This window comes from Schistocerca nitens, chromosome 6 (genome assembly GCF_023898315.1).
Source record: "Schistocerca nitens isolate TAMUIC-IGC-003100 chromosome 6, iqSchNite1.1, whole genome shotgun sequence".
Lineage (NCBI taxonomy): Eukaryota > Metazoa > Arthropoda > Insecta > Orthoptera > Acrididae > Schistocerca > Schistocerca nitens.
Genome location: NC_064619.1, coordinates 699817690 through 700106047, shown reverse-complemented (window position 1 = coordinate 700106047; position 288358 = coordinate 699817690). Strand labels below are relative to the sequence as shown.

Below are 288358 nucleotides of genomic sequence, written 5' to 3'. Positions count from 1 at the left end.
GGCTAAAAGTAGGGTTTCGCAGGGATCGAATGAAGGGTAGAGCCACGGGTCGTAACACATCTAAAATGTAACGTCCACTGTTAAAAGTGACGTCAATGCAACCAAGAGGTGACCGAGACGTGTAACCAATGGCGCCCCGTACCATCACGTCGGGTGATACGCCAGTATGGCGATGACGAATACACGCTTCCAATGTGCGTTCACCGCGATGTTGCCAAACACGGATGCGACAATCATGATGCTGTAAATAGAACCTGGATTCATCCGAAAAAATGACGTTATGCCATTAGTGCACCCAGGTTCGTCGTTGAGTACACCATCGCAGGCGCTCCTCTCTGTGATGCAACGTCAAGTGTAACCGCAGCCATAGTCTCCGAGCTGATACTCCATGCTGCTGCAAACGTCGCCGAACTGTTCGTGCAGATGGTTGTTGTCTTGCAGACTTCCCCACCTGTTGACTCAGGGATCGAGACGTGGCTGCACGATCCGTTACAGCCATGCGGATAAGATGCCTGTCATCTCGACTGCCAGTGATACGCCGCCCTTGGGATGCAGCACGGCGTTCCGTATTACCCTCCTGAACCCACCGATTCCATATTCTACTAACAGTCATTGGATCTCGACCAACGCGAGCAGCAATGTCGCGATACGATAAACCACAATCGCTATAGGCTACAATCCGACCTTTATCAAAGTCGGAAACGTGATGGTACGCATTTCTCCTCCTTACACGAGGCATGAGAACAAGGTTTCACCAGGCAACGCCGGTCAACTACTGTTTGTGTATGAGAAATCGGTTGGAAACTTTCCTCATGTCAGCACGTTGTAGGTGTCGCCACCGGTTCCAACCTTGTGTGAATGCTCTGAAAAGCTAATCATTTGCATATCACAGCACCTTCTTCCTGTCGGTTAAATTTCGCGTCTGTAGCACGTCATGTTCGTGGTGTAGCAGTTTTAATGGCCAGTAGTGTATGACCAAGAAAGCCATTCAAACGCTTACCTAGGAAGTGCTCTCACTTCCTCCGCATTCTCCCACCTTGGCAGTTTCGAATTTCCATTTGTCCCAGTCCCTGTCGAATGCACTGCGTGCCGTTTCGTTCAGCAATGACGTGAAATTGAATGATTGGTTGGACAATTTCTTCGAGTGGAAAACAAATGCTTTCTATCGTCGTGGCACTGAATAGCGTACTGAACGGTGGGAATGAGCTGTAAACAACAACGGAGAACATATTATTGACCGATTTGTTGTTCATTTCTTGTTTATTTTTCTGGAAACGTTAACTTTAAAAAATACGCGAGAATCAGTACTTTCTAAGAGGACACAGGTCGCTATGGAGCTGATACCAGATGGTCGTGTGAGCCTCTACCGCTAACGTAAGTCACGGTAGTGAAGTGGTGTGTGGGTGCCAGCTGTATGGAAGGACTATGTGAGGATGCAGCTGAACCCTTGGCATACCCTCGCGGATAACAGAATGATCCGCGTCGGTTGGACTGGCTGATACATAGCTCACCACAGGCTCATATGGTTTAGTAAAAGGTGTCTCATAAGAAGGGAATAACGCGTTAACGCCAAATTTCGGCGCACTGTCCTAACGGGGACTCTCGTCGTAGGTCCCACACTGATTTCTGCGTCTATTCCACGCAGAGTTGCTTGTCTTTTAACACTGGAAATTCTACGCAAACGCCGCTGCTCTCGGTCTTTAAATGAAAGCCGTCGGCCACTGCATTGTCCGTGGTGGGGGGGAATGGCTGAAATTTGGTGTTCTCGGCGCTCTCTTCATACTATTAATCTCGGAATATTGGATTTCTAAAGATTTCCGAAATGGAATATCCGATGCATGTACCATTCCGCGTTCGAAGCCGGTTAATTTCCGTCGTGCGGCCAAAATCACGCTGAAACCTTGTAAGTGGGCTGCCTCTGTGTTGGCAGCGCTGTGCAGCGCTTTGCATTGGATCTCTGACTGCGCTTTCTTTGTAAGAGACTCTGTGGCTGGTTGGATTCGTTGTTGGAAGTTAATTGCTAGTAGTGTTGGGCAGTTGGAGGTGAACAGCCAGCAGTGATGGATATTGGATGTGAGATGGCTCTGAGCACTATGCGACTTAACATCTTAGGTCATCAGTCGCCTAGAACTTAGAACTAATTAAACCTAATCAACCGAAGGACATCACACACATCCACGCCCGAGGCAGGATTCGAACCTGCGACCGTAGCGGTCGCTCGGTTCCAGACTGTAGCGCCCAGAACCGAACGGCCACTCCAGCCGGTGGATGTGAGATGTCGGCATTGATGGAGGGTAGAGGTGTGAAGTGTTAGCGTAGGCTAAAGATCTGTACATGTTCCACTTGGAAGTTGAATATTATTCATGATGTCAATGGCGATTTATGTTTGTGTCTGAACTGGATGTCATATTATTAAGGTAAAAAATAAATTATTTGGCTTGCAGCAAAATCTTTCCTTTGCTAACCACACGCCTTTTAGTAGTTAGTGGCTTCAGTAGTTACAATCATTTATTTAGCTGTCAGAACTGACGCTCGCTGTGTTGCAGTAGTTCGCGTAATGAAGATATTTGTGAGGTAAGTGCTTATAGAAATGTATAGGTTATTGTTAAGATTTCTTTTTAGTCGTGGCCATTCTTTTGAATTATTTGAAGTCAGGTTACCCCTTTTTTGCGTTGCGCTAGAATATTGTGGGTCAGTGTTGACATGATAACAATAAGTAAAGAGAAAGTAGGTTCAAAAAATGGCTCAAAGGGGTCTGAGCACTATGGGACTTAACATCTAAGGTCATCAGTCCCCTGAAACTTAGAACTACTTAAACCTAACTGCCTGAGGCAGGATTCGAACCTCCGACCGTAGCGGTCGCGTGGTTCCAGACTGTAGCGCCAAGAACCGCTCGGCCACCTCGGCAGCTTAAGCAAAATTTTTAGTAAAGAAGTTTCAACTTTTTCACATCAATCACCTGAGTAAAAATGACAGTTTCTCCAACGCACTGCCCTTTTATACCTTGTCAACGCGGTACTACCGCCGTCTGTATGTTTGCATATCGCTATCCCATGACTTTTGTCACCTCAGTATATGCACGAGTAGAGATTACTACAGAATCTGTTTTATCTAAAGAAATTCAGAGAACACGAAAGCTGACAAGTGGCACCAACGTCATGCGCCCGGCCACTGCCTGCAGCTTTGAAGAAGCTCGGCCAGTAAATGTATTTACAGATAACGCTGTATCACTGACGCCTCCAGTCGGCACTGCACCACTAACTCTCATACTCGACTTCCTGATTACAATGCGACCTCAGCCACGGGCCGTAACATTGTCGTCCGGAGGTGGTGCTGGCGCATAACACTTTTATCGACAGGAATAGAATTTGAATTGTGATCAATTTAAATCAATTATGAATCAAACGTGAATGTGTAATAGACACGTAACGAACATAGTAAGGTGGATCGACTTGGACAGGTGCCGGGGTAGCAGAAAGGAGCTGCTATGATTGGTCGTGCCCACGAACATACCGCGAATGAAGTTGCCGTTGCCCAGTTTGTTGCTGTATCAATATGGACAATCCACCGTACCTACAAGGTAATGTGGCCCATTTGCACATTAAACAATAATGGTAGTAAATAGACCGTAGCCAATTGGGAGCAGAGGTGAGTGGTGGTGGTGGTTAGTGTTTAACGTCCCGTCGACAACGAGGTCATTAGAGACGGAGCGCAAGCTCGGGTTAGGGAAGGATTGGGAAGGAAATCGGCCGTGCCCTTTCAAAGGAACCATCTCGGCATTTGCCTGAAACAATTTAGGGAAATCACGGAAAACCTGAATCAGGATGGCCGGAGACGGGGTTGAACCGTCGTCCTCCCGAATGCGAGTCCAGTGTCTAACCACTGCGCCACCTCGCTCGGTGCAGAGGTGAGTATCATCACATGGTTCAAATTTCTCTAAGCACTATGGGACTTAACATCTGAGGTCATCAGTCCCCTAGACTTGGAACAACTTAAACCTAACTAATCTAAGGATACCACACACATCCATGCCCGAGGCAGGATTCGAACGTGCGACCGTAGCAACAGCTCGGTTCCGGACTGAAGCGCCTAGAACCGCTCGGCCACAGCAGCCGTCCAATGGTGAGCATCATACCTCCTTCTCAATGACAGTCGGTTTCAAATCCGACAGGAATTAATGTTGCCAGTGAATGCGAGTCCATCTCAACCAGTTTCCTATCGGGTACGCTAAAATAACTGCATACAATAAACTTTTGGATTCAGATGCCTCGCAAAAGGCCATTACTCGCGGTAGTATGTAGATCTGCACGTCTTCAGTGGGCCAAACGACACAGAAACAGGGCAGTAGGTGATCTGAGGAGTGCGATTACGATTTTGCCTCTTTTCGAACGATGCAAGGCGTCGACCGCTGGGATAACCCTCTAACCCTCAACCCATAACGTGTGGAGGGGGTGTAGCTCAGGGCAGGAATGGTTATTTGAGGCTTTCATGGAGATTTTAGTACCATGACTTGTCCCCCCTCACCCCCTCTCTCATTCAGGCTGCAGTGAACATAAACCAGGGAGTCTATTTCAACATTTTCGGTGACTAGATGTTTCACTTCCTTTTACATCTTCATGAAGTGCGTGAGCGTTGTAGTGTTAGCAGTTAGCCAACACTACGCACACTACTTGGTTGAGGAGGCCGAATGCACGCGTTAACTCACGCAGGCTGGCGTGAGGTCTGAAACAGGATACGTAATGAATGCTACAAAGAGAAGTACGTAGCTGCTGGAACACTTAACTTTAATCCATCATTGTTGTACATCGCTCTTGACGATACAAGTGAGACTCTGTAGATACATGCAATGTAATGCTAATGGCGCCTTGCTAGGTCGTAGCCATTGACTTAGCTGAAGGCTATTCTAACTATCTGCTCTGCAAATGAGCGAGGCTTCGTCAGTATGCATCGCTAGCTAAGTCGTCCGTGCAACTGGGCGAGTGCTAGTCCGTCTCTCGAGACCTGCCGTGTGGTGGCGCTCGGTCTGCGATCACTGACAGTGGCGACACGCGGGTCCGACATGTACTAATGGACCGCGGCCGATTTAAAGCTACCACCTAGCACGTGTGGTGTCTGGCGGTGACACCACAAGCGTCCGCAGAAATTTATATGAGGCGGGGGAGGGGGGGGGGGGATGGGGAGGAAGAAGCAGGGTAGCACTCTACAACTGCGGTTTTTTATTAAAATAAGTCGGTCAAACTGAAGCCATAGTATTGTCTCACTGCTGCTACGAGCCATGTAATGCTACAACTTGATAAACAAGATTATTAGCGCTGTCACAAGAAATCACTACTATAATAGAAGCGCGTGAGAATTTGTAACAAATAAAAACTCTCTATCCAGATTACACAAGAGGGTGAGTGTCCCCTCCTGCCGATCCCCGCTGCGAACGTCTATGATGATGAGTACGTCGTTGCCACCTTCGTCTCCCAAGATAACCACGCTGTTTTCACAGGCCTGCACGCACACGTTACTGGCTTGATGAACCTGCAGACACCCTTTCGCACGTTGGCTGGTCTGCTAAATCATCCGACCTTAACGGCATAGAAAATACCTAGGACTATGCAGAAAATCGAGCGAAGTGTAGCTGCCAACGTCCCCATAATATAGTAGCTATAGGTTTTAATCAATAACGAGTTACTTCATTTGAGTATGGCGTACCTGAAAAAACTTGTGCGCCCTGTTCCTAGTCGAAATGAAGCCACTATCAAGGTCAGAGGCGTGTTACACGACATTAGCTGGATGTCTGCTCGAGGGTGACTAGTTTTTTGAACAATCTGCTTATATCTGACGGTCGTAATGTGTGGAGTAATCTGGAGTTGTTGTATGTCCGTGTATCTTAAATCAATAATGATAATGATTACTGAATATGAAAACTCGGAACACTTACTGACTGTTTCCGACTGATGAGAGTATCCCGTTTCCTGAGCGGAAATTGTTATCTTATGCTTCAATTACAACAACAAATCCAATACACATTTAAGCAAAAAAAGCGTTGTTAACATTTAAGTATCTTAAAACCTAAGAAAAGGTCTTACAATCTGATTCGATTCACACTGAATCAGAACCCTACAAGCCGCTTTGGCTGCATTGTAGTCCTTTACTCGGAACATTACCGGTTTTCCACCGTTATAGGTGCATCCTCAGGTGATGCACTGTTAATTAAAATGCATTTTTTTCGAATAAAAAATTTATAAAAGTAAGGTTTTATAAAAAAAGGGGAAAAATTCCATAAAAATTCTTAAAAATATTTGTCATATGGGCATTGGCTGAGAAACTACGTTATTAATGCGCAGCCAGTCAGGAGGCTACAGTAGCAGTAGGGCAAACTACACTGCTGACCACTAAAATTGCTACACCAAGAACAAATGCAGATGATAAACGGATATTCATTGGACAAATATATTATACTAGAACTGACATGTGATTACATTTTCACGCAATTTGGGTGCATAGATCCTGAGAAATCAGTACCCAGAACACCCACCTCTGGCCGTAATAACGGCCTTGATACGCCTGGGCATTGAGTCAAACAGAGCTTGGATGGCGTGTACAGGTACAGCTGCCCAAGAGAAGTGACGCGAATTGTGACGAGCCCGTTGCTCGGCCACCATTGATCACAAGTTTTCAATTGGTGAGAGATCTGGAGAATGTACTGGCCAGGGCAGCAGTCGAACATTTTCTGTATCCAGAATAGCCCGTACAGGACCTGCAAAATGCGGTCGTGCATTATCCTGCTGAAATGTAGCGTTTCGCAGGGATCGAATGAAGGGTAGAGTCACGGGTCGTAAAACATCTGAAATGTAACGACCACTGTTCAAAGTGCCGTCAATGCGAACAAGAGGTGACCGAGACATGTAACCAACGGCACCCCATACCATCACGCCGGGTGATACGCCAGTATGGCAATGACGAATACACGCTTCCAATGTGCGTTCACCGCGATGTCGTCAAACACGGATGCGACCATCATGATGCTGTAAACACAACCTGTATTCAACCGAAAAAATCACGTTTTGCCATTCGTGCACCCAGGTTCGTCGTTGAGTACACCATCGCAGGCGCTCCTGTCTGTGATGCAGCGTCAAGGGTAACCGCAGCCATGGTCTCCGAGCTGATAGTCCATGCTGCTGCACACGTCGTCGAACTGTTCGTGCAGATGGTTGTTGTCTTGCAAACCCCATGTGGTGACTCAGGGATCGAGACGTGGCTGCACGATCCGTTACAGCCATGCGGATAAGATGCCTGTCATTTAGACTGCTAGTGATACGAGGCCGTTGGGATCCAGCACGACGTTCCGTATTACACTCCTGAACCCACCGATTCCATATTTTGCTAACAGTCATTGGATGTCGACCAACGGGAGCAGCAATGTCACGATACGATAAACCGCAATCGCGATAGGCTACAATCCGACCTTTATCAAAGTCGGAAACCTGATGTACGCATTTCTCCTCTTTACACGAGGCATCACGACAATGTTTCACCAAGCAACGCCGGTCAACTACTGTTTGTGTATGAGAAATCGGTTGGAAACTTTCCTCACGTCAGCACGTTGTAGGTGTTGCCACCGGCGCCAACCTTGTGTGAATGCTCTGAAAAGGTTATCATTTGCATATCGCAGCATCTTCTTCCTGTCGGTTAAATTTCGCGTCTGTAGCACGTCATCTTCGTGGTGTAGCAATTTTAATGGCCAGTAGCGTATTTTCTATGCCACATCGTTAGTGCGAGTTGCCTACACCAGGGGCAAGCATACAAGCAGGGGCAAACCTGTTGTTCTCTTTTGATTGACAGGCCCTTAACCTACTGTTCTGATAGTGGATTATGACACCTTGCAGATAATCCATCCTTCAGAGAAATCCCCCCACCCCTTCTCCTCCTCCCCCTCCACCCCTCCTTCCCCATCCCTCTGGGAACTCCCCTCGCCAATACAAGCACACTTTTGGTATCAAATTAATTGACTAATTAATTAAATCAATCAATTAATTAACCTCTCCTCCTCTGGGAAATCCCCCAGCCCCCACTTCCCTCCCCCACCTGGAAATTGGCGGAATAAGACTCAGTCGATTAGCTATTTGGCGTGAATCGATTGCCGTGTATGGAACATTGCTTAAACAGTTTCTAGTAGACAAGGGAATGTGTGGAATATTGGTTGTTTAAACAATTTATGGGAGACGGGACAGTGTTTTGAATTTAGTTTATTCATTTATTTGAAGAATTTGTTGGGAAATTGACTGCAGTGTGCTTTTACTTTTAGGAAGCTTTAATTGTCGAGTGCTATTAATAGTGTTCCATAGAGTTCGTGTTTGTTTTGAATACAGTCAGAGAGAGTCCCTTTAGTCAACCATAGTACCAGTAGTGCTAGTGTTTGTTTTCAATACAGTCCAGAGACAGGTAGTGCTCTTTTCATTGCTTTCTACAAGAATTGGCTAGCAATCACAATTTAGTCAATAATCAGCCGCCTTTAGTGAATTAGCAGTCTAGTTAAAAGTTGATTAACTCTCTTCAGTAAATAGATTCCTTAGGATGGATAGGATGTGTGACTGCTGTGTACGGACGCAGGAGGAGCTGGCCACTGTTAGCGAACAGCTGAACGTGTTGATGGCCGCGGTCAGCCGTCTTCAGGCTGCTGCCTCGGAGTGTAGCGGCAGTGGGGAGTCTGGTGCGTCGCAAGGTACACCCCAGGTGTTACATGCTTCACCCACTGTCCCTGCTGTCGAAACATCTTCGCGGGTACCGGGCGCGGTTGGGCCACCCTCTCCCCAAGGGGAGTGGCGGGTTCAGCGGCGTTCGCGGCGCACGAGGCGGAGGGTAAATGTGGAGGCTGGCCGTGTCATCGCCCGCTCTGCCTGTGAGTGGACATGAGGCTGCTCCTTCAGCAAGGTCCCAGCAGGAACACGGGGGGAGGGGTTTATTAGTTACTGGGAGCTCCAACGTTAGGCGGGTGATGGAGCCCCTTAGGAAAATAGCGGAAAGGTCGGGGAAGAAGGCCAGTGTTCACTCTGTCTGCTTGCCGGGTGGTCTCATCCGAGATGTGTAGGAGGCCCTACCGGCGGCGATAGAGAGCACTGGGTGCACCCGACTGCAAATTGTTGCTCATGTCGGCACCAATGATTCCTGCCGTCTGGGTTCAGAGGTCATCCTCAGTTCGTACAGGCGGTTGGCGGAATTGGTGAAGGCGGAAAGCCTCGCTCGCGGGGTGGAATCAGAGCTAACTATTTGTAGTATCGTTCCCAGAACCGATCGCGGTCCTCTGGTTTGGAGCCGAGTGGAAGGCTTAAACCAGAGGCTCAGACGATTCTGCGGAGATCTGGGGTGCAAATTTCTCGGCCTCCGCTATCGAGTGGAGAAATGTAGGGTCCCCCTGAATAGGTCAGGCGTGCACTACTCGCCGGAAGCGGCTACAAGGGTAGCGGAGTACGTGTGGAGTACACATGGGGTTTTTTAGGTTGGAGAATTCCCTCCCTAGGCCCGACAAGACGCCTCCTGAGACGCGGCAAGGTAGGAGTAGGCAAAATGCAACAGGGAATAACAATATTAATGTGCTAATAGTAAACTGTAGGAGCGTGGGGAACTGCTCTCATTAATAAACGGTCACACCGCCCATATAGTACTAGGGACAGAAAGTTGGCTGAAATCAGATGTAAACAGTAATGAAATCCTAAACTCAGATTGGAATGTATTCCGCAGAGACAGGCTGGACAGTGAAGGGGGAGGCGTGTTTATAGCGATAAGAAGTGCAATAGTATCGAAGGAAATTGACGGAGATCCGAAATGTGAAATGATTTGGGTGAAGGTCACGGTTAAAGCAGGCTCAGACATGGTAATTGGATGTTTCTATTGGCCCCTGGCTCAGCAGCTGTTGTGGCTGAGTACCTGAAGGATAATTTGGAAAATATTTCGAGTAGATTTCCCCACCATGTTATAGTTCTGGGTGGAGATTTTAATTTGCCGGACATAGGCTGGGAGGCTCAAACGTTCATAACGGGTGGCAGGGACAAAGAATCCAGTGAAATTTTTTTAAGTGCTTTATCTGAAAACTATCTTGAGCAGTTAAACAGAGAACCGACTCGTGGCGATAACATATTAGACCTTCTGGTGACAAACAGACCCGAACTATTTGAAACAGTTAACGCAGAACAGGGAATCAGCGATCATAAAGCGGTTACGGCATCGATGATTTCAGCCGTAAATAGAAATATTAAAAAAGGTAGGAAGATTTTTCTGTTTAGCAAAAGTGACAAAAAGCAGATTACAGAGTACCTGACGGCTCAACACAAAAGTTTTGTCTCAAGTACAGATAGTGTTGAGGATCAGTGGACAAAGTTCAAAACCATAGTACAATATGCGTTAGATGAGTATGTGCCAAGCAACATCGTAAGAGATGGAAAAGAGCCATCGTGTTACAACAACCGAGTTAGAAATCTGCTGCGGAAGCAAAGGGAACTTGACAGCAAACATAAACATAGCCTAAGCCTTGCAGACAAACAAAAATTACGCGAAGCGAAATGTAGCGTGAGGAGGGCTATGCGAGAGGCGTTCAATGACTTCGAAAGTAAAGTTCTATGTGCTGACTTGGGAGAAAATCCTAAGAAATTTTGGTCTTATGTCAAAGCGGTAGGTGGATCAAAACAAAATGTCCAGACACTCTGTGACCAAAATGGTACTGAAACAGAGGATGACAGACTAAAGGCCGAAATACTAAATGTATTTTAAGCTGTTTCACAGAGGAAGACTGCACTGTAGTTCCTTCTCTAGATTGTCGCACAGATGGCAAAATGGTAGATATCGAAATAGACGACAGAGGGATAGAGAAACAATTAAAATCGCTCAAAAGAGGAAAGGCCGCTGGACCTGATGGGATACCAGTTCGATTTTACACAGGGTACGCGAAGGAACTTGCCCCCGTTCTTGCAGCGGTGTACCGTAGGTCTCTAGAAGAGCGTAGCGTTCCAAAGGATTGGAAAAGGGCACAGATCATACCCGTTTTCAAGAAGAGACGTCGAACAGATGTGCAGAACTATAGACCTATATCTCTAACGTCGATCAGTTGTAGAATTTTGAAACACGTATTATGTTCGAGTATAATGACTTTTTTGGAGACTAGAAATCTACTCTGTAGGAATCAGCATGGGTTTCGAAAAAGACGGTCGTGCGAAACCCAGCTCGCGCTATTCGTCCACGAGACTCAGAGGGCCATTGACACGGGTTCACAGGTAGATGCTGTGTTTCTTGACTTCCGCAAAGCGTTCGGTACAGTTCCCCACAGTCGTTTAATGAACAAAGTAAGAGCATATGGACTATCAGACCAATTGTGTGATTGGATTGAAGAGTTCCTAGATAACAGAACGCAGCATGTCATTCTCAATGGAGAGAAGTCTTCCGAAGTAAGAGTGATTTCAGGTGTGCCGCAGGGTAGTGTCATGGGACCGTTGCTATTCACAATATACATAAATGACCTTGTGGATGACATCGGAAGTTCACTGAGGCTTTTTGCAGATGATGCTGTGGTGTATCGAGAGGTTGTAACAATGGAAAATTGTACTGAAATGCAGGAGGATCTGCAGCGAATTGACGCATGGTGCAGGGAATGGCAATTGAATCTCAATGTAGACAAGTGTAATGTGCTGCGAATACATAGAAAGATAGATCCCTTATCATTTAGCTACAAAATAGCAGGTCAGCAACTGGAAGCAGTTAATTCCATAAATTATCTGGGAGTACGCATTAGGAGTGATTTAAAATGGAATGATCACATAAAGTTGATCGTCGGTAAAGCAGATGCCAGACTGAGATTCATTGGAAGAATCCTAAGGAAATGCAATCCGAAAACAAAGGAAGTAGGTTACAGTACCCTTGTTCGCCCACTGCTTGAATACTGCTCAGCAGTGTGGGATCCGTACCAGATAGGGTTGATAGAAGAGATAGAGAAGATCCAACGGAGAGCAGCGCGTTTCGTTACAGGATCATTTAGTAATCGCGAAAGCGTTACGGAGATGATAGATAAACTCCAGTGGAAGACTCTGCGGGAGAGACGCTCAGTAGCTCGGTACGGGCTTTTGTTAAAGTTTCGAGATCATACCTTCACCGAAGAGTCAAGCAGTATTTTTCTCCCTCCTACGTATATCTCGCGAAGAGACCATGAGGATAAAATCAGAGAGATTAGAACCCACACAGAAGCATACCGACAATCCTTCTTTCCACGAACAATACGAGACTGGAATAGAAGGGAGAACCGATAGAGGTACTCAGGGTACCCTCCGCCACACACCGTCAGGTGGCTTGCGGAGTATGGATGTAGATGTAGATGTAGAATACTGTTCATTCAAACATTTTGACGGTGACAGGGCAGTATGCAATATTTGAACAATTCCGGCACACCGACCACTGGGCACTGCACGCTCACGCCACGCCCTCTTCGCCCCGCCGGCCGCTTCGCGGATTCCCTCGACCGCTGTTGACAGCGGCACAGCCAGCCGCCCATTTGCACCCATAAACAAATTAGGTAAAGTGTTTGATGCCTCAATACTCTTTCAAATGTTGCTTTGAACAATTTCTTTCAAATACACTCGCACAGTAAACAGAGCACTGTAGTTGGAAAGTGTTACATGCTCGAAGACGAGGCGGGCGTCTTGGAATGCATGGCAGCCCTCTCAAGTGTTTAGTTCCGGTACCCACTTCATCTGGCCGCTGGAGAGCATAACAGTCCTCCCAGACGCACGTGGAACTGAAATACATCGCGTAAAAATAAATGAAAGCAAATGCATTCGCAAGTACATCGCGCGGGAATATTGGTCGTAAACTGAAACTAAAATCAATGAGCGCAAACACATCGCGTCGATACTCTAAAGACGATCCTACATCTCTTAAAAATATTGTTAAATACACTAGCACGGTAGTTTACCACACGAGGTAGCCGTCAGCAACCGCACCTCGCCACAGAGTGACTCGTCAACTGGAAGCTGGCTCTCCGGTCGGATCGACTAGTGAGTCCAGCACAGAGAACAGATCAGTGGAACAAGAATGCACCAGAACTCGAATAAAAAACCACGTGAAATCCGTGGCCGGCAGACCAGCAACAACTTGTCCTGTGTACTCAGACCAGCACAATGTACCTGTGTACCTCATAATCCTAGAATACCTCACAGCTGGCCGCTGTGGCCGAGCAGTTTTAAGCGCTTTAGTCTGGAACCGCGCGACCCCTACGGTCGCAGGTTCCAATCCTGCCTCGGACATGGATGTGTGTGATGTCCTTAGGTTAGGTTAGGTTTAAGTAGTTCTAAGTTCTAGGGGACTGATGACATATTGTTAAATCCCATAGTGCTCAGAACCATTTGAACCATTTGAATACCTCTCACCAACTGTTTGTCATATCGGCAGAGGCATACCTCCATACTACCGAGCGTTTGAACGATTTGCTGCTATAATTTTAGTGTGTGACGATCTGTGTAACTGTTACTACAGTGCTTCTTGTTTCTTGTCGTTGCAGCCTTCATCCCCGAGATGCTTGCTGAGCTCAAGCAGTAACTAGAGGCTGAGAGATGATTGTCGCAACAGTCTCCAGCAATAATACTCGACTCGGCACAGCAAAACCCAAAGCGCATTTTTTTAACATTTAGCTGTTAGAGAAAATATTTTTTTCACGCCATGTGATAAGGGTTGGCCAATGTATAGACATTTAATTTTTCGCAACATGATGCATTCAGTTGTCTGAGACTTATTCTTTGCTCTTCTAGGCGTTTCTATCAACGAGGAACGAGACGTAGGGGTATGTGTCAGGCTGAAATCCAGGAGCCACCGATTCAGTCTTGTAAATAGCAGAATACGATTTTCCAAAAAAATGGTGCAAATGGCTCTGAGCACTATTGGACTTAACATCTGAGTTCATCAGTTCCCTATACGTAGAACTAATTAAACCTAACTAACCTAAGGACATCACACACACCCATGCCCGAGGCAGGATTCGAACCTGCGACCGTAGCAGCAGCGCGGTTCCGGACTGAAGTGGCTAGAACCGCTAGGCCAAAAATGCCGGCTACGACTTTCAAATTCACTGTGTATGTGTGTAATATATATTAAACCCCAAAGAAACTGGTATAGGGATGCATTTTCAAATACAGGGATATGTAAACAGGCAGAATACGGTGCTGCGGTCGGCAACACCTATACAAGACAAGTGTGTGGCGCAGTTGATAGATCGGTTACTGCTGCTACAATGGCACGTTATCAAGATTTATATGAGTTTGAACGTGGTGTTATAGTCGGCATACTAGCGATGGGACACAGCACCTCCGACGTAGCGATGAAGTGGTGATTTTTCCGTGCGACCATTTCACGAGTGCACTGTGAATATCAGGAATCCGGTAAAACATAAAGTCTTCGACATCGTTGCTGCCGGATAAAGATCCTACAAGAACAGGACCAACGAGACTGAAGAGAATCGTTTAACGTAACAGAAGACCAACTCTTCTTCATATTGCTGCTGATATCTATGCTGGGCCATCAACAAGTGTCATCGTGCGAAACATTCAACGAAACATCATCGCTATGGGATTTCGGAGCCGAAGGCCCAAAGCTTTACGCATCACCTGGGCCCGTCAACACCGACATCAGACTGTTGACGACTTGAAACATGCTGCCTGGTCGGACGAGTCTCTCTTCAAATCGTATCGAGCTTATGGACGTGTATGACGTGTACGACGTGTACAACCTCATGAATCCATGGACGCTGTATGTCAGCAGGGGAGTGTTCAAGCTGGTGGAGGTGCTCTAATGGTGTAGGGCGTGTGTAGTTATGATATGGGACCCCTGATACGTCTAGATACGACTCTGACAAGTGACATTTATGTAAGCATCCTGTCTCATCACCTGCATCCATTCATGTCCATTGTGAATTCCGGCGGACTTGGGCAATTCCAGAAGGAAAATGCGAACCCAACACGTCCAGATTTGCTACAGACTCGCTCCAGGAACTCTCTTCTTAGTTTAAACATTTCCGCTGACCACTAAACTTCCCAGACATGAACATTATTGAGCATATCTGGGATGCCTTGCAACGTAGTATTCAGAAAAGATGTCCACCCCCTCGTACTCTTACGAATTTATGGACATTCGTGCAGGATTCATCCACACACATATCCACAATCCTGTAAATGGAGGGCCAAGCTACATCAGTCTACCTAAGGATATAGCTAATCAGAGGGAATGCATTACTGTCGAAAATAAAAAGGTTCAAATGGGTCTGAGCACTATGGGACTTAACATCTGAGGTCATCAGTCCCCTAGACTTAGAACTACTTAAACCTAACTAACCTAAGGACATCACACACATCCATGCCCGAGGCAGGAGTCGAACCTGCGACCGTAGCGGTCGCGTGGTTCCAGACTGTAGCGCCTAGAACCGCTCGACTACCCCGGCTGGCGAAAATAAAAAGGATCAGGCTTGTTTTGCATGGTCAATCCAGGCTTGCAAAAGATATAATTATTTGGATCATCCGTAGCGTGCATTTCGATATGGTAGATACCTTCACATTTGTAATTGTTATAACTCTGACGGTATCGAGTTCCCATTGAAAGGTCTCTGTTGGATTCCTTTCATGTTTGATTTCTTAAATCTGTTGTCATTTATGGAATAAATTCCTCTTCTAAATTTACTGTGGCGTTTCTGACTATCTGGGAGGAGACTGAGTAGTGGAACGTGTTACTTTTACACGTAAACAAGAACGATCTGTCACACTACTACACTTTAAAACACAGTTTATATGTAATTCATGTCACACAGTCTCATACGGAACCTACATCCGCTTTCTGTTATATACTGTATATGATAAGATACTGTCATCCCCCTTCCCTTCTGTGTGAGAGGATGAATGATCAAATGTGTTTGTAGTTGCATGCTTGAGGGTAGCAGACAAGGCTGTCTGCTAGAGAACAGTAGGACCAACGTCGGAACAGGTAGCTACGCTTTCTTAAAGCAGAGAGGTTTCTATCCTTAGTATGGTCCTGTCCGTCCGTTGTCATGTTGGTATAGGAAGCTGCCCCTCTGGCCCCTTCCGTTTGTCTTTGTGAGCCACCCTGAGGAAGCACGCTGGGTAGTAGGGAGTTGCAGTCTGGCGGTGGCGAGCGTCTGAAATGGTAAGATCTCCGGCTAAGCGCGTGTCTGCTAAGTCCGTAGGACAATGGATTTGTTAAGTTCAGCCTAACTGAGAATTTAATCACCTTTATTTCGGGTTAGCTCTAAGATATCTAAGGTTATCTTAAATTGCAGAGTAGTGTAATTCTCAGGTGAAGTTCATATTATTTTCCGGGAGTTGCTTTGTTACTACTTTGTGAGTAAAGTGGAACCACGTATTGATCAGTAACTCTAACTGAGATCAATCTTAAATGCGAATGCTTGTGTGATTATAACGTCTCGTCTTCATAATATTTTCAATATAGCAACTTTTCTTTATGTTCAACCCACGTGGGGTGTACTTTGCGAGACCAGTACCACGTGCTTATATAACTGTTTGACTCGTCAGGTTAACAGTAAGACGTTAATAACCAGTTCGAGGTTTTTCTTTTGTAAATTGCTTTTTGATCTAATTTATTTTAATTATCGAAATTATTGTGGAGTTATACGCTTTGTGTAAACCAAGTTGACCACGTGAAGCATGTGGTGTAATCATCAAAGTAGCCCTCAGCTATTCTTTTCGCGAAGATTTCACAAAGAGTTAATATGAATTTAGTATCCCAGTGTGTGGTAATTACATGACGGACAGGATTGTGCTACGAACGTAATTTCTTTGGGTAAAAATTTGAATCTGTTTGTAGTGGTTAACTTTCTCTTGCGTGCGTTTCAACGTTCTTTGTGTGTTGTTTTATGAATGCAGTGTTGTATGCAGACTCCCAATCTTGGCTCCATATTTGATGTGTTCCGTAAGATTTTCACCATCCTAAATAAGGCACCAGCTTGTTACGAATAGAATTTAATATGCTGAAATTTCAATGACCAATCTTAAAAATAAATTTCCAAATATAAACTGATTTCTTTCTTTTTATTTAATTTCTCCTTTTTATATATATATTACCGGTTGTTGTATGACTATTAAAAGATTATCATTAATGTTAGTCTGTTTGGGAATTTGGTAAACCTGGACTAGATACCTGATGAAACAGTTGCTTAGTAATGCAAGATTAACTTCCCCAGACAGCTCACAGCTTTTAACACGGTTTCATTGTCTATTAGCACCGATTTCATACCAAAATTAAAGTAACAATATTACACCATCAAGATCCAGAACATACCTAAATTTCAGGGTCACAATACCGAAATGTCGGTTATGTTTATGACCTGGAGAAGAAAAGCAAGCCAGATAAGCAGGACAAGCACATAGTCGTCGGACTCCTCCCGTTTCTCAAAATTCTCCCATGAGAAAAATAATGAGAAAGGCATTATTATTATGTTTGGATCAAAGACATGTCCTGACTCCTTTCCTCCCAATTGTCAACAGATTATCGTGTAAGGCATATTTGCTTAAGATGTCTGAATTATTTTTCCTGAGACAAGTCATTAGCAAAGCATCTAGTTGATCATACTTCCAAGGACGCGCTACGTGTTGTTATGCCTACCGAGGAAGACAAATTCATAATGTTTACAAATACTCACCAACAGGAACGATGCACTTTTGTAGTGTACACCGACTTTGAATGCCTCCCCGCTTTCAGATGCGGCGGTACAGCTCATTTGGTACACTCTTGTGGTCAGCCTCGTGCTCTTAGAGCTAGTAGATTACGCCGGGTTGGTACGCAAACCCGGGTTCGAACCTTTAGGCCTTGGTGCAGTCGCGTGGTTGCCCCCACATCATCCCCTTTGCCTTATGTTTGTTCTCGGGTAGGTGGCGAGCCCGTCTGCGCTCTCTTGGATTCCGGTAGTTCCGTGTCATTATTGAGTTTTGAGTGGTTTTTGGAATTTGGGCATCTTACTAGACTTCGGCCGGTTTCGTCCTCGGTGCAGAGTCGTCGGGTGGCCAATGGCCAGGTGTTACCTTTGCAGGGTTGCGTCCGGGGAAGTGTATCGGTTGGCGATTTTTTCTGGCCTGTATATTTAGCGTTGGTTAAGGGACTGCCTGTTAATCTAATATTGGGGTGCGATTTCATTTATAAAACCGGGTTCATTTTGGATTATTCCGGACGCACCTTTTCCTTTAGGTTCTCTCCTGGAGACAAGTTTGGCCTTTGCGAGTGCGCTGAACCTGGTGCATGGCAAACTGCCGGGACCTTCGGCGTAGAGGTGGCAGTTGAATGAATTCGATCTGACCATCTCTTGCCTAACCAGGCGTCTCAGTTACGTGATTTGTTGCACAGTTTTTCTCAACTGCTTAGCGATAACCTGGATGTCACTAGTGTTCTTGAATATCATATCCGTTTGTCTGATGACACCCCCGTTAGGCAATCTCCATACCGCCTCTCACCCCCGAAGGTTAAGATGTCTCAGATGCCGGAACAAGGAGTCATCAGACCCTCTACTTCTGCTTATGCTTCTCCAATTTTTCTTGTACCTAAGGATCAGGGGCGGGATTTTAGACCTGTTGTTGACTACCGGCGTTTGAACGCCAAGGTTGTATTCGAATCAGTACCCTTGCCAGATTAGCATAATTCTCTTACCTGGTTTGCCGGCGCTAATTGGATTACTGTTCTCGATTTGAATCAGGCTTATTATCAAATTCCGTTGGCTGAGGAATGTAAATATGTCATTGCCTTTTGTACTGATTGGAACTTGTTAGAGTTTAACAGAGTCCCCTTTGGATTAGCTACCGGAGCGGCGGTGCTTACTCGTTTGTTGGATAATATTCTTGGGGATTTGAAGTTAGTTTGTGTCTATAATTATTTGGACGACTTGGTTATCTATAGTCGTTCGTTTGAGGATCATTTGGAGCATATCCGGCAAGTGGTGGTTGTTAGTGTTTAACGTCCCGTCGACAACGAGGTCATTAGAGACGGAGCGAAAGCTCGGTTTAGGGAAGGATTGGGAAGGGAATCGGCCGTGCCCTTTCAAACGAACCATCCCGGCATTTGCCTGAAACGATTTAGGGAAATCACGGAAAACCTGAATCAGGATGGCTGGAGACGGGATTGAACCGTCGTCCTCCCGAATACGAGTCCTGTGTGCGAACCACTGCGCCACCTCGCTCGGTACCCGGCAAGTTCTTTTGAGGTTACAGAGAGCTGGTTTAACTTTTAAACCTAGTAAAATTAATCTAGCTAGGCGGCCATATTGTCTCGGGTCAGAATATTCGCATTGATAAGCGGGAATCGCTAGATTTATAGGCATGGCAAATTACTTTAGGCGTTTTGTGCCCAATTTTGCTCAGTTGGCGGCGCCCTTAAATCAGTTACGCCGTAAAGGAGTGCGTTTTGAATGGGGGCCTGCCCAGGAGGCCGCCTTTGAGCATATTAAGAGTGCGACAGCCAACTTGCCGGTTCTTGGGGTACCCGATTTTAGCAAAAGGTTTATTGTACAGACTAATGCTTCTAATGCCGGTATTTCAGCTATTCTCCGCCAAGAATTTGAGGGGCAGAAACAACCATTAGCTTACGCGTCTCGGCGGTTAACAGATGCCGAGCTTAAGTACACTATGAGTGCGAGGCACTGGCCATTTTGTTTGCATTAGACATGTCTCGGTTCTACCTTGAGCATCGGATTTTCCAGTTGGAAACCGACAATCAAGCGTTGAGCTGGGTACTGGCGAGGCCGCGTAAGACTGGCCGTATTGCCAGGTGGGCAGTACGTATTTCGGCATTTCAGTTCGAAGTTAAACATGTTAAAGGTTGTGAAAATGTCTTGGCGGATGTTCTCACCCGGATGTTTACCGAAGACGTGTCTAGTCAGGGAAGCAAGCAGGTAGACGGCGACAATCTTACTTGTATGGTGTTGGGTGAAATTCCCCTTTTGTTTTAGGACATTGCGCACCATCAGGATCAGGACCCTGTGTGGGCTGGTATTAAGCAACGTGTGTTGGCCGGAGAACTCTCGGAAGAATATAAGAGGGGGATTCTTTGCAGGACGGTAGGCAATGCTAAGCAGTCTAAGATCTGCTTACCTGCTACCTTTGTGCGTCCGGTCTTCCGTTATTTTGATGATTCATTGGTGGGTGGCCATTTATGGACTTATAAGACGCTCCAAAAGATGAAGGAGCATTTAACTTGGCCCTCTATGGACCACGATGTTAGACAAATGATAGCTCAATGTCGCTTGTGTAACGTAGCCAAACCCAACAATGCCCTTGGTTTGTTGGTTGGTTGTTTTGGGGAAGGAGACCAGACAGCGTGGTCATCGGTCTCATCGGATTAGGGAAGGACGGGGAAGGAAGTCGGCCGTGCCCTTTGAAAGGAACCATCCCGGCATTTGCCTGGAGCGATTTAGGGAAATCACGGAAAACCCAAATCAGGATGGCCGGACGCGGGATTGAACCGTCGTCCTCCCGAATGCGAGTCCAGTGTCTAACCACTGCGCCACCTCGCTCGGTCTAATGCCCTTCAGCAAGGGTGGTTGTTCTGAACTAGAGTCCTCTCCCATGCACAAGCTCTATATTATTTGGGGCCTTTGCCTCGGACTAAAAGGGGTCATCGATATGTACTCGCCATGATTAATGCATTTTCTAGGTTTACTTGGCTCCTTCCGGGCCGCAGCGTTACCGCTACCACCGAAATTAATCACTTGACTGGCGTCTTTTGTGTTTTCGGGCGACCTAAGCAATTGGTTAGTGATTACGCTCCAGCCTTTCTTTCGGGCCCCTTTAAGGCTTTCTGCTTTCAGAATGGAGTTAAGAACGTCACCACTACCCCGTATTATCCCCAGGGGTCCTTTGCGGAAAGGGTTAATCGGAATCTTAAGTCCGCTTTGATTATTTATCATCAGAAAACACGCAGCAAATGGGACTCCAGTCTTCCCTGGCTCAGTTTTGCCTTCAATACCGCCATTCATGAAGCGTCGCGAAGCACGCCTGCATCCTTGATATTTTCCTACCCAGTTAATTCCCCTCTTTCCAACTTGTGGGGGATTCAGGATCATATTCCATCTGATGTTAATCCACGGGTCATCAAGGAAAACTGGAATCGAGCCAGGCATAATATACTCAGAGCACATAATGAGCAAGCTGAGCGCTATAATCGTAATCGGGAAACCTTTAAGGATAGGCCGGGGGACCAAGTTTACGTCCGTAATTTCCAAGGTAGGCAGGTACGCGGCGGTAATCTTAGTAAATTTACTCCACTTTTTCTGGGGCCTTGCACCATTATGCGTATATTAGGCCCGGTAAATCTCTTGGTCGAGGAGAACACCTCGGGCAAGCAATATCGGGTTCACCTTAGTCAAGTTAAGTTCAAGTAGCTCGGGCTTTGAATTAACCCCTTCCTGGGTTAAGTTTGAGGGGGGGGAGGGGGGAGGTTGAGCCGCGCTCACTCCCAACCCTGCGGTTTCGTGAACTTCTCTGTCTATCTGTGTTTGCTTTCCCGCCCTTGTTGCGGTTACGTAGTGGTTCTTCTTCCTTTTACATGTGGCAGCAGTGATGTGTATTGATATTTGCGCTGTGTGCCATCTTTGGTGAGGTGCATATAGTTTCCGGCTAGGGGGTGGGAGGGGGTGGGGGGGAGGTCTACAGGCAGTCGGTCGGTTGCTGCGGACCAGGGAAGTTATCTCCGCGCGAGGTGCTGGGTCCGCTGGCAGTCCCTGTGCAGTGTCGGAGCGTGTGAGGAGCTGTCCGATCGCTACGAGCTTCGTGGTTCACCGACCCAGGACGTCAAAGTTGAGTTGTGATATCAAGTACCCAAGGCACGTCCTTTCATGTTGTGGTGGTTCGTTTCGGTGGTTTGTTATTGGGGAGGTTTTCCTGTGAGCAACACCGAGTGTTTCTACGAGGTGCATTCAAGTTCTAAGGCCTCCGATTTTTTTTCTAATTAACTACTCACCCGAAATCGATGAAACTGGCGTTACTTCTCGACGTAATCGCCCTGCAGACGTACACATTTTTCACAACGCTGACGCCATGATTCCATGGCAGCGGCGAAGGCTTCTTTAGGAGTCTGTTTTGACCACTGGAAAATCGCTGACGCAATAGCAGCACGGCTGGTGAACGTGCGGCCACGGAGAGTGTCTTTCATTGTTGGAAAAAGCCAAAAGTCACTAGGAGCCAGGTCAGGTGAGTAGGGAGCATGAGGAATCACTTCAAAGTTCTTATCACGAAGAAACTGTTGCGTAACGTTAGCTAGATATTCGGGTGCGTTGTCTTGGTGAAACAGCACACGTGCAGCCCTTCCCGGACGTTTTTGTTGCAGTGCAGGAAGGAATTTGTTCTTCAAAACATTTTCGTAGGATGCACCTGTTACCGTAGTGCCCTTTGGAACGCAATGGGTAAGGATTACGCCCTCGCTGTCCCAGAACATGGACACCATCATTTTTTCAGCACTGGCGGTTACCCGAAATTTTTTGTTGGCGGTGAATCTGTGTGCTTCCATTGAGCTGACTGGCGCTTTGTTTCTGGATTGAAAAATGGCATCCACGTCTCATCCATTGTCACAACCGACGAAAAGAAAGTCCCATTCATGCTGTCGTTGCGCGTCAACATTGCTTGGCAACATGCCACACGGGCAGCCGTGTGGTCGTCCGTCAGCATTCGTGGCACCCAGGTGGATGACAATTTTTGCATTTTCAGGTCGTCATGCAGGATTGTGTGCACAGAACCCACAGAAATGCCAACTCTGAATGCGATCTGTTCAACAGTCATTCGGCGATCCCCCAAAACAATTCTCTCCACTTTCTCGATCATGTCGTCAGACCGGCTTGTGCGAGCCCGAGGTTGTTTCGGTTTGTTGTCACACGATGTTCTGCCTTCATTAAACTGTCGCACCCACGAACGCACTTTCGACACATCCATAACTGCATCACCACATGTCTCCTTCAACTGTCGATGAATTTCAATTGGTTTCACACCACGGAAATTCAGAAAACGAATGATTGCATGCTGTTCAAGTAAGGAAAACGTCGCCATTTTAATTATTTAAAACAGTTCTCATTCTCGCCGCTGGCGATAAAATTCCATCTGCCGTACGGTGCAGCCATCTCTGGGACGTATTGGTAATGAACGCGGCCTCATTTAAAAAAAAAATGCACATGTTTCTATCTCTTTCCAGTCCGGAGAAAAAAAAATCGGAGGCCTTAGAACTTGAAAGCACCTCGTATTGCTGAAATTTAGCCGCCATGCGGTGCAATTAACTATTTTGGTTGACTAAAATTGCAGTGCACCAGTGGAATTTTCTGCCTTGTGGCCGTTAGTGTTCCGGTTACCCGCCCTGGGCACTGACCTAAATTCAGGCAGTGTTCTTTTGGTTGAAGTTGACTATATTACCGTGTTTCAAATTCAAGTGTACCAGCGGAATTTTCTGCCTTGTTGCCGTTGGTGTTTAGGTTACCTGCCCTGGCCACTAACGTAATTTCAGGCAGCGTCCTTTCCTCGCCTGTTGTCGCTGTCCAACATAGTGTATAATTTTAACAGCTAATACATATTCCATTGTGGATTATCACGTTTGTAACCTTTTGTGTTTGAGTTCTCATGTACCGATTGATGGGAAGCAAGTCGTTGTGTCGGTCGGTCCGTGGCTGTCCCCTCGTTGGGTTCCGACGGATCAAGTGAAGTTGGGCTCGCCAACTGCCTCGCTTAAGTGAACAAGGGCAGACCGACCTCCCTGGAGGCTTCTGAGTGCCGTTGTCGTTATTGTCTTTCCCACCGGTGTTTACTTATGTTTTCAACTACTTAAAATTTAAGGCTTATGGTTTTCTTCTTAAAAATTTTGCAAAATTAATTGTGGGCTTTCAGCCTTGCAACTTTATTCTTAAAATTATCTTTCAAGCTTAAACATTTCGGCCTTCTGCCTTTGAAAGATAATGGTAATATATTTTAAAATTTTGAAACTTAATTGTGGCCTTCAACCATTGGTATTGCACGTTGCATATGTTGGTTCTATCTACTTTGCCTTGAGGCTTTCCACCTAGCTGTGATATGTTTTTTTAATTATTTTATTTGCTATTTTAATTGGATTTTTATCTTGTTGATATTTTAAGATTTCCTGCTTGGAGGCCTTCAGCCATGAAAGAGTTGCATTTGCTAAAAGTTCGGCTATGTGCCGCTTTGGTTGTAAATGTGTTATCAAATTACAATAAATTACAATTAGAAGGTGAAACTGACCCCAACCTTATTTGGCCCTTTCCACAATCCTAATTAGTCTACCTGTTCTGCCCAGCGGGTTTAGCGGGCGTTTCACAAAGTTCCATTTATAGCTTAATTGGCGAAAAGTGGATGTATGCATTAGTTAATATACCCTACATCATGTTATTGTCAATTTATTTTGGTAGCTATTCTGCTACACAATATACAACTTGTCATCTGCAAACAGCAAAACGTAATTTATTTTTCTGTTTGTTATGCATTTACGAACGGAAATGAATCTGTATCACGTTTTTTTGTGTGTAACTTACAGTTTTGAAGTTGTGGTGCGTTCTCCTGTGTTGTTGGCGAAGTAAATAGACTTACTTCGTGGTCTCTGGTCGCTTGGCACTGCACTTTTTCGATTTCTCAAAACATAGGCGGAGCTTCCGCTGCCATTACGTGTTGTTGTGGCTGTGTGGTGCTCAACTGTTTCATAGAGTGTTTGGCTGGGTGAGGCGCGCGACTTTGAATTGTATGTAGCGTCAGTGGTGTATGGTTTGTGTGTGTGTGTGTGTGTGTGTGTGTGTGTGTGTGTGTGTGTGTGTGTGTTTAGTAGTGGGTCAGAGAAAGAGAGAGATAGATAGAGAGAGAGAGAGAGAGAGAGAGAGAGAGAGAGAGAGAGTGCTGTGACGTCATGTCCGAACTCGCGGTCTCCCTCGGTCAGTAGACTCGACTCGTCAACTGTGTCCGTTGCTGGGTAGAAGGGGCCTCGAGTCGCTCAGAAAGGAGAGCGATTACACGAGTTTGAACCCTTTTGAAAGAAATTTCCGACATTCAGCCGTAAATTACTTTTTATTTATACTGAAGCGCCAAAGAAACTGGTATAGTTTTGCCTATTCAAATTTAGAGATATGTAAACAGGAAGGATACGGTTCTGCAGTTGGCAACACCTATATAAGACAACAAGTGTCTGTAGCATTTGTTAGACCGGTTACTGCTGCTACAATGGCAGGTTATCAAGATTTAAGAGAGTTTGAACTTGGTGTTACAGTCGGCGAACGAGCGATGGAACACAGCATCTCCGAGGTTACGATGAAGTGGGGATTTTCCCATATGACCATTTCACCAGTGTACCGTGAATATCAGGAATCCGTTAAAACATCAAATCTCCGGCATCGCTGCGGCCGGAAGAAGATCCTGCAAGAACGGAATCAACGACAACTGAAGAGGATCGTTCAACGTGACGGAAGTGGAACCCTCCTGCAAATTGCTGCAGATTTCAATGCTGAGCCACCAACAAGTGTCAGCGTACGAACCATTCAACGAAACGTCATCGATATGGGTTTTCGGAGCCGAAGGCCCAGTCGTGTACCCTTGATGACTGGGACGCTTGATGACTGCACGACTCAAAGCTTTACGCCTCGCCTGGGCCCGTCAACACCGACATTGGATTGTTGGTGTCTGGAAACATGTGTCCTGGACGGACGAATATTGTTTCAAATTGACTCGAGCGGATGGACGTGTATGGGAATGGACACAACCTCATGAATCCATGGACCCTGCATGTCGGCAGGGGACTGTTTAAGCTGTTAGAGTGTCTGTAAAGGTGTAGGGCGTGTGCTGTTGGGATGATATGGGACCTCTGTTATGTGTAGATACGACTCTGACACGTGAAACGTACATAAGCATCCTGTCTGGTCACCTGCATCCATTCATGTCCACTGTGCATTCCGACGGACTTGAACAATTCCAGCAGGACAATGCGACACTCCATATGTCCAGAATTCCTGCAGAGTGGCTCCATGAAAACTCTTCTGAGTTTAAACACTTCCGCTGGCCACAACACTCCAGAGACAAACATTATTGAGCATATCTGGAATGCCTTGCAACGTGCTGTTCAGAAGAGATCTTCACCCCCTCGTACTCTAACGGATTTATGGACAGCCCTGCAGGATTCATGGTGTCAGTTCCCTCCAGCATTACTTCAGATATTAGTCGAGTCCATGCCACGTTGTGTTGCAGCACTTCTGCGTGCTCGCGGGGCCCAACACGATGTTAGGCTGATATACCAGATTATTTGGCTCTTCAGTGTATTTCACACAGTCATGATTTCGGCTTTATATCCATTCTCAAGTGCAAGTTGAAATGTCACAAAACGTGTGGCCTAGCTAAATGACAGAAGCAAGTGATACAACAATATAACGATCGATCGGTTGCCAGTGAGTATTGTTCGGTTTATATATAAATTTATACTGATAAATCTTGTTTGAAGACTGCTGTGCATTTATTTCAATATTTAATATAAAGTCAGAGAATGTGTACATACTCGTATACATTCTTTCGAGACGTTACCGAGGCTGTAACGACAGTACCAGAAAATATGATAATAAGATGAAGTGCTATCTCTAAATGATGATTAACTTCTAAAATTAATCACAGAGTGAATGATAAGTTACATAAGTTGCTGTTAGTTCACGAACGCAAGTTTCTGTGAACAAATGGACACAGAAGTAACGCGTTTTTTTGTCGCAGGGATATAACAGCGATGTAGCTCTATGCCCAGTTTCCGTTTTGTAGCGTTACATATGATTTGTCATGTTGGAGGTGTAATAAACAAGAATACAACCATCTTGTTTGCATGGGACGAAATTTATACGTTCTTGATCTGAAGCGTGTATAACAGCATGAAACGTATTCCAGATATCACTCCTCCGGTAATAGAACACGTCTGCAATTCTGTACTTTGCATCAATTGATTTTCATCTTACGCCCTCAATAGTCTCACAAAACACGGCTTCGCTGAAGCCTATCTGATACCGATAGTCGGTCATTCCGATTTGTCAGTGCTACTTCACAGCACCAAGATCGTTTACTTTCTCTCCCTCTCTCCCTCCCTCCCTCCCTCCCTCCATCTCTCTCTCTCTGTCTCTCTCCCTCTCCCTCTCCCTCTCCCTCTCCCTCTCCCTCTCCCTCTCCCTCTCTCCCCCTCCCTCCCCCTCCCTCTTTTTCTAGTCATACTCGATGCCTTGCTGCATTTTCTTTAAAGCAGGCTATGGCAAAGCTTGTTGTCCTTACGACTTTTACCGAGCCAGGTGGCGCTGTGGTTAGCACACTGAACTCGCATTCGGGATGACAGACGGCTCAAACCCGAGCCGAGCCATCTTGATTTAGGTTTTCCGTGATCTCCATAAATCGCTTCAGGCAAATGCCGGGATGGTTCCTTTGAAAGAGCACAGCCGATTTCCTTCCCCGTCCTTGCCTAGCCCGAACTTGTGCTTCGTCTCTAGTGACCTCATTGCCGAGGGAATGTTAAACACTAACCTCCTCTTCCTTCTCCTTTACGACATTTACTTCTAACGATCGATGAGTAATGGTTGTTGAACCGTAGTAAAGTTAGCTTTGAAAAGCGCGCCACTGCGCGTAGCGTGAAGCAGTCGCCCTCCGTTTTCTGGCGGTGGCGCCGTTGTCGCAATTGAAGGCTTCGGTGTCTCCATGTAGTGGGAAAGGGGAAAAGTGGGCTGTTCGCGTGGGTTTAAGGTGTGGCTGGATGGGCTCTCGTGGAGAGTTGGCAGTCGGGGCATCAAGAAGCGACTTCTCTGCTGGTGCTAGAGCAGGGCTGGCGCACAGTGTGCAGACGTGCGGAAGTGCTGCACATGTGCGCACGTGTGCGACAGCGAGCGACAGCGACATCTGTTATTAGACATGTGTCCTAAATGAACGGCGGCGGCTTCACTTCCCTGTTTATGTGGTACAAGCAAGAGCGCAACATACCCAGTCTCGTTTACCCCTGGTAACCGTAACCTTAACAGAGAAGTACTGAGAAATGGCAGGTACTGTGAAAAAGGAAAGGACGGGAGATCTATGTTCTCAGTCGTTTAAGAATGACTGGGAAATGCAATTCTTTTTTGTAGCCGTTGGTGAAAACTCACAGTGTTTGCTATGCCGCCGAATAATAGGCGGCCAGCGTAAGTTTTCAATTGAAAGACACTACAATACATATCACAAAGACGAGTGTAGTGCACTCAAGAGTGAAGAACAGCAAGCAAAATTAAATGTCGTTAAGAAAATGGATGAGACACATCAACTCGATTATCATTTCTCATGACCAGTGATAAACGTGTTTGGATTTATTCCTTTCATAATTAAAAATTATTGTTTACTAACTGTGCATTAGTGCCTCATTCTGCTCCATGTTACTTTATTATCAGGAAAGGTAGTCATTAAACCGATTGTTCCAGTGTATACTTACATTTGCGGTTTTTTTAAATGTGTGAAGGGCTACACTCAGCTGAAGTCGATAAAACGTAACATTCATCTAATAGTCGGTTATTATGCAGATTTCAGACGGAGTTGATGAAAGATGTAGCAATAATGGTATTGAAATAACAGGTGATCATCGAGAGGTCTGCGGTTATCATTCTGTTCAGAGGTCAGTGAGACAGAAATAGTGTGGGTGTAACTGAGGGCACCGAGAATTAGTTATAGGAAACCTTGCATTAGTTTAATGTTATTTGAAATTATGAATAAGGTTCGTTGGAAGTCGCTAAGTGCTCTCTTTCTTAAATACTAGATCAAAAACATTACTCGTATTTACGTGCCGTCAGTCAAGCTGCCTTAATAAACACCCACGGTTGTTAACTGTATTACTTGTCTTACTGGGTTAAACTGTTAACATAAAAGTAGACGTCTCAATGAGTAGACTGTGACAGTATTTTAAATGTTTAATACGCGAAATTCCTTCCCATGGTTGGCTTGCAAGCTGTGGAAAGAGCACTAGAATGCCCCTGTACAGAGTATCCCAGCAAGTGGATAAAGCGACATCTGTGCGTAGAAACCTGCACTACATGAACGCTGACGGCTGTGGCGTGCACGCTGTGACCCGGAAGTTGCACACGTGCAGGAGCACCGCACGCGTGCAGAATTTCTGGCCGGCCCTGTGCTAGAGGGACAGCACGCAGACCGCGGCATCAGCGTAAGCGACGCGAGCACCGGCTCCGTGTTATGGGGCGTTAACTGCTCGTCGCGAAAGGAATCTTCCTGAGCGTGGGTCCGCAAGGGGCCTAATTTGCAGTTCGGCCGTATGCTGACGACCGGCGAGGAGGTTCTGAAAATCTACGCGCTTTCTAGCGTCCGTTGAAACGGCTGGCAGCGGGCGGCTCGGCAGAGCACTTGGAGGTGCTGCGTTGGTTCAGTTCTGAGAGTCGTAACGCACCAGAAGTTGAGTATTGATTGTTAACAGATTGTATGAAGTTTAATTGAATTCAATTTACTTATTCTTGTTAATTATACCAGCCGTATATTTTGGGGGTTTCTCGCCATTCATTCTCGTCTGCCCACCTGCGGGAAGGTGGTAATATTAGAAAGGGTGGTCCGTTTGTTCCCTTTTGAGGACGAAAGGGGGGGGGGGGGAGTCAGAGTAAATCTGTGGTTCGGGGTTCGGATTGCTTCTTTCCCCTCCGAGCTTACCTACGTGTTATTCCACTGTTAGCCTCTGCATGTCTGTGAAAGTCTAAGGCACCAATGACTGTACTGTTTCAAATGCAAGGCACTAAGACCTGAGCCATTCTCTCGCCTGTTATAACTAGAATTACTAGACTCACGTGTGAAAGGTACTCTAAGAAAGAAGAAAAATTCCCTTTTGCCTCGTGGTAAGAACTAGTCAATTGCATAACGAATTCCTGCTCATCTGGAAGCTGTAAGTTACGAAAATTTGTGTTTATGTACAGGGTGTTTCAAAAATGACCGATATATTTGAAACGGCAATAAAAACTAAACGAGCAGCGATAGAAATACACCGTTTGTTGCAATATGCTTGGGACAACAGTACATTTTCAGGCGGACAAACTTTCGAAATTACAGTAGTTACAATTTTCAACAACAGATGGCGCTGCAAGTGATGTGAAAGATATAGACGACAACGCAGTCTGTGGATGCGCCATTCTGTACGTCGTCTTTCTGCTGTAAGCGTGTGCTGTTCACAACGTGCAAGTGTGCTGTAGACAACAGGGTTTATTCCTTAGAACAGAGGATTTTTCTGGTGTTGGAATTCCACCGCCTAGAACACAGTGTTGTTGCAACAAGACGAAGTTTTCAACGGAGGTTTAATGTAACCAAAGGACCGAAAAGCGATATAATAAAGGATCTGTTTGAAAAATGTCAACGGACTGGGAACGTGACGGATGAACGTGCTGGAAAGGTAGGGCGACCGCGTACGGCAACCACAGAGGGCAACGCGCAGCTAGTGCAGCAGGTGATCCAACAGCGGCCTCGGGTTTCCGTTCGCCGTGTTGCAGCTGCGGTCCAAATGACGCCAACGTCCACGTATCGTCTCATGCGCCAGAGTTTACACCTCTATCCATACAAAATTCAAACGCGGCAATGAACCGAGCGAGGTGGCGCAGTGGTTAGACACTGGACTCGCATTCGGGAGGACGACGGTTCAATCCCGTCTCCAGCCATCCTGATTTAGGTTTTCCGTGATTTCCCTAAATCGTTTCAGGCAAATGCCGGGATGGGTCCTTTCAAAGGGCACGGCCGATTTCCTTCCCCATCCTTCCCTAACCCGAGCTAGCGCTCCGTCTCTAAAGACCTCGTTGTCGACGGGACGTTAAACAACACTAACCCTAACCATCAAACGCGGCAACATCTCAGCGCCGCTACCATTGCTGCACGAGAGACACTCGCTAACGATATAGTGCACAGGATTGAAGACGGCGATATGCATGTGGGCAGCATTTGGTTTACTGACGAAGCTTATTTTTACCTGAACGGCTTCGTCAATAAACAGAACTGGCGCATATGGGGAACCGAAAAGCCCCATGTTGCAGTCCCATCGTCCCTGCATCCTCAAAAAGTACTGGTCTGGCCGCCATTTCTTCCAAAGGAATCATTGGCCCATTTTTCAGATCCGAAACGATTACTGCATCACGCTATCTGGACATTCTTCGTGAATTTGTGGCGGTACAAACTGCCTTAGACGACACTGCGAACACCTCGTGGTTTATGCAAGATGGTGCCCGGCCACATCGCACGGCCGACGTCTTTAATTTCCTGAAAGAATATTTCGATGATCGTGTGATTGCTTTGGGCTATCCGAAACATACAGGAGGCGGCGTGGATTGGCCTCCCTATTCGCCAGACATGAACTCCTGTGACTTCTTTCTGTGGGGACACTTGAAAGACCAGGTGTACCGCCAGAATCCAGAAACAATTGAACAGCTGAAGCAGTACATCTCATCTGCATGTGAAGCCATTCCGCCAGACACGTTGTCAAAGGTTTCGGGTAATTTCATTCAGAGACTACGCCATATTATTGCTACGCATGGTGGATATGTGGAAAATATCGTACTATAGAGTTTCCCAGACCGCAGCGCCATCTGTTGTTGAAAATTGTAACTACTGTAATTTCGAAAGTTTGTCTGCCTGAAAATGTAGTGTTGTCCCAAGCATAATGCAACAAACGGTGTATTTCTATCGCTGCTTGTTTAGTTTTTATTGCCGTTTCAAATATACCGGTCATTTTTGAAACACCCTGTATATTTGGCTATAATCAAGCAAGGTTGTTAATGTACGCCGTAGTCGATTTTTTTTTATATTGTTTCTAGTCAGCAAAAACTGTTGTGTGTTTTTCCAATACTATACCTTTCAAGGCTTTTACTCAACGTACTTACGCGTTTTATACAGGTAGTTGGTTATTGGTGTGTTTTCTTGCCATGCAAAAGTTTGCCATTTCATTACGGGTAGAAATTGTTGCCTTGAAAGGAGATTGTTGTAAGAGTTCGCAAGTCCTACCTTGCGACCGTGTGTGTTGCCGCAAGTTAACTGGCAGAAATTTGTAAAATTTGTTTTTTTATATATCTTTTGGAAATGTTAATGTTGTTAACTGTGAGTATCCCCCCCCCCCCCCCACGTGTGCATGACTCATGCGTTTTGGTTGTTATGTTTTGAGAACTTTTGTAAAGAGGATTATCTTTATATGTTGCAGACAAGTTAGATTTTGCGCCATTTAATGAGCCCGAGTGAGACTGTTGTGGGCGGCCGTAGCTACGGGCGTTGTAACCAAATGGGAAATTTGTCTGCCCAGGAGTGAAGTCATATATTCAAATTGTATTCATTTATTAATGGAGTGAAATTCACCTGTAATTTAGCTGAGGTTGAAATATTATACAGCGTCGCGTTGTATACGTTAAATTGCTTGCCTGTTCTTGCCTTTTACTGGCATGAAATTTTTTATAATAATTTAATAATTTAAAAGTCCGTCCTTTCCTATCGTAAATTATGACTTATTCGTTAAATGATTGTTGTTTTTTTTTTTAAATATCGTAAAGTCTTGCACCGAATTTGAATAAAGAGTGTTACTGAAAATAATGTAATTTCACGTTATTCCTTGGCACCTACTTCCACTTTACATTTCGTGTATTAATTGTGATTAATGAACTTTGGTGAACCAGTAGTAATTTTACGGTTCAGTTGTATATGTCCTTCCTTTTGATGACGTTCTTGTTGCTTTTGAGTGTAGTGATTGATGTCGTATGATTAATCTGAGATCAGGGATTGTGGCGCACTAACAATAAGTCACGACTAGCCTGACACTCCTGCATGCTTCAGTAAGAGAGAACGAGTCGACGAGTATAAAGCGACCGCAGCGCCACAGTCCCCGGACTCGTGATGCTCGCGGAACTGTGGCGGGAACGGAGTTAGCACTGCTGTCACAGCGACGCCTTGGCTTCTGAGCTATGTAACCAGAACATTAGCATCGTACCCGGCGACGCTTCTTATCTCTGCTAGCTCGGAAGTAAAGGGCTTTACAGCGCCGTGCAGTTCAGCCGTCGGGAATCGGTTACCGAGATGTACCGCTCGTTTTAGGGCACTATTTGCCATTGTCTGGTACCTCTTCGAGCACGTTTTTGCAGCACATCTACACATTGGCCAGGCCTATTGTAGCATAGGCGTATCAGACCTCAGTTCACCCTCACCCTTACGCTGGCTGCTGTCTCGCCTCCCAGCAGCGTGTGTAAACTGCAGGGGCATCACCCGCTTCCACATCGACATGAAGATATATGTGTCGACGCGTGGCTGTACCATCGGACGAGAGCCTGCACCTGTACCTGATCTACGTACCTGATGAACAACAAAGAGTACTCGTGAATGCAGTCAGTGTTGTTGCAGCCATCCTCGCCTCTGACAGATCCCTGTAGTATCCGCCAGCGCATTGAAACCACGACGCCCAAGTGAGAGACACGAAAATCATCCCAACGAACCCGCAAAACGACTCCGCCACTATCCACGGTTGAAGCCCAGCCCTAAAGTGTCTGTCTATCTGACAGGTAGATTTGTGAGAAACCTCTACTGGAAATTAGTTTATTCGTTGATATTCCGTAGGAGATAAGATGGAGCTAAGCAGTCCGTGCGTGATAGCGCACGGTACCAGTATGTTCCAAAAAGCCTCGCATGTAAACGTGATTTTTCACGGAGTCATATCTTGGGTTATAGTATCGATCAGAGAGATAAGGTCAAGTGTTCAAAAATGGTTCAAATGGCTCTGAGCACTATGGGACTTAACATCTGTGGTCATCAGTCCCGTAGAACTTAGAATTACTTAAACCTAACTAACCTAAAGACATCACACACATCCATGCCCGAGGCAGGATTCGAACCTGCGACCGTAGCAGTCGCGCGATTCCGGACTGAGCGCCTAGAACCGCTAGACCACCGCGGCCGACTAAGGTCAAGTGTTTTGGATAGCACTTGGTCTGTCAACATTTGTATATGTATGGTAAGAACGGACATATTATAGCCATCTGTAAGTAGGCTGTTTAGGTTTTTATATTTGTAACGCCACGTAGCGCTCTGTATGAAAATCACTGGCTGTGCTGGATGTGAACAGCGCGTAGCGTTGTGCAGTTGGAGGTGAGCCGCCATCAGTGGTGGATGTGGGGAGAGAAATGGCGGAGTTTTGAAATTTGTAAGACTGGATGTCATGAACTGCTATATATATTATGACTTTTGAACACTTTTAAGGTAAATACATTGCTTGTTCTCTATCAAAATCATTCATTTGATAACTACGCCTATCAGTAGTTAGTCCCTTCAGTAGTTTGAATCTTTTATTTAGCTGGCAGTAATGGCGCTCGCTGTATTGCAGTAGCTTGAGTAACGAAGATTTTTGTGAGGTAAGTGATTTGTGAAAGGTATAGGTTAATGTTAGTCAGGGCCATTCTTTTGTAGGGTTTTTTGATAGTCAGATTGCGTTGCGCTAAAAATATAGTGTGTCAGTTTAAACACAGTGATGCATAATTTTTCTAAGGGGACGTTTCATCAGTCTGGGGCCAACAGCGCAAGCAAAGAGAGTAAATGGCTCATTATTTTGTATTAGGTGTGGCCAAGGGTGGGCCTTAGGCGGCGTATGAAAACACCGTTTGTTCATAGGAGTTCCAGAGAAAGCCCCGAAAACTCATGATTTTTGGTAGCAAAGGTACCAATTGTGGGGATCGTAAAAATTTTTGCCGTATGTTCTCAAGATGATATGCTAGGGGAACTTCAGAACTATTTTTGGATATCGTTACCCGTTCGAAGGTATCCTACTTATTCTGGAAATCGCAAAAACTGGTTTTTAGCCCTTTGTGTACCGTTTCCCGCAATTATCTAAATAACTAACCGTAACAAAATGTTCAAATTTTAACTGTACGTTCTTTAGACGATCAGCTAGAAACGTCATTTTCCCGTTTTCCAAAATCTATATCTATTAACAAAATATATCAGACAAAATCATGATTTTTAGGTACCAAAAGTACCAGTTGTGGGAATGGCCACTTCTGTAACCGTCATTCATGGTAAACCGTGGCAAGCTTTACCGTATGTTCTAAGATGATGCTCTCTGAGATCCTCTAAACTTTTCTCCATCCATTATTGAGATCCAGAAGTGCAAACTTACCATGTATTGTGTATTGAACCGGGAACCTAGAAACGACGGAGAGGCTTCGTCCCGCCCTAGCCCTCAGTGGTTCACAACCCCACGACAGGCCACAGCAGTCCACCCACCCCACTGCCGCCCCACACCGAACCCAGGGCTATTGTGCAGTTCGGCCCCCAGTGCCCCCCTCCCCGGAATGTCCCATTCCAGACGAGTGTACCGCACTGTTTGGCGGTAGAGTAATGATGATTTAGGCGTACGTGGAGACAGTGCGCAGCAATCGCCGACACAGTGTAACTGAGGCGCAATAACGGAAACCAGCCCGCATTCGCCGAGGAAAACTGCCTAAAAAACCATACACAGGCTGGCCGGCACACCGGACCTTGACACTAATCCGCCGGGCGGATTCGCGCCGTAATGCCTCCCCGCTCGAGAAGCAGCGATTTAGACCGCACGGCTAGCCGGGCGGGCTAAACTTAACGTACTTATGCACGTGAAATATGCACGTAATTTTCCGGTCTTACGAAATTATTTTTTTAATCTTTATTTTGTTTTTCAACTATAAAACTTTATGACGCGCTGTCTCTGTATAATGGGCACTTCACGCCTACACAAATATGCCCAGAGTGGTACTGCGGTGACAAAACATGGGCCCAAAAGGGTCTTAACATGTCGGAAAAGAACTTAAAATGAGTGCCAAAATTATGCAAAACTGGACATACTGTAAATTCAGTAAAATATTTCAAATAATAATTTTACTCTTTTAAGGTAAGAACCATGGAGTCGGGCGTTTTCGATTAATTGTGATGGCTGAAGAGAGTATAGAGATAAAACGTAAAACAAACGATTTTGTGTTAACCTCATATTATGCGTATGTATTTGTTGTTCGTATGTGCCAAAACACTTAGATGTCTCGAAGTATATAAATACACTATCAAAATTTTATACTGACTTATAGATTTCATTTGATATAAGCAGCACATCCTGGTGCAGCTTTTAAAGTGCGGGAAAGTGGGTAACCAGTTGCTTCAGTCCCCATTCCGCGTTCTTCAGCAAAAATTTTGTTCATGCAAAAATATTTGCGCTTTTTTGTGCTGAAAGCAAGTGACGGAGGAAGAGAGAGGAGACACTGCCAGTGGGAGAGAAAGAGAGAGTACAGAGTGATGGTGGGAGAGAGAAAGTGAAGTGAAAGAGAAAAAGAGATGGATGAAGACAGTAGGATGGCAGGCAAAGAGAGAGTAGATATTGATGGTGAGTGAGAGACAGTGGTAGTAAAATAGAGAGATTGATATAAGTAGAAGCCCTGGGAGCAAAAGAGAGAGGAGACAATGAAAATGAAAAATACAGTTGCGTGGATACCATACATAGGCTTGGGGGGTCTGGATCCTCTCAGATCGGTGAACTTCAACACGTAGGTATAGAGGAAGGCGGATTTTGAACCAAAATTTTACACGTGTGGGTAGAGGGGAAATAATAATTTGGGCCCTTAGTATTTTTGGGATGCAGAGATATGTTGAAGACAAAGGTAATGGGAAAGTAAGACAAAGGGAAACAGCGTAAGGAAGAGAGGACACAGTGGCAGTGGGATATACTATAAATCAATGGGAGAAAAAGGAGACACTGGGAGAGACACATACATGGAAGAGTCAGTGGGAGGGAGAGCCGGCCGGAGTGGCCGAGTGGTTCTGGGCGCTACAGTCTGGAACCGCGCGACCGCTATGGTCGCTGGTTCGAATCCTGCCTCGGGCATGGACGTGTGTGATGTCCTTAGTGTTGTGGCGTAACAAGCTAGTCACGCCACACTGAGGAGGAAGCCGAAAGGCACGCGTACACACACGCCGACTGGCGTCAAGTCTGGAACAGGATACGTATTGAATACTATAAAGAAAATACGTATCTTTGGAATATACTTAACTTTTAATCAATCCTTGTGATACATCTCTCTTGACTATACAAATGAGACTCGTAAGATACATGCACTGTGACCATTGGCGCCTTGCTAAGTCGTAGCCATTAACTTAGCTGAAGGCTATTCTAACTGTCTCTCGGCAAATGAGAGCAAAGGCTTCGTCAGTATAGTCGCTAGCAACGTCGTCGTACAACTGGGGCGAGTTCTCGTACGTCTCTCGAGACCTGCCGTGTGGTGGCGCTCGGTCTGCGATCACACAGTGGCGACACGCGGGTCCGACATGTACTAATGGACCGCGGCCGATTTAAGCTACCACCTAGCAAGTGTGGTGTCTGGCAGTGACACGACATTCCTCCCCCGCAAATCGGCGAACGGTCGTTTTATAAGGCTTCCGCCCGCCGTGGGGAGGACCCCATGTTGACGTATGCGATGAGGTGGGGAGCCTAACAACAGGCGAGGCTGTGCCACCCGCACCCGGCCATTCGGTCCGAGGGGAGCTAGGAAACGCCCGGAAACCTAGTCCAGGGTGCACGTCAACATGCGGTGTATGCGCCCGTAGAGAGACAGGAGGGGCCGAAGGGTCGACCTCCATGTGGTCGGGGCACCCGACGGGCGAAGACGACATCTGGTCCGGAGCTGGCAAGAGTTCCATGGTGGAGGACAGCCGGTCACGGGAAGCGAGCGGCGGCGCGTGACCCAGGGAGGCGCCAGGCGGTTGCAGCGACGCGTCCACTGCGGGCGGCGCCGGCGGGAGGACAGGCGGCGGCGGCGGCGGCGCGTCGTCATGAGGCAAAATGGAAGGCAGCGTCGGTAACACCTGGGGATGAGGCGAGCCAGTAGATGGGTCCCCAGGGCGCTGACCGGACGGCACCGTCGCTGAAAGCAGACGGGGAGCGGCAGAACCCAGGCGACGACAGAGGCGCAGCTGATTGAGATGCCGACGCACCTCACCAGAGGCCACCAAAACCAAATACATCGCGCGGCCGAGGCAGCAAAGAATGCGCCCTGCGAGCCAACGCCGTGAACCGCGATAGTTGCGATAGAAAACAACGTCGCCTGGAGCAAAAGCAGTAGTCTGCCGCTGCACTGGAACCTGATGCGGCGGATGCAGCAAAGACATCAAGGTTCGATGAGGACGACCACGGAGCATCTCAGCCGGCGAGCGACCATCGCGGGGCTGAGAGCGATACGAAGACAAAAAGAGCAACAATGCGTCCTCCCTAGAATGCGACTCTTTCAACTTCAACATCTGTGACTTGAAAGTCCGGACCAACCGTTCAGCGGCACCGTTTGACTGAGGCGAAAACGGCGCGGATGTCAGATGTTGAATACCATTGGCCTTGCAGAATGACTGAAATTCTGCGGACATGAAGTGTGGGCCATTGTCGGAAACAATAGTCCTGGGAAGACCTTCAATGCAAAAAATAGCGGACAACGCTTGGATGGTGGCAGATGACGTCGTGGAAGACATCCGGACAACAAAAGGAAAATTACTGAAGGAATCCACCACAACCAACCATCGAGCAGTCCAGAATGGACCAGCAAAATCGATGTGCAAGCGTTGCCAAGGGGAAGTGGCTGTCGGCCATGCAAAAAATTTCCGCGGCGGGGCGGATTGTTGTTCGGCACACGCCACGCAAGAAGAGAACATATTCGTAATCGCAGCATCGATTCCGAACCAAGTACAGTGCTGACGAGCAAGTTGTTTCGTGCGCACTATACCCCAATGTCCCTGGTGAAGAAGCCGTAAGACAGGGGACTGTAACGAACGTGGGACCACGACTCTGGATTGGCCATTATCCGAACGCAACAACAAAACACCACGTCGTACAAAAAGTCTCTCCTTGTGAGCAAAAAATCGGCGAACCAGCGGATCCTCGATCCGTGACTTTGACAAGCGCCATTGCGTAGCAACAAAACGCAAAACAGTAGCAAGGACAGGGTCAGCAGCTGTGGCTGTAGCGACACGACGAAAATCAATCGGAAACGATTCGACCACGTCATCGGTTTCCGAATCAATGAACATGCAAGCAAGTGCGGAAGAATCGAATGCTTGATCCTCAGCAACAGGAAAACGGGACAACGCATCAGCGTTTCCGTGCTTAGCAGTGGACCGATACAAGATATCGTAGCGGTACTGCGAGGGGAAAAGAGACCAGCGAATGAATTTCTGCGCTGTACGTGGAGGTACAGGCTTGTTCGGATGAAAAAGCGATGTTAAAGGTTTGTGGTCTGTGATGATGGTAAAGTGACGACCATACAAGAAATCATGGAACTTAGTAACACCAAACACGAGAGCTAAAGCTTCTTTCTCTATCTGGGAATAATTGCGTCGCACCGACGAGAGCAATTTTGAAGCAAAGGCAATAGGACGATCATGCGATCCATCTTTGTGCGCAAGCACAGCACCGATCCCGAATTCCGATGCATCGACCATCAACAAAAGTGGTTTCCGGGGATTGAATGGCGTAAGGCAAGTAGTTGAAAGCAACGCCGATTTCAACCGGCGAAAGGCGCGTTCGCATTCCGTCGTCCAGACGAACGGAACACCTTTATGGCGTAAGCGATGAAGCGGAGCTGAAATGGAAGAAGCGCGCGGCACAAACCTGGCATAGTAGTTACGTTTTCCCAACACACTCTGTAGCTGCCTCACATTCCGTGGCGAAGGTAACTCCTGTATGGCACGGAGGTGCTCTGGACTCGGATGTATGCCTTGTGCATTTATGACATGGCCCAGATATGGTAAGTCACGAGCAAAAAACACACATTTGTCTTTCCGCAAGCGAAGACCATTTTGTCGCAAGACCTGAAATAACGTTCGTAGGTTGGCCAAATGTTCGGCTTCTGTCTTTCCGGAGATCACAATATCGTCCAGATAGTTCGCAGCAGTAGGGACCGACGCACAAACAGTTTGTAAATATTGCTGAAACAATGCAGGGGCGGATGCACACCCGAATGGCAGTCTTTTGAATCGGTACAATCCAAGATGCGTGTTAACCACCAAGACGCGCTGGGATTCTTCGTCCACCGGTATTTGCAAGTACGCATCTGCTAGGTCCAACTTAGAAAAATATGTACCCGGGCACAGTTTGTCAAAAAGATCTTCCGGGCGGGGCAAAGGAAAAGTTGCAGTCACAAGTTGTGGATTCACAGTTGCCTTGAAGTCCACGCAAAGTCTCAATTTTCCGGAAGGTTTTGGCAAAATTACTAAGGGTGAGGCCCAGAGAGAAGCCTGCACACGTTCAATTACACCTTGAGATTCTAAACCGTGTAATGTTCTTGCGACCTCATCACGCAATGCGTGGGGAACATTGCGCGCTCTGAAAAATTTCGGTTGCGCGTCCACTTTGAGTTCCAAATGTGCTTCATAGTTCTTAGCGCAACCAAGGCCCGGTGCAAAAATGTCTGCAAATTCCTCACATAGACGAGAAACACTGGCTGAAGGCACAGTCTGGTTCACTGATAGGACCTGATTGACGATAGACATGTTAAACAACTGAAATAAATCTAACCAAACAAGTTCACTGCCGTAGAAGAACGAAGAACGTAAAATGACACAAGTTTTGTTTGTCCCTTGTATGTGGCAAGAAGGCTGCACTGTCCTAACACAGGTATCTGCTGTCCTAAATAACTATTGAGCTGAACATTTGCGGCACGCAACGGAGGTTCGCCCAGTTGTTTGTACGTGTCTTTATTGAGCAATGAAACTGCAGCTCCGGTATCGAGCTGGAATGGTATCACTTTGCCTCCAAAGTCTAAGTCTACAAAAAGTTTATTGTCCTGCTGACGACAAGAGCGACTGTCACGTGCAATTTGAACTGATACAGGTACAGAAGCACTTGCGACTTTACGGGATTTCCGGCGACGTCGACGCACACTTGTTGTGGGACGAACACAGTCACTGTTAGATAAAGTGGCACTGGATGGGGTGGAATGAACGACATGAATGTCCATGGGCGAAGGTCCACGAGCCTGATTGTCCCTGGTCCGATTCCGGCGCGATGCAAAGGGCCTGGAATGGTTTTGATTGTCTGATCTTAGCTTTTTCTGGCAAACACTTTGAACATGTCCTTTCTTATGACAGTAAAAGCAAATAGCTTGGCGTGACGGGCAATTGTCACGCGAATGTCTAGTGGCACACCGCGGGCATGATTTTAGAACTGCATTGGCATGCGTACGCGGCACACGTGTTTGCGAGCTAGGCTGCAGCTGCGCTGACGTGCGCGAGGGCCGTTTAGCGTCCCGTGCTGCGCGCCCGGCGGGTCGGTCAATGCGACACACTGCTGGCGAAGTTTCAAAAGATTCCTGAGCAAGGTCAAGTGTGTCTTGCCTATCCAATATGTCTATCACTTGTTGAAGGGAGGGATTAACTAGTTTCAAAATCTGTTCCCGTATGCGAACATCAGAAACGTTCTGTGCTATTGCATCACGCACCATAGTATCTGAATATGGAAGTCCACATTCACATGCAAAATCACAATCCCTAGTAAGTCCTTGCAATGTTGCAACCCACTCCCTATTAGTCTGACCGGCCGTACGTTTGGTACGAAAGAAAGTATACCTTTTTGCTACTACATTAACTGTTTCTTTGAAATAGGCATCTAAAGCAGACAAAATTTCTTCGTAGGACAGAGTTGCTATGTCGCGTCGGGGAAACAATTTCACTATCACACGGTAGGTGGACACACCGACACAACAAAGCAAAAACGGCTGCCGCTCATTACCTTGAATTCTGTAGGCGGCTAGATGGAATCCAAACTGGCGTGGCCATTCTGGCCACGTTTCTTGCGTTGAATCAAAATTACGGAAGGATGGTGCAACGGCGTGTTGTGGCTGCGGTAGCGATGAAGCGGCGGCGGCCGCATCGTGTTGCAGCGCACGTTGACCCTGGACGAGCTGTCCAAGGGCATCCAATAACGCCTGCGTCTGCTGATTCTGCAAGCGATAAAATTCGGACAGTACATCTGGAGAATGTGGCGAAGCCATGACACAAATAATTCAGAGCAAAGCAAGTAGAAAGAACATGATCCCGTAATCCTCGTCGTCAATCTGTTGTGGCGTAACAAGCTAGTCACGCCACACTGAGGAGGAAGCCGAAAGGCACGCGTACACACACGCCGACTGGCGTCAAGTCTGGAACAGGATACGTATTGAATACTATAAAGAAAATACGTATCTTTGGAATATACTTAACTTTTAATCAATCCTTGTGATACATCTCTCTTGACTATACAAATGAGACTCGTAAGATACATGCACTGTGACCATTGGCGCCTTGCTAAGTCGTAGCCAATAACTTAGCTGAAGGCTATTCTAACTGTCTCTCGGCAAATGAGAGCAAAGGCTTCGTCAGTATAGTCGCTAGCAACGTCGTCGTACAACTGGGGCGAGTTCTCGTACGTCTCTCGAGACCTGCCGTGTGGTGGCGCTCGGTCTGCGATCACACAGTGGCGACACGCGGGTCCGACATGTACTAATGGACCGCGGCCGATTTAAGCTACCACCTAGCAAGTGTGGTGTCTGGCAGTGACACCACACTTAGGTTAGTTAGGTTTAAGTAGTTCTAAGTTGTAGGGGACTGATGACCTCAGAAGTTAACTCCCATAGTGCTTAGAGCCATTTTTTGAGAGGGAGTGTCCGCAACTCGTGGTCGTGCGGTAGCGTTCTCGCTTCCCACGCCCGGGTTCCCGGGTTCGATTCCCAGCGGGGCCAGGGATTTTCTCTGCCTCGTGAGGACTGGGTGTTGTGTGCTGTCCTTAGGTTAGTTAGGTTTAAGTAGTTCTAAGTTCTAGGGGACTGATGACCATAGATGTTAAGTCCCATAGTGCTCAGAGCCATTTGAGAGGGAGATGCTGAATATGAAGGCTTAACTAAAAAGAGAGACTGGGTAAAATGATTTGATATTTTCTGTGTTAAAAGGGTTCGAATATATCCGCATGTCAAATTGCTGGTGGGGAAGGCGGAATGAGATTTGAGGCAGCTGGTTCCCCACTTCTCTGTCAGTCTTTTAAAAAGGAACATGCACGCCTTATTTGTGCTGCGACAGGAGCATTTTTCCGCTGGTACAGTATATCCATGAATAATTCTCCGTGTTCTCTAGTTGCTTCAAGTAGGTTATTATAATGCCTAGGACCTTAAAAACTTTAACTTTCCTCCAAAACACGTGTGAGGAAATACTGTACCCATTTTCTGAACAAAACTTGATCCAGCCCGCATTTTTTGCTTCCGGTATTATATTCCAGGCATGAGCTGTCGTCTGTCTAATAAATAAGAGAAAAGTGGAACATTTGGTGTGTGGGATAGTTTGCCTCCTTTCGTTTAGATAAGCAGCATGTCCTGAGGCATTGCTCTCCTGCAAGAGCAGGATCACCTGATTCTCCTAATGTAATGATTGCTTCTTTCCTTTCATGTGTAGAATTATACAAGAACTTGTGTTTTTTATAAACTCAAGTAAGTTTTAAGAATTTTCATGTCTTATTTATATGTGCACCTACATCTATTTGTGCGGATAGAAATATTGACAATAGGTATCCCTAAAATCTTTAAATGTATCATTACATTCAGTTTATCATTACCATACTTTTTATTGTTGTCCATTGACTGGATCACCATACACGACAGCAGCAGAGAAGATGGGACACTGTTCTATAGCTCCTTGCTATTATTATTGCTGAATTACTGTTTTACATATTTTTTTTATTTTCTTCAGCTAAAATTCATCATAAGTGAAAGAAAAAGAACCCATATAACTTAACAGTGACAAATAATTTGATTTCCAATGCAGTGAAGACAGTTTATGAATAAGGGGAAAAGGCGCCAAGAATAAAAAATTTCTCAAAATCTGCTCTTGTAAGGGATGTGAAAAATTTATTTGCTGCTAATACATCAGAAAAATCTCTGTTGTGGGACGTTCTTTTCCGCTGATGAACAATGAAAATTGAAGCTGACAGCTCTTCAGATGCACTATGGTGTTACTCTTTGTCAAGATAGTACACGTGCTTATGAATACGTAGTACTTCTGAAAAAAAAAGACCCCTAAGTTATTGATGTCAACAAATCAGCCATTGCTGAAGCTCTCTGACATGCTGAAACTCCATGTGCTAATGTTGTTGTGGATCTGGAAAACGTTGAAGTTTTTGAGATTACTGTTTTTGTGTCTCAATATGAGGAAGCACAGAATGCTGTTATACTGCTGCAACGTGCCACCATTTACCGTGAAAGTAAACATTACGCTACGTATTCCTTAGTAGCTGTTGTTACTCCGTTGGAGACTCCTTCCCCATTTCCTGTCAAGTACAGTCGGCGTACGTATGATTATTAAGGCACATTTTGTAATAAATCTCTGTGTTTCACAATGATAGCGATTGAACCATAATGTTTGAAGCAGAACTTATATGAAACTTCCTGGCAGATTAAAACTGTGTGCCGGACCGAGACTCGAAATCGGGAACTTTGCCTTTCGCGGGCAATTGCTCTAACGAAAGGCAAAGGTCCCGAGTTCGAGTCTGGGTCCGGCACACAGTTTTAATCTGCCAGGAAGTTTCATTTCAGCGCATACTCCACTGCAGAGTGAAAATCTCATTCCAGAACTTATATCTCTGAAATCAAGTAATATCAATTTTTCGATTATCCTTCATTTTTTTAGACAAAATACAATGTCTTCTTCTTGCTGTCTTTTGTTTCCAGATGGCAAAGCTGCAAGGCTCTATACCTTTTGTTATCTGTTGTTTGATTTGTATAAAAAGAATAATTAAACTTAACTATGTTTTCATATATTAATAAAGTGGTTGATGCCATCTATCAATAATATTTAAAGTACGCATCTATGTTTGGGCCAATCACAATGATAAGTTTGCCAAACCAAATTCAAACAAGGACTGTGAGCATGGTCTGGTGTTCGAGCAAAGTATGTAATTCAGTCAATCTGTTTCAGTACAACGATGACATGACATTGTGGAAGAAATATTAACTGGCAATTATAAAAGCCGTGATCATAATGAAGAAACTGTACAAACTATTCCACATACTATCGTAGAAAAAGTACAAACTACAATTTTTCTAGATCTGAGTGCTATGTTCAATGTTATGTCATCCAATTTATTTAGTAAGATTCATGAGCACACAGAAGTACCCATATTTCCTGCGTCAAATTGTAAGATTATTACTGCTTTGTGTTAGCTCTTGAAATGTCAAAACGGAAACGTAGGTGAAAGCTGAAATAGGAAATGGAGTTTTAAAATGCCCATTCCTAATAGTAAGTGGGTTGGTTGTAGAATGCATTTTCGCCATTGATTTCCTAAGGGAGAAGGACAAAGTGATTGATTTCTCCTTAGACAAATGCTTTGTAGTCAGCGATGGTCAAAATATTGTAGCTGACCTGATAGTGAGAAAGATGGAGCACAGTAAATATCACCAAAGTTTAATGCTTAAGTTCTTTGAGAGAAATATAGCGTACGCTGAAAGTACACCTTCACGCAGTAGTCCGATTGAGAGTATGTCTACTTTTGGTGAAGCAAAGGAAGATATTTATATATTTTTTTTTTGGCTAGACCCTCCACTGTGGACAATCCGTTATGATGTTGGAAATACTAAGTATTTAACAGTAAGGATTATTCCTTTATGTGTGTTTCCAGTACTTCTGGAACAAATGAGACAAAAGATTATCACAAGGAAGATGTGCCTTCATTTGCAATTGTTGGTAAGTACTCAATGTATCATGTTGCATTGTAAATAGAAACATTACTAATGTAAGTGGGCATTGAATTATCCCATTGGTCCTGGTATTCTCCAGTTCAAAGTAAGCATTCTGCTCGGCTTTCAGCGTGTCTTTTGTTCTTTTTCTTCGTTTTACCGATTTTCGCGTTTGTTTTTATCACAACACTCTGCGAAAAGGTTGATTTTGTCCTATGAATAGACAATATTGTCCTCGCCCACCCAAAATATTGGTTCATTCACAATGTAATGTTTTGTATAATAAGGTCAGACTCATGGACGAAAGCTGTTTTGATGACTGAAAACTTATTTTTGTAATGAAGTGTGCATGTGATCCCTAAAGATGGATGTACAAAAAAATGGCTCTGAGCACTATAGGACTTAACTACTGAGGTCATCAGTCCCCTAGAACTTAGAACTACTTAAACCTAAGGACGTCACACACATCCATGCCCGAGGCAGGATTCGAAACTGCGACCGTAGCGGTCACGTGGTTCCAAACTGAAGCGCTTAGAACCGCACGGCCACACCGGCCGGCGATGGATGTACACATTTATTCTATAAACATTTCACCTGTCTTTGCTTCACTGAAAATACTGTGATCCGTGGGGGTGACGTGAAATCTCGGACTGTAAATAATGTGTGTTGATGAACTGTGATATATTGAACTCAGTTCCTAAAAGGTTACTTTGTTAGTGACTATGCGACTAAGATCAGGGACAATGATGAACATAAATCGTGAAAAGTCACGGCACAGTCAAGCACTGTGTTAAGAGGTGCTGACAGTGAGATCAACAACAAAAGTACAAAGCCAATGCAAGCTCTGTGAGGAATCCTGCATTTACCTGGATGGACTCAGCAATCTGCTATCCACTCCTGGCATTGCAAAAGATGATAAAGTTTTCCTCGTGTGAAATGGGACGATTTTGAGTTCATTTTCACACACGTTACGGAATTCAGTTGTAGGATGATCTGGGAGCACAGTGTCGCTGTGGCGTGACTAACCTGCTGAGTGCCACTGACTGTCGTTGTTAATACTGGAATGACTCAGTCTACACATTTAAAACAATATAAAACTGCCCAGCAAAGACACTTACACAGTGCATTTTGTGGACATTAATTACGAAAGTGATTTCTACTCTGTTGGCACCTTTACCACAAACTTTGGTAGTTTAAGTCACCGTGTAAAATGGCGTACTTAATCTATTCTTTGTCACATCTATTTGTGTAAAAATTTTACATGTGTGTTGACACAGAGTTTACTTGCAGTACAACCTATGTAGGACATACATTACGTAACAATAATTCTGTTGTACAACTGTATCATGTAACCTAGTAACGATGAACTCTCCGATGCTACGTGAGAAGCAATCAGAACAATGCGGACACTCCGCACCTGCGATCCTGGTCGATGACCTTTCTGTGAGGAGCATGGCCACCAAGATGGATCCCTCCGCAACCGACAACGTCTCCAACACCTTATCCATGGGTGGTCCATCGCACCTGGTCGTCCCTGACAGAAACATCCAAACATCCCTACAATCGAGCGTCTCATGAACTTTAACACTTGTTGTTATTAAATGAGAAACGAACTACTGTTGCTACCTTGTATTGTACAGCACTGACACTGTATTATTTATGGGAACAACTGAACTTAAAAATACTCGCCACAACTAAAAATTTACAAAGCTATTAACATAAATAAATATTTGATTACAAGAACTGTAACTACACTACTGGCCATTAAAATTGCTACACCAAGAAGAAATGCAGTTGATAAACGGGTATTCATTAGACAAATATATTATACTAGAACTGACATATGATTACATTTTCACGCAATTTGGGTGCATAGGGTCTTTGATTCATAATCAAAACGTCTTCGGTCACGGGTTCGATCCCCGCCACTGCCTAAATTTTGATAAATAATCAGCATTGGCGGCCGAAGACTTCCGCAATAAGAAGTCAGCCTCATTCTGCCAACGGTCTTGTCAAAGAGGGCGGAGGAGCAGATAAAGGTTCAGGGCACTCTCTTGTCCTAGGGGTGGGAAATTGCCCCTGAAGGCGGAAGAATCAGCAATGATCAACGACATGAGGATGCAAAAGGCAATGGAAACCACTGCATTAAAGACACGTAACGTGTATCCACAGGACATGTGGCCTGTAATTGAAGAAGTGTCATGATGATCTCTCCATTGGCAAAAGATTCCGGAATAGTCCCCCATTCGGATCTCCGGGAGGGGACTGCCAAGGGGGAGGTTACCATGAGAAAAAGATTGAATAATCAACGAAAGGATAACGTTCTACGAGTCGGGGCGTGGAATGTCAGAAGCTTGAACGTGGTAGGGAAACTAGAAAATCTGAAAAGGGAAATGCAAAGGCTCAATCTAGATATAGTAGGGGTCAGTGAAGTGAAGTGGAAGGAAGACAAGGATTTCTGGTCAGATGAGTATCGGGTAATATCAACAGCAGCAGAAAATGGTATAACAGGTGTAGGATTCGTTATGAATAGGAAGGTAGGGCTGAGGGTGTGTTACTGTGAACAGTTCAGTGACCGGGTTGTTCTAATCAGAATCGACAGCAGACCAACACCGACAACGATAGTTCAGGTATACATGCCGACGTCGCAAGCTGAAGATGAACAGATAGAGAAAGTGTAAGAGGATATTGAAAGGGTAATGCAGTATGTAAAGGGGGACGAAAATCTAATAGTCATGGGCGACTGGAATGCAGTTGTAGGGGAAGGAGTAGAAGAAAAGGTTACAGGAGAATATGGGCTTGGGACAAGGAATGAAAGAGGAGAAAGACTAATTGAGTTCTGTAACAAGTTTCAGCTAGTAATAGCGAATACCCTGTTCAAGAATCACAAGAGGAGGAGGTATACTTGGAAAAGGCCGGGAGATACGGGAAGATTTCAATTAGATTACATCATGGTCAGACAGAGATTCCGAAATCAGATACTGGATTGTAAGGCGTACCCAGGAGCAGATATAGACTCAGATCACAATATAGTAGTGATGAAGAGTAGGCTGAAGTTCAAGACATTAGTCAGGAAGAATCAATACGCAAAGAAGTGGGATACGGAAGTACTAAGGAATGACGAGATACGTTTGAAGTTCTCTAACGCTACAGATACAGCAATAAGGAATAGCGCAGTAGGCAGTACAGTTGAAGAGGAATGGACATCTCTAAAAAGGGCAATCACTGAAGTTGGGATGGAAAACATAGGTACAAAGAAGGTAGCTGCGAAGAAACCATGGGTAACAGATGAAATACTTCAGTTGATTGATGAAAGGAGGAAGTACAAACATGTTCCGGGAAAATCAGGAATACAGAAATACAAGTCGCTGAGGAATGAAATAAATAGGAAGTGCAGGGAAGCTAAGACGAAATGGCAGCAGGAAAAATGTGAAGACATCGAAAAAGATATGATTGTCGGAAGGACAGACTCAGCATACAGGAAAGTCAAAACAACCTTTGGTGACATTAAAAGCAACGGTAGTAACATTAAGAGTGCAATGGGAATTCCACTGTTAAATGCAGAGGAGAGAGCAGATAGGTGGAAAGAATACATTGAAAGCCTCTATGAGGGTGAAGATTTGTCTGATGTGATAGAAGAAGAAACAGGAGTCGATTTAGAAGAGATAGGGGATCCAGTATTAGAATCGGAATTTAAAAGAGCTTTGGAGGACTTACGGTCAAATAAGGCACAAGGGATAGATAACATTCCATCAGAATTTCTAAAATCATTGGGGGAAGTGGCAACAAAACGACTATTCACGTTGGTGTGTAAAATATATGAGTCTGGCGACATACCATCTGAATTTCGGAAAAGCATCATCCACACAATTCCGAAGACGGCAAGAGCTGACAAGTGCGAGAATTATCGCACAATCAGCTTAACAGCTCATGCATCGAAGCTGCTTACAAGAATAATATAGAGAAGAATGGAAAAGAAAATTGAGAATGCGCTAGGTGACGATCAGTTTGGCTTTAGGAAAAGTAAAGGGACGAGAGAGGCAATTCTGACACTACGGCTAATAATGGAAGCAAGGCTAAAGAAAAATCAAGACACTTTCATAGGATTTGTCGACCTGGAAAAAGCGTTCGACAATATAAAATGGTGCAAGCTGTTCGAGATTCTGAAAAAAGTAGGGGTAAGCTATAGGGAGAGACGGGTCATATACAATATGTACAACAACCAAGAGGGAATAATAAGAGTGGACGATCAAGAACGAAGTGCTCGTATTAAGAAGGGTGTAAGACAAGGCTGTAGCCTTTCGCCCCTACTCTTCAATCTGTACATCGAGGAAGCAATGATGGAAATAAGAGAAAGGTTCAGGAGTGGAATTAAAATACAAGGTGAAAGGATATCAATGATACGATTCGCTGATGACATTGCTATCCTGAGTGAAAGTGAAGAAGAATTAAATGATCTGCTGAACGGAATGAACAGTCTAATGAGTACACAGTATGGTTTGAGAGTAAATCGGAGAAAGACGAAGGTAATGAGAAGTAGTAGAAATGAGAACAGCGAGAAACTTAACATCAGGATTGATGGCCACGAAGTCAATGAAGTTAAGGAATTCTGCTACCTAGGCAGTAAAATAATCAATGACGGACGGAGCAAGGAGGACATCAAAAGCAGACTCGCTATGGCAAAAAAGGCATTTCTGGCCAAGAGAAGTCTACTAATATCAAATACCGGCCTTAATTTGAGGAAGAAATTTCTGAGGATGTACGTCTGGAGTACAGCATTGTATGGTAGTGAAACATGGACTGTGGGAAAACCGGAACAGAAGAGAATCGAAGCATTTGAGATGTGGTGCTATAGACGAATGTTGAAAATTAGGTGGACTGATAAGGTAAGGAATGAGGAGGTTCTACGCAGAATCGGAGAGGAAAGGAATATGTGGAAAACACTGATAAGGAGAAGGGACAGGATGATAGGACATCTGCTAAGACATGAGGGAATGACTTCCATGGTACTAGAGGGAGCTGTAGAGGGCAAAAACTTAGAGGAAGACAGAGATTGGAATACGTCAAGCAAATAATTGAGGACGTAGGTTGCAAGTGCTACTCTGAGATGAAGAGGTTAGCACAGGAAAGGAATTCGTGGCGGGCCGCATCAAACAAGTCAGTAGACTGATGACCAAAAAAAAAAAGATCCTGAGAAATCAGTACCCAGATCAACCACCTCTGGCCTTAGTAACGGCCTTGATACGCCTGGGCATTGAGTCAAACAGAGCTTGGATGGCGTGCACAGGTACAGCTGCCCATGCAGCTTCAACACGATACCACAGTTCATCAAGAGTAGTGACTGGCGTATTGTGACGAGCCAGTTGCTCGGCCACCATAGAACAGACGTTTTCAGTTGGTGAGAGATCTGGAGAATGTGCTGGCCAGGGCAGCAGTCGAACATTTTCTGTATCCAGAATAGCCCGTACTGGACCTGCAACATGCGGTCGTGCATTATCCTGCTGAAATGTAGGGTTTCGCAGGGATCGAATGAAGGGTAGAACCACGGGTCGTAACACATCTGAAATGTAACGTCCACAGTTCAAAGAGCCGTCAATTGGAACAAGAGGTGACCGAGACGTGTAACCAATGGCACCCCATACCATCACTCCGGGTGATACGCCAGTATGGCGATGACGAATACACGCTTCCAATGTGCGTTCACCGCGATGTCACCAAAAATGGATGCGACCATCATGATGCTGTAAACAGAACCTGGATTCATCCGAAAAAATGACGTTTTGCCATTCGTGCACCCAGGTTCGTCGTTGAGTACACCATCGCAGGCGCTCCTGTCTGCGATGCAGTGTCAGGGATAACCGCAGCCATGGTCTCCGAGCTGATAGTCCATGCTGCTGCACACGTCGTCGAACTGTTCGTGCAGATGGTTGTTGTCTTGCAAACGTCCCCATCTGTTGACTCAGGGATCGAGACGTGGCTGCACGATCCGTTACAACCATGCGGATGAGATGCCTGTCATCTCGACTGCTAGTGATACGAGGCCGTGGGGATCCAGCACGGCGTTCCGTATTACCCTCCTGAACCCACCGATTCCATATTCTGATATGGCGATAGGCTACAATTCGACCTTTATCAAAGTCGGAAACGTCATGGTACGCATTTCTCCTCCTTACCGCTACGGTCGCAGGCTCGAATCCTGCCTCGTGCATGGATGTGTGTGATGTCATTAGGCTAGTTAGGTTTAAGTAGTTCTAAGTTCTAGGGGACTGATGACCTCAGAAGTTAGGTCCCATAGTGCTCAGAGCCATTTGAAACTTGTCACTTCGGCACTTATCGAAGCACATGCATTTTTATGGTGTTCACTAATTGCAACATCTTCTAAACTTTTCACGCTAATTAAGGCCATAGAAGTGTGGTGTTTTCCAAATATACTTCTCACCAAAAAGCGATTCTGGTGGCTGGAGTCGGTGGTCTTTGTTAACCCTGCCCTTTGAGCTCTTGCGGTGAATTTCCATAAAAACTTTCATCCTCTAACACATCGTATTTCTTTAAAAGTTGAACTCCAACTTTCGTAGATTTAGCTTTAAATATGTTTAAATTCATCGAAATATTTTCATAAAAATCTTCATCCCCTATTTCACTCCACACGGACTTAAGTCCTTGTGACTTTGATTTGATTCCGAAGATGAAGGAACCACTTCGTGGCATTCACTTCAGAACTGTTCCAGAAATTCGACAGTTAGTAGACAGCTCCATTCGCATCATCAACAGAACAGGCTGTGCTAACGGTATACTACGCCTTCCACATCGCCTGCAACGGGCTCTACACAACGTTGGTGACTACTTTGCAGGACACTAACAGGTGCAAACATGTAACTCTTTTGTATCGGTTGTGAATAAATAGTTGCCACTATTTAAGTTCCAACCCTCGTAGAAACGGCAGTGATGAAAAGCCTAAATTAAACACAGGGTAATTTTTCTACATGATCTATGTGTGACATAAAAACGAACTACAGTGATTTCACCCTATAGTTAAATATTAAAGGCATTGAAGGTATTACTTGGGGCCAGTCGTCTGGTAATGTCTTAACTCCTCCCCTACCCGAATCCGAAAGCTATCCACGAAGCTATCCAAGCCCCACGTTTTCTACTCTTCTTTTGACTTGCCGTTCTGTATCCCACCAGCGTTCGTAAGTGACGTCGTTAAAGTACGTCTGGCAGCTTAAAAGTTGTTTTTCGCGACTAATTCCGTAACTTGGCTTCAGATCAGTTCTTTTGTGTTCATATTCCAACTGTAAAAATGCAGAATTCATGTGGTGTACTCCATGCTGTGAGAATTATTTTTTACCAAGTTTTTAAACGCTTATCACTCTGGCTCGTGTGAGAACATATTTTTAGTATAAAATAATAGACATAATCCAAATAATTAATTAATTACATTTTATTTCGCAATGAAAATTGTAATTTTGCGTGCAGTATATAATTAGGAACAGGGTAACTGCATTTTTCATAAAAAAATTAGAATTACATACAAGTTCATTAGCACCAATCTGTGGTGGTATACATTTGTTGCTTGTGACAGCAGTGCATTTTATTAGCAAACAAACAATATGTAACAGATTACAATCAAACTGAGGCTAGCCTTGCGGTAGTTACGACCACTCGAAAACATCAGTAAATTAACGGTGTCTGGTGTCATCAACTCTCCACAGTCGGCCCCTTGTTCAACTGTCCATTTCGAGATTCAAATCGACGTCCGCCAGAATCAACTTCTCTTACCCGGTACTACCCACCTGCAGGGAGCATCCACGAATATGCTGCTTAAGTGATTAGCAAAGATCTGATGATATCTGGAAATGGACTGCATTTGATCGTGTCGTTCCTGTAAGAAACTCCAAAAGTCAAGCATCCCTTTGAGACCGTCCCGAGAAAGGTAGGACACAGAAAGTTCTCTGATCCGTTTAATCGCAGGTGCCTCTCATTGGGGAAAGCAGGTCGTCACCGGGCGGAGGAGCAGTCCGGGCTGGGTCGTGCGAGGCGGCACTCGGAGATAGGAGGCAACCTTTTTCCGAATTAGATGTCACAAATCAGTGATTCAGTTACGCGTTTCGTTAGAAGAAAGCGCCTTCACTGTAGAAAATGCAGTTCCTCGGAAAACTTGAAACTCTATTTTTCCTCCAAACTTGTGAAAAAAATTAAAACTAACCTGTTTCTTGTCACTTTTTAACGGTGTTCCTCGCTCGTTTGTCACTACGGAGCAGCAAGCAGCGTCAGCCATTTTCACACTGTATATTGCCAGCGCGACAATCAGAGTAAAACAGTAGAGAATATCTTAAAGTTTCATTTACCATTACTTACAAGAGAACATCCCCATCGCACCCCCCTCAGATTTAGTTATAAGTTGGCACAGTGGATAGGCCCTGAAAAACTGAACATAGACCAATCGAGAAAACAGGAAGAAGTTGTGTGGAACGATGAAAAAATTAGCAAAATATACAAACTGAGTAGTTCATGTGTAAGATAGGTATCTTCAAGGAGAGTGTGAGCTCAGGAGCGCCGTGGTCCCGTGGTTAGCGTGAGCAGATGTGGATCGAGAGGTCCTAGGTTCAACTCCTCCCTCGAGTGAAAAATTTAATATCTTTATTTTCGCAAAGTTATGATCTATCCGTTCGTTCATTGACATCTCTGTTCACTGTAATAAGTTTAGTGTCTGCGTTTTGCGACCGCACCGCAAAACCGTGCCATTAGTAGACGAAAGGACGTGCCTCTGCAATGGGAACCGAAAAGATTTGATCGCAAGGTCATAGGTCAACCGATTCCTCCACAGGAAAACACGTCTGATATATTCTATACGACACTGGTGACGGCATGTGCGTCACATGACAGGAATATGTTGTCCACCCGCCTGACTTGTACACTTGGCGAATGGGTAAAAAGATTCTTCTACTTTGCCCGATTTAGGTTTTCTTGTGGATGTGATAATCACTCCCAAAAAAGTGATGAAAACATAAGACTTTGTCACATAAACTGAAAATAAAAAATTAAAATTTTCACACGATGCAAGACTTGAACCAACGACCTTGCGTGCCGCAGCTGCTCACGCTAACCACGGGACCACGGCGCTCCGGAGCTCAGCTGACCCTTGATGTTGCCTATCATCCGCATGGACTACTCAGTTTGTATATTTTATTTTTTTCATAGTTCCACACAACTTCTTCTTGTTTTCTCGATTGATCTGTGTTCAGTTTTTCAAGCCCTATCCACTGTGCCAACTTATAACTAAATCTGAGGGGGGTGCGATGGGGAGGTTCCCTTGTTAGTAATAAAATGTCTAATACACCAGTAAGGCCTACTCCCAAGAGCGTAACAACCGCGTCTGAGTTTGTTTACGTCAGGTTTCTTACGATGATCGAAGTATGTACGACCAGCCAAGCACGGGGAAACCAAAGATAGCAACAGACATAAACACATATGAATTGCGGTGGGCCGGCCGCTGTGGCGAGTTCGCCGGCACGCTAGCTCAGCGTGTTCGGTCAGACGCTTAGATGCCCTCTGTAATAAAAAAAACTGAGTCCACCGATCAACGACGAAGTTAAACGGGTGTCTTACGACGTCCGCCCCGAGCAGATGCAACGAACGAAAGCGAACAAAATGAGAAAAAAAAAGCAGTTCTAGGCGCTTCAGTCCGGAACCGCGCGACCGCTGCGGTCGCAGTTTCGAATTCTGCCTCGGATGTGATGTCCTTAGGTTAGTGAGGTTTAAGTAGTTCTAAGTTCTAGGGGACTGATGACCTCAGCTGTTAAGTCCCATAGTGCTCAGAGCCACTTGAATTACGGTGGGTATCATCAATTTCACCCACAAACACTTTAATTTTATATACTGTTTATGGGCGAAGTAGACGACTGGCAGCATCCAGAGCCATACCTTAGTACCTCCAACCGTTTAAGGCCTGGAAGCGTGTCGTAATTCATATTAAGTATAGAGCAAGTGGTTCGGATAAGACATTTTTCTTTTGTTTATGTCTAGAAAGACTTCATCCTAAACGCTAACATTTGTAAAATTGCAGCCAGCGACAGGTGCTGTAACTTCCCCCTCCATTTTTTTGGTAACACTACAGTGCTTTAAATCTGAAGACAATTGGATCTTTCGAAGAGAGACAACTTACAAACTTAAAAACACGTCCGGATGTCTTAACTGCTGGTGACTCTTCCACGTTGTACGGTCGTGACCCATAAAACTTTTCCGTTCCTAACGTTTCGTCGAGAGCTTCGCTGGACATTTTCAGAGGTTTTCCTCAGCGGAACAAGGAGCGCGTCTCAAAATGTCCAGCGCAGTTCTGGAACGGAAAAGTGGACCACGACCAAACAAGCTAGAAGAATCACCCACAGGTAAGTTACAAACAGATCACGTCCGGCATAATGACGAAACCGTGTGCCTACTGCCTGTAATGATGATGTTTGGTTTGTGGGGCGCTCAACTGCGCCGTCATCAACGCCCGCACAAAGTCTCAATTTTTCCACAGTCCAATCTATAAACTGTCACAAGTGATGAAGATGATGATGATGAAATGATGAGGACAACACAAACGCCCAGTCCCAGGGCAGAGAAAATCCCCAACCGGGTCGGGAATCGAACCCGGAACCCCGTGATCCAGAGGTAGCAACGCTAGCCACTGGACCACGAGCTGCGGACTCTACTGCCAGTGATGTGCCTGTAATTAACTCAAAAATATTATTAACTAGTGATAATAAGGATATCTGCTATAAAATACGATAACCAAGGACTTATTTCATTAATCTGCAAGCGATAGACGAAGTCCTACTATATTTTTACCATCCATACTTGCAAAGTACGTTCGAAAGTTCGCTGTGCATGGTGTACGGGCTACGGATGCAAATTACGTAGGAAGTTCGAAACAGTGTTCGCATAACACAAGTTGGCATAACTTTTTCCACACATACACGACTATTTTTTTAATTCGTTCTACTGATGCATAACATTTAACTTTTTGGTTCATCTGATGAAAGCCACTGAACGCGATATGCTGTTTAATGTTCAATTTGTTTTTGAATTATGGTATTTTCAACTGAGGGTCGTATTTTTTTCCGTTGACTATGTGTTTCGAAGAGGCAATCAGTACACCCATTTAGTACAGAAGGCATTAGCTGAAAATTTCCCAGAAATTTCGTGAGACAGGTTCAGTGTCAGATAGCAAAGGAATTGGAAGACCGCCTAAACTAAACGAACAGAAATTATTAAATATATCTGACTCTAAGCAGCAGAGACCAGTAAACTCAATGTGCAAACTAGCCCAAGAAAATGATGTCGATCTTTCAATCACGCATAGAGCGGTTAGGCGAACATTGAAATTGCTCCCGTACAAACTGACAAGAATTGAAAGAAGCGGATCATGAAAATCGAGTCCGCAGCTCGTGGTCGTGCGGTAGCGTTCTCACTTCCCGCGCCCGGGTTCCCGGGTTCGATTCCCGGCGGGGTCAGGGATTTACTCTGCCTCGTGATGACTGGGTGTTGTGTGACGTCCTTAGGTTAGTTAGGTTTAAGTAGTTCTAAGTTCTATGGGACTGATGACCATAGATGTTAAGTCCCATACTGCTCAGAGCCATGAAAAGCGAACCCGTTGCTGCAAATAGTTCACATTTTTTATTGAGAGGAATACCACTGATATCCTTGATGTCATCTTGTATACAAACGAGGACTGGATGCATCTCTCCGGTCGTGTTAACACAAAAAGCACATGATTATGGTCAACGTAGAATCCTCATGCTGTAGTTGGAACGCCACTGCATTTCTTTCTTTTTTCTTTTTTTTTTTTTCAAGAAATCGTGAACAGTTAACGTCATAACGTTTTTGTTTAATGTTCCACGATTTCGTAGCCAGCTAGAGGAAGACGAAATCAACTACTCATGGCTTCAACATGATTGTGTTTTTATGTACATTGTACATGGCTAACAACACCATGCGTCTTCTGGAAGAATTTTTGGGGAACATATAGTCCAAAAAAAACAAAGGCATCTTCAGTCACTGGAAAGCATTCCACCAGCCTTTCTCTTTGGTGTTCAGCAGAATTTGTAGTATATCACTATCGCTCAAGTATCCTTAGTGGCTTAAAAGCAAATGACTGCGTACGTGAGAAGCCAAAACAGCCCATACGATAGCTTGTAGTGGGAGCAGCCTACCACGGGCGTATTTAACATTTTGGAAGACGAAAGGCGACTTGCAACCGGCCATTAAAAAGTTTTAGTTTCGATCCTGTTGCTAACCTGCGTAATACAGAGATTTAAATCATCTTAATGAACGATAAACAGACTACACTACAATTTTTTCCTTTCCCTGAGAGCTAGGGTGGAGAGAGGAGAGGAGTGGTCTGGAGCCCCCCTTGTCCCTGGGTATGGGCGCCCTTGTGAGAAGCACATCACAAAAAAGATCTGCAGAAAGTTTTTCCAATAAAATTAAACAGGCTGAGACTGATTATCAATACGTGTTGTACAAAACTTTAAGGCTTTCGTGACCACTTATTGACAAACTACCTGTTGGCTTCTGTCTCGGGTTCTTCGGTCGACGATTGTTTGATGATTTTTCTGACGTTTCGCCAGCATGAGTGGCTGGCATTATCGAAGCTTCACCCCCCATTGCTCGTGGTGGATTGGAGTCGAGATCGCGGCTGTTAACTACACTCCTGGAAATTGAAATAAGAACACCGTGAATTCATTGTCCCAGGAAGGGGAAACTTTATTGACACATTCCTGGGGTCAGATACATCACATGATCACACTGACAGAACCACAGGCACATAGACACAGGCAACAGAGCATGCACAATGTCGGCACTAGTACAGTGTATATCCACCTTTCGCAGCAATGCAGGCTGCTATTCTCCCATGGAGACGATCGTAGAGATGCTGGATGTAGTCCTGTGGAACGGCTTGCCATGCCATTTCCACCTGGCGCCTCAGTTGGACCAGCGTTCGTGCTGGACGTGCAGACCGCGTGAGACGACGCTTCATCCAGTCCCAAACATGCTCAATGGGGGACAGATCCGGAGATCTTGCTGGCCAGGGTAGTTGACTTACACCTTGTAGAGCACGTTGGGTGGCACGGGATACATGCGGACGTGCATTGTCCTGTTGGAACAGCAAGTTCCCTTGCCGGTCTAGGAATGGTAGAACGATGGGTTCGATGACGGTTTGGATGTACCGTGCACTATTCAGTGTCCCCTCGACGATCACCAGTGGTGTACGGCCAGTGTAGGAGATCGCTCCCCACACCATGATGCCGGGTGTTGGCCCTGTGTGCCTCGGTCGTATGCAGTCCTGATTGTGGCGCTCACCTGCACGGCGCCAAACACGCATACGACCATCATTCGCACCAAGGCAGAAGCGACTCTCATCGCTGAAGACGACACGTCTCCATTCGTCCCTCCATTCACGCCTGTCGCGACACCACTGGAGGTGGGCTGCACGATGTTGGGGCGTGAGCGGAAGACGGCCTAACGGTGTGCGGGACCGTAGCCCAGCTTCATGGAGACGGTTGCGAATGGTCCTCGCCGATACCCCAGGAGCAACAGTGTCCCTAATTTGCTGGGAAGTGGCGGTGCGGTCCCCTACGGCACTGCGTAGGATCCTACGGTCTTGGCGTGCATCCGTGCGTCGCTGCGGTCCGGTCCCAGGTCGACGGGCACGTGCACCTTCCGCCGACCACTGGCGACAACATCGATGTACTGTGGAGACCTCACGCCCCACGTGTTGAGCAATTCGGCGGTACGTCCACCCGGCCTCCCGCATGCCCACTATACGCCCTCGCTCAAAGTCCGTCAACTGCACATACGGTTCACGTCCACGCTGTCGCGGCATGCTACCAGTGTTAAAGACTGCGATGGAGCTCCGTATGCCACGGCAAACTGGCTGACACTGACGGCGGCGGTGCACAAATGCTGCGCAGCTAGCGCCATTCGACGGCCAACACCGCGGTTCCTGGTGTGTCCGCTGTGCCGTGCGTGTGATCATTGCTTGTACAGCCCTCTCGCAGTGTCCGGAGCAAGTATGGTGGGTCTGACACACCGGTGTCAATGTGTTCTTTTTTCCATTTCCAGGAGTGTATATGCAACTGGCGCGCCAACATCCAAGGACTTTTCTGCGGTTATTTCCGGTGCGGTTCTCCTCTTGCTGCCTGCAAGAGTTGTTCGATGCAGCACGAGAAAAATGGTTCAAATGGCTCTGAGCACTATGGGACTTAACTTCTAAGGTCTTCAGTCCCCTAGAACTTAGAACTACTTAAACCTCACTAACCTAAGGACATCACACACATCCATGCCCGAGGCAGGATTTGAACCTGCGACCGTAGCGGTCGCGCGGTTCCAGACTGTAGTGCCTAGAACCGCTCGGCCACCCTTGCCGGCGCTGCACGAGAATCCAGGATCCGTTCACCTTGAGGTTCTCTTCTTTCTTGTTGAAGTTAATCTCATGTTTGTGTGTTTCTATAGCTTCTCTGAACAAGCGGGTGTGATAGCTCTTCTCTAAAGCCAGAACTTCCGTGTCGGCGAATTTTATTACGTGGTCGGTCTCACACAGCGCGTGCTCTGCCACGGCCGATTTCTCCACCTGCCCCAACCTGCACTGTTGCTCATGTTCTCTGATCCTTGCGCTGATTCATGGTCCAGAAATTCCAACATAAACTTTTCCGCGTACGCATGGCATACGGTATATTCCCGGCATTGCAACTGGGTCCCTTTTCTTCTTTGCCGATCTGAGACACTCTTTGATCTTCTTTGCCGATTTCCCAGAGTGACGGACAGAATCTGTCATGTACTGCGCAAACACGGTGCAAAGACTATTTACAAGCCGAGAAATAAGATCAAAGAGTGTCTCAGACCGGCAAAGGAGGAAAGAGGCCCACTTGCAATATCGCGAATATACCACATACTATGCACGTGCTGAAAATTTGATGTTGGAATGCCTGGACGATCAATTGAAACGTCCCCTTTTATCAATTTTACTGGACTGTGCTTAACCTGACGCACAATATTTTTAGCGCAACGCAATCTGACTTTCAAGATTCCCTACAAAAGAATGGCCGTGACTAACATTAAACTATACCTTTCACAAATCACTTACCTCACAAAAATCTTCGCTGCTCAAGCTACTGCAATACAGCGAGCGCCACTACTGCCAGCTAAATAAAAGATACAAACTATGGAACGCACTAACTACTGATAGGGATAGTTAGCAAATTAAAGATATTAATAGAGAACAAACAATGTATTTACCTTGATATCATCACATATATATATATATATATATATATATATATATATATATATATATATATATATATAGCAGTTCATGACAGATTACAAAACTCCGCCATCTCTCTCCCCACATCCACCACTGCTGGCGGCTCACCTCCAACTGCGCAACGCTACGCGCTGTTCGCAGCCAGCTGCCTAACACTACAATGGCGAGTATTACAACAATGCAAAGCAGCCACAGACTGCACACAGCACAGCCAGTGATTTTCATGCAGAGGTGGCGTTACCAATAAAAAAACCTAAACAGCCTACTTACATACAGAGGTGGCGTTACCAATAAAAAAACCTAAACAGCCTACTTACACAATCAACGCAAGGATCACAGAACATAAGCGACATTGCAGGTCGGAGCAGATGGAGAAATCGGCCGTGGCAGAGCACGCGCTGTTTGAGGCCGACCACAAAGTAAAATTCGTCGACACGGACGTTCTGGCTGTAGAGAAGAGCTATCACACCCGCTTGTTCAGAAAAGCTATAGAAATACAGAAATATGAGAATAGCTTCAACATAAAACCTCAAGGTGACCGGATTCTTGGTTCTCGTGCTGCAGCGAACGACCTTTGCGGGTGGCAGGAGGAGAACCGCGCCGGAAATGACCACGGAGAAGCCATCAGACGTTGGTACGCCAGGTACATATGGTCTGCGGCCGCGAGCTGGACTCCAATCCACCACGAGCCATGGAGGCTGAAGCTTTCACAATGCCGACCACTCGTGCCGGCGAAGCGTCCGAAAAGTCATCAAACAAACGTCGGCCGAAGAACCTGAGACAGGAGTCAACAGGCAGTTTGTCCTAAATGTTGTAATCGGACAGTAATTTTCCAGGACCCTGTATCATTCACATATTAAAGTCCATTTATTCCAGAGAAGCTACAGCTCATTCATATTGGTTCACTAAGAATCGAATTATAGTTATCGTAAAGTCGACTTAATTTATTCCATGAGTCGGTATCCACACAAACAACTAGCATTCACACGAATTGCGTAAGCTGAAATCTGATGGCATAAAATTACTTCTGCTCAACGTCAAGGAATATCCGATTTAGATCTACTATTTAACCTTTATACAGGGTGATTCAATAGTAACTGTACACACTTCATGGGTGTAATGTATGCATCAAAATCTCAAGTAAAGTTTTTTTTCTGAAATATCTTTATTTCTGATTTATGATGCATAATGTCGTGGGGCAGCACAGGCTTTTCGCGTGTCGTGTTCGCCTTCATATCAACTGATATTCTGTACACCCGCCACACTACTGTAGGTGTTCCTCAAAATGGTTCAAATGGCTCTGAGCACTATCGGACTTAACATCTGAGGTCATCGGTCCCCTGGAACTTAGAACTACTTAAACCTAATTAACCTAAGGACATCACACACATCCATGCCCGAGCCAGGATTCGAACCTGCGACCGTAGCGGTCGCACGGTTCCAGACGGAAGCGCCTAGAACCGCACGGCCACACGGGCCGGCAGGTGTTCCTCAATCAACTGTATGGTGCATGCTTCGAAGACAGCAGTTCCACCCGTTTCACCCGCAGAAGGTACAGCATCTGACACCTGTACACAGCCCCAGACGCCATAAATTCTGTCAGTAGTTACTCGAGTGCTGTGCTGCTGATTCACTGTTCGGCCTCTCTACCCGTGCGGGTACCACGAATGCTCATAATATGCACATGTGGGCGTTCGGAAATCCTCGCGCAACTACAGTACAAGGATATCAACGTCATCTTGCAGTGAACATTTGGTGCGCTATAGTGGACAATACGTTCCTTGGACTACATTGTTATCCATAGCGCCTGACTGGCAGAGTGTATTGACAATTTTTGGAACGTTGTAAGGTGGTCATGTCATTTTGATTTTTGTGTGTTATCAATGTGCACGTCAGAGAGAGAGAGCAAATTCCTTGTCTGTTAAACAATGTTTGATCTTGTCGTGTCACAGTCTTTGCCTCTGCACAGTCTGACACTTTCTTAGTTGAAGTGTGGAGGGTAATGGATGTATTCAGTAGTAGTGTGTTGACTTGTGATTGTATCTGTCAGATGAAGAAAGAGTGATTGTAAAGGACAGCACTGCGCACCTAATTCGTAGAAATGATTGTTGGGTGCTAGTTAACTTTTTTCACTTGCTCAGAGCTGAGAGAAAGACCGTCGCACTTCCGTGAAACATGCATTAACATATTAATTGATTAAGCTGTTTAATTCTCGTAGAAATTCTCTGTTGACATGGTACCCTTTTTAATATCATTGTTCACTTTATTAAGCATAGTATTGTTCAGACCAATATTCTGTGTGAAGTTCACGCGTAGTTTTACTCTGCCTTTTTGAATATATACATGATTCCAAAATCATTGTCTTGGAATGTTATTTCATAGGAATAGTGACTCTCCCCTGCGCACGGTTAATCATTACGCAGTACCAAATGTGGTATGCAACGGTTGGAAATTTTATTTAGGAATTGAACTCTTGCTTAGTCGCTGCCTGCTTGCTGTCTGCTGTTGCTTTTTCGAGGAATCTGCAACAATATTGTCAGGAAGCGAGGTAAATGGAAATTTTGATTGGGACCAGATAATTGTTTTACTTAAGTTGAGTTTTTGATATAAAGACAAGTAGCACTCAGATCAGTTACTCCTCCTCCGTCCGAACAGGCCTTGGAAGGCCCAACGATACCGACCGGCCGCCGTGTCATCCTCAGCCCACAGGCGTCACTGGATGCGGTTATGGAGGGGCATGTGGTCAGTACACCGCACTCCCGGTCGTATGTCAGTTTACGATACCGTAGTCGGGAGGTTACAACATCAATTGGGAGGTCTGATTCATAATGTCCCACTCGCTACACTAACCAGCTCGTGGTGTATGAACACATTTCAGTATGGAGACAAGAGCATATCTCAGCGTTTCTTATACGTTGATAGGCCGCGTAGGATCAGTTGCTTGAGTGTCTTAGCTCTCACTGGACTTTTACCTTTGGGGCCGTCTCAGGGAGCTCCTATATGGTGTTTCGATTGAGAATGTAGCACAACTACAGCAGCGAAATGAAAATGGCTGTGCAACTGAGGAGAATGGGATGAACGGAGCCTGCAACGTTCCGAGAGCGGTAGGACGCCCGCCTACATGGACATCAGTTTGAACGTCCTCTGGGGTATATGTACAGTACATAGTTGTGCTGAATTTCGGGTCCCTTCGTGTCGTTGCTTCCTGAGAAGAATTAATTTTGTGTTGCTTGTGTTGCACTTGTGATGCTTTCTCTGCTGCATAACTCTGAAATAAAGCAATTTCAGACAAAACGTTATTTAACATTTTACGCACATTTTGATGCATAAGTTATAGCCACGAAGTGCGTACATGACACTTACAGTAATGGCTACATGTGGAGTTATGTAGACACGAAATGTAACGAACGATCCCAGGCGACAGGATGTGTATAACATCCACGATATATAATTTTTTTTTATTACGAGTGGAATATGAACGTGTGGAAAATTACGTGATTCAATAATATTCATTCAATTATGTAATTATTTCTTAAAAAGATGATAATTATGTAAAACAGAGACAATATTTGTCTCACATTCTTTGTTAATCTATGTCATTCATTTCTTTTGTTTTGTACCCTTTTGTCGTCTTCTTCTGATGTACGTCGCCGACGCAAGACGCGAATCGATTTGAGGTCTGTTGAATGAAAAACATGTAACGTAAAATCATTGTGCTTTTATGTTCATTTGCTGGTAAAAAAAACAAATAGAGCCAAATGCGTTAAACTATTTATGATCAATTATTGAAAAATCACTTCCTCTTTTAATTATAATTTTGTATTAATTGTTTTATCATAGCTGCAAGAAGCGCAGCCATTGTTAGTTGCGATTACATAGCAACTTCGTCTGTACTTCTGGTCGAAATATCAAGGGTTTGTGTTAAACTAATTTTCAAAACAGTATTAATAATTTTTTGGTCGCATCAATTTAAATGATTAATTATTTATTGAGCAAAGGAAAATCTTAATTAAAAAAGAAATCCTCTATCTTTTGTTGACCGCCATCATAACGTTTATCTCAGCGGCAAATTTAAATTACTTGAAACTGCAAACAATATTCCGATGTGTAAGAAATAAATGTGCACCGGTGTTACTGAACTCTATTTATAAAAAAAAAATTAATCGAATCAGACTGCATCTTCTAAGAACAGTGCTGATGGTATTTATTGTTGAACAAGACTTCATTACTGATGTATGAGGCCAAAATTAAACTACGCACGAATCACGGAGAAAAATATTTCTGGTAGCATACGTCAGTGTTGTGTGCGGGTGGTATTCTGTGGTTCCTTTTCATGATCAATTTGTTAAGAATAATTAAATCCATAGAAGACAAAAATTATAAAAGCTCTGATGTACGATCTGTAATTTTAGTGATACGGACACAACTTACAGTCAACATTATTACACTACGTCAGGTGGAATTCTTGTGCAATTTGAACAAAATAATTATCCGGGAGAAGTTGTAGTATGAATATTACATTATACATTTGTATAATATTGTTGTCGTTGTTGTTGTTGTTGTGGTCTTCAGTCCTGAGACTGGGTTGATGAAGCTCTCCATGCTACTCTATCCTGTTCAAGCTTCTTCATCTCCCAGTACCTAATGCAGCCCACATCCTTCTGAATCTGCTTAGCGTATTCATCTCTTGGTTTCCCTCTACGATTTTTACCGTCCACGCTGCCCTCCAGTACTAAATTGATGATCCCTAGATGCCTCAGAACATGTCCTACCAACCGGTCCCTTCTTCTAGTCGAGCCACAAACTCCTCTTCTCCCCAATTCTATTCAATACCTCCTCATTAGTTACGTGATCTACCCATCTAATCTTCAGCATTTTTCTGTAGCACCTCATTTCAAAAGCTTCTATTCTCTTCTTGTCTAAACTATTTATCGTCCATGTTTCACTTCCATACATGGCTACACTCCATACAAATACTTTCAGAAACAACTTCCTGACACTTAAATCAATACTCGATGTTAACAAATTTCTCTTGTTTAGAAATGCTTTCCTTTCGATTGCCAGTCTACATTTTCTATCCTCTCTTCTTCGACCATCATCAGTTATTTGGCTCCCCAAATAGCGAAACTCCTTTACTACTTTAAGTGTCTCATTTCCTAATCTAATTCCCTCAGCATCACCCGACTTCATTCAACTACATTCCATTATCCTCGTTTTGCTTTTGTTGATGTTCATGTTATACCCTTCTTTCAAGACACTGTCCATTCCGTTCAACTGCTCTTCCAAGTCCTTTGCTGTTTCTGACAGAATTACAATGTCATCGGCGAACCTTAAAGTTTTTATTTTTCTCCATGGATTTTAATGCCTACTCCGAACTTTTCATTTGTTTCCTTTACTACTTGCTCAATATACAGATTGAATAGCATCGGGGAGAGTCTATTGTCAGTATCATTTACAAAATAAAATCAATGCAACTGCTAAATATCAGAGTGAATTCAAACCGCAGAATACCATAGAGTATCATATCATCCATATTCATTGCATTTGTCCATGATGATGATACGCAAAACCGCCACATGTGGACTCTCGGAGCAGCTATCTGTCAGATGTGGCCGAGACAGTACATGGCGATGATGCAAGGCAAGACGTTGCGGTGGCGCGATGCGAGACAGAGGGCGAGTTGCTTCCGAATTACCTTGTACATCAAGTAATATGCATATATTTTTAACTGCTCAAACACTCCCCAACTTAATTTTCACGCGCTCATTTCCCATGACTCCATGACGAGACGTTACTGGATCTAATCTTGATGACTTGTGACGAAACAAGCGCAGTTTCATTATGAGAGATACAGAAGCGAGAGAGTGTGCCAGGACTTACCCCAGTTCACTACTACTAGGACCACATCATCACAACGACCCTCTGCGTAGCATACAAAGTATTCTGCCACAATCTAAGACTGAAATTAAAAAATGAAATAGCTTTTCCAAACTTTGTAAGTGTATTCTTCGGTATACGAGGGTCACTCCAAAAGAAATGCACACTATTTTTTTTAATCCATCTTTTATTCTACATGTTTGAAAGTTTTACAGTGTGTAGATACATCCTTTAGGAACAATATTTTCATTTCTCCACATAATATCCATCCGTCTCAACTGCCTTGGGCCATCTTGGAACCAGCGCCTGTATACCCGCACGGTAAAATTCTGGACCAACCTGTTGGAGCCATTGTTTGCCAGCGTGCACAAGGGAGTCATCATCTTCAAACATTGTTCCACGAAGAGAATCTTTCAGTTTCCCAAAGAGATGATAGTCACCTGGAGCCAGGTCAGGACTGTAAGGCGGGTGTTTCACTGTTGTACATCCGAGTTTTGTGTCGACATCCTGGGAACCCACCTGGCACAAACCTTTTTTAACGCCAACACTTTCAGTATTCTGCAAACACTTCCTTCCCCTATCCCAACGTAGCATGACAATTCGCTCACTGAGACGCGCCTGTCAGCAGTCACCAATTCGTTAACTCTCTGCACATTGTGTGGAGAATGTGCAGTACGACGCCCGCCGCTGTGAGGATAATCCCCAATGTGCAGTGCACGCTTTCATCACGTAACCTGCTTGCCCACCGACTAACTGTTTTGCGATCGACAGCAGCATCTCCATACACCTTTTTCAACCTCTTATGGATGTTTCCCACTGTCTCGTTTTCACAGCACAGGAATTCTATGACAGCACGTTGTTTCTGATGAACGTCAAGTGTAGCAGCCATCTTGAAGACATGCTGTGACGGCACCACTCACGGGAACAGGTTGAACAAAGTCTGAAAACAAGCGGAAACGATGTATCTATACACTGTAAAACTTTCACACATGCAGAATGAAAACTGTATTTTTACAAAAATAGTGTGCATTTCTTTTGGAGTGACCCTCGTATTAATGTTGACATTGTGAAGTCTCAGAACGATCTAATGTATAGGTTTCGCTAAATATATTAGTTTAACCCTTTCGTGAGCCGTGGGAAACATGCTTCCCACTACAATGAACTCGCTCCTAGTCCCGTGGGATTCATAGTTCCTACCTCTGTATGGTGCTACCACCTAGTGAACAGTATAGGGTACTGCTTCCAATCGTAAGTTCCCGCCGTTTTTACTGTACCTTTGATCAGAGGCATTGTATAGCTGAGTGTTGCTCTGTAGAGGAGCCTTTCACTGCTGTTTGCGTGACATTTTGTGATTTTTTCCCTCAAAGCTATAGTATAAGGTAAATACTTTTGATTTACCCAAATTTATGAAGGAAAACGTAAAATTGGAACGAGGAGAATTCCAGTCCGAAACAAAAGGAGCCATTTCTGCAGTAAAATGGATGGATAACCGTCCAGTTACTTTCCTGTCCTCAATTCATGACCCATGAGAAACAGCTACAGTGAAAAGGAAAAACAAGGATGGTGCTAGTACAGAGATTTCTTGTCCTGAAGTTGTGGCAGAATACAACAAAATAATGGGTGGTGTCAATAAGTTTGATCAATTACGAGAAAGGTATGCTATTGGCAGACGTTCTGTAAAATGGTGGCACAGAATATTTTATTTCCTGGTGGACGTTGCTGCAGTGAACAGTTTTATCCTGTGGAAAATAAGTAAAACAGAAAGTGGACAGCATTATCAGCTCACATACAGGATCCATCTAGCCAGAAAATTTATCGCTGGCTTCTCATCCCAAAAAAGGCGTGGACAAAAACCTGTCTTTCTGGAAAAAAGGGGTAAAGTACCTGAAGATTTTCGTCATGTGGCTGTAGGGGAGCATCAACCCATTTTAGGAGAAACCTACTGGACGTGCCGTCATCGTTGTACCAAGGTTGCGGAAAAAAGCACTCGCTGTGTTTTTACATATTGTCAAATCCCACTTTGCATAGACCCATGTTTCAGAAAATTTCGTGGCGAGTAATTGTAAACAATCATTGTAACAAGAGAAGTAAATTTATCAAATAAATATGACATATATTGAAAATGTTGTTTTTGCCATTTAACTCCAAGGAAGGGCAGTGGGAAGAATACTTCCCGCCTTGTTGTGTGACCTCACTTTCACAGTTGAAGTAAATTTGATACTCTGTATGATAAATATACCTATCTGTTAACTACTATCTGCTCTCCATTCATTAAAAAACTGCTCAATAATTTTGCCCACGAAAGGGTTAAGAAAAAAAATAAGTGGCGGTAAATAATGAAGCTAACTAGAAAGCCAAAGATTTTTCAGACTGTGCAGAAGTGTGTCACAAGCAAAAATTCGAGTCTCAACTTGATCAGTGCAATATTTTGATCAAAATTGGCGTTCCCACGAAAAATTAAAGGAGCTAAATATAAATCCAGAAATATGAAAATTCGTATGTAGCCTCAGTTTGACATAAAAATAATAACTATATTAATCCATCTAGCTACCTCTAATAGTTTTGATGATATTTACTAAAAACCAAATCTGGAACAAAAACGTACCTATTCGTATTAAATTAAGTGTAGTTTGTGTTGCTATAGAAGATTGTAAATACAGCACTCGATTACATTAAGGAACTAATACATCTGTACCAATTTTCAAGACTGAGTGTAAATAACAATCAGTACATAGACTCTCAAAGATATAGTTCAGAGGTCATGTTCTACTGTCGGTTCCGTTCTAAAAATTCTAGCCGTCAAAGTTTTACCTTAGTTGAGCTAAAACTTTTTCAGTAACTAAAGCGAACTTAACTTCATTTATACAAAAATTATGGTGATTGTAAATTAGTACACAACAGAGATATTAATTAATACGTGTCTAAGAAATGGGGCATTTAGGTGCTCCTACTTGTGCCTAAGGTTGTTGACAACAGCTGTTTAGTTCGGCTGTCCGCTGTTACGATGAATAAATACGGCCAGAGAGGCAGCGAAGGGGACACTTCACACCAGGCTATCAATCTGTCCGCGTCAGTGAAACTCCTCCCTAGGCTGTGCCTCATACGACGTCACGGCTACCAAATGCGTTTTCGATAAAAGTAGGAAGTGAACTCACGAGGACGGTAAACCGTCATGGATCGCTTAGAATTCACGGAAGTAACTGTTTGTACGCCGCCAGTAACGTTGACAAATCCGCGTGGTAAGTGGCGAGAATTTTTCCACTTTTGTGGCGAACGATTAACTTTGAGGATTGGAAGTCAGGTCGACAGACTATTTTACTTGGAAATTAACGCTTGAAGTCGCCTCTGATTTGCTAACAGTGCTGTTTATGATAGCGACATTATTATTATTATTATTATTATTATTATTTTCCATTCCTTTCTCAGACCTTAGGTCTGGTTAAAAATGGAAAGTGACGCGGACCTTGATCAAGCGTGACTTCCTTTTAACTGTACGGTATATGTTACATTGCATTTAGGAACTTTCGGGTTCAAAATGGTTCAAATGGCTCTGAGCACTATGGGACTCAACTGCTGAGGTCATTAGTCCCCTAGAACTTAGAACTAGTTAAACCGAACTAACCTAAGGACATCACAAACATCCATGCCCGAGGCAGGATTCGAACCTGCGACCGTAACGGTCTCGCGGTTCCAGACTGCAGCGCCTTTAACCGCACGGCCACTTCGGCCGGCGAACTTTCGGGTAATTGAACATGTATTTTGCTAGTTTCTGCTCGTTCTAGAAAGAATTTTCTTAAATTGTCTACCTGTCCATAATGTAGGTTTTTTATGTCGATAAATCCCCTTCCTCCTTCCTTTCTGCTTAATGTGAATCTTTCTGTTGCTGAATGTATGTGATATTTTATATATTTGTGGCATTGTGATCGTGTAAGTGTATTTAGTGCTTCTAGTTCTGTGTTACTCCGTTTCACTACTCCAAATGAATAGGTCAATATTGGTATAGCATAAGTATTTATAGCTTTTGTCTTGTTTCTCGCTCTCAATTCTGTTTTCAGTATTTTTCTTAGTCTCTGTCTATATTTTTCTTTTAGTTCTTCTTTAATATTTGTATTATCTATTCCTATTTTTTGTTTGTATCTTAGATATTTATAGGCATTTGTTTTTTCCATAGCTTCTATGCAGTCGCTGTGGTTATCCAATATGTAATGTTCTTGTTTAATGTGTTTTCCCTTGACTATTCTATTTTTCTTACATTTGTCTGTTCCAAAAGCCATATTTATAGCATTGCTGAATACTTCTGTTATCTTTAGTAATTGGTTGAGTTGTTGATTTGTTGCTGCCAGTAGTTTTAGATCATCCATGTATAGCAAATGTGTGATTTTGTGTTGGTATGTTCCAGTAATATTGTATCCATAATTTGTATTATTTAGCATGTTGGATAGTGGGTTCAGAGCAAGGCAGAACCAAAAAGGACTTAATGAGTCTCCTTGGTATACTCCACGCTTAATCTGTATAGACTGTGATGTGATATTATTTGAATTTGTTTGGATATTGAGTGTGGTTTTCCAATTTTTCATTACTATGTTTAGGAACTGTATCAATTTAGGATCTATTTTGTATATTTCCAATATTTGTAGTAACCATGAGAGGGGTACACTATCAAAACCTTATTATTATTATTATTATTATTATTATTTCTTTCCTTTCTCGGACGTTATGTCTAGTTAAAAACGGAAAGTGACGCGGACCTTGATCAAGGGTGACTTCCTTTTAACTGTACAGTATATGTTACATTGCATTTAGGAACTTTCAGGTAATTAAACATGTATCAATTATTAAAGATTTCTGTAGTTGTATATATACGTTTGGATGTAGCTGTATTGCGTTGATGTACTGGTGGATATTGTGTGGTATGACTCCTGTAGTTGATAGTATAATTGGTATAATGTCAACATTATCCTGATGCCACATGTCCTTGACTTCCTCAGCCAGTTGGATGAATTTTTCAATTTTTTCGCCTGTTTTATTATTATTATTATTATTATTTCTTTACTTTCTCAGACGTTAAGTCTGGTTAAAAATGGAAAGTGACGTGGACCTTGCTCAAGCGTGACTTCCTTTTAACTGTACGGTATGTGTTATATTGCATTTAGGAACTTTCGGGTAATTGAACATGTATCAATAATTACAGATTTCTGTAGTTGTACATATAAGTTTGGATGTAGCTGTATTGCTTTGATGTACTGGTGGATATTGTGTGGTATGATTCCTGTAGTTGACAGTATAATTGGTATAATGTCAACTTTATCCTGATGCCACATGTCCTTGACTTCCTCAGCCAGTTGGATGTATTTTTCAATTTTTTCTCCTGTTTTCTTTTGTATATTTGTTGTATTGGGTATGGATATTTCGATTGGTTGTGTTAATTTCTTCTTTTTTTTGGTGAGAATGATGTCAGGTTTGTTATGTGGTGTTGTTTTATCTGTTATAATGGTTCTGTTCCAGTATAATTTGTATTCATCGTTCTCCAGTACATTTTGTGGTGCATACTTGTATGTGGGAACATGTTGTTTTATAAGTTTATGTTGTAAGGCAAGCCGTTGATGTATTATTTTTGCTGCATTGTCATGTCTTCTGGGGTATTCTCTATTTGCTAGTATTGTACATCCACTTGTGATGTGATCTACTGTTTCTATTTGTTGTTTGCAAAGTCTGCATTTATCTGTTGTGGTATTGGCATCTTTAATAATATGCTTGCTGTAATATCTGGTGTTTATTGTTTGATCCTGTATTGCAATCATGAATCCTTCCGTCTCACTGTATATATTGCATTTTCTTAGCCATGTGTTGGATGCGTCTTGATCGATGTGTGGCTGTGTTAGATGATATGGGTGCTTGCCATGTAGTGTTTTCTTTTTCCATTTTACTTTCTTCGTATCTGTTGATGTTATGTGATCTAAAGGGTTGTAGAAGTGGTTATGAAATTGCAGTGGTGTAGCTGATGTATTTATATGAGTGATTGCTTTGTGTATTTTGCTAGTTTCTGCTCGTTCTATAAAGAATTTTCTTAAATTGTCTACCTGTCCATAATGTAGGTTTTTTATGTCTATAAATCCCCTTCCTCCTTCCTTTCTGCTTAATGTGAATCTTTCAGTTGCTGTATGTATGTGATGTATTCTATATTTGTGGCATTGTGATCGTGTAAGTGTATTGAGTGCTTCTAGGTCTGTGTTACTCCATATCACTACTCCAAATGAGTAGGTCAATATTGGTATAGCATAAGTATTTATAGCTTTTGTCTTGTTTCTTGCTGTCAATTCTGTTTTCAGTATTTTTGTTAGTCTTTGTCTATATTTTTCTTTTAGTTCTTCTTTAATATTTGTATTATCTATTCCTATTTTTTGTCTGTAGCCTAGATATTTATAGGCATCTGTTTTTTCCATCGCTTCTATGCAGTCGCTGTGGTTATCCAGTATGTAATCTTCCTGTTTAGTGTGTTTTCCCTTGACTATTCTATTTTTCTTACATTTGTCTGTTCCAAAAGCCATATTTATATCATTGCTGAATACTTCTGTTATCTTTAGTAATTGGTTGAGCTGTTGATTTGTTGCTGCCAGTAGTTTTAGATCATCCATGTATAGCAAATGTGTGATTTTGTGTGGGTATGTTCCAGTAATATTGTATCCATAATTTGTATTATTTAGCATGTTGGATAGTGGGTTCAGAGCAAGGCAGAACCAGAAAGGAGTTAATGAGTCTCCTTGGTATATTCCACGCTTAATCTGTATAGGCTGTGATGTGATATTATTTGAATTTGTTTGGGTATTAAGTGTGGTTTTCCAATTTTTCATTACTATGTTTAGGAACTGTATCAATTTAGGATCTACTTTGTATATTTCCAATATTTGTAGTAACCATGAGTGGGGTACACTATCAAAAGCTTTTTGGTAATCAATGTATGCGTAGTGTAGCGACCTTTGTTTAGTTTTAGCTTGATATGTCACCTCTGCATCTATTATCAGTTGCTCTTTACATCCTCGTGCACTTTGCAACAGCCTTTTTGTTCTTCATTTATAATTTTGTTCTGTGTCATATGTGTCATTAATTTCTGCGTAATGACTGAAGTTAATATTTTGTATATTGTTGGTAGGCATGTTATGGGGCGATATTTAGCTGGGTTTGCTGTGTCTGCTTTATCTTTAGGTTTCAGATAAGTTATTCCTTGTGTAAGTGTATCAGGGAATGTGTATGGGTCTGCAATGTAACTGTTAAATAATTTAGTTAGATGTGAATGTGTTGAGGTGAATTTCTTTAGCCAGAAATTTGCTATTTTATCTTTTCCAGGGGCTTTCCAATTGTGAGTAGAATTAATTGCTTGGGTGACTTCATGTTGCAAAATTATCACTTCAGGCATTTGTGGTATCATCTTGTACGTATCTGTTTCTGCTTGTATCCACCGTGCATGCCTGTTATGTTGTACCGGGTTTGACCATATGTTGCTCCAGAAGTGTTCCATGTCTGTTATGTTTGGTGGATTGTCTATTTTAATGTGTGTGTTATCTGTTGTCTGGTAAAATTTCTTTTGGTTTGTATTGAATGTTTGGTTTTGTTTCCTTCTATTTTCACTTTTTTTGTATCTTCTAAGTCGTTTGGCCAATGCTTGTAATTTCTGCTTCTTTTCATCTAATTGCTCTATCACTTCTTGTTGTGAGATTTTACCTAACCTTTTTCGTTTTTTTCCGAGATTTCATTTCTTATAAATTGTGTTAGCTGTCCGATGTCTTTTCTCAGTTTTTCTATTCTGATCTGTAGCCTGTGTTGCCATGCTGCTTTTGTGGGTTTCTTCTGTGTGTTGGTTGGTTCTGATCTCTGCCTAGTGTGTATATTTAGTGTAGTGAGTGCTCCTATATAAACCAGTAGTTGTAACTCTTCCATAGTTGTGTTTTCATTTATTTTGTTGTGTATGATTGTGTTGATAGTTTTTATTGTTGTTTCGACTTGTGGGTTATTTGGCGGTCTATGCAAGAATGGTCTAATGTCTGTATTTGTGTCTTTGTATTCTATATATGTCAGCTGAAATTTTTCTTCTATATCTAACATGTGTGTCACTTCGTGTTCTATTTGTGCTTGTTCTGGTGGCTGTCTTAAGATTTCGTTTTCCTCTGACTGTTTAATTGATGCGTTTTGTTCTTTGTTTGTTTGCTCTGGGATGTTTGAGTCCATTACTGTATTTTCTTCTTCTTCTGATTGCACATTATTTTGTTCCAGTATTTGTTGAACTTGTTGTTTGATGTTTTCTAATTCTGACTGGGGTATCCTGTTATTTTTGATTATTACACGGATCTGATCAGCTAGTCGTTGTTCTGTTAAAAATTTTAATTCTGGGTATCTGGTGATAAATGTTGTGTATACTTGTGATCTGTATCCAGTTGTGTTGGTTCCTAGATTTGTTGCTTGGTAATAACAGACCATGAGGTGTCGATTAACTTCATCTGACCATCTCATCCTCTGCCTTTGTTTTCCTTCTAGGGTGGTTGCAGGAAGCATATCCTGCAAAACACCTCTATTTGGATTTGAATCATTTTCCAGTTGGCTAGCAGTGTCGTTACCATTGTGGGCGGGCATAGGGTTCAAGCGTCGTCCCCGACCATGACGGCGCTTGTCCGAGGCTTCTTTAGTTCTGTCCTGAACCAACTAATCACACTAAAAGGGGGGTTAGCCCTATTAGTGGTTCGTTCTTTTCGTCGCCTTTTACGACTGGCAGAACATACCGGAGGCCTATTCTTTTCCCGGGCCTCCACGGGATTTATTATTATTATTATTATTATTATTATTATTATTATCAGTAATATTACTATGTTTGTGCGTGTGAACTTTTACTGAATATATTAACCAGTTAGAACTCAAAACTTTTATTTTCTAGTCATAGTTCCCGATCCCACGGAGTAAACAGCAAGTAGGAACATTTTCTTTCAGTGAGCACAATAAGACTGTGAACTTAAAGATTGGGAATTGTTGTCCGTATGTTGTCCGTCGGTTTATGGCTGACCGCAAAAATAGTTTTCAGGCTCTTGTAAAAACGGAGACGATAAAATCCACCCACTGTCCCACAAAATTGTAAATCGATACAATGTGCTGCTGCTCTGTTCGCTGCTGCCTACATTGTCGGCGCAACACGACAATGACCCAGCCGCCAGGAAAGACGCGTAACAATAATGAAAAATTGGAAAGTGTGGCTCGTTTGGTGGCGCACGCTACAGCAGAGAGCGCTAGTGTGAGAGATACTGCGCTGTTGTGTTATCACGGCCTACTTGGGAATGCAGGCGAAAAAACGCCCACTCGGTAGACCGGACAGCTCTTGTGCGTTGTCCTGTACTAGGCCGATCACCACCTCGAGGAGGTGTTTTGAAATTAATGATGGCAAAGCTAGCACTTTCCACTTCTGCCACCTCTCCATTTGTTTTATTTCCACCGACAGCTTTTGTCATTACTTTAGCACTCAGCCGTCCAGACGAAAACACACAACACACGCGCGGGTGGTGGTGCTGTGTCGTACCTTCAAAAAAATATTTCCGCGAACAAAGATCCGCTCAACAAGGCTTTTCATTTCAAACCGATCCCGTGCCAGTGATGGCGGCGGTGGAAAAAAAATGAAAGTCCAAACGCGAAAATCTCATATTTTGCATTTTTGCGGTTCTCCGAGTACGGGAGTTGGGAGGGGAGAGGGGGAGGGGGGGGGTACCGGACAGGCGGCAGGCGCGCGGAGCAATTGCAAATTATTAATAAAACCTTTACCTCTCAATAGTATCGCCGGCTGACAGCTTTATTCAGACCGCAACTGCGGCTTCCGCGGATTTTTTATTTAGAAAAAAGGAAGGACAAAATAGAGAGAAAAATGAGTTGGAAGCACAGGGGCGATGAGGCTAAAAAAAATTTAAAAAAGTTTAGCGCACGCTACGAGATTTATCACGCGTGCGCTTCAGTGCAATGTGTTTTTATTCCCGTGGTCAGCCCTGGCGGAATTTATGTGTCCTATACAAATTGATTTTACAGCGGCAAGCTGTCGAGAGGACCGCGCGATGAAAAATATTTGTCCCCGTCCGGCGCCCTCCGCAGATGTCCGACGACACCGGACGCTAGTCTACAAATCTAGGCTCCGGCCGCTCCTTTCCACCCCTTCCCCTTCTGACCACCCCTCCAAATCTCGCCCCCCACCCCTTCACCCAGCACACACGCTGGGGACACGCTGGCTCCTATTTCCACTGTGACTACGAGGTGCTCCCGCCCCACCACTACCTCTATCTCACAGACAACTACCGTTCCCTCTCTGTCGATCGTTACCTCCCCCTCTCCCCCCCTCCACCCCCCCCCCCCCCCCCCATCGTTCCAACACAGCTCGGCGATCACCGGACCGCTCCTCTTTCCCGCCAACTATACATTTCGCGAGCGTCAGAAAACCTGCGCACGCATGCATATCTGGAGAATAGAATGTTCGTCATTTAAATATATTTGAATAATCGTATTTGTCAGCCAACGGGCGGCGTGTCGCTGACAGCCCCTTGACCGTTGCGCGGCCACATCTGTTATGCGCGGCCCGGACTGCGGTCAGCTCGACGATTTTCGTTCCCCGCTAGCTCTCCCGAGCTGGCAGCTCCTTCACCCGAAACGTCGTGACACGCGGGGCAGTCCGAGATCATAACGTATCACCCTAGAAAGAAGGCACAGCTGCAGCCGACCCTCAACCAATGTCGCTCATCAATCTGCCATCTGCACAAGTTTCCCCGACTCAAGCAGAAACAGCAAAAAACCTACAGGATGACTCAAAATGACTTTAGAACTTTGGAATGATACAGAAATTTATTGGGATAACTTACAGACTCGGTATATGTGTAGTTTTGTAGCAGACAGCCTCAAGTCTGAATCACGTAGTGCGTCAGAACCGCTTTCCCCTATGAGGAGCGCCAGCGTAGCGCACATTTAAAGTGGCTACTTTCACTGGTGAGAAGCGTGTTCGCAGTCTGTTTTGGTTTCGTGAAACGAACTCTGCAACAACTATTCGGCGCAAATTTCGCTCCGATTAAAAGCGTCCAAGCAGGCATACAAATTTACTGTAAGCACAAAAACTTTATTGAGCCGTGTTGTTCACTGCGACATGATGACTCCCGTTGAACCCTGAGTTATTTTCAAAGAATCTTCTTAAGAATTTATTTTATTTACTAGCGATTCATCAAGAACATTAACACTTTTAATCACACTATGTAAGCATAGAAGTAGTTGCCAGGGAGTAACTGATCAAACCAGAACCAAATTCCTTTTAACAAATAGGAATTTTATTCACTTTAATAGTGCCTAAAAGCAGTTTTAAAAAGAACAGATTTAAAATTATAATCAGAAAGCACCCTCTAAATATCAAAGTTACAATTTATTCAGAGGCAGAAAGAAACAAGTTTTGACTGTATGAGCTTTCGGGCAGAGAACCTTGCCGCTTCCTTTTGACACGGCCGTAGTTACGACCGCTCACAACAGCCTCTGAAAGACTACACAGGTGCAAATTTGCAAGATACCACATAACTTTAAACTAAGAGTTTTAACAATTTACACAAGCACACAAACTATACACCCCCCGTAGGAGGGATGGAAATGGTACAAAATACTAACAATTAAAATATTAACCTTGCCACCGAAGGTGCAACTTGATTTTAACTTCTAAGAAAAGTCTTACGGTAAAAGGGTGGCAACTTTATATACTAAAATGATCATCTAAGTAAAAGCCCATGAAATGCAATCTTATATAAAATTCTACAAGGTTGGTCAAACAACAGTCAAGACGCTCTACAGCACACAGATACCGCCTCTCAAGATCATAGGCAATAATATCAGAGTTTCCATAGATCAAAACATATTTCAGGTATTAGGCCGTTACACTCCAAGCAATAAATTCGTTAACACACCAAATCCGACAAACATGACAGAGGCAGCTCCTAACGTACAGTAGATTGATAGGGAGATTACCGAACAACCCAAACCGCAGGTTGCTGTAACTCGCCCCTACTCCACAAGCGAAAAACGGACCACCCAATTTATAAACAACCACCTTCCCGCGGATGGGCAAACGGAGAAGAATGGTGGGACGACCTGAGAGCAAAACGGCTGGTGACCTCACCAAGAAAGCAAGTAGAATTTAACAAGACTAAATGAAACAACATATCACCAATCACTTCTAATAAACTGCGATTTCTCGAGAAGACCTGGCGCAGCACCCCCAAATCGCTCCGCCGAACCGTCCGCTGCCAGCCGCTTCAACGGACGCAGGAAGGCGCGCCGATCTCCCATATCACGGCGTCGCGGCTCGCACCGGCCGGACTGATGTGGGTTGACTCCTGTTGCTCTCGTGTCGACCGCGAAGTCACTACCCCTCGCTATGTGCCGCGGCCCACTGGACTCACGTGGCGACCTCACATGCGCCGACGCTCAAGACGGACAAGTCATCTTGTGAGACCTGAGTTTCTCCTGGCGTATACAACTTTCAAATAACTTCCGGGAATTCAGCCAGGTAACACTTTCAGCGACCGCCGATATTTCGGCGGGAGAACACCCCGCCATTTTCAAGGCAAACTGCAACGGACAGGCGGCGTACATGCAAATTCAATACCTCGGTTCTCCAACAGAAGCAGGAAAGATAACACACACACACACACACTGAACACTAGTGCCACCAAAGATGACCAAAGTCAGAGCTATCGATAGTGAGACTATGAATTCGCAGGTGAGGCAGCATTGACTCTGTTCCTCTGTACCTTGGTACACAGGGCACATATCGTTTCTGACGCTGAGACTTTGCCAGCTGAGGTGTCCCATCTTGAAGTTACATTTCGTCAAAATGATTATAGTGATAGACAGATTGAACGTGCGTTGCGCTATCGACCAACTGTACATCGGGTGAGTGATGATAATTCTGAGTTAACACCTAAGTCTACTGCCTTTTTGCCTTACGTAGGAAACACGTCCAATAAGATCGGTCGTATTTTACGGTAATACGATGTGAAATGTGTTTTCCGACCTCCATCTAAAATTAGAGCACTTTTGAGTTCCGTTAAGGATGATCTTGGACTGCGTAAGGCGGGTGTATATCGTATTCCTTGTAGCTGCGGCATGGCATATATTGGTCAAACTATCAGGACCGTGGAGGACAGATGTACTGAGCATAAACGGCACACACGATTACAGCAGCCAAATAGATCTGCTATTGCCGAACATTGCTTGGATACTGGTCACCCCATGTTATATAATAACACCGAGATATTGGCATGCACGTCCAGCTATTGGGACAGTGTCATTAGGGAGGCAGTTGAGATTAAATTAGCGAGCAAACTCGTTAACAGGGATGGAGGTTTCTGTTTAAACTCTGTTTGGAATCCGGCTCTCTCCCTTGTCAAAAAACAGAGGAACAGAGTCAATGCTGCCTCACCTGCGAATTCATAGTCTCACTATCGATAGCTCTGACTTTGGTCATCTTTGGTGGCACTAGTGTTCAGTGTGTGTGTGTGTGTGAGTGTGTGTGTTATCTTTCCTGCTTCTGTCGGATAACCGAGGTATTGAATTTGCATGTACCCCGCCTGTCCGTTGCAGTTTGCCTTGAAAATGGCGGGGTGTTCTCCCGCCGAAATATCGGCGGTCGCTGAAAGTGTTACCTGGCTGAATTCCCGGAAGTTATTTGAAAGTCATCTTGTGTCTCAGTGCGCGACAGACCAACCGATCGATACAACCGCCAATGACCATTGCCTGAACAAACTGGAGCAGACTGGCGGCCTAACGCGCAGACTCAGATGCAGGAACTATGCCCCGACCGGGCGACCACTCGCTGAGTTCTCTTATTGGCGGAGTGGAAAGACTCATTTTGCCGGCTTTAAAGACACTAACTGCCTAACAAATGCGGACGAGAGACTGACCCAAACTGACCGACTAGCGAGCTCACAGCGCCCCTTAAATGCACGTCAGCAGGCAACCTTTCCCCTTTTGCCACCAGAGGGAGACACATAAGCTGCGATTGCCACAGCGGCGCCACCACCAGAAACGGAGGGCGACTGCTTCACACTACGCGGTGCGGCGTGCTCTTCAATTTTTACCACGGCTCTCTCGTGCTCATAATGTCGAACAGGTTAGGGAGAGCTTTGCCCGCATTCCACAAAAGTCAACGTGATATGCCTCTCACGTGACTGGCATTCCACAAAAGACTGTTTGGCGAGTATTGCCTGGACGTTTACACTTGAAACCGTACAGATTCACAGTGGCACGGCGCATTGGCGATGCAGATAAGGTTGCTCGCGGGGAATTCTGTGTATAAATGTTGCATCGGATAGAGGACGACGAGAGATTCCTGATCACAATAATCTTCAGCGATGAGTCAACATTTCGTATCAGTGGTGTGCTGAACACCCACAACTGCAGAATATGGGGCAGCGAACATCCACACGCAACCCTGGAACACTCTTGAAAACGCCAAAGTTAAGGTGTTTTGTACCCGTAGCAAACTGAAAGTGTACGTCCTTTTCTTCTTCATGGCAAAAACAGTCACTGATATTGTGTATCTGAATATGCTTGAAACCTTTTTAACTCCACGGATCGATGAAGATCGAGATGGGATGGTTTACTACCAGGAAGACGGCGCACCATCTGATTTCCTCTCGAAATTCGAGGTATCCTCGATCATTGTTTCCCTTTTCGGTGGGCTGCTCGTGAAAGGCCAGTCGTATGGTCACATCGCTTCCCATACGCGACACCACTGGATTTCTTTGTCTGGAATTTCATTAAAGACCGGGTGCATGTGCCTTCCCTACGAAACAATTTAGCCGACCTTAAGAATCGAGTATACGCTACCGTTCACGAGTTACGCCCGATCTGCTACAACGACTGTGGGAAGAAATACACTCCTGGAAATGGAAAAAAGAACACATTGACACCGGTGTGTCAGACCCACCATACTTGCTCCGGACACTGCGAGAGGGCTGTACAAGCAATGATCACACGCACGGCACAGCGGACACACCAGGAACCGCGGTGTTGGCCGTCGAATGGCGCTAGCTGCGCAGCATTTGTGCACCGCCGCCGTCAGTGTCAGCCAGTTTGCCGTGGCATACGGAGCTCCATCGCAGTCTTTAACACTGGTAGCATGCCGCGACAGCGTGGACGTGAACCGTATGTGCAGTTGACGGACTTTGAGCGAGGGCGTATAGTGGGCATGCGGGAGGCCGGGTGGACGTACCGCCGAATTGCTCAACACGTGGGGCGTGAGGTCTCCACAGTACATCGATGTTGTCGCCAGTGGTCGGCGGAAGGTGCACGTGCCCGTCGACCTGGGACCGGACCGCAGCGACGCACGGATGCACGCCAAGACCGTAGGATCCTACGCAGTGCCGTAGGGGACCGCACCGCCACTTCCCAGCAAATTAGGGACACTGTTGCTCCTGGGGTATCGGCGAGGACCATTCGCAACCGTCTCCATGAAGCTGGGCTACGGTCCCGCACACCGTTAGGCCGTCTTCCGCTCACGCCCCAACATCGTGCAGCCCGCCTCCAGTGGTGTCGCGACAGGCGTGAATGGAGGGACGAATGGAGACGTGTCGTCTTCAGCGATGAGAGTCGCTTCTGCCTTGGTGCCAATGATGGTCGTATGCGTGTTTGGCGCCGTGCAGGTGAGCGCCACAATCAGGACTGCATACGACCGAGGCACACAGGGCCAACACCCGGCATCATGGTGTGGGGAGCGATCTCCTACACTGGCCGTACACCACTGGTGATCGTCGAGGGGACACTGAATAGTGCACGGTACATCCAAACCGTCATCGAACCCATCGTTCTACCATTCCTAGACCGGCAAGGGAACTTGCTGTTCCAACAGGACAATGCACGTCCGCATGTATCCCGTGCCACCCAACGTGCTCTAGAAGGTGTAAGTCAACTACCCTGGCCAGCAAGATCTCCGGATCTGTCCCCCATTGAGCATGTTTGGGACTGGATGAAGCGTCGTCTCACGCGGTCTGCACGTCCAGCACGAACGCTGGTCCAACTGAGGCGCCAGGTGGAAATGGCATGGCAAGCCGCTCCACAGGACTACATCCAGCATCTCTGCGATCGTCTCCATGGGAGAATAGCAGCCTGCATTGCTGCGAAAGGTGGATATACACTGTACTAGTGCCGACATTGTGCATGCTCTGTTGCCTGTGTCTATGTGCCTGTGGTTCTGTCAGTGTGATCATGTGATGTATCTGACCCCAGGAATGTGTCAATAAAGTTTCCCCTTCCTGGGACAATGAATTCACGGTGTTCTTATTTCAATTTCCAGGAGTGTAGATTACCGGTGGGTTGTTTGCTGCATCACAAATGGTAGTCGCATCGAACCAAAATGACACTTGACACTTCTATGTGAAACTTGTTCTTATTTGCTACAAAATGACAGCTGCCGATTCTGTAAGTTGTCTCAATAAATTTATGTATCATTCCGAAGTTGTAAAGCCCTTTTGGACTCACCCTATATAAAAACTAAAAAAAAAAGTTGGCACGGGACCCACGCCATCTGTAATCAGGTAGGCTTACCAGGTAGCAGAATCCATGCCTGCCGAACAAATATAATTGCCAGCTTGTAGCCGCCCAGAACTACCCCACCATCCTCAGAATTGTAGCTTGGGTCTCGTGTTTTGGTCTATTCGAGATCATTTCACAGTGAACATGTCCTTAAATGCGATTGCAGTTACAGTGAGCCGGCCGGTGTGGACGAGCGGTTCTAGGCGCTTCAGTCTGGAACCGCGAGACCGCTATGGTCGCAGGTTCGAATCCTGCCGCGGGCATGGATGTGTGTGATGTCCTTAGGTTAGTGAGGTTTAAGTAGTTCTAAGTTCTAGGGGACTGATGACCTCCGCTGTTAAGTCCCATAGTGCTCAGAGCCATTTGAACCAGTTACAGTGAGTAGAATGGGAATGAAAATGTTACTTTAAAAATGATATGCTTTCGGATTCCAAAAACTGTTAATGGTGGTGTAGCGCGACAGACGTACAAGATCAGAGTTGCAGAGGTTTTATTAAAACGGTCTTGTTGAAGAGACATATGCGCGCCAGAGTCAAAACGATCACTACCACGAAGAAATAGCTGGTGACAAAATTCAGAGGCAGAAAATAGATTGTGACGTGAAGAGGAAAGCTGCAGAAGATATATACGAAAGACCATCAAAACATACATAGTCAACAGATAAGAGAACACACGGAAAAAAGTACCCATCAGAGATGTCGCCAGTTTATACCGGTAACTTTCGGACTGAGAGGAAGCATTATGTGGGCAAAAGAACGAATATTGTTAATTACTATGATTCTGCCGGCCGGGGTGACCGAGCGGTTCTAGGCGCTACAGTCTGGAAACGCGAGACCGCTACGGTCGCAGGTTCCAATCCTGCCTCGGGCATGGATGTGTGTGATGTCCTTAGCTTAGTTAGGTTTAAGTAGTTCTAAGTGCTAGGGGATTGATGACCTCAGAAGTTAAGTCCCATAGTGCTCAGAGCCATTTTTGAACTGTGATTTGAGATTGAAACACGTAGAATAATTGTCCTCTCCAGCAATAACAGGCTCGCAATTTCTAATTCGCGACCGCGTGAATAATAATTATTACAGGCACGTCAGTTTCATCGCACTGCCAAATCAGAATTCGTAGAAAACTGGTTAACTGCAGGCTATCAAAAAGTTTGCTACCGTTAGTAGCGATCTACATGACATTAAAAAAATGGTTGCTAATTGTTGTTCGGCAAGACATTATTTTAGAAAGCGTTACAAGTACTAACAAAAACTCGACACCTAGTCCCTCAGCTGTGAAAATGGTGATTATTCTTCTTTGAAATAATCACACTTACACAATTTCGTTCAACATGCTTCAAATGGCTCTGAGCACTATGAGACTTACCTTCTGAGGTCATCAGTCCCCTAGAACTTGGAACTACTTAAACCTAACTAACCTAAGTACATCACACACATCCATGCCCGAGGCAGGATTCGAACCTGCGACCGTAGCGGTCGCGCGGTTCCAGACTGTAGCGCCTAGAACTGCTCGGCCACTCCGGCCGGCCACAATATCGTGTTAACACACTTATTATTCATGAAAACTACGAATGCTTACATAGGCAGTGCTCAAGGCAGGAGAGAGAGAAGTGTCTTTCTCTAAAGAACAGGTGAGAGCATGTATCTATAAAAGTAGTGATGAATAACTTATAAAAATACGGAAATAGCATTTTGTTCATTTTCATCGCAGTCACTGACATGCACTAAGTCTGTCTTCTCTGGCCATGAAAAGTACACTCCTGGAAATTGAAATAAGAACACCGTGAATTCATTGTCCCAGGAAGGGGAAACTTTATTGACACATTCCTGTGGTCAGATACATCACATGATCACACTGACAGAACCACAGGCACATAGACACAGGCAACAGAGCATGCACAATGTCGGCACTAGTACAGTGTATATCCACCTTTCGCAGCAATGCAGGCTGCTATTCTCCCATGGAGACGATCGTAGAGATGCTGGATGTAGTCCTGTGGAACGGCTTGCCATGCCATTTCCACCTGGCGCCTCAGTTGGACCAGCGTTCGTGCTGGACGTGCAGACCGCTTAAGACGACGCTTCATCCAGTCCCAAACATGCTCAATGGGGGACAGATCCGGAGATCTTGCTGGCCAGGGTAGTTGACTTACACCTTCTAGAGCACGTTGGGTGGCACGGGATACATGCGGACGTGCATTGTCCTGTTGGAACAGCAAGTTCCCTTGCCGGTCTAGGAATGGTAGAACGATGGGTTCGATGACAGTTTGGATGTACCGTGCACTATTCAGTGTCCGCTCGACGATCACCAGTGGTGTACGGCCAGTGTAGGAGATCGCTCCCCACACCATGATGCCGGGTGTTGGCCCTGTGTGCCTCGGTCGTATGCAGTCCTGATTGTGGCGCTCACCTGCACGGCGCCAAACACGCATACGACCATCATTGGCACCAAGGCAGAAGCGACTCTCATCGCTGAAGACGACACGTCTCCATTCGTCCCTCCATTCACGCCTGTCGCGACACCACTGGAGGCGGGCTGCACGATGTTGGGGCGTGAGCGGAAGACGGCCTAACGGTGTGCGGGACCGTAGCCCAGCTTCATGGAGACGGTTGCGAATGGTCCTCGCCGATACCCCAGGAGCAACAGTGTCCCTAATTTGCTGGGAAGTGGCGGTGCGGTCCCCTACGGCACTGCGTAGGATCCTACGGTCTTGGCGTGCATCCGTGCGTCGCTGCAGTCCGGTCCCAGGTCGACGGGCACGTGCACCTTCCGCCGACCACTGGCGACAACATCGATGTACTGTGGAGACCTCACGCCCCACGTGTTGAGCAATTCGGCGGTACGTCCACCCGGCCTCCCGCATGCCCACTATACGCCCTCGCTCAAAGTCCGTCAACTGCACATACGGTTCACGTCCACGCTGTCGCGGCATGCTACCAGTGTTAAAGACTGCGATGGAGCTCCGTATGCCACGGCAAACTGGCTGACACTGACGGCGGCGGTGCACAAATGCTGTGCAGCTAGCGCCATTCGACGGCCAACACCGCGGTTCCTGGTGTGTCCGCTGTGCCGTGCGTGTGATCATTGCTTGTACAGCCCTCTCGCAGTGTCCGGAGCAAGTATGGTGGGTCTGACACACCGGTGTCAATGTGTTCTTTTTTCCATTTCCAGGAGTGTAATTGGATTACATATTTTAAATAGCTTTTATAATAGAAAATACAAATCATTGGATTTATGCTTTCAAGTTCACGTAAATACGTTTACAATGCTGGGCGGAAAATTCTGCTGCATTTACTGGTATTTAGGATGTTCATGTTATTCTGAACACATTACGCGTGAAAACTACTGATGGGGTAGATTTGTTGTTACATAATGATGCTGACAAAAACGTAATATTCAGCGAAGCCGGAAACCCCAAGTTACTTAATACAACAAAATATATGTTGATGAAACTTTCAAGAACTGCACAAAGTTTTTCGTCGGCAATTTAGTATCCATGGGCTTCTTAATGGATACTACATTCCAATGGTTATTTTCTTTGTTGAACCATAAAAAAACATCCCATCAGCATGTTTTTCCGACAGTTGTTGATAAATCTCATAATCTAGGTCCGAAATTGTCTTTCTTAACAATGTTTCCAGACTCTGAAGCTGGAAGTGGAGTGCGGACTGATGTAAAAATCTAAGGATACAAATTTAATCTCACACAGAGATGGTGGTGAAAAATACAAACATTGGGACATGAACATGATTACTATCCCAGAAACGAAATCGGGAAGTTTCTGACATATAATTGGTTTGTCAGTGTTGGATCCTGATAAGGCTGGTGACTTTTGTGGAGGAGTTAATGTCAGCGACCCCTGTGTCTGAAAAAACCACAATCGTTCCGAGACTGTTAGTGGATACTTACGTAGACGAAAAAACATAAACGCATTCTTTCCTCCACCCATGTGGGCAAGATTTAATTGTAATAGAGAATAATTAACGCTAGCGAAAGATTTCTTGAATTACTGAACAATTTCAACTCGAAAGCAAAAATTCAATCAATTCGTAGGAAAACAAGAAGAAAGAGCGGTCTTGTCTGGCTCTAAAATTCATAATGCAGCAAGTGATGAAGTTGAAAACCGTAAAAATTACAAGAACTCAGTATATGGAATTATAGCAGTTTCCTGTGACACAGTACATGCAACTACAAACTACAATGAAAAATATTTCCAATTTTAAATATGGGCATACGTTGCAGGCTAGTATGACAAGTGAATTTGTTAATATGTTAAAAAACAGAAAAAAATTTAAACTTGTATATACTTTCGGGTGTGAGATAGTTCACCTCCTCGTGGCGTACTCTGGGTAACGTTAAACGAAGTGGTACAAAAACCACTATTTTACAGTTACGCATTAGAGGCTCATTTTCTTTTGATCTCGACATGCAGGATAATAAGATTGAAATGGTTAAAATGGCTCTGAGCACTATGGGACTTAACTTTTGAGGTCATCAGTCCCCTAGAACTTAGAACTACTTAAACCTAACTAACCTAAGGACATCACACACATCCATGGCCAGCCGGGGTGGCCGAGCGGTTCTAGGCGCTACAGTCTGGAACCGCGTGACCGCTACGGTCCCAGGTTCGAATCCTGCCTCGGGCATGGATGTGTGTGATGTCCTTAGATTAGTTAGGTTTAAGTAGTTCTAAGTTCTAGGGGACTGATGACCTTAGAAGTTAAGTCCCATAGTGCTCAGAGCCATTTGAACCATTTGAACACATCCATGGCCGAGGCAGGATTCGAACCTGACTGTAGTACCTAGAACCACTAGGCCACCCCGGCCGGCGGATAATAAGAATTACTTTTTCTTGTTACTTACGACAGCCACCAAAAATGTTTTACAGTTTCGACTGGAAATATGTGCGTAGCTACCTGCTGTGAACGGGTGACTAGTTCCCATTTCTGGCCACGGGAAGCGTGGATCCTCTGCTCAAAAAAGTTACGTCATAGTTTACTCACTCGTTACACTTCGTGTAATGATTTGTAGCTCTCTTTAAGTGCGTATAAATGCAAGATGACAACAAAGTAAAAGAACCCGACAACAGAGTAAAGTGGGGCTAGAAAGCTCTCTTTAGTTAAATTGACGTATTACAGTAATATTTGAAGTGGCATTTGGTCTCACTTTCGGCACTTACACAACAGATTCCGAAAGGGATATATCAAATTTTAACAGCAATGTGCACTTACTAAATACATTCTAAGACAAAAAAATGACGCATCACGAAGGAATTATACGAATGAGACGGACATGGGTAGAACTAACGTACCGGGTGATCAAAAAGTCAGTATAAATTTGAAAACTTAATAAGCCAGGGAATAATGTAGATATAGAGGTAAAAATTGACAGACATGCTTGGAGTGACATGGGGTTTTATTAGAACCAAAAAAAAAAAAAGTATTGCTAGACGCGTGAAAGATCTCTTGCGCGCGTCGTTTGGTGATGATCGTGTGCACAGCCGCCACTTTTGTCATGCTTGGCCTCCCAGGTCCCCAGACCTCAGTCCTTGCGATTATTGGCTTTGGGGTTACCTGAAGCGGCAAGTGTATCGTTATTGACCGCCATCGCTAGGGATGCTGAAAGACAACATCCGACGCCAATGCCTCACCGTAACTCCGGACATGCTTTACAGTGCTGTTCACATTATTCCTCGACTACAGCTATTGTTGAGGAATGATGGTGGACAAATTGAGCATTTCCTGTAAAGAACATCATCTTTGCTTTGTCTTACTTTGTTATGCTAATTATTGCTATTCTGATCAGATGAAGAGCCATCTGTCGGACATTTTTTGAACGTTTGTATTTTTTTTTATTTGGTTCCAATAAAACGCCATGTCATTCCAAGCATGTGTGTCAATTTGTACCTCTCTATCTACATTATTCCGTGATTTATTCAGTTTTCAAATTTATACTGACTTTTTGATCACCCGGTACATGTACAGGCGAACGAATGATTACAGTTTCAGAAAACCTGGATGATGTATTCAAGAGAAAGAGATTCACAAACTGAGTAAGTCAATAACGCGTTGGTACACCTCTGGCACTTATGTAAGCAATTATTCAGCTTGGCACTGGTAGAAGTTGGATGTCCTCCTGAAGGATAGTGGGCAGTTTAGCTGGTGACAGTCCGTTTGGTATCCAATCGCTGTCACCAGACACGTCTTCAGTCTGAAATCTCACTAACTGGAGTAGAATTGACTTCAGAGATGAGTCCCGCTTCGAACTGAGCCCCGATGACCAGCAAAGACGGCCCCGGCAGCAGTGGAATACCAACCTACAACTGCCATACGACCTAACATCCAGGAGTGATTGTCTGGCGTTATGTTATGTAAGCCGGGGACCTAGAAACGACGGAGAGCCTCCGTCTCCGCCGCAGCCGCAGTGGTCCGCAACCCCACGACGACTAGCGCAGTCCACTGCATCCCTCCGAACCCAGGGTTATTGTGCGGTTCGGCCCCCGGTGGACCCCCCCCCCCCCCCCCCAGGGAACGTCTCACACCAGACGAGTGTAACCCCTATGTTTGCGTGGTAGAGTAATGGTGGTGTACGCGTACGTGGAGAACTTGTTTGCGCAGCAATCGCCGACATAGTGTAGCTGAGGCGGAATAAGGGGAACCTGCCCGCATTCGCCGAAACAGATGGAAAACCGCCTAAAAACCATCCACAGGCTGGCCGGTTAACCGGACCTCGACACAAATCCGCCGGCCGGATTCGTGCCGGGGACCAGGCGCTCCTTCCCGCCCGGAAAGCCGTGCTTTAGACAGCACGGGCAACCCGGCGGGCGATTGTCTGGGGTACCATTTCATTTGATAGCAGGATCCCTTTTGTTATCATGCACGCACCCTCGCAGTACGGTGGTACGTCGACAGTATTCTACGCCACGTTTTGCTACCTTGCATGGCAAGCCATTCTGGGCTTACATTTCGGCAAGATAACGTCAGCTCACACACGGCTTGTCTTCGTGCTTGCCAGAGCCTACCTTGGCCAGAAAGGTCGGCGGATCTCTCCCCAATTGAAGACGTTTGGAGCACTACTGGGAGGGCCCTGCAGCCAGCTCGGGATTTTGAATAACTAACACACCAGCTGGATAGTATTTGGCACGCTATGCCTCAGGAGGACATCCATCAACTCTGTCAATTAGTGCCAAGTCGAACAACTGCTTGCATAGGTGCCAGAGATTGGCCAACCGTTATTGGCTTGCTCATTACCTATTTCCGCCCCATTAGGATAATTCCCTCTTGGTGCCTCGCTTTTTTGTCTTAGAGTGTAAAATGATGAAAATGCTCTGTCTCACCCGCCCGTGGAGTAAAAGAGCTTTATAGCTGGAGAGCCTGACACAGCATAACAGCACAGCTATTCCACCTGGTGTGCAACATGTACGAGACGGGCGAAACACTCTCAGACTGTCTAAGGACAGATGATCACAACGTAACACGTAAACATCAATCACTCAAGGATTCAAGCGGCCGACTGCTCCCTACAAGGCAGAACGAGGAACGAAATACAACATAATAAAGTTTACAGGGTTCAAATGTTCAAATGTGTGCGAAACCTTATGGGACTTAACTGCTAAGGTCATCAGCCCCTAAGCTTACACACCACTTAACCTAAATTATCCTAAGGACAAACACACACACCCATGCCCGAGGGAGGACTCGAACCTCCGCCGGGACCGGCCGCACAGTCCATGACAGCAGCGCCTGAGACCGCTCGGCTATTCCCGCGCGGCCATGTTTACAGGGTGAGTCAGGAGGAAAGGTACATGCTTTGAGGGGTGATGGTTTTGACAATTCTGAACAAAAAACTTCAAATGAACATATTTCCTTTTCTTAACCGTATCGGACTACAAATGTTTGAAAATCATGGAGGTCAATCGCATATACTTCACCAGCACTCACATGCAAATACAACCAAAGCGATATTAGGCTGCGTAGTGTTGTCCTTACTAACCATTTCAATTCGCCAGTGACACAATACGCCATAGAAACGTACCATGGGCATTGGATCGGAGCAGGCCGGTTTGGCCATGCGGTTCTAGGCGCTTCAGTCTGGAACCGCGCGACCGCTACGGTCGCAGGTTCGAATCCTGCCTCGTGCATGGATGTGTGTGATGTCCTTAGGTTAGTTAGGTTTAAGTAGTTCTAAGTTCTAGGGGACTGATGACCACAGATGTTAAGTCCCATAGTGCTCAGAGCCATTTGAACCATTTGAACCACTGGATCGGTCGCCGTGGAGTAACTTCTTGGCTACCGAGGTCAACCGACTATACTCCATTAAATTACTGTTTGTGCGGTTGACTTTAGAGCAGCGTCTACAAACACAGAGTGTGCAGAAAGGAGAAACACCTGTGTCATATTTTACATGTGTGTGCTCAAGTAAAGGAGCGAACGAATGAGCTCATATCACTACCACAGCAGCTGCCTATAAGAGCCGCAAAATGCATTGCATTTTGCGGTGGACTTTCTCAAGATCTTTTGTGTGGAAAAGTACATAATTAAACAAAACACTAGATCACGATGTTTCATTTATTACCAACTGTATTTGTCCTGTTTCCCTTTGTTTTCATTAGTTTTCTCGAAGACAGTTAAGAACAAGACATACACAAAATTGTTAAGGCTTTCGTGACCATATGTTGACAAACTGCCTATTGGCTTCTGTCTCGGGTTCTTCAGCCGACGTTCGTCTGATGATTTTACTGACTCTTCGCCAGCACGAGTGGCTGTCATTGTCAAAGCTGGTGGTCAATGGAGGGTGAATCTTTAACAATGCCAGTCACTCGTGTTGGCGAAGCGTCAGTAAAATCATCAGACGAACGTCGGCTGAAGAACACGTGACAGAAGCCAATAGGTAGTTTGTCAACAATACATATGTTCATATGACTTTTCTGTTCAGAATAACTAATACTATCACCACACGAAACTTGTACCTTTCCTCCTGACTTTCTATGTATATACAAGTGTCTTTCAACAAATACGGAGCCAAACTTTTTATAGCCATTGATAAATATAGGAAAAGGTCGTTTTAGGGACTTCAAATTTGATGTTTGTCTGCACGTGTGGTGAACTTTCGAATAAAGAGGCTGATAGTAGAGCCATAGTGAACCAGCAAAATGGCGTCCATGGAAGACACTCATTACCAGCAGAGCGCTGTAACTAAATTCTTGGTCCAAAAAAAGTAACCATGATGAACATTCGTGAACGTTTGTGTGCAGTGTATGGTAATGACGCATTTGATAGGAGTACTGTTGGGTGATGGATAAAGAGAGCTAAAGCGTCAGGGAATGCATAAATTGGGTTGTATGATCGGCCACGTTCGGGACGTCCTATCACAGACTATGTGGCGCCATTGGGGTTTCTTTACTTGGTCCTCTTAAGGACTCCCTACATGGGACACACTTTGAAGGTGATAAGAGCATAATTCGTGCAGTGAAAACATGGCTACGACCAATAGAACAATAGTTTTTATAATCATCAAATACACGCTCTTACACAACACTGGCGTAAGGCCATAGAATTTGATGGAGGCTACGTAGGCAAATAGTACTCGTAAAAGAAATACTGAATGATACCGTCACGAAGTTTTAACTCTTAATAACAAATACTACGTTCTGAGACAAAAATTGTGAGCCATTATTTACTGAGTGGCTCTCGTAGTAAACCAAAGAAACCTGAAAGCAATAAGTAGAAAAAGAAATGAGACAAACTTAGCACCAAAAGTTGGGGACCGCTTAGCAGACGAAGTGAAGGATTTCTGATACCTTGCAAACTAAATAACACGCGATAGGCGAAGCGAGGTGTATGTGAAGAGCAGCCCGACACAGATAAAGAGAGCATTCCTCGGCGGAATGAGCCTTCTCATATCAAGCACAGGCTTTCACTTGAGAAAGAAACGAAATTTCTCGTTAGATGATCTCGGCTAATATCAAACGTAGGGTCTTAACCTGGGAAATAAATTTTGAGAATGTAAGTCTGGAAGTACTTCTGTAAACCTGAGACTTTCTCGTGATTTATCACCCACCTTTTGGGAGACCTCAGTGGCTGTCGCCCAGTCCTTATAAGGACAGAGAATTTAAGTATTCAGTTAACGATATTTCCAGTCATGCGTTCATACAGGAAGCAAAATTACAAATCCATTGACCACAATCGTGGGATGAATATCTAACAATTCGAAAACCTTACTATGAAAATTTCTATTTAATATCTTACACACAGATTTATGAATCGGCCCTTGTGTTTCCTAGATACAGGACCAAGTTATTTCAATATCAGCAGAACATCTAGTTTAAGAACTGCACAAGAAGTTCGTAGTCGTAGTAATTGACGTAAAGTCATCAAGGAAAGTAGAAGTCATATTTGGAGTTCCCCTAGGAACTGTTAAGGCGCTCTGCTGTTCTCAATCTACGTAAAGAATTTAGGAGACAGTAAGAGCTGCCGTCTCAGATTGTTCTCAGATCCTGTCTATTACCTTAGAGTAACGTCATCAGAACATCAAAACCAGTTGAAAGATTATTTAGACGATTTATATGTATGGTGCGAAAAGCAGCAATTGACGCTAAATAATGAAAATTGTGGGGTGACCCACATGAGTACTAAGCAGCAGTTAGAAGATGCAACAGTTCTACTAAAGAGACTGCCTACACCTCGCTTGTTCGTCCTCTGCTAGAATACTGCTGTGCTGTGTGGGATCCTTACCGTACAGAATTGACGGAGGACATTAAAAAAGTTCAAAGAAGGGTAGCTCGATTTGGATTATCAGTAGGGGAGAGAGTGTCGCGGACATACTAAGTGAATTGCGATGGCAATGATTAAAACAAAGGCGTTTTTCGCTGCGCGAGGTCTTTTCCCGAAATTTCAGTGACAAACTTTCTCCTCTGAATCTGACTGTCGCTAGCCGACGTAGGGAGAAGTGATCATCATAATAAAAATAAGGGAAATCAGAGCTCGTGTTCATTTCTTCCCAGGCTCTGTTAAGAGAGTCGATCGGTAGAGAAACAGTCGGAAGATGGTTCGAGGAACCTTCTGCCAGGCAATTAAGTCTGAATTACGGAGTAGTCATGTAGATGTAGATGTATTAAGTACCGTTTTTTTGCTCCTTATATCTGCATGTGCTCGTTTGTAAGTTTGGGTATTTCGTACAGTTTTCTAAGGATAGTGAAGTAAAATTTCATGCTTTTCTTTACTTCGTCGGTTTTATGTCCTCCTTGAGTTATTAGGTATGTTAAAAGATGTATCTACTATTACTTTAGTTATTATAATTTGATAGGGGATAGATAATATGGGGGCTAAATCCTTGTCTTTCCATATATTGACTGTAGTTATTTGTTTTTTTTTTTTTAATTCTTTATTCAGAAAACTACATGATACATGTTTAACCCACTACCTAACTACATTAGTGGGTCCTAAATTTACATTTTCATTAAAATTAATGCAGCTTAGCTTGTTATTTACTGCAGGTGTGTTAATACTTTTACTATTGTACCACTAATGGCACTTCTGAGTTTTACTACTATTTTATACTACATGTTTCTTCGATTACTAAGTTACCTGAGGTTAGTTTACTACAGCTATTTCTATTGGTATGCTACTTTGTCTATACTTAAGCTAATCTACAACTTTCTTCTCCGAGCGCTAAAATATTTTGTTGACGCCAACCTACATCATCATAATAAAATAAGGGGTATCACAACTCGCAGAGAAAGATATAGCTGTTCGTTTTTTCTGTGCGCTGTTCGATTTTGGAATAGCAGAGAATTATTGTGAAGATGGTTCGATGAACCCTCTGCCAGGCACTTAAGTGTGATTTGCACGATATTCATATAGATGTAGTTGTAGAAGCTTTTCCGCCGAGCGGGATTAGCCGAGCGGTCTGTGGCGCTGCAGTCATGGACTGTGCGGCTGGTCCCGGCGGAGGTTCGAGTCCTCCCTCGAGCATGGGTGTATGTGTTTGTCCTTAGGATAATTTAGGTTAAGTAGTGTGTAAGCTTAGGGACCGATGACCTTAGCAGTTAAGTCCAATAAGATTTCACACACATTTTGAACAGAAGCTTTTCCAAATCGTTTGCCCTGCAAGTATTCATTCCCCAACCGGTGTACGTAAAATTAACTACAGGTTAAAACAGAGAAGAGAATTCTACCTCCAAGCCAGTTACGTAGACTCTAGTCTGCTAACTACCTGGTAACATGAGATTCTGAGTGTGAAAAGGAAAGACAAAGAAAAACCAAAGATATGCAATAAATGCAACAGGCCACTGATCGAGAGAATGTGTGGGCAAACGTAAAGCCCATATTATACGATGCGCCTGAACTGTAGACCTATGCACCAGCGCTCCAGGCGTGCAAATCTGTACTACAGGCTGGTACACGTAGACCTATTACACTACCCACGTGGGATGTAACTGGCGTGAATGCGCAGTGGACAGTGATAACGCGCGAGACGCAAACACAACTGTCTGATCTTTTGTAAAGTCTTTCTTCTACCGCAAGAAACACAAAGGCGACCGTGTGACATATTGGAACATCATCCATTCGAATTATTTATGTGACTCAAGGTTCCTATTTCATAAGAAAATGCTTATCATTAAGTAACTGCTATTCTCTTATGTAGATTACTACTGTTCTGAATGACAGACTTAACAGTTAGTTTTATATTACGACACTTGCTTACTCTGGTATATGTATTTATACAGCATTTTGCACATGGAGGACCCACTTGTTTCTTGAGCTATTTCCCTGGTAATGACAGTAAATCTTCGGATTAGGGCAGAACGACGACGAAAACAAAAAGCCAGACGTTGTTGAGTTCGATCCTGGTTGAAAAGAAAGGACAAAGGCAGGGGATTATATTCACTGCTTATGAAATAACTGACGCTCAAAGATGGTGAAGCCCCAGTTCAGTGGGAGACAGTACCTTGAACTGGCTGGTAAGGCGGATGAGTCTGGTTCCCTAAGTTGTTCACGAGCCCTGCCACTCCCGTTCAGGGTCCTTAGCACACCCACCGTTCGCCGCTCATAGTCATGCTGAGGAATAGTGACAGACCCAGTGTTTCCTGAAGAGGCGATAATATTCATAATATTCATAAGAGAGAATATTAGGGTAGAACGTTGTCCCCAGAGGATAGTGGACCTAAGAGGAACGTACGATTTTTTGGTCGGTTCTTCAGTCTAGCGACTGATTTTAGAGTCACACGAAGCAATGCGCACATGAGATCGGCATATGCAGTTTTCGCCATTTTCTACAGTTTTCGTTGTTGTTAGACTGAGACTGAACTGTTGTTCCGTCCCATTACGTTAGCGCAAGGTGTCCAAAATTCCTTTATTAGTAATGACATATTTTTCTTTGTAAGGCTGGTCCCGGCGGAGGTTCGAGTCCTCCCTGTTGCATGGGTGTGTGTGTTTGTCCTTAGGATAGTTTAGGTTAAGTAGTGTGTAAGCTTAGGGACTGATGACCTTAGCAGTTAAGTCCCATAAGATTTCACACACATTTGAACATTTTTTGTCTTTGTAACTGTTTTTTTCTAATATCGAGAACTTCCGGTGAAGAGATGGACACAACTGTGTTCATTTGATTATGTATTAGTGCATATCCTGTTCCCATTCACCCTTATGTTGCTCTTAAATGTCAGAATGAATCTTTGTTTTTGGTGTGATTCTGTGACTAGGACAGTTGTAATGCAAAGATGCATCGTTTGTTTTGTTTGTTGCCAATCTAACTCCCTTAGGTAGACTGGCAAAGATGCGTCAGTAGTGATAAAGTATAGTGATGTTGGTACAGTCCTTCCTTCCCCTTCAGGGGTGAGCAGAGTGACAAAAAAAAAAAAAAAATAGAGATGGGGCCCCTCCACGCCCGCACCAACGTGGTGACCAAACCAAAAGTTCTACTGTCACCTCCGTAAACATGTTAGTTGTCTAGTAAGTGGATCATAGGATGCTGGGCTGTGATGTTGTCCGTGCGTCTGGGTAAGGCTACGCATTTACACGGTCCATCAGGTGATAGATAGAGGACGAAACGCGAGTGAGGGTAGCGATTTGAAGAGCAGAGGGAAAAAAGTGCCATGGCTCGTGCCGTGGGAAAAAAACCTCTGCGACAGTGGGATGGGTAGTAAGAGCAGTAGTGGCTTACTAGCTGCGATAGCTCATGCAAGGTTGGATTTGGTAGTATAGGTGTCATGCATCATTACCGTGACAAGCGATGGCGATGTGTCCCAGTTGCTGCAGCTGCTACATTCCTGGAACAATCGAGATCGTTATACAGTAGTGGGAGATCGGCCATAGATCATCTCACTGTGCATGGGATGTGTGGAGCTTGTCTACATGCAGTGTACGGTACGGCTTCCCTGTGTGGTGCCAGTTATTCGGCAGTGTATTTCAGCTGGATATCCAGTAATGGCGTCTGATTAACAGGGGCTCGCCTGTGCCGTTATGTTTACGTATGCTTGGCCATAGATGTTATGCCCTTACAAGTATGTCTTTTGGTTTTTTATGTTTCCATCTATGGTTGTGGTCGTAGTTCCCCAGATTCAGAATAAACGGGTTCTGCGAATGTCTGGAGTTTCTGTATAGTCTTGTGGTGAGTTTGTGGATTACCTCCGTGAGAGTCTCAAGTCGGTATTCCCGGTGAGGGTCCGCGATGCGTGTGTATCGTGGAGCATTGCTTATGATTTTGAGTACTTCGTTTTGTATGAGCTGCAGACGGCGCAGGCGTGTAGGCGCAGCGTATCCCCAGACAGGAGCTGCGTACGTCATCAGGGGTCGGATAAGTGTCATGTACATGGACCTCGACACCCTTCTGTTCAGTGTGCTACGCCTGTTGAGCATAGGATAGAGCTGTTTGAGCCTCGCGCTAGCTCGGTCGGTCATGTGTTGTATGTGGTCCCCCCAGAGTAATTTCCGGTCCAGCCAGACACCGAGGTATTTGACTTTCTCGCGGAAACGTATTGGACGTGCATGTAGAGTTATTGGTCTGCTGTAGCGGTGTTCGCGCAGTTGCTTCGGTCTTCTAGTGAACAGAACGGCTTCGCACTTGTCGACGTTTACTCTAACACGCCATTTCTCCAACCAAGGCTCGGCCACTCTGAGTGCAGTCTGTAGGCGTGACGTAATGTTTGATGGTTTCCAATCTTGCGCAAGGATGGCTGTGTCATCCGCGTAGATTGCCATCATTGTGTTGTGTGTGGTTGGGAGATCGTTTATGTAGAGGTTAAACAGTAGGGGCCCTAGGATGCTTCCCTGGGGTACTCCCGCGTGTATACCGTGTCGTGTTGATTGTTTTCCCTGCACGTCAGTGTTGAAACTCCTGTCTGTGAGGTATGAGTGTATTAGACGCAGCAGCCCGTCGAGGAATCCCGCGTCGCTGAGTTTGCGGATGAGGCCGTTGTGCCATAGACGGTCGAAAGCCTTTTCGATGTCCAGGAGCACTGCCCCTGTAGCTTTGTTTATGTTGAAGCCATGTGTTATATGTTCAACGACCCGTAGGAGTTGTTGTGTTGTGGAGTGGTGATTCCTGAAGCCGAATTGCTCCGGTCTCAGGATGTAATTTGTTATGCAGTGCCTAGTGACGCGTTTGAGAATCACCTTCTCAACAATCTTACTGAGCGAGCTCAGAAGGCTGATGGGTCGGTAATTTTGTGGGAGGCTGTGGTCTTTCCCCGGCTTCCTGAACATCAGGACCTTGGCCGTCTTCCAAAAGGCGGGGAAGTGTTGGTGTTTTAGTATGGCATTCGTTATGTGTGTTAGGTACTCAGTTGCTTTATCCGTGAACTCCTGGAGGACCCGGTTTGAATGCCATCGTGACCAGGGGCTTTCCTAGCAGCGGAATGCATTATAGCCCAGGAGACTTCGGCTGTGCTAGCATGTCGAATGTCGTCGCGCGATGGTTGGGCTAGAATTCGTGTAACCTCTTGGTCAGTAGCAAGTGTGAACACTGGATCTGATGGTACCAGGTTCGGTGTGAATGACGCTGCGAGTGTTCGAGCCATTAGTTCTGCTTTCTCTTCCGCTGAGTATGCAGGTCCGTCAGGCCCTTGAAGCGTTGGGGTGTATATTTTCTCCTTGGTGAAGTGTCGGGCTAGTTGCCACACGCCAGGTCGTGCTGTGTCCAGCCCTTCGAGTTTTTGATTCCACTGTTGTGTTCTACGTGTTTGTATTTTATCGTGTATGATGCCCTGTAGTCTGTTAATGTGCCGTTTGAAGTACGGACGCCTGGTGCGCTGCCATTGTCTCCTGAGGCGATTCCTCATTGAGATTAGGCCCAGGATTTCCTGGGGCAGGGCCGTACTGCGTTGTTGTGAGGTGCGATCAGGTATGGTGCCTGCCATTGCGTCCCGGACGGCGTTAGTGAGGGTTTCTACTGCCTCGTCAATTTGTCCTGTTTCGTTAATATCGTGTATAGGTGGGATGTGGCTATCAAGCGTTTGCTTGAACAATGTCCAATTCGCACGCCCGTGGTCCAACATCTTGCGTTGCTCCGTGTGCTGCAGTGTTTCCTCAATGTATAGTATTACAGGTTGGTGGTTTGAGGGCAGATCGTTTTCAACGGCAACGTTGAGTGTCGCTGTAATGCCCTTAATGAGGGCCATGTCTATCACGTCTGGCCTGTGTCCCCTCTGATAGGGAATGTGCGTCGGTTCAGTCGGCGCTAGTATAATGTAGTTTCTGCCTAGCGAATGTTCGTACAGTTTTTTGCCGTTGGGATTTCGTATGCGTGAATTCCATTCTGGGTGTTTTGCGTTCAGATCTCCAGCGACTATTACTCGCGGTGAAATGTTGAGTAATGTACTGATATCGCGTGTTGAGATGCCTACAGGGCTGTTGTATACCGATATCAGTGTGGTGTAGGCTCCGTTGAACTTGACTCTGACGGCCGTAGCCTCGATTTTTTCCAGTTCAGGGAGCTCTATGTTTGTGTGCTCAATGTCTTTGTGTATGACGATTGCAGTTCCACCTGCCACGGCGTCGCCCGGTCGGTCGGTACGATAGACACAATAGCCAGGAAAGTTTAATTGTTTGTGCGGTTTAAGTTTAGTCTCGCTCAGTAGCGCGACAAGGATTCCCTTGCGCTCCATGAACGCGGCAAGTTCTGCCCTTTTGTTGTGGATCGAGTCTGCATTCCAGAACAGGATCTGTGATAGTGTATGCGGGTCTGCGTTATGGGCCGGGTGTGGTATATTATTCATGTAAGAGTGTGAAAGAGTGTTGTGATGGCAGTGTGTATGACAGCCCAGTATTGCCCGGGTTCGGCGCTCATGAGCTGGGTGATGAGTGTAGTGACGGCCGTCAGCACCTTGGTAAGGATTTGAACGGTCGTGTGTCGGGGGAATAGTGTTTCCAGTATTCCCTCAGGTGGTGTGTTGGTGTTGGGTGTGGCAGCCTGAGGTGCTGTTGTGGAGTTAGCGGCCGCATGTGCGGGTAATGGTGTGTTGTTAGGTGCGGCATTTGTGCTTTGTGACAGAGGTTGTGGCGCCTGTGTTACTTCTGTGGTGAGGGGGATGGTAGTGTGAGTTACAGTCTCGGTGTCTTGTTGACTGTTTTCCTGTGTGCTGTTGTTGTTGTGTGGCCTGTTGTGGTGATTTCGTGTTCCCCGCCCTGTGTTTGCGTGTACGTCTATTCCTCCTCTGGGCTTGGAGTTCGGGGGGTTCTTGTGTGGGTGTGTTTCCCTGTATATGGTGCGTTTCTTCGCAGCACGTGATTTCCGGGAGTGGGGTCGTGTTGTTTGGGGGCATAGGTGTTGGTACCGATTCTTGTTGGGTTTCAGGTGTTGCCTGTTGCTGTTGTGTGGCTGTTGCAGCGGTTGTTTCACGTGTGTGTGTAGGGCGCTGAGGTTCCGCAGCCTGTGCCGTTCCGCCAGGGCGTGCAACCGTGGCAAACGTTACGCCGTTCCTTACTGGGTTCGGCGCTGGCCTTGGACGTGGTATGTCGTACATTCTTCGTCACACGGGTTCCGGATGGCTGCGACTATGGACGGCACCTATGGTGGTCTCCGGCAAGCAGTTTGCTAATTTAACAAAAGGATGAAGTGTATCATGGATTATGTCACTGATCCTGTCTTTTCCAGCATCATCGCAGTTAGGCTAAAGTTACGTCCACCTTTATTTATTGCTTTCCGAGAATATTCAACAGTTAGAATTCACGATTCTAACGTGAAGATGAAGAGATTTGTAATCCAGTTTTAAGGTATTAATCCTGTGGTGCCTTCACCATCCACAATAATTTTTCACCTGATTTCTTAGTTAGAGTGCGTTTAATTATTTCCTTTGTGCAACCGTCAGCCATTTAGTCGTAACCGTGTGACAGAGTAATCATTTCCTTATTGTACTTTAAGTTTAGGAATTGGGTTTGCGAATAGTGTGAAATAATGAACGAATTTTTCCTGTGAAGTTAATTGATTTATTTTTCCTTTGTTTATCTTTGCTCTACGCTGCTCCGTATGCAGCACCGTTTGGAGAAACGGCCACCAGCAACTTAAGTTCGATTCATTTAGGTTATACGTGTGAAATTATAATATTAAATACGAGAACGATCGCACATGGTGAGTAATTTGGAGCCACTGATTTCCAAGATCATACGCGGACTTGGCTGCACAATCGACTAGCTAACGGTCGTTCTTGTGGAAATACAGAGTGGGGATTGCACGTGTTTCGTGTGAAGGTTTGATATTGTCCAAGAAAGATCAAAGATGGTGAGTAAATTTATTTGCAATGACAAGATGTTAACGAAATGTTGCGGTTGGTTCGTCATTGCAAATGATCATTCTTGTAGAAATTCAGTGTAGGTTTTGCTAGTGTTCCTGTGTCGGATTTAACAGCATGTATTTTATTTTTGTCCATTAACTGTGCATAATTGTGTCTGTCTGCGCACTATCCGACCTCCCATTGTAAAATCGCGTCCTGATTTACTACGTTGTTCCCGCAAAAATCAGAGCGGGGCCCCGAAATTCGTTTTAAATTGATTTTGTTAAAATAGTAGTTGTCACTCAGTCCATCTGTGGCATGAGTATGAGAATCTCGTATGAGAACGGTAATCCCAAGAGCAACGCAACATTCCACCCCATCCCGTGCATATCACTGAATTAAGAGACTATTTAGATTAGAGGCGGTATGCATCATGTCCTTGTAACTTAATGAATGTCAATTTGTGCAGAAATGAGACTATGGGCGTTTGACCCAATAAAAGTGATATTCAAGTGACAATCGTATGCGTGTTGTTGTTGTTCTTATTGTGGTCTTCAGTCCTGAGACTGGTTTGATGCAGCTCTCCATGCTACTCTATCCTTTGCAAGCGTCCAGTACTTACTGCAACTAACATCCTTCTGAATCTCCTTAGTGTATTCATCTCTTGGTCTCCCTCTACGATTTTTACCCTCCACGCTGCCCTCCAATGCTAAATTTGCGATCCCTTGATGCCTCATAACATGTCCTACCAGCCGGTACCTTCTTCTTGTCAAGTTGTGCCACAAACTCCTCTTCTCCCCAATTCTATTCAATGCCTCCTCATTACTTATGTGATCTACCCATCTAATCTTCAGCATTCTTCTGTAGCACCACATTTCGAAAGCTTCTATTCTCTTCTTGTCCAAACTATTTATCATCCACGTTCACTTCCATACATGGCTACAATCCATACAAATACTTTCAGAAACGAATTACTGACACTTAAATCTATACCTGATATTAACAAATTTCTCTTCTTCAGAAACGCTTTCCTTGCCATTGCCAGTCTACATTTTATATCCTCCATACTTCGACCATCATCAGTTATTTTGCTCCCCAAATAGCAAAACTCCTTTACTACTTTAAGTGTCTCATTTCCTAATCTAATTCCCTCAGCATCACCCGACTTTCCATTATCCTCGTTTTGCTTTTGTTGATGTTCATCTTATATCCTCCTTTCAAGACACTGTCCATTCCGTTCAACTGCTCTTCCAAGTCCTTTGCTGACTCTGACAGAATTACAATGTCATCGGCAAACCTCAAAGTTTTTATTTCTTCTCCATGAATTTTAATACCTACTCCGAATTTTTCTTTTGTTTCCTTTACTGCTTGCTCAATATACAGATTGAATAACATCGGGGAGAGGCTGCAACCCTGTCTCACTCCCTTCCCAACCACTGCTTCCCTTTCGTGCCCCTCGACTCTTATAACTGCCATCTGGTTTCTGTACAAATTATAAATAGCCTTTCGCTCCCTGTATTTTACCCCTGCCACCTTTAGAATGTGAAAGAGAGTATTCCAGTGAACATTGTCAAAAGCTTTCTCTAAGTCTACTAATGCTAGAAACGTATGTTGGCCTTTCCTTAATCTTTCTTCTAAGATAAGTCGTAGGGTCAGTATTGCCTCACGTGTTCTAACATTTCTATAAAATCCAAACTGATGTTACCTGAGGTCGGCTTCTACCAGTTTTTCCATTTGTCTGTAAAGAATGCGCGTTAGTATTTTGCAGCCGTGACTTATTAAACTGACAGTTTGGTAATTTTCACATCTGTCAACACCTGCTTTATTTGGGATTGGAATTATTATATTTTTCTTGAAGTCTGAGGGTATTTCGCCTGTCTCATACATCTTGCTCACCAGATGGTAGAGTTTTGTCAGGACTGACTCTCCCAAGGCCGTCAGTAGTTCTAATGGAATGTTGTCTGCTCCTGGGGCCTTGTTTCGGCTTAGGTCTTTCAGTGCTCTGTCAAACTCTTCACGCAGTATCATATCTCCCATTTCATCTTCATCTACATCCTCTTCCATTTCCATAATACTGTCCTCAAGTACATCGCCCTTGTATAGATCCTCCATATACTCCTTCCACCTTTCTTCTTTCCCTTCTTTGCTTAGAACTGTGTTTCCATCTGAGCTCTTAATATTCATGCGTATAGAACAGTAATTTCACCCCGTCTCATATCCAATAAATGTAATCGTGAAATGAACTCTCATGATATAGTAATGTGAGATGAGAAATTAATGAACGTAAAGATCTCACGTGGGAGGGTATCGTGTCTAAGTGGTGCAGATGCTCTGAGTCAATTGGATCTTTAATTGCTGGTATTCCCCCCCCCCCCCTTACTTTGTCCCTTGTGAGATAGATCCATTGAATCATTATTAAATGTAATAACCAATTATACAATACGATCCGTCCTTTTAATGATTATATGCCAAACATTGAATCGAGGAGCGTAGCGAGAGTACCAGTATCAACGCAAACTTAAAACACCAGAGTGAAGCAATAGATTAGAGACAAAACAAAATTTATTCACTCGATTTGTCCACAAGTAACAAAGGCACGCAGGAACAACGGTAATCTTGAAAGACATGGCATCATTTTAAATAATACATGTTCTGCACATTTAAGTGCTGCATAATATATTAAAATCATTTGGAATGTTTAGTTAATTCTTCGGGTACACAATTTTATAGTGAATAAAACGCTATGAAACAAGGCTTCGGGAGTAGACGACATTCCGTCAGAACCACTGACAGCATTGGGAGAGCCAGCCATGACAAAACTCTTCCATCTGGAGTGCAACATGTATGAGACAGGCGAAATACCCCCAGATTTCAAGAAGAATGTAATTCCAATTACAAACAGAACAGGTGCTGACAGATGTGAATATTACCGAATTATCAGTTTAATAAGTCATAGTTGCAAAATACTGATACGAATTCTTTATGGAAGAATGGAAAAGTGGTAGGACCCGACTTTGGGAAGACGAGTTTGTATTCCCGAAAAATATAGGAACACGTGAGACAATACTGATCCTACGACTTATCTTAGAAGATAGGTTAAGGAAAGGCAAACCTACATTTATAGCATTTGTAGACTTAGAGAAAGCTTTTGACAATGTTGACTGGAATACCCAGCAAAATAACCAGACGGCAATTATAAGAGTCGGAGGGGGGGGGGGGGAGGGGGCACGAAAGGGGAACAGTGGTTGAGAAGAGAGTGAGAGAGAATTGTAGCCTGAATCTGATGTTATTCAATGTACATAAGCTGCAAAGGAAACCGAAGAATAATATGGAGCAGGAATTAAAGTTCAGGGAGAAGAATCAAAAACTTTGAGGTTTTTTAGATGATATTGTAATCTGTCGGAGGAAGCAAAGGACTTGAAAAAGCAGTTGAACGAACCGGAAAATGTCTTGAAACGATAATATAAGATGAATAGAAACAAAAGCAACACAGTGGTAATCGAATGTAGTCAAATTAAATCAGGCAATTAGGAAACGATAAGTAGAGAGAATGTAAAATATAGACTGCCAATAGCAAGGAAACCGTTTCAGAAGAACAGAAATTTATCTTCGTGAAATCTTCTGGGTGATCAGCCGAGTAAAGTCGTGAAGACGACGCCTTTACTCGGCTGATCACCCGAGAAGATTTCACGAATGGAATACGCCGAGAAAGTCTCAAATCACATTCAGAAATTTATCAACATCTTTTCTGAAAGTATTTGTATAGGATGTAACCATATATGGAAGTGAAATACGGACGATAAACAGTTAAGACAAGAAGAGAATAGAAGCTTTTGAAATGCGGTGCTTCAGAAGAATGCTGAATATTAGATGGGAGATCACGTAATTAAAAATGGTTCAAATGGCTCTGAGCACTATGGGACTTAACATCTATGGTCATCAGTCTCCTAGAACTTAGAACTACTTAAACCTGACTAACCTAAGGACAGCACACAACACCCAGTCATCACGAGGCAGAGAAAATCCCTGACCCCGCCGGAAATCGAACCCGGGAACCCGGGAGTGGGAAGCGAGAACGCTACCGCACGACCACGAGCTGCGGACATCACGTAATTAATGAGGCGGTACTAACAGAATTAAAGAGAAAAGAAATTTGTGGCACAACCTGGCTAGAAAAAGGGATCAGTCGGTAGGATATATAGGGATCACCAATTTAGTACTAGAGGGAAGTATGGAGGGTAAAAATCGTAGAGAGAGATCAGCAGAAGAATACAGTAAACAGATTCAGAAATATGTAAGTTACAGTAGTTATTCGGAAATGAAGAGGCTTGCTCACGATAGAGTAGCATGGAGAGCTGCATCAAACCAGTCTTCGGACTGAAGACTACCACAACATTTTTTAAACTGTGTAACTTGGGGACAATTAAGCCATACGTCGACAGTCGTACACTACCTTGAAACAGAATAAGTTCTTTTACCGTGGTCCATGTGTTACTTGCAAGTGAATTGAGGTACTTTTGCGTTTTAGTAAGTTTACTTGTCTTGAAAATGGAAATTAGTTTTAGTTTCCAGTAGCATCTATTTCAAAATTTACTTAACTTGTAGCTGATTTTTGGTAATACTTCTGCGTAATTTTATTTCACTTGGAGTTTATTATTCAAATTCTCTTCACATACGTCCAGAGTGCGCCGTTTGTTTTCTACAGTTGCCCCTTACACTTGGCTTGTTAGAGACCTCCAATTTTTGGCTGTCATCTTGAGGGGGAATCTGTCTAAGTTCACTCCTAAGATTTTTTAACACTCCAAAACGCATGTCGATGGTATATTTAGATTTAGTATCCCCAGATATTTAGGATTTTACATTTTCAGTTACTGAATTGTGCCCCCGACACGATTCTACACTTGCCAAAGTCTCGTTTTATGTGCACTATTCTCGCCTTCTCCTCTTTTTAGGAGAGCGACGTTACGACTAGCGTTTGAGCAGACATCGAAATACCTGGGCACGTTTCGTCAAAAGTTCGCAACAAAGGTGCCAGTGACAAAGCGAAAAGAAGCGTAGAGAATGGATCCCCTGCGGTACATCTCGCTGAATGTAAAAAGAGTTCCTTAAGTGTCCATTAACTTGTACCCTATCGGATATGCCAGCGATCATATTCCGAATGACTTTTATCACACTCTTCCAGATCAACTTTCTTCGTTATCCTCAGTATGTACTGACGGCTGACATGATCAAATGCTTTATGGAAATCGATGAAAAAGGGGCTCATTTTATTGAAGTGATGTCTCTACTTTCAGAAACAGTTGACATAATAGTGTTCCTGGTGATGTAAACCTTAAGTGTTTTGACTCCTTGTTTAAGCAACGGGTGCCTTTAACAGATCTGGCGACTGTTTTGCAGTCAAAATTAAGCAGTGAAATAGGCCGCAGTGTTTCGAGTTTCAAACCGCTCTTCTTTGGTACAATCCTTAGGTACAATCCCGCCTCTAATTATCTCACTTAAAATTTCAGTAAAAGTAGCCTTAATGGCGTCCCAGAATTTGTGATAAAACTCTTTGGAAATTCCGTCGGGTCCTGGAACTTTGTTAGCCGATCGTTTAGCAATTAATTCAAATACTTCACCAACACTAAAGTCAGCTACAAAGTTTCTAATTGTCGTTTCCAGTGATGTGCTTCAGCTATCAACTCATTATCCATGGGACTCATGGAGTAGATTTTCTGGTAATGCCGTTTTGTTTCATTCGCCTCATTTTGATGAGTGTGTGTATTCTCATCTTATGTACGTCTGCGGTTGGTTTAATGTTTGTGACGTGTTACATGGACGCTGTCTCGGTTTCCTCTATGGATCTTGGTTTGAATTTGATCTTCAAGCCATGTAACTGTTTCCTTTTGATGGTAATGAGTTTCACTTTAATTCTCTTTATCTCTTGCATGTGCTGATTCTTATGATTGGTTTTTCTTATAGTTCTCTAAGGATGGTGAAGTAAAATTCTATGGGTTTCTTTACTCGTTCTTTTTATGTCTTTAATGAGTTATCAGGCGTGTCGGAAAAGGTCTCTACCTTTATTTTAGTGATTATAATTTGATACGGAGTCGGTAAAGTGGGAATTGAAATCTGTTCTTTCCTCATCAGGTAGCACCACAGGCGTCGATAGGTCGACAACCGATTCCAGAGATGGCGTATAACCTAGCGATTGCCGCACCAAGAACTCGCAGCGGTGGCGCCGCCAGAGAAGTGATATGCGCCGGCTCCACAGCAGAGCGGACAGTTCCAAGTCAGCTCGACTACCGAGAAGACGGCCTTCTACTTGTGTACTTCGCACTGCGTCGTCTGCTTCTGGTGAGTGCACACCAGCCTGTCTTCTGTGAACATTCTAGTGGGACGAGAACTGTGTACTTTCCATCCATAGCTTCTGGAATAGTAAGTGAACTTCAGGATCAGCTGTCTGAGTCGATTTGTGCAAAGCTGAGTAATCGTCAATAAATGTATGTGTTCTCGACACTAAACAATATCAATGTTTCAGTGTTCTCCTCGTTCTCCTCTCGTAGTTATTCATTAAATTACCTCTTTCACCATATAACATCGCTTGTTACACCCTTGAATCTTTCGACAGACGGGGAGAACGTTACTCATCTCCTTTTGTTTTATCATCGTTCACTATGCGTAAAATGCCATGCAAAGCCATGGTAAAATTACTTACTAGGCTCTGACAAACTAATCATTTAGAATTCGAAGTAGTGCAACGGAAAATGCTTTAGCTTCAATTGATTCTTTTATGAGTTATGGTACATAACGGAGAAAATTAGTCCTTTCTGAACCCTGTAAGATAACTTTTAGGAACTCGTTGGTTCTGAGCACTGCTCTGAGCAGTGATTGCAAGGGAAAGCGAAGCGTGAGAGGGAGTAAGGTCAATGAAAGTCATGTACTAACAGATGAACATGTATTAAAAATATACTCTAGTACTACATAAAATTCAGTGGTCACAAAAAGGGATAAAATACTGGTTCTACATGTCCCCTTAAACACACATGTTGGAGTACAAGCAGGATGGGGCCCCTGAGTCCTCGGCAACTCCTATTCCTGGCACGACGTCTGTGCACCGCGGGATGCCGCTCCTTACTCTCGCAGGCGGTCCTCTTTCGAAGACAGAATCCCGCCTGTACATCCCGCTTTTCTATTGGGTGCTGATAGTAAACATTCTGTTTATAGGCTCAACGCTGTTATGCACGACCAGGAACTGCTACCACAGTCAACAGGCAGTGCATTGAGCAACAATGGCGGCGCTGCCATCCGGGACTATCTTTGCGCCCGCGGGTCGTGTGATTATCAAGAGCCCACGGACATCCGTCCGCCGTGATATACTTCAACTGTGGCGCCATCTAGAGCAGTCAGTTTCAGTCAGGGCTCCACTCCAGGCCATTCGCGCCGATCACCTAGTGCATCCCGTCTCTAGGAGCTTCAGCCAACTCTCCACCACGCTGTCTAGCGCCGCTACCTCACGACATCGTCACGATCACTGCTGCAACGTAGTTGTGCAGCAAGCTCTACCACTACAACGTGACGACGGGCTAGTGTCACGCCACGTGTCACAACAGACTCTAGACTCTGCCACACTCGTGTTGGATCAAGGACGATCATTTCTGTTACTATTATATTTTGTGGAACTTTACTTTTCTTTTGTGATGCTGAAATGAATCAACATATTTTCTTTTGTGATGGTGAAATAAATCAACATAGTCAGTGATGATGAGGATTATTGGTTTCTTTTTAATTTTATCCATATTTCGTAGCTTCAAACGTAACTGTATTCAATACACTGGAGGTACGAATTAACAAACGCCTTCAGTCACAACTTCTCGTGTTTTATTAACTACACGATGCATTTCGGACGCTGTGCGTCCATCATCAGGTGCAATTTGTCTTAATACATGCTTTAGTTCTTCTCTTGAATGAGGTGAAATGCATATTCCACATAATCCACATAATTCAAGAAAGGCGTTTTTAACGTTGTAGGACCACCAAACATTCTTTTCTCCATCATTTTCGTACATGTCACTTCATTCAAGAAACACATTTGCAAACACATGTTTGTAAACAGCTCACAAAAAGATCTGTGAAATGTTTACAAACATGCGTTTGCAAATGTGCCTCTTGAGCGAAATGACATGTACGAAAATGATGGAGAAAAGAATGTTTAGTGGGTCCTACAACGTTAAAAACGCCTTTCTTGGATTATATGGAATATTCATTTCACCTCATTCAAGAGAAGAACTAAAGCATGTATTAAGAAAAATTACACCTGATGATGGACCCACAGGGTGCGAAATGCATCGTGTAGTTAATAAAACACATCAAGTTGTGACTGAAGGCGTTTGTTAATTCGTTCCTCCAGTGTACTGAATACAGATACATTTGAAGCAGCAAAATATGGATAAAATTAAAAAGAAACCAATAATCCTCATCATCACTGACTATGTTGATTTATTTCAGCCTCCAAAAGAAAAGTAAACTTCCACAAAATATAATAGTAACAGAAATGATCGTCCTTGATCCAACACGAGTGTGGCGGAGTCTAGAGTCTGTTGTGACACGTGGCGTGACACTAGCCCGTCGTCAGGCCGCACTGGTAGAGCTTGCTGCACAATTACGTTGCAGCAGCGATCGTGACGATGTCGTGAGGTAGCGGCGCCAGACAGCGTGGTGGAGAGTTGGCTGAAGCTCCTAGAGACGGGATGCACTAGGTGATCGGCGCGAATGGCCTGGAGTGGAGCCCTGACTGAAACTGACTGCTCTAGATGGCGCCACAGTTGAAGTATATCACGGCGGACGGATGTCCGTGGGCTCTTGATAATCACACGACCCGCGGACGCAAAGATAGTCCCTGATGGCAGCGCCGCCATTGTTGCTTAATGCACTGTCTGTTGACTGTGGTAGCAGTTTCTGGTCGTGCCTAACAGCGTTGAGCCTATAAAAACAATGTTTACTATCAGCACCCTATCGAAAAACGGGATGTACAGGCGGGATTCTGTCTCCGAAAAAGGAACGCCAGCAGGAGTAGGGAGCGCCATCCCGCGATGCGCAGACGTCGTGCCAGGAACAGGAGTTGTCGAGGACCCAGGGATCCCGCCCTGCTTGTACTCCAACGTGTGTGTTTAAAGGGATGTGTAGAACCAGTATTTTATCCCTTTTTGTGACCACTGAGTTTTATGTTGTACTAGAGTATATAAACTGATGAAAGTTTAGAAAAGTTTTGAAATTGTGTTTAAACTTCGCTGGAAGTTACTAAGTGCTCTCATTATCAAGGATTGGATCAATATAGTCTGGGTAATTTGCCCTCAGTCTTAAGTAATATCTAGTTTTTCGAGCACCTCATTGTTTATTACATCATATCTCCTGAAATATGTTTTGTGCAATTCTATGATTTTGCAAGTACATTCAGTGGTGTATGTGGATACTGTCTGAAAAGCATGTTGCAGACAGGGTTAGTGAAAAAGACGTCATGCCGGATGTTGAGGTTTTACTGCATGATCAGTGAAAATGTAATAAGCGATAAACATTGTCCTTTCATTATTTTTTCGAGGGTGTCAACAAAATTTTTGTATGGGTTTGAAATTATGTATAAAGTTTGTTGGAAGTCGTTAAGTGCTGCTATTCCTTAATACTGAATGATTTAGTCTGGGTAATTTGCACATTTTGAGTTATGCCACTTCTAGAGATTACTCAGTTTCTACCTGGAATAATTGTCTTACTGTGTTAAATCTTTAGCGCAATATATATATATATATATATATATATATATATATATATATATATATATATATCACAGATGTGTTGGGTAGTGTCTCTAGTATAACCCCAGTTAGCATCACGTCGCTCTTCTCATTTCTGAGCTCGCAGTGAGTGCGTAAAGATGTCTAGAAAATAGGGTCTGCCGCCAAGTACGAGGGCCTGGTGAGAAATTTCGCCTGAAGCTATGCAGCTAACATTACATAACTGTTGTGCTGTTTCTTCTTCAAGACAATTCTCAGCCGCATTCTGCAGGGGCAATGAAGATGCTCCTGCATCGTTTTCAAATGGAAATGTGAGATTACCCACAATACAGTCCGCAATTGTCTCCCCCTGAGTTTCATCTCTGGTCACATGAACCGCTGTCTTTGAAGACAACATTTTGACACAGACAACGAGGTGTAGGCCAGCGTGGAGAATTGGCGAAAAGCACTGGCGGCTGCCTTCTATGATGAGGCTATTGAAAAGTTGGTACAACGCTATGACAAAAGTCTAAGTCAGAATGGCGACTACGTAGAGAAGTAGCTGAAAGGTGTAGCTAATTGTTACAAGTAAAACATTTCTGATGTTCACTGTGGTTTCAATTTGGCAATCAATCGGAGCTTACTTTCTGAACAGGCCTCGTGTATATATATATATATATATATATATATATATATATATATATATATATATATATATAATTATGACAGCATTTTAAACTTTTTGAAATGTAGTCAGTAATTAAATGAAATACTGAAAAATTAAATTTTTGTTTGCTCTGAACGCTGCCTGATAGGAAAACTGCAACTGGGTTGGGTCTTTAGTAATAAGTAGATGAAGAGACCAGTTTTGCATTCTGCATTGTTTAGTTTCTGGCCTCAATCTTTGTCACATTATTTCCTACAAAACCACATTTTTATTTGTCAAGCCTTTCCAGCAAAACTAGACGTTTTAGGTTGAGATTGGCATTTACACAGTTATAATGATACAGAGTTTTGCGCTTTATACAGATGATACATTTAACAATATGTTTTTTACAGCAGTAGTGGTATGGGTCTACCAATTCAGTTGTACCATAAATGCTAGAACACACAGCAGGGATGGTGAGGTGTATGCACAGTAGCAATTTCCACATATGACTCCAAGTGAACCCAACCTATGTTCAGTAGCCCACAATTGCCATATGCGTTGTGTTGTAATTGCGTTTACGAGAGAAAACGAGGCTGTTTATGGCAGAGAGAATTTTTGTTAGTGGCTAGCGATTGAGTGCAAAGCTATGCCGCAATTATTACTGTATTGAGGTATTTTTTAGAGTAAGTTTTTAGGTGAAAGATAGTGATTTGACCAAGATCACCAGTTGTACTAACCACAGCACATAAGGAAGCAAGTTAGGAAATTAAGTTCCATATATTTTCTAAAAACAGTGAGACAATACAAAAACGGATAAATTCTTGTGAACGTGCAGATTTATTTTCTTTCGAAAATGTATCACTGCTCAATACATTTTTGATTACGAAAGTGATTTGAAAAGTGAGCTGCTGAATGTTCCTTCGAAATGCTGATGCTATTCCAGCTCTAAATTTATCATCTCTGGCGCTGATTTAGTGCGTCATAATAACCCTAATAAAGAGAGAAATGTTCAGGCACAAAAACCAAAATACTGTAAAAAAGCAGAAGATATTTTACTAACACAGCTGTGAATATGAGAATGCACACTTATGCCAATAATTATAAATTATGCAAATATAAATAAAAGACCTTAGGCAGAAAATACAGATTTACATTATTGTCTCTCTTAATTTTGGGCTGCGTTACTGGAATGAAAACATGTTCAAAACATGACTGAGGGCCCTTTTTCTCGCTGTTGATTACAAGTCGTTATGGAATCATGTACCCACTGGTCATCTGGAGATACTGCAAAGGCTGCGGCTTTGTTGCCAATCTCATAAAGCGTTATCTTTTGTCAGGTACTTATTAAAATATCCTCTTCCCAGTGAACTTGCAATTAAAAGAAAACCCTGGCAATGAAGTGTCCCAAAAGGCTTTATTGATTTAAGCCTTAGTGTTTTGGAAACTCACACGAAGTTATTAACAAAATTTAAAAAAGATATAATTCTTAACTTTGATGAAATAAAAGTAACAGGGATTTGTGTTTTGACTAGGCAGAGGAGATTACCGGGCAGTAAGTGAACTGAGAGCAAACAAAGACAAAAACTGAAAAAAAATAAAAAAATAAAAGACTTTCTAAAAAAAAGAAAACCTTGTAATACAGTTAGAGTTTAAAATGACATTGAATGACATTGTAGGTGTTCCTCCATTCTACAGGTCCATGTGGTCTAAGCCTGTGTGATTTTTTTACCCCAGAAAAAAGCAGTGCCCTCCACGATGTTGAAAAAGCTAGACATCCTTCAGAGGCTTTACACTAGCATTTCACTGACCACAGACTAAAATAGTCTAACAAATATAAAGTTTAATAATAATAAAAATAATCATAATGCACTAAAACATGGAAAATCTCGATTACATTCATACCTGCAAATGAGTCCAACAAGTGTGTGCCATGTGTTTATAAGCCTCAATACAGTGCAGCGTGGTGAGAGGCTTCACAGTGATGTCACAGTTCACAGTCTACGTGGCACATGATACCTACCATGTATTGTAGTATCCATGAGCTTTACCATTACATCATGAGACGATGGGATTCTTCTGGTGATCCTTGGATAAAGACAAGTGCATATGAGCATTTATTTTTGTGTTCATTTCTGCAGAAACATGAAAGTGTCCTACGGACTGTGTCAATAACCTGGCCCATTATTTAGTAAATCAAGATGTGATGGAACAATGGATTTTTATTGTGTGTAAACCCAGCTATAGCAGGAGTAGCATTAAGTGGAAGAGAATGTGTGCCTGTACAAATATCACTGCACAGTGCACTTTATTAGGTTGTAACTATGAACTGGAAACCCTTATCAGTTGCTTCCAATACTAATATCCGTTCAAATCTTTTGTATATCAAGGCCTATAACTGTAATTAATGAAGCTGAATGAGTGACTTAACAAACAGAAAATTCTACAGAAGTACATCAGTGAACACATTTTAAGTCTGGAGGACTAGCACAAAATGTAAGAACTCTAGCATTAACATACTAAGTTTTGTCTAACCGAAACTGACATCCAGTTAAATAATTTTTGTCATCTACCCAGAATATCCAGACCAACTTCATTTGGAACTATGGATTTGAAATATTTACATACAAGGAATAAGGTAGAAGCAACAAAGCGTCTGTAACTTGATTGTGACAGTGATTTGTTACAATGGGACCACTGGGAGTTTTACTATTAGCCATGGTCCTATCAAGATAGTGTGAAGATCATCCCTCACGAACAGTACAAGCATAGAGAGAGTGCAAGAACGGATCAGATGACCAAAAAAAAAAAAAAGAGAAAAACAATGAAAAAAATATGGTTTAAGAATTAACCACAGGAGGTACATGAGTTCTCCAGCCCTTGTGTCCTGTCTTCTGCCTACAAGAAGAAGACTTTTCCCTGCCTGCAACTGTAAAAGCGTGCTACTTCTTTGAGTCATTTTGTCCAAGTAACATCATAAAGAAACAACTACTACCAAATGGTTATCTATCATTAACATGATTTATATGACAACTGTGCATTTAGTTCATGTAACTGCCCCTGCACAACTGAGTTCAGTAATGGAGTAATTTCCGCTATTCTGCTACAGTACTGTAGGATCTCATAGGTCAGCGATGGGCACTGAAGCAAATATTTTATTTGATCAAAGGCTTCCGATTTTTTATTTGAGGGATACTGTTTGAACTAGAGTGCTTCAAAGTATTTGAGAAAGTATCAACTGAACGAAAAACAGATCTCACATATATCACAACATTTCATCTACCTTCAATTTCCTGTTAGGAAACACCTTAAATGAACCTAGTGAAAAAAAATTTCAGCAAGGTGAAGATGACAAAAAAATTCATAATATCAAATAAGTAGAGTGCCAATCATAGCTGATTTGTCGATGACACAGCTACTGAAGTTGGCCTCAGTGACTTAATGCGTTTTTTCGCTCAAAACAAGATGAAGCAAAATAAAATTATAATAAAAACATCATTTCTGCAAAGAAATGTTTTCTCAAATCTTCATTATAGCAACTTTATTTCTTACAAGGAACATATACACTATTTATAATTGATGATGATCAAATAAAATCTATTATTTCTTATACATCATAATAGAATAAAAGTGTAGTAGTTGTCATAAAGATTAAGATATGTATTTTTATTTAAGCTTTGCTGTTTAGACAGTTTATACAACTATCATCAGGATCTTGCTGTCGACAACAGTAAAACGTTCCCTACCACACTGCCTTTAAATCTGCATTCAGCACTGCTCAGTTATGTCTAGGGTTTTGTTGCCTGGCGATGTGAGCCATGCGCCAACAGTGATATGCGGCAGTACTAGGAAAAGGTTTAAAGACGAAGAGTTGATTGATATTCATGCAATGGAGAAGCGCACACAGTAGAGAAATTTTATAATCGCTGGCACATCTAACTTTCTCGCCAGACATCTGTGACAACGCTCAACAGTCAAAGATATTGCTACATTTGTTTACACACACGCGAGTGTGTCAGTGATTACAGTTTACAGTTTAGCTGCTTTTTAGCGTTTGTATGTTACTATGGATATAAACGCTACTTTCGGCGTTTGTTTCCTGGGACAGTGTATACTATGTGTATTTAATTAACAAAGTACTTGTATGATTATCGTGGCTGGTTCTATAACGTTTCAGCTCTAGTTTTTTTCAGCCTCGTATTACCTTTGAAATTGTTTTACTGTTGTTAAACTGGTAGCCGAAAATCAAGGGCTCTTTTAAACCGTTTTGCCTTGTGAAATCAACAATGGTTCGGTACCTGATTCAAAATTAAAATTACGAAGAAGGGTAGTGGTCTCTAATACTACTGCCTGTTGCTGCATTTATTAATTAAATATGAGCTGGTTTCCTTGTAGCGCATAGGCAGCATATATATATACGTAGTATATTCTGAGTAAGCATCTATCATGGCAGAGAGAGAAGCAGAAAGTGAAAAGTCGAAGACGGAGGCAGCTTCTACTCCTGTGATTTCGGAGCAGGAAAGGGAATGGGCACAGGCAGCATTAGCAGACTTTAATAAAGGAAATTTTTCGTCATGCATTCAGTACCTAGCAAAATTAGAAGCGGCTCGACCACAGGATATTAAAGTGTTGCATAACAAAGCAGTGGCAGAGTATTACAAAAGTGAACTAAAGAAAACGGATCTATTCCGCAAAAACATGAATTTAGTTTGCTCTCAGGTTTGTAATTTTTCCATATTTTTCATATATCGAATGACTCCCTGTACTGACATGATTTCCATATTTGCTTTGCTGAATTTTTTATCGTTTGTTCGAAATTGTTGGATTATTTGCCTGATAATCAGTGTTCAACGTCTGACTTCGATAACTTCTTGTCAGTGTTTTGAGGGGTACTCTAACAAGAATCTACAGGTTGAACCAGAACTTCACAGACAAACTTTCAGAGGTTGTTCAGGATTACCTTCTGAGTATTTTAGTTGGAAAGACTTATAGTCTCTGGAGCCCATTTCAGAGTAACAATGTAATTATGATTTACTCGGTTTGTTGGTGCAATGATCCTTGTATTCTGTGAAAATACCTTCAGAAGTGTGAAAAAGCCTGTAACTTAATATGTAATAACCAAAATGTACAACCCACAAAATGGAGTAACGCAAGAACCCTCAGGTGATGCAGGTGCTATCAGTGCAGCAGCGGCTCAGCGTTGTGTGCTTGTGTTGCTTTTCCATTGTGTGAATATCAGTCAACTCTTCAATCGTAAACCTCTCCCTAGTACTGCCGCATATCACTGTTAACACATGATTGACATCACCAGGCAACAAAACCCTAGACATAACAGAGCAGTGCTGAATGCAGATTTGAAGGCAGTGTGGTAGGGAACATATTACTGTTGTCAACAGCAAGTATCCTGAGGGAATGGAAACAATTTATTATCAACATTTGCAGTGTTGCGCACTATTTTCAGTGCAGTGTAGATACAGAACTAATTGGTCAAAAAACCAAACAAAATGCTATAACTCTGTAACAGGCCACTGGAGACTGAAGAGTCCCTTATACTAAAATACTCAGAAGATACCTCTGAACAACCTCAGAAAGCTTGTCAGTGAAGTTCTGATTCACACTGTACTTCGTATACTATAAGAAATTACAACCCATTCTGCGTGTTCTTTAATTTATAAACCTACAGTTGTGTAGTAATAGTATTATGATTCACATTAGATAGGCTAGTTAGATGCCTCTCGGCTTTGTTAACTGATTATATTTTTAAAGTATCCTACAAACTTTACATTTAAAGCAAGCTGCATCCTTGCTCTAATTTGGAATCATGTCAATATCTATATTTGTGCAGCATTTTTTTTTTTCCCCAGCAATGGCCCCAACACACTAGGCCAAAACATACCTGTAGTTAATTCAGCTGCTGTTGATGACCATTCATCCAAGATAACATGCTACATTCTCTGTACCAAACAATCATCAGTCTAGTCACAAATTTAGTGTGAGACCCATATGACCATTCTTTTGTTAATATGCATAAATGTACTTCTGAGCCAGATGCATTTCAGAAGTCAAGAAGTATTGCATACGCTTGATTTCATGATCTAAGGCTTTCTCAATGTCATATGAGAAAAGCATGAGTTACGTTCATGTGAGCAGTGTTTTTGGAATCCATGCTTGTTGGCATGGAGGAAGTCATTCTGTGTGAGGTAACTTATTATTTTTAAGCTATGTTCCATAACTCTACAGCAGGTGAATGTAATTGAGATTGTACGCCAGTTTTGTAGAAACTTCTGCTACCCTTCTTGAAGGCACCGTTGCTCTGTGATTTCTTCCAGTTGTTTTTCGTGTGAATTATGGTTAAAATGAGACCTGACTCAGCTGCAGTTTTGGTTTATAATCTGACAGGGATTCCATCATAGTATGAAGCCTTGTTTAAATTTAGTAATTGCAGCTGTTTTTCAATACCACATAGTGAGCATATCCGCTTTGCTTTGCAACCCTCAATTTTGATTTTTGAGGCATTCATGACTGTCTGTACACAACATTGATGCCACTGATAGCCTTTGCTATTGTCCCCATTTTAACCTGCCTCAGGCACCTAGGATTTTAATAATAATAATAGCCATAAAATGTACAAAATATCATAATACTATGAGGGCATACTGAAAAAATGGGTCGACCGAAGCGTCCAATCCCACCCGTCGGCTTTGGCCCTTGACGTAAGGCTGTTGTGGTGTGTGACATCATGATGGCGCGGAATTTAGTTTGTGTGAGTGGCATGTTTGTAGGTGTCGTTTTGATGCGATCTGTGGTGCTCTCTGGTGGTGTGTTGGGTGATGTTTTTGGTTTAGTTTGCGAGTGTGGCGTCGTTTGTGAATTTTGGTACATTGCTTTTTTTATGTCTTTGGTAGGTATGGATATGCCTGACAGGGTCAACAGTTTTCGGTTGTCAGCTATGATGGGGGACAGTGTGTTGTCTCTACTAAAATTTCTTCAACTATTCGGATTTTTGGGTGAAGTTGTGAAGTGTTGAGTATGTAGTGAAGAAATGAGGCTTACTTAAAGTTCCAGCGTCTCGGACCAGGGACGGCTGTATGTGGAGATGTCGTAAGGATAGCAGGTCAAGGAGGGAAGTGTTCGATCCCAATGTGTGGCTGTGAATGTTGGTATTGGTATCGGGAGATGTTTTGGAGCTATATAGGCCTAGGTCAAGGGAAGTGTTAGGTCCTAATTTATGGGATCGGGAGCTGCTGTTGAGCTATATAGGTCAAGGGAAGTGTCCGATTCCAGATGATAATGTGTTTAGTGGTATTTGGGGAGTTTTGTGATGTCAGTTTTTTTCATCGTTTTGCGTGGTTTTGTATGGGGTCGTGTGTCCAAAGTTGTGTATATTTAATTTGTCCCCACCCAAAACCCCCTATTTCCCGCGCTTGTCTCGTTAGTGTCATTAGGCTTTTTGTGGAACGTGTGTGTGTTTGTTTTTCGATGTATTTTCGTCCTCACAATGTGTACGTAACGGCTATATATGCTCCGTATTGGAATCGTGGTTTATGGTCATTTCCACCATATTTGTGACGTCAGGGGCAAAGCGGACGGGCGGGATCGGACGCTTCCGTATTTCCGAAAAAATAATGCATCCAAACTTTTTATGTGAAATCTCTTAAAGCTTTTTATTCTACATCTTTATTCTTAATGTTTACATATTTATTTCTCAACATAGTCACCCTGGCGATGAACACATTTCTCTCAACAAAAGTTCAGTTTGTTGATACTGCCACTGTAGAATGTTTGACTTTGTTGACAGAATCACAGCCTCACCTATACTTGTACGACTTCATAACAATCAAAGTGAAGTCCTTGAATGTGTTTTTTTAAGTTTTGGAAACAGATGAAAATCAGATGGGGCCAAGTTGGGAAATATGGAGGAATACTGAGAACAGTGAGTCCAAGGCGTCAGATTGTTGCTGATGTTGCAGTGCACGTATTTGATCTGGCATTATCATGCTGAGGGAGAGGGTGCTCCATGTGTGGATGAACTCTTCAAATTCATGCTTTTAGTTTTCTGAGTTTACAGTATGTCAACATAATTATTTTACACACTGGCATGTTACACACTACAGCCCAGAGTCCTCTAGCGACAGAGGGTTGCCACTTGCATCATTGAAGTAGGAAAGTCGACTGAGTAACATGCATAACATGTTAGACCTCACCTGATCTTGAGGACAGAATAAAAATTTGGAGGAAGTACTTTTTAGCACGCTATTGTATAATGAGTTGTTTACATCAGTGCTTATTACTTTGTTCTAGAATAACTTCCGAAAAATTACAGTGCAGAAGTGTACATCACTTGAAAACTATTTTCAAGACTTTTAGTTTTCATGCTGCTCTATTCTCAAATTTAGAAATTCACACATGAAAAAATGGGAACACTTATAGTCACCCTAGTAAAATATTCTGTGGGGAGGGAAAGGGGAATGTGCAGTGTTTTTGTTTTTTAATTGCTCCACATTTTCTGCTATAAAATATCTTATGTGTGCTTGACTTTCGTTTTAGTGCTCACAAAGTAAGATATTTATTACTTTCATCCAGTTCTCACAAATATGTAAACATCACTTGTCAATTTCAGGCTCATATCAACATTGAAGACCTGGATTCATTAGAAGATGTAGAACATTGTGTTATATATTATAACCAAGCTGTTCTCTTATACCACCTGAAGCAGTATCATGCAGCACTCAAAATCATGAACAAAATTTTCAGCTTTATTGAGCCAATGGGTATGTATTTACCAATTGCCTTATTATATTTACTATATTGACCCATGACATCATCAATATGATGGAAACGCCTACTTCCAATGTATACAAAATGACGACGAAGTCCTCACTACACACATGCCAACAAATGCAAACAAAACAAAGATGACACAAGAACATATCACTCCAACAAGAAAATGAAAGTAACTGAACAACTGCAGGAAATAGGGGGTTAGGATGGGTGGGGACCAGCTAAACATACAACCATAAAAAACACTACATCATTCCAAAACAAATATTATTAAAAAACAAATTTCAGCTTAAGACGTAATGCTACAGCCACAAAACCAGCAGGAATCATACAGTTCACTCGACCTATACAGCCCAAACAGAGCTCACAATACCAAAAAGCCAACATCTTCAATTTTGAAAAGCAGAAGGAGACCTTTCCCTTGACCTATATAGCTCAAAAGAAGTCCTTGATACCAAAAAACCAACACCTACAACTCCAAAAAATGGATTTGGACATTTGTGTGACATGTATAGCTGAAATGCAGCTCTGAATACCTACTGGCAAACGACAATCACAAACTTCACACACCTACATAACACACAAAGCCCCACATAAACCAAAATTCCAAATATTCAAAAAACCTTTATATGCACTAGCTCAATTAAAACTCAACTGCAATATTATAAATATAAAACACACAAAACATTGAAATTACTATAGAATAAAACCAAAATAAAAATTACTTACCAACAAAAGCCCCCGACAAAATCATGTAGGGTACCTGCCGGCACCCCCGCCCCCCCCCCTCACACACACACACACACACACACACACACACACACACACACACACACACACACACACACACACACACCACCATAGTGATAACTGACACTCAAATGAACCCAATAACGAGTGTTTCAGACTCAACATGGCAACATCCACCACCAGAGGGCACTATCAAATACAGCAACAGGACATCTACAGACATGAACCAACTCAAAAACACCACACTACAGTGGTATTATACATCACAACACAATTCCATCATGGCTCACAGGCGATGGGTGGAAACAGATGCCTCCAATGACCCTATTACTGTATATGGTATGGTAAAAGTTACACAATTACCCCACCTTGCATTTTTCATAGTGGATGAGCATCATAATATTTATTCAAGACTTGTCCATTCTCTAATATATGTGTCCTGGATTTACACTGTAGTTTTAGTTCTTATGATGAAAAATGCATTAATAGTGTTTAAATATGGCACAAATGTAAATATTGGGCTATGTTAAAGGCCAGTCTTTTACCACAATCTTTATTTGGCATTCTCATTTGTTGGCTTCACCAGCTCACAACCAAATTATGAGCTTTCAACCCAACATAGACTCTGGCTACACCACAGATCAGTCTGTTGCCACAACCAAAATTTTGGAGAGGGGATCGAGGGAGGACGGACTTTGTATTATTTTATGCATATATTTCCTTATAATGATCTAGCATAAAATTTACATGTATATTTGACAAAATTCATGCAGTATTTATTGTCTACAGATGGATAAATAAAATAAAAAAAATACGACCATTACTGATGAAAAAGAAAAGACTTTTGGAGATATAACTAATAGGAAAAGTGATACTATTATGAAAGTGATGGATTGCTACTCACCGTATAGCCAGAACAGAATAATGATACTGTTTTGAAAAGGATAGATTGTTACTCATAGCTTTATGGTGGGTAGCAATCTATCGTTTTCATAATATCATCATTATTCCATTCTGGATTTTCCATTGTTTAATATGAGAAGTGAGATATTGCAGGGAATTTGTGTTTGATAACTAGTATACTGGTTATTTGACATGGATAAAAGTATCACTAGGCTTACCTTATTCTTTTCCATACATTTTATGTGATACATGAATACAAAAAGCTTGTTTTATTTCTTGTGCAGTTGATATCAGCAACTGCTGTTGCCGTCCATGGTCATCCAACAATATTAGATAAAACTGAACAACAGCACTGTTCTGATTTTACACATTTGATCGATTATAGTACACCAGCAATATGTCCTGCCTTTGCACAGGTAGCACTAAGTATTTATGGCCAGACAACTTGTCTGGCCTAGTGGCATTAAATTATACACACAAGTTTTCCTTGTGAATCAGTCTGTTTACTAATGAAAACCATAACAAAGCCGCTACAGTAATTCCTAAGATTAGCCTTCACATACAGACAGAAAAAGTCTGAAGAGGGCTTTAATTTGTTGTATGTTATGATACAGGAGTGACAAATTTTATATACCAGTATAGAATGAAAGAAAATGTCAGTCAAGTAAAACTAGAAAGAGTATCTCTTTCCCAGGTAGAATCATTGGGAGACAGAGAAAGATGCACAATCTTTCAGAACCCTTAACTCATATGCCTGTGGCAGAGAGAACTGTGTCTGACTTGGGCTTCAGTTCTGAGTGACCGTTCTCATTAATCATTTAAAAAGTCCATGTTCCTTCAATGTTTTTTTTTTTTTTTTTTATTTAGACAAAGGAATCCCTTACCATGAAAACCATAAAGGGATATCATTACTTTTCTGTGTTCATGTCCCTGTTTGTTACATTCCATATTTCTGCAGTTTAGTAGTATGTGGCTTACTTTTTATATGCCTCTTTTGCCCCACAAATTTTCAGTTTGATAAATTTTCAAGCTAGTGATTCATTAAGTGGAAGCATCTGTCCTTATGTACTAATCACGTGTGCTTCTTGTTAAATCATTTCCAGTTATTGAGTGTACATTCCTGTATTTTTAACTAGATTTGTTAACTTGCAGAATATTGAGCTACAAATTTGGGGAAAAGGGTGATAGGTTGGGGGAGGTTAAAAAAAAAAAAAAAAAAAAAAAAAAAAAAAAACAGGTCACTCAGACCCCAGGATCTGAGGCACCCACTTGCTGAGAAGACGAGGGGAGAAAAACATGAGGATAGAAGCTTTAGAGAGAGGAGCTCAAAGATATGATATTGTTAACCACTATGCTAGCCTCATCCTAGAGAAGATGAGGAGAGATAGGTCATTGTTATTTGCACAGACACACTTGTAATTGTCAGAGAATAACAGTTATCAAAAGGCTGGAGGAATAGATGCCAACTGATCTTGAACATTGTTTCTTAACTTATTAGTAGCAAAGGTTTGCATTGCTCACATAATTATCATTATTTAATTTCAAGGAATGGTTAATAATATGTTTCTCATTTTCTTTTGAATTTTCAGGCATTCCCAATTTATTACATTACATCTGCAAGAACAAAATAGAATGTTCTGAAATGTGTTGCTACAGGACAGTACTGAAGACTGGATAGGTAGATTGAATATCTAATGAGGTGGTGCTGAATCAAACTGGATAAAATTGAAATTTATGGCATAACTTTACTGAAAGAAGGTATTGGTTGATAGGACACATTCTACATCTACATCTACATCTACATGACTACTCTGCAATTCACATGTAAGTGCTTGGCAGAGGGTTCATCGAACCACAATCATACTCTCTCTCTACCATTCCACTCCTGAACAGCGCGTGGGAAAAACGAACACCTAAACCTTTCTGTTCAAGCTCTGATTTCTCTTATTTTATTTTGATGATCATTCCTACCTATGTAGGTTGGGCTCAACAAAATATTTTCGCATTCGGAAGAGAAAGTTGGTGACTGAAATTTCGTAAATAGATCTCACCACGACGAAAAACGTCTTTGCTTTAATGACTTCCATCCCAACTCGCGTATCATATCTGCCACACTCTCTCCCCTATTACGTGATAATACAAAACGAGCTGCCCTTTTTTGCACCCTTTCGATGTCCTCCGTCAATCCCATCTGGTAAGGATCCCACACCACGCAGCAATATTCTAACAGAGGACGAACGAGTGTAGTGTAAGCTGTCTCTTTAGTGGACTTGTTGCATCTTGTAAGTGTCCTGCCAATGAAACGCAACCTTTGGTTCGCCTTCCCCACAATATTGTCTATGTGGTCTTTCCAACTCAGTTTTACTCGATGATTTGCCATCTATTACTACGAACTGCGACCTTCCTGACAGGAAATCACGAATCCAGTCGCACAACTGAGACGATACCCCATAGGCCTGCAGCTTGATTAGAAATCGCCTGTGAGGAACAGTGTCAAAAGCTTTCCGGAAATCTAGAAATACGGAATCAACTTGAGATCCCCTGTCGATAGCGGCCATTACTTCGTGCGAATAAAGAGCTAGCTGTGTTGCACAAGAACGATGTTTTCTGAAACCATGCTGATTACGTATCAATAGATCTTTCCCTTTGAGGTGATTCATAATGTTTGAATATAGTATATGCTCCAAAACCCTACTGCAAACCGACGTCAATGATTTAGGTCTATAGTTAGATGGATTACTCCTCCTACCCTTCTTAAACACTGGTGCGACCTGCGCAATTTTCTAATCTGTAGGTACAGATCTATCAGTGAGTGAACGGTTGTATATGATTGCTAAGTAGGGAGCTATTGTATCAGCATAATCTGAAAGGAACCTAATTGGTATACAATCTGGACCTGAAGGCTTTTGAGGCATCAAGAAATAGTCGGTTTGGTCGTGGAAAAAGTGGGGGGGGGGGGGGGGAATTGTACATGGAGATGAAGACTTTACTCGGTAATCGAGTTCAAATGATTGTAGGTTGCAGTAGTTAAGCTGAGACTAATAGGCCTGTGCAGGATATGCTAGTGTGGAGAACTGCAGCAAACTAGTCTTTGGGCTGAAGGCTGCAAGAACATTATCTGCAAGTAAATTGTGATAGATGTTTCTGCCAGAATACAAAACCCCACTCTGAACTCTAGACCAAAGAGGCAGTGTCTTCACAGAATTATTTGTGTGTTTTGCATTATTGTCGTGTGAACCACAGTACAGTTGGAATAGTTTTTAACTTTCACTGCAAATAACATTAAGGAGTACTTGTAGTAAGAATTGAGCACAACATATTTACTGTAGTTGTTTTTATTGATATATTTATTTTCTCATTTTGCTGCTAGTATGCAGGCTTGCGTTACATATTTCCCATGTTGTGCTGTGAGTAAATGCCTCAGTACAGCCCCATAGTTCTGGTGCTTAATCCCTGGCCAGTCCTAGTATTTTTGTCTGTCACTTATCACTTCTGTCATGTCTGGCAATGTTCATTGATGTGAAAAATACCATACTGCATTGTGGGTCAGAGTCCACTTTAAACTGGGGGTTGCGCAAATGGCAGAGTAAGTTAGTAAAATGCCAGAGGAAGTCAAGGGCATGTCACCACCAACAGGATCATGTCTGTAAAGCACTGTAGTCTTCAAGCCAATCTTCCCATGTTGATGACAGATTCATCTTCTTACAGTATCTTTATAATTTTATACTGTACTTTCTGTTTTAACACATTCCGTTTTAATTAAGTATTTTACTTTACATATAGGTTTTAGTCAGTTTACTTCTGTTTTGTTCATTATGTTCATGTGCATAGGTGCTAACAACAGCTGTTTCAGTTCTACCTTGAATTACATTATAATATAAATCCATGGTGTTACAGTCTGATCTGAGCTGAGCTGTCGTTTCTGCCTGTAAGTCAACAAAACAAAGTATTTATAACCCTCTGATAAATAAAAAGTTTCAACCACATCTTGTTGTGTGATGTCTCACTGGTTGACTTTCTGAACCCACTAGTCATTACAGTGAAACCTCTTTAAGCCAACCACTTGAATTTTTGTGGGAAAGTGGTTGCCTGGAGGGTTGCATTGAAATTAGGAATTCCAAAATTGGAAGCAGATTTAAGAGCTTTTTCTTATAGCATCAGTCCACTAATAGGCAATCCTTTGGCATGTACTGTATTAAATCACTCTAAAACAGCATTATTAACATCTTTAAATGGTAGCCACCAGCTTTTCTTTGAATTTTTGTTGGCATTTTCTTCCCATTCCTTAACGTACCTGCTGTGATTTGCAATAGTATTCTGCAGTTGACTTTTTCACAGTTAGCACTGAGATTTTCCCTTTTCACTCTCTTTACTAACAGAGATTTACTGTTCTAGTGAAAGAACAAGTTTACTTTTATCTGAAGTAGCCATGACTGTTCACTACAGAGGAAAAATCAGAACTTTTTTCTATCAGAAGTACAAATGACAGTAAAATTTTAGAGATTTTCATGTCAAGAAACCTTATAGTAATATTGTAATTCCCTCTTCTACGATTATTTGAGTTGTCGTAAAGGGAGGACATCGTGCTCCCTGCTGCCGTTGGATAAGCAGCTGCAGCAGCAAGTCGTATACCCCTAGCTTACTTATTTGTTACATAGTTTAATTCTTAATTTCTTTGCATGTTTTTGGATACTTGCATTGTTTAATTCATAAATTTCGGGCGTATTATAGTATTTGAGAGTTGTAGCATCGCGCTTTAGTACCTGAATAGTGTAAATTCGCGTAGTCGTCTGTCTTCTGTTTTTGTTTTGAACGGTCAGTGTCGGTTGGTCACAGCCAGTGTGCTCCCTGCCGCCGTTGGATAAGCAGCTGCAGCAGCAAGTCATATACCCCTAGCTTACTTATTTGTTACATAGTTTAATTCTTAATTTCTTTGCATGTTTTTGGATACTTGCATTGTTTAATTCATAAATTTCGGGCGTATTATAGTATTTGAGAGTTGTAGCATCGCGCTTTAGTGTTTACTTCGTAGATTCTTACTTAAATTGCGTGAGAGTTTCGTATAGGAGGTGTAATTTTGAATTTTAGTTACTGTAATCATAAATTCAGGCAGATTGTAGCGCAGTCATTAGGCATTTGTACAGGTTAGTTAATACATTCTTTGCGTGTTTCTCTTGCGTTATCTAGGCACTGACTTGTGTTTCAGTAACTGTTGTTCAACATCGATTAGAATGGTGATTGCTGTGTTCGGATGAGGGCTGAGTTGGCATCCCTTCGCTCACAGCTGCAAGCGGCGCTGACTTTGGTCGCGCAGCTTGAGGCTGTTGCCAATGGGCACCACTGTGGGGAGCCGGACTTGGGTATCACGGGGATGTCAACCTCGTCCCGTCTGTCCCCAGATCGGTCTGCCGCTGTGGTTGCCCCGGTTGCTGCCCGCAGTGGGGCTGAGCTCTCGCCTGTGGTTGATTGGGAGGTCATTCCAAGGCGTGGCAGGCAGCGAAAGACGTCCCCGGAGGCTGATCAGAAAGCCTCCCCGGTGCGTCTGACAAACAGGTTTCAGGCACTGTCTCTGGCTGCCTGCCCTGTTTCAGAGGATGATTCTCAGCCTTCAAGGTCTGGGCAATCACAGAGGGTGGGCTTATTGGTAGTTGGGAGCTCCAATGTTAGGCGCGTAATGGGGCCTCTTAGGGGTATGGTGGCTAAGGAGGGGAAGAAATCCAGTGTGCATTCCGGGTGGAGTCATTCCTGATGTGGAAAGGGTCCTTCCGGATGCCATGAAGAGCACAGGATGCAGCTAGCTGCAGGTGGTGGCACATGTCGGCACTAATGACGTGTGTCACTTTGGATCTGAGGAAATTCTCTCTGGATTCCAGCGGCTATCTGATTTGGTGAAGGCTGCCGGTCTTGCTTACGAGATGAAGGCAGAGCTCACCATCTGCAGCTTCGTTGACAGAACCGACTGCGGACCTTTGGTGCAGAGCCAAGTGGAGGGTCTGAATCAGAGGCTTAGACGGTTTTGCGACCGTGTTGGCTGCAGATTCCTTGACTTGCGCCATAGGGTGGTGGGGTTTCGGGTTCCGCTGAATAGGTCAGGAGTTCACTACACTCAGCTGGTGGCTACACGGGTAGTGGAGGCTGTGTGGCGTGGACTGGGCGGTTTTTTAGGTTAGAAGGCCTCGGGAAAGTACGGGGTGGGCTGCAATCTCAAAGGGTGCATGGCAAATACAGGACGTGCTTGGATCAAGGAACAGTCGGAATTGTAGTTGTAAATTGTTGTAGTTGTGCTGGGAAAGTCCCTGAGCTTCAAGCGCTAATAGAAAGCACAGAAGCTGAAATCGTTATAGGTACAGAAAGCTGGCTAAAGTCTGAAATAAGTTCTGCAGAAATTTTTACGAAGTCTCAGACGGTGTTCAGGAAAGATAGATTAGGCAGAATTGGTGGTGGAGTGTTTGTGTCTGTCAGTAGTGGTTTATCTTGTAGTGAAGTCGAAGTAAGATACTCCGCGTGAATTTGTATGGGTGGAGGTTATACTTAACAGCCGAACTAAGTTAATAATTGGCTCCTTATACCAACCCCCAGACTCCGATGATATAGTTGCTGAACAGTTCAGAGAAAATTTGAGTCTCGTAACAAATAAATACCCCACTCATACGGTTATAGTTCGTGGGGACTTCCACCTTCCCTCGATATGTTGGCAAAAATACTTGTTTAAAACCGGTGGCAGGCAGAAAACATCTTCCGAGATTGTCCTAAATGCTTTCTCTGAAAATTATTTCGAGCAGTTAGTCCATGAACCCACGCGAATTGTAAATGGTTGCGAAAACACACTTGACCTCTTAGCCACAAACAATCCAGAGCTGATAGAGAACATCATGACTGATACAGGGATTAGTGATCACAAGGTCGTTGTAGTTAGGCTCAATACCGTTTCTTCCAAATCCACCAGAAACAAACGCAAAATAATTTTATTTAAAAAAGCGGATAAAGTGTCACTAGAAGCCTTCCTAAGAGACAATCTCCATTCCTTCCGAACTGACTATGCAAATGTAGACGAGATGTGGCTCAAATTCAGAGATATAGTAGCAACAGCAATTGAGAGATTCATACCTCATAAATTGGTAAGAGATGGAACTGATTCCCCGTGGTACACAAAACAGGTCCGAACTCTGTTGCAGAGGCAACGGAAAAAGCATGCGAAGTTCAGAAGAACGCGAAATCCCGAAGATTGGCTAAAATTTACAGACGCACGAAATTTGGCACGGACTTCAATGCGAGATGCCTTTAATAGGTTCCACAACGAAACATTGTCTCGAAATTTGGTAGAAAATCCGAAGAAATTCTGGTCTTTATGTAAAGTACACAAGCGGCAAGACGCAGTCAATACCTTTGCTGCGCAGTGCCGATGGTACTGTAACCCACGACTGTGCCGCTAAAGCGGAGTTATTGAACGCAGTTTTCCGAAATTCCTTCACCAGGGAAGATGAATGGAATATTTCAGAATTTGAAACACGAACAGCTGCTAGCATGAGTTTCTTAGTAGCAGATACCTTAGGGGTTGCGAAGCAACTCAAATCGCTTGATACGGGCAAGTCTTCAGGTCCAGATTGTATACCGATTAGGTTCCTTTCAGATTACGCTGATACAATAGCTCCCTACTTAGCAATCATATACAACCGCTCGCTCACCGATAGATCTGTACCTACAGACTGGAAAATTGCGCAGGTCGCACCAGTGTTTAAGAAGGGTAGTAGGAGTAATCCATCTAACTACAGACCTATATCAATGACGTCGGTTTGCAGTAGGGTTTTGGAGCATATACTGTATTCAATCTTATGAATCACCTCGAAGGGAACGATCTATTGATACTTAATCAGCATGGTTTTAGAAAACATCGTTCTTGTGCAACGCAGCTAGCTCTTTATTCGCACGAAGTAATGGCCGCTATCGACAGGGGATCTCAAGTTGATTCCGTATTTCTAGATTTCCAGAAAGCTTTTGACACCGTTCCTCACAAGCGACTTCTAATCAAGCTGCGGGCCTATGGGGTATCGTCTCAGTTGTGCGACTGGATTCGTGATTTCCTGTCAGGAAGGTCGCAGTTCGTAGTAATAGATGGCAAATCATCGAGTAAAACTAAAGTGATATCAGGTGTTCCCCAGGGAAGCGTCCTGGGACCTCTGCTGTTCCTGATCTATATAAATGACCTGGGTGACAATCTGAGCAGTTCTGTTAGGTTGTTCGCAGATGATGCTGTAATTTACCGTCTAGTAAGGTCATCCGAAGACCAGTATCAGTTGCAAAGCGATTTAGCAAAGATTGCTGTATGGTGTGGCAGGTGGCACTTGACGCTAAATAACGAAAAGTGTGAGGTGATCCACATGAGTTGCAAAAGAAATCCATTGGAATTCGATTACTCGATAAATAGTACAATTCTCAAGGCTGTCAATTCAACTAAGTACCTGGGTGTTAAAATTACGAACAACTTCAGTTGGAAAGACCACATAGATAATATTCTGGGGAAGGCGAGCCAAAGGTTGCGTTTCATTGGCAGGACACTTAGAAGATGCAAGAAGTCCACTGAAGAGACAGCTTACACTACACTCGTTCGTCCTCTGTTAGAATATTGCTGCGAGGTGTGGGATCCTTACCAGGTGGGATTGACGGAGGACATCGAAAGGGTGCAAAAAAGGGCAGCTCGTTTTGTATTATCACGTAGTAGGGGAGAGAGTGTGGCAGATATGATACACGAATTGGGATGGAAGTCATTACAGCAAAGACGTTTTTCATCGCGGCGAGATCTATTTACGAAATTTCATTCACGAACTTTCTCTTCCGAATGCGAAAATATTTTGTTGAGCCCAACCGACATAGGTAGGAATGATCATCAAAATAAAATAAGAGAAATCAGAGCTTGAACAGAAAGGTTTAGGTGTTCGTTTTCCCCACGCGCTGTTCAGGAGTGGAATGGTAGAGTGATAGTATGATTATGGTTCGATGAACCCTCTGCCAAGCACTTAAATGTGAATTGCAGAGTAGTCATGTAGATGTAGATGTTAGCTAAAGAGTAGTTGTTGGTCAGGAAAAAAGATTGTCATTTAAAGGGGATGAAAATGCTTTGGTCCTAAGGAAGTTTATGTCCACTCCTTAAAAGTATGGTTGTTTAGAGAGTGGGTTGGCTTAAAGGGGTGGTCTTCTCGAGAGGTTTCGCTATATGTGATTTTCATAACACTTGAGTCACAAACGTGCTTTTATAAAATACGTATATGACATGGGGAACTTACCTACAATACTTAGGTAGCACCTCATTATGAACAACCTGAAAATGACCTGATAGTCAAAAGCCGTTTTGGAGTTAATTAATAAGCTATCTATATACGAGTGTGACCAAGGTGAAAATATTGTATTTCATATGTGCAGGTCTCATTTAGATTCTCCTACAAAGCACAGGTAAATTTGCATTATTATATTACTGAAATGCAATTTTCTGATAACATGTAAATGTATTAGAACTGAGAATTGTAGTCTGATGTGTATCATACATGAAGATGCAAATGATAAGGGAGTGAATTCCGGAGATGACAATTGTACTGTACTTCTCTATGTGTATTCTGAGATGTTTCTTTATTGACTTGCAAGTTTATATTTTCTCCATGGGTGACCTACAGCATTTGAACACTGTTTAAATTAAATTTTCAAAATATATGTATTCAAGTTGTGAAATTTCCAATGATTTTGCATGAAAAGAAATAGCAAGAAGCGCTACATAGTACAGTGCAGGATGAATTCAGAATTACTATAGGCCATGCATCCAGTCTTGGGCAATTTTCATCAGATTAACATCTACATCACTGTTGTTGTTGTGGTCTTCAGTTCAGAGACTGGTTTGATGCAGCTCTCCATGCTAATCTATCCTGTGCAAGCTTCTTCATTTCCCGGTACCTACTGCAACCTAAATCATTCTGAATCTATTTAGTGTATTCATCTCTTGGTCTCCCTCTACGATTTGTACGCTCCAAGCTGCCCTCCAATACTAAACTGCTGATCCCATGATGCCTCAGAATATGTCCTACAAAGTGATCCCTTCTTCTAGTCAAGTTGTGCCACAAATTTGTCTTCTCCCCAGTTCTATTCAATACCTCCTCATTAGTTATGTGATCTACCCATCTAATCTTCAGCATTCTTCTGTAGCATCACATTTCGAAAGCTTCTATTCTCTCGCTTGTCTAAACTAATTATCGTCCACGTTTCACTTCCATACATGGCTATACTCCATACAAATACTTTCAGAAACGACTTCCTGACACTTAAATCTATACTCGATGTTAACAAATTCCTCTTCTTCAGAAACGCTTTCCTTGCCATTGCCAGTCTACATTTTATATCCTCTCTACTTCAACCATCATCAGTTATTTTGCTCCCCAAAGAGCAAAACTGTTTCACTACTTTAAGCATCTCATTTCCCAATCTAACGACCGAGTGAGGTGGCACAGTGGTTAGCACACTGCACTCGCATTCGGGAGGACGACGGTTCAATTCTGCGTCCGGCCATCCTGATTTAGGTTTTCCGTGATTTCCCTAAATCGCTCCAGGCAAATGTCGGGATGGTTCCTTTCAAAGGGCACGGCCGACTTCCTTCCCCATCTGTCCCTAATCCGATGAGACCGATGACCTCGCAGTCTGGTCTCCTCCCCCAGAACCAACCAACCAACCACCCTAATCTAACTCTCTCGGCATCACTAGATTTAATTCCACTACATTCCATTATCCTCGTTTTGCTTTTGTTGATGTCCATATTATATCCTCCTTTCAAGACATTGACCATTCTGTTCAGATGCCCTTCCAGGCCCTTTGCTGTCTCTGACAGAATTAAATGTCCTCAGTGAAGCACAAAGTATTTATTTCTTCTCCATGGATTTTAATTCCTACTCCGAATTTTTCTTTTGTTTCCTTTACTGCTTGCTCAATATACAGATTGAATAACATCGGGGAGAGGCTGCAACCCTGTCTCACTCCCTTCCCAACCACTGCTTCCCTTTCGTGCTCCTCGACTCTTATAACTGCCATCTGGTTTCTGTACAAATTGTAAATAGCCTTTCGCTCCCTGTATTTTACCCCTGCCACCTTTAGAATGTGAAAGAGAGTATTCCAGTGAACATTGTCAAAAGCTTTCTCTAAGTCTACAAATGCTAGAAACGTATGTGTGCCTTTCCTTAATCTTTCTTCTAAGATAAGTCGTAGGGTCAGTATTGCCTCACATGTTCTAACATTTCTACAAAATCCAAACTGATGTTACCTGAGGTCGGCTTCTACCAGTTTTTCCATTCGTCTGTAAAGAATGCGCGTTAGTATTTTGCAGCCGTGACTTATTAAACTGACAGTTTGGTAATTTTCACATCTGTCAACACCTGCTTTCTTTGGGATAGGAATTATTCTATTCTTCTTGAAGTCTGAGGGTATTTCCCCTGTCTCATACATCTTGCTCAACTGATGGTAGAGTTTTGTCAGGACTGGCTCTCCCAAGGCCGTCAGTAGTTCTAATGGAATGTTGTCTACTCGCTGGGCCTTGTTTCGACTCAGGTCTTTCCATGCTCTGTCAAACTCTTCACGCAGTATTGTATCTCCCGTTTCATCTTCATCAACATCCTCTTCCATTTCCATAATATTGTCCTCAAGTACATCTCCCTTGTATAGACCCTCTATATACTCCTTCCACCTTTCTGCTTTCCCTTCTTTGCTTAGAACTGGGTTTCCATCTGAGATCTCGATATTCATGCAAGTGGTTCTCTTTTCTCCAAAGGTCGCTTTAATTTTGTTATAGGCAGTATCTATCTTACCCCTAGTGATATACGCCTTTACATCCTTACATTTGTCCTCTAGCCATCCCTGTTTAGCCATTTTGCACTTCCTGTCAATCTCATTTTTGAGACGTTTCTATTCCTTTTTGCCTGCTTCAGTTACTGCATTTTTATATTTTCCCCTGTCATCAGTTAAATTCAATATCTCTTCTGTTACCCAAGGATTTCTATTAGCCCTCATCTTTTTACCTACTTGATCCTCTGCTGCTTTCACTATTTCATCTCTCACAGATACCCATTCTTGTCAGTCGTTCCCTAATGCTCTCCCTGAAAGTCTGTACAACCTCTGGTTTAGTCAGTTTATCCAGGTCCCATCTCCTTAAATTCCCACCTTTGTGCAGTTTCTTCAGTTTTAATCCACAGTTCATAACCATCAGATTGTGGTCAGAGTCCACATCTGCCCCCTGGAAATGTCTTACAGTTTAAAACCAGGTTCCTTAATCTCTGTCTCACCATTATATAATCTGAAACCTTCCAGTTCCTCCAGGCTTCTTCCATGTATACAACCTTCTTTCATGATTCTTGAACCAAGTGTTAGCTATGATTAAGTTGTGCTCTGTGCAAAATTCTACCAGGCAGCTTCCTCTTTCATTCCTTAACCCCATTCCATATTTGCCTATGTTTTCTTCTCTTCCTTTTCCTACTATCGAGTTCCAGTCACCCATGACTATTAAATTTTCGTCTCCCTTCACTATCTGAATAATTTATTTTATCTCATCATACATAGCATCAATCTCTTCGTCATCTGCGGAGCTAGTTGGCGTATAAACTTGTACTACTGTGGTAGGCATCGGCTTCGTATCTGTTTTGGCCACAATAATGCGTTCACCATGCTGTTTGTAGTAGCTTACCCGCATTCCTATTTTTTTATTCATTATTAACCCTCACATTACCAAGTGGGGTATTCTTACTATCCCATGTTGATTTTTTTCTCTATAATAATGTTATCTGAAGGGCCACATGCCTGTGGTTTCATGACTTTGTACTAAAATGATTGACATTGAATTCACACTCACGACTGTCTAATTTTTTTGGCTTTACCATTGTTATTCAAGTCATTTATTGGTGTGATTGTGAGACTACCTGCTTGGTGTGAAACGTCTTATTTTCTTATTTGTAGAAAAAGAAGATTTTGGGACATATATCTGTCATTCATCTTCTTTGTTGAGTTTTGCCATAGATCCAATGTTTTTTATTGTTGCTGGTTACTATTGTTGAGTTGAATTTGACGTTCACTGTTGAGCTGACATTACACGTGTCAGTATTTCATCTGCAAGTAAGGATGTCCAAAGGACTTTCTAGCGAAGAGACAATGGAAATTCTATACAATTCTGATGTCAGTGACGAAAATGAATGGAACATTGATAATGAACTGAATGAATATATGGAACCTCTTGACAAAGACCATATCATAGAAGCAGATGATGAAATATCAGAAGACACTACACATTCACATGAACAAGTAGAAGAAGAAGAAGATGATGATGAAGAAGGAGAAGAAGACATAGACAATGGAGATTTGTTTGTTTCTAGAAGTGGACTACAATTTTTTAGTGAACCACCAAAAGGTGGTTACATGATAGCGGAACAAACACTGGTAGCAGTTACTTCTGTAAAATATCTGGGAGTATGCGTGCAGAACAATTTGAAGTGGAATGATCATATAAAATTAATTGTTGGTAAGGCGGGTACCAGGTTGAGATTCATTGGGAGAGTCCTTAGAAAATGTAGTCCATCAACAAAGGAGGTGGCTTACAAAACACTCATTCGACCTATACTTGAGTATTGCTCATCAGTGTGGGATCCGTACCAGATCGGGTTGACGGAAGAGATAGAGAAGATCCAAAGAAGAGCGGCGCATTTCGTCACAGGGTTATTTGGTAACTGTGATAGCGTTACGGAGATGTTTAGCAAACTCAAATGGCAGACTCTGCAAGAGAGGTGCTCTGCATCGCGGTGTAGCTTGCTCGCCAGGTATCGAGAGGGTGCGTTTCTGGATGAAGTATCGAATATATTGCTTCCCCCTACTTATACCTCCCGAGGAGATCACGAATGTAAAATTAGAGAGATTTGAGCGCGCACGGAGTCTTTCAGACAGTCGTTCTTCCCGCGAACCATACGCAACTGGAACAGAAAAGGGAGGTAATGACAGTGGCACGTAAAGTGCCCTCCGCCACACACCGTTGAGTGACTTGCGGAGTATAAATGTAGATGTAGATGAAGGTGGGCGGCGTCAACGTCACAATATTTTGAAAGTAACACCGGGCCCAGTGAATGACGGAAAAACAATCAAAACAATAACAGAGTCATTTTTATTATTTATCTCAGCAAAAAATGTGAGCAGCATTGTAGAAGAAACGAATAGGGAAGCCAAACGAGTAATTTTTTTGTGGAATGCAGCTCATTCTTTGAACAAAATGACATGGAGAGATATAAATGCAACTGAAGTGTACACTGTATTAGCAATTCTAATAGGAGCTGGTCGATCTCATGGACATCGCACAAGTGCTTCCGATCTGTGGGGAGGTAATGTTGCCTTTCGGCAACCATTCTTTTCTGCTGCCATGTCCAGAAACCGATTTTTGTCTATACTCAAATTCCTGCGATTTGACAACAGAGACACAAGAGCACAGAGAATTGAAGAAACCAAGGACAAGCTACAAGCCATCAGGGTAGTGTTCGACAAATTTCAATCTAACTTGTGCAAGAACTTCTATCCTTATGAATATGCGACTATTGATGAACAATTAGTAACGTACCGAGGAAACTGCCCTTTTAGGGTTTATATGAAGAGCAAGCCTGGCAAGTATGGCATTAAAATCTGGGTTTGTGCTGATCTACATCTACATCTACATCCATACTCTGTAAGCCACCTGACGGTGTGTGGCGGAGGGTACCCTGAGTACCTCCATCGGTTCTCCCTTCTATTCCAGTCTCGTATTGTTCGTGGAAAGAAGGATTGTCGGTATGCTTCTGTGTGGGCTCTAATCTCCCTGATTTTATCCTCATGGTCTCTTTGCGAGATATACGTAGGAGGGAGCAATATACTGCTTGACTCTCCGGTGAAGATATGTTCTTGAAACCTTAACAAAAGCCCGTACCGAGCTACTGAGCGTCTCTCCTGCAGAGTCTTCCACTGAAGTTTATCTATCATCTCCGTAAAATTTTTGCGATTACTAAATGATCCTGTAACGAAGCGCACTGCTCTCCATTGGATCTTCTCTATCTCTTCTATCAAACCTATCTGGTACGGATCCCACACTGCTGAGCAGTATTCAAGCAGTGAGCGAACAAGGGTAATGTAACCTACTTCCTTTGTTTTCGGATTGCATTTCCTTAGGATTCTTCCAATGAATCTCAGTCTGGCATCTGCTTTACCGGCGATCGACTTTATATGATCATTCCATTTTAAATCACTCCTAATGCGTACTCCCAGATAATTTATGGGATTAACTGCTTCCAGTTGCTGACCTGCTATTTTGTAGCTAAATGGTAAGGGATCTATCTTTCTATGTATTCGCAGCACATTACACTTGTCTACATTGAGATTGAATTGCCATTCCCTGCACCATGCGTCAATTCGCTGCAGATCCTCCTGCATTTCAGTACAATTTTCCATTGTACAACCTCTCGATACGCCACAGCATCATCTGCAAAAAGCCTCAGTGAACTTCCGATGTCATCCGCAAGGTCATTTATGTATATTGTGAATAGCAACGGTCCTATGACACTCCCCTGCGGCACATCTGAAATCACTCTTACTTCGGAAGACTTCTCTCCATTGAGAATGACATGCTGCGTTCTGTTATCTAGGAACTCTTCAATCAAATCACACAATTGGTCTGATAGTCCATATGCTCTTACTTTGTTCATTAAACGACTGTGGGGAACTGTATTGAACGCCTTGCGGAAGTCAAGAAACACGGCATCTACCTGTGAACCCGTGTCTATGGCCCTCTGAGTCTCTTGGACGAATAGTGCGAGCTGGGTTTCACACAACCGTCTTTTTCGAAACCCATGCTGATTCCTGCAGAGTAGATTTCTAGTCTCCAGAAAAGTCATTATACTCGAACGTAATGAAGATGTGAAGACATCTTACTTATTACGGATCCAAGTTTACACAGGAATGGTGGACAGCACTCGGGAAGTGACTCAAGGACAGAGAGTTGTTTTGGATCTGATGGAACCATTTCTGAATAACGGTCATGGTGTAACAACTGATAATTTTTTCACCAGTTTTCCGTTGGCTGCTGAACTACTTAAACGAAACACGACGTTGGTTGGCACCTTGCGTTCCAATAAGCAAGAGATTTCGAAGGAATTCTTGCCAAACAAAAAGAGAAAAGTTCACTCTCCAATGTTTGGTTTCATAAATGACTTGACCCTAGTTTCCTATGTTCCAAAGAAGGGAAAGGAAGTAATACTACTCTCTACTCAGCATAATGAGAGACAAGTGAGTGGTGAAGAAAGTGAACACAAACCCGAAATCATACTGCACTACAATAAAACCAAAGGTGCTGTAGATAATGGGGACAAAATGACAAGAGAATACAGTTGTGTTAGAGGAATGAGGCGGTGGCCACTAAGAATCTTCATGGAAATGATAGATAATGCAGCACTGAATGCATGTATTCTGTGCACTCGAAGATTTCCTGAATGGCAGAAGAATAACCGAAACCGATGTAAACTCTTTACGACTGAACTGGCATTTGGACTTGGCAAAGGCAACATGGAAGAAAGAGCCAAAAATATCAACGGTCTTCATAAAGATGTACAAGATGCCCTGAAAGCTTGTGGTATTGCAATTCCTACAGCTGTGATCCAGACCCAGTGTTCCAAGTTACCAACGCCACAACGATGTCAAGATTGCAAAAGAAACAAAGATTGGAAAACAAGATTCTGTTGTGTAACGTGCAAGAAACCTGTTTGTAATATACACAGAGAAGAAACTGTTACTGTGAAGTGCATGCAGTGCAAACATGTACTTGACTGAAAAGTTGAAAAAAGTCTTGTGTTTTTTACTGCAGTGACTGTTGAGGTACATAGATTATCAATTTCCTGTTTGTTGAGTATTGAATTTAGTGAAAGATATAAAAGTTTTTTTGTACTTTGTATCTGTGATCTGATTAAATACTTCTGATAACCTGAAAAGATGTTTTTCAATACTAAATAAACCCATTCAATGGAAATAACGAAATCTGAAGACAAATATTACAATAAAACACAAAACTCTTTTGGGGTAGTCCAAATACCCCGCATGGTAAAATAGAGGTGTGAAAAAGCCTGATAATGGGAGGGTTAAACCTACTCCTGCATTACCCCCATTTGATTTTGTATTTATAACCCTGTATTCACCTGGCCAGAAGTCTTGTTCCTCCTGCCACCGAACTTCACTTATTCCCACTATATCTAACTTTAACCTATCCATTTCCCTTTTTAAATTTTCTAACCTACCTGCCCCATTAAGGGACCTGACATTCCACGCTCCGACACGTAGACCGCCAGTTTTCTTTCTCCTGATAACAATGTCCTCCTGAGTAGTCCCTGCCCGGAGATCCGAATGGGGGACTATTTTACCTCCGGAATGTTTTACCCAAGAGGACGCCAACATCATACAGTAAAGCTGCATGCCCTCAGAAAAAATTATGGCTGTAGTTTCCCCTTGCTTTCAGCCGTTCACAGTACCAGCACAGCAAGGCCGTTTTGGTTATTGTTACAAGGCCAGATCAATCAATCATCCAGACTGTTGCTCCTGCAACTACTTAAAGGCTGCTGCCCCTCTTCAGGAACCACACGTTTGTCTGGCCTCTCAACAGATACCCCTCCGTTGTGGTTGCACCTACGGTACGGCTATCTGTATCGCTGAGGCATGCAAGCCTCCCCACCAGTGGTGAGGTCCATGGTTCATGGGGAGGATTTATGTCACTAAATAGCTAAAATGGTATATAACTAAATAGCTAAAATGGTGGGGGACCCTGGTTGCAGGTTGCATATAATTATTGATCAAATTTAAAATGGTGTTATGATCTACTCATAAATAAATCTTACATTAAAGATTTTACATAATAAGGCAATTATTAAAGTCAGAAAGTGTGTATGTGTCTTAAGGTAGTGTAAGTCATGGTGTGTAAATTACCCAGACTATACTCATCCAGTATTTGAGAAAGAGAACTTAGTGACTTCCAATGAACTTTCAAAACATTTTCCTCGCTGACCCCCCCCCCCCCCCCCCCCCGCCACACACACACATACAGAATGAAAGAAAATAGTTTTTTTGCTTACTACATTTTAGCACACGTGATGTTTTTAATTTATTTTTTTCTCTACTACTTACTCTTCATGACATATTTTTCAGACAATATCCACATACACCACTCAATGTACAAGCAAACTTGTCTCATAGTATGACATGTTTCAGGAGGTATGACGTCAAAAACACTGAGATCCATGAAAAATTAGCTTTTCTTGAAATGAAACAATGGAAACTCCAGGTTGAAATATTAATAATATTAGGAAAAATATAGATTGCTATTCAGTGTATAGATGGCTCATTGAGTAGCGCACAGGCACATTGAGAAGACTGTTACGCATTATAGTTCTCAGCCAAAGTCTTCTTCTGCAAAGGAAAAACACACACACACACACAAAAACAGAGAGAGAGAGAGAGAGAGAGAGAGAGAGAGAGAGAGAGACAGATACATATTCACACAAGCAAGCATACCTCATCCACACATGACCACTAACACCGACAGCTCTTACCGGAATGCGACTGTCATGTAAATAGCAGTCTGGAGTGGGGCAGGGAAGGGGAAGGGATAGCAGAGTATGGGTGGGTGGAGATAAAATTGCTGTCTGATGTTGGATGCACAGACTGACAGCCTGGTGAGGCTGCCATGTGCAGCATCGGGAGGTTGGGGTGGCGGAAGGGTGTGGAAAAGGGGAGGAGCAGGGAAGGAGGAAGGATGGATGAGTGCATGGGCAGGGGACAGCACACAGTGAGGGTGAGGAGACGTGAAAAGGGAGGAGGTGAAAACACAGAGGGGTCAGAAATTGTTGGGTGTGTTGTGTGGGTGCAACAGGTTCCTGTAGGCTGAGGTCAGAATAATTTCGGGAGCAGAGAATGTGTCATAAGGATAAATCCCATCTGTACAGTTCAGAGAAGCTGTAGATGGAGGGTGGGATCCAGATGGCTGAGGTTGTGAAACAACCATTGTAATCAAGCATTTTATGTTCAGCCGCATGTTGTGCCAAAGGGCGGACTGCTTTGCTCTTGGCCACAGCTTGGCAGTGACCGTTAATCCTGGTGGACAGCTTGTTGTTAGGCATACCAATATAAAAAGCTGTGCAATGTTTGCAGCAGAGCTGGTATACAATGTGGCTGCTTTCACAGGTGACTCAGCCCTTAATGGGGTGAGATAAGTCTGTGACAGGATTTTCTTAAAATGGTGCACAAATTATGCAGACATACTCATCCAGTGTTTGATAATGAGAGTGTGGTGTCTAGGAAGCCTGCATTCTCGGTTCGCTAGATAGACATTCAAACAAATTGTATTAATGAGTTTTATTACAAAAAGAAAATTACAATACTTAACTTTTGCAATTACACAGATGTGTCACAAGCAAATAATCAGTCTTCTTCAGTATAAACAATTTCAAGTCTATGCTACATAGAGTGTAAAAGCGAAGTAACTAGAGTTGACACTGCTATAGAAGAGCCTAATCTTGAAGCTGCTATTAAACTGGGCATCACCAGTCGGTCACGGCACTAATGTCCTCTTCACATAGGGGCCGCTGCTGTCACATTGTCGTCCTAGAGAGGGGTCGGTCAGCGTGCGATTGGCTGATGTATTCTCACAGCCATCTCTTCTCTATCATTCCCGACTCGTGTGCCGGTGCTTGACTTTACACCGTAACAGAGAGCGCTTAGAAACTTCAAAGAACTTGTAAACATAATGTCAAACCTCATGCACTTTATCATTAGCCTGTAAGACACACAGTTAGAGTTTTGAATCTCCAACCATAAAGGTTCTACATGCTTAATGTCAAATATTTAACACATTAACTCATGTACAATCAGATGTTTGAAGCTGTTTTGTACATATGAGTTTGATTCTTTATAGAGTTGGAGGTGGTGTTACTGGTTTATTTCTAAAATTGTAGTTTCTCTCAACAGCATGCAGTCTATGCTTCTGATATCTGCTTTTATACTTGTGAATATCACATATATTTGTCTACCGAGTGAGTGGCACTGTGGTTAAGGCACAGGACTACTGCTCAAGAGGAGCCAATTTTTAGTCGTCCATTCCACAACAATGATTTAGACAGTGTCAGAATGGTTTCCTTGAAAAGATCATGGCTGGTTTTCAGCCCTATTCTTGTACTTTCAGAGTTTATACTTTGTATCTCATGACCTTATTATTGGTGAGATGGTAAACTCTTTATTTTCCTTCCTTCCATCTGTTTGCCTCTCACTTGTACATGCACGTGTTAGGTTATTATTTGGGAGTGCCTAACAATTCTGTGTTCAGTGTGTCACCTTGACTATACTGTGTGATCAAAAGTATCCGGACACCTGTCTGAAAATGACTTACAAGTTCGTGGTGCCCTACATTGGTAATGCTGGAATTCAATATGGTGTTGGCCCACCCTTAGCCTTGATGACAGCTTCCACTCTTGCAGGCATACGTTCAATCAGGTGCTGGAAGGTTTCTTGAGGAATGGCAGCCCATTCTTTACGGAGTGTTGGACTGGAGAGAGGCATTGATGTCGCTCGGTGAGGCCTGGCATGAAATCAGCGTTCCAAAACATGCCAAAGGTGTGCTATAGGATTCGGGTCAGGATTCTGTGCAGGCCAGTCCATTACAGGGATGCTATTGTCGTGTAACCACTCCACCACTGGCCGTGCATTATGAACAGGTGCTGGATCGTGTTGAAAGATGCAGTCGCCGTCCCCGAATTGCTCTTCAACAGTGGGAAGCAAGAAGATGCTTAAAACATCAGTGTCGGCCTGTGCCATGCAAAACAACAAGGGGTGCAAGCCCCCTCCATGAAAAACATGACCATACCATAACACCACTGCCTCCAAATTTTACTGTTGGCGCTACACAAGCTGGCAGATGACACTCACCGGGCATTCACCATACCCACGCCCTGCCATCGGATCGCCACATTGTGTACCGTGATTCATTACTCCACACAACATTTTTCCACTATTCAATCCTCCAATGTTTACGCTCCTAACACCAAACGAGGCGTCATTTGGCATTTAACAATGTGATGTGTGGCTTTTTTCTCACCTCTCGCCTAACTGTCATAGTACTTGCAGTGAATCCTAATGCAGTTTGGACTTCCTGTGTGATGGTCTGGATAGATGTCTGCCTATTACACATTACAGTCAACTGTCGGCAGTCTCTGTCACTAACAGATGAGGTCAGCTTGTATGCTTTTGTGCTGTATGTGTCCCTTCACGTTTCCACTTCATTATCACATTGGAAATAGGGGACCTAGGGATGTTCAGGAGTGTGGAAATCTCGCATACAGATGTACGACACAAGTGACACCCAATTGCCTGATCACATTCAAAGTCTGTGAGTTCCGTGGAGTGCCCTGTTCTGCTTTCTCACGAGGTCTAATGACTACCGAGGTCACTGATATAGAGTACCTGGCAGTAGGTGGCAGCACAATGCACCTAGTATGGAAAACGTATATTTTTGGGGGTGTCTGGATACTTTTGATCATGTAGTGTACCTATATTAGTTTTAACATTTTCGATTTCCTTCGTAAAAGTGATCAGTCATATTTAATGTTTGAAATGCTGTTGCTCACATATTTTCATCACGCGTTACAAGGCTCTTGCTACTGAAGTTTTTGAAAAAGATCTAACCAAACAATTTCAAAATAAAATTAATGAACAACTAAAGAACACACATTTCATACTGACAGAAGCTGAAAAGAAATACCTTACATGCATGAATCCAAAAGCACCTAGCCTAAGAGCACAACCAAAAATATTCAAGAACGGAAATCCGATACATCTTGTGGTCAACTCTATAAATAGCCCAGCATACAAACTATCACAAAAACTGAATAACATACTGATGAAAAATTATACATATGAAGCAACATATTCTATAAAAAGCAGCATGATACTAGCTAAGGAACAAAAAACCAGAAAGCTCCCCCAAGATGCTCAGTTTACATCACTTGACATCACAAACCTTTACTCAAACATACCCATACAAGAAGCTATAACAGTAATACAAAAGAATCTTATGAAACACAAGAAGCTTTCATACACAGAAATTGTATTTGTGGAACTCCTTCAGCTAACCCTAAGTTACAACTACTTCACTTTTAATGGCAACATATATAAATAACCAGATGGCCTAGCAATGGGATCATGTATATCTGGTACCATAGCTGACATATACATAAATCACTTAGAACAAAAATTATTTAACAGCCAAGAACCTTGCCTAGAGAAAATTGAATTTTATAGGGGATACGTAGATGACACACTAGTGTTGTGAAAGGAGATACCAAAGGCATAACAGACATTCAAAATTACTTCAATAATCTACATGAGAAAAATCAAATTTACAGTGGAACATGAGCAAAATAAAAGCATCAACTTTCTGGACCTAAATATTACAAGACACAACAACACATGCACATTCAAAATTCATAGGAAAAACACAATGACTGAAACCACAATACCTGCAACCTCATGTCACCCAAATATCCATAAACAGGCAGCATACAGGTCAATGCTAAATAGGGCAACTAAAATACCATTGAACCAAGGAAACATGCAACAAGGAATAAACACAGTGAAAAAGATTGCAGTTGCCAATGGGTACAATGCTTCCATGGTTGACACAATCCTAGACAAAGTGAAGAAAGACCCAGGTACAAACTGCACCACAAAAGAAAAAGACAATAACAAATGTATATTTAGTATCCTATAACAAATGTATATTTAGTATCCTATACATAGGCAATGTATCACAGAAGATCGCAAATATTTTCAAAAATCACAAAGTAGAAATTGGGTTTTCTACATCTAATAAACTACAACAAAAACTAATACACAATATAAAGTGTAAGCATGATCCATACTCAGGCTCTGGAATATACAAGGTCACATGCCAGGAATGCTCCATGTTCTACCTAGGACAAACAGGCCGAAATTTCAACACCAGCTACACAGAGCACATAAAAGCCTACACACACACAACACACACACTACATCAGCCATAGCAACACATGTACATAATACAGGACACCCATTTGGAAAAATAGAGCAAAATGTCAAAATACTCCACCGACTAAATAAAGGACATAAAATGGATTTGCTAGAAGAACTGGAGATGTATTCACATTACGGAAAATATGAAGATAAAATATTAAATGAAAACCTTGAAAGTGAATCAGTAAATTTCTTCAGATGTTTCGATAATATACTTAAATAAAAATAGTAACACATAGAAATAAGCACAATTGTAAAATAGACATAAGTAAATTATGATCCAAATTGTTATGGTAAATAACCTCTGTACAAAAGCATATCACACTCTGCGGAAGACCTATAATGTCATCTCTGTTGAGTACTTGTAGGAACATTTGTGTAACTGTTTTGTTTGTGTGAAATGTTTTCGATGTTTAAAAAGTGTACAACAAGTTGTGTGTTATGTTTAGTGTGTGTGAGACTCTGCACAAATGGACCATAAGGAAACTGCAAGTAAAAATTCTTCTAAATTTCGCCACTACCTTCACAAAAAGATCAAGAACCAACTAAAAAGAAATATTGCATGTATTCATATATATTGCAGTAAAGTCAACGAAATTAAGCAGAATCTCACAATCGATGACATCACATAGGAATGACATAACAAACACAAAAAAACGCACTTGAAAATGGGAATCATTTCCCGAAACGCATCATGCAAAAAATAAAATAAAGAAAATCGTAACTTGTAGCAGATGAGATATTTATAAACAAACCTACTGTTTTCACAGTCACAGGCTTTCAGAACCATTTATAATGGATTGAATCAGTTTGATGCATGGTAATTGATGTCTGATGTCTAAGACAGTGAATTCTAAATACCTTGCCTGTGTCTTGGCAGTCTATGATGTTGTCATTCTGACTGAATGTAATTGTACAGACACTCATTTAACTTTCCTACTTCTCCATAAATAGCGACCATTAAATCATAACTTGTCTTCTCAACAAAATTTTTCAAACTGTGCTCCATAGTGTAGTTGCAGAAAGAATACTGAGCTGGTTGTAGGCCTGTCTCAGTGCAGCATCAGTGTGTCTGAGGCCTGTTGCCTTTTTGCTGGTCAGTGGAAGGATTTCCACCTCTGCCAGTGCTAGACTGATACAGTGTAGTCCCTGGTTGACAACAATCTCTGTGGCTGCTGGCGACAGTATTTTCAGATGAATGTGACTCACTGATGGGGATGACGAGAAGCAGAAATTGGTCCCAGTTTGAGAGGCAAGAATAAGAAAGTTGACAGACTGAGGAGAGAAAGCCTAGAGATATTTTGGAGTTAATTGTTTGCATACAGGGAAGGGCAGCAAGAAAAAGGCATTTAAATTTATGAAACAGATGTTTATATACTTCCTGCAGATAGTGGCCCTGCAGATAGTGGCCATGCCACATATTTGTTTTAGGAAAAATGTGTCGGCAGCAGGAGAAAAAAATCTAAACAGCACAAAAAGTAATTTCTTTCTTTATTATCAATATACTACAATCACTATTAGCTTTTCCACCTCTCATGCCATTGGGATTATCCTGTTGAGTGACTGTTGAACTACATGGAAGGATTATTTCCTTCGGTATTCTTTAAGTGTGTGTTATTCACTGCTAGCAACCAGTGCTGGCTTCGCAAGGGCAACACTAAGTATTTACGACTGAAAGACTTGTCTGGTGTAGTGATAATTTTGTTTATGGGCCAGAGTTATAATTGAAAATCAGTGGAAAACATTAGGTAACTGAATATCATCACTTCCATATAAATTAAATAATTTAAGCAGCACAACCCACTTTCCGACATCCTGCAGCACCCAAAGGCATGAGCAGATGCCCAGCTGCGACCCACTAATAGTGCAAACCATGCATCAAAGGCGCTGATAGCCTACGTGGCTGCTCATATGTTGGAGTTGCCGCGACCCACTAATAGTGCAAACCATGCATCAAACGCGCTGATAACCTACGTGGCTGCTCATATGTTGGAGTTGCCACGAGTATCAAAATTCCTGCAATAGCTCCTGAGAATAGCTTTATCATACAAACAGAAAAAAAAACATGGCGGGAGGACTGTAATTCATTATAGGTCAGACATTTTTCCTCAAATATTTATACATTATTTGCACAACCCAGTGTATGTATGTATTAGTGAAAAGTCCTTATAGTAGTTCATGAGGTTAGCCATATATAAGCAGAAAAAGGCTGTGGGGGACTTTAATTCATAACATATATAAAAGGAAACTCTTTGTATTTATGTATAGATTCTGGTAATAATAATTTCCTGTGGCTTAATGTCCTGGTGTAAATCTTTCAATTGGTTGTCACTTCAGCAACTTGTGTCTCCCTAGCCAGTTATGTGACCAGAAAAGGTGACATACAGTTTAATGTGGGATATAAAAGATGTTTCATTTCTGGTGAATCTCCTGGTAGGTTAAAAAAGGGAGATACAAATCCTTGGTCTGACCAGGATTCAATTCTGCAACCTTTCGGTTACTGAGACTGCATTTCACTGCTAGACCAACAAAACCAACTTTAATTCAACTCTGGGAAAATGAGACCTACAGTTTAATATGGAGTTTTAACCACATTTCAGTTCTGACAAATTTGTACATCATTGAGAGGTGAAAATTACGTTAAAAGACAGCACTGAAAAATCTGTGCTGTGTCTGGGATACAACCCTGTGACCTTTCAGTTTTGAGACACACGCTAGACCACCAGACTTGACTCAGATCCTGTTCAAGCCTTGCTTCTGCTTGGAGTTGCAATGGCTATACTGCTAGATGGCAATGCCATTCTTTTCACACGACAGTGGACTTTAGATCATCATAGTTTAGCAAATTTCCATGCAATATTTATAAACTATTTACAGGAAGTGTACTTGTGAACAATCATACAGACAGAAGTGATAGGGAACTTCGATGTATATAAATAGAGAAGAGAAGAAGATTGTGTCCATTACTTTCTCTTTGCTGTTTTTAATCTTCTATATTGTTCTCATCTGTCTTTGTTCTTATTTAATTTTGTTTCTCCATATATTTAATTTTCTTTTGATGTTTTGCCCTCTTTTTACACCCACCCTCCCTATTTTACGTTGTATATTTGTTTCACCTTTCTGCCTGTTTTCCCTTATTTTACTTGTCCTTGTAACTTGAACTTTATTGTACCTCCTCTCCTCTATCAGGACAGCTGATAATTTTCACATCATTCCTTAAGTGGTGTATTGATTTATATAGACCCCCACATCATACGCAATGCACGCTCCGCCGAACACTGTGCTTGTGGCACTGCGTGTAATAGACACCAGTGATAACGATATATCCCAATTGAAGATTATCACGCAACCATTCAGGCTGTCCACACCATTAGTGAAAATGCTGCTAGTATTCACAATAAATTAAAGGTTACTAAAAAAATGTGAAACATCAAATACAAAATAAAATAGTTTCTCATTTCTAGAGATTGAGCACTATTATTGATGTGTATAATATTTTCATTTCACTTTAAGGCGTGCATTTTGCACATTTATCAAATTTTAATGTATTTACATGTGATTATTAATGAAAAGTAAAAGGTGTTATTAAATTGTGAGTCAGTGTTTGTTAAGTAACATTTCCACTTGTTAATAAACATGTAATGTAAATAAAAGTAAAATAAAGTTGATTCCAACAAGATTTGACTCAGGACTTTATGATCACCAGATTTCTACACTACTCATTCAGTTACTGGCAGCTTTGTTAATAAGGTTGAATTGTTTTGTAATCAGCAGTGGTTGGACATTTTCTGATTTTTAAAGACTATTTTTTGGAGTGTTTTTGAAAACTGCATTGTACTGCATTTGAAAATTGATGCCAGGTCACTGACCTACAAATCCCATAAGTGTGAAAAAAATTGAAGAGATCCATTCTGTAAGATCCCTTTCTGAGTAACACAGCAGCACAGTTTTACCTGACTGTGGTGGAAGAATGGATTTTTAGTGGAGAAAATTTGTGCTCTATGTTAAAATGAGGTAAACATATGTACTGTTAATTTCTTCTTTATTTAAACCATAATGTACCTTGTTTCTCAGCACATAATAAATACTGTTATTACAAAATATGATTTAATGAACAAGCCCTAGGCCTGTGAAGAAAAATAGAGGGAAAAAAAATACAAAAAGTTTTGAACACATTCCAATTAGAAGGTATACTACTTGCAAGAAACCAAAAATGAAGTTTCTAGAAGATTCATAATGAGCAGGATTCATGTTACTACTTCTTGCACTTAAAACATTGAATCCAATCATCTGTTGATGGATTATTGTACTTTTTACTAAAGGTTCGAAAGTGATTGCTTTGCAGCATTTCTGCAGCAGTAAAAACTTTGTAGATGTCAATAAAATTCTTCTGCAGTGTAAGTTCACCAGTGTTTCTGCCACTGTTACAAATGGTGTTCCTCATGATGTTGCCAGTCATTTGCAATGATGGCCAAAACATGGGAGAATTTTACATATTACAGTGTAGTCACATAACCCGAAGAATCTTATTGCCAGTGACAATGGCCTTTCCTTGCTTGAGATGCTTTATTAAAACTACTGCTCCTGTCTGTGACATTCAAAGGCAGATATCTTCATCAGAAAATGTGCATCAATATGACGGGTAAATACCGCATAGTTTGAGTGCCTTTGTCATTAGGCCCTTCCATCGGTAAGCAGTTGTAAATCATCTAGCAATAACTTTCTATTTAACTGCATATTGATTGTGGTTAATAAGCCACAGGTTGCATTCTTGTGAAAAAAAGCCAGTCGATGGCCATGTCATGGTGGATACACTGGCTACCGTCTGATCACAGAAGTTGAGCACCACCATGCATGGTCAGTACTTGAATGATGGACCATCCAGATACACCACATGCTGTTGATAGTTTTCCCTTTGCCTTTATGGCAGGGGGGATGGAGGGTGGTGGCATAAATTCCCTGATCAACAATCTTTGTGTCAGTGTCCTGGATTAAAATTCAAACATATCTGCAGTGTCTCATGAAGTGATGGTATGTGACACTGTTGATGGTGACACACACACACACACACACATATAGTCATTCTTTACAGTCACCTACACTTAACAGGTACTTTTATGCACACAGCTCTGGTACCTGGGCACTGATGACCGCACAGTTGAGTGCCCCACAAACTAATCATCATCATCATCATCTCATACGTGCCAAAGGAAAGACACCTGGGGATGCGAAGGATAGGGAAAGCTTTTCCAATTAGGCAGGTGTACCTGCCTTTGAGGTCTCCCAGCCATTCATGGCATGTGCCTGTATTTTTTAATGGTGTGAGAAAGAAATGATCCAATGGCTGTATTTTATCGCTGCTGTGTGGAAGACTGGTACACACATAAATGCTGTGGTCTGCAGTGAAGGATGCCATTCAGACTCAAATGTGATGAATAATTATCCAAAACTAACAAAACTGGGTTCTCTTCAGTTGGCTGTATATTTTTATCAAAGTGTTTTAACCATGTCAGCTACAGATCTGAGTTAATGTATCCAATCTTTGAATAGATCATCACTTACCCAGGAGGGACACCCCCTTCTTCCAACACTTTTTCATCTTTTACAGGAAATATTATCCCTGGAGGCGTATAATTTCTCCTAGGTCCTGTAACACATACAATGGCTGTCAGTTAAGCTCCTTTTCTGGATCCAATTTTGCTTATGTATTTCTTGTGATCACGTTGCAATCATTTCCTGAGGTTTGTTAGGAACAGTTGTAATCCCTCACTCATCCTATTAAAAACATGATGAGCATTCATTAGGGTCAAAAGATAATCAAAGAAGATGCTCATTTGCTGCCTGTTGAACTCCATCACATGTCCAAGGTTATTTTTCTGTTGAATGTTATGGTTCATGTTTAGTCTCAGCGTGAAATCATAAGCCTAGTCCTTTTCCAGCTATCTTAGATGCTTGTGAAATTTGTTTTTTGTGTTGTTATTCTTAGAAAAATTATAAGCTAATATTGTGACATCTTGGGGTGCTGTACCATTATATCTCTACAAAACATGTATTGTTCCTTAAGTTCCAATTCCTGCTCATCATTTCAAGTGCTCCGAAATCTTCCAAGTTTGTTTATTCCAAAAATCTTAAAAAAAGATTCAGATTAATAACCCATTAACTACCAGATGTTTTAAATTTCCCTTATTGCTGTTCATTTACATCCACATTGTAAGAAACACACCTAATTTCAAGTACTGCAGGAACATTTTTTGAGACATTTCAAATTTTGGCTCCATCCCCTAAAGAGGTTCATGAGAGACACCATCTATTTTTGATGCCACTGTTCAAAGCGCTCCGTGTGTAGTCCCACATCAAATGGTTTTCTTAAATATGTTTCCTCTGTTTTCCCATTTCTGTACATTCAAGGTTGTGTTTTCTCGGTGTTTTAATATCAGGAGGAACACAATTGTTTAAGGGTTTAGTGAAAGATTTTCATTTTCGACCATCCATTTTTTGACCAGATATTTGTAAAGACAGCACAAGATTTGTCCTGACAGCCACGCTTCTGTAACCCATCAGGGACGCAGTACAACACAGTGTATAGGAGCTTATCAGTACTACATCAGTGGTGCTGGTGAGCAAAGGGAAGTCCTCGTTTTATCCCTTGTTTTGATTCTGTATTTTCAAATGTTCTATTCCACTTTGCAGTCATCCCTTATGCTTTTCATATTTTGTGACAAGTTTAGGTAGGGGGATGTAAAACTCTTTCTTTGCAGCTCTGTTCCATCACTTTACTTGTAATAGAGGCTCAGTGCTTCCATGGTTGGATAATAAATTGAAACAGCTGTTGTTATTTGTAGTGATAGCCAAAATTTCATTTTGCAAATCAAATCTGTAGTCAGATGTTCCATGTTCTTCTTTCTTCATCTGCTTGTCTGTGGAAATGGAACATTTATTCATTCTGCTGAACTGAAATGTTTCTGTTGCTCTGGTATCAATACCTTGTTTAATCAGAGAAAATCCCATGAAGGAGTTGTCAAAGTTTGTGAAGCTTTGTTGTCTCTAAAATAGAAATCGTTCTCAGGACAGGAGATGACCTGAGACTGGACAGGTTTGTGAAATCGTTTCCAGGTTTCTTTGACTTGCATTCATGCACCTGCATTGGGTAACAACAGTAATGTCGATAATGTCAGTGCTAAAAATTTTCAGAGAACGTGCTAAATTTAAGAAAATTTTGGTTTGTTTTGTGACTCTATGGGCAAATCCTGGAAAGCTTATCCTGTTCTTCCACTGGAATACCTTAGAACTTCGAGTTGTCATTGAGATGGAGAAATCGCTTGATTTTGTATTACCTATTTAACCTGTGCATTTCCTCATGCATTAGATGTCCAAGTAATAGTATTCATGCCAAAGGAAATCTTCTTGAGAAAGAGAATGATAACCAGTGAAAAGAATAAATACAAAATCTTATGAATTTCTTGATGCAGAGATTTTAAAGCTGAAAATGATTGGGATTCTTCTGTGCATCATAAGAGACAAATGATGCCAGTCGTCTGGACTTCAAGGTCATACTTAAGTCATTCTATCAGGTGGCAGAGAATGTTGACAATACCAGCCATGCTCGTGGGGCTTCAGTGAAGCTCACAACCAGTAGCATTGTCTCCAGAATAGGGTTTGGCCTCCTGGTTCTGGGATGGGGGGAAGGCTTGAACCAGACAATGTGAATGTTCTGTCACAAGCTAGACTGTGCCTTCCTGTGCTTTAGCCATAGGTTTGAGAACTGCAGGGTCCCCCTATCCCCCTAAATGGGTCAGATGTGCACTACACATCAGAGGGTGCTATCCAGCTGACTGACTGCTTGTGAGGTGTAGTACACAAGGTGGTTCTTTTTTTTTTTTTTTTTTTTTTTTTTTTTTTTTTTTTTTTTTTTAAGGCAGCTCTACATCCATTCCAGATAATGACAGCTGTAGGAGACATGGAAGTATAAGTGTAAGATCAAGGGAACCCCCAGCCCCCTTCAAGATGAGAGTATTAAAATCCAAGTGGTTGACTGCCAAAGCGTTTGCAGCAAAGTGCTAAAGTTCGAAGCACTTCTAAAAAGCAATGAGACTCACATAATACTCGGTACAGAAAGCTGGTCAAAATCCAAAGTTCACAGCAGTGAAATTTTTGAGAAAAATGTAAGCATGTATCAAAAGGATAAGCTAATAGAAAATGGAGATGTGGTATTGGTCACAGTAGAGGAGAAATCCAAATGTATGAAGAAAGAAAGTGAAGCTACTGGCTAGATTTTTGGGGCATGATTCAAGATCAAGGTTGGCATACAATTATAATTGGATCCTTCTATCAACCACAAGACTCACCTGATGTAATGAAAAACTTCAGAGAAAACTCCGTTCACTAGTACATAAATTCCCCAATCATGCTGTAATCATCAGAGGAGATTTAAATCATCCATCAATCAAATGGGACAACTAGAGATTAGTTAGTGGGTGTAACAAAACATCCCGTGAGACATTACTAAATGCCTTCTCTGAAAACTGCCTAAAACAGATGGTTCGGAACTCCACGCATGGTGGAATTATATTTGATCTAATGGCAACAAATACACCTGACCTCTTGGACACTGTCTGCATTGAAGCTGGTATCAGTGAGCATGTGGCAATTGTAGCAACACTTATTACCAACATACAAAGGACAAATAAAACAAATAGAAGGTTCAGTGAATTAGATAAAGTAGTGTCATATGTCAGTGGGAAACTTGAAACTTTTAGTTCAGGACAGCAGCATGTAGAGGAACTATGACTCAAGTTTAAAAGAATAATTGGCCATCAGCTGTATAGACATGCACCCAGTAGAAGAGTTCATGATTGATAGGAGGGAACCTCCATGGTATGCAGTCACTAAAAAAATCTAAAGAATAGAGTACTACTGCATACTAGGTGTGAAACAAAACAGAGGGCTATAGATGTGGAACGAAACATATTTGGTTGTCAAGAGAATAATGTGTCAATATTTCAGTGACTAACATAGCAGAATATTGTGTTAAGATCTTTCACAAAACCCAAAGCAGTTCTAGTCATATGTAAAGATTGATAGCAGCTCCAAAGTTACTGTCCAGTCACTTGCGAGTGATACAGTTATGGATGAAGGTAGTCGGAAAACATTTGACTCGGTGCCATATCAGTGCTTAGTATCAAAAGTACAATTGTGTTGGGTTTCAAGTGCGTTTTTGACTGGATTGAGGATTCTTTTGGTGGGCTGGATGCAGCAGCTTATCTTGGATGGAGAGTCATTGATGGATGTAGAGGTGCATCAGGGAACTGTGTCGGGACACTTGCTGTTCATGTTGTGTATTAGATGTTGCACACAGTGTTGATCATAATCTCAGATTTTTTTGCAGATAAAGCAGTTATGTATAATGAATGAGGTATTGCAAGTGCCTGTGTTGTTCCTAACAAATGTCATATTCCTTCAGACATACCTACAGGGAGGAAGGAAAAGGCAAGGCACTGCTGCGACTGCAGCTATTATGAAATACATGAGACATATTCACAGTTGCGAATATGGACAACAGTCAGCTGTATAATGGAATGACGCATGATTGACGACATGTGGAAGTTTGGGTGAGTCATGGTCAGATAGCCTAACGGTAAGGCGACCACTCTTGATAAGCAGAAAATCTGGGTTTGTGTCCAGCATAAATTTTCATTGTCATCATTCCATTATAAAGCTGATCATTGTCCATATGCGCAACTTTGAATACATTTCACGTGTGTATAATGAAGTACTGCCTGAAAGAAGCTGTGCAGACATTCAATCAGCTCTCGATAAGATTTCAAAGTTGTGCAAAGATTTGCAGCTTGCTTTAAATGTTCAGAAACATAAAATTGTGCACTTCATGGAACCAAAAGATGTATTATCCTATGTCTGTAATATCAATGAGTCACAGCTTGAATCAGCCAACTCCTACAAATATCGGGGTGTAACAGTTTGTAGGGGTATGAAATGAAATTTTCACACAGTCTCAGTTGTAGGTAAAGCAGATGGCAGACTTTGGTTCATTTGTAGAATACCATGGAAGTCCAATCAGTTTACAAAGGAGACTGCGTATAAAACACTCATACAGCCCATCTAAGAATATTGCTCAATTGTGTGGGACCCATACAAAATAAGAATAACAGGCTATATTGAAGGGATACAAAGAAGGCTGCGGGGACCAATGGATAGGTTTGTGTGATCCAGGGGATGGTGTCGTGAAGATGCTGAAAGAACTGAATTGACAGACACTTGGAGATAGACACAAACGATCCAAAGTTTCTTAAAACCAACTTTAACTGATGAATCTAGGAATATGTTACAACACCATATGTATCACTTCCATAGGGATTGCAATGACAAGATCAGAGTAATTACAGCTTCCACAGTAGCTTTTAAGCAATCATTTCTCATGTGATCCATATGTGAATGGAACAGGGAAAACCCTAAATTGGTACAATGGGATGTACCCTCTGCTAAGGACTTTGGTTTAGAAAATATAGATGTAAATGCAGATGTTACTGTCTGACAGACAATGTGTGAGACAGTTGTGTCATTGAACAGCTTCTCATAACAGCCTACCAGGCATTTACTGTGGACTTCACTAATGAGATCATTTCTCCTTGTCTCTTCAGCATCCAAATTTATGTACACTGTCAAGTAATTGGGTTTCTTTTGCTCCCACTTTAAATTCAAAGAAAATTTTCTCTTTTTAGCAACCTGTGGGGCTGCATCTACATCTATGTCCAAACACTGCAAGCCACCACATAGTGCATGACATAGGATGTCTTGTACCACTACTGTTCATTTCCTTTACTGTTCCACTTCCAAATAGAGTGAGGGGAAAACGATTTCCTATGTGCCTCTATTCAAACCTCTGTCCGTGGTCCTTACATGAAATGTATGTTGACGGTAGGTAGAATTTTTCTGCAGTCAGTTTCAGTTGCCAGTTCTGCACATTTTCTAAATATTGTTCCTTGAAAAGAACACTGCCTTCCCTCCTAGCATTCCCATCTGAATTCCCGAAACATCACCATAATACTCGGGTGTTGACCGAATTGACAGGTAACACATCTAGTAGCTCGTCTCTGCATTACTTCAATGTCTTACTTTAATCCAACCTAGTGGGGATCCCGAACACAGGAGCAGCACTTCGAACTGGGTCACAGTAGTGTCCTGTCTGTGGTCCCCTTTACAAATGAACCACACTTTCCAAAAATTCTCCCAATAAACTGAAGTCAACCATTCGCTTTCCCTACTGCAGTCCTTTTCATGTCTCTTTGCAATGTTACATCGGAACATTTAACAGTGTGACTGTGTCAAACAGCACACAACTAATGCTGTATTCAAATATTATGGGATTATTTTTCTTACTCATTTGCATCATCTTACATTTTTTTCTGCATTTCGAGCTAGCTGCCAATCATTAACCCATCTTTTCTACTTGTAGTTGTCAATGGTACAGCCATGTCCACCAGAGGCGACTCATCCCTCACTGTCACACAATGAATTTTAATATGTCCAGGAACACCTGCTGGTTACTCATCATCGATAATATCATCATTAATATCTTCATTGTCAGGAACTGCATTGACCCATTCTCGAGGAATTTCTGCAATGTCTATGGAACAAATTTTACTGTCATCTTCACTGTCAGAATCCCAGAAGCTCTGGAAATTCACAATATCTTCAAATTCTTTCAAAGGAAGAAGCTTTTGTTGATCCATTTCTTGTAAAATCCAATCTATAAAGTATTTTTTTAGTTCTAATCAGTATGAGATGTGATCTGCAAATGGGAGTTCATGCATTTGTGTTCATTGTACTCCTGCAAATTACATTGCTATGAAAAAAGTGCCATTATCATAAGCAACACTCACCATAAATTAAGAAAAAATCACGACGACCAATATAAGTCTCAATATGCAACATCTTGCATTTGTGACAAGAAGAGCTGAGTAGAGTGGGAAAATGGGGAAAGTGGCTCAAAACAAAGGGAACGTGTGATCACCTTAGGTTTGCTGCTACACTCAACATCCTGTAGAAGAAGTAAATCTTCTAGTATTGTCCTAGACAAATAGATGGTATTACTAGGGGGTTGAAGCATAAGGGATGTTCAAAAAGAAACGAGCTGGAATCATAATTACAGAAACCAGTACCTATATGTTAGAAGTATTGACCTGGCTGTTGAGGCACTTGTCCCACTGTGACCTAAGGTGGTGAGTGGCTGTCTCATAAAATTCCCAGGCTGTGATGTCAACCAGTTCCACATGTACAGCTGGACATTGTCGTCCGATGGATGAACCACTCAGTGCCTGGTCGCTCCTCCATCACTATCTGTTTGGCAATGAATTGTTCCAAAATTGCAACATAATATTCTTGCATCATTTCTCACATGAAGAAAGGGCTAATAATGCATCTGATGCATATCGCATCCTAAACGGTAACTTTGGGAGACTACAGTGGTTTTGATTCGCACAAATTGGGATTTTTTGGAACCCTGAAATCATCAGTTTTGTTTATTCATGACTCCATTTAGGTGGAAGTGTGCTTCAAACACCCAGATGCAGCCAACATCAAATCCTTGATTATCAATCATTGTGATAATCTGGTTCACAAAGTTAGCCCTCTGTCACACAACTTTATGGTTATGGCCTGGTGACTTTGGATTTTGAATGGAAACATATGTAGGCTGTGTCTCAGTATTTTATGCAGTCTGGAATGCTTCAAACAGTCTCTGCTGTAACTCTTCAGACCAGTTTCCTTGGATTTTGTTGAACAAATCCAAAAACTGTAGTGACACTTTCAGGAATAACTACAGTTTGACTGGGGCCAATATTGCCTGTTAGATCGTCAGATATGCTGCCTCTTCATTGGAATTGGGTGAAGAGATTGCAAATGCTTTTTGCAGTGGACCCTTTTGGAACATTAAATTGTGTTTGAAAACTGTGCCTTGTTGCCATAGGGTTCTGTTCTAACCTATGGTTTTCCTGTGCCATAGAAACACATTGTTCAATGGAATATGTGATTTCAACCTCTTCCTCCAGTCCACTAACCTCCTTTTACATTTCAGTGGTGCAACTGATCACTCTGAGCTGTGGTGCACTATTTATAGGCATTAAATATCGCAATTACAGCACCATCTGTTGGCAGCTTTAACAGCTATTTCAAAACTTCTGTATAAAATTCTTAAAGCTTTCACAATCAACATACCATTTGTTGCACTCATCTATCGATCTTAATTTTCAAGATATTTAAGTTTGAAGACAGGGATTCCTTTGTTGGACACCTTGATTTTGAAAACAGGGATTCCTTTGCTGGACACCCTGTGAATGACTTAGCTACAGCCTATGGCCTGTTTCCAGAATGAATCTTTCATTCTGCAGTTGAGTGTGCACTTTTTTGAAAGATCTAGGTAAATTAAAATGTTGTGCTGGACCATAACTTGAATCAATAGCCTTGTGTTTTACAAAGAATACTCTTACTAACTAAATTAACTGTGGTTATAGGTATGAGTCTTGGTTCAACACAGTTTTAGTCTACAAGGAAGTTTCAAACCAGTGCCAGGCTGCTGCAAAAAGAAATATTCAATCTGGAATCACATGAGTTCTCTTTCTGAGTAGGAGTCAGCATCTGAGTATACAAGAAACTCACACTTGTAACATGTTCACGACCTTAAAATTACATGAACTTTCCACATCGATTTATTTTCAAGTTCACTAATAGTCACATGTGAGTCCTCATGCACAGTTGCATATGCATGATTGATGATGATCTTATTAAGGATGATCTTTATAGGTTATGGTTCTCTTCTCTATCTTTAGACTTAATGCTAGCAGAAACATGTAAACTGAGACAATCCAGGCAAAACATAAGCTCTATAAAAAGTTTGAGTTGTTTCTGAAACATTTTGTTTCAGTGGAATGTAAAACTTAATTGCTTTCATAAACTTTTGATGTGTGTAAAACTATAACCATGTGGAGAATTTTTTGACTTCCAAAAGCTGTATCATCGGGTGGCAGGTGTGAGGGTACCCCATAGCATAAGATATGGCCAGTGTTGTTAAAACATTGATACTGCATTGGGAAAGTACTGCTCACTGCATCTATGGCATTCAGTAAGCTACATGTGCCTCCCAGGGTCATGCTAAATTGCAAGCATCTCAGGGAGCTCAGCATTTGTTTTCTGGAAATGGGCTCGGTGAATCCAGGTTTTCTGAGCTGGAGGTTGGTAAGTGCCACTAGTCGTCTGTAAGTGTAATCTCTGGACACGCTCCAGTGACCACTATGCGTAGTGGTGCCACTAGTCCTCTCTAACGGTAATCTCTGGACACGCTCCAGTGACCACTATGCGCAGCGGTGGAACATTGTGTCTCACGAGGACTGGACATTTTGTCTTAGCTACCCTCAATCTCAATATGTGCTGCACATCAAAGAGCCGTTTGGCTGTTGACGTGAAACAGTTGTTAGCAGACAACCTCTGAGGAAAGTGGCGCAACTCGGTTGTATAAATCTTACCAAGTACATGGGGCTCTGTCTAGTTGGACCCTTATTTTCCTAGCTGTTTGTGGGACTGAGATGAAACCCTCAACACGTTTGGTGGGTATCAACACAAAATCTAAGAGGATGGCTTGTGTAGCCAATCCTCCTGACTCTGGGATTATTCAGAGTACTTCAGTTTATAGTTACAGAATGCATGCTGCTTGTCAGAATGTGTTTTTAATAGTTGAAGGGAAAGAGGGCAACTTTAAGAAAGTCCCCCCTTTCTACATTCTAAAGGGTTTCGGGGGCAGTGCTGGCACTTTAAAATCTCTCAACCAATTGTACAATGGGAGACTGTTAGTTGAAACTTCTAGTTCCCAGTAAGTAATCGACCTCCAGAAAGCTACATGCCTCAGGGAAAATACACTCAAAATTGAGCTACACAACCTCTTGAACTACAGCAAAGGTGTTGCGTCATGTAGGAATCTGGTAAATATTCTCAAAGACAAACTGAAAGTTGAGTGGACCCAGGAAGGTATCATTGATGTGCAAAATATAATGAAATGGAGGGGGGCGGGGGGGGATGGTGATCTGGTTAAAACAGACTCCTTTATCCTTACTTTTAATAGCATGGTACTTCCAGAGCATGTCAAGGCAGGTTCCCTTTTTTCATATGTGAGGCATTATGTCCTGAACCCAGTGAGACCTTTTAAACGCATTGGGAACAATATATTTGGATATAAGGGAGAAGCCACTTGTGACAAATGTGATAAGGCTGCTCCTGAATGAGTTGGTTATTCACCTCCTCTGAAGTGTGTAAATTGCTCTGAGAATCACACTATCTGGAGTACAGACTGCAGTGTCATTCTTGAAGAAAAGAAGATATAGGAGCTGGAAACAACAAAACTTATCCCATATGGTGAGGCAAAAAAAGGAAAATCTATAGAACCATACAACCTACCTTATCCATTTCTTTCACTACAGCCTGTTCCAAAAGTCAGTGCTACTACGAAAATGGAGGTTGCCAGTGTTGGCGGTATTACTTGCGTTTGCCAGTGCTCTCGTAAAGGTGCTGTTCTTCCAGAGCTCATAGGTCCACCCAAACATCAGAAAAGGCCTCAGTTGCTGACATCTTGGAGCTTCTGGCACCTCAAATGGGAGGCACCAATAAATAGATCAGCACTGACACCCCACTGCTGCAGACATTCCTGCAACACCTTCTTTGGTGAAGAAAGCAAATGGGAAGCATCAAACACAAAAGAAGACAGGTTCTAAACCGTTAGACCATGTAGACAACATTCTGTGTGACACTTCACATGATTCGTTTTCAGAGCAAATGGAATATGAAGTCTGTCTGGGGCAACCATCTCCCTGCATGACTGAGGCTCAATCTGTTGCGGGTTGCCCACCTCAACAGAGGGACAGTGTCATACTGCAAATCCTCTCCCCACCCTCTCCCCTACAGTAAATGGCTCCCGTATTACAGTAGAACATCAGTGAGTTCACTATACATTTGGAGGAACTGAAACTCGTAACACAGGAACAACCCATGTGGTCGCATTTACAAGAAACACAATTTGAGGCTACCTACTGATGCCCCTGTGCTCCGTGGCTATATCTTCTATTGCAGTGTTTCCCGGCCTTCCTGAGACCATTATCCCTGAATGCAACCAGATATTAGCAAGTAATCCCCCCACTCTCCCCCACCATTATCAACATTACTTTAGAATGAAAAAGAATTTTCTTTGAACACTTTCATGTTTAAAATGACAGAAAACAACTTACACTTCATTTTTGTAGGTGCTTTATTAAACCAAGTATTAATGATTCAGTGAGACAATTGTTGCTGTTTATTTCTAAGAACATTTTTTGTTAAGAATGTCGAACCAGTTTTCAGTGCATCACGAGTGTTACCTGTAACTCGTGTCTCAGAAAAGAAAACGAACTATCCACATTGAGGATTGACACTTGTTACAAAACATGCTTCCTCTGCACCACTTCTCTTGACAGCAGTACTTATTTGACCGACTTTCTGCACTCTTATTTAAAATCAACCAAAGTAAAATGCGTACGCTATACTTAGGCCTGGTATTTGTACATCACTTGATTGCTGGACTCCTTACTTCCGAATTGGCAGAAATTGCAAGATATCGAGCTGTCACACTTTGTGCCCCACCACTCCCACTATTATTATTATTATTATTATTATTATTATTAATACAGGTCCTACAACATCATAGTAGCCATTACGTAGTTACTGTTGTGTTGTGCTGTCTGTTGGTTTGTTTATTTTTATGAAGGGACTAAAGAAGCATTTTATGGTCTACTGTGGAAACTACGTACACCTCGGACAAGGTATTTTCGTTAGCTATCTAAGCATATGTGACCTATAAATCTCAATTTTGCTGATGTAGATGCAAGGCACAATGTATGTATGTAGTGGGGAGGCTGTGTGTGGAAGATGTTGCTCTCACAATTTCATTTCACAAGCTGTAATATATACCACAGTGTGTCACACGTTAATGCCAGTATTTGAAAAAAATGCAATTATTGGCATCTTATGTAATCAGTATTGCAGTCTAACGAAATACTGATAATATTGATTTTAAAAATAACAGTGTCATGACCAAAACACAATTCAACCTTATTGTTTTTACACCTCAGAAAATTGCATTTTATCCCTCAGGAGGCAATTACCCCAGGTTGGGAGCCACTGCTGTATTATGAGGTTGACCTGACTGGGGTAAGGGCCAAGGAGGGGTCACTTTATTTGTCCATAACAGACACCACTCCTCTCCTTATTCCCTAGTTACTGACCTGCAAACAGTTACTTTTAAAGTTCATGTGGGTTGACAAATTACCATGTGCTTTGCGTTTACCACTGCAAGAAGTTATAGATTCAGAGGCTCTCAGAGATCTTATAGAACAACTTCCCCACCCATTTCTGCTACTGGGAGATTTCAATGCCCATACTGTATTATGGGGCTCCCACTTTAATTGACCCAAAGATTGAATTCTAGAGAGCCTCATGATGTCTTGGGAGCTGTGCATCCTAAACACAGGTAACCTTACACATTTCAATGCTGCTACTGTGTAATCCTCAGTCATCGACCTCTTCTTTCTGCTCCGTGGCTCTCACAGATTCAGTTCAGTCAGAAGTTACTCATGACTTTCGTTTCAGTGATCACTTCCCACTCAGGATTTACCTACCAAATGGAGCACTCCCAGAAAGGACACAGCTGAGATGGATGGATAACGGGCAGAGATAACAGGATGGTGTTCAACTAGCTTGTTGTGTTTCAACACCAAGGCAGTGTGTTGGAGGGGTGGACCACATCACAAGTCATCCACCTTCCTGCTGATTGATGTGACCCAAAGTCCTGAGGCCATATTAGGAGGCAAAGAGTGCCACTCAGCAATCTTGGTCAGGCATGCGGCTATGTGACGGCAAACAGCAGAAAACCCTGCAGCTTTCCTATTTGCGAGAGCCAAGGCTCGAGGCACCATCAAGGACAGCAAGAAAAGGTCACGGCGATCACTCCTGGACTCTAAACCGCTCCACTTGTTGTACAAAAGTATGTGAAGCCATCAGGAGGATTTCTGATAAATCCAACTGTAGTAGCGGTCCTGAAACATGGGTCTTTCCACACAACATCTGGAAACATTGCGTAGATGATTTTGTGATCACTACTAGCACCACTATCAGCCAGGATCCAGGGTTCTGTCATTATTATGTCATCATGCAGGGAGGTGAGTTAGTCTTCATGTCCAACAATTTGCAGTCCTACAACTGCCCAAACTGCCCATTCTTCATGTGCAGGCTTGATTCAGCACTCTCTGAGGCCCCTGATGCTGTACCCAGTCACGACCAAATCTGCTACAGCACTATGTGCAACTTGAATATGGCGTCCAAGGAAGTCCTCTTACAGTGTTTTAATTCAGTATGGAAAGTAGGCCAATTTCCAAACTCATGGAGGGATACCTCTCCTCAAGCTCAGAAAGGATGGAGTGGTTCTCAGTAATTACCGAAATGTCATCTTAATAAGCTGTAAGACCATGAAGTGAATCATTACTTGTCTGATCTGAGCATTACAGGCCAGCCAGCTCCTTAGCCACTCACAGTGTGTATTCAGAAGATGTTGATCCACTGTCAACAATGTGACTTTGCTAGAGATGGCTATCCAGCAAGCTTTCCTAGATGAACACCTTTTTATAGGTGTATTCTTTGACCTCAGTAAAGTGTGGATCACTAATTGGAGACACAGTATTCTAGGGCAGCTCCACCAAAGGGGCTTCCGTGGCCATCTCCTCATCTTCATTCACTCGTTCTTATGTAAGAGCTTTTTTGGATACCGATTAGGTTATGTGTTGTTGTTGTTGTTGTTGTTGTTGTTGTGGTCTTCAGTCCAGATACTGGTTTGATGCAGCTCTCCATGCTACTCTATCCTGTGCAAGCTTCTTTATCTCCCAGTACCTACTGCAACCTACATCCTTCTGAATCTGCTTAGTGTATTCATCTCTTGGTCTCCCTCTACAATTTTTACCCTCCATGCTGCTCTCCAATACTAAATTGGTGATCCCTTGATGCCGCAGAATATGTCCTACCAACCGATCCCTTCTTCTAGTCGAGTTGTGCCACAAATTTCTTTTCTCTCCAATTCTATTCAATACCTCCTCATTAGTTATGTGATCTACCATCTAATCTTCAGCATTCTTCTGTAGCACCACATTTTGAAATCTTCTATTCTCTTCTTGTCCAAACTATTTATCATCCATGTTTCACTTCCATACATGGCTACACTCCATACAAACACTTTCAGAAATGACTTCTTTACACTTAAATCTATACTCGATGTTAACAAATTTCTCTTCTTCAGAAACGCTTTTCTTGCCATTGCCAGTCTACATTTTATATCCTCTCTACTGCGACCATCATCAATTATTTTGCTCCCCAAATAGCAAAACTCATCTACTACTTTAAGTGTCTCATTTCCTAATCTAATTCCCTCAGCATCACCCGACTTAATTCGACTACATTCCATTATCCTTTTTTTGCTTTTGTTGATGTTCATCTTATATCCTCCCTTCAAGACACCGTCCATTCCGTTCAACTGCTCTTCCAGGTCCCTTGCTGTCAATGTCATTGGCGAACCTCAAAGTTTTTATTTCTTCTCCATGGATTTTAATTCCTACTCCGAATTTTTCTTTCGTTTCATTTATGTGCTATCAGGTAGTTTTGAGCAGGAGAATAGTGTCCCACAGGGAAGTGTTGCCTTAGCCATCAGCAACGTCACATCTACAGTAAGGAGTGCCATACAATTCTCCTTTTTTGTGGGCGATTTTGCAGTTTTATGTTCCTCCTTTTTATGTTTCCTGCAGATAACTGTGTGTGTGTGTGTGGGGGGGGGGGGGGGGGTGCATTCATTTTAACTGTTCTTGTTGTACTGATTGCACATGAAGGACACAATTCTACCTTGTAAAAGCTGTCTGAGGTTTTTGGAACCTCATTTTTTATTCTGAACTGTTGTGGCTACCGCACCTAAAGAACATGAAGGCAAGGGCCCAGAAGGCACTGAATATCTTAAAGTGCCTTCGCTACATGTCTTGGGAAGCAAACAGGTTGTGTCTGCTCCAGTTTTATAGCACTTTTGTGACATCACTGCTGGACTGTGGACCCACAATACATAGATGAGTGAGACCTTACCTGAAGATCGTTGATGCTATCTGCCATGAGGGGAACAGGCTGGCTATAGGTGCTTATATGACCAGTCTTGTACCGAGTATCTGTGCTGAGCCTGGAGAACGGCCACTTATCATCCAGTGGCAGTTCCTCATGGTGCATCAAGCACATAAGATCCTTGCGGCTTCAAATTCACTTCTGTACCATACTGTTGCTCATCCTGTTATGGAACGCCTTTTTTCCAGTAGTTGATGAGCAATGAGGATGTTCGGAAACCATGTGAAGCACAAGTTGGAATCCATTGGTGTGGTCAAGTACAGGCCCAAATCCAGGGTTGTAACCAACTGCCACCCAAGTTACTGTATAGGCCCAGAGTAATTTTAGATTTAGTGCAGTACAGGAGAAGTTGTAGTTGTTCTTGTGATTTTAATATGATTTTTTCAACATTTTAATTTAGCTCCACAATTACGTAGCTGTATGCATGGATGGGTCTGAACAGGTGTCTCCATTGGCTGCTGTGTTGTTTTCCGTGATTGTGTCCTCGAGGGTCAGTTACTTACAGAGTCCATACTGAGGGTGCTGAAGCAGATATGATTTGCTGCACCTGCTAAATTCCTTCTTTGTTCAAACTCCCTGATCCCTGAGTTCTCCTCAGTTTCTACAACACTTATACAAAGGAGAAGAAGTAGTCCAGGATATCCAGGATGTCCTTCTCCTCTTGCAAACAAGGTGTCTTTCTGCTGGGTGCTAGGGCATACGGGTATTAAGGGGAATGAAATGGTGATGTAGTAGCCAGGGAGGCATGTTGCAACCCTCAGTTTGTTCAGTTTGCCATCCCTCTGCATGCTATTTGCCTTGTTGTTCAGGTACAGAGTCATGCATTGATGGGAACACGAGTAGTTGGCAGTGACACACAACAAACTGCATGTGATAAAGTCCACAGTTACAGCCTCACACACACGCATAAACGATATTGCTCTTACTGTGGAAAATAGTCTTATTTTCAGCTGAACAACCTCAGTAATTATATATTACCCTCATCTTTGTTTCAAAAAATAAAATTTCTTCTTAAAAATGTGACAGCTCACGCACAGTGGTGAATCACAAGGAGCATCAATTGAAGGAAGGTATATTTTCAGATACTGAAGATGAGATACATGTTCATGTCTGTATCTGTGAAGCATGCACAACCTTCTCAGTGTATCTGATGTATATCAACAACTACATACAAGGATCATACTGCAATAGGAGATATGAAAATGCTCTGAATAAGTTTGCAAAATCTACAAATTGTGTGATGAAATGAACAAACTAACCATAATGAATGGGACATTTAGAATTAAATTATGTTCTTTGGCTGTTTGGGTCATGTTTGAATTAGCTGAGACAAAGAATGGTACACAATTCTTTTGGGGGTGTGGGTGGGGAGGGAGGGACATTAAAGAAGTATTCATAGATCATATTCAAGAAATGCAAATAGAATCCTGTTTACATTAGCAACTGTGGATGGAGGCTACTTAGAATAATGGACTTGTGTTTGAGAGCACCAGAATTCCTATCCTAATGTAAGCTCCCTGACTTCCATGGTTTCTTTTAATAATTTCAGGTAAGTCCATGAATTATTCCTCCTGAAAGCCAATGGTTAACATGCTGTAAGACCCTTCTTCGATTGAGATAGTGCTACATCTGATAGTTCTATTATTTCAGTGATATTTTTTGTGTTATTTGTTGTTTCCTGTGAGTATATATTTGTTCATGATGGTGAATGAGGATAAACCCAACAGCTGCAAAAAGTTATGGAAACTTTTTTGTGCTGTTATGTTATTTATTCTACTAAAATGTTTTATTGAGATAATTTATTAGTTATAATGGAATAAAAATATGTTGTTCACTGTAGCAATGTTGTATTTTTGTACCTTTTTCAGAAGAAAGTCTTGCCCATCGTGTGTGTCTTCTTGTTGTTGAGCTGCACTTATGCACATATCAGCCAGAGAAAGCTTTGACCCTGATTGCATACATTGAAAACCAGTTTGTTTCAACAGACACTGTAATATCTTCTGAAAAGGAGATTAAACCTTTAGAAAAGGAACACAAAGAGAAAAAGGTTTGTCTTAAGTGAAGTAAAAAAAACGTTCTGAATTTTATTGTATGAAATGGAACTCATAACTGAACATTAATGATTTCTTACTAGCCATCAAATTAAGAACAACTGGAGTAGGGTGGACAGATTCGCAAATTAAAAAATTTAGTTCATTTTCTAGCTTTTATTACTTTTAAATAGTTCCTTTTTTTCGATGAAAGCTTCGCCTCCAAAAATCATTCCCACGCCTCCAGATTACTCTTCTACCATTCACTATGTACCAAATGGACTGGCATTTGAGAGGACAATAGTTCAACATTTAGGTTTTCCATACTTTCCCTAAATTCTTTAAGGCAAATGCTGGGATGGTTACTCTAAAGAGGACAGGTGATGTCTTTCATCAGTGTGAGCTTGTGCTTTATAACAATTTGGATGGCCTCATTTTAAAAAGCTCACAGGTACCCTGCCCCCCAGGGGGTCCACAACTCTTTTGTGGATACGTGCGTAGCGAGCACGGGACCCCGAGCTAATGTGGCCCTCCTTCCTTTCCAGGCTGCATACCTTCCTTTTCCGCATCCTGCCCTCTCCCCCATGTTCGCCCCTCCTCCCCTCACCTCTGGCTCTTTCCTTCCCTTTCTCCCCCTCTGGGAGTATGGTTTGTGCCTACGTCTGGAGACGGATGCTCGTAAATGTTCCGCATTCTTCGCCTTCTCTGCTTGTATGTCTTCATCCTTCCTTTGTCCTTCTCTTTTCCTTACCTCTCCTCTTTACGCTTTTCTCCGCTGCGGCATTTGAGACCTCTCCTCTTTCCTTTCTCTTTCTTTGTTTTTCCCTTTCTCTTTCTTCCTCCCTGTGCGTGTCTGAAGGCCGACCCACGCATTTTTGTGCGTAGCCGGTGACGGGGTAACGCGTAATTCCCCACCCCGGGTAGACAGGTAGGACACGTACGTACCCCCTGGTAACGGCCAGGCCCAGGGAGGGCTGATTACCCGAGCTGATACTTTCCGAAAGTGCCGATTGGTCCCTCCGTCCGTTTGTCGGGAGGTGTGACCTAAGGTTTAAACAATCACCTAAGGCGGGAGTGCCCTCAGAGAGGGCCCCCACAAGGGAGGAGCGCGCCATCGGAGACGCCGGTAACCATGGGGGATACTTTCGCAATGGTTTCCTCATCTTCTACTATGTCAGCTCACAAGCGTAAGTTCAATGAGTCTCAGCCACAGACAGTCCTTCCATCGTTCCCACAGTTCCTTGTTGTTTCACGGTCTGACGAAGGTCATGACTTCTCCACGGTCAACCCTTTCATTATTCAGAAAGGTGTCGACGCAATTGTAGGTCCTGTAAAGTCTTGTTCCAGATTACGGAATGGCACCTTGTTGTTAGAAACAGTCAGTGCCCTCCAGGCACAAAAATTGCTGCGTACTTCACTGCTCCACACCTTCCCTGTCCGGGTTGAAGCGCACCGCACTTTAAATTCTTCGCGTGGAGTCGTTTATACACGCTCCCTCGATGGATTGTCTGACGAAGAAATTCAGCACTACCTGTCTGACCAGGGCGTAACGGCTGTTCATAGAGTTATGAAAAGGGTTGACACGAACATCATTCCAACCCACACTGTCTTCTTGACATTTGACAAAGTTCAGCTCCCATCAAAAATCAAAGCAGGCTATGAGATAATTTCCGTTCGCCCTTACGTCCCAAACCCTACGCGTTGCTGTCGGTGTCAGCGGTTCAATCACACCAGCCAGTCCTGTTCCAATCCGGCCAAATGTGTTACATGTGGCAAGGATGCCCATGAGGGTGCTTGTCCACCTCCATCCCCTCGCTGCATCAACTGTATGGGTGACCACGCTGCTTCCTCTCGAGATTGCCCCATTTTTAAGGACGAAAAGCTCATCCAGGAAATCAGAGTGAAGGAAAAGGTGTCGACCTTTGCTGCTCGAAAATTATTCGCCAGTCGACAGCCCACCGTGCCTCAGACAGGAAAATACAGCACTGTGCTTGCTTCTCCTCGGCCAACAAAGGAGGCGGCCACGCAGACTTGCGACCTCACCTTTAGTGCCACGGTCGTCAGATCGGCCAGCGCAAAGATCGCCCGTTCAACCTCCCCACTTTCGCCTGCCCACTCTATTGCTCACCCTTCATCGGGTTCTGCTAAATCGTGAGCCCAAAAGTCAGACACCAGGACTTCGAAAAAAGAGCATACTCGTGAAGATTTTTTACGTACCCCAACTTCCGAACCATCGGTTCCTCCTTCATCTAAACATCATGTTTCCAAGAAGGCTAGTAAGAAACCCAGTTCATCTCCTTCTCCGCCAAGGCGTGTCTCATCTACAGCACCACCTGGTGGTAATCGCCCTCGGCCGTGTTCTGTGTCGCCGAGGCGCACTGCTGGCGGCCGATCAGCCGGCCGATCGCTGGTGGCAGGAGCTGCTCCTGAACAACCTATGGATCAGGATCTTCTGCCTTCGGCTGAATGCCATTCCATGCTGTCGGTGGCAAGCTGTGAGCAGTCGTTGAGTTGACAGCAACCTTGGTCACATTCCTCCATTTTCTGTTCACCCTATGTCCATTATCCACTGGAATATCCATGGCATTCGTGCCAATCGGGATGAATTGTCGATCCTCTTACGATCCTACTCGCCGGTCATCTTCTGTCTTCATGAAACAAAGCTGCGTCCCCATGACCGCTGTGTTCTCCCTCATTTTCAGTCCGTCCGATATGATCTCCCCTCTGTTGAAGGCACTCCAGCCCATGGAGGACTCATGATTCTTCTCCATGATACTCTCCATTGTCACCAAATCCACTTAAACACTTCCTTCCAAGCTGTCGCTGTCCGTCTTTCCCTTTCAGGATACACGTTCTCTCTTTGTACTGTATACATTCCATTGTCCACACCAATGGCACGAGCTGATCTCCTTCATGTTCTTGGTCAGCTTCCACCCCACTATTTGCTGGTTGGGGACTTCAATGCCCACTACCCGCTTTGGGGATCTCCACATCCTTGTCCACGTGGCTCACTATTGCTAGACATCTTCCACCAAGCGGATCTAGTTTGCCTCGACACTGGGGTCCCTACATTTTTGTCTGCCTCCACGACAAATTTATCTCTTTTGGACCTTGCGGTCGGTACTGTTCCGCTAGCTCGGCGCTTCGAATGGTTCGCCCTTGATGATACACACTCGAGTGACCACTTTCCATGTGTCCTTAGACTGCAGTCTCAACTGCCATATATGCGCCCGCGACGCTGGAATTTTTCCCAAGACGATTGGACACTTTTTTCGTCTCTAGCAACATTCGATGACCGTCACTTTCCCAGCGTTGACGATGAGGCCACACGTATTACCAACGTTATTCTTACAGCTGCGGAACGTTCAATACCACGCACCTCCGAATTGCCCCGGCGCCCCCCAGTTCCTTGGTGGAACGAGGCATGCCGTGACGCAATACGTGAGCGGCGACGTGCTCTTCGCGTTTTCCGCCACCATTCTACTTTGGCCAACTGTATCCGCTATAAGCAGTTCTGTGCGCGATGCCGTCATGTCATCTGCGATAGCAAGAAGGCAAGCTGGATATTTTTTATTAGTTCGTTTAACGCCTTCACTCCCTCCTCAGAAGTTTGGAGTCGGCTTCGACGGTTCTCAGGCGCGCCTAGTTTCTCCCCGGTCTCTGGGCTCACGGTCGCGCATGATACATTAGTGGACCCCGTCGCAATTTCTAACTCATTGGGTCAGCACTTTGCTGAGATTTCGAGCTCTTCAAATTACCCGCCAGCGTTTCTCCCGAAGAAACGTGCAGCGGAAGTGCGACATCTTGCTTTCTCCTCTTAAAATCGTGAAAGCTACAATACTGTTTTCTCCATGCGGGAACTCCAACATGCACTCTCTTCTTCTCGCTCCTCCGCCCCAGGACCGGATGGAATCCACATCCAAATGTTGCTGCATTTATCATACCATAGTCTGCGTTACCTCCTTCGCCTTTATAATCGAATTTGGACCAACAATACTTTTCCCAGACGATGGCGGGAAACTATCGTCGTTCCTGTTCCGAAACCTGGAAAGGACAAACATCTCCCCTCTAGCTATCGCTCCATTTCTCTCACGAGTAGTGTCTGTAAGGTTTTGGAGCGTATGGTGAATTACCGTTTAGCTTGGTGGCTGGAATCCCGCAGTCTTTTAACACCTGCCCAATGCGGATTCCGAAAGCATTGTTCTGCAGTTGACCATCTTGTTGCTCTCTCCACTTATATCATGAACAATTTTCTCCAGAAACGCCAAACAGTAGCAATATTTTTTGATCTGGAGAGAGCATACGATACCTGTTGGAGGACAGGCATCCTCCGACACTGTTCTCTTGGGGCTTTCGAGGTCGGCTGCCCCTTTTTTCTTTGTGAATTTATGGCAGAGCGCACATTTAGGGTGCGGGTGAACACTACTCTCTCCCGTACTTTCTCCCAAGAAAACGGGGTACCCCAGGGCTCCGTGCTGAGTGTTGTACTGTTTGCCATTGCCATAAATCCAATTATGGATTGTCTCCTTCCTGATGTCTCGGGCTCCCTCTTTGTGGACGATTTTGCGATCTACTACAGCTCTCAACGGACCAGCCTTCTTGAACGACGTCTTCAAGGATGTCTCGATCGCCTCCACTCTTGGAGCATCGAAACCGGCTTCCATTTTTCTCCCAGTAAGACCTTTTGTGTTAATTTTTGGCGACGTAAGGAGTTTCTTCCACCCTCCTTACATCTAGGACCTGTCAACCTTCCGTTTTCAACATCGCTAAATTCTTGGGTCTTATGTTTGACAGAAAACTGTGCTGGTCCTCCCACGTTTCCTATCTTTTGGCTCGCTGTCTGCGATCCCTCAACACCCTCCGTGTCCTGAATGGTACCTCCTGGGGAGCGGACCAAGTGGTCCTTCTCCGCCTCTATTGCGCCTTAATGCGCTCGAAATTGGACTATGGAAGCATAGTCTACTCCTCTGCTCGGCCGTCTATTCTTCGGTGTCTCGACTCTATCCACCACCGTGGATTACGTTTAGTGTCTGGAGCTTTTTACACCAGCCCTGTGGAAAGCCTTTATGCTGAGACTGCTGAACCTCCGCTGTCCAATCGGCGAGCAGTCCTTCTGAGTTGTTATGCTAGCCATCTGTCTTCCATGCCTGCTAATCCAGCCCATGACATTTTTTTCGACACCTCCTTTGATGTAGGGTATGCAGGCCGCCCCTCCTCCCTACTACCACCGGGAGTCCGCTTCCGTCAACTGCTCCATTCTCTTTCCTTCCGCTTTCCTAAAACCTTCTTGACAACTTGGGGTACAGCACCGCCTTGGCTCCGTCCCCGGATCTGCCTGCTCCGTGACCTTTGTCGATTTCCCAAGGATGGTACCCCTTCACTTGTTTATCGTCGGGCATTTGCTGCTCTATGTGCACAAATGACGGAAGCCACATTTATTTACACTGATGGCTCGAAAACATCGTTAGGTGTAGGGAGTGCCTATATTGTTAGCGACACTCCAAATCACTTTCAGCTTCCCGACCAGTGGTCGATTTATACTGCGGAGCTTTACGCTGTTCTCCAGGCTGTCCACTACATCCACCGCCATCAGCGGATACAGTACGTTATCTGCTCAGATTCTCTCAGCTCTCTCCTCAGTCTCCAAGCTCTTTACCCTGTGCACCCTCTGGTCCACCGGATTCAGGACTGTCTGCGCTTGCTCCACCTGGGGGGCGTCTCGGTGGCGTTCCTCTGGCTCCCGGGACACGTTAGTATCTGTGGAAATGAGGCGGCCGATATAGCAGCCAAGGCTGCAGTCTCTCTTCTTCGGCCAGCTATTCAATCGATTCCCTTCGCCGATCTACGGAGCGTTTTATGTCATCGTGTTGTTTTTTTATGGCACGCACATTGGTTGACACTTCCCCATAATAAATTGCGGGATGTGAAAGCCCTTCCTTGTGCTTGGACCTCTTCCTCCCGAACGCGTCGTCGGGAGGAAGTAATTTTAACTAGACTCCGGATAGGGCACTGTCTTTTTAGCCATCGACATCTTTTAAGCGGCGATCCTCTCCCACTCTGTCCCCACTGCTCTCAGCTGTGGACGGTAAGACACCTTTTAATTGAGTGCCCCTATTTTAATCCGTTACGCTCCCGTCTACAGCTGTCGCCTGATATATCGTCGATTTTAGCAGATGACACGCGCTCAGCCGATCGCATTCTCGAGTTTATTAGTGCCATTGAAATGACGTCAGTCATTTGAAGCCTTTTTTGGGGACAACCAACCCCTTTCTGTAGTGGATTTTTAAGCCTTCCTTCTGCTTTTAGTTTCTCCAATTTTATGACTTTTGTTCCCATTGCTGCTGGTTTCCATTTTCGGTTTTTTACTGTTTCCTAAGTCACAGACCGGGCGCTAATGACCATAGCAGTTTTGCGCCCTAAAACCAAAACAAACAAACAGGTATCTTGCATCATGTACTGTATCTCCACCATTAGAAAAGTATACCTGACTGGCTTGTCAGACTGCACATGTGATCTGTAGGCTTCAAATTCTCTCTTCTTTTGGCAAAGGGATTTAAAAAGAGAGAGAGAGAGATATTTCACTATTAAAATCACTGAAAACAGAGAAATGCTGTTCTTTCATTGTATGTCTGCCACCTCTCCTTCAGTTTTTGTTGTTGTTAAGTAAATGCTTCACTTCTTTTTCTAATACTGCTCTAGTTGCTTTATTGCATGTCCTTTTTAATAATATGAACAAAAGTTCTCAGCCAGGTTTGTAAGTTGACTATGAAATATATCTTCTCTTTTGCTCTTTTCTATAAAGACTTGAGCATAATTAACGTATACATTTGAACTTGCTGAAATGTTACATAATTAGATAACTTATGATAAAATTCCACACTTTACAGGCGGTTTCAGTTGATGCAGCTACAGATGCATTCCATTTGAAATTATTGCAGTACAGAGCTCGTTGTTTCCTACTCACTCACACGTTGAAAGCATGCAAAAGAGAAATTAAGAACTTAGTTACATCCGGAGGAAGGGTGAGCATCATGGAAATATTTATATTGTAAACTGCTACATATTTTTGTGTAGTCTTCAGAATTACATTGACACTAGTCGTCTTAATGTAATTGGCTGTGAATGATTATTATGATCAGTGTTCAATTAATCTTTAGATCTGTTACCATTTCTGACTTTTAAGAAAATCCCAGAATAAAATTTTAATGGATATACTTCTGGCACATGGAGTTACTTAACGTATTGTGTAATAAGACATACTAATTTTAGTTTTAGGAAACAAAACAGGGTGGAAAAAATAAATTGAAATGTGCTCCAGATGAAATAAGTGGTTCAGTCAGAGTCTACTAGAGATAGCCTAGAAGAAGGAAATAAACATTGTAACGTGGATGGAGCTGTGCTCAAATCTCAGATTGGCCATTCAGTTCTAACTTTTCCATGCTTAACCTAAATGTCCTGTGGTCAATGCTATTGCAGTTCCTTTGAAAAGACTACAGCTTATTTCATAGCACAACTTTGTGCAAAAAGAGCTTGCTTCCAATTTCTAAAATCAGCAACCATAGAAAATTTGGTTCTAATCTTTTTTTTATGTAATTTTCAGACTACAAGAAAAGAATTTAAAAAGCCTCTAGAATAAAACAAAGTATAATTCTGAATAAGTCTTGTAAGGGTGATAAAGTTTAATGTAGTTTAAATAAAGTTTTGTAATACTTTTTTTTTTGCACGTTTCAGACAATGGCAACTGCTTTTCTGAAAGGGAATCTGGAGTATCTGAGAGGAAATTACAGAAAAGCTATAAAAGCCTTAAGCTCTGTCCCACAGAACACACTAGCATTTAAGTAAGTGTGTTACTCTTTTAGTGCATATAAACTGTTACCTTAGAGTTCAGAGTACTTAATATCAGTCTTGTTTTCGTGTGGCTGGTAGGTATAGTATAGTGAAATAGAATGTCTACCTCAACAGTTGTTTACTACTTGTCAGTTTTTGCTGAGCCTGCTGTTACTCTGCAAGAACCACCTGTTAGTTCAGGAGTTGTGGTATAAATCCTATCAAATAGTTGTATGGACTACTTGTTTTGCCTGAAATTACTGTTTGAGTATACTTCACAAAATAAAATTTTTGTTGCAGGGATTGTGGTGAATCTACTTCAGTGTTGTTTTATAACAACAATGGATGCATTCATCATTATATGGGCAAACCAAATCTTGCCTGCTTTTACATGCAGAAAGCTTTCCAGGAAAATGAAAATGCCTTGAATAGCCTGTCGAAACCAGAACCTGGTTTGTGCTGCATTCTGTATTTTCAATTTAAACTTGATCTTTGTTATATCCTTATTTGTTGTTCTGATTACTGAGTATTACTAATAGTAACAAAACTAAGTTAATTCCTGTGAATATTGTGCTCTTCTTTTTATGAAGAAAGATGTGTGTTACTCATACTCGTGATTGGTGGATGTATAACACTTGTTATATGTCACGGTTGTAATTACCATTTGTTCATATTTTCCACTTTTACATCTACATCTATACTCTATACTCTGCAAACCAAGATAAGTGCATGGCAGAGGGTACTCCCGTTATACCAGTTACTAGGATTTCTTCCCATTCCATTCATTTATGGAGTGTGGGAAGAATGATTGCTTAAATGCCTCTTTGCATGCTGTAATTAGTCTAATCTTATCCTCACAATCCGTATGTGAGTGATTTATGTTGGTGGTGTAGTATATTCCTAAAGTCATCATTTAAAGCTGGTCCTTAAAACTTCATAATTAGGTTAAAAATCAACAGTTGAGATTGCAACACTTGCAGGTCATGTTGAAGCCATATTCAGAATTTTTGGCAACCTGTGGCTGGAGCTGGCAGCTCCTCAGTTTTCTCGTGATACCATGGTTGTACACAGTGTACGATCGTGGTATCAGGTGAAAACTGAGGGGCCACCAGCACCAGCCGCAGGGGGCCAAAAATTCTTTAACATAAGCTGAAGCTGGTAAATAAACAAATATTATTGCACTCTCAACCATTGATTTTAACCTAAATATTGCAACATGTTGCTACACTCCATAGACCATATTGTCTAAATGTATGAACTTTATAAGTAGGTTATAAGTAGACTTTCTTGGGATAGTTTCTGTCTATATTCAAGAGTCCGCCAGTTCAGCTTCTTCAGCATCTCTGTGATACTTCCCCACAGATCAAACAAACCTGTGACCATTCGTGTTGCCCTTCTCTGTATATTTTCAGTTTTCCCTGTTAGTCCTATTTGGTATGGGTCCCACACACCTGAACAATAATATAGAGTGGGTCACACAAGTGATTTGTAAGGAAATCTCCTTTGTAGAATGATCGCATTTTCCCAGTATCCAAACAGTAAATGGAGTCTGCCACCTGCTTTTCCCTCAACTGAGTGTATGTGATCATTCCAATTCGTATCCCTACAAAGTGTTACACCCAGGTATTTGTATGAGTTGACCTTTTTGAGCTGTAACTCATTGATGTTATAGTCATAGGATACTTATTCTTTCTTTTTTTTTTTTCTTTTTTTTTTCTTTTTGTTAAGTGCACAGTTTTACATTTCTTAGCACCACTCTGAAATCTGATCAAGATCTCAATGAATATTTATGCAGCTTCTTTCAGACTATAGTTTGTTATAGATAACTGTATGACCTGCAAAAAGTCTGAAGTTATCCAAAGTTACTATTAATATTGTCCGCAAGGTCATTAATATACAATATGAACAGCAAGGGTCCCAACATACTTCTCTGGGAACACACCCAAAGCTACTTCTACACCTGATGATGACACTCTGTCCAAAACAATATGCTGTGTCTTTCCTGCCAAAAAGTCCTCATTCCAGTCACAAATTTCTCTTTATACACCATATGATCATACTTTTGACAGTAAGTGGATGTGGTACTCGGCCAAATGCTTTTCGAAAATCAAGAACTGCTGCATCTACCTGACTGCATTGTCCAGAGCTTTTAATATGTCCTATGAGAATAGTGTGAGTTGGGTTTTGCATGATCGATGTTTTCAGAATCTGTGCTGATGGGATGTTGGAGGTCATTCTGTTTGAGGTATTTCATTATGATTGAGCTCAGAATATGTTCCAAGATTCAACAACAAATCAATGCCAAGAATACTGGATAATAGATTTTATGGATCACTTCTACTACTCTTCCTGTAAATGGGTGTGAGCTGAGCCTTCTTCCAACTAATAGGCACGGTTTTTGGTTTGGGGAATCTGTGACAGATTATAGTTAGAAGAGGGGCTAACTCAGATGCAAATTCAGTATAGCATCTGAGAGGGAATCCATCAGACCCTGGAACTTTATTTAATTTTAATGATTCCAGCAGTTTGTCAACACCCCTGACACTAACACTATTTCACTCATCTTTTCAGTGGTGTGAGGGTTAAATTGGATCAGTTCTCCTGGGTTTATTCTTTGTAAAGGAACATTTGAAAATAGGATTAATATTTCAGCTTTTGCTTTCTACCCTCAATTTCAGTTCATGTCCCATTCACAAGTGACTGGACACTAACTTTGGTGCCACTAACAGCCTTTACATACAACAAGAATTTCTTTTGTTTTTTTTTGGAAGCTCATTTGACAGTATTTTGACAGCGTAATTATTGAAGGCTTCACTCATGCTCTCTTGACAACCAAACGCATGTCATTCTGCATCCCACTATCTGTAGCCTTCTGATTTGTTTACACCTATTATGCAGTAGTCTCTGTTTCTTTGAAGTTTTTTTACAGCGACTGTATATGATGGAGAATCCCTGCCATTAGAAACTGTTCTACTCTGTACATATCTATCCAGTGTATGGTCAACTACCGTATTTACTCGAATCTAAGCCGCACTTTTTTTCCGGTTTTTCTGATCAAAAAAACCGCCTGCGGCTTAGAATCAAGAGCAAAGTAAGCGGAAGTTCTGAAAAATGTTGGTAGGTGCTACCACAACTAACTTCTGCTGTTGAATATATGTAGCGCTACACAGGCATGCTTTGCAGACACAAAGATAAATACTGGCGCCAAAACCTCTGCGTCAGTAAATAAATTTTTAAAAAAAGGTGGCAGACGAGCTTTTTTCCCCGCCCCAAGTTTTGACCACTGCATTTTCATATGTTATCCAATGAAGTAAATTCAAATTCCTCATTGTTTATCTTCGAATGTAGCAGCATTTCAATGTACTACGAAAATCTGACTGGCAAGACTTTTTGGGATGTTTGTCAATATGGCCAACTCTACGTTCGGAATTCTTTCCCACCTGTGAGAAGAGATGGTTGCTAATAGGAACGTTTATGAATTGTGAACCACATGCAGTATTCTCTTCACCATAAGAATAATATGAATATAAACATTTTGCCATGTATTCTTTCGTGTTTGCTGCTCTCACATTTAAATCCTGTCTGCCTAATAAACTACGAAACTAGAGTGACACAACAGCAAAAGCGCAAGAATATACATATCATGTCATGTTTGTATTCATATTACTCTTATGCCTAATAGTGATACAGTCAGAAATGAAACACGGCAATTGACTAGATTTTCGAATCTAAGATGACTCTAATTTCTGTGCAGAATGTAATGTACTAAAGAGGCATCTGCAAAGATTTTCAAACGGAGAAAAATTTTCACTAAACTCTCATTCAGAACATCTTCTATCATACGCAGTCTATTATTTGGTTCTTGTTGATCATTATCAAAGGAAGCTAATGAGACGATTCCTCTCTCTCTCTCTTTTTAAAAAGCGGCGGTAGCGTGCACAAAAGCAAGCCATGCCGCGAGCGGCGACAGGCCGTAAACACTCATTATCAGAATGCTACAAACAATGCATGACACAGTACAGTACTGCATTTTCAGCTTAGAGTGACGTAAACACCTATAACAAAGAGAACGGCACTTATCAGATCAAAGAAAAATAAGCAATCGATTCAAACCAGACGAAGCACATGAAAAAGGAAGGGTACCCATGTAAATACGGACGGAGCGCCTGACGCATAGCAATGGCTACCTGGTGAAGCTTAACTGCTAAGCTTACGATTTGAACCAAACTACTGTAGCTGTATCGTCATTTGTTCGACCTAATTGTGTCTCATATTGCAATGGACGAACTCTGTTTTGATTTGGTGGTGCAGCCTAAAACTTTTCTCTCCCCTTGAATTTCACGTCTCAAATTTCAGGTGTGGCTTAGATTTGTGATTTCTTTTTTCCTTGATTTCGAGTCTCATTTTTCAGGTGCGGCTTAGATTCGAGTGCGGCTAAGATTTGAGTAAATACGGTATTCTCTTAAACTTGAGTGGTAGTTCCTCTACATGTCCCTGTTCTGTGCTGAAAGTTTCAAGTTCTTCATTGAGACGTGACCCTTGCCTTATGTATCCAACATTTTACATTGGTAATTGTTGTGCTTAATTCGTATTAGATTTTTCTGACAGGATATGCACATTGGTTCCAGCCCACTACTGTGTGAAATGTTAATGTTATATGATTGTTGGACACTTATTTTTGGATATTCTAGGTGCTTGTTCATATTGGTACCTGCTTTGTTGCTTCCAACCTACTACAAGGCTTGATTTTTGCCGTGCTTCGTGCAAGTAGTATGGCATATTCACCAGTTTTGTCATCTCACGCTAGCATGTATACCATGGCTTCCATCCACTACTGTGCTAGATAATACACATGTATGTTAGATACAGTATCTTTATACTGATTTTTTTTTATATTTTAGCTTCACATGCTATTATTATGTATCTTCATTTTTATTTCAATAGACAGTCATATGATTCCCTTTCCCTTTAGTTATAAGCAGGATGAAATTAATGGCAATTGTCCTTCTAAATTGATTATAATGTTTCCATATATTTTCAAAAAACTGCACTCTTACTCTTTATGAGAAAAGATGTAGCATTATGATGATTTTAGGAAATATTTGATCTCACTGTATGACATATTTTTAATTCCTCTTTGTTCACATTAGCACTTTTGTGGTGCCTCCAGCCTACTGCAGGGCTTGATGTTTGTTATGCTCAACACTCGTTATGTGATGTACCGGTAGTCATAAATTCTGCATCTCACATTAGCATGCATCATGGTGTGCTGAAAAGTAATCACCCTGAATTTTTTATGTGAGAACTCTTTAAATAAAACAAATTTTATTAACATTCTACATCTTTATTCTTAATGTCTGCATTTTTATTTATGAACATAGTGATGCTGGCAATGAACACATTGCTCTGATAATTTTAAAATGATGGTAACCACAGGTTAGGTAATTGTACCTAACTGATTGACCATTCATATAATGTAAAATAGGCGTTTACATATAGGTGCTGCATTAGAAAACTGAATGAAAAGTCCAATAGTCCGCAATAGCTGTTTTTATTGTAGTTGATTAGAGACTCTAATGGTTTCGCAACTATTAAGTTGCATCTTCTGGTGCGTATCTGTACAGAAATTTTTATAAATTAATACTCTGACAATGGGGAAATTAAGTTATCTGAGATATTTTCAAAGTACTGAGTGAATAGACTGAAATAAGGAGGAAAATATTATGCATGTTAGTAAATTAGGTGTGGATCTCATACGCCCCACAATGAATGGGTCCATTCATTTATAATGAATAAGAATTGCAGTTTCATACTAAAAGATGATTTACTTACAATGCTATGTCATGTGGTATGAAGAGCTATTACAAAATGCCACAGAGTAACAGGTTGCAGGGCTAGCCAATGTTCTCAGCCTTCTTCAATGGGTAAAACAATCATCAATGATGAATGTTCAGGCTGTAAAAATGAAGGAATGAAATTAAGTTTCAGGAACTAATCCTTTACTAAAAACAGAGAAGCGGTAACTAAAATAAAAAAAGAGATGGGGACAGTCCCGTGTAATGTGGAGCAATGGACAAACACAAGACTGACCTGTATTAGAATCATGATGAACTGTCTGTCACTTGACTAAATGAAATATGTTCCTGTGGGCTTATGTCAAGCAACAGATGATGTTCCCCGTAAATGTTACTCAGGCAAATATTGGGTCCTGCCATGGCCGAAGAAAACGAATAAATAAATAAAGTTAATGATGAAAACTAATAAAATTAATGTATAAGAATACACCGAATAAAATTATTTAACAATGGAAACTGCATGTTGGAATATTAACAATGTAGTAAAAGATAAATTACTTCTTACCATAAGGATGGCACTTTGAATTGCAGACAGGAACAGTTAAGACACTTACAGATAAGCTTTTGGCCACAGCCTTTGTCAGAGCAAGAAAGAGAAATAGACACCATTCATTTACAGAAGCAAGCACATCTGATGCACACGTGACCACTAGCTTCAGCAGCTCAGACCAGAATGCTAGCTGGTCTGTCTGCAACTTAAAGTGACATCTGTACGACAATTAGCAATCTGTCTTTCCCTACATTGATTAATAAAATTATTTTAAACGCGTTTTGGGGTCACCAATAAACAAAAGGAAGAAGATTATACTGAAGGTCAAATTTACCGGAGCTGACACACCTATGTGTAAATGTAGTGGCTGAGAACACAAGCTACAAAGTGTCCAGTCCAGTGTGTTGCTGGCTGCCACCTGGGTGCTGGGGTGATTGAGGAAATTGAACTAAGGCAGGGCACTATGGAAGATGAGAGAAACTCACGGCTAGTGATCTGCTGAGGAATTGTGGTTACCACAGGAACTATTAAGACTTGCCTATATGTATTACATAAGAATAGATTGTGGGTGATACACATATAATAATGTTAAGAAGGTGAAAAAAAATTTAAAAATCTTGCTACTTATTTTTGTAACATAAAAATAAGTAGCTTCAGGCAAGAAATTTAAATTTATTACTTCTTTACTAATAGCTATATCTGCAATATATTTTACAGACAATATTCACATATACCACTGAATGAACCTGCAAAAATATATCATAGTACAACAAATTGTTCAGGATATATGACATCATAAATATGGAGATGCATGAAAAACTAAGCTGATAGGAGATGTATTGAGTCGCCGACAGGTGCACGCTAAAGAGAATGAAAAGCTTACTAGTTTGGGGTGGGGGGGAATACTGTTTGTGCATCTGTATCCAAAAGCTATATTTTGTTTATTCTTCATCAGAATAGCAGATTATTCAGAGAGGCAGCAGGCATGTAATGTAGGCTAGCAATGCATGAGGGAGGAGTGACATGTGCATGGGCTATTCATGTGACTCACAGACACTAGAGCCAGTGAGGTGCAGTAGACAATGAAGGTGATGTGAAGGATGGAATGGGATGCATGGCAAAACAGAGGAAGGGGAAACTGTTGGGTAGACACTTTGGGAACAGTGGGTTAACTGGGACTGAGGCCTGGAGGATTTTGGGAGTGAGGGATGTGGTGTGTGTGTGTGTGTGTGTGTGTGTGTGTGTGTGTGTGCGTGCGTGCGTGCGTGCGTGCGTGCGCGCGCGCTCACGCGCGCAATTTAGCTCATCAAAGGATTTTTCCACGGGTTAGAAAAGTTTTCACGAAGTTAAAAGTTTGACAACCAGGTGAGCTTCTCTGAAGAGATTCAGCAATTGCATATTTACTCAGCCTCTGGCTAATGTTTTCAAATAATAATTTTTTTTTTCTTCCAGTAATTTTTGGGTCTGCAGTTTTATCCCATCAACATTCTGCGACAATATTTCGGCCCAGAGACTTCCGGCCATCCTGTGGTGAGTAGACGAAGTACTGGAGAGACCTGATGCAGTCATGGTATTTATAGTGAATTCCGCGCATCCAGATCGTACTGGCGGTTTACAGAGCATGCGTTAGGAGGTGACATGGCCAAGGCAGCCAAGTTGTGTGTGCTGCCCTCAGTGGTGAAGTAAGAACAAACTAATCACTAAATATCGACAGAGCATGTCAATTACGTTATGACTGCATCATTTTAATAATAGAATTCCAATTTTTATCAATTTAGAAACCATTGTCACGGTTCATTAAATTATCAGCAAGACGTATTTCCACGGATTCTTTAGTTACAGAGTCCCAGAAGCTGGAAACGGGTGCTAAAATTTTGGTGTTGGTGTATTCCATTGAATGTCCCATGGAAATGCAATGTTCTGCCACTGCTGATTTTAAAGGTTATTGCAGACACGTGTGTCTTTAGTGTTCTACACAGCATTCGTGGACTGTTTGTGTCATCTGACCTATGTATGCAGAGCCACACTCACAGGGCCATCATCCCACACAAACCGCCAGTGTTCTCAGTACTTTAATTCATAGGGTGCATGTAATTTCGGATGCTGATAGCCTTCATGAAGAGTTAATGCGTCCGGAGGAGGTTTTTAAAGATATTGGCTATATTTCGCGTCAAATACGGAAGGCCGTGCACAATTATAATAACGAGAAGCAACGCTCTGAGGAGACTGATGATGACTATAAATCAACTGCATTCCTTCCAAATGCCAGGAACATGTCTTCTAAAATAGGAGGCAGATTGCTTAGGAAGAATAATATTAATGTCATCTTCCATCCACCAACAAAGAGCAGGACCTTAGTTGGATTCGTTAAAGACAATTTACAATTGCGGAAGGCGGGTGTTTATAAAATTCCCTCTGCATATATAGGTCAAACGACACAAACAGTCTATGAACGCTGTGTAGAACGTGAAACACACACCCGTCTGCGGCAACCTTTAAAATCAGCAGTGGCAGAACATTGCAGTTCCATTGGACATTCAATGGAATACAACAACACCAAAATTTTAGCACCAGTTTCCAGCTTCTGGGACTCTGTAACTAAAGAATCCATTGAAATACATCTTGCTGATAATTTAATGAATCGTGACAACGGCTTCCAACTGGATAAAAATTGGAATCCTATTGTTAAAATGATGTGGTCACAATGTAATAGACATGCTCTTACTTCACCACTGAGGACAGCACACACAACTTGGCTGCCTCGTGCATGTCACCTCCTAACGCATGCGCTGTAAACCGCCAGTACGATTCACCTGCTAGGAATTCGCTATAAATATCATGACTGCATCAGGTCTCTTCAGCACTTCGTCTACTCACCTGAGGATGGCCGGACATCTCTGGGCCGAAATATCGTGGCAGAATGTTGATGAGATCGGTCTGCAGACCCAAAAATTGCTGGAAGAAGAAATACGTCGGGAAAATTTCAGAAGCCACAATAAAATATTTAGTTGTGTCATTATTGTAGAGTTGTACTCAAAATAATTAACAACAGGGATCTATGAAAATTTAATGTAGGCTACTTATTCCAAGGTACCTTTCAGGTAGCTTGAATGAAAGAAATAGTTCCTTTTCATTTTTTATATCTTTAGGTTTAAATTTTGAAAGTAGTAGATGTGGAGATACATCCATCATGTATGGATTTTCTGTTACTTGTGCACAAAATATACTATTTTAATGAGGTAAGTAGCCTTAGAGAGTTTGCATTGGAATTTGACCATAGATGAATCCCTCTTAATACTATCGTATCCAAGAAAAAAAGCTAGAAACTGAATCAGAATATTTTCTTTGTTTTGAAGCTGTAAAATTCCTCCTCAGTGTTCATTTTGAATTGAGTGTTGATGATTTAATATTGTCATAGTTCATACCTGTCTCTTTTTGCAGTGGAACCATATTCTGGCAGGCCTCTGTTTACACTGGGCTCATCTCGTTTCTATGAGCTGAAGTACAACCTGGGCATTTGTCTTTTGCATGCAGGAAAAGCTGTTCAGGCATTTGATTGCCTCATTGATGCAGTCCAAGTGTATCATATGAACCCAAGGCTATGGCTGCGTCTTGCTGAGTGCTGTATTATGGCACATAAATCTGTGAGTTTTTTTGTATATCACAAATCTTTTCACATACAAACATGTTAGAGTTTCAGTATGAGAAGCTGATTACATATAAACACACTTGTGTGTGGTTCACACTGAGATGATACTATATACAATATGACATGTTGCAATAAATGTTGCATGACACTCTTGTTTCCACTGGAATGATACACTGTACGATGTGATGCAATACGTGTTGCGACTTGCCATTCAACTAGCAATAAGACAGCATGAATTGCATTTAGGTTTCAGTTGCATTCATGGGATGTTGTGAAGGGGACATTATTGTGGCTTCTCATTATTTAATGCTCAAAAACTGAAGAAGAAATGGAAGTACCAAATGCATGCATACAATGCTATAAATATCAAACATAGTTCAGTTGCAGTTTGTGATTAGCTCTCCCAACATGATCACAAGTTCCACAAATTCTACAGAATGAGTCCAGACAGTTTCTACTTTTGGGAGCAACTAGTATCAGCTACTCTGACAAAGAAGGACACTAATTTTTAACCTGATGCTTCTCTTGGTGAGAAGCTAATTACCATGAGGCAAATTAGTACAAGTGTTTGATTGATGTTAAAAATTATGTCTCTCGCTTGCTTATGCAGAATTTATCACTTACCACCACCGTCAGCGATGACAGCTTGCAACAAATGAAATAGAAATTCACTATACAGCTCCCTACAATCATGTTTAAAACTCGCATTACCTGTGGAATTCAGAGCAGAGTGCTCAGAACACTACTGCATGCTCATTGGCCATCAGAGAATCCATGGCATAGCTGTGCAGAACAAGCCTAAACTCAACCGCCATCATTCGTGACTCCAACTATAGTACATTTGACGTATGTAGCCCACAGGCTACACCACATAACAGAAATGGTGAGATCACAATGTCTGGGAGTTGACCGTCTTGTTTCCAATGTCAATAAAATTTTCATTAAAGCACATGCTAGAGTTTCAATTTTCAGAGAACTGGCTCCAAAAGTTAGCATTACCTCTTCAGCCTATTTTATCATGATGGGTTTCTTGGTTGGAGACCATGTGTTAGTATGCTAAGCATTTCAGTGATGTGAAAAAAATAGTAGACATTTAGATCTGGAACATGTAGCTTCTAGACAGATAGCTCAAGAATGCTTCTCAACCAGAGAGCTGCCAGTGGTAGTGGTCATGTGTGCATGAGGTCTCTTGCTTGTGTCAGTTTGTGTGTTTTTTCTTTGCTGAAGAAGGCTTTGGCCAAAACCAACAATGTGTAACAGTATTTTCATAATGCCTGTCTGTAAATCATCAGGACGTCTTTGCAGTGACTAGGAACCTATCCTTTTCCCAATATTGTCAACAGAAAATTATTCAGACAACAAGTTTAGTGCATTTTCCTAATCTGATCCATAAAATTTCAGGAATTCAGTCATAGCCAACATTTGTCACCTACTAATGTTTCGGCTGTAAACGACTCAGTCATTTGTGGAGCAAGTGTGAAAGACAGACAGCAAAGCTAAAGCATTCTCATCCATTTTATATATCAGTATATAAGACAGATGGGAGGGCTTTACCATCAGTCTTTCCAACTCACTCTGAAGGTGGCTGAATGGTTAACAACAAAAATTTTAGCAGCAAACAAAGTTTGGTTATAGCTGAATTCGCACAATTGTATGGAACTAGTAAAAAGGCTTGAGAAGATGAAGATTCACATCTCATAATCTGTTGGCACCTTCAGAATCACAGATCACTATACTGTCGGTCATAATCTATTCTGAGACCATCCTAGTCCACGCTCATCCTCATTTCACCTAGGCCTTCTGTGGTCTGAGCTGGTGCTATTATTGTTTAGGCCTACCTTTGCCAGGTATGGGCCTATCCTTGCCTGTGGCTGCCTTCATGTGAGCCCGTTCTCATCTGATCCTATTGTCATCTAGATGTACTGATATTTTCCTGTTCAGGGTGTATACACTGCAGGACAACTGAGGAATCTGAGAAAAACCCAGTAATTTTTTCAACCAAAAGAATTCTCTGAAAAATCTGTAAATTTCTCCGAATTCTGGGAATTTTTCATTGTTTTAATTTTCAGTTAAATTTTGAATTGATACACAAACAAAGAATTTTACTTAAGCCCACTACTACACAATACTACTGCAGCAGTAAAACATAAACAAGAGAATAACACCAAAATAAAACTTAAGTTGCAAATAAATGTGCCATATACAACAACAAAACACAGTGCATGTACAAGCGTCTGCCGATAACAAAATGTGTCAAAGACTTTAGGATGAAGATTATGTAATACTTCATAACAACAAACTGTTTACATTTCTAACAGATCACTGGAAAATATTGTGAATGATTGTTTGCATAGCATTACTTTCTAAGTAAATTTCCTTATATACTAGATGAATGTTACATATGAGGATGTGTGATGAATTTCTTGAATCAAGGAGTGTTAGATTCTCATTCAAAACTTAATGCTTTGAGAACCAGCCACTTAGAAAAAAGTTTGCCCAGAAGACCAGCCATTTATGTCATTACTTAAAATTTTACTGGTATTTGATTTAGCTTAAAGTGTAACACATACTAAAAAAAACTAGATTCAGGATTAGTTTTTCATATTTATTTTAGTTCTTTCATAGATTTCAAATTATGCAGTAATGATGGCAAAAAGTAAAAAAGTGAAGTGAGTTCTTCAGCAGTTTCATACATAATTGGCTTTTTTACGGAAAAGTCAGAGTTCCCATTCAGCCAGGTAACCCATGAAATGTTGGTTGCACAGCAGTGAAATACATAATTGTGCTTGTCGTAAATAGTCAGCTGCTGCAATTTAAGCTGTATGCCTAGGATCCTGCATAACCACATCCTCAGAAAAAATTACAAAACTTTTTGACGACCAATATTACGTGTGGCAGCTTAGCTTTTCTTGTAGCTATACTGTAGTATATTAATTTAAACATTAACATTCCCTATTTGTGTGTTTCCACTACTTAACAATGATGTTATTGGCTGACTACATCACGTGTCGTGTGTTGCAGTCTCGATTTCAGTGATTCAGAAACTACCATGCTGTATTTGGTAGAATTCATGTTTATACTTGCATAATACAAAAATATGTATTGTAAAAGTTGCCGCACATCAAAGATCATTTCAAAACACGTGGTTTTTTGCTGGGTTTTGTTTCAATGTCGAGAAGTTGTCTGCTGATATATAAAACCTTCACCATTTGAATGTTTGATACATATTGTCATTTCACAAAGAAAAAAATGAGCTTTCATCAGGGGTATGTTGTATTTGACCCAGGAAAAAGTGTATTTTCACCCGAAAAAAAGTATATTCTAAACCAGAAAATCGGGGAATATTTTTCTCTTGTCAATGTATACACCCTGCACTGGGCAAAATTGTAATGACATTGACTGAGTCAATGGAGGTGAAATCAGTGATGATTCAAAGTAACGAAATAAGTGAAAACTACTCGCAAACGCTCATTCTGCAGTGAAATGAATGACATGAGAATTGAAAATTTATGACAGACAAGAACTTGAACTAGAGTTTCCTGTTTTTCATGGGCAGTCACCTTAGTTATGTTTCTAGCCACATTTATGAATGTCACTGAGCTCTTTGCATGATTCACACCACGTAAGTTATCCTGAGGTAATTTTCAGACAAGTAAGTTTGGGTAAATAAGAAAGAGCCTCATAGGAATCTGATGTTTTGCCAAATAACTTGTTGTCTGTTGGAACCATTGGTCTTGAGCAGTTACGTGTATTTTGAATCAAATTATTTCCATATTGTGTTCACAGATGCATTGGTGTAGAAAACAAGGCAAAAAATAGTGTTACACTTTATGTTTTATCAACTTCTAATTTAATTTTTAATTGCAGCCCTCAATAGCTAATTTTTTTGCAGATTTATCACTGTTCTATAAAGGAATAAAATTTCTAGACATTTATATGGCAGAGAAAGAAATTTTGAAAAAACTGTTGAGCGTTCTTATACTTCTGGACCATTTTTAGACAGGTTACCATGGGTGGTCCTCAAAATACAGTGGGAATGAAATCAGTTATTCCAGAAGATGAAGTAGTGGAACTAGCAAATTCACTGATATCTATGGCCAAAAGGGCATTTGAACTAACAACTCAAGACGTGAAAGACACTAAAATGTATGTGACTGCACACAACATTCACTCTCCTTTTACTAGTAACAAAAGGAAGAGTGGTTCCAAAATTTTAAGAAACACAATGAATTGACACTGAGGAAGCCAGAGCCCTTACGGCAAACTAGAAGAGATGTTGTAAATAATCGATTCATAATTTACAGCTTTCATGATTTATTGAAAGACAAAATGGAGCCATTTGGTGTAAAAGATAATCCGAAATGTATTTACAATCCTTATGGTGCCAGTTTCTGCCTAGGTCTATCTAAAACAAAAGAAAGATCTGATGAAAGTTGAATCAGGGCTTTTGAAGTGTTTAGGAGATTGATATTGGTGCCCACTGAAAAAACAAGTAGCGGTTGTTGCAAAATCCTTTGTGTTTTTCAGGCCATTCAAGACAGTGTGTTGACCCTTTCATGTTAAAGCCTTTGTCGGGGTGAAACAATCCTACAGTAATGTCAAAAAGTATTACAAAGAGGCTTTTAAAGTTTAGAAACATTAAACTATGTTTCTGAAATACTATTTTTGTTTTGAAGGTTTGTATCTTTTGACGCTCGTTCTTTCATAATCCATATAAATAAAAATTTAATGTTCATTTATACAAAATCAAAAATCTCTGGAAGTTCTTCAACAATCGCTTTGAAATTTTGACACATTACATTCAAACATGCACGTGATTTTGTATACCTGCTGGAGCTCCATATGGTATATACTGTAAATATATATACACACATATTACATAATTTTGTTAATGTAATGTAGTTATATAGATAAAAAAGGAATGAAGTAGTGGGATGGATTTCAGAAAAGTCGCACAGAACTGCAGCTCAGGGTAGACCTACCAGACGGGATGAAAAGGAAAGACTTTCCTTCTCATCTCTTCTGGTAAGTCTCCCTGACCTGTGGTGCTGGGTGACTTTCCCTAAACCTCTCCAGTTCTTTTCCTTCATCCCTCTTCCTTCCTCTCAACCCTTTTGCTGGAAGAAGGAGCCACTGGCTCCAAAAGCTTGCATAGATATAACCTTCTTTTATGTGCATGTTCTGCAGCTGCATAGAGAGTAGATTTTTGATTTGTCCAATTATGTTATATTGTCAAAAATTGAATATTTTAATTGTTGTACTTTTGCTAATGATTGATAAAAAGCAACTCAGCTGTATTATTACACATTTATTGTGTTATGATGAGTTTTGTTCATTGAACATCTTTAGGTTGCAGAGTTGTGCTAAGGTCATGACATAAATGATCTGGTTGCTGCAGATACTGCTAAAGATGAAATTCACAACCACTGATCAGAAACATTCTGCCAGCTGGATGAGGGATTTGTGGCAGGCAGACAACTATACCATTTATGTCATGACTTCAGCACATTTCGAAACCTGAAGATGTTCAGTGAATGAAACCAGTAATAACACAATAAATGTGTAATAATACAGCTGAAGTGGTTTTTATTAATCATTATTATTAGTGTCAGCTCTGGTGCTCAACATGATAAGAAAGATTCTATTATATACATAATAAATAAAAAATAAAAATCTTATATACTCCAGCAGTATATAAATCACACTCATATTCACATGCAATGTTGTGTCCAAATTTTGAAGCAATTTGTGAAGAACTTTCTGAAATTTAAGATGTGTTTATTTGAGTGCAACATTGTTTCAAAGGAATTAATGAAGAACTTTCGAAGGTAGATTTTTGAACATTCATATCTACATAAATAAAAATGTAAATGTTCATTTGTTCAGCATCTTAGATCTCCAGAAGCTCTTCACCATTTGCTGTGAAATTTTGACAAAACACTGTATGCAAATACACATTCTTGTCTATGATTTTTGTATATGTAACATGTAAATGGGAAACATTGTTACCAAAAATCTGAAAATGTTCTTGACCAATTTATTTAAAATTTTACAAAATCATCCTACAAACATTCAGACGGCACAGAGTATATAAATTTTTAATATGTGTGATATCTACATATATATGTAACATGTACAGAGCGTTATTATTACCAGAAATCTCAAAAAGTACTACATCAATTTACTTCAAATTTTTACTCGTTACCACACATTACTCTGATAAACATTTGGACAAATACACGATAAATATTTTTAATATAATGAAATGTTATTCGAAAAATCTTGAAAAGCTCTTGACCGATTTACTTCAAATTTTAGATGATAATGTACTAAACATTCAAACAGACATATATTATAAAATTTTTAAATAACAATGTGTGGTTTTGTTTCCTTTGTTGCATCCAGTTTTAACTACCATAGCAAACCAGTTAAACCATTAAATAAATTGTTTCTAAAATATGTATTCTTCCCCATTATATATATTTTTAAACATAAATTGTATACGCAACAATGTGCTCGTTTGTTTTCATTATCGTAGATGGTTTTCACAGAATACAGGAAAGCTATATTTGTGGCCTATCAGCTTATGATTAGAATTCTACTAATTCTACTACAGTATCTGAAACAAGTCTCAAGGTCGGAGATTGGGGGGGGGGGGAGAGGGGGGTTTGGACAGAGGGATGGGAGGAAATGGACATACAATGCAGAAAGAAGGAGATAGATGGAGGATGGGCAGGAGGAAGGGCAGATAGGGAGGAGGAGAAGATGGATGGAGTGAGAGGGGAAGAGGTCATGGACAGAAAGGGGGGAGGGGGAGGAGATGGAGGCAGACAGAGACAGGGTGGAGAAGGAATTAGGACACATATCCAAGTCCTATACATATTACAAACATGAGCTTGCTCTTTTCTTTCTTTCCCATTTCACTATACTGGTCCACAGCAACATGTGGCTAGGGAGAGCCATATATACACCCAGATGTACTTTTTCGGACATATAAATCTTGTCCTGCTATTACTTTGGTTAGTATTCATTACTGCCCTTCAAATAACCCAGGAAGCTGCCACCAGAAAATTATCCTGTGAATGTCTGAGAGTTACTCCATTCCGTGGGATAATATCCAGATGCCTTATTATTTTTTATTTAATACCTTATGTGAGATGATAATGTGAAATTATACAAGGTGCTATCCAAAATTTTTGGGACTGGTGCTGCCATCTGTTGAAAACCTTACCTTTGGACTAACGGTCACCATCACCCTCAAAGTAGTTCCTATCCGCATGTACACACTGGTCCCAGTGCTTCTTCTGCTGGTCAGACGTTTTCTGGAAGTCCTGTTCTTTGAGGGTGTTTATCACTGCCAACGATGCTTCTAAAATCCTCTCTAGAATGTTGAACCGACGGCCTTTCAACTTGAGTTTCAGTTTTGGGAATAGCGCAAAGTCGCAAGGTGCCAGATCTGCCAAGTATGGTGGGGGGGAGGGGGGTTACAACCGCCACGTTGTATTTTGCCAAAAAGGTCCTGGTGAATGAGGATGTGTGACAGGGTGCATTGTCATGATGCAGCAGCCAGTTCCCTTGATGCCAAAGTTTGGGCCATTGTCAACCGCTACATTGTTTTTTCACAAAAAGGTCCTGGTTTGCAAGGACGTGTGACAGTGTGCATTGTCGTGATGCAGCAGCCAGTTCCCTTGACGCCAAAATTTGGGCCGTTGTCACCGCAAGTTTTCAAAAAAGCCGTCGCAAAACTTTGGAATTCACTGTTTGGTTGGGTGGGACGAATTCTTTGTGCACAATTCCCTTTGAATCAAAGAAACCAATGATCATGCTCTTCACATTGCTCTTCACATGTCTCGCTGTTTTGGGTCTTGGAGAGCCCGGGCTCTTCCACTGGGACGACTGTTGCTTTGTCTTTGGGACGATTGTTGCTTTGTCTCTGGGTCATAACTGTAAATCCAGCTCTCGTCTCGAGTGATAACCCTTGACAAGAAGTTTGGATCATCGGATGTGGTCTGACGAAGGTCCATGTACACTTCAACATGCTGTGCCTTCTGATCGGCAGTCAAGATCCTTGGCACAAATTTTGCAGCGAGACGATGCGTGCCCAATTCATCAGTCAACATTCGTTGACATGTGCCATAACCAACACCCACTTCATCTGCAAGGTCTTTAATGGTTCGAAGTTGATCCGCACGAACCAATTGTTGAAGTTTAGCAACAGTGTCTGGCGTTGTGCGGCTAACGGGCCTTCCAGTGTGAGCATCATCTTCGATGTCTGTAAGGCCGGCCCTGAACGGAGCATACCACTCAAACACATGTGTGCAGCTCATGCTCTGTCCCCCAAACACTTGTTGAATCATTGCAAGGCTCTCCGTAGCACTTTTCCTGAGATTCGCACATAATTTAATACACATGGATCCATCGTAAAATCGCCACACACCAAACACAGAGTATTACGGAAATCACTGTGGACACGCAACACGTCCTCCCAGCTGAATGCCACTCCGCACACTGACTCATTAGATATGCAGGTCTCACCACCTAGCGGTGCAAAGATCTACTACTCCTACTTTCCATATGGCAGCCCCAGTCCCGAAAATTTTGGATTCCATGTTGTATCCAGATAGTGATTATCCATGTATGGATATCACACAAAGAAAGTTTTAAACAACTACAATAGGTGTGAGAATTATAGCAAAAGAAACCTTTTAGTCTGTCAAATACCCCAGTCTACCCTACACATTTCTAATCCATTTCTTAATCACCTATTAGTACTCTCTGTATGGAACATTAACTTGAAAATATGTGTGTCTGTGTGTGTGTGTGTGTGTGTGTGTGTGTGTGTGTGTGTGTGTGTGTGTGTGTGTGGAGGGGAGTATTAATACAGTATTTCTTGTACTTATTTCATGAAGAGTTCATTTTAAATCCCATCATTAATTATTAGTTTGTAGCAGTGAATTATGTGCATTGATAACCTCGTTGTTGTATGCCCCTAACCTGCCACACACAAAAGTGAATTATGACTTGCATTTGAGAACCTCCAACTATTTTCTGTTTTAGAGTAATGAGCACGACTTCAACATCCACGCGCGACGGAAGGATCTAGTTCAAAAAGTTATCGGTGCTGGCTGCCATCGGAAAATTGTACTGGCCTCATCGCTCAATGCCAGTGAACAGTGCGCACAGCAAGAGAATCAGTCTCCGTCTGTTCCTTCTATTACACTGGAATTTGCAGCCCTCTGCCTTCGCAACACATTAGTTCTTCTCCCAGCACTCGATGCTGCCAGTAGCATCGTTCCTCCTCTTACAACTGATACAGTCTCAGTAACAGACAATACAGTTTCAGGTGAAACTTGCTCTGCAGGTGCAGGTGCAAATAGCCTTGATGGCATACCACCTACACCAGCTGGAGTTTATGCTGCACCTACAGCCCCAATGGCACAACATGAGGTAAGTTCATTTCCATCATAAATTCTCAAAAGATAATATGTAATCTTTGTTTGCACACAGTCTAAAGGTAGGAACTGAAATGTGTAAGCTGAAATAATAATTATATTACAGATTATGATGCTATAATAAGTTTCATTCCCCTGGTAACCCATTATCACTTTTCCAGTTGTTTGGCAAACAGTTACAATGCTTCTAATGATCTTAATTGTGAAATATTGTTTTCTGATTTACAAATAAATATGATGACATATGTTACATGTGCAACAAAACTAGGTATACTAGTTGTGTACTTTGGTTTCCCTCATTTTGCCGCATTACATATAAGCTCTTATGAGTATAACCTGATACCCACAAAGTGAAGGGTATGGTGTGAACTTTTACGTGTTATTGTAAGCAATTAAGAAACATTGATTTTAGACGTACTGTAAATTTTTTTATGTTTAAAGAATTTAAATGTAATTTATTGCCTTTTATTTTAAGTGGCTAAGCAGGGATGGCTAGAGGACAAATGTAAGGATGTAGAGGCTTATCTCACTAGGGGTAAGATAGATACTGCCTACAGGAAAATTAAAGAGACCTTTGGAGAAAAGAGAACCACCTGTATGAATATCAAGAGCTCAGATGGAAACCCAGTTCTAAGCAAAGAAGGGAAAGCAGAAAGGTGGAAGGAGTATATAGAGAGTCTATACAAGGGCGATGTACTTGAGGACAATATTATGGAAATGTAAGAGGATGTAGATGAAGATGAAATGGTAGATATGATACTGCGTGAAGAGTTTGACAGAGCACTGAAGGACCTGAGTCGAAACAAGGCCCCGGGAGTAGACAACATTCCATTAGAACTACTGACAGCATTGGGAGAGCCAGCCCTGACAAAACTCTACCATCTGGTGAGCAAGATGTATGAGACAGACAAAATACCATCAGACTTCAAGAAGAGTATAGTAATTCCAATCCCAAAGAAAGCAGGTGTTGACATATGTGAAAATTACCGAACAATCAGTTTGATAAACCACAGCTGCAAAATACTAACGCAAAGTTTTTACAGGTGAATGGAAAAACTGGTAGAAGCCGATCTCGGGGAAATATTGGAACACGCGAGGCAATACTGACCCTACAACTTATCTTAGAAACTAGATTAAGGAAAGGCAAACCTACGTTCCTAGCATTTGTAGACTTGGAGAAAGCTTTTGACAATGTTGACTGGAATACACTCTTTCAAATTCTGAAGGTGGCAGGGGTAAAATAGAGGGAGCGAAAGGCTATTTACAATTTGTACAGAAACCAGATGGCAGTAATAAGAGTCGAGGGACGTGAAAGGGAAGCAGTGGTTGGGAAGGGAGTGAGACAGGGTTGTAGCCTTTCCCCGATGTTATTCAATCTGTATATTGAGCAAGTAGTGAAGGAAACAAAAGCAAAATTCGGAGTAGGTATTAAAATCCATGGAGAAGAAATACAAAACTTTGAGGTTTTTGCCGATGACATTGTAATTCTGTCAGAGACAGCAAAGGACCTGGAAGAGCAGTTGAACGGAATGGATAGTGTCTTGAAAGGAGTGTATAGGATGAACGTCAACAAAAGCAAAACGAGGATAATGGAATGTAGTCGAATTAAGTCGGGTGATGCTGAGGGAATTAGATTAGGAAATGAGACACTTAAAGTGATGAGTTTTGCTATTTGGGGAGCAAAATAACTGATGATGGTCGAAGTAGAGAGGATATAAAATGTAGAGTAGCAGTGGCAAGGAAAGAGTGTAGCCATACATGGCTACACTCCATACAAATACTTTCAGAAATGGCTTCCTGACACTTAAATATATACATCGAGTATATATTTAAGTGTCAGGAAGCCATTTCTGAAAGTATTTGTATGGAGTGTAGCCATGTATGGAAGTGAAACATGGACGATAAATAGTTTGGACAAGGAGAGAATAGAAGCTTTTGAAATGTGGTGCTACAGAAGAATGCTGAAGATTAGATGGGTAGATCACATAACTAATGAGGAGGTATTGAATAGAATTGGGGAGAAGAGAAATTTGTGGCACAACTTGACTAGAAGACGTGATTGGATGGTAGGACATGTTATGAGGCATCAAGGGATGACCAATTTAGTATTGGAGGGTAAAATTCATAGAGGGAGACCGAGAGATGAATACGCTAAGCAGATTCAGAAGGATGTAGGTTGCAGTAAGTACTGGGATATGAAGAAGCTTGTACATGATAGAGTAGCATGGAGAGCTGCATCAAACCAGTCTCAGGACTGAAGACAACAACAACAACAACAACAACAACAACAACATATAAGCTCTTATGAGGATAACGTGATACCCACAAAGTGAGGGATATGATGTGAACTTTTACGTGTTATTGTAAGCAATTAAGAAACTTTGCTTTTAGACGTACTGTAAATTTTCCACTCTTATTAATTCGTGCAGGAGGTTTCGGCAGTAATCCCTGTCTTGTATGTTACCCTATCTACCCCCCCCCCCCCCCCCTTTAAGAGCTTAGGTTTTCAAATCCAGTCCGATACAGCCCCCATCAATCAGTCTATCCTTCCCAACCCATTTGGTAAATCTCATCTGAACTGGTTCTGGGCAGCTTTTCCAAACCCTCCCCATGTCCTAAACGTCACCAGTCATTTCCTTCACCCATCTTCCTTTCCCTTCAATCCTTTGGCCAGAAGAAGGAGCCACTAGCTCCGAAAGCTTGCAAATTTCAATATCTTTTTGTGTGTGTTTCTTCTGCCACAACTTGGTGAGTGGATTTTTTTATCCATCCTATTACATTATATATTTTCAAAAATTGATTAGTTTTGTTCATGTATTAGCCCATGCAGCCATCAGTACTTCTTATGTAAGTACCTTATCAGTGTTTGTAATAATCTGTCTTTTTCAAACTGTAGTCTGCTTTTGACCTTATGCCCTAGTTCATCCACTTAATTATCTGTGCCACCAATGTGAACCAACATCTTGCCCCTACATCTTTTCTAGTACTGATTTCTGTGCACTTAGATGGGACCATTGTTATTTAAGAATTTGTATATAATGCTTTGTTGTCAGTTCACTACATTGCAGAGCCTTCTCATAATTATCTTTCACTGATTTAGTTGCATATTTGACAGCAAGTTTGATTCCCACCCTCCACTTGTTGTTGTTGTAATCTTCAGGCCTGAGACTGGTTTGATGCAGCTCTCCATGCTACTCTATCCTGTGCAAGCTTCTTCATATCCCAGTACTTACTGCAACCTACATCCTTCTGAATCTGCTTAGTGTATTCATCTCTTGGTCTCCCTCTACTATTTTTACCCTCCACACTGCCCTCCAGTGCTAAATTTGTGATCCAGTGATGCCTCAGAACATGTCCTACCAACCAGTCCCTTCTTCTTGTCAGGTTGTGCCACAAACTCCTCTTCTCCCCAATTCTATTCAATACCTCCTCATTAGTTATGTGGTCTACCCATCTAATCTTCAGCATTCTTCTGTAGCACCACATTTCGAAAGCTTCTATTCTCTTCTTGTCCAAACTATTTATCGTCCATGTTTCAATTCTATACATGGCTACACTCCATACAAATACTTTCAGATATGACTTCCTGACACTTAATTCTATACTCGATGTTAACAAATTTCTCTTCTTCAGAAACACTTTCCTTGCCTTTGCCACTCTACATTTTATATCCTCTCTACTTCGACCATCATCAGTTATTTTGCTCCCCAAATAGCAAAACTCATCTACTACTTTAAGCGTCTCATTTTCTAATCTAATTCCCTCATCATCACCCGACTTAATTCAACTACATTCCATTATCCTTGTTTTGCTTTTGTTGATGTTCATCTTACATCCTCCTGTCAAGACACTGTCCATTCCGTTCAACTGCTCTTCCAAGTCCTTTGCTGTCTCTGATAGACTTACAATGTCATCTGTAAACCTCAAAGTTTTTATTTTTTCTCCATGGATTTTAATACCTACTCCGAATTTTTCTTTTGTTTCCTTTACTGCTCGCTCAGTATACAGATTGAATAACATCGGGGAGAGGCTACAACCCTGTCTCACTCCCTTCCCAACTGCTGCTTCCCATTCATGCCCCTCGACTCTTATAACTGCCATCTGGTTGCTGCACAAATTGTAAATAGCCTCTCACTCCCTGTATTTAACCCCTGCCACCTTCAGAATTTGAAAGAGAGCATTCCAGTGGACATTGTCAAAAGTTTTCTCTAAGTCTACAAATGCTAGAAACGTAGGTTTGCCTTTCCTTAATCTATTTTCTAAGATAAGTTGTAGGGTCAGTATTGCCTCACATGTTCCAACATTTCTACGGAATCCAAACTGATCTTCCCCGAGGTCGGCTTCTACCAGCTTTTCCATTCGTCTGTAAAGCATTCGCATTAGTGTTTTGCAGCTGTGACTTATTAAACTGATAGTTCGGTAATTTTCACATCTGTAAACACCTGCTTTCTTTGGTATTGGAATTATTATATTCTTCTTGAAGTCTGGGGGTATTTCGCCTGTCTCATACATCTTGCTCACCAGATGGTAGAGTTTTGTCTGGACTGGCTCTCCCAAGGCCGTCAGTGGTTCCAATGGAATGTTGTCTACTCCCAGGGCCTTGTTTCCACTCAGGTCTTTCATTGCTCTGTCAAACTCTCATCTTCATCTACGTCCTCTTCCATTTCCATAATACTGTCCTCAAGTACATCGCCCTTGTATAGACCCTCTATATACTCCTTCCACCTTTCTGCTTTCCCTTCTTTGCTTGGAACTGGATTTCCATCTGAGCTCTTGATATTCATACAAGTGCCTCTCTTTTCTCCAAAGGTCTTTTTAGTTTTCTTGTAGGCAGTATCAATCTTACCTCTAGTGAGATAGGCCTCTACAGTCTTTCATTTGTCCTCTGGCCATCCCTGCTTAGCCATTTTGCACTTCCTGTCGATCTCATTTTTGAGACGTTTGTATTCCTTTTTGCCTGCTTCATTTACTGCATTTTTATATTTTCTCCTTTCATCAGTTAAATTCAGTATTTCTTCTGTTACCCAAGGATTTCCACTAGCCCTCGCCTTTTTACCTACTTGATCCTCTGCTGCCTTCACTACTGCATCCCTCAGAGCTACCCATTCTTCTTCTACTGCATGTCTTTCCCCATTCCTGTCAATTGTGCCCTTATGCTCTCCCTGAAACTCTGTACAGCCTCTGGTTTAGTCAGTTTATCCATGTCCTATCTCCTTAAATTCCCACCTTTTTGCAGTTTCTTCAGTTTTAATCTACAGTTCATGACCAATAGATTGTGGTCAGAGTCCACATCTACCCCTGGAAATGTCTTACAATTTAAAACCTGGTTCCTAAATCTCTGTCTTATCATTATATAATCTATCTGATACCTTCTAGTATCTCCAGGATTCTTCCATGTATACAACCTTCTTTTATGATTCTTGAACCAAGTGTTAGCTATGATTAAGTTATGCTCTGGGAAAATTCTACCAGAGCGGCTTCCTCTTTCATTCCTTACCCCCAGTCCATATTCACCTACTATGTTTCCTTCTCTCCCATTTCCTACTCTTGAATTCCAGTCAGCTATGACTATTAAGTTTTTGTCTCCCTTCATTACCTGAATAATTTCTTTTATCTCATCATACATTTCATCAATTTCTTCATCATCTGCAGAGCTAGTTGGCATATAAACTTGTACTACTGTAGTGGGCATGGGCTTCATGTCTATCTTGGCCACAATAATGCGTTCACTATGCTGTTTGTAGTAGCTTAACCGCACTCCTATTTTTTTATTCATTATTAAACCTACTCCTGCATTTCCCCTATTTGATTTTGTATTTATAACCCTGTATTCACCTGACCAAAGTGTTGTTCCTCCTGCCACTGAACTTCACTAATTCCCACTATATCTAATTTTAACCTATCCATTTCCCTTTTTAAATTTTCTAACCTACCTGCCCGATTAAGGGATCTGACATTCCAGCTCCGACCCTTAGAACGTCAGTTTTCTATCTCCTGATAACGACGTTCGCTTGAGTAGTCCCCGCCCGGAGATCCGAATGGGGGACTATTTGACCTCCGGAATATTTTACCCAAGAGGACGCCATCATCATTTAACCATACAGTAAAGCTGCATGCCCTCGGGAAAAATTACGGCTGTAGTTTCTCCTTACTTTCAGCTGTTATCCTCCACTTACCTTGTCTGTGTGTGATTCTTTCTGTTTTTATGCATTTGTTTTTTGCCCAACCTCACTGATTGATTTTTACTGCTGTGTCCTGCATTACATTATTTTCCAAACACAGTATATTACATTTTATCCAATGACTTCCTCTTTCTGTGGGCCATATTTTTAAGTTTTTGTCTTTGTTCATGACTTTCCCAGTCTCAGCTTCTTCTTTTTTTTTTTTTTTCACTACTTTCCCAATTGCAATTTTTTCCAAATCATAAGTTTTTTGTGTTATAGTTCACTTTTCTGGTGAGAAATTGTCACCCACTCATTTCCTCTTGTTAACCCTTGTCTGTTCTCATGGTTGTTGTATGAATTCTTCTGATTTTTCTGGTCTTTTTCGTTGCCTTCCCCCCCCCCCCCCCCCCACCTCTGCTTCATTTGCCACTTCCACTATATCCAACATTTCAAACTCTCCTTGCTTGCCATGACGATCCCATCACATATAACATTTGGTCCTTTCAGAAACTTGCTTTTGCACTATCAAAAGTAAAGTTCCCATTCTGCTTCTTCAAACCTGCTTGTCCCTGGGAGTTACCCTTTTACTGTTTCAAATACAGCAATCTCTTGCACTTACCCAGCTAAACTGTGACCTGTATGCCTCACCTGCTAATTTCCACTCCACCAGACTTCTGTCCTTCTAAAATCCTGCAGTTGTCTACCCCTCATATTTCTTTGGATGGTGTCATTTGCCAAACCAACTTCAAACTGCAACGGACCAGATTTCACCTTGAAAAGCTGTCCCTCATTATCCTAAACTACCTGAAGAGTGGTGTTTCTCTTCCTGCACCTCTCCAGCTCACAAATCACTCACAATATCAGCCACCGCTCCGCTCCTAAAAAGTGAACTTGGCCAACATTCTTAATATCCCCCAGCTTTCACCACTGACTCCCAGAGCAATAACAACTCATGATCATAAGAACCAGTTGCAACATTACAGTGTTCTTAGCCTCTCATCCAAGCCACTGACCCCTTCCAAATTATCTTTATTATCGAAGGTTCTCACTTCCAGCCCTAAACCTGCATTTAATCATGCTGCTTTGTTGAAGGACCTACTTTCTTTTACATATAATGTCAACTGGAGGTATCACTTTGCAGTCTAATACCAAAACTTTGGCAACAGCGAGCATAACATTGAACCCTGCCTTGAACAGTTCAGACCATGTTCCCAACTTTATCCATCACCACTACCACAAAATCATCCTTACAAGTGTTCCAAGAATTCCTAACATCCAGCATTGCTTCACAAAACTTCCCCACACCCCTATGACATGACCCTAACCTGTCATCTGCAGAAGTCCAGGCTCTTTGCTTCCTAAGATCTGATAAAGCCATCATTATCCTTTTAGCATAAAAGGGATCTGCTATTGTGGTACTCGACTGACAGGAGTATGTAAGTGAGCGTCTATGCCAGCCACTTTGATACCTCTGCTTATAGCATCGGCCATCAAGCTGACCTACAGGCCCTCCTTTAAATGTCGAACCCCTGACAAGGACTAACGCCTCAGTCTGTAGAACTTCTTACCCCACCCAAACCACACACCCAAACCTTTTACCTTCTTCCTAAGATCCACAAACCCAATCACCCTTGGTGTCCCATAGTTCCTGCCTTCAAAGCACTCGCCAAACTTGTATCTGCCTTAGATGATCAAAACGTGCAGCCTGTAATACAAATACTTCTGTCCTATATTACAGACACCAACTATTTCCCGCATCATCTGAAATATGTGCCTCTCCCATTTCCACTACATGCTTTGTGTGTCACCATTGATGCCACCTTCTCGTAAACCAACATCCTTCACGTACATGATCTGTCTGCAGCTGAACATTTCCTCAATCGGCCCTCACCTGATTCTAGACCTATGTCATCCTTCCTTTACCAGCAACTACTTTACTTTCAAGGGACAGACATACTTCCAATGCCAACCTTTTCATGGGTCACTCCAAGTGTGCTTTCCTGGGATCAGTAAGCCTTCAGCACCTGGTGTGGTTTAGATTCATTGATGACATCTTTGCCGTATGGAGTCGTGGTGAGGCTGACCTATGAGGATTGCCCAGAAAGTATGCACCGCATTTTTTTTTTTCTCAGCCAATAACAATGCTACAGATGCGAAATGTTACGTATGTATTCTTTGAAGTCTTCTGAGCAAGTGCGACAAGTTTTCATCACTTCTGACAGATAACGTAGCTGCAGGACAGTTTCAAAATGTCGTCTGTAGGTGATGTACATTATAAGCAATGTGCCATCGTTGGATTCTTCACTGCAGAGAAAGAAAATGTGAGAAATATTTTCAAGCACTTGTGCAGAGTCTGTGAAGCATCTGATGTCAACAGAAGTACAGTTAGTTGTTGGGCATGGAGTGGGAGGTCATCAGAAGGCAGTTCAGCAGAGCTCCATGATTTGCAGCAATCAGGGAGACTATCCACCTGACCTAGCCCCCTCGGACTCCCACTTGTTTCGGCCGTTAAAGGATGCCATTCATGGAAGACATTTTGAGGATGATGAGAGGTGATTCACACAGTGAAGCACTGGCTCCACAACCAAAACAAGGGCATATAAGCGCTTGTTTCACGCTGGAGGAAGGCCATAGAACGGGATAGAGATCACGTGGAAAAATAGGGTGTGTAGATAAAACACCGTTCTTTTGTGTGTGTAATTCTCATTATATTCAATAAAGAATTATTGAAAACAAATGTGGTGCATTACTTTCTAGGCAACCCTCATATTAAAATTGCTGGAATCTCTAAATACATTCTCTGAATTGAATTTCACATGGTCCTATTCTGAATCCAATACCACTTTCTGTGATGTTGATCTCATCCTCATGGAAGATCATATACACACTTCTGTCCACATTAAACCTACTAGTAAACAACAGCACATACATTTTGACAGTTCCCATCCTTTCAATGTCAAACGTTCCCTCTCATACAGCCTTAGTATTCGAGGCAAACGAACTTGTTCGGATGCAGACTATTTACAGCAATAGACCACCATTCTCACCTCAGCCTTCACTGGATGTAATTACTCCATCAGCCTAGTTCAAAAGCAGATTTCGTAGCCCATCACATCCAATCCTGGTATTGCGGATCCCTCCAAAAATTAATTTTGGAGCAAACCACTTGTCACTCAGTATTATCCTGGTGTTGGATGTATTAATCAACTACTTTGAGAAGGATGGCCATGACTTCATGAAATCATGTCCTGAAATGAGATCCATTTGTGTCTGAGACTTTCCCACCACACTTAGAATAGCATATCGTCGCCCTCCCAATCTCTGCAATATCCCTGTCAGATCCAATGCTACTTCTGCACCCATCTCCATACCCTATGGCTCCTACCCCTGCGACTTTCCCCACTTCAAGACTTGCCCTTATGCACTCTCCTACCACCACCTATACCAGTCTTGTAACTGGCAAAACAAATACTATCAAAGAGAGAGCCACCTGTGAAATGACATGTCATACACCAACTGTTATGTAAGCATGTTCAGCCTCTGACATCAGTGTGACTACCACCAAGTTATCAGTTAGGCTGAATGGGCATAGACAGAGGGTGTACACCAGCAACCTTGGCGCAGAGCATGCTCTACAGCATGACAGTCGTGACCTTGGTACCCGTTTCACTACATGCGGCATCTTGATCTCCCCCCCCCCCTCCCCTTCCTGCTCCCAGACACCAGTTCCTCAGAATTCCACAAGTGGGAACTAATGCTACAACATGTATTTAGTTCACACCACCAACTTGGCATTAATTTAGGTTTTTTCCTTCCACCTCAGGGTTTCTTCACAGTAACTACTTCTTCCTTCTCTCTCTTTTAGTTTTCTACATCTTTCATTTTCTGATCTGTCTGTCTTTCACCATCACCTTCACACCCCTGTTGCATACAATGCACCCAGGATGGAATGTAACAATATTATGAAAAGGAAAGTTGCTACTCACCAAATAGCAGGGATGCTGAGTCGCAGTTAGGCACAACAAAAAGACTGTCACAAATAAAGCTTTCTGCCAGTAAGGCCTTTGTCAACAATAGACGACACACACACACACACACACACACACACACACACACACACACACACACACACACATGACCACTGTGTGTCTGGTTGCTTCCAGCCTATCCATGGGATATTTAGAAAAATCCTTCCTAACTATACAGAATACCAAACCCTACACCTGGACCAGATTCATTGATGACATTCAATCTGAATTGAGGGAAAGAATGTCTACCCACATTCCTCCAGAATCTCAACATTTTCTCCCCCATTTGTTTCACCTGGTCTTCCTCAACCCAACAAAACCATCTTCCTCAATGTTGACCTCGACCTCAAGGATGGATACATCAGTACTGCTGTTCGTATCAGACCTATCAACCACCAGCAATAACTTCACTTCGACAGCTACCACAAATTTCATATCAAGAGTCATGACTTGAAATGAGGAAAATCATACATACTATCCTTCCCACTCCTTCCCCCGTGTTATTCGGCTCTCACTGAACTTACGTAATTCCTTGTCCACCCCTACTCCACACCTGCTCCCAACCGCTTGCCTCATGGATCATATCCCTGCAATAGGACTAGATGAAGACCTGTCCCATACATCCTCCCACCACCACCTTTTCCAGTCAAGTCCATCACCTATCCTATCAAAGGCAGTCATGTTACCTACAAAATAAGCTGCAACCACCGTGCTGCTTTCTGTTTGTGCATGAAACCAACAAGCTGTCCGTCTGCTTGGATGGCCTCCAAAAAACTATGGCCAGGAGACAGCTGGACAAACCAGTTGCTGGAAATGCTGCCCAACACAATGTGCTTCACAGCCTGCGCCATCTGAATCCTTCCTACCAACATCAGCTTATCTGAATTGCACAGGTAGGAACTCTCTCTGCAATACACATGGTGTATCAAAGACAATCATCCAATTTGGCACATCTATATTTCTGAAACTAATAAACTTGTACAATGAATTTTGTTTTTTGATGAATGGGAAACTCAAAAAGTTTTTTTTTCATACCTTTTCATAGGTGTTCAGTGTGCCCCCCTTGAGATGCTTGGCATTTGTTAATGCAGTATTCATATTGTTCCCCCACTGCAGCGAGCATGTCTTGAGTTACAGCTTCATCAGCTGCTGTTATGCGATGTCTCAGTTCATTTGTTGATAACAGAGGCACATGAACAGAGTCTTTTATAAACCCCCACAAGTTATAATCACATACAGTCAGCTCCAGCAAACATGGAGGCCAGTAATGTAAGGCTGAATCATTTGGTCCAGTGTGACCAATCCATCGTTCAGTAATCCTTTGATTTAAAAATTCCCATACTTCCAGATGTCAGTGCCCCATCCTGTATGCTGTCCAGTGGCAGCAGCCAGAGACAATGGTCATATGTGCGAATTATGATTGTGTGAATGTGTGTGAATTTTCTACTTCAGAAGAAGCCTTTTTGACCAAAAGCTCAAACGTATAGCAGCCTTTTTGTTGTGCCTGTCTGTGAGTCAATATCTCCTCCATATGGTGGGTAGCAATCTGTCCTTTCCATGTATTGTCGCTATCCCATCCTGGATTTTTCATTTGTTTGATTTTGTTATAATTAATCAGTTTCTTTGTGACAGGTAGCGTCATTACGATGTTCTACACTAGCAGCAGCTGCATATGTGTCTTTGTGCCTGGGAGATTTTATAACAGCTCTACAGCATAGTAGAAATTTGCTTAAACAGCCTCGTCTGTCAGGAGCACATCAGTAAGTGAAACCACAATTTACATTGTTTTAATGTAATTTTTTACAGAGGAAGTTACCAGTGAATCGATGAGAAGTATTTCACACACTTTGATTAAAATCATTGTAAATTGTTGACTGTTTTTTAAAGATCTGTCATATAAATGATATTTATTATGTAGGATTTGAACTGTTTGCATTTCATATCATATCATTTCATTTTATAGCAGTCTTGCTCTATTTATAGGATGACAAATGATACACATTCTGGTTTCTGGCTAGATATCTTAGGGCTCCAAGTCAAGTGCATAATGTATAGTGGCATTAAAAAATATATTTGTGTAGCTACACTTATGACCAAACTGGATAAAATGGAGCAATTCTGGAACACAGAACTTGCCAGCGAGAAATCCAGATTCAAATCATGATCAGGATATTATAATTCAGGCTTCTGTGATTTCCCTGAATCATTCCACAAGGATGATTCTTCCCAAATGTTTGTGGTCAATTTTATCATAAATCTGTCTCAGAACTGATCTACTGTTCTTTCTCTAAATGCCTGCAATCATTGGAACATTTTATTTTTGTGGAAGAGGAGGGGGGAGGAGGTGTGGAACATTAGGGTAGAAGATAATTCTAGCGAAGCTCCATTTTGTATGTAAAATGGGGGAATTTTAAACTCTGTCTTAAGCTGTAAAACACTGCTGTGCATCCACCATAGCTTAGCTACTAGTTCAGCGTTAGAGAAAATCTGTAGAAAAAATGTCTTTTACTATATTGTAGGGGATGTATTGTTGACTCAAAATTATTTTCCAGCTCATAGAACATTTTCTAAATAAAATCAACAATCCAATTGCCTGTTATATATTCTTTTCTGTTTTATTGTGAACTATAAATAATTTATTAAAGCCTTGCCAAATACTCACTGAGTCATTGATTGGCACGCACAAGAAACAGAGAACGTTGGAAGCTGATGTGTGACCTTTGAGAGCATTATAACTTCAACATCAGTATTTTCCAATCTTGGTTTTGTTACCTTCCTAAGAAATTAATAATAAAAGCATATTTTGAAGGTACATTAAAATGTAACACTGGTCCTCGTGTTATAATTGCTCTTAGAGGTCACACAAGGAGTATAAGTCTCTGCCTTTCAGCATTTTCTGTATTGTTTATGTGTGTATCAGTGACTCAGTGCCTCAGATAGTCAGTGAGTTGCTACCCTTGCTGCTTACATTGTTTAGATTCCACCAAAATTTTGGTGTACTACATCTGCTGAGGACTATTGTAGGTGAGATCTTAGAGGTATGGTCTGTCAACATGTTGTATGTACCTGTCCGCTATTTCTCTTCCAGTTGAGGGCAATAGAGCAATGCATGAAGTGTTCAGTGACTACAGTAGCAGAATGTTATTGGAAATATCTTACAAAACCAAAAGAAATTCTGGTCATTTGTAAAAACTGCTAGTGATACTAAAGTTAGTGTCCAGACAGTCATGGAGAAGACAGAAACTGAAACAAAATGCAGAAATGCCATACTTTGTTTCGAAATGTTCCTTTACAAAGAAAAATGTTGGAGTATTGCCCAATTTAATTCTCACAACACTGCTAAAATGAATGATATAGATATTTGTGTCAATGTTGTTGAGAAACAACTGAAGTTTTTAAGATCAAACAAAGCTCCAGGACCTGATGCGTTCCCTCTCAGATACTATACTGAATTTGTAGCTAAGTTAGGACCTCTTTTAACCACGATCTGCAGTAGGTCCTTTGAACAAAAACCCATTCCCATTGGCTCGAATAAAGCGCAGGTCCCACCTGTCTGCTAGAATCCTAGAACATATTCCGAGCCCAAACTAATGAGCTATCTTGAATAGAATGACCTCCTCCATGCTAACCAGCAAGGATTCTGAAATCATTGATCAAGTGAAACTCAACTAGCACTTTTCTCATACGATATCCGGACAGCCGTTGACTTCCGAAAAATATTATACTCAGTTCCACATATATACTTACTATTGAGTATGATCATATGGCATATCAAGTATATCTTGGTAGGGAGGACACAGAGTGTTATTTTGGATGGAGAGTTTTTGACAGATGTAGAAGTCACTTAGTGTGTGTTCCAGCAACCCTTGCTGTTCGTGTTGTATATAAATAACCTGGCTGACAATATTAATAGTAACCTCAGAATTTTTGCAGGTGATGCAGTTATCTGTAGTGAAGTACTGTCTGAAAGAAGCTACAGGAATATTCTGCCAGATCTTGGTAAGATTTCAAAGTTGCGCAAAGATTGACAAACATAAAATAGTGCACTTCACAAAATGAAAAGAGTAATAACCTATGACTTCAATTTCAATAAGTCCTGTTTGCAGTCTGTCAACACATACAAATACCTAGGCATAACAACTTTTGGGGACAAAATATTTGATCTGGTGAATATCTGCAACCAAGGAACGTATTTATATAATAAAAATCTGTTTCAGTTGCTAATAGTTTTCTTAATTTATTCCATGACTAGTTTCGAACCTTAAAGCTTATTCTTCAGGCCTCACCAAATAATTATGAAAACATAAGCAGGGATGGCTAAAAGGACAAATGTAAGGATGTAGAGGCATATCTCACTAGGGGTAAGATTGATACTGCCTATAGGAAAATTAGAGAGACCTTTGGAGAAAAGAGAACCACCTGTATGAATATCAAGAGCTCAGATGGAAACCCAGTTCTAAGCAAAGAAGGGAAAGCAGAAAGGTGGAAGGAGTATATAGAGGGTCTATACAAGGGCGATGTGCTTGAGGACAACATTATGGAAATGGAAGAGGGTGTAGATTAAGATGAAATGGGAGATATGATACTGCATGAAGAGTTTGACAGACCAGCCTTGGGAGAGCCAGCCTTGACAAATCTCTAACATCTGGTGAGCAAGATGTATGACAGGCGAAATACACTCAGACTTAAAGAAGAATATAATAATTCCAATTCTGAGGAGAGCAGATGTTGACAGATGTGAAAATTATTGAACTATCAGTTTAATAAGTCACAGCTGCAAAATACTAACCAGAATTCTTTACAGACGAATGGAAAAACTGGTAGAAGCCGACTTCGGGGAAGATCAGTTTGGATTCTGTAGAAGTGTTGGAACACGTGAGGCAATACTGACCCTATGACTTATCTTAGAAGAAATATTCAGGAAAGGCAAACCTACATTTCTGGCATTTGTAAACATAGATGAAGCTTTTGACAATGTTGACTGGAATACTCTCTTTCAAATTCTGAAGGTGGCATGGGTAAAATACAGGGAGCGAAAGGCTATTTACAATTTGTACAGAAACCAGATGGCAGTTATAAGAGTCGAGGGTTATGAAAGGGAAGCAGTGTTTGGGAAGGGAGTGAGACAGGCTTGTAGCCCCTCCCTGATGCTATTCAATCTGTATATTGAGCAAGCAGTAAAGGAAACAAAAGAAAAGTTCGGAGTAGGTATTACAATCCATGGAGAAGAAATAAAAACTTTGATGTTCGCTGATGTAATTCTGTCAGAGACAGCAGAGGACTTGGAAGAGCAGTTGAACAGAATGGACAGTGTTTTGGAAGGAGGATAATGGAATGTAGTCAAATTAAGTCGGGTGATGCTGAGGGAATTAGATTAGGAAATGAGACACTTAAAGTAGTAGATGAGTTTTGCTATTTTGAAAGCAAAATAACTGATGATGGTCGAAGTAGGAAGGGTATAAAATGTAGACTGGCAATGGCAGGGAAAGCATTTCTGAAGAAGAGAAATTTGTTAACATCGAGTATAGATTTAAGTGTCAGGAAGTCGTTTCTCTAAGTATTTGTATGGAATGTAGCCATCATAGTAGTGAAACATGGACGATAAATAGTTTGGACAAAAAGAGAATAGGAGCTTTCGAAATGTGGTGCTACAGAAGAATGCTGAAGATCAGATGGGTAGATCACATAACTAATGAGGAGGTATTGAATAGAATTGGGGAGAAGAGAAGTTTGTGGCACAACTTAACTAGAAGATGTGATTGGTTGGTAGGACATGTTCTGAGGCATCAAGGGATGACCAATTTAGTATTGGGTGGTAAAATTCATAGAGGGAGACCAAGAGATGAATACACTAAGCAGATTCAGAAGGATGTAGGTTGCAGCAGGTACTGGGAGATGAAGAAGCTTGCACAGGATAGAGTAGCATGGAGAGCTGCATCAAACCAGTCTCTGGACTGAAGACAACAACACAAACAACAAATGGGTGGCAGTTAGGCCTAGGCCATTCACTCATTGGGGATCACACCAACATCAAGCAAACACATTGGAGTGTAGAACCAGCAACCACAGCACCCGCTTAGGCAGCATGATATAGAAATGACACTGTAGTTGCTGTTCCTATCTTCCCATGCATTTGCTTGATATTGGTGTGATCACCAATGACTGACTGGCTCAATTGCCTTCCATTTATGTTTGCATCATTATTTGGTGGCACCTGAAAAATAAGCTTTAAGCTTCAAAACTAATTGTAGAATAAATTAAGAAAATTAGTAGCAACTGAAGCAAATTTTTAATCTATTAAGTTTTGGAGATATGAAATGGAATGATAATGTAGCCTCAGTTGTAGGTCAAGCAATCAAGACACTTCGGTTTATTGGTACGACACTAAGGAAAGAGTAAAAAGCCGCTCTGTGAGAACTACGGAGGAATATAATGAAGGTTTATGAAAAGATAATTTTACAGAAAATTGGGAACAAGATACAACCACAATTAAGAGAATAATAACAAGGATTTTTACCTAGAAGATGAACTATGGGTGTCATATTTACAGCTCAACAGGTAGTAGGAAAAAATGGGGATTTGGGATGACAATGTAGTTGCGTTCACAGTTGTGAAAAGGTTTATTACACTTTTAAAAGGGAAGAGAGATGTCAAGGTCTGGATAGATTGCAACTCAGAATCAGAAACATGTATAATGTCTGAATAGTGTAATAATAGATGAAAAATTCAGAATGGTTTAGAATAGAGAGAGGGATTCACGAAGGAAGTGTGCTCTCTCCAGTGCTCTTCAATATAATCATGGACAACATCAGAAGGAAAGTTCACCAAGGGTCAACAGCAGATAATATGAAAATCATTGCATATGAAGATGACATGGTGATTCAGGAAGAACAGCTGAATACTTGATGGAGGGTCATTGAAAAAGCAGGCATGTAAATAAGCTTAACATAAGTGAGGTACTTCAATCAGCAGGGCAAATGAAAAAAAAGAAGGATGTAAGTAGTAATGGAAAAATTATTAGAGAAGTAGATGCTATTAAATGTGTAGGAAGTAAGCTAACCAAGATAGGGAACAATAAGGAAGAAATTTCAGAGAGAATAGAAAATTGATTCAAATTTTGTTATTGTGTGTCACATACAATTAGGGATTGGAAAATACCTACCTGAGCAAGAATCATGAGATACAAGTCATATTATCTACCAATTTTGACTTAAGGACTGTTGGACTTGGACAAAGAAAGATCTGAGCAGAATAAAAGGGATCCTGTGTGAGACAAGAAGGGCAGGATAAGGAATGAAACTATACATTACACCCTTCGGAGTAATCCCCTAAAAGAGAGATGGAGAGATATATGCTGAACTGGTTTGGCCAGATTAAGGGAATGGGACAAGAAAAACTACCAAGAAGGGCTCACAGGTGGACAGAACTGGAAGAAGACCACAAGCAAGATGGAGAACTAGGTAAAGAGGACTGCAGTGGGAGGAAATGTGAAAGGATAGACTGTGGAAGAAAAGAGAAGATTGAAAGAGGCTCTGTGAGTGACTGCATAAACAGAAACATTCCATGAAGATGAAGAAGGCTGTGGAAATACAATCAATCTAGAAAGGAGATTGCTTACAAAATACTCATGTGACCCATCCTAGAATGTTTCTCATACGTGGGACCCATACTAGATAGGACTAACAAGGTATATTGAATGAATGCAGAGAAGTTAATAAATCAATCTAGAAGGCTAGAAGCGTATTTCTGTTTGAAAGAGCAGATAAGTAGTTGTTAGTATCTGGCTGAGACAATGAATTGCAATTATTTAGTCCCACTGTGATGGACATAGAAGAATTGTGGGCAAAATTTAAACAGATTGTAAATTGTGCCATGGAAATGAATGTGCGTAATAAGTGGATTAAGGATGAAAAAGACCGACCCTGATTTAGTGACTATATTCGGAAAATGTTGAGAAAGCAAAGGCTGTTACATACTCGGTTCAAAAGAGAATTTGCAAGTGATAACAGGCAAAGATTTAGTAGAGATTCATGCATCTGTGGAAAGATTTACCGTACATCTACTACCACTGTTTTACCTTAGCCAAAGATCTGGCTGAGAATCTGAGAAAATTCTGGCTGTATGTAAAATCGCTAAGTGGGTCTAAGGCTTCCATCCAGTTACATATTGACCAGTCTAGGATGGCAGTTGAAGATAGCAAAACAAAAACTGAAGTTTTAAATTCCATGTTTCAGAAATTGTTCATGCAGGAGAATCAACAAACATACCATCATTTGACCATTCCACAGAGTCCCATAAGAATAACATAGTAAAAGCATTCCTGGCATAGAGAATCAACTGAACTAGTTGAAAACAAATAAGTTTTCAAGTCCGAATGGAATCCCAGTTCAGTTTCACAAGGAGTACTCTATGGCATTCGCCCCCTACTTTGTTTTTATTTATTGCAAATCTCTCACCTAGCACAAAGCTCCAAGCAACAGGGCAGAAGCACAGATGACTCTTGTATACAATGAAGGGAAGAGAACAGACCCGCAATATCGCAGACCAGTATCCTTAACATCAGTTTGCTGCAGAATTCTAGAATTCCTAGAGTCAACAAATGTCAATGTCAATGAATCAGCATGGTTTTAGAAAGCACTGCTTGTGTGAAACTCTTCCCTTTTCTCAGATGATATACTGCAAAGTATGGATGAAGGGCAACAGCCAGATTCCTTGTTCTTAGATTTCTGGAAAGTATTTGACACGGTACCCCACTGCAGACTGTTAACAAAGGTATGAGGATATGGGCTAGGTCCCCAGATATGGGTGGGGCTCGAAGACTTCTTAAGTAATAGAACCCATTACATTATCCTCGATGGTGAGTGTTCGACAGAGATGAGGGTATCATCAGGAGTGCTGCAGAGAAGTGCGACAGGACCACTATTGTTTTCTATATACATAAATAATCTAGCAGAAGGCTGGGCAGCAATCTGCAGTTGTTTGCTGATAATTCTGTGGTGTATGGGAAGGTGTGAAAAATGACTGACAGTGGATGATACAGCGTGAGATGGACAAAATTTCTGGTTGGTGTGACGAATGGTAGTGAGTTCTAAATGTAAAAAAAATGTAAGTCAATGCAGATGAATAGGAAAAACAAACCCATAATGTCTGGATACAGCATTAGTAGCATCCTGCTTGACAACGACAGTCATGTCATTGAAATATCTGGGCATAAAGTTGCAAAGTGGTATGAAATAGAACAAACATGTGAGGATTGTGGTAGGGAAGGAAAATGGTCTACTTCAGATTATTTGGAGGATTTTGGGAACGTGTGGTTCATCTGTAAAGGAAACCACATATAGGACACCAGTGCGACCTATTCTTGTGTAGTGCTCAAGTGTTTGTGAACCACAACTGCTTTGATTAACAGAAATCATTGAAGCAGTTCAGAGGCATGCCACTAGATTTTTTACCTATAGGTTCAAACAGCATGCAGATGCTATGGAGTTGCTTTGGGAACTCAAATGAGAATCCCTAGCATGAAGGCAACATTCTTTTCGAGAAACACTAGTGACAAAATTTAGAGAACCAGCATTTGAAGCTGACTGCCACCAGTGTATGTGTCACATAAGGACCATGAAGATAAGATACAAGAAATCAGTGCTCATACAGAGGTATGTAGACAGTTGTCTTTCCTCGCTCTCTTAGCAACTGGGATGGGGAAGAAAATGACTTGTAGTGGTACAGGATACCATCCACCACGCACTGTGTGGTGGCTTATGGAGTATGTGTGTAATTGTAGTTGTAGAAGGGTAGTACGAATGGTCACAGGTTTTTATGACTATGGAAGAATATCATGGAGATGCTGAAGAAACTGAAGTTGCAGACATTTGGAGATAGACATGGAGTTTAAACATGTGGTATGGGGTTGTGAACCATCAGCTCATAGGCCATTTTTTATATATGGAACACTGGACATGCACAAGTATTGCAGCCTCCTAACAGACCATCTTCCATGGATGTTAGAAGATGTTGCTATACAGACTCGGAGGAACATGTGGTACCAACATGATGGCCGTGCAGCCCATAGAGCCTGAAATACTACAGTATATATCATTCACAAAAATTTTCCATATTATTGGATTGGACACAGAAAACCTGTACTTTGGCTGGCCTGTTCCTAGGATTTGATGCCTGTAGACTTTTTTCTGTGGGGAAAGCTGAAAGACACTGTCTACAAGGACATACCAACTACCCCCAATGATATGCAACAACATGTCGAACAATCACTTACTTCAGATATCTTTCAAATAGTAAAAATGGCAGCATTAAGTCTTTGAACAAGATCCTGAATGTGGGCTACCCACGACAGCTTACTATCTACCTGAACACCTAGAAATTTGATCTGTTCAGTTTCACTAATCATATGCCCAGTCTGGAAATTAAAACATCAGGTTTTGTTGTATTGTATGTTAGAAACTGTAAAAACTGAGTGTTACTGTGATTTAGCATTAATTTATTTCCTACAAGCCATGAACTTAGGTCATGAACTGCACTATTTGAAACTGAGCCAATGTTGCACACAACATCCTTTATTACCAAGCTAGTGTCATCAACAAACAGAAATATTTTAGAGGTACCCGTAATACTAGAGGGCATATAATTTATATTAATAAGGAACAAGAGTGGCCTCAAGACTGATCCCTGGGGCACCCCCCGTTTGACTTGCTCCACTCAGGCTCGACATCACATCCATTCTTAACACCCAGAATAATGACCTTTTGCTGTCTGTTGTTAAAGTAAGAAGTGAACCAATTATGAGCTACTCCCCATATTCCGTAATGGTCCAACTTCTGGAGCAATATTTTGTGATCAACACAACCAAATTCTTTAGTTAAAACAAAAAAATATGCCTAGCATTCGAAACCTTTTGTTTAATCCATGCAGTACCCCACAGAGAAAAGAGAATATAGCGTTTTCAGTTGTTAAATGAGTTCTAAAGCCAAATTGTACATTTGATAGCAAATTATGTGATATGAAATGATCAATTATCCTTACATACACAGCATTTTCAATAACTTTAGCAAACACTGACGGATAGAAATAGGTCCAAAATTGTCTACATTATCCCTTTCTTGTGTTTTTTAAGTGGCTTTACTACTGAGTACTTTAATCATTCAGGAAATCGACCATTCATAAAGGAAAAATTACAAATATGGCTAAGTACAGGGCAGCACAATACTTTAATATTCTGCTAGAGTCCTTCATCTTCAGCGATTTAATTATTGACGCAATCTTCCCCTTGTCAGTATCACAGAGGAGTATTTCAGACATCAGTCTCGGAAAGGCATTTTCCAAGAGAGTTATATGATTCCCTGTAGAAACTAAGTTTTTATTTAACTCACCAGCAATGCTCAGAAAATGATTGTTAAATACTGTACATATATCTGAGTTATCAGTAACAGAAATGTTTTTGCTATGAAGTGACTTCAGATTGTCAACCTTGTGGTGCTGACCAAACACTTCCTTCACAACTGACCATATGGTTTTAATTTTATCTTGTATTTTCATACCACATGCTCTTTGCCTTCCTAATAACATTTTAAGCACCTTACAATACTTTTTGTAATGGGCTACTGTAGCTTGAGTGTGACTCTAACATTTTGATATAGTTCCCGCTTTGTTCTACATGATATCCTTATCCCACTAGTCAGCCACCCAGGCTGCCTTTTACTGCTAGTGTCCTGTTTAGAACGTTCTAATGGAAAGCAACTCTCAAATAGCGTGAGAAATGTTATCGCACATAGACATCTTGCTACTCTTGTTCCTTAATGAGGTTTTAAAAACTCTCTGTTGCAATTGGATTAGCTTTCCTACATAACTTGTAACTATATGTGACATTTGTTTGCATGCAAAACCCTTTTAGTGTTAAAATTTGTGCATCATGGTCTGAAAGACCATTCACCCTTTTACTAACAGAATGCCCATCTAGTAATGAAGAATGAATAAAAATATTGTCTATGACTGTGCCACTGTTCTCCTGCACCATAGTTGGAAAAAGCACAGTCTGCATCAGATCATATGAGTGTAGGAGATTTACCAACATCCTTTTTCTTGCACAGTCATTTACAAAATTAATATTGAAGTTACCACATATAACTAATTTCTGGTACTTCCTTTACAGTGAACCAAGAACCCTCTCTAGCTTGAGCAGAAATGCTCTGAAGTCAGAGTTAGGGAACATATAAACAACAACAGTTAGAAGTTTAGTTTCACTAAATTCAACTGCCCGTGCACAACATTCAAATATCTGTTCAGTGCAGTGCCGTGATACATCTGTGGACTCAAATGGAATACTGTTTCTTACATACATGACCACTCCCCCACTCCGCAAGGAACTCCTTGAGAAACAGCCAGCTAATCTGAATCCTGGTAAAGGAAGCCTCTGAATTGTTCTGTTTGTGTTTGCACTGTTTACCATCCAAGTTTCACATCTGTATGAGGCTATGCTACAGACTAATACATATAGAAAAGACTTCTTAACATCTTGCTAATAAATTTCTCTTTCCCATAAATACTTTTTTTTTGTTGCCAGTCTGCATTTTATATCCTCTCTACTTTGGTCACCTTCAGTTATTATGCTGCCCAAATTACAAAGCTCAACTTTTGCTAACATAAATCCTCAGACTCACCAGATGTAATTCAGCTACGTTCCATTTCCATCGTTTTACTCATGTTGATATTTATCTTATAACCATGCATATAGTTTAGGAGTGAAGGTAACAACTCATCAAACAGTAGAGTCGACAAGCGCATAAACGCATAAACGAGACTGAAAGTTTGTTAGCTGGAGGAGACACACACACGCATACACTTGACATTTAGTTAATTAGTTAGTACGTGTTCCATTGATTAATCTAGCGGTAACCATGATGATGTGGAATGTTTCAAGTGCATAAGAAATGCACACATGAATCAAGGGCCTTATTATTATTATTATTTTAAAGCTTAAATTTTTATTACCTACTCCATTCCTGTAAATGGCACAAAATGCATATATTATACATATAGATTTATTTATTCCCATTCAAGAATTCATCTATGGTGTAGAAGGAGTTGTCAGAGAGATGTGATTTCAATTAATTTTTGAAACTATTACTGCTGTCTGTCAAACATTTTATTTTATCTAGTAATTAATCAAAAAGCTTAACAGCAGCCTTTCTGTGCCAAAGATAGGTTAAGTAGAGGGTAGTGTAAGTCTTTCTTTCTTCTGGTATTATAATCATGAATGTCACTGTTGTTTTCAAACTGGTCCACCTTGTTGAGAACAAATTTCATTACTGAGTAAGTATACTGTGGGGCTGCTGTAAGAATTCCTAACCTTTTAAACAAGTGCCTACAAGATGTGCAACTATGAGCCGCACACATCGTTCTAATCACTTTCTTTTGAGCAGTGAATACTTTTGGCTTAAGTGTTGAGTTACCCCAAAGTATTATTCCATATGATATCAGGATGTGAAAGTATGCAAAGTATGTTAGATTACTAATTTCTGTATCTTCAAAATTGGCAATTATTCTGATTACAAAAATTGCTGAACCTAGTCACTAGGATATTCAAAATATGAATTTTCCAATTAACATAGTCATCTATATGTAAACCCAAAAACTTAGCATTCTCTATCCTGGCTACTGACTTCTATTGATGTGTTATATTTATTGAAGGAACTGTACTCCCGGCAGGAGAAAATTAGTACATGTGTTTTTTTCAAAGTTCAGAGCAACCCCAGTCTCAGAAAGCCAATTAGTAACTTTTCCAAAGACATTTTTGTATCATTTTCTATTGGAGATTCTTTAACTGGATTAGTAATTATGCTTGTATCATCTGTAAACAGTGTCAGTTTATCATCTTGTTTCAGATAAGAAGGTAGGTCATTCACATATATCAAGAACAGAAGAGGACCCATGATTGAACTCTGTGGAACATGTAATGTAATTTCACCCCAGTTAGATGAAGTGGCAAACTTCCTTAAATCACTTAAACCATATAAAGAAACTTCTTGCTCCCTGTTCTGTAGTTACAAGTTAAACCACTCATATGCTGTTCCATTTATACCATATAATTGTAATTTCTGTAACATAAAGACATGGTTCACAAAATCAAATGCTTCGGATAAGTCACAGAAAGTTCCTGTTGGTGACATTTTACTATTTAAAGACCCTATTGTGTGGGCAGTGAAATTGTATAGTGCTGTCTCAGGGGAACAGCATTTTTGAAATCTGAACTGTGATTTACTAAGTATCCCATTACTGTTGAGATGGCTAACCACTCTTAAGTACATTACTTTCTTGACAATTTTTGTAAATGCTGTAAAAAAGGATACTAGCCTGGCAGTCCTGGAGTTGTCAGTGCCTCTACTGTTCAGTGAGCTGTTTTACTTTTAAGTTATTTACTCTCCACCAGAACTTTCCTTTGCCGTATTTATCTTATAACCTCCTTTCAATACACTATCCATTCTGTTCAAGCCCAAGTCATTTGCAGTCTGTGACAGGATTAAAATTCCAGTTAAATTCCCTTTCCAAATTTCTTCTTGGTTTTCTTCACATGGTGCACAATGTACAGATTGGAAAGCATCTTGGACAGGCTCAGCTACTGCCTCCTTTTCATATCCCTTGACTCTTGCAACTGCTGTTTGGTTTCTCTTCAAGTTATGGATAACCTCTCATTCCCTGTATTTTATCCCAGCAGAGTCACAAAGGGAGTATTCCAGTCAACATTGTCAAAAACTTTCTCTAAATCTACAAATGCAATAAATGTACGTATGCCTTTCTTCGACCTTTCTTTTAGAATAATTGTAATGTCAATATTGCCCATGTGTTCCTGCATTTCTCTGTAATCCAAACTGATTATCTCAAAGTTGGCTTCTGCTAGTCCTTCCATTTGTCTATAAATAGTTATCATCATTTTGCAACCATTTTATTAAAATGATGGTTGAGTAATATTCACACCTGTCTGCACCTATCTTCTTATGAAATGAATTAGTTACACCCTTCTTTAATTCTGAGAATACTGCTTCTGCCTTACATCTATTGCATACAAGATGGTGTAATTTTATTGTGGCTGGCTTCCCAAGGATTTCTATACTTCTGAGGTAGTACTGTCTACTCCAGGGCCTTTTTCAACTTCGGTCTTTCAGTGATGTGTCAAATTCTTCCATATCTCTCACCCCACCTCCATCTACTTCCTCTCCCCTTTCTATAATGGTATCTACAAGTTTATTTCTCTTCTATAGCCTTTCCTTATATTCTTTCCACCTTTCAGGCTTATGTTCTTTCCTTAGTACTTGCTTGCCATCTGAGCCCCGGATATTCCTGCTGTTTATCTCTTTTCCCATAGGCAGCATCCATCTTTCCCATAGTCAGGCATGCTTCGACGGTTTTCCAGTTCTGCTCTATCCATTCCTTGCTTTTTCCTGGTGCACTTCCTGCCAATTTCATCTTTAGATATCTGTATTCCCTTTTGCCTGCTTCATTTGATGCATTTAATACTTTCTCCTTTTGTCAATTAATTTCAGTATCTTGTGTATTTCCCAAGAATTTCTTGTCATTGTTGTTTTTTATCTATTTGAGTATCTGCTACCTCTGGTTTACCATCTCTCAAATCTTCCCATTCATCTTCTGTAGTATTCCTTTCCCCTGTTTCAGCCAATAGTTGCCTAATGACCCTTCAACACACTCAGCCTCTCGTTCTTTCAACTTGTTCAGTTCTCAAGTCCTTAATTTCCTACCTTCCTGCAACTTTTCTTTATTGCCTTCCATCCACTTGATCTTGGGCCTGAATAATATATTTTTAGTTGACAATAGTGTAACTCTTTTCTTATGTGTTAACACTTTACTTTTCTAATCTGTATGTTGCTGATCTACACTTGTTTGTGACTCCCTAGCATCACATCGTTCAAAACTTTGCTTACATCAGTGGGCAAGTAAGCAGTGTTTTAAAGGCTGGCATGAGTGTTATCTTTTGTCATTGATAAATTTACGTGTGTTATTGGAATGTTCTGGGTGGCATATAAATAATGGATAGAGTGAAGGTAACAATTCAACCAATAGTTGAGGTTCTGAGTGGTATAGGCATATAAAGAATGCTGTTTGTAGGCCTTCAGACGATGTCCTCCTTCAGAGCTATCTTGTACAGATTACACATAGGTAGACATGTGTATGGCTTCATTGCCTCAGCCAATTGCATTGTACAAGCACTGCATCTCTCACCCATTCGAGATACAGTGCTGCTGTTATGTTGTCGTTGAGGACACTAGCCTTGCAGGTATTTCACTATGAGTGCATCTATATTCTGTATTAGTTTTCTCATAATGGGGCTTCATCCAAAAGCTTAGCAACATTTTCAGTCTTGTTTATTTGCTCATCTATGTAGTGAGTGTTACCTTTACATCTTCCGTAATGTAATCATCTAACAACGGTACAAATGAATCTGGGATAATTCATTGTGGGTCCCACTGCTCTCTGTCTGCAAATATGAGTGATTGTTCATTCAGAGGTTACTGGCTTAATCTTTCCTTTCTAGAGGTGCTGTGGGCCTAACAATTTCTTCCTAGAAATTATTCATATTTCTCTTCTCTGGTGCATTAGGTGCCATGCAATTATTATATCTACATCACCCACTTGTAATGACCAAACAGCACCTCTAAGCTACAGTTCAGCTGCAAAGTTATTGCCACACTGAATGTGTGTTCAGCACTGATAGATCTATGGTACATGATTCCATTTTATGGCTGGGCATACCCAGTGAAGAGCCCACCTTTACTTCTGTGTATTACTTGGACAATGTTTCCAATGTAAACAGTTCTAGTCACGTCATTGTTCTGAAGATATTTAATGCCTGAAGTAAGAGAATCGACAGATAGATATTGCAATAATGCATAAGTTTAATTAAACAGTAGTATACAAATTTACCATTATCATGTGAATGTAATTTTTGTAACTTTCTTTAGAGATTTTGTACATTTATGTACATGCAGTGAGAGTGGAATGACATGCATACTAAGATAAGTTATTTGTGTCCAGATAACCGTAGCAGATAAACAGTATTATTATATTAATCAATACAAATTGTTATAGTGTATTATACCTGGCTACTTTCTTTTCAGATTGTTGGGGCATCTTTACTGTGCAGAAGCTCTTATACTTCTCGACAAGATTTCTGAAGCTGTTGAACATCTGCAGCCAGACTGTGTGAAGGATTTGTCCCTTATTTCACCAGCTGTAGAAAAGGAAGGTGAAAAGGATAAATATGATGTAATGACTGACCAGTCAAAACCATTAAAACGTAAGTTGGAATGTTACAGCAGTACCTGTAAACTTCCATATCAATAACTCAAGAAAAGTAACCCAGCTTTTTACTGGGGTACTTCAGTACATGTTAATGAAACATGATTCAGGACTGTGGGACATTCATGCAACTTTATGCTGTATTTAGTAAAATATGTCAGCATTCTGAATTTGACTAAATCTAATCTTCTTGATTTTCTTGCTGTAGAGACAATAATATGCAGGTAGAGTACACTTGCTTCTTTTTTGTAGAGATATTTTTTGTGTTAATATTTACTTTTGCTGAGAGAGTGGGCATGTACTTTTTACTTTGCAAGTTCTTTTCCAAAATTCCCAATCTGTTTCCAACAGAACTGTCAGTCCAAAAATTTGCATTGTTGGAATTCCATATTGATTGTTCTTCATCAACTGAGATTATCATTATCATATTCAATTGTGATCTACGCCATTTTCTTGGTCCAGTTGATTAATGGCGGACTTCCAGGTGTTCTGCGGAGTTGTTGTTTCCATTTTATGCACAATATTTTGATGACCAACCTGTCCATCTTCTTCAGATGCTGCAAGTTTTACTGTTATTTGTATTCGGTGGCTGTATTACAACCAGAGTGTGAACTATTGTTAGTCTTGTGCCACTGTTTATAGTCTGGTCCCAATGCTCACTATGCCCTTTGATTTTTTTTCCCCCCAAACCTCACTCTGTTATTCCATGAAACAGAAATTCTCTTAGCATATTCCAGATGTGATGGCTGGCAAGATCTTAATAAATTGAGTGCTGGATCCCAACTCTAGTTTAAATTGAAACCTCCATCCCTTTTTATTAGGTTTTCTGACAGCTTTATTTTGATAGACCATATAATTATGCTGTCCCTAAAATTTGGCACCACAGTGCTGATCTCATGTATTTCATATCATGATTTTATTTGAGGCAGCACTCAGTAACAGCTGATTTACTGTAATAACCAAGCAAATCAGCAGTCACTGAGCACTACCCCAAATATAATCATGAAATGTCTAAATATTGCACATAAAACAACAACTCGTCAGAACATCCAGAAGCATGCCATTAATCATTTACTCTTGCTGCTATCCGTAATCTGATGGAAAGTCCTCCAAATATTTGAGCCATTGAGTCAATAGGCATATAAAAAAGAAAACTGAGAATTTTGCTAGACTTTGGACTGATCCATCTTCAGAGCTGTAGGGTACTCTCTCACCTGCACTGCTATATTGTCCTGTTTGACTCCATTGTACCATCAGTGCAGCTCAACAAGGGTGAGAGGTTGTGTCGGGTGGAGTGGTGAGGGGAGATAGAAGTGGGGAATGGGAGGGAGGTGTGAAGTGTGCCTATCAGCTGCGAGGCAGAAACAGCAAGTCCATAGTATAGGAATGTGGCACCATTGGCTCATTCTGGCCACAGGCAGGAGCAGCTTCCCACAGCACATAATCGTATCGAGAAGGAGATTGGGAGTGGGATATAGAACAGAGGCAGAAGGAGACTGGAGAGAGAAGGGTTGAGTTCATGATATGTGAAATTTGGTTGTGTGGTAGGAATTGAAATACTAACAAACATTGATGTCTGAAGGATTACAGGATTGAGGGATATGTTACAAGGACATTTCCCATCCTTCCTGTCAATCGCTTTCTGAATTTTCTGAACACCTAAAGCTTTCTCACATACTTTTCAGGACTAGCATTTCTGGGAGAATATGCAGGGAATCTTGTAGTAACACTGTTCACGTTTTACATCGCACTTCACTTAGCGTAGACCGGAACTGTGTCCTAGGCATGCCCGATGTGAACTGACTGGGCATGGCCCGTGCTGCCTGAGTTGTTGTTGTTGTTGTTGTTTTGTTGTTGTTCCGCTGGCAGAGGTCGCGGCCAAATTCTCGCGTGCCCTCTGGTGGATGGGACTCTACTTGCGGCAACTACCGTCCGTGACACGCCGTGCCAATGTGCGCCTCCCGCAATCTTTCTGGTGGCTACTGCACTCCTCCTCCTTTGGGGGGTGAAGCCACTGTGATCCACTGCATTGGAAGGTGGAGCGCCGTGCAGGAGCGATGACCTCCACGTCCATCGGAAGGCTGGAGTCGAGGGGACCTGCCAATCCTCAAGCTGGAACCTTCGAATACGGCTGGAAGTGACCCACACGAAGAGGCCCCCGTCGTTCTACCACCGGAGACCACGACAGAACGGGAGACAGGCCGTCGAACTCCGGATCCTGGTCCACCCCGGGAGGGGCAAGACCCAGTGGCGGGGACGATGGGGAAGGGACAACCACAGGTGAACCAGCCTCCTGAGAAATGGGGCCTGCGAGGGGGGCCGGCTCTCGCTGGGGCATCACTAACGATGGCAATGCCGGTGCTGGAGCTACTGGAGGCTGCCAAGGCTGAGAGCCATCGCCGTGCGGCGGAATCGCAGGGGGGAGGGGTGGTAGCGTCCATGGAGAAACCAACACAGGTGTCGGCAATGAGGAAGCCGGTGCCCGAGGGGTCGGAGGGTGGGTGCCCAAACATGCTGATTTTGGTGACGACGTACCTCCCGGTCCCCCGTCTGCAAGGTATAGAGCCGGCGGCCATTTTGGCGCAGGACCACAGCCGTTATCGAACATGGTTTGTGACGAAACCCACGTGCCCAGACCGACATACCCGGTGGAAAGCCGGGTACTCCGGCGAGATGCAGCAGAGTCCTAGGTTGGCGCCTGTGGAGGAGCTCTGCGGGGCTGCGTTCTCCCATTGGTGTGTCCGGTATGCCGTCAGGAAAAACGTCAACACCTCCTCCGCAAGAAATTCGTGCACATACTTTTTCATCTGCATCTTAAATGTGCGCACCATGCGCTCGGCTTCCCCATTCGATTGTGGATGAAAGGGGGGAGAGCAAACGTGTCGAATACCGAAGTGCCTACAAAAATCCTGGAAGGTCTGCGAAATAAACTGAGGTCCATTGTCCGAGACCAGGATGACTGGCAGACCTTCCACAGAAAAGATTTTTGCCAGTACCTGGATTGCAACTTCTGAAGTGGTTGAGGAGCAGCGAACCACATATGGAAATCGGCAATAAGCATCAATGACAATGAGCCAAAAGCCATTGAGAAAGGGGCCTACAAAATCAATGTGAACACGTTCCCATGCCTAGGTTGCAGGCGGCCATGAAGAGAACGCTGACCTGGGAGATGCCTGTTGGCTCGCACACTGGGAACAGGCAGCCACCAAGTGCTCAATTTCTCTGTCAATACCGGGCCGGTACACATGTCTGCGAGCCAAGGTTTTAGTACGGGAAACACACCAGTGCCCCTCATGTAATAACGTGAGGACTTCCCTTCGCAAACTTGCAGGAACAACCACGCGAGGAGCTGTATCATCGGTAGCCAGAAGGAGCACTCCTTCTAAGACAGAGAGGCGATCTCGTAGAACAAAATAATTACGAAGAGGGTCCGAGGCTCGGCCTGGAGTCGGGATGACCACCCCTGCTGAATGAGGCGAACGACTTGCTGGAGAACCGGATCAGCTGCCGTTTCCCTGGCAACTCTAGAACTAGTGATCGGGAAGCCATCAACCGCTTTGCGGGACGCCACATCCAAATGAAAACACATAATCTCCTCTCAATAAACTTAGGATCCGGGCCCACCGGAAGACGGGAAAGAGCGTCTGCGTTGGCATGCTGTCCGGTAGGGCGAAAATGAATGTCATAATGGTACTTAGAGAGGAACAAGGCCCAGCGCTGTAGTCTGTGGGCTGCCCTATCCGGAATCTGAGAGGCGGAGCCAAATAACGATATTAACGGCTTATCGTCAGTGATTAACTGAAACTTCGTGCCATACAAAAGGGTGAAACTTGCTAACAGCGTAGACAATGGCCAAAGCCTTTTTTTCCACCTGGGAGTAATGGGCCTGTGCGGGACTAAGAGTCTTAGACGCAAATGCCAGCAGCTGCTCGGAACCATCCGCGTTGCGATGGACTAGGACCGCCCCCACCCCATACTGCGAAGCATCTGTAGCCAGGACCAATGGCTTATGGGGGTCAAAAGTAGCCAAACAAGGTGCTGACGTGAGGAGGCCCTTCAACAAGGTGAACGCTCGCTCGCATGCAGGCGACCAGTCAAAAGGAACACCCTTGCGCAGAAGGCAGTACAGGGGGCGGGCGATGGTGGAAGCTCTGGGAATGAACCGGTGGTAATAGGCAATCTTGCCTGAAAGAGCTTGTAACTCCTTCAGCAAAGAAGGCCACAGAAGGTCGATGATACCTTGGACCAAACTTCCTAGGGGCTGGACACCGTGCCGAGAGATTGTGTAGCCCATATACTCAATGGACGGTTGGAAGAAGTTCGACTTACGCAGGTTGCAACGCAAGTCCACGGACCTGAATTTGAGAAAGAGGGTGCGAAGGTTGTGCAAGTGTTCCTTCATGCTGCAGCCCGTGACAATTATGTCGTCCAGGTAATTAATACAATGAGGGATTGTCGACGTGGCGTGCTCAAGATAACGCTGGATTATCACCTGGGCACTGGATATTCCGAAGGCCAATTACTGGTATTGGTAAAGGCCAAACGGGGTATTGACAACCGCCAGCCGTTTGGAGTCCTCATCAAGAGGTATCTGATGATAAGCCTCCGAAAGATCGATTTTCGAAAAATATTGGCCTCCCACCACGGCGGAGAACAATTAATCAGCACGAGGCAAAGGAAAGGTGTCCACCACCAATTGGGAATTAATGGTGGCCTTGAAATCGCCACAAAGACGTAATTTTCCCGAGGGTTTTCTGACAATAACGAGGGGCGAAGCCCACTCACAAGAAGAAATGGGAAGAACGAGCCCTAGGGCTGTCAGCCGGTCTAGCTCTTCTTTTACCTGAGGGCGGAGAGCCAAGGGGATCTGCCTCGCGTGTAGAAAACGCGGGCGAGCCGACGCCTTCAACGTTAAGTGAGCTTCAAAGTCTGAAACACACCCCAGGCCCTCCTCAAAGATATCCGGAAAGTCAAAGATTCTAATGAGTGATAGGGAACGTCTTTGGAGACCAACTGTATGGTGTCAGTGATATAAAAACCGAAAGCTTGAAAGGCATCCAAGCCAAAAAGATTAGCAGAGCTCGCGTCACTGACAACAATAAAAGTAATAGGCCGAGTGACTGATGTGTAAGTCACGTCAGTAGTGAATTGACACAGTAGGGGAATGAACTGTTTACTATAACCGCATAGACGCCGGTAAACTGGCGCCAACGGGGGCGACCCAAGGTCAGAGTAAGTTTGTGCATTCAACAAAGAAACTGCCGCGCCCGTATCTACTTGCAGTTGTAATCGGCGCGACCGAACCGACACCTCGATAAAGAGTTTGTGTGCCGATGCGTCGGGAGCCTGGCCCGATGAAACTTCCTGAATGTCAACGTCCATGTCCTCTGTAACTGCTTCCTTCGATTCTTTTGAGGCCGAGCGGCAAATTTTAGCAATGTGTCCTTTTTTATTACATTTGCGACAAACGGCCCAACGCTGGGGGCACTCCAATCGATCGTGATGTATATAGCTAGACGCACAGGATGGTAACAGGGGCCGGCGGCCGGAACTCTGTTTACGCGCCGTGCGGGAGCGGCCGTAATGGCCGGATTGTACCGCTCGCACGTCGTCCACCCAGGACGCAGTGGACGCGGCCGCGCCGCCCTGAACCACTGCGACGTTGCACCACGCTTCCAACTGTTGACCTGCGGCGTGAGAGACTTCATACGATTGAGCAATGGACAGGACTTCCTCAAGAGAAGGGTCTTCTAACTGCAGGGCCCATTGCCGGACCTCCCTGTCAGGGGCCGAACGAACAATGACGTCACGCACCATAACGTGGGCATATGACTCTCGCGACTGCTCTGTGACAAAATGACACTTGCGACTAAGACCGTGCAGGGTAGCGGCCCACGCCCGGTAAGACTGATGGGGCTGTTTCTTGCATTGATAGAACTCGACCCTAGCCACCACAACATGCGTGCGGCGGCGATAATATGAAGACAGCAAGGAACACAACGCGTCAAAAGACAAGGACGAGGGTTCCTGCAATGGCGTTAGCTGCCGCAAAACTTGATACAGCGAGAGAGATATCCAAGACAAGAAAAGAGCACGACATACCTCCGCATCGGCAACATGAAACGCCTGGAAATGCTGCCGAAGGCGATGTTCATATGCGTCCCAATCCTCTGCCATCTCGTCATACGAGGGAAAGGGAGGAGGGAACGGCGCTGGAGCAGACTGCGTGGAGAGCAACGCCGGAAGCACTTGTTTCATGGTGGCCATGAGCTCCGTCTACTGCTCAACCAAAACCCACACTAAATCCTCCATGCCTTGGAGAAGATGTGAAACCGGAACAACGACGCAACACGCGAAAGAACGACCCTACTCGTCACCAATTGTCTAGTAACACTGTTCACGTTTTATGTCGCACTTCACTTAGCGTAGACCGGGACTGTGTCCTAGGCATGCCCGATGTGAACTGACTGGGCACGGCCCGTGCTGCCTGAGTTGTTGTTGTTCCGCTGGCAGAGGTCGCGGCCGAATTCTCGTGTGCCCTCTGGTGGACGGGACTCTACTTGCGGCAACTACCGTACGTGTCACGCCATGCCGATGTGCGTCTCCCGCCATCTTTTTTTTTTTTTTTTTTTTTTTTTGTGTGTGTGTGTGTTTCAGCAGATATTTGCAACTTCATTTTTGTGTCATTTAGCTGGAGTCATCTCAAACAAATAGTGCTCATCATGTCTTTCATGCAGTGCCCACAATCATCACAAAGCATCCATTTGTTTCCCATTACAAACAAAATTATTTTTAAAGCAGAATTTTACATGTCCATTCGATAGAGTGGTCCCAGATTTGTTTAGTGCAATATTTGTTCTATCAGTATGTATTACCAGGGACAGTAAAACATGAGAATAAACAGCAATGCAGTAGTGACTGAGTAACGCTGTATGCTTGATGATAGAAGTCAGCATGGACCAGAACAGTGATGTTGCTTCTGGAGTAATGGTTATTCTCCGAGTTTTGCTGTCCCTGTTAACACACATTGATAAAATAAATACTGCACTAGACAAATTTGGTGCCACTGTATCAAATGAGCACGTAAAATTCTACTTTATAAATCATTTTGTTTGTAACAAGGAAGAAACCAGTGCTTTTTGTTGACACAGGGAATTGGATAAAAGATGTGATAAGCACTATTTGTTTGGGCCGACTCCAGTTACACAGTGCAAAAACCAAATTGCAAATATCTGCTGAAACATGAGAAAAAATGAGCCTGATGACTCTTGGGAGAGACACCCTGTATATCATTGAGAATGCTTTGGGTTTTATGCAGAATAACTCTCATTTTGCAGTGATGTGTTCATTCTGTGCAACTTCCAGACAGAATAAACTGCATGTGATATTGGTAGTAAGACCAGTCATGCCTTTACAGTTAGTTCTCTTATCATTATGTTACGAATGTGTCACAACACATCTCCTTTCTTTCAGAAGTGCTAGTCGAGTTAGGTATGTAAGAGCACCACTTTGTATTTCAGAAAATAAAAACCATTAGCAAACTGGAACTATGAGTCTGGCCATGTGATGTACATTGTGGCCCAGTTAGTTGGAGGACTGCCTGTGAAAGGAAAGGAAACTGGTTCAGACCCCGATCCATTACCCAGCTATAATCTGTCCATAAATTTTATTTGCAGTGTTCTTTACAATATTTGATAAGTCATCAGTAATTCTCTAATATTTGAAGGTAAGGCATTAAATAAGTGGGATTTAATTTAAGTGGGATTTTATTGTTTCTTCTTCTTCACAGAGGGACTTATTGACACAGGTGTTGTCCTAATTATTGTTATAGTCATTCTGCTCTGCTACACATTTGGTCACATAGATGATTTTGATTGCAGATCCATGTCTTATACTGAATTCACACAAATTTCATGAGCAATAGTTTGTTTAATGGTTCATATTTATTGACCTATCTACTGTTTAACTGTCTATTTACTCAGCCACCAGTCTTTCACTGTACTGATATTAGATCTACTAGTTTTTCCCGTCATTAATGCTCTCTGATTTTACTTAAACAATTGTCTCTGTACTGAAAACTCATTTTGCTCTAGATTTCAGATAGTAAGAAGGAGAAATAACATTGTTTTTGCACAAGGTACATTGACAGTGGCACAATTTCATTGTAGGTACTGCTACACAGGCACATATACCTACATTGTTGTTCTCATATTACAATATTATTTTATGTATACATCTCTATGTAAGTTCTGATAAAATGAGTGTTCTTTAGTGACTTATCCTCAGGTTTTCCTTTCCTCGGTTTACAGTCAACCCGTTTCTTTGCTTGCCTTTTTGGACAGAACGCCTTTCACATTTACTGGCCTTTAAGTGAGTGAAATCTTTTTCCTCTTCTCAGGTAAGCAACCGAGTGGCACCATTCAGTTGGTGCAGTGTTTAGACAAGCTGACCTGTTGCCATCTTCAAGTTGTCCTGATAACTGGCTGGGTGGCACTGGGTGCTGTCTTTATATCCCCTCCCTCTGCTGTCAGTCACGTACTGCTAGTGTCTGAGCATGGCTTCACTAGCAAGGTGGTGCTGACAGTGCATTGTTGAGATATGAACTATACTTCTCAGTTCCTGTGCCACCAGCTCCAAGCTCAGGATGCTGCTGTTATAGATGGTGCACATCTACCTAGTCTGGTCTCATCTCTTCAGCTGCTGTGACGTGAGCAGATCTTCCAAGGGATTACCATTGTGCTTTGAGCATGATGATGATGATGATGATGATGATGATGATGATGATGATAATGATGATGATTGATTTATGGGGCGCTCAACTGTGCGGTCATCACCGCCCGTGCAAAGTACCAATTTTTACGCAGTCCATTTTTTTCACAATCCAATCTAGTCACTGACACAAGTGGTGGTGGTGATGATGATGATGATGATGATGATGATATTATGATGAGGACAACACAAATACCCTGCCCCCAGGCAGAGAAAATCTCCAACCCGGCCTGGAATTGAACCCGGGACCCTGCGATCCAGAGACAGCATTCTTTGAGCATGCTCAAGCATGGGTCAAAAGTCTTACTTAGCTGGAAACCACTGCTTTTTTACATAAGTTCTGCATATATTCATATCTCTTCAGATTAAATAAGATGCAATCTCAGAATGTGCTAGACTGTTGTGACAACTTAATGCTGTTATATTTTGTTGCATGTCTTTAGAGATGCAGTGTTCTGCAGCAGCTAACATCATAGGTTGTTCTTTATCCCGATGATGTTTAGGTTCCACATGTAGTTCTTCCCCCCATGAACCATGGACCTTGCCGTTGGTGGGGAGGCTTGCGTGCCTCAGCGATACAGATGGCCGTACCGTAGGTGCAACCACAACGGAAGGGTATCTGTTGAGAGGCCAGACAAACGTGTGGTTCCTGAAGAGGGGCAGCAGCCTTTTCAGTAGTTGCAGGGGCAACAGTCTGGATGATTGACTGATCTGGCCTTGTAACATTAACCAAAACGGCCTTGCTGTGCTGGTACTGTGAACGGCTGAAAGCAAGGGGAAACTATAGCCGTAATTTTTCCCGAGGACATGCAGCTTTACTGTATGATTAAATGATGATGGCGTCCTCTTGGGTACAATGTTCCGGAGGTAAAATAGTCCCCCATTCGGATCTCTGGGCGGGGACTACTCAAGAGGACGTCCTTATCAGGAGAAAGAAAACTGGCGTTCTACGGATCGGAGCGTGGAATGTCAGATCCCTTAATCGGGCAGGTAGATTAGAAAATTTAAAAAGGGAAATGGATAGGTTAAAGTTAGATATAGTGGGAATTAGTGAAGTTCGGTGGCAGGAAGAACAAGACTTTTGGTCAGGTGATTACAGGGTTATAAATACAAAATCAAATAGGGGTAATGCAGGAGTAGGTTTAATAATGAATAAAAAAATTGGAGTGCGGGATAGCTACTACAAACAGCATAGTGAACGCATTATTGTGGCCAAGATAGACACAAAGCCCACGCCTACTACAGTAGTACAAGTTTATATGCCAACTAGCTCTGCAGATGATGAAGAAATTGATGAAATGTATGACGAGGTAAAAGAAATTATTCAGGTGGTGAAGGGAGATGATAATTTAATAGTCATGGGTGACTGGAATTCGTCAGTAGGAAAAGGGAGAGATGGAAACATAGTAGGTGAATATGGATTGGGAGGAAGAAATGAAAGAGGAAGCCCCCTTGTAGAATTTTGCACAGAGCATAACTTAATCATAGCTAACACTTGGTTCAAGAATCATAAAAGAAGGTTGTATACCTGGAAGAATCCTGGAGATACTAAAAGGTATCAGATAGATTATATAATGGTAAGACAGAGATTTAGGAACCAGGTTTTAAATTGTAAGACATTTCCAGGGGCAGATGTGGATTCTGACCACAATCTGTTGGTTATGAACTGCAGATTGAAACTGAAGAAACTGCAAAAAGGTGGGAATTTAAGGAGATGGGACCTGGATAAACTGAAAGAACCAGAGGTTGTAGAGAGTTTCAGGGAGAGCATAAGGGAACAATTGACAGGAATGGGGGAAAGAAATACAGTAGAAGAAGAATGGGTAGGTCTGAGGGATGAAGTAGTGAAGGCAGCAGACGATCAAGTAGGTAAAAAGACGAGGGCTAATAGAAATCCTTGGGTAACAGAAGAAATATTGAATTTAATTGATTAAAGGAGAAAGTATAAAAATGCAGTAAATGAAGCAGGCAAAAAGGAATACAAACGTCTCAAAAATGAGATCGACAGGAAGTGCAAAATGGCTAAGCAGGGATGGCTAGTGGACAAATGTAAGGACGTAGAGGCTTATCTCACTAGGGGTAAGATAGATACTGCCTACAGGAAAATTAAAGAGACCTTTGGAGAGAAGAGAACCGCTTGTATGAATATCAAGAGCTCAGATGGCAACCCAGTTCTAAGCAAAGAAGGGAAGGCAGAAAGGTGGAAGGAGTATATAGAGGGTTTATACAAGGGCGATGTACTTGAGGACAATATTATGGAAATGGAAGAGGATGTAGATGAAGACGAAATGGGAGATAAGATACTGCGTGAAGAGTTTGACAGAGCACTGAAAGGCCTGAGTCGAAACACGCCCCGGGAGTAGACAACATTCCATTAGAACTACTGATGGCCTTGGGAGAGTCAGTCCTGACAAAACTCTACCATCTGGTGAGCAAGATGTATGAGACAGGCGAAATACCCTCAGACTTCAAGAAGAATATAATAATTCCAATCCCAAAGAAAGCAGGTGTTGACAGATGTGAAAATTACCGAACTATCAGTTTAATAAGTCACAGCTGCAAAATACTAACGCGAATTCTTTACAGACGAATGGAAAAACTGGTAGAAGCGGACCTCGGGGAAGATCAGTTTGGGTTCCGTAGAAATGTTGGAACACGTGAGGCAATACTAACCTTACGACTTATCTTAGAAGAAAGATTAAGAAAAGGCAAACCTACGTTTCTAGCATTTGTAGACTTAGAGAAAGCTTTTGACAATGTTAACTGGAATACTCTCTTTCAAATTCCGAAGGTGGCAGGGGTAAAATACAGGGAGCGAAAGGCTATTTACAATTTTTACAGAAACCAGATGGCAGTTATAAGAGTCGAGGGGCATGAAAGGGAAGCAGTGGTTGGGAAAGGAGTGAGACAGGGTTGTAGCCTCTCCCCGATGTTTTTCAATCTGTATATTGAGCAAGCAGTAAAGGAAACAAAAGAAAAATTCGGAGTAGGTATTAAAATTCATGGAGAAGAAGTCAAAACCTTGAGGTTCGCCGATGACATTGTAATTCTGTCAGAGACAGCAAAGGACTTGGAAGAGCAGTTGAACGGAATGGACAGTGTCTTGAAAGGAGGATATAAGATGAACATCAACAAAAGCAAAACGAGGATAATGGAATGTAGTCAAATTAAATCGGGTGATGCTGAGGGGATTAGATTAGGAAATGACACACTTAAAGTAGTAAAGGAGTTTTGCTATTTAGGGAGTAAAATAACTGATGATGGTCGAAGTAGAGAGGATATAAAATGTAGACTGGCAATGGCAAGGAAATCGTTTCTCAAGAAGAGAAATTTGTTAACATCGAGTATAGATTTAAGTGTCAGGAAGTCGTTTCTGAAAGTATTTGTATGGAGTGTAGCCATGTATGGAAGTGAAACATGGACGATAACTAGTTTGGACAAGAAGAGAATAGAAGCTTTCGAAATGTGGTGCTACAGAAGAATGCTGAAGATAAGGTGGGTAGATCACGTAACTAATGAGGAGGTACTGAATAGGATTAGGGAGAAGAGAAGTTTGTGGCACAACTTGATTAGAAGAAGGGATCGGTTGGTGGGACATGTTTTGAGGCATCAAGGGATCACAAATTTAGCATTGGAGGGCAGCGTGGAGGGTAAAAATCGTAGAGGGAGACCAAGAGATGAATACACTAAGCAGATTCAGAAGGATGTAGGTTGCAGTAGGTACTTGGAGATGAAGAAGCTTGCACAGGATAGAGTAGCATGGAGAGCTGCATCAAACCAGTCTCAGGACTGAAGACCACAACAACAACAACATGTAGTTCTTGTATCGTCTAGATGCTCTGACAATGTACATTTTCTCTCGCCGGCATGAGGTGCACTAGGCTCCTTGTCTTTGGAGTCCTAGGTCGTCCTTAACTGACACAAACAAGGCAAAGTATGCACTCTACATTATATTTCTGGAGTGTTTGTTCAATTTTTGCTGATCTGATCCTAACAAATGGCTCAAATGCAAACTACGGACTTTGTTTCTTTGGCCTTATGGCACACTGAATCTGATACTTGCTGTACCTGTTGTTATGGAAAATGGTCTGTAGGTGAGCTGCTAAACTGTCATGGTCAGAGATTTAGTGAGTTCTGTGTACTAATGTCGCTATGAGGTCTTCTCATTATGAGAAGACATGACAGTTAAAGGCATGCAAGTATAAATCTATACACTTTAGTGTACTGTAAACATTATGTTCTAATGTACTGTCCAGCATTCACTTAATGAGCATATCCAGAAATGGAAGTTGGTTATTTTCTTCTATATCTCTTATGGATTTGATGGTTTGGTACAGTGACTTCAGATGTTGATAAATGTTTATAGATGACATTTATCACGTACGTATAAGAAGAAATGAAGGGCTTGCAAACTCCTTCTTTAAATGCCTCCATAAACACACTGGCCACCACTGGTGTTATCAGGGACTTCACCACCACTTCATTGGTTTGTTCATAGTAATTTCCATGAAACAGGGTGTAGGTCAACATGAGCAGGAATTAAAAGAGCTTCATTAGCGATGTTCCAAACATCTCTCCTATGAGGTATAAGGGGGTCTGTTTTGGAGTTACCCTCATGAAGAGAGAAACTGCATGAAGCTCAATGCAATGTCTTCTTGGCCTAGTTAGAAACTCTAAAACTGCTGGATGAAATGCACCAAATTCCGCATGTGATGCTGGCATTTCCCAATGAAGGGGCTGAGTTGCATTGTCAGCGTTGCTTACAACAGGATGGAATGGTGTACCTTCTTTATGGGCTTCAGGTAGTCCATGAAGTCTATAAGATGACAGCTGCTCATCAATGAAGTCTTTTCACTGTATTATCATAGAAAGTGGTCTGGAGATCTTCAATACTCTTCTTCTTCACTCAGTTTGTTGGATCATCTTCTATTCTCCAATGGGTGTTATCCTCTAGCAGGTTGTGCATTTTCTCCTCGTACATTTGGAGCACTAGAACAGGCATGGGCAACTATTGGTGACCTATGGGCCTGATTCATGTACCTACTTACACTCATGGGCCGCCTCGTCACATGGCGCAACAGCGGCATTCGTTGCACATAAAGTCTGTGTAATAAACTATTACGTCTGTGACATTCATGTTTGTGGGGTAATATACCAATATGAACAAGACCCCTTTGCTGACATGCGATGTCAACAAATTATGCCTCAAACATGCGTTCATTTTATGTTCACCCCATCTTCAGATATTTACATTTATGCTTCGAACATTGTTCCTTTATGTACGACATTTTATAATAGCCTTCTTAAAAAGTCTCATTGCAGAATACGACAGCTGAACTCACCCCCCCCCCCCCCCCTCCCTCTCAAATGGGGCCTCCCAGCCAACTATGCCATACGATCATGTCCATTTCCATTTTTACAGTATTCTGCAATGTTGTTAGTAAAAGATCAATGCCCGCCCAGTTGGCCATGCAGTTTAACGCACGGCTTTCCGGGTGGAAAGGAGTGCCTGGTCCCCGGCACAAATCCGCCCAGCATATTTGTGTCGAGGTCCGCTGAACCGGCCAGTCTGTGGATGGATTTTAGGCGGTTTTCCATCTGCCTCGGCAGATGCCGGGCTGGTTCCCCTTATTCCGCCTCAGCTACACTATGTCGGCGATTGCTGCCCAAACAAGTTCTCCACGTACGCGTACACCACCATTACTCTACCATGCAAACATAGGGGTTACACTCGTCTTGTGTGAGATGTTCTCTGAGGCGGTGGAGAAGGGGGGGGGGGTCGGGCGGGGGGGGGGGGGGGGGGGGGGGGGGGGAGATCCAACAGGGGCCAAACTCCGCAATAACCCTGGGTTCGGTGTGGGGCAGCGGAGGGGTGTATATATTGTATGTTAACTGGGGACCTAGAAACGATGGAGAGGCTCCGTCCCTGCCGCAGCCGCAGTGGTCCACAATCCCACGATGACTACTGCAGTCCATGCAGTATTCATTGTGGGACTGTGGACCACTGTGGCTGCGGCAGGGACGGAGCCTCTCCATCATTTCTAGGTCCCCGGTTAACATACAATATATACAATACAAAGGAACCATGCTCATGGCACGTAAATGAATGTAAACATATGAAGATGGGGTGAGGCATCTGCAAATGTTAACATGGAGAAAACATGGCTATAAAACAACAGGTTGCAGCCAATGTATTGTAAATACCTTCAGTTTCAATAGTTTCAGTCTATTGCATACACAATGGACAGCAATTATTTACTAATGTCAACACAAGAAAGAACAGAAAAACAAAATATGGTAGTGGGATGGGCAGTCCAAGTCGACAAGCAATTAGGAGTAAGCGATTTTTGGCCACAAGCCGGTCATTTGAGTGTTTGAAATTTAGTGTGTTAATATTCACAAACAATGTTAGTAAGTATTGTACATGTCAAGATGGTAGCAAGTGGGCATCCAGGGTGTTTTTTCTGCACTTTAAACAAGAAACGCCAGGATTCAGGGAAAAACGGGTTCATTCTCAAGAACTACCACTAAGGGATACAGTGTTCATGAAAATCGGCTACGGCTGTGGAGTGGACTGCACATGGTACAGAAAAAGCATTTTGCCCTCAGTAGGAAAGACTGGTGGACATGTCTAGAGGGTAAAGCAGCTGGTAGACAAGAAAGCAACTTGCTGTTTTGGCTGTTACCTCACTGACCCTCTTGTGTACCTCACATGACAGCACCCAGTCCTCGCATTGGTGGGTTTGTGGCAGAAAGTTGGCATCTCTCACTCAGCAATACTGTGGTGGCATCCCTAGCTCAGCGTAATAGCCAGCCACAAGTACTGCGTAGTAGTTTACGTAGCTGCTCATGCCACTGCCTGAGGCTAAGCTAAAATGATATAAGTGGAATACAATAAAATTTTTTACTATTTTTAGCCACTACCATTTACATTTCCTTCCCCTTCCCATGAAAACCATTTATGGGTCTGTGATTATTACAATGGTTGACAATAATCACTCTTAAAGACCAATTCAAAACACAAAAAGTTTTTATTTTGATGTACATGGGAGGCGAACGACATTTAGTGTTTTTTATTTTAAAAGTTGGTCTTAAAACTAAAGGAGAGTTGATTTCTCATTTTAAAAAATTGATTATGAAATATGCAACAGGGGCAGGGTATACAAAGTTCTTGTTTTTACTTTAGAATATCATTATCCATTGGCGCCACTTGAATCATTCATAATTGGAAGTCTCTGTTAATATAATGTCTTTGTCTACACACTGTGTGAATCTGTCTGAGTTGGTGCAGCAGCCAGTAGTTGACCGCATGCATAGAGCCAAGGCAGTGGTGGGCACAATCAATGACGGTGACCAGCTGGGGTGCAGTTGAGCCGAAGTGCCTTGTCGCCTGGGTGTCATAATACAGACCCGGAGTCAGATGGTTAGAGGGCTGGCCGGCCAAATAAGAGCATGTGACTGCAACAGTCGCCGGCAGACTGAGCGAGGCGGCAGAGTGGTTAGCACACTGGACTCACATTCGGGAGAACAACGGTTCAATCCCACGTCCGGTCATCCTGATTTAGGTTTTCCATGATTTCCATAAATCGGTTCAGGCAAATGCTGGGATGGTTCCTTTGAAAGGGCACGGCCAACTTCCTTCCCTAATCCGATGAGAGCGATGACCTCACTGTTTGGTCTTCTCCAGCAAATCAACCCAACCCACACCCAACTCGGAGGCAGAAATCGCTTCAGTGGAGGCTCGAGTGACTGACAATAAACAGGGTGTAAACTAACAATAAATGATAGATTCGAATGTAGAATGAGCATGTAAGAGGCGTAATTGGCATTTGAAGAAACCAGGTATCAAACATTTTCATTACAAATAGTTAGTTTGTTGTTACTCCTGGCATCTAAAGATTACTTTCCCATAAAGTTGTTTTTATAAAACTCGAGTACACAGTTATACAAATTGTAATGCTCAATAGTTTTATTATTGTTTCATATGCAAAGCATCTGATTTACTTCAATTATGTTTTGTGAAATAAGGATATGGCTGGAAATACTGCAGATTGATAAGCTGGTTATGCATAGTCACTTACTCCTCATACTAGGCTCGCAGCCACAAAATAAATTGCTGTTCTCGCCCTCATTTGAGTGCAGTGTTACTGAACACCACGATCAATAATTGATATTACTTATATATGTCCTGAGTAGACTTTGTGGTATTTGTATCTTAATGTGCAATTTCTGCTTAGTTTGAAATCCCTATTAGGGGTGCGTTTACTTGGGCAGTATTTCACTATACTGTTGTATCACATTGTCTCTCTCTCTCATGTAGCGAGGAGTTCCATGAAAATGCATATCATAGGGGGCCCTTGCTAAAATATGGATCTCCATAAATCGCTCCTGCTACAGTGACAGATAGGACGGCCAAATCTGCCAGAAAGTGTTAACTGAAATTTCTAGTGGGGGCTGGTAGACTTGAGTTTACTCAAAATTACATCCATTATGGTTGTGCTTCATCAGTCACACAACTGAGTCAGCTTGCATGAGAAACTAGAAATATTTTCCTTTATCTACCAAAATCTATTAGCATTAGCTTGCATGCTATGATTGATATGGTAGATTGTGCAGGATGGTTTCAGGTGAGCTCTGAACAGTCTAACATTGTACTTAGTTTAACTTGCAGAGGGTTTAATTATCCCTACAACCTATTGCTGTTGAATTGTGTCCTCAACAGCAGAGTTTAATTGACAGGGTAAATGATACAGCTTCTGTGCTATTGGTCTAGTGTCTCCCATGGGAGTTTTGTGCTGCATGAGGTCAGTTGCTGGCAAGTATTGTCTTTCCTCAAATAACCACACATATTCCTCTAAAACTGGATGCAAAAGATTTTGCTCTGATTCAGACAAATGTTCCAACTTCTCTTTCAGATAATTTCGTATCGAAGATGCTAGTGTGCAAACCTTCCTCACATCTTTTCTCATGATAATTGTATCTGGTTCTTCAGAACTTCTGTTTCCATAACTTCTTCTCCACTGGCTAGTATTGTGCCACATGGGATTTCTACATCTCATTGACCAAAATTATGAACGCACACAGGTATTTGAAACCTGTTCCCTTTTACTTCAGGTCTACTTAGACCTCTCTTAACTTGAATTTGCAGCCCGTCGAGGAAGTCATTCTGCATGAATGGGTCAACAGAAAGTCTGATCTTGGTGGTACCCAATCTTTGACTTCAATCCAGAGAACTTTTCCTGTTTCACCACTAATTGTTACAGGTGTGATAGTTTTCATGCCCATTTATGTGCTTAAGTTGGAGCTTGTGAGGTAGGCCTTCCTTCACAGGTTCCTTGTGAATGAGATGCACGCTCACTGTCCAGACAGTGATGTGTATCACTAAACCGAACAGTGTGTTGCTATCACAGCCTGATAGCATGTTAGGAAATCGTTCCCCAGGATGATACCAAAATTCTGTCTGCTTTTCTTCACAGCTTCCATATCAAAGACATACTTTTTCCACTCAGTGTGCAGGTCTGTTGTACAAATGCCTGGAGGATTGATCATCTCATCTCCAAGTCCACTTAAATTGTAGAATGGCGGTTTCAGCACACTTGTCACTATTAGAAACAAAAAGGACACCAATTTGAGCTGTAGTACCCACAAGAATTTTTACAGTCTTCCCCCTGAGTTTCTCTTCTAAAACTAAATTTGCTTGAGTGTGCTCTCCCCTTTTTATAGAGTTCATATATTTCATTGAGGTTGAGAGTGGGTGGCAGAACCTGTGTTATGCTCATTTCTCCATGGAGTGGTAGCCTTGTTTGATTGATTGATACTTTTTTTCCCTGCAGGCACTTTCCTCTTGGAGGAACTTGGCCACTTATTTTGCAGACAATGATCCTGTCCATGTCCGACAGTATGGCATTTCTTACAACAGAAAGCCCAGCAGCAATTGGGTGTACGGTTGGGCTTTCCACATCCCTGGCAGTTCGTGTCATTAATAATCACATGTCATTCTTCACTCGCGCACATGGGTGTGAATAAAAGTCTTCTCACTTCCTTGCATAATAGAGCAAGTCTGACTGCTTCGTGCAAGGCGGTGGGGGAGGCTACCTTCACCCCGCTCCCTATACGTAGATTGATTCTGTGTATGAATACATCAATTGCTCTGACTTCAGCTTCTTCAATTAACACTTCATTACGTATATTATCCCTACCGAGGGTGTATGTGCAACAAGATACTGCCCTAATTCTGTCCGCAAATGCTTCAAAGTCCTACCCACTTTTCTGTCTAAGGATGGACAACTGATCACGGTAATAGCTAACCCCACGCTTGTAGTAGTGCTCTGCTAAGGCCTTTGCCAAGAATTCAAAAGTGAGTGCTTCCTGTAACACGTCTACTGATTCAACATAAGTTCGTGCATTGCCCAAAAGCTGCAGCTTGGTGACATTTAACAAAAAATGGTCTGGCCCTGCCCATGTACGTCCCGTGTCCCTGATGTTTTGCAAAAATGTTGTTACATTTTTGCCTGACTTTCCAGCAAAGAAGGTACAAAAATTACAACTGGATGTGTACTGGCTATATCTGGTACTAATTTTTCTGTTTCAATTTTAGGGGCTCTCAAATTGCTCACAGTTGCCGCATTTTTGGCAGCTTCGGTTTCACATTCCCAAGTTCACATTCCCTAGTTATCACTTTAAGCCGTTCCTGTAGCTCTACTTTTTCAAGTGACAGGGTGCTTATCTGCTGTCGCAGTAAAGTAATGCAAACAGGCTCATTTGGGGAAGCAGTTGCAACATCGGGAGCCGATTCTGTCTTCTCTGCCGGTTGGCGAGGACGTAAATCGGGCACGTTTACAAAACTGGGACTGAGACTGAACAGATGTAAACAAAAAAAAAAGGTCTCGCTCTATTCTAGGTGACGGAAAGATCCCTCGGTACAAGTTCGACGGAGCTGTTAACTAGCGGAATGCATTGCAGTGACACTTACATCACACGGAGGTGATCGATGCACAAGGGTGGTGGCGACGTCTGCGTTGAGAGGTGGGTGGGGGGGGGGGGGGGGGGGGGGGAAGATGGAGGCAGAGAAAGTGGCAGTGTTGGGTGCCGTGGTAAGAGGCGGCTACTCCATTATAGCACACAGTGGTGGTGCACGATGCACTGCAGTCCATGGCGACTCTTGTACTGCCGGTAGCTCGTCCTGGTGTGGGACACAATGTAGCAGCACGTGGCCGTATAGTGCGCTCGCATGCTTGATTGGAATGGCACGGCCTAACACATTGTCGTGCGTGTGCTAATACGCATCTGCCACAAACGGTGCGAATGACTGAGGGCCCACGGCAGCAAACCGCTAGGCTTTGCTGTGCTTGCCAGCACATAGGATTGGGAAGAAAATATCAATTCGGATTGAATGGTGAGAAAGATCCCATTCTCGGATACCAGTTTATATGTGTAAGGATGGTATCAGGTGGGCATCCAGGGTGTTTTTCCTACAAGTAAAATGAGAAATGCCAGGATTCAGGGAGGAAATGGACTTTATTTCCAAGAACTACCACCAAGGGATACAGTGTTCATCACGCTCCTGGATGACTGGGAAAAACCCGGGAACATTTTCATCCAGGAGAAAACCGGGAAAAACCTGGGAATTTTTTTGAATTCTTGGAATTTGTCATTGTTTTAGTCTTCATTTAAATTTTTGTAGTTTTAAATGGTAATAATTGATAAGCAGTAAAATGTGGCAAAGGTTTTAGGATGAAGACTATGGAATACTTCATAACAATAAACAGCTGCCAACGAGTGTGACATCACAACTGTTAACATCAAGTTTGTTTCAGCAGTTGCCCACGGGCTCACACAGATGCACAGTTGAGTTGCGTATGGGCAGTACCTTCTCCCGGTTCCGGCTACTTCAAGTGTGGCTGTTGGCTGTATCAGCAGTAGCAACAAGCAGCCTGATGCTACCTGGAAAAATTTTTCTGGTGTGCCCAAGCTGCCAGATTTGCAGATACATTTAGCAGTCTGGGTTGTTGTTGGGAGGGGTGGATAGACTCCACATAAGCCGTGTTTACGTTTAGTAATATTGCTGTTTCCTCCTTTCCTTCTCACATCAAATTAAAACAATATGGATTTCTGTTGTTGAGAGCTGTCAAGTGATCAAGTGAATTAAACTAAATTCACATAATTATGGAAGGCTAACATATGTTATTAGTTGCAGTTTTCTGATTTTATTGTATTCCCACATGGGCAGTCAGTCGCCTTTGCAGAACAATTGAGGTATTTTTGTCGGTTTGCTAAATAAATGTGGCTTTTATTAATCTTTTCCTTAGAGGCAGTCAATTTATTAGAAACATTTCATTCCACACTGTTGGCGAGTTTCAACTGTTCACTAAATTTCAAGTGCACTTTTTCATCTTTTGGTACATATGGCATTGTGTCATAATAAAGAACCAAACATGAGGCAATACAGTACTAATACTGCAAGAGAATTTGCATCCTGAAAACTGCACTGAAAAGCTTAATATCAGGTTGGGGCCTACTTCATTGGGAATCTGGAACTTATGAATGTGCATTTTAAGCCGAATTATGCATTTTAGTATGGTTTGCAAAATTCTGATGCTCTTGGAATATCCTATTTCTTTTATGACATCACGTAAGATCTTCTAATACTGTACATGTACTTACTTACTTCATTGTAGCTGCCCACCCCCAGTAACGCCTGTTTTCTGATGCTCTCCAGCAACTGCTGAAACAAAGCTATTTTTAACAGGTCACATGAAAATATTGCGAATGGTGCTTTGAAAAGCTGTAGTTTCAAACTTAATTTCCTGTTACATGAGATGAATTATGTTATGTGTGCAAACGTGCAATGAATTTCTTAAGTCACAGAACGTTTGTCTCACGTTTAAAACTTAACACATTGAGGATTAGCCACTTAGAAGAATTTCGAGCCCAGAAGACCAGACATTAATGTCATTATTTAAGGTTTTACTGGCACATTTAAAGTGTAACACACGCAAAAAAGACCAATATTATATGTGAAAGCTTACCTTTTCTTGTAGCTACACTATGTACATTAATTTAAACCATTAACTTTTCCTATAAGTGTGTCCACACAACTTAACAATGATGTTGCTATTGGCTGGCTGCATCATGTGTCCTATGCTCTGAATATATGCTGTCATTGGCTGGCGAGATCACTTGACATGAACTATGATTGGCTTGCAAAGGCTCATTTCAATCTTGATTTCAGTGCTTCAGAAACGTACGTGCTGTTTTGAATGTATAGTTTCATAATAAAAATCAAAAATATACAGTGTATCGTAATATGAAAATATGCGGCATAAATGTTGCTGCACATCACAGATCTTTCTAAAGCTTGTTTTGCCGAGTTTTCTCATTCTCTGAAGTTCCATGCTGGTGTATAAAATCAAAGGATTGTTATTTTTACAGCTCCAAGGGAAAGTATACTGTGGCTTATCTTGGAAAAAGTGTACTTTTCACCTTGGAAGAAGTTTCTTTTCATGTGGAAAAAAGTTTTTTTAACCGGGAAATCTGGAAAAAAATCTGGAATTTTTTTTTCCCCCCTTATCCGCATATACACCCTGGTTCATGAAAACTGGCTATGGCTATGGAGTGAACCGCAAATCGTATGGAAAGAGCATTTCGCCCTCAATAGGAAGGACTGGCGGACACGTCCAGAGCTACTCCATTGACCCTCTTGCGTACTTCACATGAAGCTACCCGGTTCTCCCATTGGTGGGTTTGTGGCAAAAAGTTGGCGTCTCTCACTCAGCAATATTGTGGTGGTGTCACTAGCTCAGTGTGAAAGTGTGGTAGCCAAGTACTGTGGAGTAGTTTATGTAACTGCTCATGCCATTGCCTGTGGCTAAGTTAAAATGATGGATGTGGAATACAATAACATTTTTTACCATCTTGAGCCGTTACCTTGTACATGTAAATATTTGTCCAAAAATACTTTTGATAACTCATCACATAGACAAGTGCTGGTCCTCTAAGAGTCAATACATTAAGCATCCTTTCTTTGTTCACTTTAAAATGTTTAAAAATTGAAATTGGTTGAACTTATCATACATCAACTGTATTGTATAGAAGTCGAAGGGAAAAATGCAAACTCTCAGTGGTTTGCATCATGAGCTACAAACCTGAGGTGTACTGAGCACTGGCTGAAATGAAATACCCAAAAATGCATACTGGGTGGAGTGCAACGTAAGTCCTTCACTTGCTGTCAAATAAATTTCTTACATGTGCTAGACTGAAACCAATCAAATGTGAGATCTGGCCCATGGGCTGCCAGTTACTCACCCTTGCAATAAAATGACTGGAATTTTCTTTGTCTGCTGGAAGGATAACTGTCTCAGGATCTTCTTGGAGACATTTAAATGCTTTCCTCTCCTCCTTGGAGATATTTGGCTTCAGTGGAGCAACCCAGTGAACAGTCTGCTTCACACCATATTTTTTCCTCTGTCTCCCATGAAGGAGTGAGAGCAACCCATTTCGCCTCACTGATAAAATCTGCCATTGGTGCTGTCATCAGCATCAGTTGAAATTGAATCCCTGTACAAGAAAAGATAAGGTTGCATCATATGCTGTTTTCTCTGTACTACTGTTTATGGTTTTTTAAGGTTCTTCACCTTTTGGTTTAGCACCAGGATATTCATTATTCCCCCACCACCTTGCCAGTGGCATGTGACTGATAGAAAGTGGGAGAGGATATAAAGAAAGCACCAAGCAATAAGTCATCAGGACTGCCATCCAGCTTAATAGCCGAGAAGAGTTCAATGTGTGTGTGCGTGATATTGACATTGGTAACGGTGTTGCCCATTCCCCAACCCCCCCCCCCCCCTCTCTCTCTCTCTCTCTCTCTCTCTCTCTCTCTCTCTCTCTCTCTACTCCTACTTGGGTTTTATTTGTGTGAATCCTGTTGTGTATTGCATTTTAACTGTAATCACCTGATGATCTTTGTGTTCTTACCTTTTCATATAATGTAGTCATAAAGTTTATTTGCAGAATGGTTTCCAACATCAGTCCCAACAGCTAGGGTGGTGCTACAGTATAATTTAGCAGTTGCTTTTGCTATTCGTGGAGAACTGGACAAAGCTGGTGAAACACTAAAACAGGTACATTTGTGGAAGTGTACAGTTTCAAATTACTTTGCATTACATAACTTTCCAGTTATTATGAATATCTTTCTAGGTCTGGACGTCAAAGAGCCCATCTTGTGACGTTCCTATACATGCTATAATGCTTGCACTCTACATAGAATTGCAATTAGGTAAGTAAGTTTTCAAAAGGTTTAAAAAGCTAAACATGTATCCCAATTACATTAAAGTTATCAGAAACATTGTAAACATCAGTAGTGCAGTTGCCAGTTCAGAGTAGTCAAAGAGTTTCCAGTAGTAAACTTTCCTTACTCTTTAGCTGGAGAAACAAAGCACCTGAAGGGGAAGATATAGAATGTATATGGAAGCAATAAAGAAACAACAAGAAATGGCAGACCACATTTCATAGATTACACAAGAATTTTTGGTTGAAAGAAAACAAGAAAATAAATTGTAGACAATATTTGCACTTTTAATGTTTTAGTCCTAAAGAAAGAGCAGTTGGAGAAGTCATAACACAGAATGGTGAGGGAGAAGTTGGCAGAACAGACAGTGATTATTGTTTAAAAAATACCTAGAGACTTAGAGAAATAAAAATGAAATAGTGAAAAACGATTTAACTACAAAAATGAAATAAAATGGGTAGGTATTTTGAAAGTCTCAGAGAAAAATAATTTTTGCATGCCTTGCTGATGTCCAGAGCTGACAGGACTGCATGTACATAAAACGAGCATGCACAGTGGGCTGTTGTACACTTAAGAACTACCTAAACCACATTTTCAGTTCTTATGAACATCTTTCATTAGTCTAAGAGGATAAAAGTGGAACACATTATTCTAAAGAATCTCATGTTACACTACAGATACCCCATTTATGCGAAAGAGGTCATGTAACTTAGCTTACTTAGCTAATTGCATAATCACAAAACATTAATAAAAGCTTAGCCTTTAAATGACTAGGTTTTTTTTGTTTAATTGTCCTTATTATTTTCAGTCCCATAAGACAAAATACAGTTTTTATTATTTCAGAATCAATGTCCATCAACTAATTCAACTTGCTTAGACAAAGGTTTGAGCAATAAGCAACATACTTCATCCAAAATATAAGATTTTTTTGTTTGCCATTTGTTACTCTCTTTGCACGATATTTTCCATGTACATTGTTTCACTTTTTCCAGAGAAGAATATGACAAATAATGGGGATTGCTTATCCAGACTATATCATATGTACCCATATGTAACTTTATATTAAAAATGAAGAAATTCCTCCAGCTGTATTTAAGGTGTCGATTTTATTTTGGCAACTAGTTTCAACATTGTAACATCATCATCTTCAGGCCCATCCACTTGTTGACGTCAACTGCATGCGGCTGATACTAGAAGTCTGTGGTGAGATATGGACGTGTTCCGTGTGGAAGGTGGTTAGTAACTCAACTAACCACCTTCCACACGGAGCACGCCCATCGTAAGTATATAGGTTTCTCAAAGTTATTGAGGTAGAAAAATGGTTAGTTTCATATTTATTATAAGGAATTACATGCTGACTTTTTAAACAACAACCCTTTATACAATTTCAAATCTCAGATTTGTGATAAGTCAGCTTGTGTGAAAACATGAATATAAAGAATCACCAGTGACCAGATATGTCTGTTACACTTTAACTGCTTTGTAGAACACATTGACGAAGTGACTGTTACTTCACTGCTTCCTATCCCTGTAAGATCTGTCCTTACACCTTATTCTGTGGGCAGATACCGTGTAAAATCCTTTCTCTCTCTTCGATGTGAGTGTCCCTGTCCTCATCCCTCTACATAAAAGAAAGAGTACAGGTCATTCCTTCTATCGATGCACCTGACATTGATGTAGGGAATCTCTTCCATGGGTCTGCCTTTCCTTTACTCTCCTACAGATTCATCTTACAGTTCAGGTCATTCCTTCTGTGGATTCACTTAACCAAGATTTTGATCATTCCTTCCATGGTCCCACCCACCCATTTTTCTTCTTCTTCTTCTTCTTCTTCTTCTTCTTCTTCTTCTTCTTCCGCTCATTTCAATGATGAAGTTTCTCTGTAGCATATTGACTCTGACCACTTATTCCAAACGTGTTTCCTGACTCCTTTTTCTGCAGTCTTTTTACCTGTGCTGCTTCCAAACCCATAACTTTCCCATAATAAATCACCTAATAATAGTCATTCTTACATGTTATTCTTCCTACTTCATTATTACCACTTCTGCATGTGTTCTCCACCTTCCACTAAACATTTTATGTGACTATCTGGGACCCAATGTATCAAGATTACTTTTTCATCCTTTCAGGCAAGTACTTGCTATATATTAAAGGGTAGCCTCTCAAATTGTGTTCAGAATAACTCCAAGTTTGTTCTTGCTCTATATTTACTCTTCTCATCAGTGATTATGTGATAAGACACCTCTATTTAATATTTTATCAATTTCTATTAATAACTATAGCCTTTTTATTGCAATTATTTAAATCATTTATATACAAGCCCTTTCTCTTCACACATAAATTGAGTCTCCTATATTAATTCTGCTCCTCATCTGTTAGCCAGTTCATTAGTGTCCTTCCTCCAGATATTATTAAATGTTGAAATATGGCTTTCAGACAGGTTTCCCTCTGGACTGCTACTTTACTTTTGTTCCTATTTTAGTCTGTCACTTAGTCTTCACTTAGGGAATGGTTTCCATTCCTGTGCTTTCCCCTGTTTTTATTATGTGATTAACATATATAATCAAATATATCATCATTCTTAGTTAACCGTATGTGCGTTTTGTCATCGCACATGTGTTAATGCCCTGTGCTATCCTTCATTAGTAAGTTGTAATTACCACAATGTTGCCTGTAGAAAAGAAGGATTTCAGTGATAGAAATGTAAGAAAAGCAACCGATGTGACGATCTGGCATTACGTCATTACGAAAGCAAATAAAAAAAACGGGCATTTTGCTTAGGTTTTTACTACATATTAACACTTTTCGCATTTTATCGTGTAATGTGGCTGCCAGACCTCGCCTCATGCAAAATGTTAAGGTCGTAGGTCAACTGCAAGGCACCAAAACCGGCCAGTAATTGAATATTCGATAACTAAAACTTGACTTGTGCTACTTCTTACTTGCCGAGTGCATCAACTTAGAAGCTGCTATTTTGTTGCTTGTGGTGCCACCGCATGTAGAAAAGAAGGATTTCAGTGATAGAAATGAATGAATGTGGAAAGAGGGATGGTAAAATTGGTGCTCCCATTGGAGAAGAAAGAAAAATGAAAATTTAGAATGTGTTTGCCAAGACTGGAGAAAGAAAGAAGACAGAATCCCCAAAGGGGCAGGAATTAATACCAAGTGCGCTCATTGTGTGTGCCTGGAGGCCTCATTCAGCTTGTTGAAGAGGCTATTCTGGCAGCCATTGAGGGAACAGCTCCCAGGTCATACTTGGATCATTTCAGCAACTGCCAGACAGGGTTGAGCAGAGCAGCCTTGTGCACAAAGTTTCAACAAAGCTAACTATTAGCAGCATTGTCCCCAGAACTGATTGTGGCTTCCTGGTTCTGAGTCAAGTGGGAGGATTGAACCAAGGGGTTCTGTGCCAAGCTAGGCTGTGAGTTTCGGGATTTGTGTCTTGGGATTGAGAACTGTAGGATCCCCCTAGGTGGGTCAGGTGTGCACTACACATCAGAGGCTGCTACCCAGGTAGCTGACTGTGTGCAGGGTCCACACAAGTGTTTTTTAGATAGGCAACTCTCCATCTAATCCTTATAACAACAGTCATAGAAAACACAGAAGGATCAGTGTAATATTGAAAGAAATTACTTCCACAGGTGTAATTATTAAAAGCCGAATGGTTAACTACTGAAGCATTCGCAACAAAGTGCCAGTGTTTGAAGCCCTCCTGAAAAGCAGTGAAGCTCACATAATACTTGGTACAGAAATCTGGTTGAAACTTGAAATTGATAGCAGTAAAATTTTTGGAGAAAATTTAAGTTTATATCGAAAGGATAGGCATATGGGAAATGGAGATGGTCTATTTGTAACAGTAGACTGAAATAGAAATTAGAGCTGCATGCGAGATTGTTTGGACAAAACTCACTATCAAGTGTCAGCATAAAATGGTAATTGGATCCATCTATCGCCCACCAGACCCACCTCCTCATGTAACCAAAAACTTCAGAGAAAACCGCAGCTCACTGGTATGTCAGTTCCACAATCATACAGCAGTCAACAGTGGAGGCTTAAATCAGCCAGCAGTTAGCTGAGAAAATTAAAGTTTTGTTAGTGGTGGGTGCGATAACACATCCTGTGAAACATTACTACATCCCTTCTTTGAAAATTACCTAGAACAGATGGTTCAGAACCCCACTCATGATGGAAATATATTGGATCTAAGGCAACAAATAGACCTGACCTCTTTGAGGATGTCTGCATGAAAACTGGTATCAGTGAGCATGGCAACAATGATTACAATGCCACAGCAACCCAGGAGAAGTTTTGCTGCAACACTATAATGCTCGGCCCCACCCAAGTCTGAGGACTGCTGAATAAATCGGAAAACAGGGTTGGACAGTATTATCCCATCCACTCTACAGGCCTGACCTAGCCTCCTTGGACTTCCACTTGTTTGGACCATTAAAGACATTTTGAGGAATATAAGGAGGTAATTCACACAGTGAAGCACTGGCTCCACCACCAGGACAAGGATTGGTACCAACAGGGCATACATGTGCTTGTTTCGTGCTGGAGGAAGGGCATAGAATGGGATGGAGATTACGTGGAAAAATAGGATGTGTAGATAAAACACCATTCTTTCATTTGTGTAATTGTCATTATGTTCATAAAAAATTGAAGAAAAAATGTGGCGCATTACTTTCTATGCGACCGTCGTACAAAGAACAACTGAAACAAGTAGAAAGAAATATGTGTTCAGCGAACTGTATAAAAAGCAGCAGTGTCATAATTCAGTGAGGAACTTGAAATTTTCAGCACAGGACAGGAGCATGTAGAGGAATTACGTCACAAGTTTAAAAGAATAGCTACTGGATATGTACGCAGTTGTATAGTTCATAATCAGAGCACCCTCCGTGATATACAGTCACTATAAAGAAACCTCTAAATAAGTAGAGACTGTTGCGTAATAGGTGTAAAACAAATTATAGGGCTGCAGATAGAGAGATACTGAATGAAACACATTTGTCTGTCAAAAGAACAATGCATGAAGCTTTCTGTGATTACCGTAGCAGAATAGTGTCAAATGATCTTCCGTGAAACCCAGAGAAATTGAGGTTGTATGTAAAGGCTGTTAGTGGCACCAAAGTTAGTGTTCAGTCACTCATGAATGAGACATTAACTGAAATTGTTGGCAGCAAAGCGAAAGCTGAAACACTTAACTCCATTTTCAAATGTTCCATTAAAAAGGAAAACCTAGGAGAACTGCCCCAATTTAATCCTTCTACCACTGAAAAGATGACTGAAATAAGTGTTAGTGTCAGTGGTACAGAGGAACAGCTGAAATTGTTAAAATTGAACAAAGTTCTAGGGTCCAATGGAATCCTTATCAGAATGTGTATGGAATTTGTGACCAAGTTAGCCCCTTTTCTATCTATAATCTATCATAGATCCCTCGAACAGAAAACTGTCCCAGTAGTTGGAAGAAAGCACAGGTCACACCCATTGACAAGAAGGGTAGTAGAAGTGATTCACAAAACTACTGTCCAATATCCTTGACATCCATTTGTTGTAGGATATTAGAACTTACTCTGAGACCAAACATAATGAGATGTCTTGAACAGAATGGCCTGCTCCATACCAACCAGCATGGGTAACCAAAATATTGATCATGCGATACCCAACTCGCACTTTTCTCACATGACATACCGAAAGATTTGGATCATGACAGTAGATAGATACATTATTCATTAATTTCCAAAAAGCATTTGATTCAGAGCCCCATCAGTACTTATTGCTGAAAGTTCAATCAGATGGGGTATCAAGTGAAATTTGTGGCTGGATAGAGGACTTTTTGGTATGAACAACACAGCATATTATTTTGGATGGAGAGTCATTGTCAGATGTAGAAGTAACTTAGGACGTGCCTCAGGAAAGTGTGTTGGGACCCTTGCTGTTCATGTTGTATATTAATGACTTTGTGGACATTATTAAGTGTGACCTGTGGGTTTTTGCAGATGATGCAGTTATCTGTAATGAATTACTGTCTGAAAGTAGTCTTGATCAGATTTCAAAGTGGTGCAAAAATTGCCATCTTGCTTTAAATACTCAGAAATGTGAAATTATGCACTTCATAAAATGAAAAAATATAAATATAGTTTCCTATGACTGTAATATCATTGTGTCACAGTTGGAATAGGCCAACTCATATAAATATCTGTCTGTAACACTTTGTAGGGATGCGAATGGAATGATTGCATAGTTTCAGGTGTGGGTACAGCAGGTGATAGACTTCACTTTATTGGTAGAATACTAGAGAAGTGCAATTGGTCTGCAGAGAAGATTGCTTACAAATCACTCGTATGACCCATTCGAGAATGCTGCTTAAGTGTGTCGGACCCGTACCAAATAGTACTAACAGATGATATTGAACATGTACAGAGAAGTACAGCATGAATGGCCTCAGGTACGTTTGACCTGTCCGAGAGTGCTGAAGAAACTGAACTGGCAGATTCTTGAAGACAGACGTAAACTATCTCAAGAACATCTACTAACAAAATTGCAGGATCTGCTTTAAATGACGACTGTAGGGATACACTACAACCTCATCCTTATCGTTCACATAGGGAGCAAGAGGAGAAGATTTGATCAATTGAAGCACACTCAAATGGTATTCAAACAATAATTCTTCCCACACTCAGTATGTGAGTGGATCTGGCAGAAACCTAAATAACAGAATGGGATGCACCCTTTGTGATGCACTTCACAGTAGTTTGCAGAGTATAAACGTATGTATATATGTAGTAGACAAAATCCCATAGCACCTCCCACACCAAGATCTCTTCCTAATAGCTTTCTGAGATGCTGGAGGATGAAATGTGGTTGGCATATCCTACAGAACTAACTTGTCTCAGCTTCACCCATACAGGACCCAAAAACTGATTCTAAAATACCCCTATTGTAATCATGATAGTATGGAGTAATAGCACATTCATTATACATTGAACAGTCATCATTACAAGCAAGTCAGTTTATTGTCACTACCTACACAAGCTGCTACTGGCCTGTGGTATGTAATCTCCCATACAAAAGTCATACAAACCCGGCCATAATACGTCATAGTATAGGAAAAAAGGAATTCTACTTATCCTCATATAGATTATGTGGCACGTATATGCCGATTCTGCATTGTCATATATCACAACTATAATGTTTTTCATATTATCATATACATTTATTATATCTATGAGGGTACTATTGTGTGTCTCTTTGTAATAGGACAGTGATCATTTCTATGTCATTCTTGGACTAAATGTATGGTATGATAGTGGAAAATATACAGGGGGAGCACAAAGTCTTGCCCTGATTATAACAATTTATTACAGCATAACCGTTTGACATAATAATTTACATTTGATGCCATTGCACAGGTTAGTGTACTAGTTTTTCTTTTTTCAAGACCACTTGCGTTAGTAAACTACAACATGTGCTCCCTTGGTAACTCAGAGAATGTCGAGGCGGTATTCCAGTTCCCGCTAGCTGTTTCGTAACATGTATTCTGTCACAGTACCCACAGCAGCTTGTATCCTAGCTTTGAGTTTGTTGACATCAGCAACTTGTGTGACAAAGACTCTGTCCTTAATATAGCCCCAGAAAAAAAAGTCAAGGGGTGTAATGTCTGGAGAGCGGGATGGCCAGGGTGTTGGACCATTCCTTCCAATCCACCAATCCGGAAATGTTTGATCCAGGAAATCATGCACTATCAAAGCCCAAGGTTTTTTTCTGGGGCTATATCAAGCACAGAGTCTTCATCACACCAGTTACTGACGTCAATGAACTGAAGGCTAGGATGCAAGCTGCTGTGGGTAATGTGACAGAACACACGTTACAAAACACCTGGCAGGAACTGGAATACCGCCTCAACATTTTCTGAGCTACCAAGGGAGCACACATTGAGATTTACTAACGTGAGTGGTCTTTAAAAAAAAAAAAAACTAGTAACGTAACCTATATAACGGCATCAAAAGTAACTTATTATGTCAAACGGTTATTCTGTTATAAATTTTTATAATCAGGGCAAGACTTAGTGCTCACCCTGTATTCAATTTAAAGGTCACAAGATAGTAAGAGTAGAAGAAACTGCTCCTGGGACAATGAAATATGAATTTTGAAGCAGCTAATTCTGAACCAGGTAATCATCAGTCCACCTAATCTGCAAAGGTGGCAGATTCTCGTGAGGGCTTAAATTTATTTAACATATCAATGTTGTGTAACCCCTTCTCTTGACCAGTGTCCAGATCTACTGAGTATACTGTTCTTAGATGAAGTATGCCCAGTGCCTTGAAGAGTCCTTATAGAATTGAAAAATTTGCTTGTTTCCTAATTTAAATTGTGATATTACATTGTAATCAATACACTCTAAAGATTACACAGTGCTCATGAATTATGCTCACAGCTCCAGAAATTGTCTTTAATTTGCTTAATCTAACAGTTGGCTCTTAAAAATGGAAAGCACTGCTTACTTTATTCATCACTTAGTTTAAAAAACCCTCCTTTAGCTTGAACCAGGCATTAAACAAGTAAGTAACAAAGCTGTAGACCCTCAGGTAAGTAGTAAAATTAATCAGTAAGGTACTAAAGAGACATACACAACTAAAAATAATTGTACACTCTTAGTAAATATATAAAATTCGTACTGACTTGTCCCAAATCATGTGAGATACATCGCATCACTAATGATCAATGATGTCCTCTAGATTAATTACTACAACCTTCTTCCATGATGAGAGAACAGATACAAAATTATGTTCTTACTTCTGCCTGATGGATTAATCAGTACACATATTATTAGCAAATATCATCCTTATTGTGCATGGTATTTGCTAATAATACGTGTACTGATTAATCCATCGGGTGGAAGTAAAGACATAAATTGTATCTGCTGTTTCAACAGACAGTAAAATATGACAACCTAACTTACATAACATGTATTCATAATTTAACATTCCTTTCATACATGCATCCATATTCATATGTTTACTACAATCAAGTTTAAAATCAATGTGTATTTTAGTATCTCCCATAATTGACAAATGTCCTTGAAACACACTGCATTCAAAGCTTACATATCTTTCTGAATAATTGTTACACATTGAATATTTCTTCAGTTTTATCAAAAAACAATCTTATTTCTTCTTGATTAATCAAATCAATTCAGGCAACACTACTGCATGTACCTGTGTATACCTTCTCAGCTATTGACATGGGTTGCTCTGGGCAACATCTATCTTCTTTTATTATTTTCTTCAGAATGCTTGAAAAAACCACAAATGCTGTCCTTTTTACATCACTAATTCACATCCTCCAATAGGGAGCTAAAATGAAGTGTTACTTGGCAGGTTTTTGGACTGTGATTACACTCCATATATGATTTGTCATCCTTATACTCGTATGTCAACTTTAATTCATAAATAATTTCCGGTCATCTTTCTTAAAGTTAATTGCTTTTCTGGTTCTGCTGTGCAGTGCATTGGATCCATACTGTTGGGCTTCTTCACCTCGTTGCAATGTACGGATGCTGGAAGAGAGCTCCAGTCTGTTGAATTGACTAAATAACATAAACATTTGTGACATTAGCAGTCAAATCAATTACAGTTTTTAGAACAGCTCTTCACCTGTTTTTTGTTCTTTTACATTCTTGCATGTGTCCCTCTGCTCCTTGACCTCCAAGGCACCGCCAAGCCACAATTCCCAAAGAACAAGTGCTCTACCACAATAGATGGAGAGGTTTATTTACCATCGCACCTTGCCAATGTCCAAAGCTGATGTGATGTCTACTTCATCTGCTCATACATAGAACAAGTGCACCTACAATAGGACATTATACATGTATCAAGTGCCTAAAGTTCTTTTACAGTTCTCATGAACATCTTTCATTGACCTAAAATGATAAAAGTGGACCGTGGTATTCCAAAAAATCCAATGTTACAGCACAAAAGATAAGTGCATTATAATGGCAGACAGGTGTGGGGGGGCGGGGGGTGGGGGGGGGGGGTGTGGAAGAAACAGGTCAGAAAATAAAAGACATAGAAATATGAAAGGGGCATAAAGAATTGGAATAGTTACTGAAGAGAAATGCTGAGACCATAGAAATTAACATAAATTAAGCCAAGCAGTTGGCGAGAGACTAACACGTTTTAATGGCATCAAGGTTGCAACTATCATGTTGTAGAGCATGGTGCATAACAGACATTGTGTGTTGCCAGTATTTGCCCATTCATCCTAAATGATACGTTCAATAAGTTGATGGTAGTCATACCAATATAGAAAGCCAAACGGTGTTTACATAACAACTGGGTCACAATGTGTGTCATTTCATAGGTGGCCATCTCTTTGATAGTATGTGCTTTGCCAGTTACAGGATTAGTGTAGATGATGGCAGAATGGTGCATCAAACAAGTCGTACAGTGGTGACGGTCACAGGGATTGGAGCCGTTGGGGAGGGCAAAAGGAGCCTAGGGTCTGGCTTGGATATTGCAGAGAATTTGGAGGGGGGGGGGGGAGGGGGGTGATGAAAAATTATTCTAGGTGTGGTGGGCAAAATGTCCGAATGTCCAACAGAATGGGCCTAATTTTAGGGTATGATTTTAGGAAGTCATAGCCTTGTTGAAATAGCTGAGTTACTAGAGATGTACATCTAAGTGGTTTTTTTTTAGAGATGTGCAGTACCAGGATTGGAGGTAATGGCCTGGGAAATTGCTTCTGAACTAGGCTGGCAGAGTGGGCTGAGGTGAGAGTGGTGGTGTATTGCTGTAAATAGTTCGCATGTGGTCAAATGGCCTGTCTGCTGCTGGATATTACCTCAGCCACCTTATTCCAAACTTGTGATGTCTTCCTGCTCACCTTAATCAACTTTATACTTATAAACATAAAACTGAAGAAACTGCAGAAGATGAAATGGGAGATATGATACTGCATGAAGAGTTTGACAGAGCACTGAAAGACCTAAATCGAAACAAGGCCCCGGGAGTAAACAACAACCCATTAGAACTACTGATAGCCTTGGGAGAGGGTGATGAAAAATTGTGATCATATGCTGACAAAAAATGTGATGCCATTAATCACCAATCCAGCTTCTCAGTCACAGCCCCATTTCAGATGCAGCCATTTGGGCTGTGGTGTTAATGGCAGCTTATCCACAGCACTGTAATTCCATAGTCAGGCAATGGAGCAAGATCACACAGTATGTTGTAGGGAGTCCTTTACTTGTTCTCTGATGGCAGGTGCAGATGTGAAGTGGTTACTATGTGCTTGGTGCGTAAAATGGTGATCATATGCTGTCAACTAGCAATATGGTGATCAGATGTGGTCTGCCAGAACCTGACCAATCACTACCCTCATGTTCTCACTCAGTCCAAAATCATGCCACTGTCAAATCCAAATGTCCCACAAATCTGGATACTGTGTGATTCAACCAGCCAGCCAAATACCATTTCACATAAGTATGTGGCATCTCCATGTCCTTCAAAGTGATCGCTCAACATATGACACTGTACATACATCTACACCCTACCAGGCCTGGTAAAAACAGTAAACATGAACAACAATAACACACTCTAGTGACTGTTCTACGTGTCACAGATAACTGAAACTCTAATCATGTACATATCTACCAAAGATGTACACATGTACGAAGTGTGATTGGAAAGTTTTAAGAATGGGCTTGTAATTGTACAATGGTGGTACTTACATGCTACTGTGATACATCTCCTTCAAAATAGTCCCCTTCTGACTGAACACACTGACTGCAACGGTGTTTCCACTTTTGGAAACATCCCAGAAAGTAGCAACATTCCTTCTCATAATGTTGTTACATTCCGCCCTGGATTTTCCATTGTTTGATTCTATTTCCAAACATTTATTGTTCTCATTGATGTATTAGTATCTAAACTTTTGGCACTTGACCCGTGTCCAAGTCGAGAATTCAGTTACATGCAGTGGTGGTCTGCATAGTATACAAGCTTATTTTTATAATATATTTTTGTAAAACTAATACAACTGGCTTGTTAGTGATTGTACTCTTACACTCAGTTGCCTTGAAAATGTTTTACTTCAACATATTTCTCTTGTCAAATTCTCTTGAGTCAATGACAATGACACTTATTTAAACAATGACTTTGCGGTATCTGCCACATGAACAGTGCTCTCATAAAACATGGAGTGCTTTACACACACACACACACACACACACACACACACACACACACACAGAGAGAGAGAGAGAGAGAGAGAGAGAGAGAGAGAGAGAAGGAACAGAGTGTAAATGAAAATTGTGTGGATTAGTGCATTACAGTGAGTAAAGATATTGATATATTAGACACAGCACTAGCTTGAGCCACTAATGTAATTCATACATAGTAACTGTGAAAAGGATACAAGCAATATTTTTTTTAAACACATAGGTGAGCACTATTTCTTAACATAACAAATTATATTTGTTTCTTTATGAGCCTGACATGGTCACTGAGCTGCACATTTCATGGCGACATCTTATCTCTTGTTGACAAATCAATTATTGTCGACCATGACTGATTGAATACAATGAAACAAGAAATTGTACATATTCCATATTAAGGTGGAATATATATATGAAATCCTATAACTAAATGTCATGTGACTAAGGCCTCCCGTCGGGTAGACCGTTTGCCAGGTGCAAGTCTATCGATTTGACACCACTTTGGCAACTTGCGTGTTGATGGGGATAAAAGGATGATGATTAGGACAACACAACACCCAGTCCCTGAGCGGAGAAAATCTCCGACCCAGCCGGGAACTGAACACGGCCTTTAGGATTGACATTCTGTCGTGCTGAGCACTCAGCTACCGAGGGTGGATGAAGTCCTATTTTATGTAACTTTTCTTAACTGTGACATTTCAATAAAAGTGAGGTCTATTAAGTGCAAACAAACCATGTCACATTAATAATTTTCCAGATATTTTGAAGAAGTTGTGGATCTCAACTTGCTCATTTAATACCAAGTCCAGACGGTGGTTTCTTCTGATAAAAATTTCCAGTTCCTCTAAAAAGTTGCACAAGTGTCCTCCATGTGTGTCACATAAAATATCCAGTTTCTATACCATAACTTTTATGGAGTACATCTGTGCTGAAATATGCGCTTCATATAGAGTTTTGTGAGTACATACAGTCTTTGAACCACCTTCAAAGGAGTTACCAGACTGACCTTTAATAAAATGCATGACAGAAAAAGGGATATCATAGTCAGGTGTCAGTGGAACTTTGTATGAGGTGTGACTGGAGAGTTTTAAGAATGGATCTGCTGCTGCTTACTGGTTTGGCGGGCAGGTACACGGAGGGTGTGGAGTGAGTCATTGCCTTGTCCTTGAACGCCCTCTGACAGGAAACTGTGTTTCCTTTATTCAGTTTGTTGTGACAGCTAGTTGAGTGCTGGTCTGTTAGTGCTTGTTGCCAGATTCTGTCTGCGTGAAAATAGATGTAAAAACAGAGCAACGAGTTTGTGTGAAATTTTGTTTTAAACCGGGAAATCAGCTTCTGAGGCTTATGAGCTATTAAAAACAGCTTTTGGAGATAATTGTATGAGTCCGACAAATGTTTTTGTGTGGTTCAACAGATATAAGAATGGCCCCGAATCATTTGAAGATGAACCACGGTCCGGCCGTCCTTCCACCTCCAAAATGAATGAAAATGTTGAGAAAGTTCGCGACTTAGTGCACTCTGATTGTAGACTTACAATTAGGGAGATTGCTGATGAACTTAATTTAAATTTCTATGCCGTTCAGTCAATTTTAACCGAAGATCTGAACATGTATTGAGTGTCCGCATAATTCATTCCAAGACTGTTGTCAAGTGACCAGAGACAATACCTACTTGAAGTGTGCCAGATTTGTTAAATAGGGTAATTACAGGTGACAATTCATGGGTATATGGATATGGTCCTGAAACCAAAGTGTAGTCTTCACAGTGGAAGGCTCCAGGTTCACCACGACTGAAAAAGCACAGCAAAGTCGGTCGAAGGTGAAGACAGTGTTGGTGATATTTTTCATTTCTACCGGTATTGTGCATCATGAATTTACCCCTGGAGGACAGACAATTAACCAGCAATACTTTAAATGAGTCCTTGAGCGTTTGTACAAAAAGGTGCGGACGAAAAGGCCTGCATTGTGGAAAGACAGGGGTTGGGTGCTACACCATGACAATGCTCTGCATCATCGTGCCTTCTCCATCGTTGAATTTTTGCCCAAATTCAAAATTCCTGTGTTTCCACAACTGCCATATTCCCCTGATTTGGCCCCTGCGAACTTCTACCTGTTTCCTAAACTGAAATTTTCACTGAAAGGGAAGCAATTTGAGTTGATTGAAGACATCCAGCAAATACAGAGAGCGTCCTTTAAACACTTCAGGATTAAAATTTCCGGGATGTTTCCAAAAGTGGAAACACTGTTGCAGCCAGTGTGTTCTGTCAGAAGGGGACTATTTTGAAGGAGATGTATCACAGTAGCATGTAAGTACTACCATTGTATAATTACAAGCCCATTCTTAAAACTTTCCAATCACACCTCGTACGTGTGTACAACTTTGGTGGATATGTACATGATTAGAGTTTCAGTTATCTGTGACACGTAGAACAGTCACTAGAGTGTGTTATTGTTGTTCATGTTTACTGTTTTTACCAGGCCTGGTAGGGTGTAGATGTATGTACAGTGTCATATGTTGAGCGATCACTTTGAAGGACATGGAGATGCCACATACTTATGTGAAATGGTATTTGGCTGGCTGGTTGAATCACACAGTATCCAGATTTGTGGGACATTTGGATTTGACAGTGGCATGATTTTGGACTGAGTGAGAACATGAGGGTAGTGATTGGTCAGGTTCTGGCAGACCACATCTGATCACCATATTGCTAGTTGACAGCATATGATCACCATTTTACGCACCAAGCACATAGTAACCACTTCACATCTGCACCTGCCATCACAGAACAAATAAAGGACTCCCTACAACATACTGTGTGATCTTGCTCCATTGCCTGACTAGGGAATTACGGTCCTGTGGGTAAGCTGCCATTAACACCACAGCTCAAATGGCTGCATTTGAAATGGGGCTGTGACTGAGAAGCATGGATTGGTGATTAATGGCATCTCATTCTGTACAGCAGTGACTCGTCGTTCTGCACTGCCCTGGATGGCTATCATTTCATGTATGGCAGCAACCAAAGGAAAGGTCCCATTTTTTACAATGTTTTGGAGAGATGCAGAAGTATTACTTCTTGTGTCATGGTGCGGGCAGCCATCAGATATGGCATCATATCGCAGCTGGTGGTGATTGAGGAAGCTCTCATGGCACATGGCACATTGTGGACATCCCGTGTCCCCATATGTTACCTCTCAGGTGACTGTTATGTGGTGCCAGCTTTCAACACAACAATTGATTCCCAGATCTGTCCTGTATAGAACATGTGGTACCAGCTCAGATGTCAGTTCCATCCCAGTTTCAATATCCGGGATATCAAGGACGAATTGCAACACTTGTGGGCCAGCTTGCCTCAGGAGAGGATACAACAGCTTTGTGTCACCATTACAAACCCAAGCACTGCATGCGTTTAGGCCAGAGAAGACCAGAATCATGCTGATAAGTGGGCTCATACTGCCAAGTTCTTTGTAAATTTTACTTGATTTTGTGATCACTGAAATAACATCACACGCTCTCAACCCATGAAGTTTGATTTCATTTCCTCCTCTGCTTCTGGAAGCTTCACTTTTGTTTCAGGCAATGTATACTTATCACAGTTATTACATATGCAGCTTTGCTTCCATTGTTTTGCAACACGTGGCAGTAGCGGGTAGTGGTAAGGCAGGTGGTATATTGTAAATGTCATATAATAAGCCTAGACATTTGTAAATATAGTGCCATCAAAATATTAGTCAGTTTGTGATTGCATGATTAAATTATTCTTGATTGAATGTATCAACCTACATCTACATGTACATCTATACTCTGCAAACCACCATGAAGTGCCTGGCAGAGGGTACCAGTTATTACGGTTTCTTACTGTCACATTCATGTACAGAGTGCATGAAGAATAATTGTTTTCATGCCTCTTTGTGCTGTGATTATTCTAATCTTCTCCTCATGATCCTTATGTGAGTGATATTTTGGGGGTTTAGTATATTCCTAGAGTCGACATTAAAGAAGGTTCCTGAAACTTGGGTTGTAGACTTTATCAGTATAGTTTATGTCTGTATCTTCAAGAGTCTGTCACTTCAGTTCTTTCAACATCTCTCTGACACTCCCTCATGGTTCAAACAAACCTATGAAAATTCATGCTGCCCTTCCCTTTATACATTCAGTCTCCACTGTTAGTCCCATTTGGTATGGATCTCTAACATTTGAATCTCCTTTGTAGACTAACTGCACTTTCCCAGTATTCTAGCAATAAACTGAAGTCTACCATCCACTTTACTCATGAGTGAACCTATGTGATCATTCCTTTTTACATCCCTAGAAAATGCTACATCCAGGATTAATATGAGTTGGTCAATTCCAACAGTGGCTCATCAATATTTTAATCATAAGATACTTGCTTTTGTTTTGTTTTGTGAAGTGCACAGCTTTATATTTTTGAACATGTAAAGCAAGTTGCCAATCTTTACACCACTTTGAAGTCTTATCGAGATCTGATGGACTATTTATGGAGTGTCTTTCAGACACTGCTTCATTACAGATAACTGCATCATCTGCAAAAATTCTGAAGTTACTATTAAAATTTTCTATAAGATCGTTAATATACAACACGAATGACAAGGGCACCAGCACATTTCCCCCTTTCTGGTTGTGTGGAGGAGGTCGTTCTGTTCAAGATAAGCTCATTATGTTTGAGCTCAGAATATGTTCTAAGATTCTACAACAAATCGATGTCAAGGGTATTGGACGGTGGTTTTGTGGATCACTTCTATTATCCTCCTTGTAAATGGGTGTGGCCTGTGCTGTCTTCCAACTACTGCGCATATTTTTCTGTTTGAGGGATCTATGACAGATTACAGTTACAAGAGGGCTAACTCAATCACAAATTCCATATAGATTCTGATACGGATTTCATCGGGCCCTAGAGTTTTGTTTGGTTTTAACAGTTTCAGTTGTTTCTCAATACCACTGACACTAATACTTATTTCAGTCACTTTTTCAGTGGTACGTGGATTAAACTGGGGTAGTTCTCCTAGGTTTTCCATTTTAAAGGAACATTTGAAAATAGAGTTAAGCATTTCAGTTTTTGCTTTGCTACCCTCAATTTCAGTTCCTGTCTCATGCACTAACTTCAGCCTTTACATACACCCAGAATTTCTATGGGTTTTGTGAAAGATAATTTTGACAATATTCTGCTACGGTAGTCACTGTAGTGCTCTGTTGACAGATAAATATGTTTCATTGAGCATCTCTCTATCTATAGTCCTACACTTCGTTTTACACCTATTATGCAGTAATCTCTGTTTCTTCAGAAGTTTCTTTACAGTGACCATGTACCATGAGGGGTGCCCACCCATTATGAACTGTTCTGCTGGGTACGTATCTATTCATTGCATGGTGAATTGTTCCTTTAAGCTTGAGCCGTAACTCTTTAACAGCTCCTGCCTTGTTGTGAAAGTTTCAACTTCCTAATTGATATAGGATACTATTGAATTTTTATCCAGTTTACTGAATTTGTGCTTGTTTTGATTGTCATTTGTACTTTGGTAATCATTGTTGCCACAACTAGTTTTGATGTGGATATCCTCAAAGAGGTCAGGTCTATTTGCTGCTATTAGGACCACTATATATATTAGGACCACTATATTTCCTTCATTATGGGAATTCTTAACACTGTATTACAGATAGTTTACAGAAACAGCAGTCAGTAATATTTCACAGGGTATCCTATCACATCCACCACTAAGAAAACTATAATCCTCCCAATTGATTGTTAGATGATTAAAGCCCCCATCAGTGATTATACAGTGGAACCTCACATAGCGAGCGTAATTCGTTCCAGAATCTTACTCATAGTGCAAAACAATCGTTAAGCAAAACAATTTATTCCATATAAATTAATGTAAAATACAATAACATGGTACTCTATTATTCACATTACTTAACTAATTTTTTTTTTGTTACTTGGAAGCTATATGTAGTCATTTGTTTATGCCAATGCTTCAATAGTTGGTGAAAATGCGGCACAGCATTATTGTCAAATAAATTCATAGCACACATTGCCACTGCTTTATTGGGGGTGATGATTTTCAATGTACGATGCAACCAATTCAGCATTTCTCTTATTGTGCCAGAAGATTGCTGCTTTGCCATTACCAAATCCTCCTCCCCTTCTGAAGAACTCCTCTCAACAACTTCCTGCTGTGAAACACACTGCAAGTCCTTAAGCTCTTTGGTGGTCATTTCTTGGCTATGATCTTCCACAAGCTCATCGATATCATTGTCATCCGCTTCTAATCACATGCTCTTGGCCAAAGACACAATGTCGTTGACTGTAGGCTGCATAGGTACTGACGCAAATGCCTCAGAGTCACATTTGGGAACACACTCCAGCCAAAGCTTCTTCCAAGCAGAAGTGAGAGTTCTCTTGGTAACCCCTTCCCATGCTTTTTGAATCATCTTGATGCATTCAATGATGTGGAAGTGATATTTCCAAAACGCTCTGCGTGAGATTGGTAGCTTCAGTTAAGTCAAAGCAATGCTTGAAGAGTGCTGGAGTATAGAGCTTCTTAAACTGAGAAATAATCTCCTGGTCCATAGGCTGGAGTAATGGAGTGGTGTTGGGAGGCATAAATTGGATCTTGATGAATTGAAATTCTCCAAGAAGGTGGTCTTGTAGGCCTGGAGAATGGGCGGGTGCATTGTCCATAACAAGCAAGACATGGAGTGGCAGATTCATCTCAAGCAAATATTTTTTCACTGAAGGACCAAACACTTCATTGACCCAATCACAAAAAAGATCACGTGTAACCCAAGCCTTGTTGTTGGTCCTCCACATCACATTTAACCTGCTTTTCAGAACTTTACACTTCTTGAAGGCTTTTGGAATTTCTGAATGATAAACAAGCAGCAGTTTCATTTTCAAATTGCCACTTGCATTGGCACAGAATAGCAGTGTGAGATGGTCTTTCATTGGCTTGTGACTAGGCAATGCATTCTATCTTGTCACAATTAAAAACCTGTTATGGCAGGTACCCCTCACAAGGGAACCTCCCCATCGCACCCCCTTCAGAGTTAGTTATAAGTTGGCACAGTGGATAGGCCTTGAAAAACTGAACACAGATCAAACGAGAAAACAGGAAGAAGTTGTGTGGAACTACGAAAAAATAAGCAAAATATACAAACTGGGTAGTCTATGCGCAAGATAGGCAACATCAAGGATAGTGTGCGCTCAGGAGTGCCGTGGTCCTGTGGTTAGTGTGAGCAGCTGCGGAAGGAGAGGTCCTTGGTTCAAGTCTTCCCTCGAGTGAGAAGTTTACTTTCTTTATTTTGATGTCTCTATTCACTGTAATAAGTTTAGTGTCTGTGTTTTGCGACCGCACCGCAAAACGGTGCGATTAGTAGACGAAAGGACATGCCTCTCCAATGGGAACCGAAAATATTTGATCGCAAGGTCATAGGTCAACCAATTCCTCCACAGGAAAACACGTCTGATATGTTCTATACGACACTGGTGACGGCATGTGCTTCACATGACAGGACTATGTTGTCGATCCACCTAACTTGTACACTTGGCGGATGGGTAAAAAGATTCTTCTACCTTGCCCGATTTAGGTTTTCTTGTGGATGTGATAATCACTCCCAAAAAAGTGATGAAAACATAAGAGTTTGTCACACAAACTGCAACAAATCAATGCAACTGTTTCACAGTGGCACAGTTTTCCCTGTGCTCTGTCAAAACATATGTTTTTAACGTTTTCAAATTTTTCCGCATGTAGACCGTCAAATCCTGCATATGTCCAAGCAAATCTGAACATGTCCTGGAATTTTGGAGAGCGAAGTTGATTATGTGTGAGTGCCTGAACTTTGATAATTGTCTGAAAATAAAAAATTACAATTTTCACTTGAGGGAAGAGTCGAACCAAGGACCTCTTGTTCAGCATGTGCTCACGCTAACCACGGGACCACGGCGCTCCTGAGGTCAAACCCTCCATGATGTTGCATATAATGTGCATGGACTACTCAGTTTGTATATTTTTTTATTTTTTTTCGTAGTTCCACACAACTTCTTCCTGTTTTCTCAACTGATCTGTGTTCAGTTTTTCAAGGCCTATCCACTGTTCCGACTTATAACTAAATCTGAGGGGGGTGCGATGGGGATGTTCCCTTCTCAGAATCTATGAGCATCTTGAAGTTGCTGATGAAGTTCTCTGCTGCCTTTGTGTCAGAGCTGGCTTCTTCACCATTCCTCACAATGCTGTGGATCCCAGTTCTCTTAAGCTTCTCGAACCACCTATGGCTTCCCTTAAATGCTTCTTTGGCCGCTGATGATCTTGGTGTCTTATTAACATGGTCAGTGAAAATCATTCTCGCTTTCTCACACATGATGTTCTCATTAACAGTGTCCCTTTGCGATTGCTTTCCATTTATCTACATAAGGAGCGACTTTTCGACACTGTCCAGAATACAAAACCATTGTTTAAATACTCGTCACTCCATTTGAAGCATCTATCTCATTAATCTTGTCCTTATTCTTGAGGATACTGCAAATAGTTGACGTGCTAAATCAGCAACAATCATACCATGTTTGAATTTTTCACCGATTTTTACATTCATTTGTAAGGTCATTTTCTTCCTTTTGTGGTTGTCTTTTTGTGGCATTGTCTTCAGGGACATTTCTACAAAGGTTATTAAAATTTAAACACAAAAAAATATAGATGCACTAAGATGGTTGCAGAAAGAGCACTAAACGCAAACTGCAGTATGTACTAAAGACATTGTTCATATGCTGCTGCTGACAATGAAAGGTTTTCATATTGTTGAATGTTTCCCCCATCACATGCAAATTGCTGGTGACATCATACTAAATCATCATCACTCATTATGTGAAACATTGCTCATAGGTGAGTCATTATTTTTTTTACAATTTGTTTTTCTCATTATGCAAATTTTGCATTATGGGAGGTGCTTGTTAAGTGAGGTTCCACTGTAGTGTGGTTGGGGAATTTACTTACAAGTGTCAAGGTTTTCTCTAAAGTCTTCGGAACAGCAGGTGTTGAGTATGGTGGATGATGAAAGGATCCAGTCATCATTTCATGCCCAACCTCGATAGTGAGTCTTGCCTAAAACATCTCACACGCAGCTTCAGTTTCCGTTTTGGTGGATTTGAGGCTCTTGATTTCAATTTTAGATTTCAACCAGCTTTTTGTACGTAGTATTATGTTTGCTTCACTGCTTTTCAAGAGTACTTCAAACTCTGGCATTTTTTGTGAATGCTTTTGCAGTGAACCATTAGGTTTTTAATAATCTCACCTATGAGAGGCATTTCTTTCAATCTTATACTGATATTTCTGGGTTTCCTACAGCTGTTGTTATCTGGATTGGATGTAGAGTCACTTAATCTGAAAAGCCCTTGTGTGCATCCCACACAGAGTCAGGTATCTGAGTAGCAGCCTCTGATGCACAGTGCACACCTGACCCATTTAGGGGGAACCTACAGTTCTCAACCCTATGGCACAAGCCCAGGAAGTCACAGCCTAGCTTGGCACGGAACCCTCAGAGTCTCTGGTTCAGTCCTCCCACTCAGCTCAGACCCAGGAAGCCACAAGCAGTTCTGGGTACAGTGATGCAAGTTGTGAGCTTCTGTGAAACTCCATGCGCAAGGCTGTTCTTCTCCACCTTCCTGTCCAGGACAGCTAGACCTTCCAACACAATGACTTGCAGCAGCTGCCAATTGTTTGACCATAGTCAGGGCGATTCCCAGCTGCTTACGAATGTCAACCAAATCTTTCTGTGTTTGAGAACAGCATTCACAGTAGGGCTGCATTGTAGCTGGTGTGATATATTACAGGCAATTGGAAAAGTAACTTTATATGAAGCCTGCTCATTATCTTTTAATCTGGTGAGCTGAAAAGTGGCTAATTCCTCTCATCATCTGTAGGGAGTTTTAATTTTCTACTTGAATATAAAGATATCTGTAGCTGAGCCTCATAAAATTGTGAGGAAGACCTGTGTTGAGAAACCTGTTAGTGACAGAAAGTGTGGAGAATGTGCTCAACACTGGTGATTTTGATGTCAAAGACCACTTGATGGCAGAAGACAAAATGTTTTTGAAGCACTGAAACCAACTGAAACAATCACAGGAGATTGTTATTGAAAGTGATTGATGTGTTTGTGCTGGGCACTGAAAGACAAGTGGTCTTATTACAGTGACAGACTGGAAGAGGTGATTTTGCAACATGCCAGTACTTGACCCCATGTTGCAAAACCTGTCATAACATACTTGGAAACATTGAAATGGGAATTCCGACCTCACCTTCCATATTCTCCAGACATGCCCTCTCTGACTACCACTTTTTTCAATCAGTGACACATGGCATGGCTGACCAGTGAACAAGTGCAAAATTGTATCAATTCCAAGAGCTTCTCAAAAGACACCCAGTTCTTATGCTGCTGTATTCATATGTGGCCTGAATGAATGGGAGAAAGAAGTGGCCAGCAATGGCCAATACTTTGAATTTTAATATCTTTGTATGTTTAGCACAATAAAGCCTCGAACTTTGAGAAGGAATGGCAAGAGCAAAGTTGTAGACCTAATAATAAGATAAAGTTGTGAGATCAAAAAATTGTTACAGTTGCCACTAATACTATGTTTCAAGATGTCTCAAAAAATCTGATGTGAGGATGAAATTCCAGGCTGACAGAACATTAGGGTTGCACTTCTAATTTCATCTCTTAACCAGGACACTATTCAGTTCCAAGCCATATCATAGTCAGGAATACACTTCTTACAAATGCTGCAGGGGTGGTTACAGAAATTGATCTGTGCAGTGTGAAGTCAAAATGAAAATACTGTCTCATGCAGTTTTGGGTAAAGACACAATTTGCATATGTCTTCTTCTGCCTAATCTCTGGAATTGTGCAGGCTCAGAATATTTACATATGAGAAGTGTATTGGCATATAGTGTTTCATTTTTTGTGTGGACTGGAAGGTGACATAAGTATTTGCAACTTACTGATGTTATATAGAGATTAAGTACAATTATACTAAAATTCATCACTAGACTTTCACATTTTTCATTGTAACATAGGAAAAAGTGTTTTCAAGAAATATATATCAATGCAGTGTGGATGATTGAGTCGTATTTGACAACCCCACAGATATTGCTCTTGCAAGTGTATTTCATGTGTGTGTCTGCGTCTGTGTCTGTGTGTGTGTGTGTGTGTGTGTGTGTGTGTGTGTGTGTGTGAGAGAGAGAGAGAGAGAGAGAGAGAGAGCAGGCTGGCATGAACTTCTAGTAATGTGATTAATTTAACTGAATTTTAGCATATTCATATTATCTAGGTCAGAGAGCTAATAGTCCTGTTATTTGTAGTCCCTCATCCTAAATCATTTCAGGCAAATTTCATAATAATTACTTACCAAGTCTTTGAGTGGTGCCTGCACCAGTACAAATGCTTGTCAAATATCTGTGCAATTAAATGTGTTAAGAATTAAATTTATGAGAGGAAACAGAAAAAAGGGTAATGCACATAAAATTTGAAGATAATTTGTCAGCTATTTTTATGTTGTTGGCTATTCTTAATTTTTACAGGTGTTTTGCTTCTAGATTTAGAGTACAAATTATTATTACAAAGAGTTTTAAATTGAAGATCCTTCTATTTCACATAGGTTTGATGTTGATGAAGGTTTCTCGGGTCTCCAGCCGGGTGGTAGCGTTGATATCTCGCGATGTTTCGGGAAGTGTCATACTACCCATCTTCGCCAGAAGATGGGTAGTATGACACTTCCTGAAACGTGAACTTCCTGAATGTTTCGGGAAGTGTCATACTACCCATCTTCGCCAGAAGATGGGTAGTATGACACTTCCTGAAACGTCACGAGATATCAACGCTACCACCCGGCTGGAGACCCGAGAAACCTTCATCAATAGTTTACGCCGGGAAAGCCTACAGTCACAGGTTTGATGTTTTCTGCACTGTACTTCAGAGTGGAATGTAAAATATTAAAGGACAAGAGAACAAGTGTTTTTAACAACAAAACAAGTTAACAATTAAAATCATATTCTCCTACATTGGAATCATTTCAGTTCAAGATTCCTTAATGTTAGCTGTGCTACCTCTACTACCACTACCACTATATCGAAACACACAAGAGTACCTGCCACTAAACCATGAAAACCGACAAGTTTGTTTTGCCATTTTGAGGATTATCAACTCAAGCAAATGCGAAGAAATGTTTAATACTTTCTGGAATATGACAAAATAAAAGTTTATTACAAATGAACATACTGTGTTATTCCTTGGCTTAGAGCAATCAACCAAAGTCAATTATTTCGCAGTGGTGCCACATTCATATTGTAGTGGCTTTGGGATTGGTGTAGGAGAAAACAAATGTCGTGTGTTCAGGTATACTACAGAATTTGTTGATAAATTGAAGGCAAATAATGTACGCCACAACCAATTTAAAGGGCTGAGGAGTAAGGAGGCTGGGTACATATGAGTAAAGAAAATGTAAAAGACTGTAGAGGTAGAGGTTGGAATAGATTAAAGAAACACAGACTGAGGTGTGGATATATGGAAAGATGGAAAAGAAATGAAACTAAGATGAAAGAAAAATGAAACAATTTAAAAAGAAGTGAAAAGAAGTTGTTTAAATATCAAGTGCATTCAACAGGATACAATGCTATTGTTGAATGCTACAACAATGAGTTAACTGTGGCAGCACTTGTCAGTGCTCAAAGTCATCACTGCCATGTAGAAGTAAGAAGCAGACAGTAAGCAAACTGTTACAATAAAATTTTGTGCTATTTCTTATGTAAATTAGATTAAGCTACAATTATCACTGTGCCCTCATATTTCAAGTGGAATATATTTTCAACTGTTATTCGCACTGTGTAGAGATTACCTTACCTTCGACCTTTTTCACCAGCATGTTTGTGATTCCAGGTCATGCTGATGTTGCAAGGTCTATCCTGAAACAACATTCACCACAATATAGATGAGCGCAGTACAGGGTAACTGCTGTTTTTGTGGACAATGCATGGTCCAGTCCAACTTTTTCCTCATAATCATACTCATGTTTACTTGCTGTGATAGTTATTCACATGAATGCCACATAAGCTGTGTAAAGTAAGTAATATTGGTATGAAGAAAGTTACACTTCTGTTGCAATTTTATACAAAAATGCTTGTTTACAGTGATGTAGAACAAGTGATGAAATGGAATGTAAAAATGTTTCTGTACTTATATTCAGTATGTCACTATTTTCTGTTTCCTCCTGCCAACCCACAGAATCTTTTCTTTGTGTGTGTATATATGTGTACATACATATGTGCACGCGTGTGTGCGCACGCATGCTCTCTCTCTCTCTCTCTCTCTCTCTCTCTCTCTCTCACACACACACACACACACAGAGAGAGAGAGAGAGAGAGAGAGAGAGAGAGAGAGAGGTTGGAGCATTGATTGTGATAACTGGTTTTGTAAGTGATTTCCTAATGTTCATGACTCAGGATAGTCTTTATTTGTCTTCCTAGTAGTCAAAAGACCTGCATGCTGGTTGAAGTAGCCCGTACGTCTTCCATACAGTGAATACCAATGTTTTGTATAAAAATCCACAAGATAGTGCTGTGGCATATGTGATTTTTTGTAAAAATATCACATTTCTTTTTAACATTTTTGTATGCCAGAAAGATTGATTTTAATGTCAAAAATGAAATGTTTGAGTGCTGGAAATGCTGTTTCTAGGTCCACAAATATTTCAGCAGCATTTCTAGCAGTACTTGCATACTTTCCTTTTAACAGTACTAAGGTGTTATATGGAGATTGTCATTAAGGATAAGCTTACATATGGTATATAAAGAACAAATAAGATCAAAAAATCATTAGAAACCTTCTTAATTGGCAAAAATGTTGACTAATGAAATTGAAAAATTTTTTGTCATGTTTCTTGTAATTAATTCCATACAGTGTGTAGAGATGTATAGGAGAAAGATTTCTTTAACAGTACATGAACTTTTTAAACAGATTTATTTGTTGACAATGTTAAAATTTTATGGAGGAAGTAAAAGGGTTGTTACTAAAAACAGACAAAAGTATTCATTCATTATTTGTTAAAATGTGTCCAGTAAAACTGTTTCTTTTTTTTAAAAAAAAAACCTCTTCTTATTATTACTATTTTCATTGTTATCCCTGAAAGTATTGATGTCTCTGTTGGTAAGTCTTTTTTTTTTTTGTATGACAAAAGTACCAAAGGTATGTGTAAAACTATATCTATATGTATAAAGGATCAGAATGTTAATACTATAAGAATAGTTTCCTATTTGTACATCTATTTATTACCAGTGCAGTAATCTGAAGTTGTAAAAAAAGTGTTGGACTGCCACTTCAGGTGAATTTATAACAGCCTATGTTTTGTGCAACATGTCTAAACAGAAATAAAAGTTGAAACGCAGTGTACAACTTCTTGTTTATGTGACTTTGTTGCGAGTGAGAGATTGTCTTTGCTCATACAGCTATTTGTATTGCACTGGTCATTCACTACTGTGATTTAGTTGTGTCACAATATTAGCAAGGTTTAAATCTGTTAAATGGTAAGAAATTTCAACTGATTTCAAAACCTTCATGGCCAAAATTTAGCAGAATATGAACGTCTGACAAAAGAATAAAGCAGTACTCAAATCGAGAATTTGTTTGAATTTAAAACTGCATTGCTTATTCCCTTACCTTCCTCCAGCCTGCAAAATTTCTTGCTCATCAGGTATAAGGAGACCTAAATTTTTATATGGAATTCCAGTTACTTTGCAGCTTGGCATTTTTAACATATGTGAAGCATGATCAGAACCAAAATTTGTATCAAGTATCAGAAGAAAAAGTCCAAGGAATAACCAGTACCTGTAATGATTAATTAAGAACACACATAAAACCCTTGGACATCAGGTAACAAACAGCATGGGATCACAAAGAATTAAATTTTCAAGCCATGGCATCTACAAAACACTATATTGTGAATCTCATATTAAAGAGTGATGCCACCAGTAATGCTACCCACCAGCTACTGGTTTGTCAGCTTCATGGTTGTGGACCTCTCGTTGGATGGCTTACAGGTACAAGGACGTAGCCAAAGGGTGGGGGGCGACCAGGGGTCCAGACCCCCCCCCCCCCTATTACACACAGCACAGTTGCCAAATAGTGAAATTGAAAGATGTTTTGATTGTCAGTCATACGACAGGAAAAGAGGTACACGCTATCAATAGTCAGCAAGGCCAACGCTAGATTCAAACTATCTGTACATCCATAGTACTCTATTTTAGCTAAGACCAATTGTTGGCATTACTTGAGCTCAGTTTTTGTTAATCAGTTCAGTTGCTACTTTAATTTGAATTTAATGTAAGTGATACCTGTAGTATCATAGCCTATTGATATTGCCGGAGCCAGCACCTCGAAGATTGCTGCAGTCACTACGAGCGGCACTTTGAACATCCTGACGAATGAAGGCCGCCATGGTGATGTTATAAGCAGCAGGCAACTGGGCACCAGTCTTCTAGTTCAAGATTACTTCTAGATACTTTACACTGAATTGTTGATAGCTGTACAGGCAAACATTCAGTGTACATAGACACATGCCTGTGTCAGGCCTCTGCTTATAGCTAGCCACGGTTGCCACAAGTTGTCAACAGTGTAGCTTTTCTTTACATGCTGAGTACAATATATTTATTCAGAGTCCATTTGTGTCAACTAATCTTTTGCTTTCCTGTCCACATTCCTATTTCAACAGACCCCTTTGGCCACCTTCCACCCATATATCATTAGCAAGAGGATGTAACATCTGGCATCTTGGAACATAGTGGCTGCTGACTCACATCACAACATTACCTTTAATTGTTTTTGTGCTGTTTGCTTGTTGTTATAGTTCCTAATCATAGATAAGTTTGCAACAAGAAAGAGGAGGAAAACTGATTTTGATTTTTCCGTTAACATTATGGTCAGTTAAAAATATGTACACAGTGTTATAATATCCCAATTACCTACAGCAGTTTAATGAGAGCACTGGAGTAATCATTTGGAGGCTGGTAGAACTTTGGGCGTGCAATGTTTCAGTATTTTACAAGGCAGTGGAGTAGTGAATATCATTAAAAATAACATTAAATTAAAGTCAGTACATATTAATACACTTGGATTTGTCTGTGTCACCCAAAACAACAGTGATCAATAAAAATATCACCCAAATTGAGTTGCATTTCTTTAAAAAATTGGCTCAGTATTCTATCATTAGTAGCCCAAATGGAAAAATATTGCCCAATCTGGTCATCTGAGTGGTACTCAACTATGAAAACCTATTCCAATACAAAATGATTGGGAGGAGTTTGTAGAAAGTGGAAGGGGTAAGTGATGACAGCTGATTCTGTAGTTGTTTCATTTCTATGAGATTTTTTCAGTAAGCTGCTTAAATTTATCAGAGCCAACTGTGCTGTGCATCCCACCCTCCCCTTAATCTATTAACGCTCCTGTAATACTGTAACAACTGAAGCCACAAACTCCATGCACAATTAAAGGAACAACATGTAACTTCAGAGTTCACTCTTTTGTTATGATGAATTTTATTTTATTTTGAAACAGTGTACAACAACCAGTTTTTCAAAATTCTCCACTGACTTGGCGTAGCTCTGCATGTTGAGCTGCTGAGCTAGCAGCCCCTGGATTTGGGAGGCAAGCTTGTTTGAATCCTTGAAAACCTTGAAAGTGGTTTTCTGTGGTTTCTCATTTTCAATTTAGGCAAATGCTGGGGTTAGTCCCTTACTGTAAGCCACAACCAGTTCCTTCTGAATACCTTTCTTTCCTGAAAGATTCCAATTCTAAAGATACAATCCTTTTCCTTTAAGAAAAGAGCTGCATTTAAGTCAAGCTGAGCATCTCTTCAGAGACACCCAGTATTAAAAGCTATATGATAAATAAATAATAATCCAAATTCTCCCCATTTAGGCTTAAGCCTTTGTCTGCTAGGACATTCTTTACTGAAAATGACCTTTCTTATGCTGCAAGGAGTGACAAATGCATACTTAAACGAGAAAATTTGGGAAAGTGTAAGGTTGAATAATTCCAGATCCTCTGCATTTTCGCCACCAAAACATGTAGATTTTCTGTTGATGGATCTGCTGGCTGATCAGGTCTTTCTCTCAATGATTAGTGATTTTCTGTATTCCACCATGGAATTTTGTCATACTGCTTATTAGTATTGAAAATACAAAGAGTCAGAAAGACAGGTGATTATTTTCAGGAAGTTTAATCCTTCTATTGGGTGTCTAGTGAAGGAATCCCTGTTTTCAAAATTAAATACCTCAAAAACTAAGATTGATAAATGGGTGCAACAAATGGAATGTTTATTGTGAAAGCTGTAAGAACTTCATACTGAAGTTTTGAAATGGTTTGAAAACCTGTTAAGAGATGGTAGTGTTATCTCAATATGTCACGCCTATAAATAGTGCGCTGCAGCTCAGAGTGAGCAGTTCCACCGTTGAAATGTGAAATGGTTAGTCTACCACAGCAAGAGGTTGAAATCGTGTATTCCATTGAACAATATGCTTTTCTTGTGCTGGAATACCACAGGATAGAATACAGTCCTATGGCAACAACACACAGTGTTCAAACACAAATTAATGTTCCAAAAGGACCAGATATGAAAACCATTCAAAAGCTCTTTGTCAAATTCCAACAATGAGGCAGCACAGCTGACGATCTGGTGGGGAATGTTGGTCCCAGGCAAACTGCACTTACTTCTGGAAACATTGCCATAGTATCTGGAACTACTCACAAGGGAACCTCCCCATCGCACCCCCCCTCAGATTTAGTTATAAGTTGGCACTGTGGATAGGCCTTGAAAAACTGAACACAGATCAGTTGAGAAAACAGGAAGAAGTTGTGTGGAACTGTGAAAAAATAAGTAAAATATACAAACTGAGTAGTTCATGAGAAGATAGGCAACATCAAGGACACTGGGACCGCAGAAGCGCCGTGGTCTCGTGGTAACGTGAGCAGCTGCGGAACGAAAGGTCCTTGGTTCAAATCTTCCATCGAGAGAAAACTTTAATTTTTTATTTTCAGTTTATGTGACAAACTCTTATGTTTTCATCACTTTTTTGGGAGTGATTATCACATCCACAAGAAAACCTAAATCGGGCAAGGTAGAAGAATCTTTTTACCCATTCGCCAAGTGTACAAGTTAGGTGGGTCGACAACATATTCCTGTCAAGTGACGCACATGCCGTCACCAGTGTCGTATAGAATATATCAGATGTGTTTTCCTGTGGAGGAATCGGTTGACCTATGACCTTGCGATCAAATGTTTTCGGTTCCCATTGGAGAGGCACGTCCTTTTGTCTACTAATCGCACGGTTTTGCGGTGCGGTCGCAAAACACAGACACTAAACTTATTACAGTGAACAGAGACGTCAATGAACGAACGGACAGATACTAACTATGCAAAAATAAAGAAGGTAAAATTTTCACTCGTGGGAAGACTTGAACCAAGGACCTCTCCTTCCGCAGCTGCTCACGCTACCACGGGACCACGGCGCTCCTCACATTCTCCTTTATGTTGCCTATCTTGCACATGGACTACTAAGTTTGTATATTTTGCTTATTTTCTCACAGTTCCACACAACTTCTTCCTGTTTTCTCAATTGATCTGTGTTCTGTTTATCAAGGCCTATCCACTGTGCCAAGTTATAACTAAATCTGAGGGGGGTGCGATGGGGAGGTTCCCTTGTCAGCAAAATATAAAGAAGTCCACCCAAAGAGCAGAGACTGGTTTGAAGCGTTTCAGCATGCAGAAAACACTGAAACAGAGTCTACACATTTCTATTCAAAATCCAAAGCCATCAGGCTCTCTTTCCATCCTTCCCCACCCAGTCCCTTATCATCCTTAAAGAAGGAAAGTATAGTCGCAAAAGCCGAAAGTATTGTTTTCTATTTTAAAGATTTTTATTGGCAGTACAAGGTGTCCAATGAAGGAGTCCCTTATTTCAAAATTAAATATCTCAGAAACTAAGATCAATAGATGAGTGCAACAAAAGGTATGTGTATTGTGAAAACTGTAAGAATTATGTACAGAAGTTTCAAAATAGTTTGAAAAGCTGCTAAAATATGGTGTTGTTTGCTGTGGAGATCATACAGATTCAGAGGGCATAGTAGGAGATGGGGCAAACGAAAAATTAAATTCGCCGTCACATCCTGTAGTGTCTCAATGAAAAGGATTCTGATGCTACACAGATCACTGATTTAAGTTCGTTTGGTGTGGTGGGATGGTTCTGGTAGACAGTGTCTTTCAATGTGCCTCACAGAAAGTAGTCACAAAGAGTCAGATTAGGTGAATATGGAGGCCAATCCATCCTTGCACCAGTAAATTTGCAATAATACACCACAATGACTCTATACACTAAGTATTCATCAGTAAAGTGATGCACATGTTCAGTGTAATGTAGTCTGGCCCCATCTTGCATGAACCACTCAGGGTCTGGTCAATACTCCAACTCTTAACTGTGTGGTGACAAATTGTTTCAAAATTGCACCGTGATGTTCACTAGTAATAATTTTTGCATGAAAAAATTCCAATAATGCCTCTGCTGCATACTGCAGCCCAAACAGTAACTTAGGGAGAATGCAGTGACATCACTCCTCACCAATAGGGATTTCCGGAACCCCAAAATCCCCAATTTTGTTTACTCAGGATTCCATTCAGATGTGCTTCATCTGTGAACCTGATGTGGCCAACATCAAATCCTTCATTGGCAATCTTGTCACAAAGTCAATCCTCTGTCGCACATTTGCTGTTGTTTTTAAATCGTGTTGTTTTTCATGCCTAGTTCAGATTTCTCTTTTGTGGTAAATTATTGGAGTATTTTACAGTATTGTTGCAATGGATTTCAGGTTTTGACTTGATCCTATCGTTTGAACTATGTAGAGCCTGTTCTTCCTTTTTCTGTACTCACCAAAGAGTGACATTGATAGGGCCTCTTATGAGAGCAACATTTAATGCTGATAATGTGCCGCCTCCTTTAGAGCACTAACAGTGGGGCTTCCCCCAAACATCTATTGCCGGCATAGAATACTAGTAGGTAATGCCACTAAATCCAATTGCACTCTATGAAAGTGTCTTACGAGTTACATAGCCCCCACCAGCACCCTGCTAACAGATCTGCACTGTTTCTGAATATTGTGTGTATTTTTAGCATTGAGTCGATGATGAATTTGGTTACCATTGATGGTATGAATTAGATGCACCAATTTCACTGTGTTTCACTATACTTGTTCTCAAGAAACTTGCATTTTTGCCTTTTTATAGCAGTGTCAGGAAAGATTAGCATTTCATCAGCGTTCAGGCCCCCATCAAAAAAAATACAATAGCTCATGAGATCTCTGAAGAATGATCTAGGACTTAGAATGCCTGGAATGTAGAAGGTACCATGTCAATGTGACTCCTACTACATCGGCCAAACAGTATGCACTATGTTTACCGAGCGAGGTGGCGCAGTGGTTAGACACTGGACTCGCATTCGGGAGGACGACGGTTCAATCCCGCGTCCGGTCATCCTGATTTAGGTTTTCCGTGATTTCCCTAAATCACTCCAGGCAAATGCCGGGATGGTTCCTCTGAAAGGGCACGGCCGACTTCCTTCCTCATCCTTCCCTAATCCGATGAGACCGATGACCACGCTGTCTGGTCTCCTTCCCCAAAACCAACCAACCAAGTATGCACTATTCAGCAATGCCGGACAGAATACAAGTGGTGTTTACACCTACACTATTATGAAAAATCAACTGTTGCAAGAACACTCTTCAAAAAATTAAAACTGAATTCTATTACATCATTATGAGGACCAAGAAATTTTGGAATAGTGCTATAAAAGAAACTATAGAAATAAAACACCATCAATGAGGACAGCAGTCTGCAGCTCAACACAGTCTGCAACCAGGCGAGTTTGGAGCAGGCGTAACATACGCAGTATGAAAACATTACCATATTTGGTGAGGAGGAGAGCACCAGTGACATTACAGCCAGCAGTGCGACAATATAACATTGATGAAAGCAACTTGAAACATTTGTGCTATTGGGCAAATCATGTCATAAAAGAATTTTCTTGTTTCAAGGAAGATTGTTCTAGCATTAATTGTTTTCCACATTCAGGAAGTCTTGATATTGAAATATGTGATGAACTGTGACCATTTAACCATAGTGTGGCATTTGAAATCAATAAACACTGTTAAAATAAAGTGGTGGTTGTTTGGCATCATGAATCAGCATTTCATGGATAGAGTCTGCAAATCCTAGACAATCTGTCCATCTGTGTCATCGCATTGCATGTTGATAACTCTCATATGACTACTATGATTGCTTAGAGGCATCATTTGTATGAAACCAACAAGGATTAAAATAAAAATAAAAAATAACACTCTACACTGACAGTTAGGCACTGCATAGGAAATCACCATCGTACTCAGATTAGTAAACGTATAATTATTTCAGGTTCTCTGTCTTCAGTATACTGCAAGTTGAAAAGCTCTTCGACTTATGCATTTTTCACTTCTACTGACAAAGCATCAGCAGCAATTATATTGTAATCATTACAAGTAGATGATACTAGTCATGTTTGCAGTATTTATAGACTGAGCAGCAGTTTTGCCTAAGGATGACTTAGTCTAGACATTATTGTCAGCGTGTTGTGTTCCTTGTTCCACATTCTGATGACAACTACTTCTCCTTTCATGTTAGCAGAAGCTGAATCAACCTTACACCGCACACATTTTTGGCTTCAGTTTCTTCACAGCTTTTGAGCCAGCTGTTACAGTCATTGCATATGGTTTCCTGTCACAGTAGACATTCTTGATCAGGAACTTTATGTTATTCATAGCTTACAAAGACTGTCTTTGGATGTTCACATTCTGCAGTCAACACTGTGTTGATTTTTAATTTGTGTTCCTTTGTTTTGGGGCAATGTCAATGACAGTGTGCTTGAGAAAAGCATATTCTATATCCACAGTGATCAAAAAGGCATTGCTGCTCATAATGGTTACTTACAACCACTGGAAGTGCTCCAAAAACGTGAATTGTATCTGGTGAAGTATCTTTCCAGTTTTCAATGTGCTTCAGACAGAAAAACAAAAATAATTGTGACAGTTATTGATTTATGATGTTTAGTTCACAGCCAGTGCATCTGAATATTATTAGTAACTATACTCTAGTCCCTAAACATAATTACAGAAAAGGGAACAAAACCCCTTGGCATATACTTTTGGTATCCCATCCATTGGTGGCCACATCGTTGAGATGCAAGCTGTGCTCACTTCTGAGAGCTTGCTCCAGGAACACCTCAGCTTGGAAACATTTTCTCCTGCTGGTTGTATAACTGAAACTTCGCAACAGTGCAGAATATGTTTGCAACTGTATGATCAGTTCCTGGATGACACAGAATTGTCCTGCCAAATTCGCCTGATATTTTCTTGTTATTTTCAGTGAATAATCTGAGTGTGTCATCAGGTTATCCACTTACAGTTTTGAGTCCACAAAGGTTTTCCCATGTGGAAATTACAACTAATCTTGTCTCTTACATTGCAATTGAGCTGTCCTAATCACTCCTGGGGTAATAAGGGGATATGAATGGCGCAGCTTTTGGGTAGCTCTGATCTAACGGAGTCACGCTATAAAGTGAAAGCCTCTCTGAGCGTCAGTTCTGTAATGGGCAGTGGAACTGAGTTGTTAGTGTTAAGAAGCTGGTAGTACACTAGGCAGGACGGGATAGCTATGGAGCAGTGTGTGGATGCCTGGTAGTCATCCAGCGTGTAAATATGAAAACATGAATGTTAGTACATCCATTTATTGCTCAATAACTACAGCAACTCTGATGATGCTTGAAGAAGTCATCATCCTCACAATGTAAGTCATAGGTGGTCCATGAAGAAGTGCACCCGTAAGCACATCACACGACCACTAAAATGATGATGGTAGTGATCCCACAAGTAAGCTGACCACAGGAGTAAGTGGCTAGTAGTTTCCCCACACTGAAAACTCAAGGTTGCCCAGATACACCGGACGAGCCATCCTGAGATGTGCCGAATTATGCTGTTGTCACGGTGTGGACAAGGCAACTCCATGTTAATCAACATTCCATTAGTATGCAGCTCTAACTATACCATGTCCCTTGGCCTCTCTTGTTCATAACAGTTTACAATAATCACCTTGGAGTCATACACACAGTGCACGCTTTTGAATATAGGGATGTGGCTTCAGGATGTCCTGCGGGGACACCTTTACCCCTGCCTTCTGTAAAAATAATTGAACCTCTCATACATCTGTGTTGCTCTGGATTACTTGAGTTTCTAATATTGTGATCCACTCTCTTTGACAGCTATGGAGTTCATCTGCTGACATTAACACATATCTTCCCCCATCCTCGAAATTATCACCACCTCCCTTGATCTCATCTGCACCTACTTCCCCAGGGCTTCGCATCTTGCTTGGTACGGGTTGATGGTGTAATATTTGTACCAAGTTGGCCACTTGCCAACAGGAATTTGACTAGTAGGAGGGCATGCTGAAAAGTAATGCTTCCAAATTTTTAATGCAAAAGCTCTTAAAGTTTTTTAAATGAAATAAATGCTGTTAACATTCTACATATTTACTGTCCCTGTCTATTTGTTTATTTTTCAACATAGTCACCCTTGTGATGAATACATTTTTCCAAACAAGAGACCAGTTTATTGACACTGTCTCATTAGAGTGCTTGACCTGGTGACACCTTGCAGGTGTTCTTTAAATACTGGAAAGAGATGAAAATTGGCTAAGTTGGGACTGCACAGAGGCTGATTGATGACAGTGACCTCAAGCCATCAGACTGTTGCAGATGTCACAGCTTTTATGTGTGGTTTGGCATTGTCATGCTAAAGGAGGGGGTGCTCCAGGTGTGGATGAACTCTTTGAATTCAAAACTTCATTACAGCATGCTGTTTCTCACATGCTGACATAGTTACGTTACATAACACTGTGTTATGTGCTATGATTTGGAGCTCTCTAGCAGCAGAGGGCTTCAAATAGGTTGACACAAAGAATAAAGATGTAAATTTTAATAATGTTCATTTTGTTCAAAAAGCTTTAAGAGTTTCCTCATAAAAAATTCAGAGGAACAATTTTTTAGCATGACCTCATGCATAGACTCACACTCAGTCAGTACTTATTCCTACTGTCATGGTGTGGTAATATAGCAACAGAATTTGCCCATTGGATGTGGTAACAAGTCTTAATCCCAGTGGTAGTTCTTTCCACACCTTTCACAAGCCCAGCAGAAATTGCTCCCAATGCAGTAGCATAGGGTTTAGCTGCCCATACACCGCAAGATATATGGTCTCCTGCAAAGTGTACACTTGTTGTTCAGCATGCCCTGTTCCAGGTTTACTATTTGTGTAGTATGCCACTCTACTACAGCTATGTTACTGGCCACTACTTCTTTCATTCACCCAAGAGTATTATTTAGATCTGAGATACTGTCAGCATCCACGTTCCCAAATACCATCTTAATTAAGTAGCTTCCCTCATCGTTAGGAACAACATCCTACCCTCCAACTGATCGTTCTGCAATGCCCTTACTTCTTCTGTTCCAAAGAGATGCAGTAGTACCATGACTATGATCCTCCTCACAGCCTTCTTTGGTGTTGTCGCAACCTGGGAAAAGAAGGGCTCAATTACTCTTCCATATCCTTTCAACACAGCTGACATTCATGATCTGTACCCACAGAAGTAAGTAACAACATATGTGAAACCTAACATCTCTTTCCCCATCATAAAGTAATTTTCTTTGCCTCCTCCGAGCTGAAATGACATTTCTCTTCTTAATCAGTTGTAATTCACTGGCCATCCTTTGCAGTTTTTGGCAAACTGGTGCTTTATCCCCAGTCAGAATCCTACTTCTGTATCTCATTTCATGAGATGATTGTAAAACAAGAAGTTCCAAATCATTATAACACAACAGAATATCAGCTAAACAAAAAAATCTTCTAAAAAACTTAATACCATACTCCCACAGACTTCTATCAGGCATTCACGTGGAAAACAACAAATTTAATAAAGATGAAGGTATGTAAAGACTAATCCAATGAAGCTTTCCACTGGTAGGAAGGAGAGTGTACTCAGCAGCAACTGGCCAAAGATACTTCCCAGAGACAATGTTGGAGAGGCCTGAATACTGCAGTGGGGGCTCCAACCAGGCTCTAATTGAAGGGCTAATATTAGCCAGCACATAAGTTGCTCCAGAGCATCATTGAAGAACTGCCGATGAGTGAAGCTGCACCGCTGTAAATAGCCAATGTGTGAAGGTATACTTCTGGATCTATTTCTGTGTATGTGATTCGGTGGAGGGAAGTAAATCCGCAGAGAGGAAGACCTGTGGTTGCACTTCCCCCACCATCTACTGGTTGGAATATGACACTCAATAGCAGCTGAAGTCCTGGGAGGCGATGCATTGGAGGTATGCATGTATGCAATGCCTCATCTGCAGGGTTGTCAGTTTGTCAGGCATACTACTGCTACAAGACACCTGTGCTGTGTTCTAACAATATTTTCTCCATAGCTACCCTCTCTGTATCCTTCAAATGCTCTACTTTCACTTGTAATGCAGCTGCACTGCCAGCTTAATCGTTTGGCCAAACTCACTTCATTGGCACCAAAATTAGTTACGCTACCACTCTCTCACTGTCCGTTTCCTATATGCATACAACACTCCTACACACAAAACAATGTGATGGACCCAACACATCATTTTTCTCTAATATATCTTCTGCTGCAATTTGTTAACAGATAATTCCATTTTCACAGTCGCTGACAGCAATTTCCCAGTGCCTTGCGGCACTTCATTACGTGGATTGAGCCTTAGTGATTTCACTTGCAGTTCAATTGGAATGTACTCCATGATGCACAACCCTTGTGGCTGTTTATCAATGGCAACTGTTTTCCCTAGGTGAAACAGTGTTCCCTCAAATTGCACTGAAGATCAGTTTTAGCCTGATGACTAATCAGAAAACTTAAGTGAAGTTAGTGTTCGTCATCATCTAATTACACTTAACGAAGGTTTATTCAGCACTTGCGGAGCGAACTGCCTCTGGCCAGAACACATATATATACAGTTACAGAACATTCCAGTACAATGATTCTTGACATTTGTGGATACTGCCAGCAATTTTACAGTTCAGGTGAGTTTTGAACTCACAACCCTCCATGCAGCAGTCTAGTATCACAACCACTACACCACGGTGACTGTGCTACTCAGCTTCTTCTGCGACATTGTTCCCTGCTTAAGAGAACAGTATCTTGATGTTATGTCCTCCTAGTCTGGGAACAAGTTATCAGTCCTGCATACTCCAACTCCCGATGACTGATGTTCACCCTGGCGGTGGTCTTCTTAGAGCTTCCTGTGCTGCAACGCTCTTTGTCACCTTTCTGCTTGTTGCCTGTCGCTGGAGCTTTGAATTTACCCTGGGTGGCAGGATCCTTATAGGGCTTCATTCGAAGGACGTGAAACATATCTCTGATCTTTCGTTGTCTTGTGTTGGGGTCGAAATCTTCAACTTCATAAGTAACACCAGACAACTGTCTTACAACCTTATAAAGTCCAAAGTAGCGCCTGAGGAGCTTTTCAGAGAGACCAACCTTCCAAACAGGAGTCAAGATCCAGACAAGGTCACCAGGCTGGTAGACAACGGGGTGGTGGCTCGCATCATACCTTCGGCGATCATTTTCTTGAACCTGAAACGTGCGGAGTTGAGCTAACTGCCGAGCTTCCACAGCTCTGGTTAACACCTGGCCAATGTAGTCATTGTTCACGTCATCAGGATGTAACGGAAACACAGTTTCCATCGTCGTAGTCGCCTCACGCCCATGCACCAGGAAAAATGGCATAAATCCTGTGGTGTCTTGTTTGGCAGTGTTGAAGGCAAACGTCACAAAAGGTAGCACCTCATCCCAGTTGCTCTGCTGAACACTGACAAACGCTGATATCATGTCAACCAAGGTCTTATTCATGGCGTTCAGTAAGCCCGTTAGTTTGCGGATAGGAGGCAGTCGTCATGTGATGAGTAATGTTGCACTGACGGTTTATCTCTGTCACAATATTCGATTGAAAAACTTTCCGTCTATTCATAATTAACGACCTTGGGGCACCATATTTTAATACAATGTCTTCCACAATGAATTTTGCTACCTCAAATGCTTTGGCTGTTTTCACGGCTTTTGTAATGGCATAGCGTGTTAGATAATCAGTGCAAACAATAATCCATCTATTGCCACTAGTAGACGTTGGAAATCGCCCGAGGAGGTCAATCCCAACATGCTTGAAAGACATTTCGGTTGGTGGATTTGGTATGAGTTGGCCAGGTAGTTTCTGAGGAACTGCCTTTCTCCTCTGGCACTCTTGACAGTGCGACACATAGTGACGGACACTCCTAAATAAACCTGGCCAGAAAAATCTCTTGCGGATCCTATCATGTCTTATAAATGCTAAATGTCCAGCCTCAGGTGTGTCATGGAATTTCTGTAGGACATTTAATCGCATGTGTTTAGGAATCACTGGTAGCCACCTCGTTCCAAATGGATCAAAGTTTTCTTGCAATGTAATCCATTAACTACCTTAAATTGTCCTTTCACATCCTCTGACCGATTTGAGGCAAGCATAATTTGAGGTATCTTGGTGTCCATCTTCTGCTCAGCAAAGGAGATCCTGGAGTGCAGCGAGACAGTCACTATCTACATCAAAGTCTTGGTTGTCTTGTACAGGAGATCCTGGATTGCAGCGAGATAGTCACTATCTACATCAAAGTCTTGGTGGTCTTGCACAGGATTTCTTGAGAGACAGTCGGCAACGTGGTGTTTTCTTCCACTTTTGTACACTATGGCAATGTCATATGATGATAGAGCACCTACAGAACTGCACACAGATGCCAGTGGATATAGGTTCGGTGCTGTTCTGGTGCAAATTTCGGATGGAAAAGAGATGGTTATAGGTTGACGAATCTGCCCCTGCTCATTCCGCTTTCTGTTTCTATAGTTCTGTTGTTGGTGCCCAACCAGGCCACACTTCCCATGTTGTGACTGGCAATACAGCCTCTGTATGTATCATGGATGTCCATATCTATAACTTTTTACATGTATATAGAAAATAATTTTTTATCTTGCACTCTTGTTACAATATCTGTCTCCTTGAGCTCCATTCATATCATAATGGCAGCAGACAAATCTTTTGGGGTTCCTGCTCACAGCCACCTTGACATATCGAATGACATTCCACTCAGGAAGGAGTAATATGCTCTATGCTCCACTTCTTGGAAAATAATTTTGTTTTATTCATGATTCTCCATTAGCTCATATGTATTTACATTAATTTTCCTCATTCTATCAACTAAACTTTCCACTGTCTTGTTCTGCCTCTGTGGCACCTCACTCAGTTCCTCCCTAAAGAACCTTGTGCTATTCTGTTTCTTATAGAGCTGAAAGAGATCTTCCCTTAGCTGCTCAAACGTAAGTATGCTTATCAACTCTTCATGATACCTAACAAATGCTTTTGCTTCCCCTGTCAAGCACAGCTTACTCATTTGAAATAACTGCTTGTCCATCCAGAACAGCAAGATTTCAGCTGACTCTAAGTCTTCTATTATTGACAGCACGTCCTCCATTGGCCTACACAAAAAGGAGGTCACCAAGCAAGTGGAAGTTGAATTTAATGAAGAAGTGGTCAAAAAGGATGAGGCCCTATCTTCTCTTAGCAGTTAACTGCCTAGAAATTTCTGAGTTACCTGTTTTTAACTGTGTTATTTGCTTTACCAAAGTTTTAATTGCCTCCCATTCATAAACACTCTGTGTCTCAGACTCTGACACTGTG

General features: G+C 41.9%; 1 protein-coding gene across 1 annotated transcript; it reads left to right on the top strand.

The window, feature by feature from the left end:
- The first annotated feature begins 116588 nt into the window (after window positions 1–116588).
- LOC126262848 (CCR4-NOT transcription complex subunit 10) lies at window positions 116589–273542 on the top strand. The gene is made up of 13 exons (XM_049959716.1): window positions 116589–117315; window positions 121217–121367; window positions 168237–168415; window positions 175286–175420; window positions 176130–176236; window positions 176526–176677; window positions 186012–186214; window positions 195277–195666; window positions 207496–207623; window positions 223005–223183; window positions 246964–247073; window positions 247150–247228; window positions 272394–273542. Exons 1-13 carry the CDS (start codon window positions 117043–117045, stop codon window positions 272447–272449), a joined length of 2142 nt encoding a protein of 713 aa, XP_049815673.1. The 5' UTR covers window positions 116589–117042; the 3' UTR covers window positions 272450–273542.
- The last annotated feature ends 14816 nt before the right edge of the window (window positions 273543–288358 follow it).

Bases quoted from the DNA above. Each gene is read 5' to 3' on its own strand.
- LOC126262848 (XM_049959716.1), top strand. From the start codon at position 117,043: ATGGCAGAGAGAGAAGCAGAAAGTGAAAAGTCGAAGACGGAGGCAGCT. The intron at 168,416-175,285 runs GTTTGTCTTAAG...CACACTTTACAG, and splicing joins AGGAACACAAAGAGAAAAAG to GCGGTTTCAGTTGATGCAGC. The intron at 223,184-246,963 runs GTAAGTTGGAAT...GTTTATTTGCAG, and splicing joins CCAGTCAAAACCATTAAAAC to AATGGTTTCCAACATCAGTC.